Source organism: Ranitomeya variabilis, chromosome 8 (genome assembly GCF_051348905.1).
Source record: "Ranitomeya variabilis isolate aRanVar5 chromosome 8, aRanVar5.hap1, whole genome shotgun sequence".
Lineage (NCBI taxonomy): Eukaryota > Metazoa > Chordata > Amphibia > Anura > Dendrobatidae > Ranitomeya > Ranitomeya variabilis.
The window spans coordinates 202,211,441-202,499,798 of NC_135239.1; the positions used below are offsets into that span (position 1 = coordinate 202,211,441).

Consider the following 288,358-nt stretch of genomic DNA (forward strand, 5'->3'; position numbering starts at 1 on the left):
TGAAACTTCTTTGTGTAAGACATTTGTATTTAATAATGATGATATAGCACCGACAGATTCTGTAGCGCTGTACAGGGACGACCAACCTTCATGTTAGGGACAATTTGTAAAGAAGCCAATTAACCTATCAGTATATTTTTGGAGTGTGGGAGGAAACCGGAGAACCCAGAGGAAACCCATGCAGACACGGGGAGAACATACAAACTCCATCCAGACGCTCGTAGTCGGATTTGCTTCCACGACCCGAGTACTGCAGACACCAGTGCTAAGCACTGAGCCACCGTGCCGCCCGAGAGATGGTGAGAAGACATTACTATGGTGGAAGACTGATATGTGACTTTCCGCTGGTCTTCTGGATGCCTTCATCCATGTGCTGTTATCTTGGCCAGGCCGATGGTCGTACTGATGATGAAGCTGGGTGGTCAGTCTTCTAGATGTCTTCATCCACGTGCTGCCATCTTGGCTGGGCCGATGGTTGGACTGATGATGGAGCTGGGTGGTCGGTCTTCTAGATTACTTCATCCACGTGCTGCCATCTTAGCCGGGACGATGGTCGGACTGATGATGAAGCTGGGTGGTCGGTCTTCTGGATGTCTTCATCCACGTGCTGCCATCTTGGCTGGGCCGATGGTTGGACTGATGATGGAGCTGGGTGGTCGGTCTTCTAGATTACTTCATCCATGTGCTGCCATCTTGGCCGGGCCGATGGTGGGCCTGATGATGGAGCTGGGTGGTCGGTCTTCTGGATGTCTTCATCCACGTGCTGCCATCTTGGCTGGGCCGATGGTCGGACTGATGATGGAGCTGGGTGGTCGGTCTTCTGGATGACTTCATCCACGCACTGCCATCTTGGCCGGGCCGATGGTCAGACTGATAATGGAGCTGGGTGGTCACTGATGGATCTTCTCAGGTTGGGGAAACAAGAACCAACTTGCTCCTACAGTAGCCGCACCCAAACTTCTCGGTGTCGAGGGAATTCGACACTGTGGTGGGGGATAAAGCTTATATTAAACACTGATCCTACAGGTACAAACACATCCAACATCAATGACACAGGTCACAGCAGTGCATCAGCACTACTATGTATAACAGAAATCATGACCTCCTATGGATGCCAGCCACAGGCATAAGTTCACAGGAGGATTGTAATGACAGGCACGGGGGTCCTCAGTAGACCCCCAGTTGTCATGACAACCCATCGGTACCCTGCGATCCCACACTGCACTCTATCCACAGCTGTTAAAGACACATCATGGATGATTAACTCAGCCATCATGTTCGGGGAAAGATGTGGGCGTACGAGCTCGCATCAATGGCAGGGACACGACATATGACGTAAATGTATGTCATATGTCGTGAAGGGGTTAATTGAGCACGAGGTGGTAAAGAAGAGAGGGTCCAACAATCAACCAATCAAAAAAATAAATAAATTAAAAAGTGTAACATTATAGAAGGGAAACAAATCAGTAGAAGGAATTGCTACCAAAATATATGAAATTTAGCAAATTTTTATGAATGCCAAATATGTAAACCGATTACAGCAACTAATAAAGTATCCACATGCAATTATAACAATCAATACGTGTTTTTCTATAGGAGAAAAACAATGTTTGATTGCTGAGGGTCTTTAGGACTTCTGCCAATGATGACCTCCATTTTTCACACATGCTCAGCAGATGGATTTGCTGCGGATACCCAGGGAGGTGCGGACGGCTGCTTGTTATACAGTATCGGTAAGAAATCTATCAGTCGCAATGTAAATAAGCCAAATACGGCACATAATAGTCTCCCGGGACCTCACCCTATGGGAACCCCAACCATTGGGACTGCTCCATGTCCACTACCATCAGGTTCTCTTTCAAAACCCAGTAGGAGGTCAACTTCAAGGGGAGCCAGGAATGTCATTGATGTCAATGACATGGATCACTCCCCTACATGACCAGTCATTGGCCTAAGCACCATCCGGAAGTACTGCCATGGAGCACCGGCCGGAAGTACTGCCATGTAGCACCAGCCGGAAGTACTGCCATGGAGCACCAGCCGGAAGTACTGCCATGGAGCACCGTCCGGAAGTACTGCCATGAAGAACTGGCTGGAAGTACTGCCATGGAGCACCGGCCGGAAGTACTGCTATGGAGCACTGGCTGGAAGTACTGCCATGGAGCACCGTCCGGAAGTACTGCCATGAAGAACTGGCTGGAAGTACTGCCATGGAGCACCGGCCGGAAGTACTGCTATGGAGCACTGGCTGGAAGTACTGCCATGGAGCACCATCCGGAAGTACTGCCATGGAGCACTGGCTGGAAGTACTGCCATGGAGCACCGTCCGGAAGTACTGCCATGGAGCACCGGCCGGAAGTACTGCCATGGAGCACCGTCCGGAAGTACTGCCATGGAGCACTGGCCGGAAGTACTGCCATAAAGCACTGGCCGGAAGTACTGCCATAAAGCACTGGCCGGAAGTACTGCCATAAAGCACTGGCCGGAAGTACTGCCATAAAGCACTGGCCGGAAGTACTGCCATGGAGCACTGGCCGGAAGTACTGCCATGGAGCACTGGCCGGAAGTACTGCCATGGAGCACTGGCCGGAAGTACTGCCATAAAGCACTGGCCGGAAGTACTGCCATGGAGCACTGGCCGGAAGTACTGCCATAAAGCACTGGCCGGAAGTACTGCCATAAAGCACTGGCCGGAAGTACTGCCATGGAGCACTGGCCGGAAGTACTGCCATAAAGCACTGGCCGGAAGTACTGCCATAAAGCACTGGCCAGAAGTACTGCCATAAAGCACTGGCCGGAAGTACTGCCATGAAGCACCGGCCGGAAGTACTGCCATGAATCCCTGGCCGGAAGTAGCGGTCATGGGGCAATGAGGGGCTGCAGCAGATGTGGCGTAAGGTCAATCATTGGCCTTAGCACCACTGTTGTACACAGACAGAAGATGGCCCTGTGCAAGGACAATGTATGGGCCATTTGCAGCCAAAAAGCTCATCATAATGCACAATTCCATCTGCTTTGGAGGTAGAAATGCACCATCCGGAAGCACTGCCGAGGATCACTGGCCAGAAGTACCGGCAGTGGAGCTGCGGTGGAGGTGGTGTAAGGATCTGTGTGCATAATGTTTTGTGGGTTTTTTTTTTAAAGGGAATGTGTTACTTTTTGCATTAAATGTAAATTTTTATCGATGTTTTAATTCCCAAATCACAATCTTTAAAAAAAAAAATAGAATTCTTGCAATTTTCATACTGTCCTCTGGGGATTTTTTAGACTCTAACTTCTTGTGGTTGCAGGAAATTTGCACGTACATTAGTAGGAATGAACCTACTCCGATCCTATCTTTTGTATTGAAGCATCTAATGAACGTGTGAAAAAGTCATTATGAAGGGTCAGCTGTGACATCGACTGTCGTGATTGGTGGATTCTGTGTTATCATTTGTGTACAGAGGTGTTACCTGTCATTGTATTCCTGCCTCTGATGATAATGAGACTACTGAAAGCTGTTTTTAAAAGGACAGGAAATATGAATCTAAAATAGGCCCAGAGTGAAAATTGCAATATTTTGTTGCTTAATAAATAGTTCCTGGAGAGCCAGGTTGTAGAGATAATCCAATTTATTTATGTCTCAAGACTGATCAGTCCACAGACCGCTGCGTACTTCATTGCTTTGGATCCTATGAATCTATCTCCTTGTGATGACGGCTGTCCGGTTAGTTATCCAAGAGACCAAACGCAGCAAATCTGATATGGAAAGATCTCATTATGTCACTTCTGATCCTGTAATGGTAAGGGGAAACAGAAACAGACACGCGTCAAGCGGGAAAATTATGAACCTGTCACTTTAACGAGCTGAACCTCCAAGGTGGCAATTAAAGGAAGAGAGTCCGTCCTGCTGGAGTTGTCAGATAGTGTTTCTAATGAGCAGCATGTGTCCGCACAAATGGATGGACTGCAATCAATGGACAGTAATTGCACCGTCTTCCGTGCCGTCATTTGGACGCATTGATAAGACGACACGTACCGATAACATCTACTCGGGTTTTATTGTCAGCTTTGTGGTCATTGTTCCCCGTAATGTGAAGACTGTAAATGTGTCTTTATAATCAGACGCTTCATCAGACTCCCGACCGGCAAACAAAGGCCCGAACTGATACACGGCTTTTTAGTGCTGCCATTATTTCCTGTGGGAAATGCTGCCATTCTACGTCCTGTGGCCTTTTATCTATCTGCCAGGTTACAAGAGCCAAGATCGTCTCCGCAGATGTGGAGATCATCAAGCGTGGATAATGGGTCCGCTGTAGAGATGAGCAAATCTCCCAAAACTCATTTTGGGCATCGGCCTTTAGATTTGATTCAGGCTGAATTGAAAGTGACCTGGAAACATCACAAAGCATAATAAATGGAAGGAAGGGGTTAAAAGTAATAAAACATTATACTCACCTGTCTTAGTCCTGCTCCTAACTGTCCTGCCACCCAGGGGTGTTACGATTGTGGTCGCAGAGGGTGCGACCGGGACTGTGTGGGAAGATGACCAGCTGATGCCAATTTCACCTGGATGTGCATCCTCGGATACCAAAATGAGGGACATTTTATCAGGACAGGGGACATTATACCAGGATGGGGACATTATACGTTATGTAGAAGTGAGGAGTTGACGTTGGGTTTTCAGCTATTTTAGGACTTTGCTAAGTGCGGGTTCTCAAGTGGTCCCGCATGTGTTCGATGACATGCTTTCTTGGCTCAGCTAGGAGGTTAGGTGCTTAGACAAGGCCACCAACCTTCATCCTCAGCTCCACACCGGTCTGAGGCACAACTGCTGACTTTGGTTCCACCACCTCGCTCTGTCCCCAGCCTGCACCATGCTCTTATGTGGCTGTTACCAAGAGAACTTGCATTCTCTGTCCAGTTCCACCAGTCATCCAGTTGCATGACTTTTCCTTGCAGAAGCAAAATATTGGGAATATTGAATCCAACATACCCGATCCTTCTTACACAATGCTACCATCTTTAAACAGTTGGGTGACCCCATACTCATATGATTGTCTCCCAGTCTCAAAAACACTGAGGAGTTCAGGCCACTTACAACAAATGTGTATGTCATCCTTTACATCCAGTGTATTTTAGCCTTCTTCGATGAGAAGACCACCCTTCTTCTCTACAGCCATATTTAATCACTTATAGTTGGTCATTTCAAAAAGCTCTTACTGTATAACCAAAGATAACACCTCGTATTCCCAGGAAAATGATTGATTGTAAACTGAGCATAAATCAGAAGATTCGTGAAGGTGAGGATGAAAGAACGATGTCAGCGAAACATCTCCTCCAGAGAGTCCACAACATCTGTCACGTAGACTCCACAAGGAGCTGTCCAGATGCCTTATCTGTAAGAAGTATCTAACACAACGGGAAGGAATCGTGCTTTCTGCTTATCTGACTTGGACACGGCTAATGGCCAGAGAGATGGGAGGTGGAATTGTTGTCAGATCTGATTTCCATGGACCTTCAGGTGTCTGTAGGTCACAAGACAAATGGAGGATCCTATTATTGTAACCTCAGTATTTCCAGTAGAAGATTTTACAATAAGAGCGGACTCTTGTTTGCAAAATTTTTTAGACATTTTTGTAGTTGGTTAATATATTTTTAAAATAAAGTTAATTCCAAATGACCCCAATTTTCAGGGTTCACAACTATGATGGACCGTAGGCAGAGACGTTTCTTAAATGCTTTGTCTTCTGTTTGGGCCTCCAATCTTCTCCATGGCGCAGATGTGACATTCCTATAGCGGATATAACTGCGCTTTACCACGAATCACACCAGGGTCCTCTTCACCTCTAGGTGCCACCGAACACAGGGTCCTGAGGTGAATTAATGCTGCCATCTGGTGCAGGTCTACATTAATTTGTGGGGTCTTGTCTGGGATATGATTTTATTTTCGGGCCTGTTTTGAGTTTTGAATTAGTTTTGCGTTCTACATTTATTTTGGGGGGTCTAGTCTGGAGTTTTAATTCTTTCTGAGGTCTCGGTTCTAATTTTATTTTGCACTACAAATTCATTTGGCAGGTCTTTACCTATGTAATATAGATTGTATGCGTATATATAGCATAGTCTGTGTGTATATAGCATAGACTGTGTGTATATAGCATAGACTGTATGTATATAACATAGACTGTGTGTATATACTATATACTGTGTGTATATATCATAGACTATGTACTGTATATATAGCATAGTCTGTGTGTATATAGCATAGACTGTGTGTATATAGCATAGACTGTATGTATATACTATATACTGTGTGTGTATATAGCATAGACTGTGTGTATATACTATATACTGTGTGTATATAGCATAGACTGTGTGCATATAGCATAGACTGTGTGTATATAGCATGGACTGTGTGCATATAGCATAGACTGTGTATGTAGCATAGATTGTGTATATAGCATAGACTGTGTGCATATAGCATAGACTGTGTGTATATAGCATAGATTGTGTATATAGCATAGACTGTGTGCATATAGCATAGTCTGTGTGTATGTAGCATAGATTGTGTATATAGCATAGACTGTGTGTATATAGCATAGACTGTATGTATATACTATATACTGTGTGTATATAGCATAGACTGTGTGCATATAGCATAGACTGTGTATGTAGCATAGATTGTGTATATAGCATAGACTGTGTGCATATAGCATAGACTGTGTGTATATAGCATAGATTGTGTATATAGCATAGACTGTGTGCATATAGCATAGTCTGTGTGTATGTAGCATAGATTGTGTATATAGCATAGACTGTGTGTATATAGCATAGACTGTGTGTATATAGCATAGACTGTGTGTATATAGCATAGACTGTGTGTATATAGCATAGACTGTATGTATATAACATAAACTGTGTGTATATACTATAGACTGTGTGTATATACTATAGACTGTGTGTATATAGCATAGACTGTGTGCATATAGCATAGACTGTGTATATAGCATAGACTGTGTGCATATAGCATAGACTGTGTGTATATAGCATAGACTGTGTGTATATAGCATAGACTGTGTGTATGTAGCATAGATTGTGTATGTAGCATAGATTGTTTATATAGCATAGACTGTGCGTATATAGCATAGACTGTGTGTATATAGCATAGACTGTGTGTATATACTATAGACTGTGTGTATGTAGCATAGACTGTGTGTATATAGCATAGATTGTGTATATAGCATAGACTGTGTGCATATAGCATAGACTGTGTGTATGTAGCATAGACTGTATGTATATACTATATACTGTGTGTATATAGCATAGACTGTGTGTATATAGCATAGACTGTGTATATAGCATAGACTGTGTGCATATAGCATAGACTGTGTGTATATAGCATAGACTGTATGTATATACTATATACTGTGTGTTTATAGCATAGACTGTGTGTATATAGCATAGACTGTGTGTATGTAGCATAGATTGTGTATATAGCATAGACTGTGTGCATATAGCATAGACTGCGTGTATATAGCATAGACTGTGTGTATATAGCATAGACTGTGTGTATATAGCATAGACTGTATGTATATAACATATACTGTGTGTATATACTATATACTGTGTGTATATACTATAGACTGTGTGTATATAGCATAGACTGTGTGCATATAGCATAGACTGTGTGTATATAGCATAGACTGTGTGTATGTAGCATAGATTGTGTATGTAGCATAGATTGTTTATATAGCATAGACTGTGCGTATATAGCATAGACTGTGTGTATATAGCATAGACTGTGTGTATATACTATAGACTGTGTGTATGTAGCATAGACTGTGTGTATATAGCATAGATTGTGTATATAGCATAGACTGTGTGCATATAGCATAGACTGTGTGTATGTAGCATAGACTGTATGTATATAACATATACTGTGTGTATATACTATATACTGTGTGTATATACTATAGACTGTGTGTATATAGCATAGACTGTGTGCATATAGCATAGACTGTGTGTATATAGCATAGACTGTGTGTATATAGCATAGACTGTGTGTATATAGCATAGACTGTGTGTATATACTATAGACTGTTTTCATATAGCATAGACTGTGTATATAGCATAGACTGTGTGTATATAGCATAGACTGTGTATATAGCATAGACTGTGTGTATATAGCATAGACTGTGTGTATATACTATAGACTGTGTGCATATAGCATAGACTGTGTATATAGCATAGACTGTGTGTATATAGCATAGACTGTGTATATAGCATAGACTGTGTGTATATAGCATAGACTGTGTATGTAGCATAGACTGTGTGTATGTAGCATAGACTGTGTACATAGCATAGACTGTGTATGTAGCATAAACTCTGCATATAGCATAGACTGTGTATATAGCATATACTGTGTGTATATAGCATCGACTGTGTGTATGTAGCATAGACTGTGTATATAGCATAGACTGAGTGTATATAGCATAGACTGTGTGTATATAGCATAGACTGTGTGTATGTAGCATAGACTGTGTATGTAGCATAGACTGTATATATAGCATAGACTTTGTGTATATAGTATAGTTGATGGTGCGGTATCTTGGCATTTGGGCCCCATTTTTTGCCTTGGGACACACTTTCTCTAACCCCAACCATCTACCCATTTACGCCACCTATAGAGCTGCGCAGGGCCCCCAGCGGTCTATGTCAGCCCCCAGAATTGGACCATTTTGCGGTATAATGTCTAGGTGTACGCAGCGTACGTGATATAATTGGGTAAGATGCGCTGAACATTGTGCCGGGTCCAGGGGCCGATAGTTCCTGGTGCTCCGCTCATGGTTGAACACCTCCTCTGTGTTACAAAAATAATAGGAAAGGCCAATAAAGATAAATCCTATTTATTATGAGTGAGGAGCCCCCGAGTTTGGAGAAGGGGTGCGGATGCGACAACAAGGATCAATAAGCTGCTGGATAAACACCGCTCGGAGGTCGGAAGAATGAAAGGAAAATTCCTTTCCCCAACAGCGAAAGATGAAAAACCATTTCCAGTAAAACAAAACGCATCCTCCAGACTCATCCCAGTGCTTGCTGGGAAGCAGCAGGCGCGCCACCTGCTCCGCTTCCACCCTCAGCAAGTCCCGGCAGGGAGCAGACTATCAGACAGGCAGGGATTCCTGTCTATCCTGCACAAAAATGAATCCAAACCTGCAGTCAGCGCCGTCACAGGCGCTAGAAGGGATGAAGGTCACCGCCTCCTGCCAAGACCGGGATCTTCTCAACTTCAACATTTGCTCAGCTGTATTAATCGCTGCTAAAGAAAAAATATTGTTCCGTAAATGGGTTACACAATGTCGGACAGAAGACAATAGATCTAAAAAATGTGTACGGCATTTTGTTTTATTTAATCACCACATGCCCGAATTTGATCTAATATTGGGATCGCACTTGGTCATACAAGTCAATGAGTGTGTGGAAATCACCAGACTGCACTCGGATGACATCTGAATGGAGTCTGATTTCCACGGAATGACACAGTGATGAAGATGGAGAATTTTTTTTCTACATTTTCTCATCCAAGAGAATCGAATAATACTACGATCACGCTCTGATCTAGCATAATTGATCCGATTTTGTTGTCTGCCTCTGGGCTAGGCAGTATGGCCCACAACGATCTAACAGCAGTCACTAAAGTTGAGCAAAGCGACTTGCAGACCCTTGGTCCAGTGGTCACATCTCTATACAATGGCCGCCGGACGGGAGCCTAGCAAACCGCCTCCTATCTGCCAGTATCCACAGCACCTCTTCTGATTAGCCGGCCTGGTGGGACATCACGTGTGTATGTAAAAAAAAGAGGCGTCTGGTATTGCACCAGGTAGGAGATGGTTTGCAAGACATCAGTCTAGTGGCCACGGACTACAGATGTGGCCGCTGGATCACGGTCATACAAATTGGATCCAATGGCTAGACGATAACTTGTCCATGGATTATGTCGAAGATTGCAGATCAGCAATATTGGGATTAATTGGCAAATTACCAATGGTACAACACAGAGAATTAGCTGTAGGGTGGCAGAACTGTGCAACTACGAGATAGCCCTAGTGTGTGGGCAGCGACATAGCTATATGCGGTACAGAGCTAGCAAGTTCTGGTGCCTAAAGGGGTCCAAAGACCACTCTGCCACATTAGTAGGGGCTAGTACAATCATACTTGCCAAATTTACTGAAGACACCCAGGAGGATCCTAGAAACAGAGGAGACCTCCCCAAGAAGTTGGCAAATCTCCCAGCACCACCTAAATCCTCTAGAAAACACTCTAGAAAATATTTTCAACTGGGAATGTTTCTCGTGTGTAATTCCAGGATCATCCGCATTCAGATGAAGCCCAGGGGTGTGAAGCACAGCCAAGTCTTCAAAAAGAGGAAAACCGCACCATTAGAGCGCCAATTCAACTAAAAAATGGCAGTTGTGAGCATAATACATGGCATAGAGTAGGGTGTAGCTAGGGTTTGATTTTGGGTGGTGTTTACATCCTTCTTCGTAGATAGGGTGGGATTCACTGATTCTAAATTCCCGGACCAAAGCATTGCGTCTTGTTGGCACCCTCCTGGCACTGAGCACTCTGGATAGTCTATGCAGAAATGACCAAGTACAGGAATTCACATTAGATTTTTCCAGCGACTTCTACAATATCCATAAATTAGGTGGGACATAACGTGTTTCTTAAAGGGACCATATAATATACGGCAACCATTCCCTACGATTCCTGTAAGACGGAGCGTAAGGAGCACACAAGGGGGTGCGCTAATCACACTGCGCATCTGTTTGCTTTGTAAGGGCCTGGCTGGAGTCAGCAAGCAGCACAAGACATAATCCTGTTTGTGTTATTAGAGGCTCTCCTGGGTATTTCGGGGAGATTAGTGAACCTCTAATCTGGTTATTTTATCCACAACACTAGAGGATTAACAAGCAAAGATGGGCAGAGAACATGCGCGGCTTTTGCTGCAGGCAACGGCCGGCGTCATTTGTTATATTGATAGCCTCATTGCAATTATTTCATATCCAAATATGTTTATCGCGCATTCGATGCACTGGGGGGGACGGCCATTTTCTATTTATATGGCATATATTTGCATACATTTAGTAATGGATATCAGGCCATCGGCAGACTGTTTGCTGTTTAGTACCATGCTATTGCGCTTTTTCACTGGAGGGAATTTACATGGCGGGAAAATTGGAGGATGTATCTCATTTCCATGGTCAGTTACGGCTATTAATATAGCATTTCTGATCGCATTACTGAGATTGCCTGTCAGGGACTAGGCTCGTGCTGCCTGTACAAGCAGAGGAGAGTAGGTATATGTTCAGCACGGACCAGAATATGGGGGGCGCTGCAGTCCAGAATCAGGGTCACGGGACACGTCATGGTCCAAAAAATGGCCGGACCAGAGTGGGAAAGTGCAGGGTGGTATGGTGGGATATGAAGGGATTTTCAAGACTATAATGCATAGGATAAGCCATAAATATCAGATTGATGGGGTCTAAGTCTTACCGGATCAGCTAAGCTTGGAGTGCTAACTGGCACGACCCCTCCAACCCCGCCACTCACTTCCAAGTCCCTGGCTATTAATCATACGGAGCTCCAACCTGCCACTTGTGCCCTCTGCAAGTGACCCGGGTGTCAGGAATCTGGGCTTTACATAGCCTGGTCTATGCCTCTAGGACTGTAGCTGATGTATAGAGCTGAAGTGGAGTTATTGGTCAGTTGCATAAAGTGCTATGGTTCAACAAGAAGTTAACATTGTCCTGAGGTCTGTGAAGACAACACTAGTCTAAAACCCCCTGTGAAGTCACCTGAGATAGAAAATGTTAGCTTATCGGGTATCCTAGCTGTGACTATCTTTAAATAGAGCCCTAAAACTTTCCCGTTTTTGCTCACATTTTATTCCCCTGCGCCCCTGAGTACGCTGCTCTTTTCTTTTTTTAAATCCTCTATATGGTTTCTGTAAAATAGACCTTTTTATTTAGTGCTCACAGTCTTGACTAAGGAGGCGTGGCTCACATGATCCTCTAGGGCGTGTCCTTGGGAATCTGCATAATTTCCATGTTTAGCACTGCCCCCTAGGTAAAGAACAAAAAAATAGCACTGGATAACAAGGTCTATATCACTGGAACCATATGGCGGATTTCAAAAAATAAAAATACGGCAAACTCAGGAAAACAGCAAAAATAAAACATGAGAAAAATTCTGGAGATGTTTGATCTGGTGACAGGGAAACCAATCACACACTACTGCAGTGAGCTCCCCCGAGTGAAGTGGAATTTTAAGATTTTACTTAATGATGTTGTGAAGGTAAGGTGCGGAAGCGGTTCATCATTGGGTTTGCTCTCATCAAGGAGGGCCCTTCAGAAATATCTCAAATATCGGCAAATTCTGAGGCATGATGGGAGTAACTGTTTCTCTACATAAGACCATGCGATTTGGATTTCCTGCAAAAACGTTTCGGATTTTGGCAATTTAAGTATGAAATATTTGCTCTCCTGAGAAAATAATGAAATTATGCAAATTTACATTCTTTTACTTCTTAAATATAATTACGCGTTCATCCAGAAATCCTGGGGGGATCCGCGGCGTTGCCCCGTCTTATTGAGGATCTGTATTGTGCACCATATTTTGTTTTAATTTACTAAACATAAAGTAAGTTATCTCCGGTATCGGCCCCCCGCTGCTGTTTGTATTTCTGAGAGATGATCCAGGATTCAAGTTTAAAGGGACATACATTAATATTACAGCGTGCATCCCCCCACCAGCGTCGTGCTGCGCAAAATTAGCTGCAAAAATATGTTTGTAACGGACAATTATGCAGTAATAGGCTTTTAATTGTCTGGAAATAATATACATATTTCACGATAATTATTCACTTGTAATAGTCCTACATGTAGCCATTTACATCTATAGTTAAGAATATCTGGGCATCTATATTACATCTACACGTCTATCCATCTTTCTATCTATCATGACGTTTGTAGGGGGGAACCTCAGGCCCATGGGCCATTTACGGCCCACAATGCCCTTTCTACAGCCCCCGGGCGGATTCCCAGGGAGCCCAGCGCTTGGGCCAGCAGCTGAGTCTTGACGGCTGCAGTCCCTTTAGTTTCTTCTTGCTCTGTGAGCATGCACACACAGCATTCAGTACTGAACGCTAAGGCGCATACAATGAAGTTCGTCAGGACGTTCCTTGTAGGCGGCGTTAATGTGCGATTTGTACGGATGGTATATATCCAAAAGGCTCTTGGCAGAATTACAGGTTCCCCAACTCAGCTTATCCTGCTTTTATCATTGGTAATCCCTGGTAGACTTATGGGTTATGCTGACTTTACATGCCCATGTCAGGACGGACTAGGTAAACATGAGTCTAAAAGAACTGTTAAATTGGAAATATCACCAGGTCAAAAGTGGCTATTATTTTATTCCCATTGCTCCGCCGAATATTCTACGTTTTGTTGTTTTAAAATCCGCCATATGTCTCCATAAATATGGGCCTTTTTATGTAGTAGTAATTTTCATGGTCTTTACTAAGAGTGTGTGGTTCACAATTTAATAATACAGAGAGATGTCTAAAGACACGCCCTAGAGGATCTTGTGAGCACCGCCCTATTTGAAAATTACCATAAAAATTAGCTCTAAATAAAAAGGTCAATATCTCTGGAACCGTATGGTGGATTTAAAAAAAAAAAAAAAAAAACGAGAATACTCAAGAGAGCAGCAGGAATAAAATAAGTGCAAAACTGGCCAGTATTAACCTGGGGGTGTGGCTCACAGGATCCTCTGGGGCGTGTCTTTTTTACTGCATTACCCCCCCAGTGAGCAACGCCTCCTTAGTAAAGACCATTAAAAGTAGGATTAATTAAAAAGGCCCATATCTCTGGTCATTTATGACCTGAGGACAGGTCTCCTTGAAGTAGCTACGAAGTGATGTTTTCTGTCTGGAGGACTGAACACATCAATACATTATGTAGACAGTCCAGTGATTTCTATAGGCACCATGTAAAGCTTCATTTTACTGCGGTGTTGCTATAAGATGAACTCTCATTGCCAGTAGAGATGAGCGAACCCGAACTTAAAAGTTCGAGATTCATACCGGACAGCTAGTGTCCGAGGCCAAACGTTGAGCATGGATTTCTCCCAGAAGTCCATTGCAAAGTTCGATGTTCTTGGGGAAGACAGAGAGGGAGAAAGTTTCTTTTTCCATATCCAAAGTTTGAGTCTCCATTGTTTTCCAGGGTAAGTGAACTGAACTTTGGTCTAAAGTTTAGGTCAGGTACCAGAACCCAAACGTCCACAGATCTGCCCATCTTGAATTGCCAGATTTGTCTAGAATTTAGCCCAACATGGCATTTCAGAAGCAAACTCTGTCTATGAAGGCTTCCAATGGAGAAAAAAACTTGCAAAAACACCCGCTACAATGCACACTAATGGACCAATTAAAAATGACTGTACGTTAGAGACGTGGGCGACTAATTATGTAATAAATCCATAGGGTAAATTGATTTTTCCTTAGTTTTCTATTAGGATCAGCCTCCAGTATAATCATCTCGGTAGAAATTAATTATTTTGTGCTTATTCTTGGGCACCATGTACCATGCAAGATGAATTCAGCAGGAAGTAAATTAACTGTAAAATGAGTTTCTTCTCTTCGTTGCTCATTAAGATTAGGGAAAACTTCTTACAGTAATAGAGGAATTATATATCGAGAGGTGAGAGCGAAGGGTAGCACGGTCACACCCTCCAACGAGGCATAACATAGGGGAAAGCTAAATTAAGGTGACAAGCAAAGGTCAAAGTTGCCCATACTTTAACTTTTGGAGCTTACCAAGCCTTTTGGGTATGAATCCACTATGCTAGACTTGGTTCTAAGTCATTGAAAGGGATGCGCTACTTGGAAAACCCCTTCGATCCAGTAGGGATGAGTTTGAGGATTTGGAACTGGGGAACCCTTTTTTTTTACAACACCCAAAATCAAGAATACGGACATTGGATCTATTTTCCACTCATTAATTTATTTTTGGGCCCACTTTGACTGATGGTATTATTATTATTATTATTATAGCACCTGCTCATTCTGTATGCCCTCCAGTGCTAATGTAAACAAAACTTTGCTGCATGTAGTGACTCCTAGGACAAAAACTGCAAAAGCTGTTAATGGGGTTGTCTAACTTTCCAACAAATAAAAAAGTACTCTAATTATGTTTGATAAAAGTATTAAAACTTATTTTTTACCCTTAAAACTTTTTTCACCCTAGCCATTTCCAGATTTGGGGTCATTTCTGTACACTACAATACCCATGATGCAACTGTACAGAGCCAGTCAGCTTTGTACATTCCTCCTTTGAAGCAGTGTAATCCCTTTTTGGGATTCCTCTCTCTAGTCTTAATCCCTCCCATATAGGGAGTATATATAGTAGATCATAGTCGTGCTCAGAAACAGGTAGAAATGAGCTGGTCCCTATAAAGGGATGTTCTTCATGAAGTTGCATTCCATGGAGAGAGAAAGTAGGATGCAAAACGTTATCAACTCCTGTTCTATGTGACAGGCTACCTGCCCCCTGCAAAAACAATGCCACTTTTTGTTAATAGTAAGTGCCTTGAATCCTCTTCTGAGGATTGGGAAGTAAGAACCCCCTTTAAGGAATCAAGCAAGAAACCCCTTTAAGGAAAAATGTTGGTATCGCAAACAACTTTTTCCCACCCTTTTAAGAAAACTCTATAATCATAAAAAAAATGCAGCCAGTTTATCTCAAATTTGACTTATGTCTTCTGGCACCGTAAGGGGCACTAAAAGCAGTCCATAGAATCCCACATTTACAAAGAACATGAAGATCTGCTCTGCGGTCACCGAATACATTCCATGACTATAGCTAGACAAAAGCCCAGTTTACCTCCAGAAACACAGCAAAAAGAAAAAAATTCAACAATTGTAGACTTTAGTGGATACAAAACAATAATTTATTTTCTTACATTGCCTTGTTTGCAACCATCTGCGATTTTATGAAATTACATTTTTTTTTATTTCAGTACAAATCCTGAAAAAAAAAAAATTACACATTGCGACTCGTCCTTGTCAATGGTCAAGAAGGAGGCAAAATAACAAGAATATTTCTTATAAAATCTCATTCTTGATAAGAATCGACACATAACATTGTTGTGTCTACGGTAGACTGCTGGCTTACATTGTACGAGAGATATCTTTTCATGGTAGATAGATATGGATAAATAAAGGTCGGCTATATAAAACACAACAGCAAAGTAATATCACAAAATACAGTTTTATAAAATATCAGTTTTATATTGGCAGTTGCGTCTGTGTCTTCAGGCAAGAAAAAGCTTGTGTTTATTACAAGTTAAGGTTAAAATGTATTACATTTGTAATAAAGGATTATTTGGCAATCACGGGTTTAATAACAATGTCATGGACAATATGCACTTGGTATATAAAGAAATCCTGCTAAGCCAGACCTGGCTCCGGCTTCAATTCAACCATTGATTACCATTAAAGTAAAACAACACCTTTACTTTATATTAGTTATCTCTTTTCTCACCCATTTTTTATTTTTTGCTTACTCTGCATTGTGTTGATGTGTGGAAGCCATCAACAAGCATGCTATTTACTAAACATGGAACTATTAGTTGTTTCTTCTTCTCAATACTCTGAGTACACAAGGGTGAATGGTTACAAATGAGCTGCAGTTCATTTACATCTTATAACCTCTAAAGCAGCGATTCTCCAGGAAACCCCAACATGTCATGAATTGTGGACATCTTATAGAAAGAATCTGTGGCAATGTTTGGTGCTTTGCTAATAATCCATCACCTGTGCAATACTAAGAAAATCCTGAAAACATGGCCTGTTAGGGGGTACTGAGGAATGGAGCTGAGAATCACTGCTCAAGAGCAAGGGTGCACAACCTGTGACCCGATGGACCGATACAGCCCTCTATGTGATTGTTCGGTGGCTGCTCACATGTATTCTCCATGTCGGAGCAGAGCACAGTGATAAAGAAGAGACATGTAAGCATTTTGCACTGTGTGGCTGCCAGTAACTGAGAAACTATATGGCTGGTCCAGCTATGGTGGGGTTCTGTGCGACTGGAACAGTTCTGGTGGTGCACTGTGGCTGTCACAGCTATGGTGTGGCTGGCACAATAATGGTAGAACACTATGCTTTTTAAACTTCTGGTACTGTGTACATGGTAGTTTTGGTGTGACATTGTGTGGCTGGCACAGCTATGGCCGAGTACTCTGTGACATTTAGAGTGTGGCACTATAGCTGGCCCAGGTATGATGGGGTACATTGTGGATGGCGGAGATATGGTGGAGCACTGTGTGGATGGCAGAGTTATGGTGAAGCACTGTGTGGATGGCAGAGTTATGGTGGAGCACTGTGTGGATTGCAGAGTTATGGTGGAGCACTGTGTGGATGGCAGAGTTATGGTGGAGCACTGTGTGGATTGCAGAGTTATGGTGGAACACTGTGTGGATGGCAGAGTTATGGTGGAGCACTGTGTGGATGTCAGAGTTATGGTGGAGCACTGTGTGGATGGCAGAGTTATGGTGAAGAACTGTGTGGGTGGTAGAGTTATGGTGAAGCACTGTGTGGATGGCAGAGTTATGGTGAAGCACTGTGTGGATGTCAGAGTTATGGTGGAGCACTGTGTGGATGTCCAAGTTATGGTGGAGCACTGTGTGGATGTCAGAGTTATGGTGGAGCACTGTGTGGATGTCAGTTATGGTGGAGCACTGTGTGGATGTCAGAGTTATGGTGGAGCACTGTGTGGATGTCAGAGTTATGGTGGAGCACTGTGTGGATGGCAGAGTTATGGTGAAGCACTGTGTGGATGGCAGAGTTATGGTGGAGCACTGTGTGGATGGCAGAGTTATGGTGAAGCACTGTGTGGATGGCAGAGTTATGGTGGAGCACTGTGTGGGTGGTAGAGCACTGTGTGGATGTCAGAGTTATGGTGGAGCACTGTGTGGATGGCAGAGTTATGGTGGAGCACTATGTGGGTGGTAGAGTTATGGTGAAGCACTGTGTGGATTGTAGAGTTATGGTGGGGCACTGTGTGGATTGTTGAGTTATGGTGGAGCACTGTGTGGATGGCAGAGTTATGGTGGAGCACTGTGTGGATTGTAGAGTTATGGTGGGGCACTGTGAGTTTTGTAGACTTATGGTGGGGCACTGTGTGGATTGTAGAGTTATGGTGGGGCACTGTGTGGATTGTAGAGTTATGGTGGGGCACTGTGTGGATTGTAGAGTTATGGTGGGGCACTGTGAGGATTGTAGAGTTATGGTGGTGCACTGTGTGGATTGTAGAGTTATGGTGGAGCACTGTGTGGATTGTAGAGTTATGGTGGAGCACTGTGTGGATGGTATAGTTATGGTGGGGCACTGTGTGGATGGTATAGTTATGGTGGGGCACTGTCTGAGTGGTAGAGTTATGGTGAGGCACTGTGTGGATGGTATAGTTATGGTGGGGCACTGTGTAGGTGGTAGAGTTATGGTGGGGCACTGTGTGGGTGGTAGAGTTATGGTGGGGCACTGTGTGAGTGGTAGAGTTATGTTGAGGCACTGTGTGGATGGTATAGTTATGGTGGGGCACTGTCTGAGTGGTAGAGTTATGGTGAGGCACTGTGTGGATTGTAGAGTTATGGTGGAGCACTGTGTGGATTGTAGAGTTATGGTGGAGCACTGTGTGGATGGTATAGTTATGGTGGGGCACTGTGTGGATGGTATAGTTATGGTGGGGCACTGTCTGAGTGGTAGAGTTATGGTGAGGCACTGTGTGGATGGTATAGTTATGGTGGGGCACTGTGTAGGTGGTAGAGTTATGGTGGGGCACTGTGTGGGTGGTAGAGTTATGGTGGGGCACTGTGTGAGTGGTAGAGTTATGTTGAGGCACTGTGTGGATGGTATAGTTATGGTGGGGCACTGTGTGGGTGGTAGAGTTATGGTGGGGCACTGTGTGGATGGTATAGTTATGGTGGGGCACTGTGTGGATGGTATAGTTATGGTGGGGCACTGTGTGGATGGTATAGTTATGGTGGGGCACTGTGTGGATGGTATAGTTATGGTGGGGCACTGTGTGGATGGTATAGTTATGGTGGGGCACTGTGTGGGTGGTAAAGTTATGGTGGGGCACTCTGTGGATGGTAGAATTGAGGCTGTCCATTTAGTACTTTGTCGTCTGTTTCCATGTCTTACATAAGTTACAATGATAAGAGTTGCTCACAGGTCCGGTTTCCCCCTCACTTGGGAACTGTATAGGGGAGCAGAGGGCCTACCGATTATGCAAAAGTCTCAGCAGAACAGGAGTTCCTAATAATCAGACATTTATGGCAAATACAGGTGTCCTACCATAAAAATATCAGATGCAAACTGCAGTCAAATGTGACTTTTGGTTCCGGAAACAGAAAATGTTCTGCACCCATGATCTAGTGCCAATTTCACTTGTACCCAAGACAATCTGGATTATTAACGTCAATTTTTGAGAACGTAGTTAGTTTTTGATCACAATGCCTCTTCCTTTTTATAATGAAGACAACCTGATGGGAAAAAAACACCTGATATTGCCTGGATAATTTCAATTAACGGGTGTCTGGGTTATTAATCACAGCTGATACAATGCACCCTTGTGTACTCAAGGTACTAAGTAGAGACTAATCCCAAAATCAGATCCATTATCAGCTTCTGACCTGCTTGTTTCCATTTCCCTCTGTATGTTAAAAAAGTAAACATGCTGATAAAAATACATTATAAAGATGTCTGGTTTGACCTTGTTTATCAAAGGCAGAGCTACACTTTAATGATTGAGCGGTGTTTCGGTTATATACATAAGTAAAATTGTAAAATGTCATAGAAAAGATGAAAAAAAAAAAACTATTAACAGTGACTGTAATTATCTTATATTTACAAAACAAGAACATATCTGCCACATTGAACGAGGCGGGGAATTCTACCACAGTGGTAGTTTGTTATATACAAAACATTCATCTAGACAATTTATACAGTTGTGACTGACAGCAGGGAGTTGTAGACCCTCGTCCCATCGGGAGACCTCGCCCCGTGGGTTAACAGTTCTTGTATCGTCATCCAGTTGTCAAAAATCTTTTTGTTGCGCTTCTTCATCATCTTTTTGTGACTGAGGTCGATGATGCTGACCTCCTTGCTGTCGTCGGTGGTCTGTTTCTCCTTCAGACACTCCAGCCTACTTTGCATCATGAACTCTCTTCTTTTCCTCTGCTCCGAGGCTTTGCGGAGATGTTGCTTCCGTTCTTCCTTGCTCCAATAACGTCCCATTTTCATCTCGCTGATGGCGTCGTCGTCCGTCGTCATGCCGCTCCTCTCTTCCTTGATCTTTATGGCGCGTTCTCTCAACAACTTGTCCCGGACGGGCCGTTTCGTGATGTAACGCGTCCCGTCGCTCCGCACCTTCACTTTCCATTCCATCCTGGGTTCTGCCGTATTCTGCAGGTCTTTGCACATACTGACCAAACTCATCTGGCTCTGGGCGTACTCTACCGCCGATTTCTGTTGGATCAGCTGCATGTAACTTTGATAGTGCTGCGCGTGGGCAGGGATGTGGGCATGTTTATAGGGTGAGTGCCGGTACTGAGTAGCAAATGAGTTTGGCTTTTCCGAGAGGCTTTTGCCAACCTCGTTGACTTTTTTGTCTTTAACTTCTGTGGATTTGCTCGAGTCAGAGTCCTTGGCTGATTGGAGGTGTCTGGCCGGGCTGGACTCTCGACTCTCTCCGCTTGATCTCAAGTTCTTCTGGGTTGCACTGTAAACGGCACTACCTGCTGCCCCTTCGACACTCGGACAGTTGGCAGCGTCGGCCGTCCTACGCAATGAGTTGTCGGGGGAGATTTCTAAAGTTAGCGGGGTGCTCCGACAGCTTTCCCCGGTGTTGTAGGCACTTGAGCTGTCCTTATCTGACTTTTCGGGCAGTTCGGTGATATCGGAAAGTTCATGTCGGCGGACGTCAATACTAGTGTTGTAATTCCGGAAGCCGCTATTGTGTAACATCCAAGACTCTCGGTATTGCTCTTTTAGCTGTTGCATCTTGTGCGCCCGTACAATGTTCAGACACTCGAGCTCGATGCTGTGCAACTCTTCGTTCAGCATCTCCAGTTCCCGGTCTACACTTTCTTGGTCGCTCCGGTTGGTGTCCAAGGTGCTGGTTTGGTAATATCTACTTCGTTGGTTGGAGCTTTGCACCTGGCACTTGAGTTCGAGCAGCTCTCGGAATCTTTCGCACTCGTCCATGGGGATGCCCAAGAAGTCGGCGTCCGTGCAGTCTGCGGAGATGAAGGACTCGTTGCTGAACTGCATGTCTCCGCTGCCCAACGTGTCCTGACTGTACATGAGTTTTTTCTGGCTGCCAAGCGTATTGGAAGACGTGGTGTGATCATCCTGCTCTGAGCTCTCGTCGTTGCGAGTGCTTTCGTCCGTGCGCCCCACGCCACTGTCTTTCTCGATCTGGTTGGATAAAATTGTTGCTGTGTCTGTCGTTCCTCCATCTTCCTCAAGTTTTTTCTGAAAATGCAAAAAAAAAAAATAGTTTTGAAAAATTTGGCTAAATAATATTATATAATTATGCCCTCAGAGCACTTGTAAAAACAAACAGCATGCCAGAAAAAAGTAGACAATTCCCTGAAAAATCCATAATATTATTATTATGGTTCCTCTTAGGCACAGGTGTGATCCACGTAGATCCAAAAATATGGTAGAGGGTGGATGTACTCTGCTGGTCAAATCTTAGAAGACTGCAGGAAGTGTGAATATGGCTCAGGCTGTAGCCACAGTTTCAGCTTTTCAGGTTACAGCTTATGAGACAACCCGCAAAAAACAGCGCCTCTCTTATCCACAGGCCACATCTGGTATTGCATCTCAATGTCTTTTTCACACAGGCTTTTATTTTCAGTGCCTAACCTTGGAGTCACATAAAACTGCATAGGAGCTGTATGCGCAAAACGGATGGAGACTTTACAAATTCATAGTAAAATGCATGTATTTTAGGCTTCTAGACTTTTCAACTTGGCCTGATATGAACCTTAGTCATATTATGACATCAATTGATTTTAATTCTTTTAAAGGGGCTGTACAGAATTCTAAAAAGATAGCTGATTTCTTTAAAAAAAAACAAAACAAAACCAAAAAAAACAGCGGCGCCCCTACAGGTTGTGTGTGATATTGCATTTGAGCTCCATTGAAGTAAATAGACCTATGGTGTAATACCACATGCAACCTGCAGACAGGGGTAGCACTGTTTCAGAAAGAATACAATAATGTTTTATCAATCCTGTAATATCAAATGCGATCTGAAAACAGGCGTTACGCTTTTCTTTTTTCTTTTTTAAAGAAAGCAGCAATGTTTTATCAACCCCTTGATCTGCAGTGCTAGATCCGGCCTATAGATAAGAGTGGCGCTGATTCTAACAGAATCTCATACTAGCCCTTTAAATACTCCCTGATCTGCACCATTTTTCTGATTTCTAGTAGCAGTCTGTGTCTTTTCTAAAAAAAAAAAAAATATATATATATATATATATATATATATATATATATATATAAATATTCTCACTTTATTAAATGACTAGAACTTTTTGGAAATCAGATGAAAAAAAAAAAAAAAAAAAATACAATTTCTATTAGAAATATCAGAAATCTCTCCGGCTGTCGGATCTTTCTGAGCTGTCAGTCCGGTTATCTTAAGCGCATCCGGCAAAAATAATGCAATGTTTTCACATCAAAATTTATCATCTTCTCCCCCGTGGGCCTTTAATATAAAAATGGTGACAATTCCTCCCCTCCCCCGCCGCTCATAACCTCGTCTATTCATTACGGTGGCTGGTTAGTTTAATCCGTTTAATGGAAAGCCGGGGGATCGGAATATCAGATCGGACGCGAGATGCTGACGGACTACCTGCTGGAGCATGCTGGCTGTAAATTGCATTGCTTGGTGGTGTTGTTCCTCCAACATGTCCATGTGCAAATCATCCAGAAAATCATTTCTGTCATCGTCCATCCATCCTTCATCCAGCTGGGAAGCAGAAGAAGAGATGACACCAAAGAGTGTTAATAAAGGGAACGATACCGGAGGCAAAAAAAAAAAACCCCAAAAAAACTCAGCCCTTCCCTATTAGAATACCAATCCGGAATTTTTAAAACAGACTTCCAGACTGTACGGGATTACAGATTAAAGAACCTAATGGTTTTGTATTGTAAACATTCCAGACTATCAACATTTTTCCAGATTATCGGAATTTTGTGTCATCTAGCCTATTATCTGCATGTGCTTTGTTCTCCTACGCTGTCACCGTGCCTAATTTGTTTTCCTAAAAACCGACAGCACAGTGGGATCATGCATTTCAGAAAGGGCGTTTAGACATTTGCAACTACTTTTATTATTCCAATGCATCAAAAGTGTAAAAAAGAAAAAAAAAACAGCAACTTTGTTACTAATCTTCATTGAAAACAATGTGGGTTTTAATGTGTTTTTATGCTTTCTCTGTACCCTGACTACATTTGTTTGTAGTCTGTTACCATGGAGACGCATAGTGTAGTGTAGGAGCTGTGTACACAGAATGCAGAAAGATTTCTGATTAAAGAAACGTTACTTTGTTTCTTAGTTTAGATACAATGGAGCAATAATCCGTGTGATGTGGCTGCCTCTTTGCTTTTGATTTGTCCTCCTCACCACAGCTGGCACTTTATGGAGCGGGCTCAGCTCACAGCGGATGCGCCCAGGTGAGATATAGACCGAGTGGACCCCCTAGTCATGAGGATGGCAAGCCTTGTCCAGATTCGCCTGGTGCTGATGCTAGCCTAGGCAATCTAATAAACAAAATTGCAAAAGTATGCACGCCCTGAGCAGTGGGGTGCGTTTCCACTCTTCCGTTTACACTAACAGACAAAGACCTTGGAGGGAAGTGAATAATTGCCAGGACGAGAGAATCGGATCTTCACTTGTGAGACCTATCCATGGGGATGTCTATCTTTGGAAAATCCCTTTAATTTTTTTTATTTTTCGCAAGTGCTTCCTACCTGTAGTTCTGGCCTCGCCACCAATAGGAAAACATTTGTGTCTTCACTTGTGAGGAGGGCGACTGCTTCTTCGTGGTTGTGAACGTCGATCCCGTTAATCTAGAAAGCAAGACAGAAAAACTCAGAATCTAAAAAGGAGGAAAAATCGACCTGTCCATTCACTGACAGCAAGCAGTGATCGTGAAAATGGTGATAAATTAAAATGCTAAGGGAAAATATATTGGAAAGTTGCAAAATGGGAGAGACCGACCCACTAACCGATCCCATCGTGTGATCTGTGGTCTCACCTGTATGATCCGATCACCCTCTCTGATCCGTCCATCTTTAGCAGCAATGCTATTGGGGTCAATCTATAAGGAATAAACACATGGGGCAAAGGGTAAGATAACGTGACTCATGTTGGCGCCCCCATCCCCAGAACCCATCATCTGGGGCACACACCTCACCAGCCCCCCCATAGCTATGCCCCTGCCCAATTCCATCTTATATGATCGCTTCAGTAAAACATTCCGGAATCTGAGAAAGTTGGGTGACGACACACGTAGGAGGAGTAATGGCAGCCGTATTGGTTGCCACCCAGCTTTCCCAGGAACAGATCTAATTAAAGGGGTAACATTGGTCACCTATGCTCAGGAAGCGGTCAGCTGGAACCTCATTGATCTCGCAAATGAGGATTTGACAGTCCCGTCAGAGCATGCGGTATTGCGAATTCGCGGCCAACATTCCGGTTACGGTAGTGCGCATGCGTGACCATTCTACTCCATGCTACTTTTGCGCATTACTGTTCCCATAGAAGTGAATGTTCCATTCTCACAGGGGACCCCTGTCATATATTAATAATGTTGCTTATGTGACAACCCCTTAATTATGTTTTGATTTTGGGGGGGTCGCTTAAACAAATTACCGCCCCTCCTGTCCATGGATTAGGTTTGGAAACAAACCTCAGACCCATTGAAATGAATGAAGCCGCGCTGCAATACCAGTAACACCCCGTGTAATGGGGGGCCTTTTTATTAACCCCAGGATTGTCTCAGAAACAGCGCCACTTTTATCCATGGGCAATATCTGGTATTGCAGCTCAGCGCCATTGAAGTGAATGGACGTGACCTGCAATACCAGCAACTTCCTATAGACAAGAGTGGCGCTGTTTTTGAAAAAATCCTAGATAAAAAGCTTTAGTTACCCAGTATAGGATTTTGCCCAAGATGCTGGAATTAGGGTGCTCTTTGATCCCCTCTTTCATGTATGAATATGATACAAGCAGGTTTAAAGAATATTATTATGAGATTTTATGATAATGGTGCCAAGAAGACGAGCGTCGCCCCCGGCAGTGACGATAAGCGTCACCCGATACCACTCATTACTGTAATCCCCCGGTCTTACCTCGCTGACATAAATCCCCATGTCGTCCTCGTCATCCGTCCTGTAGCACACCGTCAGGCCCAGCTTATCCTGGCTGTTCAGTCTGTACAGGTCTATCTCCTAAGACAGGGACAAGTGCAGCAGAGATGAGTTTGCCAGAAGTAGAAGGGCTGTGTATTACAGGTGAAGCAGAGCTGAGTGTGTCACAGGCAGCAGGAATGGATTTTTCACATGATATAGGACTTATTTTATCAAATTCAGCAGAGATGAGTTTGTCAGACAATGCAAACCTGAGAGTTTCTTTTACATATAGAGAAGATGTGTTTTTGTATGTAGCAGAGCGGAGTTGATTTTTTTTCAGACGGTGCCGTGCGTCATCTGTCAGATAATGCCGAGCTAAATCTCCGGTAATGCAAAGCTGAGGTTTTTAGATTTAGGGTTGCTCAGTTTGCCTGAATGCGTATTTCACAAGAGACATAGCTGAATATGAGGTATATAGCAGAGCTGAGTTTCTATGGTAAAGAGATGAGTTTGCCAGATAATGAAGAGCAGTTTTGTGTTTATTTTTTGGTTGTAGGAGAGGTGAGCTTTTCATACAGTGAGTGTCACTTGGAACATCCGACGGTTCCCATATTTTATCTGTAGTTTTGCGTAGTCAACTGAACACATTATCTGACCTCGCGAGCAACAAACAATGCAGCTAGAGCTGGTACAAGCGGCAATCAGAATTATTCACTTATTGATGACAAGTGTCGTTAGTGCTTCCTGAAGCCTTTCTGGCTGTTATGACCTGCTGCACACGTGATAGACAGCCAGACATCAGCCTCTGATGATGATGACTCATTGATGCCTACAATGCAGTTTGGCGGTGGCTCACTCATGCTTAAAATGAAGTTTGGCGGTGACTCGTTAATGTCTACAGTGAAGCATGGTGGTGGCTCATTGATGACTACAGTTAATCATGGTGGTGGCTCAATGATGACTACAGTGAAACATGGTGGTGGTTCATTGGTGACTATAGTTAAGCATGGTGGTGGTTCATTGATGGCTACAGAAAAAATGGCAGCGGCTCATTGATGTCTACAGTAAAGCATGGCGGTGGCTCACTGATGTCTAAAGTGAAACATGGTGGTGGCTCATTGGTGACTACAGTTAAGCATGGTGGTGATTCATTGGCTAACAGTGGCAATGAAGCATGGCGATAGCTCATTGATGACTACAGTTAAGCATGGTGGTAGCTCGTTGATGGCTACAGTGAAACATGGTGGTGGCTCATTGGTGACTACAGTTAAGCATGGTGGTGATTCATTGGCTACAGAAAAACATGGCAGTGGCTCATTGATGTCTAGACTAAAGCATGGTGGTGGCTCAGTAATGACTACAGTGAAATATGGTGATGACTACAATGAAGCGTGGTAGTGGCTCAGTGATGTCTACAATAAAGCATGGCGGTGGCTCAATGATGACTACTGTGAAGTATGGCGGTGACATGGTGATGTCTATAATGATTTATAATTAAGCTTCCTGAAGCCTTTCTGGCTGTTATGACCTGCTGCACACGTGATAGACAGCCAGACATCAGCCTCTGATGATGATGACTCATTGATGCCTAAAATGAAGTTTGGCGGTGACTCGTTAATGTCTACAGTGAAGCATGGTGGTGGCTTAATGATGACTACAATGAAGCATGGTGGTGGCTCCTAGATGACTACAGTGAAGCATAGCATTGGCTCCTTGATGACTATGGTGAAACATGGTGGTAGCTCAGTGACAACTAAAGCAGAGCATGGTGATAACTCATTGATGACTACAGTGAAGCATAGTGGTGGCACATTGATGACTACAGTGAAGCATAGTGGTGGCACATTGATGACTACAGTGAAGCATGGCGGTGGCTCAGTGATGCCTACAGTAAAGCATGGAGGTGGCTAGGTGATGACTACAGTGAAGCATGGCAGTGATTTAGTGACTACAGTGAAGCATGATGGTGGTTCGATGATGTTGACAGTGAAGCATAGCAGGGGCTCAGTGAAGACTACAGAGAAGCATGGTGGAGGCTCGTGAGATGCTCTGGGATTGCTCAGCTTCCTTTGGCACTGAAAACCTGCAGCGTGTGGAAGACAAGATGGATTCAATCAAGTATTAGGAAAACCTAAGAGAAAACATCATGTCTGGTTTGTGGAAACTGAAGCTTTGACATAATTGGACCTTCCAACAACAGAAAGAGCCAGGAACATCTCACAGTGACAGTCCACCAAAGCTTGGTTTCAGGAGAAGTCCTGGAAGAGCAGCCATCGGTGACAACTAACTTGAACCTCATGGAAAAGCTTTGGTGAAACGTGAAGAAGGCTATAGTTGCAAACGTAAGAATATTAGTGACTTGAAAGTCATTGCCCCTGACGTTATGATTCCGCAGGATCGCCGCCAGAAGCCAGTGTCTGACTATGCATCATGTCTGTGGCAGGTCATAACAGCCAGAGGGGTTTTGCTAAATATTAAAGATGCTGTCATGAAGGGGAGCATAATTCTGAGCCCGCAAGAGTCAGTAAAAGTGACATTTTGTGCTTACAGGGAACTTGCCACTCCATTCATGCTGTAAAAACCACAGGCAGAAAGAATCAGAGCCTGGCGGGACAATTGCTTTGATGTTTCTGAGAAAGTATAGTTTAATAAGCTGGGAGATTGGCAGGTGATTGACTGGTGTATTCCATGTGTGTACTTAGCGAAAAACCTGACAATCACCTGAAGCAGTGAAAAAACGTCCATGATTAGTTTCATCTCTTCCAATAATTCTCTGCCGACTTTCCAAACTACATTTTCTCCGATGAGCCAGAGTGTTTCAGAGAAAAATAAGCCTGACTGCCATTGTTGGCCGAGGTACAGGCAGCATGGATCGTGTGACAGGTCCTTGATTCTGAGACACCACTTGTTACATTTGCTGTGTTGAGATATTTACATTGTTCTCGTTTATTATAAACAGCAGAAAGTTTGTAGATTTTGATACTAAACTAATGGGGGTGAATAATTCTGACAAATTCAGCTCTGCTACATATGTGCTCCATTCCCTTGGAGACGTTTCATTCTGCTGATGTCTATCCCAGATCACTTTTCATTTCCCTGGAATATGGCCGTTAGCTTGCTCAGCTCGCAGTGATTTTACATCAGGAGATCGATGTCCTGCGCTCTGGCTCTATTTGTCAATACTGAGCCGTTCTACAAAAACGAGAAAAAAACAAAGACGACGACGTTCTATTGATTTCCTCTGAAAGGAACATTTCCTACAATGTCCGGACTGTGAACGCAGAAAAGCTCGAAAGATGCAGAAATATCATTTGTTCTCTTCTACTGACATGAGGAAAACTAAATGTAATGAGGAGAACGGGGGAGAAAAAGGAATAACAGGAATCTGGGACAAGACTATCACACCTAATAGAGACATTCGTATAATATTTATGATTATATATATATATATATATATATATATATATATATATATATATATATATATATATATATATATATATATATATATGTACACTCACTGGCCACTTTATTAGGTACACCTGTCCAACTTCTTGTTAACACTTAATTTCTAATCAGCCAATCACATGGCGGCAACTCAGTGCATTTAGGCATGTAGACATGGTCAAGACAATCTCCTGCAGTTCAAACCGAGCATCAGTATGGGGAAGAAAGGTGATTTGAGTGCCTTTGAACGTGGCATGGTTGTTGGTGCCAGAAGGGCTGGTCTGAGTATTTCAGAAACTGCTGATCTACTGGGATTTTCACGCACAACCATCTCTAGGGTTTACAGAGAATGGTCCGAAAAAGAAAAAAAATCCAGTGAGCGGCAGATCTGTGGGCGGAAATGCCTTGTTGATGCCAGAGGTCAGAGGAGAATGGGCAGACTGGTTCGAGCTGATAGAAAGGCAACAGTGACTCAAATCGCCACCCGTTACAACCAAGGTAGGCCTAAGAGCATCTCTGAACGCACAGTGCGTCGAACTTTGAGGCAGATGGGCTACAGCAGCAGAAGACCACACCGGGTACCACTCCTTTCAGCTAAGAACAGGAAACTGAGGCTACAATTTGTACAAGCTCATCGAAATTGGACAGTAGAAGATTGGAAAAACGTTGCTTGGTCTGATGAGTCTCGATTTCTGCTGCGACATTCGGATGGTAGGGTCAGAATTTGGCGTAAACAACATGAAAGCATGGATCCATCCTGCCTTGTATGGAGCATCTTTGGGATGTGCAGCCGACAAATCTGCGGCAACTGTGTGATGCCATCATGTCAATATGGACCAAAATCTCTGAGGAATGCTTCCAGCACCTTGTTGAATCTATGCCACGAAGAATTGAGGCAGTTCTGAAGGCAAAAGGGGGTCCAACCCGTTACTAGCATGGTGTACCTAATAAAGTGGCCGGTGAGTGTATATATATATATATGATGAAGCCTAACAGCACTAGTTTCCCTAAAGTGAACGGTGTTTGACAAAGGATCAGCCACTTATGAGCTGAAGCGCTGTCATTTTACATGTGGGCAGATAAATCAACTATTTTTTCTTCTAGAATCTTTGGTGAGATGCCTACATTCCTATTATCTAATAATAAATCCATCCTATATCCATCCATCCACCCATCCTATATCCATCCATCTTTCCTATATCCATCCATCTAACCTATATCGATCCATCTAACCTATATCCATCCATCTTTCCTATATCCATCCATCTAACCTATATCCATCTATCCTATATCCATCCATCTAATCTATATCCATCCATCCTATATCCATCCATCTAACCTATATCCATCCATCTAACCTATATCCATCCATCCTATATCCATGCATCTTTCCTATATCCATCCATCTAACCTATATATCCATCCATCTAACCTATATCCTTCCATCCATCTAACCTATATCCATCCATCTAACCTATATCCATCCATCCTATATTAATCCATCCTATATTCATCCATCCTATATCCATCCATCCTATATCCATCCATGTAACCTATATCCATCCATCTATCCTATATTCTTCCATCCATCTAACCTATATCCATCCATCTAACCTATATCCTTCCATCTAACCTATATCCTTCCATCCATCTAACCTATAGCCATACATCCTATATTAATCCATCCTATATTCATCCATCCTATATCCATCCATCTTATATCCATCCTACATCCATCCATCCTATATTCATCCATCTTATATCCATCCATCCTATATCAATCTATCCATTCAATCTCTCTCTCTCACAGCCCAGTTCTCTGGATACAAACCTCCTTTTTAATCCTGTAATAAGAATTGCTCCCAAATGCAATAATGATAATAATGATATAACATGGCTTAAAGGGCAGTCCCATCAAATAATGTTACTCTATTTGAGCCTTTCACATTGATTGGCGTGGGCCATTATAGTGTAGAACAGACACAGTGCTGTATAAATGCTGTTACATTGAGGGTTCACAAACTTAAGCCGTCGGTACAAGAGATCGCTCAGCCCTTTGGACTGGTTGCGGCTGACCCTGACTTGCAGCGTGCAGTAAAGAGAGGCTCCTCTGTGGCTAACGGGCAATGCACTAACGAGCCTCCGTCAGCCAATTATGGAGGTGGCATTGACGCTGGGCCAGATGTCAGCCCTTCCTCCCACCCATGGACATACGGCACCAGGGTCATTTTAGCTCCCTAATGGGGAAAATATTTAAATGTGACATCTTTGCTAGCGGACACAGGAGCAGCCCCCCTGTTACTTTCTTACATTTTAAAAACGCAAACGGTCTTCTGCCTTTTCGCCCCCGTAATGTCGTCTCTTATTACAAATCAATACGAATTAGCGCCATAGTAAACACGTAATACGATGTGCAAGATGTCACTGAGAAGTAAAACAAACCCAAGTGAATAATTAATGAAAAAAAAATGCGGTTTGACAGCTGCGTTAACTGGCAATGTCTCCCGCCCGGCAGGGGGCGACGCACTTGTGGACTTCAATGACATTAAAGGTCCATTCCTAAAATGCGTTCATAAGATCATGAAAAGTTCTGCGATTTCTGAACATATTTTGTGACTGTAAGCCAGAACATTTCTATTCACTGACAGCAAGGAAGGGATATTTGAATAGCCTGATATATTGAGAAAAGGATTATGAAAACATGGCTGCTTTCTGCCGAAACAGCGCCACACCTGTCCACAAAAAAGTGTACACTTGTGGTCAATAGACTGCAGCTTTCTGCACTGGCTCTTAGGAGGGGTTCTGAGCACGGCCCCCTTAATGATATCCATATTCATTAATAGAGCATATGAACAGGGAATGTCTTCCTGAGACAAAGTAAGTTGTCTAAATAACACTTAATGTCTAAAAATGGAATGGGAAGCTCCGCCCCTGAGGAACTCAGTGTTTGAAGTTAACTTTTGTTTCCAGTTCTCAGTGTTCCTGACTACAGTGACATGAATATAACTCATTTAGCTAAACTTTTAGATAATCTGGCAGCTGAAACTCATGAAGTAGAGGAATTGCTCACTGATCCATGATTATCGCAGTCTCCAGCTATGCAAGATCATGGGGAAATGAAATTGTCAATTTGTGTTCAGAACTTGCATTTAATTATCTCACACATTAAAGACTTACGGTACCTCCAATTCCAACTCATCTCTGTCTATATCCTGAGGCAATCCTCCCATAAAGTCGTTGGGGTCAAAATATTCGTGAGGTGAAGAATGCCTAAAAACAGAAAGCGAGGATTTGAGAACCCGCCCTCTTCCCGGATAATGACCAATTATTTTGTTGTTCACATTTGCATAAAGTGAATTTGTCAAAAGTGCAAAACCTCCGGCCTGTATTATTCATAATTAAAAACGCCTAAATGGAGAGATTAAACGATAATAAGGACGATTCTTTGGTGCGGTTTGTGTTCAGGACAGAACTAGGGTCGGTCTTTTTTGAAATGCAAATATTCCATTAATACAACAGGAAGGCGGAAGAGGCAACGGAATAATCACAGAACTCGCCATTAATTCCTCACTTGTCACATGCGAGACTAAAGAATCCAGTAAATGACTTTGCATCAGAAAAAAAAACACAAATATTAGAGCATTTTTCCTTCTGTCTGTTTTTTTCTATCTTCCTTCCATCTGTATTTCTTCTCTCTTTTTCTCTCTCTCTTTCACCTTCCTTCCATCTTTCCTTCTCCTTCCTTCCATCTTTCTTTCTTTCTACTTCCTTCCATCTTTTTTTCACCTGTCTTCCATCTCTCCTTCTCCTTCCTTCCATCTTTCCTTCTCCTTCTTTCCATCTTTTTTTCTCCTTCCTTCCACCTTTCCTTCACCTTCCTTCCATCTTTCCTTCTCCTTCTTTCCATCTTTCCTTCTCCTTCCTTCCACCTTTCCTTCACCTTCCTTCCATCTTTCCTTCTTCTTCCTTCCACCTTTCCTTCTCCTTCTTTCCATCTTTCCTTCTCCTTCCTTCCATCTTTCCTTCTCCTTCCTTGCATCTTTTTTTTGCTTCCTTCAATCTTTCCTTCTCCTTCCTTCCATCTTTTTTTCTCCTTCCTTCTACCTTTCCTTCTCCTTCCTTCCTTCTACCTTTCCTTCTCATTCCTTCCATCTTTCCTTCTCCTTCCTTCCATCTTTCCTTCTCCTTCTTTCCATCCTTCCTTCTCCTTCCTTTTCCTTTCCTTCTCATTCCTTCCATCTTTCCTTCTCCTTCCTTCCACCTTTCCTTCTTCTTCCTTCCATCTTTTTTTCTCCTTCCTTCTACCTTTCCTTCTCATTCCTTCCATCTTTCCTTCTCCTTCCTTCCACCTTTCCTTCCATCTTTCTTTCTCCTTCCTTCCATCTTCCAGCACTCCATAGTCAGATGGTGACAAAACAGATTTACATCAGCCCATGCAATGTTTCGGCACAAATAGCAAAGCCTTTCTCAAGCAGAAAACGTAGCATGGGCTGAATAAAATCTGTTTTCTCACATCAGACTCTGGAGTGCTGCCCCTAATTTTTGGATTTGTATACATGATGTTTTGGGGCTTGCGCTCATTTTTGCATGAAAGGTGCTGCTTTTATTTCTCTATTCTCTATCTTTCTATATATCTTCCAGTGTGACATTAAAAGCAGTGTTTGACACTTGGTAAATCCTGAATTTGCTCCTCTAGAATTCCTACTCTCAGCTGGGCACATCATGGCAAGAAATTTAATGGTATTTTTGTGGTTCACACTTACTCTTCATTTATGAGATATGGATCCAGAGCAGATACTGATGGAGATGTAGAGTTCATTTTAGTCAGGGCCATAATGTGCTCGAAAGTTATGTCCGTCTGTGTCCCGGTGTCCATCATCTGCACATCGGATGGGGCGTTGTACATCTTTGTGCGAGGAGTTCTTCGTAAAACTTGCACCACGATGGGTTCCTTGGCAGTTTTAAAAGCTTCTACTGCTTGGTCATGTGTCGCTCTGGATAAGTCTTTTCCATTTACCTGCAAGAAAAATGTTTTTAAAAAATTACGTTGACTTTCCTTTGTTCTGCTTCCTATCTTAAATACATTATAGTACTTAAAGGGGAAATGTCACTTCCCATATATATGTACTTTTTGTATGTGGTGTAAACGCCGCTTTTCTTCTGAATCCGGCGATGTTTTTCTTTTCTTCCTGCTCCTCTCCGTTCCTGAGATATGGCCTTCTCTTCCCTGTATATACATATAACCTTTTTCGATAAATGGGTGTGGTCTTCAAGACTCTTGTAGGTGTTGACCACACCCGCTTAGAAAAAAACTAGATCTACATAGAAGGTAAACGGGGTCATAACTCCGGAACAGAGAGGCGCAGGAAGAAAAGAAAAACATCGCTGGATTCAGAAGAACAGCGGCATTTTCACCAGGTATGAAAAAATACATATATATGGTGAGTGACAGGTCCTGTTTAAAGGGGTTGTTCAGAATTAGAAGACTGGATGTTATTTTTATCACCACCAGGCACAGACAATAGTAAAACTGTTGCTTTTCATGAAAATTATACTCCCTTAACTATAGTCATTGCCCTTCCCCCACCTCTTTTGACAGATGATCTATATTTTTTCCAACAGCAGGGGGAGACAAAGCACAGGGGACAGCTGCTCCCATAGTAAGCAGAATCTGACATCTATGCCATGACAGTGACATTCGGAATAAAATAAAATAAGCATGTAGAAAAACATTTAAAAAATTTCTTTGTTATCACTTTTCTGAATATTTACTGTCTGGTTGACGTTAATGACCATAACAGATGGACTTGCCCTTGAAATGACGCAAACCCCACTGACAGTAATGATGTGATGTGGATGGGGGAGGGGAGTTGTGTATTTACTTGCGATGGATCTAGAAAGCCTCTAATGGACTCATTATATTTTACACGTTGAAGGAGGCTTCCAAGCACATTTTTTTATCCACGTATATTCACCCTGTGAATTAAATGAAGCTTTGTGTCTGCGTTATCTCTGCTCTACCAGCGTTCATAGCAGAACGCAGGCAGCAGAACACATGGATTGCCTCCAGCTACAGGTAATACACAGCTCTTATCATCAATATTCTTAGATACTTGTTCTAAACACCCCAGAGCTTGCCCAGTGGATTGTGATGCCACCTGCAGCACCATCCCCCCCTTCCCCCAAACACTGATGGAGATACTGTCATTGTACAACCTCAACGACATTAACCAGTTAAAGGAGGAATCCGTGCATTACCAAAATTGTCCTGTATTAGGAAAATAAGTGAGTTATTTTTCCGAAACAGCGCCCCCTTGCTCACAGGGAGTGTCTGGTATTGCAGCTTAGTCTTCATTTGACTTCTGTAATACCAGACACAGCATATGGGGAGCCATTTCCGGAAATATGCACCATTTCACCTGTACCCCAATTTGCAAACCCATTTTCATGTGTCCTACAAGGAATTGATTGAGGGCGATCCTCTGATTTTTGTCTTTTGCATTGATGATTTGTCCTACTTTACTTAAAAATGAATACAAACTGTGCAAAGCTTACGTTATCCCGTGAGGGCACTGTGGGAAAATGAAACAGTACCAGGTTTCTCCATAGATTATCATGGAGGAAAGATATATTTTGTGATCTGCGTAATTGTCAAGGGACTATAGGGTTTACCCCAAAATGGAAAACTCCACTGCCATTAAGCCCATTTATATCCTTCCTGTACTTACATCCAATGACCCGCAGGTACGACCACAAATTATAGTTCCTAAAATAGTCTGAAAAATGATGAGGCCATCATAACACATTCGAAAACCCAGATTGAGAAAAGGATTACACAACAAATCCTATGTCTACAATAAAAAAAAATCAGGTTAAAGGGAAGTTCTACCAAACATCATAAAATTGGCCATATATCAGTAAATCAGAAGTTAGCGTGGCCATCAAAGTCTGACAATGGGATGTCATCTACTTACGGAGATATTGGAACTTTTCTGTTTTGTTGTGGCAGCCATTTTGGAGGAAGTGACAACAGGAAGTGCACCTGTAGTTGTCGTTACTTTGACATTGCTTCTAAATCCCTCTGTTATGATTAATAGAACATACTGATAAGAAGTTAATTTGATGAAAACAACAAATATTGCCACACTTTGTTGTCCCTTTAAAAAATGGCCACCATTTGCTGCTCAAATTTCCTAGAGGCATCAATAGCAACTGTGTAGTAATAAGTGAGCTAAAGCTATTCAATTCTGCCACATATTTGCTACCACCTCCAGCCCTATCATCATATAAGGCAGTCATTTACTAGACATAATGGAGCCGCTAATGTGTGACAGAACATTATAAGGCCCTATAATTGATGGTGCCCCTTGTAGCACAAGGTGGCCACAAAAAAAAAAAAAAAAAAAACGTGCTTGGATTTTTTTTCTGCCACAATCCTTTAATCTTTCCTAGACCATCAGCATTGTTACCGGGGAGAAGGAAAAATTATAATTTTGTAATGTCTCCTCGCCATGCTGGAAGCTGAATGTCCACAAGCCCCTGATGTGATAACACACTCTGCTTGTGAATGTTAGCAAACTGCTCCTTGCGGAAACTACTTACAACTATTTAGACGCTACACAGCATAGCCACACTAGCCAAATCACTTATGATCAGTTAAGTACTGGAATAGGCCACTTGCCTATTTGTCAGGTTTGCTGTAGTAATCAGACTCAGATTTTGAACGTGGCATAGGATGTGCCTATAGAGGTGCCCATAAAGGTACCTACAGTTGATTTTAATTGGCATCAGATGTGCCTATGGATGTGCCCATAGAGGTGCCTAGAGGTGAGGCTTTGATTTGGCATAGAATGTGCCTATTAAGATGTCCATATAGATCAGTATAGGTGATGCTTTGATTTGGCATAGAATGTGCCTATTAAGGTGTCCATAGAGGTTCCAATAGGTGATTCATTGACTTGGCATAGGATGTGCCTATAAAAGTGCCCATAGAGATCCCTAGAGGTGATACTTTGAAGTGTTATAGGATGTGCCTATGAAGGTGCCATAAAGAACCCTATATTTTTTGCTTTAACTTGGCATGGTCCGTGCCCATAGAGGTCCCTAAAGGTGATCTTTGATATAGCATAAGACACACCTATGAATGTGTCCATAGAGGTCTCTATATGTGATGCTTTGATTTGGCATAGAATTTGCCTATGAAGGTGCCCATAGAAGTCACTATAGGTGATGCTTTGATTTGGCATAGAATGTGCCTATTAAGGTTTCCATAGCGGTCTCAATAGGTGATTCTTTGATTTGGCATAGGACGTGCCTATAAAAGTGCCCATAGAGGTCCCTATAGGTGATACTTTGAAGTGTCATAGGACGTGCCTCTGAAGGTGCCCATAAAGAACCCTATACGTTTTGCTTTGATTTGGCATGGTCCATGCCCACAGAGGTCCCTAAAAGAGATCTTTGATATAGCATAAGATGTGCCTATGAATGTGTCCATAGAGGTCTCTATATGTGATGCTTTGATTTGGCATAGAATGTGCCTATTAAGGTTTCCATAGAGGTCCCAATAGGTGATTCTTTGATTTGGCATAGGACGTGCCTATAAAAGTGCCCATAGAGGTCCCTATAGGTAATGATTTGAAGTGGCATACGACATGCCTACGAAGGTGCCCATAAAGAGCCCTATATTTTTATTTGACTTTGCATGATCCATGCCCATAGAGGTCCCAAAAGGTGATGAATGTATCCATAAAGGTCCCTATAAGTGATGACTGATTTGGCATAGTTCATGCCCATAGAGGTACCTAAAGGTAATGCTTTGATTTGGCATAAGACTTGCCTATGAATGTATCCATAAAGGGTCATATAGGTGACACTTTAATTAGGAATAGAATATATATTTGAAGGAAGCCATATAATTCCCTATAGGTGATGCTTTGATATGGCATGGGACATGCCTATGGAGATCCCCCATTGAGTTGCCTATAAATGATGCTTTGAGAATTAGTGCTGTAATGCAGTCAAATGACCACAAAATGAACTGAGGTTCTAGATAGATTATATAAAGAACAGTTCTTATGATTGACTGATGAGAAAAACATAAGCTGTAAAAAAGAAGATATCTACAGGCTCTATAGATGTAAATATGGTGCTGCCATCTTCATAGGGGGGTGTCCATTGCAGAGCACCAAGGAGTTAATGGCTAAAGCTTGTTATCTTATGAAGTTGAGAGCTTGAACCCCCCATGGCAGGACAGCACAGGTCATCCATAGAGAGAGCTTTTTTCAATGGCTCTGGACAAGAGATGAGGATCCTGAGCACAATACGCCCTCATATTAACCATCAATTTCCTAAAAGGTTAAATAAAAGGGGATTTCTTGAGTGGCCATCCTCTGTATAGCCTACATTAATAAGTAGCATCATCTGTTTTTATATTCAATCTGCAGCAGGGTTAAAATAACACATCAACGCACTCATAACAATGTCCAATAATGAGGCCACATCTGGGATCACATAGTGCTAAACATAAGTCAGATTCATAGGATGATAAATGACTCTGGAGCCCGAGCCATTGTAAAGACTAATGTATATGAACCAATGGTTATAACAATGGGAGCTAACATATAGCACTGAGGAACGATGGATGGGTGGTAGTGCTCAAATCATTCATGTGCTACCAACACCAATGAAAGTGTAGATGATGGGTGACTTCAAGAATGGTCCCCCTGCAGTATGTTCCCTATGTGCCGTCAACTAATCAAAAATAATAGGATCCACTTTGCCAAGAAAATTAGGTGGTATGGTATTTTATTTCCTGGGCCAATATATAATTTGTCAGCAATTAATGAGTTTTAGCAAGAAATTTTGAAATGGACATCTAGAAGAGCAAGGGAATAACCCTACGGAATAAGACTGCAGAAGACAACTACCCAAGAAATAAGATTCTGTTAGTATGGACAAGTAGTCCCCAAACATATCAGATTGTGTCATCTGGTAAAGTCACCCCCGTTCACAGCCTTAGATTAACTGACCCCCAAAATTCCTATTGATAAGTGATTATGTTTGTCTTAAAAATTAGTCAATGTTATGTAATACATGGGGGAGTCAAAAGTTGGGCACCACTCAAATGATTTTAGCAGCACCGGTACAGAGGTCTCCCGAAGAATTGGAAATGTAGAATATGAACCTGTCCAAACATCTGTTCAGGGAATAAGCCAACGGAGGGTTTCTTGGCTGCAATATTTTCCCCTCTCTCCATTGGAAACACTTGCGTGCGAGGCAGCGTATGAGAGTGCACAAGTATCGGGGGTTGGGATATAGAGCTAGACAAGCTTTTTAGTGGACAGATATCTACACCATTTAGTGGGGATACCAAAGCCCAAATTAACGCTACTCCTACAAAATCTTTAATACAGTTTCAAATTTTTGCTCAAAATTGGCCCTATCTTCCATATAGGTTAGCTCAGAATTTCGGTCTATATGGTTTATTGTTCGGAGCCCGGACACTAAAGGCTGTTTTTGTGTTGCCCACAACAAAGGGGTGACATAAGATTTTGGAACCAAGTCGACTCCTCGAAGTACAGCTGTCTGACCGGGTTATTTAGCAGCATGGCATGGTAAACATTTGTATGCATTAAAGCATTTGTTGGGTCCTCTTTATTCTACTATGTTGGGGAGGGAAAGCTTTTATTCAGTCTTCTGTAGCCACAGCAAATTCCGTGATACATTGAGGGTCTATTCACCAACCTGCATAGACCCTTGTTTTCCATCCAAACCTCTCTTTCTGGTCTAACAAACATCTTTATTGAAATTCTAAGAAGACTTCAAGTCACAAAAAGGATCCGAACCATAAAGAATTTGTGGATCCCCAGAAATGTTTTCCATTTTTCTTGTGAATTTCAGTAGAGCGGTTGAGGATACCAATTAATTCTACTTGATATCCCCGGTTAATCCATCCATTCTCTTCAACTATATTGTGCTATAATAGACTCCTTCCTTCGTAGGCTCTATTCACCGAGATGGATTACATAGCACCAACTCCAGAAGACAAATTACACGGGTTCACTTGGTTCCCCTATATTCTCTTTTCAAAGAAAATGAAAAATCAGCTTTGGAAGGACTCCGAGAAAGACTCTTGTCCGAATCTGAGAAGCCAAAGACCAATGTTGTCAGTCAAATGGTCCTAAAGCTTTCAATGTTGTGACATTGTCAAATGACTTACTCTTTAGATTTCCTAATTCACATTTACAAAGATTTCAAGGAACCCCAACAGGTCATGTTTTAGCCAAGGGCACCTCCTCCCTAGAGGCAGCCCACGCATATGGTGTAGGGTCCTTGAAGAGAGGGGCCTTGCTGGAGTTTGTCCGATCTTTAATACTGCTAGGTAGGACTCATCTCTCCAAGCAGTCCAAGAACTGAAGGTTCCTACAAGGATCATGGTGGGAAGCAAAGACTAAGACCTTATGTCCTTAGTGGTAAAACCTTGCACCATAATGGAGCTCTGAAACCGACTCTAGGGTTAAGTCTTGTCAATATAACTTGATTTTGTTGGTCTTCTAAACGTTTCCATCGACTGTAGACTCCTCTGGGGTGCGCATGATGCTTTGATGACCACATTGCAGTACATGCTAGCACCGTGGAGTTCCCAAAAAAAGGAAGGACCTTTACTACCCCTATTTGGCATTGGTTGCTCCTAATCTTAAGTATTGAGGAGATTTGTACAGTTTGGTAGGTTGACTACCAGAATCAGTTCTCACTTAAACTGCACATCTGCACTTCTCTGACCATTTTACCAGGACTTCATTTTGCTTGTGGTTCAATTAGGGCCACCACCTTTATAGAGAGAACGTCGGAGTCATCTCAGTTCATCATCTGGTCTCAGGAATCTGACCTCTAAAGTCAGAATTAGCATGTACGTTTTTGCGTCTTTTCCATAATTACGTCCTATAGACACTGTGGGGCGTTTACCCTCATGCAATTCCTAAGTGGCGATAAGGAATAAATGCTGGACGTGGTATCCTCGTAATTAATTAGGGCAGGGAAGACTTATGTGTTATGTGTTCTGCACATTTTATCCATCCACATGCTGCTCTTTGGCTTCTTTACGTGACATGGGCTGAGATACGTCCCTCCCCACCACCTGCTTCCGAGCTGTAAGCAGATGTATAGATGGTGGGGAGGTGAACATAAGTAGTTCGGGGAGTGGCATGACATCATTCGGAGGAAAGACGATGCCAGTTGCAAGGAAAGATTCTCTGTAGAAAAATGGTTGATGCTAGTAGGAGTGAATATAGTATATGCTGTATTGCAGAGGATGGATTTTATAACTAGAGATGGTCGTGAAGAGTTACCACCCGTCTGATGTATGAGCTGTTGGGATTTAGGGGCACACATGGGCAGATATGTGCCAGGATGGGAATGGCTATCCGTGCTGAAAACTGCACCCACTGTAGGAAAGGAGACATTAATGGGGCAATGTTGTTGTGACTATGAAGAACCGTCATGGTCGTCATTATGGGGTCACTGACTGATAATTAGGGTGAAAACATGTCTGCAGTCCTGGAGGCGCTACACCTTATAATTATGGGGGAACTATAGCTGTCATTACGGGGGCAGTGTCATTACAAGGGATTGTCATGTTGGACAATGTAGGGTTACTGTGCGTGTCAGTAATGGTGGACTTTCCATATAGGACAATGTTGCAGGAATTGAGGAGAAATATCGCTATCATAGAGATACATTATGGGGACACTATGTTTGCCCCTATGGCTGTAATGTTGGCGCGCTATAATTGTTATTATGGGCATACTTGGGTTGGACTGAAAAAGGCACTGTGGTTATAAGTAGCTAGCTGGTCATCGTCAATAGGGGGCACTGTTAGGAGGCAGTGTTAGTGTTGCCATAAGGCAATATTGTTGCTATGAGGCAGTATTCATGTTGCTATGAGGCAGTATTACTGTTGCTATGAGGCAATGTTAATATTATGAGGCAGCAACCATAATACTGCCTCATAGCAACAGTCATACTGCCTCATAGCAACAGTAACACTGCCTCATAGCAACAGTAGCACTGCCTTATAGCAACAGTAACACTGCCTTATAGCAACAGTAATACTATGAGCCAGTGTTACTGTTGCTATGAGGCAATATTACAGTCGCGATAAGGCATTACTACTGTTGCTATGAGACAGTATTACTGTTGCTATGAAGCATTACTACTGTAGCTAAGAGGACGTATTACTGTTGCCAGGAGACAATATTAAGGTTGTTATGAGGCAGTATTACTGTTGCTTAGAGGAAGTATTACTGTTGACAAGAGACCATATTACTGTTGCTATGAAGCATTACTACTGTTGTTATGAGGCAGTATTACTGTTGCTATGAGGCAGTATCGCAGTCACTATAATGCATTACTGCTGTTGCTAAGAGGCGGTATTACTGTTGCCAAGAGACCGTATTACTGTTGCTATGGAGCATTACTACTGCTGGTATGAGACCATATTACAGTCGCTATAAGACATTACTACTGTTGCTAAGCGGACGTATTATTGTTGCCAAGAGACAGTATTACTGTAGCTATGAGGCATTACTACTGTTGCTATGAGGCTGTTACAGGGCCCTGTCACTATAGTGATGAATTACATATAAAACACCAGACCCCATTTTGCAGTCTTTTCTCCCTGGCGGTGTCTTTGCCCCTCGGCCCGGTGGCTCCATCACACAGCCAGGCCGGAGTGACATTTTCATAAATCCGTGGCTGATTCTCCAGCCCATAACTTCCGCCGTCGTCCATTCGTCCTGTAATAATCCTCTCAGGAGCCGCCGCCGCCGTCGTTTTGTCTCAAGCTGACTGTTTGATTGTTCGCTTGCTCGTAAGTGAATATTCTGCTATTCGCAGGGATTTATGTGTAATAAAAGGCTCCTCACACCGAGGAGCTGCATTATTCATACGCAAGTCAAGAGGAACGTTTCAATTGCCGACCGCTGATGTATGTCTAATTAAGCAGAGGGACGTTGGGAGCCGCGCACACAGGCGCCGCCATCATTACAGGGCAGTTTGCTGCAGATCGGAGATCAGGCCGAGGATTTGTCCATGTGCCTTTATTTTTTTCTTCATACTGAACTCATCGGTGACAGAATTCCCGGCCTTGGATGCCATTTGCGCTGAGAATTGAAGCTTCTGCATTGGGGCCCCTGAGCTTCACGTTAGGCCATCGCGCTTCCCTACTGGCTCTGACATTGTTAGATACTCCCAGTTGACAAAAGAGGAACGGTAACGCCCACTTGTCATTTTTTTTCCATACATTTCCAGGAGAGATAACAGAAGGGTGGCCCAATACTAGGAAAAGAAGCCATTTTGGGGGAAACAGTCAGAGATACTACATCATTTAGAATAAGCAAAGGAACGATCCAATACCCAATGGCTAAAAATAAGGGTCAGGCAGACTAATCAGCCTGACCTCGACTCTGTGATCAACAAGGTGTACGTAGCTATAGGGCCCCTCCTCACGGGGCTCGTAGACGTCTTCTGGTTTAATAATAGGAACAATTGGTGAACCTCTGGTGTTCAGGAGCAAGAAATATGTTGATGAACTTGTTCCTGATACCCTCACACACCATGGGGGCTATAACATTACAGTAAGCCGATCTGCCCGTAAAACGTAACCCAAATCCCAAGGTAGAGGCGCAGCACATAACACCTGCGTGTGGGTGTTACAAATCCTCTGTCACGAGTGATCAATCATCCTGACAAAAACTCATTAAGATGAAGAATTGTTCATTATTACAATTTAAAAAAAAAAGTTTAGTATGTCATTGTGTTCACATTATTTGTCCACTAGGTGGCGGAATATCACAATCTTGCCAAATGTAGATAAATGGTCATTTTTATAAAAGCTGATATATTTCATCTTGCTTTTATAAGTGAATGTAAACTTTTTACCATCATGTCCTTTTTATCTCCAATGTTATGTGGTTCAGCATGTAGCAGGCAATCCCATGAATACACAGTATGAAAAGAGATCATTTTGGCTGCCTGCAGCCACCACTAGAGGGAGCTCAACAGCTTACTATTTTATATACAAAGGTTTTTATTGATATCGATCTATCTATTATCTATCTATTATCTATCTATTAGGACTGATGTTACTGCCAGGTAGACACAGCAAGCATCGAGAGATTTAAAGGGTTATTCCATTGTTTAGAAGTTATCACCTATCCTTCATAAATGAGTTATCATGTTGATCGGTGGGGGTCTAATTGATGGGACCGCCGCTGTACTCTGGACAGCCTCAGGATTGGTGCTCAACAATTTTGGGAAGTCCCAAAAAATTAATGGCAGTCACATCTCCATTCAGACAGACACATTCTCGGATTGGTGGGGGGTCCAAGTAATCAGACCCCCATCCATCAGAACATTCTCTTGTATCCTAAAAGATGGGAATAACCCTTTAACAAATCGGAAATATGAGAAGCAACTAAAATAAGGAAAAATGAGAAGAATTTGCAAAATTCCTGCTCAGTGGAGCGCTTCATTAAAAAAAAAAGAATAATATTGCATGAGTATGCCATCAGCTCTTAAGCTCCCTCTAGTGGCAGCTGCTGGAAGTGAGAATTTAATTCATAAAGAAATCTTTTGATACGCTGAAATCGTTTCCGATGGCTGAAACGAAGCAACAAAAATCTTTATGGTTAGCTGAAGAAGAACTTTCTTTAAGGTCTCATCTCGCCAGCACTCGGATCCAATGATCAAAATTTGACAGGTCCAAAATTTTTGGTTTTTATTGATGACCTTTTTTAATTCTGTATCAGTGCGTAGGATTTCAGTAAAAAAGAAAAAAAGCTCCATGTGCTGTAATAAAGGAATCAGCAAAAAATGTGTAATATATATATAATATAATGTATAATGAACTTTTTGCAGCATATGTAGGACAGTGACATCCGTATGAGAACGTATATGATAAATCCGCGGCTCTCTGTAGCCAGACGGGCTGCACATTGTGAATGATTTCTCCGTTTGGGCGTTGCGACCTGTAGCCGGTAATAACTAGGTGTCTTCATACACATTTCATTAAGTGATTACAGGTACAATAAGGCGATCTGCGCCACAAGACGCCGGAGGAGGGGGGGGACGGACGCGCGTTGTGAGATGCTGGCGCGGCTCCAAATCCCTTAATGAAGAGCGGCTCTTTGAGTTATTAGTGGATGAAGAGAAGACTCGAACGTCGGCTCCGGCTCTATTTGATCCGCTTTGTCTCGCTGATGCCGGGATTCAGGAGAACAGATGCCCTGGGATCGCCGGCTTGTCATTTATCACCGGATTTTCTCTACCTCCTGGGTCCACGTTGTAGGATTTCTCCACCGACTGCATTATATATGGTTTTTATATTAAAGGGGCGCTCCGATGTCACATCCCTGCATGGTTCCACCGGTCCGGAATAAATAGTAGATTACTGGTCTCCCTACACAGCACCGAAGCCCCCTAATTCTCAGGGGGGTCCCAGAAGTTGGACCTCCTCTAGATCTACCATTACAAGCTAATGGAATATTTTATGTCGGCTTTATTCAGAATTAGAAAATACATGGCTGCTTAATTTTAAAAACGGCGCCACTCCTGTCCGTGGGTTTTGTGCAGTATTGCAGCTTAGCCCTTTTCACTTAAAGAGGTATTCCCATCTCCAAGAACCTATCCCAACATGTAATAGGTGTAATAATATTAGCAAATGTAGTATAGTTCTTCTGATTCGCTATATCTCTTTCCTCTTATGTATTCACTAGATGGTGGCCCGATTCTAACGCATCGGGTATTCTAGAATATGCATTTCCACGTAGTATATTGCCCAGCCACGTAGTATATTGCCCAGCCACGTAGTATATTGCCCAGCCACGTAGTATACTGCCCAGTTACGTAGTATATAGCCCAGTTACGTAGTATACAGCACAGAGCCACGTAGTATATTGCCCAGCCACGTAGTATACTGCCCAGCCACGTAGTATACTGCCCAGTTACGTAGTATATAGCCCAGTTACGTAGTATACAGCACAGAGCCACGTAGTATATTGCCCAGCCACGTAGTATATTGCCCAGCCACGTATGTCACAGGTTAAAAAATAAACACATACTCACCTTCCGAGGGCCCCTTGTAGTTCTGTCGCCTGTGTGCGGTGCAGGCTGCAGCTTCCGGTCCCAGGGTGTGATGACGTCGCGGTCACATGACCGTCACGTCACGGCAGGTCCTTCTCGCATACCATCCTTAGCACCGGAACCTGCCACTTGCATGGAGCGGTCACCGGAGCATCGCGAGGAGCGGGAAAGGCGGCGGAAGGTGAGTATATAATGATTTTTTTTTATTTTTTTTTATTATTTTTAACATTAGATGTTTTTACTATTGAGGCTGCATAGGCAGCATCAATAGTAAAAACTTGGTCACACAGGGTTAATAGCGGCAGTAACGGAGTGAGTTACCCGTGGCATAACGCGGTCCGTTACCGCTGGCATTAACCCTGTGTGAGCCGTGAATGCGGGGAGTATGCAGGCACCGGGCACTGAGTGCAGGGGAGTAGGGAGGGACTAATCGGACTGTGCCCGTCGCTGATTGGTCGCGGCAGCCATGACAGGCAGCTGGCGAGACCAATCAGCGACTTGGATTCCATGACAGACAGAGGCCGTGACCAATGAACATCCGTGACAGACAGAAGGACAGACAGAAGGACAGAAAGACGGAAGTGACCCTTAGACAATTATATAGTAGATAGTTACGACCACTGATATAGTGACAGGTGGTCGTAACCATGGTTACCTAACTGTCACTATCTCAGTGGTGGTAACTATGGATACATAAGATCCTGCACATGGGGTAAGCAACATAGCAAATCAGAACAACTATACTACATTTCTAATTGGAGGGTATTTGCTAATATTATTATTACTATTACACCTACTGCATATTGGAATAGGATTTTTGAAATGGGAATACCCCTTTAAGTGGAGCCAAACTCTTGTCCCACAAACAATCTGATGTTTTTCTAATTATGGACATTCCCTTTAAGCTGGTCTCAATTTTAATGGACACTATAGTTATATATAAGTTGGACAAAGGGGAGGAGTTACATTGCATTATTTTGGGCCGTTTTTGCGAAGATCTGCCCTTTTTCTAGGAAAATCTGACACCGGACCCTGGATATGATAGACCAGAGCAGGCCATCCTAGAAACCAAGATTTGGGGGGCGGAGTTAATTCTAAAAGGGCATGTCCACTTTTGCACATTGAGACCCTATAATGGGAAAGATGAGGCATGATGATAATATTACCAGACATAAGAATCTAAATATTAAACAAAAAGTCAAATAATTAAAAGACGTCCTTACCACGCCCTACTGACATTGATATTGGCATTATTCCGGTCTCTTATTAATGTACCTGTGCTTGAATGATTAGCAAGGAACGAGACGTGCCCCATCATCCAGCCCCCCACATCTGCTCGGGCGCGAGAACACAATCAATAGTTTGTGCTATTAGTTAACCAAAGGGAAGTCTAACAGACAGCGATAACGGCTCAAAGACACCAGGATGCCGCCGGAAGATGCCGCAGCTTGGCATTAACTCTTTGCGGCACACGTTGGGTGTGTATACTTTTGCAAACATTTTTCTGTTGCTTCAATGGGTCAAAAACGCCTTTCCGTTTTAGGTATACAGCTCCGATGCAGAACTATGTGTCTCTTTAGTGACACTACATGCAGTGTGACTGATGTCTCACTCCAGGTTTTATATGTACTACCCAGCGCTCTTTCCCGTCGCCTGGTGGTCCCAGGTTTTAGCCCTCTTGGGCCCCCGAATAATAAAAAGCGGACTGACATTTTTTTCTTGGCACACATCTAAACTCATATATACACATTGCATACAGCCTGTATCTCTGCTAGAAATGATCATGGATTTCAACGAGCGGCCCTTTGGGTAATGTAGAATGCACAGCTGTTCCAGAAACGAGACACAATCTGGGCTCCTCTCCGCTTGTACTGCACAGGGATAGTAAATAAGCAAGATTTATCACAAATAGCACGGTAATAAAAAAAAAAAAGGCCCAAGTCCTATGAGCCTGTAACCAATCCTGCCACTGAGAAAACTTTTCATTATGGCAGTAAAGCAAAACTTACCTGACACACATTGCCCTCTAGTGGCCAAAGTAGGAACTGCACCTACAATCTTGGGCAAAGAGCTAAACTTTACTTTTGGGCAAAGTTCTGTTACTAATTATTTTCTTCATTCATAGTCTTAGTGAATAGGCTGGCAGCGTTGGCAGACATGGGCACAACCATATAATATGTGACGTATATAATATTATAGGACAAAGTGAGTGTAAATGCTGTAACCATAAGGTGATTATTATCGCAGACGAAGAATGGCATAAGGTCACGGCTGTCAATGTGCCAATCCAGGACTGTCTGTCTGGTTGTCAGAGCACACGCTGCCTAATAACCAATCTTGCAAATAAAGCAGAGATGGCGGACAAGTCCTCCTAATGGCAAAATTGCAAAACTTTAGACAACTTGGCTTGGGGTAAAATTTCATCCTGACCCAAAATTGTTCTATCTTTTCATTTTTTTACAGAAACAGCGCCTCCATTAATCACTGGCCAGGCCTGGTACTGCAGCATCGGAGTAAATGAGATTGGACTGCCACACCATACAAAGCCAATAGACAAGTCTGTAAGTGGGTCGTAATGTTGTAGCTGAAAACTAGCCCCCAAACTAACCCTCTCCCCATAGTCCTTAATGACATGGGGGGGGTTCCCTTTAATATCAAAGTCCAATATGGAGTTCTACATTCCAGATCATTCAGAGAAAATGTGCATGACGAAGGAAAGTAAATGCATGTTAAAGGTGGATTCCACCAAAGAGGGGGTCCCGACGTTAGGACCCTCACAAATAGCGAGTGAGGCATTGAACGCATCTGAGGACTGGGGTACACATTTCTCATTTCTTTATGGTCCCAATTTAAGGACCCTCAACTTTAAATGTCTCCTATATTAAGGTCTGGAAACAATTTGCTCTGGTCCCTTCTCTTATAGGGTTAGGGTTAGGGTTGGGGTTGGGGTTAGGGTTATTTAAATGAAAGGGTCATTTAATCATTTGCACCAATCTATGATGAAGCTTCAGTCCTTACCCCCAGGTAACAGATCGATGACAAACCCAACCGTGCTACATCCGTACAAGGGACCTTTTTTTGTACAAATCATTCTCCCTGCCTAGGACCCGGCAGCGCTTTGTACATTAAAGGACCGTGATTCCCCGCTGTCAGATAACAAGGTGACGGGGAAGCTCGCTCACGCCCTGCGCACTCGCAACCTTGTTCTTGCCAACTTCAGTCCTTCCGAAAACACAAAAGCCGCGCAGTCCTTTCATGAGAGATGAAATAGGAAAATGGGTTTATATTCCCCGGCACGTCTATCTAGAATTCCCCCGCTGCCTCGGAGGCATTAAACCGATCCTGTCTTCCAGAACAACCTTGATAATTGTGACCGGATACAAACTGGGGGGCCCTGAGGCATCTAGGGTGGGTGTCATGTTGGCATGTAAGAGAGCGCACGCTACCTGTGCCAATTTGGCAATAAACAGCAGCTTGGGGGGTGTAACGGAATCAATCCTTTTTTCCGGTGGCATGCAGATGTAACAGAGCTAAGTTCCACAGATATAGCAGATCCGAGTTGGTCGTTTTGGAAAATGAACCGGTTACGATGACAGATAAACCCACTTAGCTCTGCTTCATCTATACTCATCTACCTGTGCCAATTTGGCAATTAACAGCAGCTTGGGGGGTGTAATGGAATCAACCCTTTCTTTAGTGGCATGCAGATGTAGTGGAGCGAAGTTCCACAGATATAGCAGATCCGAGTTGGTCGTTTTGGAAAACTAACCGGTTATAATAGATAAACCCGCTCAGCTCTCCTACATCTATACTCATCTACCTGTGACAATTTGGCAATAAACAGCAGCTTGGGGGGCGTAACGGAATCAACCCTTTCTTTAGTGGCATGCAGATGTAGCGGAGCGAAGTTCCACAGATATAGCACATCCGAGTTGGTCGTTTTGGAAAATTAACTGGTTATGATGACAGATAAACCCGCTCAGCTCTGCTACATCTATACTCATCTTCTGGATTTTGTAATGATGCATATAAGTCAAATACAATTTTTTAGCTTCCCCCACCCCATGCTTTTAGAAAGAAGAATTACCTGGCAAACTTCATAGAGTAATTTGTATTCCTCGTCTGCTCTCCTGAGGCTGCATAAGCTGCATCCCATGGTTATAGGATGCGACACATATCCGTCTAGAGGAGAGCGTCCGGGGGATGCAGGCACATTGATGCTGCACACTTGGTGACAGGAGGCAGTGTGTGTGTGTGTGTGTGCCTGTCCTCTGCTGTGCCGCCTCGCACCACACAGCCCTCCCTCCAGTGCCTGCCTTGCTGTGCAGTGGTCCAGTGCACACACTAAATACCGCTCCTCATGCATATTAATCAGCTCTCATTGACTATTCAGATTCAGGCAGTGATATGGAGACCAGAACTGGGAACTGTGACAAGCGACTTCAAGAGCGACACGGAAAAAAGACAAAATCCTGAACGCTTCTGTCAAAATATATATATAGGATTTTTAGATACCGTATGTATTTTTTTATACAATCGTAGACGCAGAACACGATAAAATGCATCTGAATCTGTTTTATTGTTACCTAGCTTTACCCATGAAATCGTATCAGAGGCACTCGCCATCAAAAAAAATTCTACCTAAAATTTTAAAATTCTAAATGAGCGGTAAATGTTATTTAACTGTTTCAAGGTTCTATCCAATCCAGAAAATACTGTTAGGAAAGACTGTAACATTTGCTATTGGGTAGACTAGAAAACATGTGAAATATGTGCAGCCATATTTGTTATCATCCAACTTTCCAAAGTACAGATTTAAAAAATTTTTTCTTGGGAAGAAATGTCTATTAAAAGGAACTTGTCACCTGCCATAAATATGTAATTTCTGTAGCTGGTGTAAATGCCGCTGTTTTCCTGAATCCGGCGATGTTTTTCTTTTGTTTCTACGCCTCTCGGATCCTGAGATATGGCCTCCTCTTCCTCGCATCTAAGTCTAGTCTTGTTGTACAAGAGGGCGTCTCAACTCTTCTTGAAGACCACACCCACTTAGTAACAAGACTAGATTTATAGACAGAGAAAAAGGGGCTGTATCTCAGGATTCGAGAGGCGCAGGAACGAAAGAAAAACAGCACCGGATTCAGGGGAACAACGACATTTACACCAGGCCAAAAAATTACATATTTATGCCAAGTGACAAGTCCCCTTTAAAAGGTGGTCATATGTCAATAGCTGTCAGAATAATGCTCTTTCAGTTAAAAAAATACAAATTTAAGTCCTTTTAGAGTGGTTGTTCTACCTGGCACATGACACCCATTGAAATAAATCCGGCCAAGATGGCATGGAGTCCTCCAGTTACTCTTTCCAGTGGTTCTCCACTTTGAGTAGTGTCCATCTATACCTGGCTTTGGGGTGCAGCAACACTTTATATTAACCCAAATTTTAATTAACTGTCATTGATCTTATAGATACAACATCCTAAGATTTGGCCCTATTTATTCTCTAGATATAGACCTTACTGTAGCTATTGATGATCTACTTGAGACTCCTCAGAGATCTCCCAGTAGATCTTCAGCTCTTGCTCCTAGGATCTATGAAGTCTTTGTAATGAGATCATAATATGTCTGTCTCCAAAAGATGGACATCTTCTCTTGGAGGAGAATCTGGAGACCACCCCACATACACATTAGACCGTCGGCCGATCCCATCGATATCGGATGACTTTAGTCTACTGTGCATGGTGGCCCTAAGTCTTTGATAACTTTGGGAGGAACATCATCTTCTCACCCTGTAAATGATTACCAGTGAATGGATGGAACGGATTATGGATCTATGCAATGGAAATTTGTGGGCGGTATTATTTTAGAACTGTTTGGCAGTATTATAGGAACAGTCCTCATAGTGACCATGAATGGTCTTGGCTCTCAGGGTTATTTAAGGCCAGCCCAGTATACGAATAAACCTCATAACCTTCTTATTTACGAACTGTCTGACCATCTAGAAAACTTTCCGCTCCTCCGAGGCCACACGTTTTTTTTCTCTCCAGCGCCTCAAACTTCTACAGAAATTCATGAATTAAATATTGTATATTAAACTCATCCCAAGACGACAGCCGCCGGTCTGAGCTCGGGTATATAACACCCAGGGATGTGTAATTTTTTCCTTACTAATCGTCTACCTTAGACGAAAAGTTATACCAGAACCTGACAAGATGCCACCGGTAAAAAAGTGACATGTTGTCATCCGTCAGTGTGAAGAAGCAGAAATATATGCCGGAGACAGAGCGGCAGCTTAGGAAAAAAAAATATGACTGCTCATCCAAATGGTTGACTTCACATTAAAACTGTGAAAACTTTACAAACAAGACAGTTCAACTCCATTCACAGCCAAAGCTGCACCTTGAATTTGATAGCTGCCTTTTTTTTGTCAATGAACAGCGCCACACCTGTCCATAGGTTGTGTGTGGTACTGCAGCTCAGCCTCAGAGAGGACAACCTGTGGACAGGCGTGGAGCCATTTCTTGATGGAAAAAAAATGCACCTCGATCCCAGATTTAAACTTTTTTAGACCCCCAAATTGGGGTCTATTCTTCTATAGCTCCTACCTCAATATGCCCATCTGAAAAAACATCCATTACCGTGACCGGATTGCAATCTGGATAGTAATGTTGGTTAATTCTGGATCCGTCTGTTGTCTTCTTCTTCATCTTCGGGGTCATTCATTTTGATTTTCCATCTCACAAATGAAAATTAAATTTCCCTAGAAAAGCAGCTGAGCAGTGCTGGTTCAGGATCTTAATCCCGAGCGTTTGATGTTCGTGCACTTACACTTGTGCTCCCTGAGTAGTCATCAGGCCTTGGAGGGGGTCAACAGTGAGGATCAGGGGTCATTGTCATTGGCCACAACCAAAAAAACAGCTAATAGTCACCGGTTGATGGAGAGAAAAAAAATCCAACGCACTTAACCCCGTTTATCACATATGGTCCACCCCTTTACCTTTCCTCGAATTGGGATAATGACTCACCATACAGATTGAATGCGTTATAATGACAGTCAGCAATTCCCATCACAACCACTGGGTGGCCGCAGAGATACATATAGCAGAAACATCTCCCAACAGAGTATCTCAAAACCATGTTTTGCTTTGTTTTTTGGTCATCCTGGATATGTCATGCCAAGAGGAAAGATAAGGAAGGAAGGATCTGTATGTATGAACCAGGAACGACTATTTATCAAAATATTTAGCCCAGTAGTAAGGGCCGAGTTGGTCCTTCAAAATTCTCAAGGATCCTATAGCGGACTCCAGTTTTGACACACAAAAACACCCTCCTGCTAGACCAAGACATCAAAAGTAAAGCAGAGGACAAATTAATGATTAAATTTGGAAATATATTTGAAAATGACCCTTTTGGATGAAAAGTTATCCAACCCTGATGATTTCAGAAGGGACCATCTCCGACTATGGAGGTCTCTGGACTATCCTTGGTCAGAAGAAGTAAGGATAAAGAAGGATCGGACATGTTGAATTTTTAATGATCTAAAATGTTTTTCTCAAAGGCAGCAGCTTATCCCTCTTAATTTCTCCCGAAAACACATGCACACTCGGGCCGAGCTGAACGTGCGTGTGTATAGGACGTCTGGTGGAACAACTATTGCCTAAATGTTTGCTTCTTTGACTGACCGCTAATTCATGTGTAAGGAAAACTTTAGACATCCTCTTCTATCGAAGAACCAAGTTGAGCTGCTGTAGAATTTTCTGTCGATTTTCGCCAATTTAATGTCCTTTGCTTTATTATTTCTTCCCGCTCGTCCAACCTCATGGAAGAGAAGGATATGGATGAAATCCCCAAAAGACGAGGTGGCTGTAAATAAGGAGGGTCGAGTTAGCCCTGGTCTTCCAGTAGGTATATGATTCCTCCAAAGGTGACCACCCAAGGCTGTGATCAGCAGCAGAGGTCAATAGAGATGTCCATTTACTAGTAACGTGCCTTGATGGCAGATCGTAGCCACCCACCGAACAATGGTAGATGTGAGAGGGGTCTCACTTGTGCATGAGTGAACTTTTAACCTGCCTTTCAGGAATTCTAAATCCAACCTAATTTCATTGTATCCCCCTTACCCTGACCCCTTCCGATGCTCTCAATCTTCCTAATCCTTTACTAGCGAGTGCTATACAGTGTTAAATGAGTCATTTGCTCACAAAAATGGATGTTTGCTGGACAGTTAAACCCCCAGCTATTGTTCAGGCCTAATCCTACGCTAATGTGATTACCGACCGATCAGCAGCGGGGTTTGCAGGGTGACGACAAGACAGCAACATAGATGTCCCTCAATATATGGTCCTGCTAATAACGCTGGGGGGGCCGAAATGCAAGGGGGAAATCAATGGAAGATTCTTGGTAATGGAACAGAGAGCATAATAAGGAAAAAAAATGGGAAAAACAAGTGGAAATAGATAATGGTGTGAGGAATATATAAGGGTTAGTGATGAGCGAGTATACTCGTTGCTCGGGTTTTCCTGAGCACGCTCGGGTGGTCTCCGAGTATTTGTTAGTGCAGCGCCCCAGAGTCCTGGTCGTTGCAGTACTGTTGCTCCGCCACTATGGGGGGCTATGGTACGTCTGATGGCACTGAAGGAGTTCTTCTGACCAGGTATCACATACACCAATACATTTCACAGTCGGGCCTCCAGGGGGAGCTAAGGGTACTATTCATTAGGCCACTCCTCATAATCTGGTAAAACTGGGGGTTAGGCAGGAAGTTAGAGAGAAAGCTGACTGGGTTGGAACCAGGCAACACCTTGTGGCAGAGGGTGTTGTGGGGGAAGATTCGGTAGGGTCCCTGTCAGGGGTGGGATCCTGACAGAGGCCTGGCAACCAGAAAGAACGTTACGGGACCGTGCCTGCACGACATTGCGGCGGTGCCCAAGAAAGGATAAGAAGCGAGATTTATTGTGCTGAGTGAGATACGAGATCAAAGCAAAAAGGAGAAATTCCAGTAGGAGTCGTGCTGTAAGACCGAGGCAACATCCTACTGAGGCGCAATTTACCGGTGGCCGGAACGCCGAGGAAGTATAGAACTCCAAACCATACTTCAAACCAACGGCAGGACAGTCAGTTACAGGCGGGCTGTCTCACATACATCACCTACGAAGACATAGGGGGCACACTAGGAGAGGGGCGACTCTAGGGTCCCGGAAGAGCTCCGAGCCTACCCGTCATACGGGTGCGTCCTAACCAGACCATCAGGGAGGGACGGAGGAGAAGAACATCATCCGATCGAGTTGTGAGGGAACACGAGAAACAGACACAACAGTTGTGGGTACTATCCCGTAAGCCCAGCAGGGGAGGACCACAACACACAAGCGCTAGCAGGTAGACATTGATTTCCACCTGCAAAGGGAATTCTGGAGGTGCCATTGGACCGGCCGGACTTGCGCAGCCTGGTTAACCGTATTCCGGATTGAGGACTTTGAGATCTTCAGTAAAGAGGTAAAGAGACTGCACCCCTGTGTCCTTGTGATTGATTGCGTCCTGCACCACACACCGAACTGTCACCCTTTTATTGGGCGCCCCTCAGCAGCAGGGTCACGGATCGGGCCTAGCCACCGTGACAACCCCAGAGCAGAGACTCAGAGGCCCGGTACCGGGTACCCCTCGGCCCTGCGGCGGTGGGGGCGCTGCAAAACTTGGCGTCACGAACAGGATCTACTTAAGCCTGAAGAATCAGGTCATGTGTGCCTTGGAACTGTGATTTATTATACTTGGACTGTGACTTATTGCAAAGACTGTGTATTGCCACTTGCCGCCAGAAGTTCCTGCCAAAACCGCCGCCATTGCAGCGCTAAGGAGAGCGCAGGAGAAGAAGAAGGGCGTGGAAGTGGACGTGAACAAGCTGAAGAGCGCGAAAGACAATGGCCGCCCAGTCTAAATATTTCGGCCCCTTGTGGACGTGTCCGTCAGCAGCCGAGATCCGCCTCCTGATCCTCAATGGTGGGCAGAGACAAAGAAAGCGAAACCGCCCACGAAGGAGAGAGCGGGAAAAGGACCAGGAAGAAGAAGTCAGCGACATGGAGGACGCCATGGCCAGCCACCCGGAGCCGGAGCGTGGGGTCGGAGCCGAGGACTCCCCCAGCTATCCGGAGAGGCACTGCAGCCAGACCTCCACAGTTGACGCTGACCTCCTGCAGACCGGAGCGGACGAGCTGATCCACCAACTCCTGCAGACGCAGCTGAGCACTGAGGCCGGGTGGAAGAAGACCATCATCGGGAGCCTCACCAGACATCTGTCGGCAGCCTCATCTGGTCCGGAGCAGGAAAGAAGTTCCAGCGCTCCAAAGCCAGAAAGTAAGGCCCTGCCAGAAAGCGAGATGCTGCAAACGGAGATGACAACGCCGCAGCGCAAGGCCCTGCAACCAGCGTTCCAGATCCCAGCGGGGACGGAGCAGATTGGCACCGGAGGGACCGCATCTGAAGCAGGTATGAAGGACGACCCTGCCCTGATGACTGACACCACTCCCGTGACTGCTAGTGTCACAGCTGCTGACTCCGTTCCAGTGACTGATCTTGCAGCAGCCGCTACCTCTGCTGCAGCAAATGCCCCTACTCAAGCTGCGCAGACCTCCATCGCTGTGCATGACCTATCCGTACATGAAAGACGGATTAACGGCGTTTGTCCAGCACTGGGTGCAACCCTGGACTTCACCCTTCCCGGGCCAAGAGGGGTTAAGTGCCAGGTGCAGCCCTGGAAGCCGTCCAACTAAACCTCGGAAACCTGAAACTGTAAATAATTAACTGTTTGTTTTTCTACTGTTTTGCTGCTAAAACCCGTCTAGGGTTATTCTTAAAGGGATCCCTTTGTTGACCCGGGATCCCTATTGCCTTTTGTTTGTTTTCTACTTTTTGCTTCAGTTATCGAGAGACTGCCGAATCATGGACGGTGAATGATTCAAAAACTGATTTTGTAAATAGTTTGCACCTTCTTAAAGGTGCTCTCTACTGGTTTTATATGAAGAAAGGACACTTTGCGAAGATACTGTTTTTGAAAACATCACTGGAGTCCTTATTGCAAACAGACTTGCAGCTTGAGAAGTTGCACTACCTCATAAAGACTTGGTCCCCTCTTAAAGGGAATGTTCATTGATAGTATTTAGAGAATGATGATGCTCTAAAAGGAAAAGTAATAATGCTGATATGTGAAAGTTAAATGTAACTAACTAGTTGATTGTAAGAAATGTTTAATGATGTTGATAGAAGAACGAGGACAGGAAGTGAACCCGTACGGGGTTAGTTAGTGAGTCCTCCTAGGAGCCATACAGAGATGGCTCAGTGATCTTGAACTGAAAGAAAAATGATATGTTCTATACTGTGTATAGTAGTGGAAGGACAGTAGGCCCGGGCAGAAAGGGGCGGTCCTGTACAGAAAGGAGAGGCAGCAGGCCTGGAGCAGTTAGGACAGGCGGTCCTGCAGATGTAAAGAAGGAGAATGCAAAAACGTTAAGTAGCCTTATAATGTCTTATAAGAAGGTCTTTAGTGGATTCAGCGAGTACATCCTTAAAGGCAAAGTTAAATTATTGTTCGAAAATGTTGCACTTAGTAGAATACCCGGTTGGGTAAGAAAAGTTATTTATAGTATTTAACCATGTTTGTAACGTTCAAGTGTCCTCACCTCCCATAAAGGGAAGCTCTGTTAAAAAGTTTACTTGTACTTGCATTTTCAAAATTGTATGTCTTTTTGCTAACCTGTATTGTTGTTTTCTTCCCAGTCCAGGAGTACTGGATTTAACCGGGGGGGAGTGCAGCGCCCCAGAGTCCTGGTCATTGCAGTACTGTTGCTCCGCCACTATGGGGGGCTATGGTACGCCTGATGGCACTGAAGGAGTTCATCTGACCAGGTATCACATACACCAATACATTTCACAGTCTGGCCTCCAGGGGGAGCTAAGGGTACTATTCATTAGGCCACTCCTCACAATCTGGTAAAACTGGGGGTTAGGCAGGAAGTTAGAGAGAAAGCTGACTGGGTTGGAACCAGGCAACACCTTGTGGCAGAGGGTGTTGTGGGGGAAGATTCGGTAGGGTCCCTGTCAGGGGTTGGATCCTGACAGAGGCCTGGCAACTAGGAAGAACGTTACGGGACCGTGCCTGCACGACATTGCGGCGGTGCCCCAAGAAAGGATAAGAAGCGAGATTTATTGTGCTGAGTGAGAAACGAGATCAAAGCAAAAAGGAGAAATTCCAGTAGGAGTCGTGCTGTAAGACCGAGGCAACATCCTACTGAGGCGCAATTTACCGGTGGCCGGAACGCCGAAGAAGTATAGAACTCCAAGCCATACTTCAAACCAACGGCAGGACAGTCAGTTACAGGCGGGCTGTCTCACATACATCACCTACGAAGACATAGGGGGCACACTAGGAGAGGGGCGACTCTAGGGTCCCGGAAGAGCTCCGAGCCTACCCGTCATACGGGTGCGTCCTAACCAGACCATCAGGGAGGGACGGAGGAGAAGAACATCATCCGATCGAGTTGTGAGGGAACACGAGAAACAGACACAACAGTTGTGGGTACTATCCCGTAAGCCCAGCAGGGGAGGACCACAACACACAAGCGCTAGCAGGTAGACACTGATTTCCACCTGCAAAGGGAATTCTGGAGGTGCCATTGGACCGGCCGGACTTGCGCAGCCTGGTTAACCGTATTCCGGATTGAGAACTTTGAGATCTTCGGTAAAGAGACTGCACCCCTGTGTCCTTGTGATTGATTGCGTCCTGCACCACACACCGAACTGTCACCCTTTTATTGGGCGCCCCTCAGCAGCAGGGTCACGGATCGGGCCTAGCCACCGTGACAACCCCAGAGCAGAGACTCAGAGGCCCGGTACCGGGTACCCCTTGGCCCTGCGGCGGTGGGGGTGCTGCATTAGTGTTCGGAGATTTAGTTTTCATCGCAGCAGCTGATTGATTTACAGCTACTAGCCAGACTGAGTACATGTGGGGGTTGCCTGGTTGCTAGAGAATCCCCACATGTCATCAAGCTGGCTAGTAGCTGTAAATCATTCAGCCCGAGCAACGAGTACACTTGCTCATTACTAATAAGGGTATATAAGCTTTGTTTCAGAGCAGGTCATAGACATAGTGTGCCGACAGGATACAGTGAACTCACCTTGGAGAACAGACACAGTGTGCCAACAGGATACAGAGAATTCTCATTGGAAAACAGAGACACAGTATGCCAACAGGATACACTGATCTCTCCTTGGAGAACAGAGACACAGTATGCCGACAGAATACAGTGATCTCTCCTTGGAGAACAGAGACACAGTATGCCAACAGAATACAGTGATCTCTCCTTGGAAAACAGAGACACAGTGTGCCGACAGAATACAGTGATCTTTCCTCTGAGAACCGAGACATAGTGTGCCAACAGGATACAGCGATTTGTCCTTGGAAAACAGAGACACAGTGTGCCAACAGAATACAGTGATCTCTCCTTGGAGAACAGAGAAATAGGGTGCTGACAGGATACAGTGAACTCTTCTTGCATAAAAGAGACACAGTGTGCTGACAAGATACAGTTAAAGGGTTATTTCCATCTTCTGATTCACTATGTCACTTACCCCATGTGCAGTAGCTTAGGTATTCATGGTTACGACCACTCATATAGTGACAGCGGTTACTAGTCGTAACTATTGGTGACTAAGCTACTGCAATGCCCTGGACACGGGGTAAGTGTAATAGTGAATCAGAAGAACTGTCCTACATTTCTAATTGGAGATATTTGCTAATATTATTATTATTGCACCTACTACATATTGGGATAGGATCTTGGAGATGGGAATACGAACTCTCCTTGGAGAACAGGGCTTCTTAAATCAATACCTTAGTGATTTTTTTTTAGATGATACATGAGTTTTGAGCAAATTACAAGAGGAAGTTGCATCTGACAGGTTTACAGGTAAGACGTGGCTTTCGGAGGGTATTTTTTAATCAGTTTTTATTTAGCTTTGAAACTTTTTTATCACTCACTTTTCAAAATCTCGTCAGAAAAAATGAAAAATCACAACATTTTTAGGTAAAGGCACCATTACACTGTATTCTTTAAGTCCCCATAATAATAATTTTATTTCTATAGCGCCAACATATTCCGCAGTACAGTACAATTGAGTGTGCCACATCTCCCTCAGGCCTCGCGCTTGACATAACACACTAGGCCTCATTTTGCCCATAGCAACCAATCACAGCACGGCTTTCATTTTATAAATAGCCCTGGTAAAATGAAAGCTGAACTGTTATTGGTTGCTATGGGCAACAGACAATTATGATAAATTTCCCAGTAACAAGACTTTCAGCGTCCATTCCTTAGACCCTGATTCTACATTCCTGCTCTCCCTTACCCCGCTATGAGAGCCATTACGCCCAATCAGCCATGTTTGCATACACTAAATATAAATACAAATTAAAGGGTATCGCCTAACAGATCCTCTTAAAGGGAAAGTACAACTAGAAACAATAAGTCTGCAAGACTTTCTGAAAGCGCCTTCTGAGATTTCGATCTTTATTTTATTAGCCATAGATGCTGAAAGGGAAGGCCTTTATTAAAGGGACACGTCATGTTGCATGTCAGTGGGGGCGGTCGCTGCCGTTTCCGACCAGCCAAAGTTGGCTCTGGTCTATGCTGTGAACACATTGCTATCCAGCCTCATAATTCATTTAAAGACCAGAAGGTGCAAAATTTGGCGAAAATAAGGACCCAGTGACATGATGACGATAATTGACATAGTAATAGTGGCCATTGTTTACTGCTTGCACCGTACGTATTACCAGCCATCGAGTCATAGGGTGATTTTTCAGGGGCATATTATTATTATTAATATATGAGGTTCATATGAAAGTGCAGAAAGGAAATGAAATGCGCTGCCGAAATGGTGGTTCATAAATGACCTTCACTACATGCAATCATCCTATCCATGAATTATCAAAAGCTCCATCAGCGAGTGCCATGGATTCCCATCATTCACATGGCCCTGAGATACGCTACCTGTAGGGCTCGATTATGAATGGGTACGGCGTCAACTGATGGTTAAGTGTTGTATAGTAGTGTGGTATAATGGCATGGTGGGGAATGGGTTAAACTTGCATTATATGGTGGAAACCAGGGACAATGGGGACGGATGGTACATAGTGGTGGTGATGGGGTCGCATGTTATACCCCAGGGGCAACGCAGCTGGATGCTATATAACAGGGGGTGATCGGGTCGGATGTCATATACCGGGCAGATGATGGGGCCGGATGTCATATATCGGGCAGGTGATGGGGCCGGATGTCATATACCGGGCAGATGATGGGGCCGGATGTCATATATAAGGCAGGTGGTGAGGCCGGATGTCATATACTGGACAGATGATGGGGCCAGATGTCATATACCGGGCAGGTAATGGGGCCGGATGTCATATGCCGAGCAGGTGACGGGGCCGGATGTCATATACCGGGCAGGTGATGGGGCCGGATGTCATATGCCGGGCAGATGATGGGGCCGGATGTCATATATCGGGCAGGTGATGGGGCCAGATGTCATATATATATCGGTCAGGTGATGGGGTCGGATATCATATGCCGGGCAGGTGATGGGGCCGGATGTCATATAACCGGGCAGGACATAGGGCTGGATGTCATATGCCGGGCAGGTGATGGGGCCGGATGTCATATACCGGGCAGATGATGGGGCCGGATGTCATATACCAGGCAGATAATGGGGCCGGATGTAATATACCGGGCAGGTGATGGGGCCGGATGTCATATACCGGGCAGGTGATGGGGTCGGATGTCATATATCCGGCAGGTGATGGGGTCGGATGTCATTTGCCGGGCAGGTGATGGGGCTGGATGTCATATACTGGGCAGATGATGGGGCCAGATGTCATATGCCGGGCAGGTGTTGGGGTCGGATGTCATATACTGGGCAGGTGATCGGGTCGGATGTCATACCGGGCAGATGATGGGGCCGGATGTCATATATCGGGCAGGTGATGGGGCTGGATGTCATATACCGGGCAGATGATGGGGCCAGATGTCATATACCGGGCAGGTGATGGGGTCGGATGTCATATATCCGGCAGGTGATGGGGTCGGATGTCATTTGCCGGGCAGGTGATGGGGCTGGATGTCATATACTGGGCAGATGATGGGGCCAGATGTCATATGCCGGGCAGGTGTTGGGGTCGGATGTCATATACTGGGCAGGTGATCGGGTCGGATGTCATACCGGGCAGATGATGGGGCCGGATGTCATATATCGGGCAGGTGATGGGGCTGGATGTCATATACCGGGCAGATGATGGGGCCAGATGTCATATACCGGGCAGGTAATGGGGCCGGATGTCATATACTGGGCAGATGATGGGGCCAGATGTCATATACCGGGCAGGTAATGGGGCCGGATGTCATATACTGGGCAGATGATGGGGCCGGATGTCATATATCGGGCAGGTGATGGGGCCGGATGTCATATGCCGGGCAGATGATGGGGCCGGATGTCATATATCGGGCAGGTGATGGGGCCGGATGTCATATGCCGGGCAGGTGATGGGGCCGGATGTCATATGCCGGGCAGGTGATGGGGCCAGATGTCATATACCGGGCAGATGATGGGGCCGGATGTCATATACTTTGCAGGTGATCGGGTCGGATGTCATATACCGAGCAGATGATGGAGCCGGATGTCATATATCGGGCAGGTGATGGGGCCGGATGTCATATACCGGGCAGATGATGGGGCCAGATGTCATATACCGGGCAGGTAATGGGGCCGGATGTCATATGCCGAGCAGGTGACGGGGCCGGATGTCATATACCGGGCAGGTGATGGGGCCGGATGTCATATACCAGGCAGGTGATGGGGCCGGATGTCATATGCCGGGCAGATGATGGGGCCGGATGTCATATATCGGGCAGGACATAGGGCTGGATGTCATATGCCGGGCAGGTGATGGGGCCGGATGTCATATACTGGGCAGATGATGGGGCCGGATGTCATATACCAGGCAGATAATGGGGCCGGATGTAATATACCGGGCAGGTGATGGGGCCGGATGTCATATACCGGGCAGGTGATGGGGCCGGATGTCATATATCCGGCAGGTGATGGGGCTGGATGTCATACTGGGCAGATGATGGGGCCGGATGTCATATGCCGGGCAGGTGATGGGGTCGGATGTCATATACTGGGCAGGTGATCGGGTCGGATGTCATACCGGGCAGATGATGGGGCCGGATGTCATATATCAGGCAGGTGGTGGGGCCGGATGTCATATACTGGGCAGATGATGGGGCCAGATGTCATATACCGGGCAGGTAATGGGGCCGGATGTCATATGCCGAGCAGGTGACGGGGCCAGATGTCATATACCGGGCAGGTGATGGGGCCGGATGTCATATACCGGGCAGGTGATGGGGCCAGATGTCATATGCCAGGCAGGTGAAGGGGTCGGATGTCATATACCGGGTAGATGATGGGGCCGGATGTCATATACCGGGCAGATGATGGGGCCTGATGACATATATCGGGCAGGTGATGGGGCCGGATGTCATATACCGGGTAGATGATGGGGCCGGATGTCATATATCGGGCAGGTGATGGGGCCGGATGTCATATACCGGGCAGGTGATGGGGCCGGATGTCATATATCAGGCAGGTGATGGGGCCGGATGTCATATACCGGGCAGATGATGGGCCGGATGTCATATATCGGGCAGGTGATGGGGCCGGATGTCATATACTGTACCAGGCAGGTGATGGGGCCAGATGTCATATACTGGGCAGATAATGGGGCCGGATGTCATATACCGGGCAGATGATGGGGCCGGATGTCATATACCGGGCAGATGATGGGGCCGGATGTCATATACCGGGCAGATGATGGGGCCGGATGTCATATATCGGGCAAGTGATGGGGCCGGATGTCATATACCGGGCAGGTGATGGGGCCGGATGTCATATACCGGGCAGGTGATGGGGCCGGATGTCATATCGGGCAGGTTATGGGGCCGGATGTCATATACCAGGCAGGTGATGGGGCCGGATGTCATATACCGGGTAGGTGATGGGGCCGGATGTCATATACTAGGCAGGTGATGGGGCCGGATGTCATATATCAGGCAGGTGATGGGGCCGGATGTCATATACCGGGCAGGTGATGAGGCTGGATATCATATACAGGGGCAATGGAGCTTACATGTTCTTTTCCAGGTGGTGATGGGGCCAAATATTATACCCCAGGGGCAATGGAGCTGGATTTTATATACTGGGGCAGTTGATGGGGCCAGATGTTATACCCCAGTGGCAATAGAGCTGGATGTTATATACTGGGGGGGTTATGTGGCCGGAAGTTATATAGCAAGATAGCAAGGGATTATGGCCGGATGTTATACAATGGAACTGAATGAGAAACCTAAATTCAATGATTAAGAAGTGTGTCGTTGATACTTTTCTCCATACAGTGTATATGACCCCCTCACTTTTCAGCAACAAACCAAATAATAGATTTTACTGCATTACATAAGTAAATCATTGGCTCAACGTGTAATGGGAGCAGACATGTAATGGGAGCAGACAAAGACTTCCTATGAGCTTACAAATCTAGGACCATTCATACAGACTGGCCCCGGGCCATACACATTGTAAGATCAAGAGTCAATGCCATTAGCGAGCTGTAGACTAGGGCTGTGCTTATTTATGGAAAAGGCTGAACAGTGAAGGGCATAGAAATCCTTTAATAGTTTTAATCATTCAAGTATAAAAAATGCTAATTTTGTAGCTTCATTAATTAAGTAGCTCTGAGAAATTATTTCTACAAACCATTTAGCATAATTTGATTCATGATCAGATGTGGATAGTTTGGTTTCTCCATTCACAGGGAAGACACAGCACATTTCAATAGTGGTTACACTTAAACAATCCCAACATTACTATTATCCAGTATGACTCTGTATAAAAAGTTAAGTAACTTTGTAAATACTTTATTCTTTTATCACTTCTAATGGAGACTAAAGTATTTACAAAGATACTCAACTTTTTATGGTGGACCCTCTATCTGTCTATATATACACATATACATATACATGCACACACTACTTGACAGGGTTGTTCGATTAGTGGTACTCTATTTTTATGCCTCCCTGCCCTGGATGAATTAATTTGAATGGTCCACATGTAATACCCCATTTCTCCTGCAGTGGCCACTGTATGACAGATGTGTAGATTTTAATTACCAGATCCACCTCGATCACTGATCATTTTTTAATTAGGCATAATTATTCATCACCCAGCTTTCCCAGATTCATGAATACAAAATCTGACTAAGCACACAGTGATACCACTCCCATTTCTGTATGAAACGATGAGGATTGTCTCAATGGAGTAGCTAGGCTTTTATCTAACCCATTTTGTGCCCTAGCCCTGTATCTAAATACCCTGATCATGGCTGGGTGGCTTGTTGGTGCCTTCCATTAGCATTCAGGCCAGGACACTTACCCACTGAGTCCCTTTCTCCTAGTTGTGCCCCTAGTTTACCCATGCAGGAGGCTAGCATATCTGAAGTCTGCCAAAGTACTTGCAAGTTTTACTTAGCGTTCCCTAAATGAGATAAAACTAAACTAGGGTTGGTCTCATATTCTGGATCCTTATCTGTTACCTAGAACCAAGGCCAGAGACTTGGAGGATCTATCACTGACTGATGTGGACTAAATATTTTATAAAATATAACTTTTAATTAACTAATTAAAAATCCAATATCCAATACTTAGTCCACCCCAATCAGTGATATATTGTTTAATTAATAGGACTATTGGAGTCTTATAAGTCCTCCTTCAGTGATTCCATAGACTTGGAAGACCCAGAACGTACTGTGTGTACTACCTTATTTCACCTGCGGAGGCACTGTAGGGAAATGAAACACTTGATGCCAGGATCTCACAATGTTTACAGCTAATTGTTGGTAATCTCAGTTGACATTCTTGTAATCAACCTATTTTGCAGAACTCTTCTAACTAAAAGTGTCTATCAAAAGCGGTCCACCCCCATTAAATCCAATTTTTGTTACTACAAGTACTTGACTCATCTCATTTTTTTTTTTTAAAAAAGATCCCTCTTTACTTTTAGCTTGTGGTTACATTACGACAGTGGCAGAATCGTCTGCATATTAAATATACCCGTGTTATACGACTCATTTAAAAGAACCCCGATGTCACCCGCTCTGCAGCGGCGCGGTCCAGTCAATAATAACGAGAAACTTTTAATGGGCTGCTGAAATCCTGATCACACAGCCTTTGAAATGCAATTTTTTTTTTCCTGCTTGAATTCGCAGCATGCCAGAGATAACATCTAATTAATGCTTAATATATGCACCTTTTCGTTATAGGGGCAACTAACGACTAAAACCCAGTGTAATGATGTAATCTAGCTTGTCAAAAATAGAGAGAAGGGACTTGGAGACAGAAGGCAGGGCAGTGTCAGGGGACCCCGGGTGACATGTCATCCTCTAATTAACTAAGTGTTCCTTTAAACTGTCAAAGTCAGCCATTGCCCCTGCCCCATCGCCTATAAATATTCATCTATGGCTGCCGCAACAACTCCCCGCTCCCATCCCCGGCGCTGTAGCGGAACATGTCTGCCCGACCGCCGCTCATCCCAGTTTTCACAGTCAAAGGCTTAAATTCTGTATAAACTAGCGTTGATCCACTTGGAGGGGGGGGAATTGATTTCCAAATAATTATAGACAGTCTATATTGAAAAACTAATTACATCTCTGCTGTTAGCAAAGTCAAAACTTGTTAGTCTCCATCACAAGTCATTGAGAAATAAAAATAATCTTTTTCCTGAAATCTTCAAGGGAAAAAAGTTAACGAGGGTCTCCAAACATTGCGGAACAAAAAAAATATATACTTTATGGATTATACCCTCACCTACTGTATCCTCACCCATCCCTTGTAGATTGTGAGCCTTCGCGGGCAGGGTCCTCTCTCCTACTGTACCTATTATGACTTGTATTGTTCAAGATTATTGTACTTGTTTTTATTATGTATACCCCTCCTCACATGTAAAGCGCCATGGAATAAATGGCGCTATAACAATAAATAATAATAATAATAATAATAATGATTATCTTATCTATAGGCCCCAATGCTCAGCAGGACTTTATTTGAATGGTCTACGTGTAATACTACATTTCTCCAGCAGTGGCCACTGTGGGATAAACGTGGAGGTTTCAATCAGCAGATCCTCGTCGATCAGTGATCATTTTTTTTTTAAATATTGTGAGCTTTATTTAAAGGGGTATCTCGAAAATCAAAATTCGAAAGTTTTCTCTCATTCTGTCCCTTATATTTTGAATTAAAGAGGTATTTCAAAAATCTAAATTCGAAAGTTTTTTCTCATTCTGTCCCTTTTATTTTGAATTGATCGACAGTGCACATGTTTGACCCCCAGCTCCATTGAAATGGGGGACATTGGACCCCTGATCTGCCGATTAGTGGGTGTCCCAGCCATCTAACACTTATCCTGGATAGATTTGTTAATGAGGAGACTGGGAAAGCCGAGTGAAAATAGATTATAATGGCTGACTGTATTGGCGCTCACCCAGCTTTCCCAGTTTCCTCAATATAGATCTGATTACTGGTTGTACAGTCATTTTTTTTTTACTTTTGCCATCTTTGAAGCACAGTATAGTGTGTAATAACAGAGCAGAAAGGTCGCCAGTCCGATATTCTGTGTGATTTCACTCAGATAGGGGAATAAATGGCAGCACAGATCGGTGATGTATATGTCATCCCCGCCGCTGTCAGCACCACAACCTTCCTGTTTGATGGAAATCCGCCCCCCTTTACACAAGGACCTTCTTAAACTGGCGGAGCACAAATGTTGAATATGTTGACTTGAAACGTCTGCAGGGAGCATATGTTACGGATCAAAGGACTCGCTGATTAATCCAACAGAGACACACGTCTGTCACATCGGTCATGCCACACTACACCATCCACAATTACCGCCAAGAAAGACTGCACCATGGCAGCAGCCCCCCATAACCTCAACCAAGAGCGATTCTCCCATCCACCCAAGTCATCCATCAGCATAGCCCGTTTACAGATAGTGGTTGGGATTAGAGGAAAATTAGCAAAATTAAAGGATTAGGCAATACCCGACATATGGTTTTGATAAATTGGACGTGGAATGACTATTGATAAAACTACTGAACATTTTTCAACACCAAGACGTAGAGGTAAATAATAAAACTCTGACTTCCTGCAGCCACCACTAGAGGGCACTTAGGAGCTTAGTGCATACAGGTTTATATTGAGCCCAATAATAATAATACAGTGCACAGTGAGGTCCCCCTAGTGGTGACTACAGGAAGACTGTATTTAAATGGGTTGTCCACTTTTGAGGACATTTTTTTCCCACTTAAGTACATAAATTTGGGGCTCGCTGACCTCCTTCCCAAAAATTGACAAGTATGTCCCAGTGTGATCTTTCCACCTGGAGGCCAGGGGCTCTTCTGTCCTGCCGGCCGCCCATCACTTTCCTCGCTCTTTTCATATGTGATATTTCTAAGATGGTATCAACATCACCCTGGAGTCTCGACTAACAAGTCACAGCTATCAGTCACCTGTCAGACATCTGCACCGGCCTCAGCGCTGACAGTCGTACTGTGAGAAACACGGAGGGACTGTACACATCAACATGCTGACATCTCCCAAAATAAAAAAAGACATAAAAAACGAAAGGAGTTTGGGGGAAGAGACGCATCAAATTATCCAACTCCCCCGGGTCATTATGGCATCGGAGAACTTCTCACTGCTGCCAAATTGTTTTTGCAAGACTGATCTTACAGGAGGAGCAATCCTGGCAAGTCCCAGGTGGCATCAGGTCCATAAAGTCAGTTTGATTAACTGCAGATCATGAATAAAACTGGTGGAGGGGGATCCAAACCTCGAAGGGTTAAAGGTGGTATCACTCACAGTGCTACATGTACTTCTATAGCTCAGTACTACTTCCATTGCACAGTCCTGCTTGTGTTATCAGTACCACTTATAGTGCCCAGTACTACTCCTAGTGCTACTTCTGGTGCCCAGTACTACTCCTAGTGCCCAGTACTACTCCTAGTGCTACTCCTGATGCCCAGTACTACTCCTAGTGCTACTCCTGATGCCCAGTACTACTCCTAGTGCTACTTCTGGTGCAGTTAACTACTCCTAGTGCCCAGTACTACTCCTAGTGCTACTTCTGGTGCCCAGTGCTACTCCTACTGCTCAGTACTACTCCTAGTACTACTTCTGGTGCCCTTTACTACTCTTAGTGCCCAGTACTACTCCTAGTGCTACTTCTGGTGCCCAGCGCTACTCCAAGTGCCCAGTACTACTCCTAGTACTACTTCTGGTGCCCAGCGCTACTCCTAATGCCCAGTACTACTCCTAGTACTACTTCTGGTGCCCTTTACTACTCCTAGTGCCCAGTACTACTCCTAGTACTACTTCTGGTGCCCAGTGCTACTCCTAGTGCTCAGTACTACTCCTAGTGCCCAGTACTACTCCTAGTGCTACTTCTGGTGCCCAGCGCTACTCCTAATGCCCAGTACTACTCCTAGTACTACTTCTGGTGCCCTTTACTACTCCTAGTGCCCAGTACTACTCCTAGTACTACTTCTGGTGCCCAGTACTACTCCTAGTGCTACTTCTGGTGCCCAGCGCTACTCCAAGTGCCCAGTACTACTCCTAGTACTACTTCTGGTGCCCAGCGCTACTCCTAATGCCCAGTACTACTCCTAGTACTACTTCTGGTGCCCTTTACTACTCCTAGTGCCCAGTACTACTCCTAGTACTACTTCTGGTGCCCAGTGCTACTCCTAGTGCCCAGTACTACTCCTAGTGCCCAGTACTACTCCTAGTGCTACTTCTGGTGCCCAGTGCTACTCCTACTGCTCAGAACTACTCCTAGTGCCCAGTACTACTCCTAGTGCTACTTCTGGTGCCCAGCGCTACTCCTAATGCCCAGTACTACTCCTAGTACTACTTCTGGTGCCCTTTACTACTCCTAGTGCCCAGTACTACTCCTAGTACTACTTCTGGTGCCCAGTACTACTCCTAGTACTACTTCTGGTGCCCAGTACTACTCCTAGTGCTACTTCTGGTGCCCTTTACTACTCCTAGTGCCCAGTACTACTCCTAGTGCTCAGAACTACTCCTAGTGCCCAGTACTACTCCTAGTGCTCAGTACTACTCCTAGTGCTACTTCTGGTGCCCATTGCTACTCCTAGTGCCCAGTACTACTCCTAGTGCTACTTCTGGTGCCCAGTGCTACTCCTAATGCCCAGTTCTACTCCTAGTGCTACTTCTGGTGCCCAGTGCTACTCATAGTGCCAAGAACTACTCCTAGTGCTACTTCTGGTGCCCAGTGCTACTCATAGTGCCAAGAACTACTCCTAGTGCTCAGTACTACTCCTAGTGCTGCTTCTGGTGCCCTTTACTACTCCTAGTACTCAGAACTACTCCTAGTGCCCAGTACTACTCCTAGTGCTACTTATGGTGCCCAGTGCTACTCCTAGTGCTCAGAACTACTCCTAGTGCTACTTCTGGTGCCCAGTGCTACTCCTAGTGCCCAGTACTACTCCTAGTGCTACTTCTGGTGCCCAGTGCTACTCCTAGTGCTCATAACTACTCCTTGTGCTCAGAACTACTCCTAGTGCTACTTCTGGTGCCCTTTACTACTCCTAGTGGCCAGTACTACTCCTAATGCCCAGTACTACTCCTAGTGCTCAGAACTACTCCTAGTGCCCAGTACTACTCCTAGTGCTACTTCTGGTGCCCAGTGCTACTCCTAGTGCTCAGAACTACTCCTAGTGCTCAGTACTACTCCTAGTGCTACTTCTGGTGCCCAGTACTACTCCTAATGCTACGTCTGGTGCCCAGTACTACTTCTAGTGCCCAGTGCTACTCCTAATGCTACTTCTGGTGCCCAGTGCTACTCCTAGTGCCCAGTACTACTCCTAATGCCCAATACTACTCCTAGTGCTACGTCTGGTGCCCAGTACTACTCCTAGTGCTCAGTACTACTCCTAGTGCTACTTCTGGTGCCCAGTACTACTCCTAATGCTACGTCTGGTGCCCAGTACTACTTCTAGTGCCCAGTGCTACTCCTAATGCTACTTCTGGTGCCCAGTACTACTCCTAGTGCTACTCCTAGTGCCCAGTACTACTCCTAATGCTACGTCTGGTGCCCAGTACTACTTCTAGTGCCCAGTGCTACTCCTAATGCTACTTCTGGTGCCCAGTGCTACTTCTAGTGCCCAGTACTACTCCTAATGCTACGTCTGGTGCCCAGTACTACTTCTAGTGCCCAGTGCTACTCCTAATGCTATGTCTGGTGCCCAGTACTACTCCTAGTGCCCAGTACTACTCCTAGTGTTACTCCTAGTGCCAACCCGCAGCATTTACTGCCCGTGTGCACCTACCCTGAAGGGACCATTGAAACAAGAAGGGATTGTCCAAAACTGAGATATTTAAAGTGACACCCCGGATGTACCCTAAATACCCATGTACAGTGATACGCTGATACATATGCAGCGCCCCAGAGTCCTGGTCGTTGCAGTACTGATGCTCCGCCGCTAAGGGGGGCTATGGTACGTCTGATGGCACTGAAGGAGTTCTTCTGACCAGGTATCACAGTCACCAATACACTTCACAGTCTGGCCTCCAGGGGGAGCTAAGGGTGCTATGTATTAGGCCACTCCTCACAATCTGGTAAAACTGGGGGTTGGATAGGAAGTTAGACAGAAGCTGACTGGGAATCGAACAGGCAACACCCTGTGGCAGAGGGTGTTGCGGGGAGAGACTCAGGGGGGTCCCTGTCAGGGGTGGGATCCTGACAGAGGCCTAGCGAACAGAGAGAACGTTACGGGACCGCGCCTGCACGAGATAGCGGCGGTGCCCTAAGAAAGGACAAGAAGTGAGGTTCATTGTGCTGAGTGAGAAACGAGATCACAGCAAAAAGGAGATAACACCAGTAGGAGTCGTGCTGTAAGACGAGGCAATATCCTACTGAGGCGCGTAGCCGGTGGCCGGAACGCCGAGGAAGTACTAGGCTCCAAGCCTTACTTCAAACCTACGGAAGGACAGTCAGCTATAGGCGGGCTGTCTCACACAAATCACCTACGAAGACACAGGGGGCAACAATAGGAGAGGGGCGACGCTAGAGTCCCGGAAGAGCTCCGAGCCTACCCGTCATACGGGTGCGTCCTATCCATAGCATCTGGGGGGACGAAGCAGAACATCATAATCGAGTTGTGAGGGAACTTCAGAAACAGACACAACAGTTGTGGGGACTATCCCGTAAGCACAGCAGGGGAGGACCACAACACACAAGCGCTAGAAGGTAGGCACAGATTTCCACCTGCAAAGGGAACTCTGGAGGTGCCATCGGACCGGCCGGACTTGCGCAGCCCGGTTAACCGTATTCCGGATTGAGGATCCTGAGGCCTTCAGTAAAGAGACTGCAACCTGGTGTCCTCGTTATTTACTGCGACCGACCTGCACCGCACCACGACAACATCATCACCATTCCCTCCACCTTTATTGTGCGCCCCTCAGCAGGGTCAAGGACCGGATCTAGCCACCGTGACAACCCCAGGACAGAGACTCAGAGGCCCGGTACCGGGTACCCCTCGGCCCTGCGACAGTGGGGGCGCTACACATACTTATAACTCCACATTATATATAAAAAAGGGAATATTAACTACCCCAGCAATTCTATTGCAATACTAATCTCAACCTGAAAATAAAAGTGGCGCTGTTTCTGAGAATAATAAACAAAATAAAATACTTTTTTTTCTCAAATTCACCATATTTTGGATGGTTTCTTTCCTTTCGTTACAAATGAAGTATATGAATGTTTTTAATCTAGATCCTGTTCAAAACGGAAAATTTGCAAAAATAAAAAAAATCTAGGGGAAAAAAAAAAGATTGAATTCTCCAACAGGCAGCGATAATTAACTACTTCGCAGATATGCAAATCTAATTATCAGTAAAATGCGTTCCCGTTCAGGATGAGACCCCCTCCTCCTCGGCGTTAGCTCCGCGCCCCTCCGAGATTTACAGTAGGACAATAAGAGGACACTTATTACTGTGTCAAATAAAAATAAATTGTGTTATTACGGCAGACGGCTAGGGGCCGAGCTGGGAAGGCCTGCTGCTTATCATCCACCGACGCATTCATTCCCTTTAATCTTTCCCTTTTTGCTCCGCGGCTTTATTGCTTGTTATCGCCATCCAACACCAACATTAACACTTCAGCCCGAAAGACAATTCACGGCCAATGAAAAACACCACCAGGACGTCCCCGCAGGGAGCTGTGTACATAGCTGACAATGCCCAGCTCATACCTGTCACCGAAAAATGTCATAACCTTTTCTTATTAATTGCTTGCAAACTACTGTATATCTCTTCCTTAAAAGGATTGTCCACTAGTGATGAGAAAGCGTGGATGGATAAGGTGTTATCGGAGCATGCTCGGGTGCTAACCGAGCGTCTTCGGCGTGATCAAATAATAGGTTCGAGTCCCCGCGCCGTCATGCCTCGTGGCTGTTCGACAGCTGCAACACATGTAGGGATTGCCTAATAGGCAATATTATATTTTATGATGGCGGAGATACATTTTAATTACGTATTTGCATGCAAAAAAGTCCCAAAAAATTACAACTGTACCCAGGGGGGCCAGAGAACCCTTCTGCACAAAAATAGGTTGGTGTCTTCGGACATAAATTTCCTTCCACCCAATATTGACGGCTCACCAGGGGTCCGTACCAGTAACTGGAGACACAATAAGAGGCTCACACTGGTGACCGCTCCTTTCGAGTGGATTTTAATGACCGCTCCAGTCCTATAAGCAGCAGCCTGATGGCCAGTGAATGGGCTACTGCCGGTACTAATGAAGGAGCTGCTCCTCCATCAGGGAGAGACTTAACAGCTTTATGGCTTATAGTTAAATGCGTCGGCGTTCCCCCACCTGCTCCGCGCAGACTGTTTTGTTTGCACCAGCGGAATGATTCTTAATTACACTTAATTTGCACTTATATCCCTCATTTCCTGCTCGCCCCGCTCCGCTCCCGCACTCCGGTTGCAGCTCTATTAACAAAATGAACAGCTTCAGTGTTTTAAAACCCGACGCGTTTTTTGGCTATAAACACTGGGTTATTTAAGATTACACATGGGGTAAATGAAGTTTTCTACCTTTGGGAGTCGTCGCCAGTGCGGGACCAGTCAGAAAAGTCTCCATTATATTTGTAGCCACCTGGAGATTTTCAATGGGTTCATTTAGAGGAGTAATCCAGGTTTATATTTCAGGACAATGCATTCCTTATTTTCTTGTATGGTTATAACGTTTTTACAATTTATCTTCCCTATCAATTTTTCATGATTTTCCAAATCTGTTTGCTTGAATAGAAACCTTGAAAAGGTAATTCGGGGGGTTTTGATGGCACGTGTCCTCAGGTTTGCCAATCGTGCAGGTACATGGGGAGTAGATGTCACTGGCGATGCTCACCTCCTCATGTGGAAGTGAATAGTAGCCACCAGGGCTGTGGAGTCAGAGTCGTGGACTTGGAGTCGGAGCCCATTTTGGTGAAGTCGAAGTCATGGAAATTGAGCAGTCAGACTTGGAGGTTTGTCTTACCGACTTCACAACCCTGTCAGGGCTGTGGAGTTGGAGTCGTGGAGTAAGAGTAGGACCCCATTTTGGAGGACTCGGAGTCGGTGTCATGGAAATTGAGGAGTTGGAGGTTTGGCTTACCAACTTCACAGTCATGTCAGAGCTGTGGAGTCAGAGTCGTGGAGTCAGAGCCCATTTTGGGGGAGTCGGTGTCATGGAAATTGAGGAGTCGGAGGTTTGGCTTACCGACTTCACAGCCCTTTCAGGGCTGTGGAGTCGGAGTCGTGACGTCGGAGCCCATTTTGGGGGAGTCGGTGTCATGGAAATTGAGGAGTCGGAGGTTTGGCTTACCGACTTCACAGCCCTTTCAGGGCTGTGGAGTCAGAGTCGTGACGTCGGAGCCCATTTTGGGGGAGTCGGTGTCATGGAAATTGAGGAGTCGGAGGTTTGGCTTACCAACTTCACAGTCATGTCAGAGCTGTGGAGTCAGAGTCGTGGAGTCAGAGCCCATTTTGGGGGAGTCGGTGTCATGGAAATTGAGGAGTCGGAGGTTTGGCTTACCGACTTCACAGCCCTTTCAGGGCTGTGGAGTCGGAGTCGTGACGTCGGAGCCCATTTTGGGGGAGTCGGTGTCATGGAAATTGAGGAGTCGGAGGTTTGGCTTACCTGTCAGGGCTGTGGAGTCGGAGTCGTGGAGTCGGAGCCCACTTTGGTGGAGTCGGTGTCATGGAAATTGAGGAGTCGGAGGTTTGGCTTACCGACTTCACAGGCCTGTCATGGCTGTGGAGTCGGGGAGTCGGAGCACATTTTGGTGGAGTCAGAGTCGGAGTCATGAAAATTGAGAAGTCGGAGGTTTGGCTTACCGACTCCATAGACCTGGTAACCAGCGAACAACCCTTTCGGGGCTGTAAATTTGGCTACAACACAGGGCTAGTGGCATAGATCGCTGGTAAATTGCAGCATAAAGCAAGTGAACGGGGCCACATTACTACCCCGAGGATACTGCAGCCGTGACAAGCAAGTCGCAAAAAGTCTAACATTGTCAGATTTGTCGCGGTTGCAGCCGCCTCGTGGACCCCATTACACTATTGCGTTGCGATGTAGCAGCGACACATAGCAAATTTTGGCCATTCGACAGGTGTTGGAACCAAAGCTGCAGTGCAGCCCCAGCCTTAGGGATTATTCAGATGTCCGCTTTTCACGTATGAGCGCTATCACTGTTTTTTACGGATAGCTCCCGTAACCTGTTATAGTCTATGGGACCATGCCGTGATTGTTCACGGAACTAAGTGGTTTGGGTAAAGTCTAGGAGATATGTCCAATTATGATTGCAGCAGACTCCTCTGTCACTATAGAAATGCAATATCATAGAGACGTAATGACGAAAGTTTAGGAGAATAAGTTAGTGCCCAATTCCTGGCATTAAAGGGGCATTCCGGCTATTACAAGTTATTACCCATCCATTGGGTAAGTTATAACTACTATATTAATGGGGGTCCGACTGCTGAAACCCTCACCGATCTATTAGTTATAACCTAGAAATAGAGGAGTATATTGTGCCATCAGCCATGGTCGAGCTCGCGGTCGTAGTGGGATCCTCCATCCTCCTCTCTCTTTGAAAGTAAATATTGTAGTCTGCGGAGGATTGTGGATAATTATCCGGGAGCGGGGCTGTTTATGTCATTAAATATGAATACCGCCAGCTGAAAGAGGCTGGCAGCGAGTGCCGCTTGTGACTGACGGAGATGATGACACACAGCGTGAGGCTTAATGTCAGGCTGGGGCGGCAAAGCCTACATGGCACGCTGATCGGAGAGCGATAGGTGGCGGGGTCATATTTGCTTCTGGGTTCCTTTCACTCAACTTTTGGCAGCTGCGGAGTCTCAAGAAGTTGATGATTGAATTGTTTTCTTGCTTCTTCGAAATAAAGAAAAATCGTCACGCCTGAAGAAAGTGGCCAAACTTAAGAAATGTTTTACTATAACACTTTATAAGCTGAGGTGGAAGTGGAGGTGGTGTTAAAAGCGTGGCACCTCCTGCCCAAAGATTGCCACTAGTTCACAGAAAACTGAAGAAGCAAAGGGATCCAATAGAATTATAAGTACTGATATAGGTGGCAGAAAATACTGAGTACAACACTCACGTTGGGATATGCCTCAATTCACACTGCCCGCATTCTCCACCAAATGTAGTGCTGTGGTGTTCACACCGTGCAGTAATGAGGCAGTGACCCAGGAAAGTTCACAGCAAACGTATTTAATGTCCAAACAATTCACACAATGAACAGCACACGGTATCCTCCAGATCGCAGCAGGGGCATCACAACAGTCGGCTACCGAGGGCGACTGCACCACCGTATAAAGCTGAGGGGTGCCAGGCGTTTGCTGCTCTTGGCTTTGTGTTGCCTCACACAAGCTGGACACTGCAGAGCCACCTGCTCTGCTGCTTGCAAACAAACACTGACACATCCAACCATTTACTGCAGGGTCTTTAAATAGAATCTGTGACCACGGGCCACTTGTAAAACCCGGCCTGGAGGAAGCAAATTGCCCCACTACCATCCTGTAGTTCGCTCCAAAAATAAAAGCCCTTAATGGGTTTTATTAAACATTGCCTTGGTCAAATAACTTGACCAGGTCCACACTTACTTTTATTTTTATAGCTACAGCTATGCTTTTGGCTGTAATGCACTCCAGCGGGTTTAATACTCTTCTGTGCGCATCCTGGGAGATACATAGCGACCCTCGCATATAACACCTGTCACTGCTTCACAGAGGACTCAGCATGTCCATATATTATGTAGACAACCTATTCATTTCAATGGGCCAACAGTAGATGCCTTAATAACAATGTTCCAGTTAAAGCCATAACTGCTTGTCATTGATGCCCCAAACCAAATATCCGAACCCCAATTAGATGCCTCAGAAAATACATCCTATAGAGTCCTCCATATTAATATGCAGTCATAGAAAGCATCGTGTGTGCCACCTCTAGCACCAGCTAGGCTCACTACAATGGGCAAAGCACAGAAGCTCTGCAGGCACAAGTGTAGAATTCCCCTATGGCACCATCACGAAGCATTGCATGGTCCCCATTGACATCTATGTACTCCACGGACACGCTGGGTCCTCCAGAGAGGCTCTTTGAAGTCCTTCTTCACAACCCCTTTAACAAATACATTTCTTGAACATTAGGGAAAATGTTCTACTTATTTACCTTCTGAAAAATAATAATTCCCCAATCAGCTCTGTGACTGTTCACATGCCGCAGTAAAAAGCCAATAGCTCTGCTGAATGTTAACTCATTGTTTATAGGCCGGCACATGGCAGCGTCGCCCTATATCAGCTATTTCCCTGTCTAAACACAATTCCACTAGTAACAAGCTATTTTTAATGAGCCCCGCATACGCCCCGCTCCCCCGAGATCCATCTCCGATCTTATAAATAAGAGGAAATTTGTATCACCCATAAAATCGCCTCATTATTTTAATTTAATTTAAATTTCCCTTATATTTTGTAGGTGTAAGTCCATTATAATAACATATGTGAGAGCAGCATTACCGGGCAGTCACAAGGATGCAGGAGGGGAAGTGCACATCTTAGCCAAATGTTTCAGCCAGAGCACTACCATATATACTGTGTGCCCACTTACTTAGCACTGCTATATAGTGACAAAATAAGACTTTCACAAATAAAGCCTACACGATACCACCATATAGTGCCAAAATAGGACTTTCACAAAAAGCCTTCATAATATCGCCAAATGTGACATTGATAAAAAAGCTTACATAATACTGCTAAATAGTGCCAAATATGACTTTCCTATAAAGCCTACATAGTAGCAACATATGATACCAAATAATGACTTTGATAAAAAGTTTACATAATAGCACCATACAATGGTAAAATATGACTGCCATAGAGACCATATATTTCCAGAATAGCAATGCAGCGGTTTTCCCTGTAACTCGGGACCGGTGCAGCGGTTTTCCCTGTAACTCGGGGCTGATGCAGCGGTTTTCTCTGTAACTCGGGGCCGGTGCAGCGGTTTTCCCTGTAACTCGGGGCCGATGCAGCAGTTTTCTCTGTAACTTGGGGCCGATGCAGCAGTTTTCTCTGTAACTTGGGGCTGATGCAGCAGTTTTCCCTGTAACTCGGGGCCGATGCAGCGGTTTTCTCTGTAACGCGGGGCCAATGCAGCAGTTTTTTCCTGTAACTCGGGGCCGATGCAGCAGTTTTCTCTGTAACTTGGAGCTGACGCAGCAGTTTTCTCTGTAACTTGGGGCCGATGTAGCGGTTTTCCCTGTAACTTGGGACTGATGCAGCAGTTTTCTCTGTAACTCAGGGCTGATGCAGCGGTTTTCCCTGTAACTCGGGGCTGATGAAGCAGTTTTCCCTGTAACTCGGGGCCGATGCAGCAGTTTTCTCTGTAACTTGGGGCCGATGCAGCGGTTTTCCCTGTAACTCAGGGCTGATGCAGCGGTTTTCCCTGTAACTCGGGGCTGATGAAGCAGTTTTCCCTGTAACTCGGGGCCGATGCAGCAGTTTTCTCTGTAACTTGGGGCTGATGCAGCAGTTTTCTCTGTAACTTGGGACTGATGCAGCAGTTTTCTCTGTAACTCGGGGCTGATGAAGCGGTTTTCCCTGTAACTCGGGGCTGATGCAGCGGTTTTCTCTGTAACTTGGGGCCAGATGTAAACTCCCCGATCTGATCTTATAGCAGGAGATGAGTATATAGTGCTGTATTACTTGCTGGATCATTTCTGCTTTGTAACCATATAGAACACTGGTGGTCTTGATTGCAGCTTTGGATGTGAATGGAGAAGAAAACAAAGTAGCACAAGATTGGGCCACAAGTTAAAGCAATATGATTTTGCACATTTTACGGCATATTGATTTCACAGCATCGCCATTGAGTGCCTAGAGATCATACACACTGGAGTTGGGGGCATTCGGGGGGCAGACAGAGCGCAGCAGCCGCACTCTCTGTATAGAAACAAACCTCATCAAATCCCTTCTATCAACTCAGCCCATGATTGATTTTTCTTTTACATGTCAATTCAAAACAGCGTTTTAGCACGTAGAGCCGCGGCGCAGATAAGTACCGCAATAAAGCAAGCAATCACAGAACATTGTGCTGTGCAGAAATGTACAATTACCAGCCCGGCATTAAGGCAAGATCGCATAATGGGCTGATAAATGCACCAAGGGGGGAAGAAGTGAGCTCCTTTATTATCCCAGGGCTAAAATAGCTCTTCAGCGCTCAGGACCCAAGTTAACCCCTACATTGCCTTGGGGGGGTGCGCGACCCACAGCTCAAATCCTGAATTTCATGGTGGCTTAATACTAATTTCCTTCCATCCTGTTCTTATTACCTTAGAAAGTCCAGTAATCTCAGAAAGAGAACAGAAGAAGTTACATTGTATCGTGAGTTCTCCTGTTATTGTTCTATTTATGTAAACGATACATAGATGTCAGATTGCTTAAGGGTAAGTTCCGGACAGGCATTTCCTCTGCTGACCTCCCATAGTAATACTGATGTGAAAATGGTCCTGTTAGGCATCCCCATAACAATGACACATAAGATAAGAGTCACAGTGCCCCCATAACAAGCACAGCCAAAGTGCCTCATAATTATAGCCACAGTGCCCCCATAACAGGCACAGCCAAAGTGCCTCATAATTATAGCCACAGTGCCCCCATAACAGGCACAGCCAAAGTGCCTCATAATTATAGCCACAGTGCCCCCATAACAGGCACAGCCAAAGTGCCTCATAATTATAGCCACAGTGCCCCCATAACAAGCACATCCAAAGTGCCTCATAATTATAGCCACAGTGCCCCCATAACAAGCACATCCAAAGTGCCTCATAATTATAGCCACAGTGCCCCCATAACAGGCACAGCCAAAGTGCCTCATAATTATAGCCACAGTGCCCCCATAACAGGCACAGCCAAAGTGCCTCATAATTATAGCCACAGTGCCCCCATAACAGGCACAGCCAAAGTGCCTCATAATTATAGCCACAGTGCCCCCATAACAAGCACATCCAAAGTGCCTCATAATTATAGCCACAGTGCCCCCATAACAAGCACATCCAAAGTGCCTCATAATTATAGCCACAGTGCCCCCATAACAGGCACAGCCAAAGTGCCTCATAATTATAGCCACAATGCCCCCATAACAAGCACATCCAAAGTGCCTCATAATTATAGCCACAGTGCCCCCATAACAAGCACAGCCAAAGTGCCTCATAATTATAGCCACAGTGCCCCCATAACAGGCACAGCCAAAGTGCCTCATAATTATAGCCACAGTGCCCCCATAACAGGCACAGCCAAAGTGCCTCATAATTATAGCCACAGTGCCCCCATAACAGGCACAGACAAAGTGCCTCATAATTATAGCCACAGTGCCCCCATAACAGGCACAGCCAAAGTGCCTCATAATTATAGCCACAGTGCCCCCATAACAGGCACAGCCAAAGTGCCTCATAATTATAGCCACAGTGCCCCCATAACAGGCACAGCCAAAGTGCCTCATAATTATAGCCACAGTGCCCCCATAACAGGCACAGCCAAAGTGCCTCATAATTATAGCCACAGTGCCCCCATAACAGGCACAGCCAAAGTGCCTCATAATTATAGCCACAGTGCCCCTATAACAAGCACAGCCAAAGTGCCTCATAATTATAGCCACAGTGCCCCCATAACAGGCACAGCCAAAGTGCCTCATAATTATAGCCACAGTGCCCCCATAACAGGCACAGACAAAGTGCCTCATAATTATAGCCACAGTGCCCCCATAACAGGCACAGACAAAGTGCCTCATAATTATAGCCACAGTGCCCCCATAACAGGCACAGCCAAAGTGCCTCATAATTATAGCCACAGTGCCCCCATAACAGGCACAGCCAAAGTGCCTCATAGTTATAGCCACAGTGCCCCCATAACAGGCACAGCCAAAGTGCCTCATAGTTATAGCCACAGTGCCCCCATAACAGGCACAGCCAAAGTGCCTCATAATTATAGCCACAGTGCCCCCATAACAGGCACAGGTTATCTGGGAGAACAGTAAGTGGAAATGTCTCCAATCTGCACCAGGTCCTCGAGTGATTTGTAAGAAAACTTTCCTACATAGTAAATATCCCAGCGCTGCTGTAAACCGCCTTTCACTATATGTCAGTTTTTGCGGCATAATTTGTCCCCCCGTCCTCTCTATGCATTTTTTTTTTTACTTCTGCTCATCTCATTAAGCCGTAATCTTGTCTCTCAGGACGAGAGCGATAAATATTTTATATTTGCATGCTCCAGGATATAAATAAGCGGCAATAAAACGGCGGCTTATTAACATCTTACAGTAAAAGCCGTCCGCACGGGGAACGGTTCAGACGTGTCTATAAGTGTAATTGATGAGAGTGTTTATCGCACCGGATCTCCGTCCCCCCGGAACCTGAAATGGAATTGCGAGTTACGTCTTCTCCGTGGATATTCCCTCGCACGGCGTTACGCCAATAAATGGGAGTTGTGAGCAGATTCCTCTGTGGTTACCGCTATCCAAACATCTGTACTAGGAAGAGATGGAAGAAGAATGACAGCTCCCTACCATCAAGGAGAAAACCCGGAAAGACAGAGCAAGGCCGCTACAAATATGTTCAACAGTTGCCTAGGAACTACAAGTCTCAGAAGTAAACATAACAAAGAACATTGAGAAACGAAAGGGCAATGCCAGCTACATTGGAAACTTTCCATCTTAGTTCATACTACTCTATATAGGAGCAGTATTATAGTAGTTATATTCTTGTACATAGGGGGCAGTATTATAGTAGTTATATTCTTGTACATAGGAGCAGTATTATAGTAGTTATATTCTTGTACATAGGAGCAGTATTATAGTAGTTATATTCTTGTACATAGGAGCAGTATTATAGTAGTTATATTCTTGTACATAGGAGCAGTAGTATAGTAGTTTTATTCTTGTACATAGGAGCATTATAGTAGTTATATTCTGGTACATAGGAGCAGTATGATAGTAGTTATATTCTTGTACATAGGAGCAGTATTATAGTAGTTATATTCTTGTACGTAGGAGCAGCATTATAGTAGTTATATTTTTGTACATAGGGGCAGTATTATAGTAGTTATATTCTTGTACATAGGGGCAGTATTATAGTAGTTATATTCTTGTACATAGGGGCAGTATTATAGTAGTTATATTCTGGTACATAGGGGCAGTATTATAGTAGTTATATTCTGGTACATAGGAGCAGTATTATAGTAGTTATATTCTTGTACATAGGGGCAGTATTCTAGTAGTTATATTCTTGTACATAGGAACAGTATTATAGTAGTTATATTCTTGTACATAGGAGCAGTAGTATAGTAGTTTTATTCTTGTACATAGGAGCATTATAGTAGTTATATTCTGGTACATAGGAGCAGTATGATAGTAGTTATATTCTTGTACATAGGAGCAGTATTATAGTAGTTATATTCTTGTACGTAGGAGCAGCATTATAGTAGTTATATTATTGTACATAGGGGCAGTATTATAGTAGTTATATTCTTGTACATAGGGGCAGTATTATAGTAGTTATATTCTTGTACATAGGGGCAGTATTATAGTAGTTATATTCTTGTACATAGGAGCAGTATTATAGTAGTTATATTCTTGTATATAGGGGCAGTATTATAGTAGTTATATTCTTGTACATAGGGGCAGTATTATAGTAGTTATATTGTTGTACATAGGAGCAGTATTATAGTAGTTATATTCTTGTATATAGGGGCAGTATTATAGTAGTTATATTCTTGTACATAGGAGCAGTATTATAGTAGTTATATTCTTGTACATAGGAGCAGTATTATAGTAGTTATATTCTTGTATATAGGGGCAGTATTATAGTAGTTATATTCTTGTACATAGGGGCAGTATTATAGTAGTTATATTCTTGTACATAGGAGCCGTATTATAGTAGTTATATTCTTGTACATAGGAGCAGTATTATAGTAGTTATATTCTTGTACATAGGGGCAGTATTATAGTAGTTACATTCTTGTACATAGGAGCAGTATTATAGTAGTTATATTCTTCTACATAGGGGCAGTATTATAGTAGTTATATTCTTGTACATAGGAGCCGTATTATAGTAGTTATATTCTTGTACATAGGAGCAGTATTATAGTAGTTATATTCTTGTACATAGGGGCAGTTTTATAGTAGTTACATTCTTGTACATAGGAGCAGTATTATAGTAGTTATATTCTTGTACATAGGAGCAGTATTATAGTAGTTATATTCTTGTACATAGGGGCAGTATTATAGTAGTTACATTCTTGTACATAGGAGCAGTATTATAGTAGTTATATTCTTGTACATAGGGGCAGTATTATAGTAGTTATATTCTTGTACATAAGGGCAGTATTATAGTAGATATATTCCTGTACATAGGGGCAGTATTATAGTAGTTACATTCTTGTACATAGGAGCAGTATTATAGTAGTTACATTCTTGTACATAGGAGCAGTATTATATTAGTTATATTCTTGTACATAGGGGCAGTATTATAGTAGTTATATCCATGTATATAGGGGGCAGTATTACAGTACATTATTTTACTTATGTATTTGCTTACATTGTACTGAACACACATGGTTTCTTAGTGGCCAAATCAATCCTTTTTTCTCAATAGCCATGATGTTCTGCGGTACCCGTATCTTACCTGCTACAATTATTTTTCTGCTGCATCCGTTTCCATTTCTCAGTTATTACAGTGATGTGTGGTAATTACTATTGCTGAGTAAACCACTACTTTTTATCTTCTTTGTGGTCAGGCCCACAAATGTCCACTTCCTGTGCAGCAATTCTGCACATTGTTAATATCCCGCCCCTTTAAGGCACAAGCTTTGGGGTCCGAGAGGGAAAACTGATAACTGCAGCCACATGACAGATGGAGTGATAAAGCAAAATCATTTCTTCTTGCCCACAGGATAATCTTTTCAGGTTCAATAGGTAGCGGGCAATTACAATTAAGTTCTATGGTCGTTGACGAACGCCGATCATTTACAGGAATAAGAGCATAGGCCTCGCGACAAGATCTGCCACGTCGCCTGACAATTACCATTTATCAACCACCGTGCTATCCTTGGGCCATGTATTCATCAAATGAACATTGATTTAAGCCAAGGGTTGGGCAGAACTGGGACATATTACCTTTAAATTCGACCGGGAACAGAGAAATCAAATAAGGGAAAAAAAAAAATCACCCGTAGCGACATCAATTTTCACCGCGATACGCTAACATCATGTTTTTATATTTGCTTTTCTTCAAGGAACACAATAGGTGTCAGGTCAGGAGTAGTCTTGTACTAAAAACAAACAAAAAGTTAAATATATATATATATAAAGCTGAATGTGTGTATGTGTGTATGTGTGTATGTATGTATGTATGTATGTCCGGGATTGGCATCTGAACCGTCGCAGCTACAGCCACAAAATTTGGCACAGTCACACGTCTGGACCCCGAGAGCGTCATAGGCTATGTTGTGAGGTGAAATTTTAACCCCGCGCTTTCCAATTCACCAAACAATTTTGCCCCTATCTACATAATGGGGAAAAAATGAAAGGAAAAGTGTTGGAGGCAAATTAACAGCTGCCAGATGTGAACAAGGGGGACTTAAAGAATGACAGCGATGGCGCCAAAGAGTATATACTGTACAGTTGCTAAGGTGGGGCCCCGACATGGGATAATCACCACACCACCACGGGGATATGAACACACACACAAAATGCGCCACACACTACCACGTGCTCGAACACATATACCACCCTCAGCGCACATTTCACCACACATACACCAACCTCGCCACATAAAAGTCGAAACACAAAAGTCGCCGCTCAAAACTCGCCATGCGCAAAACTCTCCACATGCAAAACTCGCCACACGTGCAAAACTCGCCACATGGAAAACTCGCCACGCGCAAAACTCTCCACGCGCAAAACTCACCACACGTGCAAAACTCACCTCATGGAAAACTCGCCACACGCAAAACTTGCACACGCGGAAAAATTGCCACATGCACAAAAGTTGCAACACATGCAAAAGTTGCCTCACACAAAACTTGCACATACTCAAAAGGCACCACACATAAAACTCGCCACGCGCAAAACTTGCTGCACACAACTTGCTACACTAACCTGTCACATGCAACTCGACACACAAAAAGTTGCTACACGCATGTCGCCACACAAAACTCATCTCACAAAAGTCGCTACATGCATGTCGCCACACGCAACTCAACACACACAACTTGACACACGAAACTCGCCCTAAAACACACACAAGTCTGGTATTATCCTTCAAAAATAAAAATCTGATTAATAAGCTGACAAACTACAAGAGCAACAAATGTACCATATAGGAATCTGGCAGCTGTCAGTCACATGACCTGTCTATTATGTGTATGTGTGAGCTAATATATACTGCCAGGGGGTGGGCTTACTGTTGGCTGGGGATTTGCAGCGCCCCAGAGTCCTGGTCGTTGCAGTACTGTGGCTCCGCCACTAAGGGGAGCTATGGTACGTCTGATGGCACTGAAGGAGTTCATCTGAGCAGGTATCACAGACACCAATACATTTCACCGCCGGGCCTCCAGGGGGAGCTAAGGGTTCTATTCATTAGGCCACTCCTCACACACTGGTAAAACTGGGGGTCAGGCAGGAAGTTAGAGAGAAAGCTGACTGGATGGGAACCAGGCAACACCTTGTGGCAGAGGGTGTTGCAGGGGAAGATTCGGTAGGGTCCCTGTCAGGGGTGGGATCCTGACAGAGACTTGGCAACTTGAGCGAACGTAACGGGACCGTGCCTGCTCAGTATAGCGGCGGTGCCCAAGGAAGGATTAGAAGCGAGATATATTGTGCTGAGTGAGAAACGAGATCACGCAAGAGGAGAAATACCAGTAGGAGTCGTGCTGTAAGATCGAGGCAACATCCTACTGAGGCGCAAACTACCGGTGGCCGGAACGCCGAAGGAAGTAGAATAACATTCAGCTTCAGGCAATACTTCGAACCTACGGCAGGACAGTCAGTCATAGGCGGGCTGTCTCACCTAAATCACCTATGCAGTCTTGGGGGGCAACTTGTGGAGAGGGGCGACTCTAGGGTCCCGGAAGAGCTCCGAGCCTACCCGTCATACGGGTGCCGTCCTAACCGTAACATCAGGGAGGGACGGAGGATTAGCAGAACATCATCTAATCGAGTTGTGAGGGAACTTAAGAAACAGACACAACAGTTGTGGGGACTTTCCGTAAGCACAGCAGGGAAGGACCGCAACACATAGCGCTAGCAGGAAGGCACAGATTTCCACCTGCAAAGAGAACTCTGGAGGTGCCATTGGACCGGCCGGACTTGCGCAGCCTGGTTATCCGGGATCTGGACTGAGGACCCAGAGATCTTCAGTAAAGAGGTAAAGAGACTGCAACCTGGTGTCCTCGTTATTTACTGCACCGCACCACCACACTATCCACATCTATCATTGACTGTGCGCCCCTCGGCAGGGTCACGGACCGGGCCTAGCCACCGTGACAACCCCAGAGCAGAGACTCAGAGGCCCGGTACCGGGTACCCCTCGGCCCTGCGGCAGTGGGGGGGGGGGGGCGCTACAGATTTATCAGGCTGCCAATTTAGCTTACAAATACTGAGGTAAAAATACTGACCAAATAACGTGTGAACGAGGTCTAATACAGGAGGAGATGACATACAGATATATACTATATACCGGAGATGACACACAGGTATATACTATTTACAGGGGAGATGACACACAGGTATATACTATATACAGGAGGAGATGACACACAGATATATACTATATACAGGAGAGATGACACACCGGTATATACTATATAGAGGAGGAGATGACATACAGGTACATACTACATACAGCAGGAGATGACATACAGATATATACTATATACAGGAGGAGATGACACACAGGTATATACTATTTACAGGGGAGATGACACACAGGTATATACTATATGCAGGAGGAGATGACACACAGATATATACTATATACAGGAGAGATGACACACAGGTATATACTATATACAGGAGGAGATGACATACAGGTACATACTACATACAGCAGGAGATGACATACAGGTATATACTATATACAGAAGGAGATGACACACAGGTATATACTATATACAGGAGCAGATTACCTACAGGTATATAGTATATACAGGAGGAGATGACATACAGGTATATGCTATGTATAGGAGGAGATGACATACAGGTATATCTAATATATAAAGCTGAATGTGTGTGTGTGTGTATGTATGTATGTATGTATGTATGTCCGGGATTGGCATCTGAACCGTAGCAGCTACAGCCACAAAATTTTGCACAGTCACACGTCTGGACCCCGAGAGCGTCATAGGCTATGTTGTGAGGTGAAATTTTAACCCCGCGCTTTCCAATTCACCAAACAATTTTGCCCCTATCTACATAATGGGGAAAAAGTGAAAGGAAAAGTGTTGGAGGCGTCGCAGCTACAGGCACAAAATTTTGCACAGTCACACGTCTGGACCCTGAGAGCGTCAAAGCTATATTGTGAGGTGAAATTTTAACCCCGCGCTTTCCAAGTCACCAAACAATTTTGCCCCTATCTACATAATGGGGAAAAAATGAAAGGAAAAGTGTTGGAGGCAAATTAACAGCTGCCAGATGTGAACAAGGGGGACTTAAAGAATGACAGCGATGGCACCAAAGAGTATATACTGTACAGTTGCTAAGGTGGGGCCCCAACATGGGATAATCACACCACCACGGGGATATGAACACACACACAAAATGCGCCACACACTACCACGTGCTCGAACACATATACCACCCTCAGTGCACATTTCACCACACATACACCAACCTCGCCACATAAAAGTAGAAACACAAAAGTCGCCGCTCAAAACTCGCCACGCGCAAAACTCTCCACATGCAAAACTCGCCACACGTGCAAAACTCGCCACACGCAAAACTTGCACACGCAGAAAAATTGCCACACGCAGAAAAATTGCCACATGCACAAAAGTTGCAACACATGCAAAAGTTGCCTCACACAAAACTTGCACATACTCAAAAGGCACCACACATAAAACTCGCCACGCGCAAAACTCGCCATGCGCAAAACTTGCTGCACACAACTTGCTACACTAACCTGTCACATGCAACTCGACACACAAAAAGTTGCTACACGCATGTCGCCACACAAAACTCATCTCACAAAAGTCCCTACATGCATGTCGCCACACGCAACTCAACACACACAACTTGACACACGAAACTCGCCCTAAAACACACACAAGTCTGGTATCCTTCAAAAATAAAAATCTGATTAATAAGCAGACAAACTACAAGAGCAACAAATGTACCATATAGGAATCCGGCAGCTGTCAGTCACATGACCAGTCTGTTATGTGTATGTGTGAGCTAATATATACTGCCAGGGGGTGGGCTTACTGTTGGCTGGGGATTTATCAGGCTGCCATTTTAGCTTACAAATACTGAGGTAAAAATACTGACCAAATAACGTGTGAACGAGGGCTAATACAGGAGGAGATGGCATACAGCTATATACTATATACAGGAGATGACACACAGGTATATACTATTTACAGGGGAGATGACACACAGGTATATACTATATACAGGAGGAGATGACACACAGATATATACTATATACAGGAGAGATGACACACAGGTATATACTATATAGAGGAGGAGATGACATACAGGTACATACTACATACAGGAGGAGATGACATACAGGTATATACTATATACAGGAGGAGATGACACACAGGTATATACTATATACAGGAGCAGATTACCTACAGGTATATAGTATATACAGGAGGAGATGACACAGGTATATGCTATGTATAGGAGGAGATGACATACAGGTATATACTATATACAGGAGATGACACACAGATATATACTATATATAGGTGAGATGACACACAGGTATATACTATATACAGGAGATTACATACAGGTATATCTAATATATAAAGCTGAATGTGTGTATGTATGTATGTGTGTATGTCCGGGATTGGCATCTGTACCGTCGCAGCTACAGCCACAAAATTTTGCACAGTCACACGTCTGGACCCCGAGAGCGTCATAGGCTATGTTGTGAGGTGAAATTTTAACCCCGCGCGTTCCAATTCACCAAACAATTTTGCTCCTATCTACATAATGGGGAAAAAGTGAAGGGAAAAGTGTTGGAGGAAAATTGACAGCTGCCAGATGTGAACAATGAGGACTTAAAGAATGAGAGCGATGGCGACAAAGAGTATATACCGTACAGTTGCTAAGGTGGGGCCCCGACATGGGATACTCACCACACACGGGGATATGAACACAAACACAAAATGCGCCACACACTACCACGTGCTTGAACACATATACCACCCTCAGCACACATTTCACCACACACACACACCAACCTCGCCACATAAAAGTCGAAACACAAAAGTCACCACTCAAAACTCGCTACATGCAAAACTCGCCATATGCAAAACTAGGCTCACGCAAAACTCGCCACACGTGCAAAACTCACCTCATGGAAAACTCACCTCATGCAAAACTTGCACACACAGAAAAATTGCCACATGTACAAAAGTTGCACCACATGCAAAAGTTGCCTCACACAAAACTTGCACATACTCAAAATGCACCACACATAAAACTCGCCACGCGCAAAACTCGCCATGCACAAATCTTGCTGCACACAACTTGCTACACTAACCTGTCACATGCAACTCAACACACAAAATGTTGCTACACGCATGTCGCCACACAAAACTCATCTCACAAAAGTCGCTACATGCATGTCGCCACACGCAACTCAACACACACAACTTGACACATAAAACTCGCCCTAAAACACACACAAGTCTGGTATTGTCCTTCAAAAATAAAAATCTGATTAATAAGCAAACTACAAGAGCAACAAATGTACCATATAGGAAATACGGCAGCTGTCAGTCACATGACCTGTCTATTATGTGTATGTGTGAGCTAATATATACTGCCAGGGGGGAGGGCTTCCTGTTGGCTGGGGATTTATCAGGCTGCCAATAGCAACCAATCACAGCTCAGCTTCTATTTTGCTACAGTTAATTAACCTGAGCTCTGATTGGTTAATATAGGCAACAAAGACATTCTCAGTATAACAAAGCTAATATATGTTGTGAAATGCTTCTATTTGCTTAGTTTTTGCCTTTTAATAATTACATTTCTATCTATTTGTTTTGTGGTTTTTGTGTGCAGAATAAATTTTTGTTAACACATTCTATTTTGCTAACAGCAGTCATTAACCCGGGCGAAGCCGGGTAGTACAGCTAGTACTATATACAGGAGGAGATGACACACAGATATATACTATATATAGGTGAGATGACACACAGGTATATACTATATACAGGAGGAGATTACATACAGGTATATACTATATATAGGAGGAGATGACATACAGGTATATACTATATACAGGGGAGATGACACAGCAGGTATATACTATATACAGGGGAGATGACACAGGTATATACTATATACAGGAGATGACATACAGGTGTATACTATATATAAGGGAGATGACAAACATGTATATACTGAGGTGAAAATGAGAGGTGTGAGGTGAAAATGAAAAGGTGTGAGTGCAAAATGAGAGTAGTGAGGGAAAATAGTGGAGTGATCGGAAAATGACAGATGTGAGGTCGAAATGACAAGTGTTAGGGGGGAATGAGAGGAGTGAGGGGGGAAATAAGAGGAGTGAGGGGGAAAATGAGAGGTGTGAGGGAGAAAATGAGAGATGTGAGGGGGAAAATGAAAGATGTGATGGGGAAAATGAGAGGCGTGATGGGAAAATAAGAGAAGTGAGGTGCTATAACTAACCACAGATATTTACTATGCCCAGGCAACGCCGGGCTCTTCAGCTAGCTTAGATTTACAATCTACATGCTTTTCTCATGGTCAACTTTATGTGGCCTGTTCAAGAGTTGGAACAGCCAAAAATCTGTTTGTCTTTGCACCTGAAGGAAAAACTAAGAATGTCGTTTATCAAAAGGCTCTCAAATAAGTAGTAGAAGATTACTTCACATTACTTGGCCAATTTAGTTAAATCTGTGTGGAATATCTCTGGTGTTGAAATACAGTTAGGTCCATATATATTTGGACAGAGACAACATTTTTCTCATTTTGGTTATAGACATTACCACAATTTAATTTTAAACAAAACAATTCAGATGCAGTTGAAGTTCAGACTTTCAGCTTTCATTTGAGGGTATCCATATTAAAATTGGATGAAGAGTTTAGGAGTTTCAGCTCCTTAACATGTGCCACCCTGTTTTTTAAAGGGACCAAAAGTAATTGGACAATTGACTCCAAGGCTATTTCATGGACAGGTGTGGGCAATCCCTTCATTATGTCATTCTCAACTAAGCAGATAAAAGGCCTGGAGTTGATTTGAGGTGTGGTGCTTGCATTTGGAAGGTTTTCCTATGAAGTAAACATGCGGTCAAAAGTGCTCTCCATGAAGGTGAAACAAGCCATCCTTAAGCTATGAAAACAGAGAAAAAACCCATCCGAGAAATTGCTACAATATTAGGAGTGGCAAAATCTACAGTTTGGTACATCCTGAGAAAGAAAGAAAGCACTGGTGAACTCATCAATGCAAAAAGACCTGGGCGCCCACAGAAGACAACAGTGGGGGATGATCGCAGAATAATCTCCATGGTGAAGAGAAACCCCTTCACAACAGACAACCAAGTGAGCAACACTCTCCAGGAGGTCGGCGTATCAATATCCAAATCTACCATAAAGAGAAGACTACATGAAAGTAACTACAGAGGGTTCACTGCACGGTGCAAGCCACTCATAAGCATCAAGAATAAAAAGGCTGAAAACATCTAAAAAAGCCGGCACAGTTCTGGAAGAACATTCTGTGGACAGATGAAACCAAGATCAACCTCTACCAGAATGATGGAAAGAGAAAAGTATGGCGAAGGCGCGGTACAGCTCATGATCCAAAGCATACCACATCATCTGTAACCACGGCGGAGGCAGTGTGATGGCTTGGGCATGCATGGCTGCCAGTGGCACTGGGTCACTAGTGTTTATTGATGATGTGACACAGGAATGAATTCTGAGGTCTTCAGAGCCGCCATACTGTGTGCTCAGATCCAGCCTAATGCAGCCAAACTGATTGGTCGTCGTTTCATACTACAGATGGACAATGACCCAAAACATGAAGCCAAAGCAACCCAGGAGTCTATTAAAGCAAAGAAGTGGAATATTCTTGAATGGCCAAGTCAGTCACCTGATCTCAACCCAATTGAGCAGCATTTCACTTGTTAAAGACTAAACTTCAGACAGAAAGGCCACAAACAAACAGCAACTGAAAACCACCGCAGTGAAGGCCTGGCCGAGCATCAAAAAGGAGGAAACACAGCGTGTGGTGATGTCCATGAGTTCAAGACTTCAGGCAGTCATTGCCAACAAAGGGTTTTCAACCAAGTACTGAAAATGAACATTATATTTAAAATTATTGAATCTGTCCAATTACTTTTGGTCCCTTTAAAAACAGGGTGGCACATGTTAAGGAGCTGAAACTCCTAAACCCTTCATCCAATTTGAATGTGGATACCCACAAATGAAAGCTGAAAGTCTGAACTTCAACTGCATCTGAATTGTTTTGTTTAAAATTCATTGTGGTAATGTCTATAACCAAAATGAGAAAAATGTTGTCTCTGTCCAAATATATATGGACCAACTGTATATGTTGTAAAATGCTTCTATTAGCTTAGTTTTTGCCTTTTAATAATTACATTTCTATCTATTTGTTTTGTGGTTTTTTTGTGCAGAATAAATTTTTGTTAACACATTCTATTTTGCTAACAGCAGTTATTACCCCGGGCGAAGCCGGGTAGTACAGCTAGTATATATATATATATACACACATAATACTGTGGAAAAGCTTTAGGCAGGTGTGGAAACAATTTTGTAAAGTAAGAATGTTTTAAAAAATAGGAGTGTTAATAGTTTAATTTTTATCAATTAACAAATTGGAAAGTGAATGAACATCTGCGAAATCACAAAACTGTCTTCCACAACCTCACCTTTCTAGCAGAGTTTGTTTGTTTCTCACCCAGTTTGATTGAGAAGAATTGATAGGAGACCAAATATTGATCTGATTTAGATTCTTCTTTTACTCAGTTACTTATTTTTATCAATTAACAAAATGGAAAGTGAATGAACAAACTGCAAAATCACGAAACTGTCTTCCACAACCTCACCTTTCTAACTGATTTTGTTTGTTTCTCACCCAGTTTGATAGAGAATAATTGTTAAGAGAACAACTGTTGATCTCATTTAGATTCCCTTTTACTCAGTTACTTATTTTTTATCAATTAACAAAATGCAAAGCGATTGAACAAAAAACTCTGAGAAATCAAGAAACTGTCTTCCACAACCTCACCGTTGCAGCAGAATTTGTCTGTTCCTCACCCGGTTTTATGCCTCCTACATAGCTGTTTCTGTTTCAGTTCCTACATAGCTGTTTCTGTTTCAGTTAATGACCTTGTTTCAATCTACACATGAAAATAATGATTATTATCACCTGTTCGGTATCGATTACTCAGAAACCTGACTATAATCCTAACAAAAATCCTGAGAAGAATTGATGAAGACCAAATAGGAATCTGATTTACATTTCTCATTTACTCGGTCACTTATTATTTTTTTTAATCAATTAACAAAATGCAAAGCGAATGAACAAAAAACTGACAAATCAAGAAACCATCTTCCACATCCTCACCTTTCTGGCAGAGTTTGTTTGTTCCTCACCCAGCTTTATAGAGAAGAATTCACGGAGACCAAGTATTGATTTGATTTAGATTTCTCTTTTATTGATAAGCATAATCTATTAACTTTTCTATTTTTTTAAAAAAACCTTTTTTACTCTGCAGCATTTTTTCCACACTTGCCCAAAACTTTTGCATAGTTCTCCATTTGTGGCATGGAACAAAATCACATTATACAATATTACAACTGTCTATGTTATTCCGAAACAGTGGGAGCTGCTCCTCCTCCCTCTCCCCTACCCAGACACAGCATGCATTTAAAAAAAAAAAAAAATCTTAAAAGGGCAAGTTCAGTAAAATTTTGGAATCTTCTAGCCCTTATATATATATTCCACAAATGTTACCAATGCTCTGCTCCACCAGCAACAAATGCTGGGTAACAACCACTACTGCCCAAACTACAGTTTTAAATGGCACAAAATGACTGTTCAAACCAAGCACAGAAGCTCATCAGGTCATAGCCATAGAGTTCAGTGCACCGTCCAACTACTCGTCTTTCATGTATTTATTAAAAAACAAACAAAAAACTATTATAAAAATAGTCAAAAATAAAATAAATTTTTGATTTTTTTCCAACACTAAAAATATAAAATAAAAGTTCGGTATCGCAAAAATTGTACTGACCTGGACAATCATGTCACCAGGTCTTTTTTTTTTTACTGTAAATTGAATGATGTAAATACAAAACTTAAACAATAGTGGATTTTTTATTTATTCATTCTTAAATTATATTATTTATTATTATTATTTATTATTTACATAATTTGAATGATTATTTTCCCAATTTTTTTTTATTATTTATTTACACAATTTTTTATTATTTATTTACACATTTTTGTATTATTTATTTACACAATTTTTATTATTTATTTACACTTTTTTTTAATTATTTATTTACACTATTTTTTTCTATTTTTTTCCAGCACAATATATGGTAAAAATTAACAGTGCCATTCGAAACTACAAGTAGTCCAGCAAAAAAAATAAAAAATAAGTCCACATCATATGGCTAAGACAGAGGAAAAATTAAAAGCAAAATATATATATATATATATATATATATATATATATATATATATATATATATATATATATATATATATATACACAGTGCCTACAAGTAGTATTCAACCCCCTGCAGATTTAGCAGGTTTACACATTTGGAATTAACTTGGCATTGTGACATTTGGACTGTAGATCAGCCTGGAAGTGTGAAATGCACTGCAGCAAAAAAGAATGTTATTTCTTTGTTTATTTTTTTTTTAAATTGTGAAAAGTCTTTTCAGAGGGTCATTTATTATTCAACCCCTCAACCCACCAGAATTCTGTTTGGTTCCCCTAAAGTATTAAGAAGTAGTTCAGGCACAAAGAACAATGAGCTTCACATGTTTGGATTAATTATCTCTTTTTCCAGCCTTTTCTGACTATTTAAGACCCTCCCCAAACTTGTGAACAGCACTCAAACATGGTCAACATGGGAAAGACAAAGGAGCATTCCAAGGCCATCAGAGACAAGATCGTGGAGGGTCACAAGGCTGGCAAGGGGTACAAAACCCTTTCCAAGGAGTTGGGCCTACCTGTCTCCACTGATGGGAGCATCATCCGGAAGTGGAAGGCTTATGGAACTACTGTTAGCCTTCCACGGCCTGGACAGCCTTTGAAAGTTTCCTCCCGTGCCGAGGCCAGGCTTGGCTGAAGAGTCAAGGCTAACCCAAGGACAACAAGGAAGGAGCTCCGGGAAGATCTCATGGCAGTGGGGACATTGGTTTCAGTCAATACCATAAGTAACGTACTCCACCGCAATGGTCTCCGTTCCAGACGAGCCCGTAAGGTACCTTTACTTTCAAAGCGTCATGTCAAGGCTCGTCTACAGTTTGCTCATGATCACTTGGAGGTTCTCTGGTCTGATGAGACCAAGATTGAGATCTTTGGTGCCAACCACACACGTGACGTTTGGAGACTGGATGGCACTGCATACGACCCAAAGAATACCATCCCTACAGTCAAGCATGGTGGTGGCAGCATCGTGCTGTGGGGCTGTTTCTCAGCCAAGGGGCCTGGCCATCTGGTCCGCATCCATGGGAAGATGGATAGCACGGCCTACCTGGAGATTTTGGCCAAGAACCTCCGCTCCTCCATCAAGGATCTTAAGATGGGTCGTCATTTCATCTTCCAACAAGACAACGACCCAAAGCACACAGCCAAGAAAACCAAGGCCTGGTTCAAGAGGCAAAAAATCAAGGTGTTGCAGTGGCCTAGTCAGTCTCCTGACCTTAACACAATTGAAAACTTGTGGAAGGAGCTCAAGATTAAAGTCCACATGAGACACCCAAAGAACCTAGATAACTTGGAGAAGATCTGCATGGAGGAGTGGGCCAAGATAACTCCAGAGACCTGTGCCGGCCTGATCAGGTCTTAGAAAAGATGATTATTTGCTGAAATTGCAAACAAAGGTTATTCCACAAATTATTAAACCTAGGGGTTGAATAATAATTGACCCACACTTTTATGTTTAAAATTTATAAAAATTTAACTGAGCAACAAAACTTTTTGGTTTGTAAGATTTATGCATCTGTTAATAAATCCTGCTCTTGTTTGAAGTTTGAAGGCTCTAACTTATTTGCATCTTATTAAACCTGCTAAATCTGCAGGGGGTTGAATACTACTTGTAGGCACTGTATATATATATATATAGTTCTTGGAAGAATGGGAAAAAAACCCAAAAACAATTGTGCAATCTTGTGTCAGTATTCACTGAAGGTCTCTGAACCAGAAAGGTCAGTGTGAACAGCGCTTTAAGGATGAGCTGAAGGAATTAGTCGGATGACATCATCAGTGATGTCATACTGGTCATATAAGATCCCATTATGGGGCGGCAGAACAGAGCGGCACTGTACACACTGCGCACACTGTACAAGGCTGCACAGCAGCTGCCACTGTATACAATGCAGTACATGTCCATATAGAAGGGGTGACCTGAATAATGAGCCTGTTATGTGGCGGTATAAGAGAAAGCCTTCATCCAGCGACTTCATACCGACCCCCGATGAACTGTATCTCTGGTCAGAATCCAAGCACTCGGCACCAGTTCACCGTATTATGCCCCTTTCCTTAGTCCCAATGTCGCCTATATGTCCGCAGAGATAACCCTGCGCAGTTTCTCTTTCTCCTAATGCTGTCCCTTTAAGAGTGTCAGTCTTTACTGCAGTTTTGGCATTCTATTCATGAACCAGGGAGCCCAGGATGAGCATATTTTTTTTTAACCAGGAGGAATACATTAAGAGATAATATCTGATTAAAAAAAAAAAGATGACCAGAAATAACCCCAACAACAGCGCAGGGCCACCCACTTTTAAGTATCGTTTCCGTATGTCACCTGTTTGACCTAGGACGGGTCCGAATTTGCCAGGATTGTATCCCAAAAAGAGATCAGTTCCGACACATTTGGGTGTAGAATTATAGAACACTTTTTTATTTGTATTATTATCTGTAACCATGGATACCAATAGAACCGCTTCCGCTTAGCAGCTGTATACAGAAAACGGCGTGGAACCAAGAGTTGTGGTTGTAAAGGTGGAGACATCCTTCAAATGCATAACTGCAGCCGGTGACAATTGAGACGCATAGGTCTGCATAGGAGCTGTGTACAGAAATCAAGACATTTTGGAAAGTCGCTTCCTTTTTGTTTTTCATTCAGATTCATTATAGCAGGTGAAGAGGTTACAAGGGTGGACATAAGGTTTATGTAGGGTCGCAAGGAGGTCCCACATTGCACGGAGTTGGAATTTCTAACCATGGCAATGCTTAGGCCTGCATAGGAGCTGTATACACAAAACGGTGTGGGAGGTATCTCATCAAAACAATTTGCAAAGTTGCATTATTTTATTATATATATTTATATTTTAAATGCATTAAAAGATAAGAGGGTGTAAAGTGGAAATATAGGATCCCACATGGCACGGAGCTACACAGAGATACATAGGCCTTCACTGGAGCTGTATACACAAAACGGCGTGGGACTTATCTCATCCAAACTATTTGCAAAGCTGGTTTCTTTAGACATTTATTTGAAATGCACTGGAGCACGATAAGAGGTTGCAAAGGTGGAAATATAGGGTCCTCCTGTGGGTAACCAGAGACACATAGGCCTGCATAGGTGCTGTATACACAAAACGGCGTGGGACGTTTCTAATCAAAACCATTTGCAAAGTGACTCTATGTTATATATACACCGTATACATGTATATGAAATTTCCATAGAGCAAGATAACAGGGTGTAAAGTGGAAATATAGGGTCCCACATGGCATGGAGCTGCACAGACTCACATAGGCCTGCATAGGAGCTGTATACACAAAACGGAGTGGGACGTATCTAATCCAAACAATTTCCAAAGTTGGTTTATTTCATTTAGACATTTGAAATGCATTGGAGCACGATAAGAGGTTGCGAAGGTGGAAACATAGTGTCCTAGTGTGGGTATCCAGAGACACACATAGGTCTGCATAGGAGCTGTATACACAAAACGGCAGGAGAACATTTTGCAAAATCGCTTTATTTTCTCTATACAGTAAATGCACGATAAGAGGTTAGACCGGGAGGACATATGCTTCGATATAGGGTCGTGATGGGGTCCCGTAAAATCAAGGCCGTGCTGCGGTCTCACAAAAGCCATTTGTCACAGGACAAAAAGCCGCGGGCCGAGTGCAGACGTTCACTTGCCGGAGACTTACAGTCTATTGTAAATGGGCCTTTGGGATTCTGCCGCTGACCATGGGGCTTTCTGCTTAACATTGGCCCCGGCGATTAGTTTTAATTGACTGTCCACAATAGGAAATGACAGGCCGCCATCTCCTGGCTGAGGCTCGCCCACTAATGACCTTCTCCTTGCCCCAAACAACATATGGCCAAGACGATACAAAGCTCATTTAGGCGCCCGGAAAATCCAATAACTCCATTGCTCCTGCAGCGCGGCCCCATCTATCAGCCCGTGATTGCAGCGGTTGCACGGCGGAGGGCAGATTTCCATGGGTCAGACGCACGAGAGGGAGGAAAGCGTCTAATCGATCTTCCATTGATTCAATACACATTTGTAACACTTGTCATTACTAAAGCTTCAATCTTCATTATAGGGGGTTTAACGGCCGTATTAAGGGTCCGATCCCTTTCTATCCCTGGAATTTCTGTGAGGTTCTGTGGCAGCTGAGGTGTGTATTATGAGGTTCTGCAGCAGCTGAGGTGTGTATTATGAGGTTCTGCAGCAGCTGAGGTGTACTATGAGGTTCTGCAGCAGCTGAGGTTTGTATTATAAGGTTTTGCAGCAGCTGAGGTGTATTATGAGGTTCTGTAGCAGCTGAGGTGTATTATAAGGTTCTGTAGCAGCTGAGGTGTGTATTATGAGGTTCTGCAGCAGCTGAGGTGTACTATAAGCTTCTGTAGCAGCTGAGGTGTATTATGAGGTTCTGCAGCAGCTGAGGTGTATTATAAGGTTCTGTAGCAGCTGAGGTGTATTATGAGGTTCTGTAGCAGCTGAGGAGTATTATGAGGTTCTGTAGCAGCTGAAGTGTGTATTATGAGCTTCTGCAGCAGCTGAGGTGTATTATGAGGTTCTGTAGCAGCTGAGGTGTATTATGAGGTTCTGCAGCAGCTGAGGTTTGTATTATAAGGTTCTGCAGCAGCTGAGGTGTATTATGAGGTTCTGTAGCAGCTGAGGTGTACTATGAGGTTCTGCAGCAGCTGAGGTGTATTATGAGGTTCTGCAGCAGCTGAGGTGTATTATAAGGTTCTGTAGCAGCTGAGGTGTATTATGAGGTTCTGCAGCAGCTGAGGTGTATTATGAGGTTCTGCAGCAGCTGAGGTGTATTATAAGGTTCTGTAGCAGCTGAGGTGTATTATGAGGTTCTGCAGCAGCTGAGGTGTATTATGAGGTTCTGCAGCAGCTGAGGTTTGTATTATGAGGTTCTGCAGCAGCTGAGGTGTATTATAAGGTTCTGTAGCAGCTGAGGTGTATTATAAGGTTCTGTAGCAGCTGAGGTGTATTATGAGGTTCTGCAGCAGCTGAGGTGTAGTATAAGGTTCTGTAGCAGCTGAGGTGTATTATGAGGTTCTGCAGCAGCTGAGGTTTGTATTATGAGGTTCTGCAGCAGCTGAGGTGTATTATAAGGTTCTGTAGCAGCTGAGGTGTATTATGAGGTTCTGCAGCAGCTGAGGTGTATTATAAGGTTCTGTAGCAGCTGAGGTGTATTATAAGGTTCTGTAGCAGCTGAGGTGTATTATAAGGTTCTGTAGCAGCTGAGGTGTATTATAAGGTTCTGTAGCAGCTGAGGTGTATTATGAGGTTCTGTAGCAGCTGAGGTGTATTATAAGGTTCTGTAGCAGCTGAGGTTTGTATTATGAGGTTCTGCAGCAGCTGAGGTATATGATGAGGTTCTGCAGCAGCTGAGGTGTATGATGAGGTTCTGCAGCAGCTGAGGTGTATGATGAGGTTCTGCAGCAGCTGAGGTGTATGATGAGGTTCTGCAGCAGCTGAGGTGTATTACGATGTTCCGACATCACAATGTGAATGTACATGACTATTATTTGCAGCGTATTTTCCATGTTGGGGGGTCGCCGCTCCCTTTATTCTCTGCTTCGTCACCACAGTTTCCCGCTTACGACACGGAATCGCTTTAGGTTATAGATTTGACCAAACTTGACGTCTTCATCTAAACCTCCGCGAGCCGAGCATGGCCGACACAAACATTGGTTCTCGCCTCCATCAATAATATTGATAATAAATTCATTTCTTTAGCCGCCACGCTGCGCCAAAAAGTGCTTAACTGCCGAAAATCGTCCAACACAGAAACACAATTCCACCCCCCACGTATCCGTGTAATTACCCGGCGTCGTTCCATGTCGTCCATCAAACACCATTTTTTCCGTGCACGCCTCTGTGAGACGGGTAATGAGGACGGCCATGTCACCGTGGTATTGGGGGGCGGCAGCGTCTGCACTTACGCCGTAATTTCCGGCAAATCTACACTTCATTTATGGTAAGTGCATTGATCAGATGCTTATTATTGCTGCGCTCCGCTATCCAGGAGGCCATTATACGAGCCCCATATAGCGGGAGGTTGTACCGTCCTGTCCTTTTATTGAGGACAGGGGACATTGTGCCGATCTGACATAGACAGCTGCTGTCATTTAACCCCTTCATGTGATGTACGCCGGCGTGACACAATGTTACAATAACATCCTAGTCGCGGCATTGCTGTATTGCAAAATGTGTCCTATGGAAAAACAAAAAAATCCCTTAAAGTGGTTGTCCAGCCTTAGGGTACAAGTGTGTAGTCACCCTATGTAACTACCCGTGAATCCTCAGGATTCTCCAGTAGCGGGCGGTCATGTCCCCGTAACTATGCGATTTGCATACGTCGGGCCACATACCGACTAGACGTGCCCGAGCTCCCTCAATACACTTGCACTGAGCAAGGCTGCGGACGTCTAGTTGGCATGTGACCGCATGTATGCAAATCCCATATTTGTGAGCCCACAGCTCCCAGCTCTGGCACTGCAGAATCCTGACAGCGAGCAGTGCGAAGATTCCCAAATCTGCAGTAACATAGAGTGACTGCAGATTTGTATCCCAAGGCTGAACCACCCCTTTAATCTTGCCATTACTTTACCTGTAGTCTAAGGGTAGCATTTCTCATTGTGGAGAGTTATAAGCTCAAGCTGGTGTGGAGAAACTTATAGACCAGGCAGTGCTCCCTGGGAAAGAATGTATGTAAATGAGTAACGGCGCCACCTAGAGGTCATTAGTCTAGAAGTATTGTTTATCCTCATGAAGGCCAATTAGTTGGTGTAGGGAGTCTTAAAGACCAAGCAGTGCTCCCTGGGAAAAAAAAGGTATGCATACGAGCTCCCCACAAAGAATAACAGCTCCATCTAGAGGTCAAACACAGACTTGTCACCCAGCCAACCAGTAACCTGCTCTGCACTGATGAGAGGGAAGAAGCCTGAAACATTTGCCTACAGATGGATATCTTCCTTTTGGATAAGACTCTAGTTTGGATAATATCCTTAATATTGTGGCAAGATCCCCCTAAAGGACACACAGGAAGGTTAAAAAATGTATAATCAGTGGTGGTCGACCAATGGGATTCAAACCCGCCCTGAGAACCAGAATCTGAGTCACCCGAGTGCAATGTCTGCAGTAAGCTCATAATCTCCCCCTAGTGGTGACTGCAGGCGGCCAAAGTGTTAGCATTCACCTCTGTTTATGTGGCAGATTTGGAGATATATTTTATAAACACTATTAAGATATACTATATAATTAATCAACACATCAAGTCCAACCTAAAAATGACCTGGTGTTAAAAGGGTGATATTCTCCTTAAAGGAAAAGAAATACTAGTATCTATGACAAGGTCACATCCTTATTTAATGGAAGACATAAAAACCAAAGCAAAAAAAAAAATAGAGGAACTTCAAAACTGGGTTAATGGATTTCAAAGTGAAAACCCCATAGGCTCAGATATCGGGGCAAGCTGTCACCACGTACACTGGGTATAAGATCAAATAGTCAGGACAGCTTGTAGAACTGACGCTCCATCTGTTGCACAGACTTCTGGGATGCCCAGGGTCAAGGCTTGCAGATTTTAAGATGTTCTTCAGCAGCTGTTCCATTGGTGTGAATATATATGAACGGCAATGACTGTGGATTTCCCCCATAGCCCAGGTGGTCATCAAGGTAAAAGATCACATATATGAACAGATGTTTCTTACAATAATAGATGATAGGTTTTCTGCAAATGAAGATGCCTGAACCATCTTCTCTAGGTGTCAACCCTTGCAACATGACCAGGAATTTTAGCCGCACCACGCACCCATCGACAGTCATTTTTTTCTGAGATATTTACCCTTCAAAACTGTCATATCAGTAGCCAAACTCTATCCTGTATATATGAGGGGAAAGTACCATGATGGGTGTTTAGCTTGGCTAATTTCTCGATAGTGATGTGGCAAGGCTCATTAAAAGGTTGGACATTGTCTTCTACATGGCACTAGACAGATCTTTTTTCTTTCCTATGGGAGATATCTAATTTGTATGTTTTTCCTATTGAGCGGTGCCTAGGGAGAGCCGGTACCCCCATCGCCACCCCCTAAAGTTAAAACTCCAATGAGATGGAAAAGCATCCTGTGTCTGTCCACAGAACAAATTTCTACTTCCCTTGTCTGGAAATGCTGCTAAAAAACTGGTTTCCTTAAGACAATTGGAAAAAATCTGAGATGTGTCCCATCCAATGAGGGCCTTGTGGTCATTTTTGGCACATAAGCCAATGTTTTTTCTTTTTGGCATATACCAGAAGATTTTCTGAAAAGTTTGCACATTTTTGAAGATTTATGTATCTTCCTAACAGTACCAATTACATACCTGCCAACAGTCCCAGTTATCACAATTTTTTGCATTTAGGGTCCCCATAAACTAGCCTGAGGTCAGAGTTGTCCGTACTTGCTGATATTGTCCGGATTGACCAATGGTCTAATGTGTGCGAGGAGTGGACCTCCAGGGTCACTCAACAGGTGATATTGTTGGAAAGAAGGATGGTAATAAGCTGCTGCCAGGGGTATCTGGCACCAGCTCTCTCCTCGAGAAAACAGTAACACTCGGCCGGTATGAGGGCTGTCGAGAGATGGTACGGCCGACATCTATCTAAAGTATAAGGGTTTTTTTTACTTTGTCGCTGTCATGGAAATTGAACCCACAAAAGAATGAAGATTAGATCTTAATTTGCATTAAAATTTCCTTTCTAGGAACCTCAGGGGCGGTCCTGGGCAAAGCAAGGGTGGGGCTTAATTCTAATACTAATTTAAAAATTCTAGATTATGTCAACTTTACCACTCTCACCTAACTAAACCTGCAGAGGGAACTACCCGGCAGAGCTAAGGATCCATCTGTGTGGCTCATTACAAAGGCACGTCTAATTCTATATTGTGGGAGCCCAAGGAAAAAATTGTAAGATATTAACCAAAACAATAAAACCATATTTAGTGGTAATTTAATATTGCCATTGGATAATGTCTTAGGGCGCAGCGAATATAGGGTTAAACGTAACGGAAGATAAAAATATAAATTTCATCCAAAAATTGCGGTAAGGATGTGGAAGGAAATGAAAGGTGCTGAACTTGTAGAATAGAGATTATTAGATCCGACATAATGAAATCCAAATGCTTTTATAATTAAAAATAAATCAGGTATCATGAGGCCAATATAAGGAACGTTCCCCAGCATCTGCGGAAAATATCGCTGCCCCCCACAACCCTGCGACATGAAAGGACAGCGGCTGAGAGCGGATTATATGGAGGGGAATGGTTTTAGTTCTCAGCTGAGACATTGACAAATTGTCCTCTTTGTCTCTTAATGATATTGGTGCAAAGCGGAAAATTGCACTAACTTTTATCAGCCCATCTGCCCCCCACTCCCAAAATGACTTGTCTGTATTAATATGGCCGTGCGTGTCTTGAAGGCAGCTTCTATTTTTTTTTTTTTTGCTACATTACAGCCCCACTGAGCATTGCAGCTCCGGGAACACCAACATTCTCTACGCAAGCGGTTTTATCACGTCTGCTTTTAATAGGGCCCGTCAGCCTTGAGGTGGACACCACTAAATCTTCTTTATGTCACATGGTAATGGTGCCATTAGCGGGCAGGATGCTGCCTCTGGTGTTGGGTGAATAGAGTGTGCACTCTGCAGTGGGGCAACTCCAGCCCTGGGCAACGTGGCCCCGGCCTGTGGCCCCAACATGGAAAGGCTGCACAATAAAATGTGGTTTAGTAAAGTATAAGGTATAAGTATAAGGTATGCATCTATCTCATATCTATCCTATGTCTATGTATATACTGTATCTGTCTCTCCAACCATCCATCTTCACGCTCTCTATCCGTCTCTCTCCATCCATCGCCCTCTATTCATCATCTCTATCTTTCTCTATCTATCCCTCCATCACTCTCTCTCCTTCCATTGCCCTCTAGTCATCCATACCTCTCCATCCATCTCTATAGCTTTCTCCATCCATCTCTCTATATTTCTCCATCCATCTCTCTAGCTTTCTCCATCCATCTCTCATTCTCTCCATCCATCTCTCTATCTTTCTCCATCCATCTCTCATTCTCTCCATCCATCTCTCTACCTTTCTCCATCCATCTCTCTACCTTTCTCCATCCATCTCTCTAGCTTTCTCCATCCATCTCTCATTCTCTCCATCCATCTCTCTATCTTTCTCCATCCATCTCTCTAGCTTTCTCCATCCATCTCTCTATCTTTCTCCATCCATCTCTCATTCTCTCCATCCATCTCTCTATCTTTCTCCATCCATCTCTCATTCTCTCCATCCATCTCTCTAGCTTTCTCCATCCATCCATCTCTCTATCTTTCTCCATCCATCTCTCCACCTTTCTCCATCCATCTCTCATTCTCTCCATCCATCCATCTCTCTATCTTTCTCCATCCATCTCTCCACCTTTCTCCATCCATCTCTCATTCTCTCCATCCATCTCTCTAGCTTTCTCCATCCATCTCTCATTCTCTCCATCCATCTCTTTCTCCATCCACCTCTCATTCTCTCCATCCATCTCTCTATCTTTCTCCATCCATCTCTCTAGCTTTCTCCATCCATCTCTCCACCTTTCTCCATCCATCTCTCATTCTCTCCATCCATCTCTCTAGCTTTCTCCATCCATCTCTCATTCTCTCCATCCATCTCTCTTTCTCCATCCACCTCTCATTCTCTCCATCCATCTCTCTATCTTTCTCCATCCATCTCTCTAGCTTTCTCCATCCATCTCTCTATCTTTCTCCATTCATCTCTGACTCTCTCCATCCATCCATCTTTCCCTCTCCCCCCAGTCTCTCCTTCTCCATCCATGTTATGGAAATTGCCAAGATTAAAATACCCCTTTAAAGTTTATTCAGATTAATAGGATAACAAAGTGTAAATAAGGAACTGTAAAGACTGTTCATCCTGATCTTCCTGGTTCATAAACAGAATGTGGAGGTGACACAGAGCTATTCTGCATAACATTATAGAATACTATCCTAGGTACAATCCACAGTATGACAATCACATGGACGCACAGACCTTTCTTCTATAGGATATACCGGCTACCACACTATAAATATATAGAATATTATGCATCATTCCTGCTACTAGGTATCTCGTGGGTTTACTTTGCTCAGATAGGTGCACGGTAAAGAACAGATTTGTGCATAAACTGATCCGGACCTTTCAGAAAACATTGATCCAAAACAAGCAATAAAAATAAAACTGCGTTTCCAGAGTGTGTGACCCATCTGTGTATATCACCGCGGCCGCTGCTAACTCCTTTACAATAACACTTCATGCATTGCCCAGCGTACAGCAAGATCAATAGAAGCTCTAACGACTGGGACGTATATGTTCTCAGTCAATGTTATGTTAACGAGAAGTGTTACAAAAGTCACTTACAAGGAAGAGTGCACTCAGTTTTACATTGGGGTTACTGTGTCCTTTGTTTAGAAAAAACACTTTTTGGTGCAGATTTTGGTGGAGTGAGCCTTTTTTTGCAGATAGCTTACTAGAGTTCTCTTTTTTGCATTATGGTGACCGGAGTGCTCTGTATTACAATGCATAGTTTTCTTTGTAGGGCTACAATGTCCTGTTCTGCAATGTAGTCTCTAGACTGCATGTGTGCTGTATTTAGTTTACTAGAGTGCCCTCTAGAATACAGTGCACTCTATACAGAACACACTCTACTTTTTGTATAGATTGCTCTGTTTCTGTAAGGTTATCATAAGGAGACTCTGTTAATCTCTATACAAACACAGAGCACTCTAGTAACCTCCATACAAAACAGAGGGCTCTCGGCATATACAAAGGTTGCTGCAATGCACTTATTTGTTATGAGCATGCTCTGTGTCTTTTGTGGAGGTTACTAGAGTGCTCTGCCTGTTGTATGGAGGTTACTAGAGTGCTCTGTATCTTGTATGGAGGTTACTAGAGTGCTCTGTATCTTGTATGGAGGTTACTAGAGTGCTCCGCCTGTTGTATGGAGGTTACTAGAGTGCTCTGCATCTTGTATGGAGGTTACTAGAGTGCTCTGCATCTTGTATGGAGGTTACTAGAGTGCTCTGTATCTTGTATGGAGGTTACTAGAGTGCTCTGCATCTTGTATGGAGGTTACTAGAGTGTTCTGTATCTTGTATAGAGGTTATTAGAGTGCTCTGTATCTTGTATGGTGGTTACTAGAGTGCTATGTTTGTATAGAGGTTACAAGAGTACTTTGTGTTTTTTTATGTAGGTTACTGGATTGTTCTGTTTTGCTTTCTTTATATACAAAGGTTGCTGCAATGCACTTGTTACTAGAATGATCGGTGTCTTGTGTGAAGGTTATTAAAATGCTGTGTTTTGTATAGAGGTTATTAGAGTGCTGTGTTTTGTATGGAGGTTAAAAGACTGCTGTTTGTTTTGTATAGTGGTTACTAGAGTGCTCTGTATCTTGTATGGAGGTTACTAGAGTGCTGTTTGTTTTGTATGGAGGTTACTAGAGTGCTCTGTATCTTGTATGCAGGTTACTAGAGTGCTGTTTGTTTTGTATAGCGGTTACTAGAGTGCTCTGTATCTTGTATGGAGGTTACTAGAGTGCTCTGTATCTTGTATGGAGGTTACTAGAGTACTGTTTGTTTTGTATGGAGGTTACTAGAGTGCTCTGTATCTTGTATGTAGGTTACTAGAGTGCTCTGTATCTTGTATGGAGGTTACTAGAGTGCTCTGTATCTTGTATGGAGGTTACTAGAGTGCTGTTTGTTTTGTATGGAGGTTACTAGAGTGCTCTGTATCTTGTATGGAGGTTACTAGAGTGCTGTTTGTTTTGTATGGAGGTTACTAGAGTGCTCTGTATCTTGTATGTAGGTTACTAGAGTGCTTTGTGTTTTGCATGGAGGTTACTAGAGTGCTCTGTATCTTGCATGAAGGTTACTAGAGTGCTCTGTATCTTGTATGGAGGTTGCTAGAGTGCTGTTTGTTTTGTATGGAGGTTACTAGAGTGCTCTGTATCTTGTATGCAGGTTACTAGAGTGCTGTTTGTTTTGTATGGAGGTTACTAGAGTGCTCTGTATCTTGTATGTAGGTTACTAGAGTGCTTTGTCTTTTGCATGGAGGTTACTAGAGTGCTCTGTATCTTGTATGCAGGTTACTAGATTGCTCTGTATCTTGTATAGAGGTTATTAGAGTGCTCTGTCTCTTGTATTGAGGTTACTAGAGTGCTCTGCATCTTGTATGGAGGTTATTAGAGTGCTCCGTCTGTTGTATGGAGGTTATTAGAGTGCTCTGCCTCTTGTATGGAGGTTATTAGAGTGCTCTGCATCTTGTATGGAGGTTACTAGAGTGCTCTGCATCTTGTATAGAGGTTATTAGAGTGCTCTGTCTGTTGTATGGAGGTTACTAGAGTGCTCTGCATCTTGTATGGAGGTTATTAGAGTGCTCTGTCTCTTGTATGGAGGTTACTAGAGTGCTCTGCATCTTGTATGGAGGTTATTAGAGTGCTCTGCATCTTGTATGGAGGTTATTAGAGTGCTCTGTCTGTTGTATGGAGGTTATTAGAGTGCTCTGTCTGTTGTATGGAGGTTATTAGAGTGCTCTGTCTCTTGTATGGAGGTTACTAGAGTGCCCTGCATCTTGTATGGAGGTTATTAGAGTGCTCTGTCTGTTGTATGGAGGTTACTAGAGTGCTCTGCATCTTGTATGGAGGTTACTAGAGTGTTCTGTATCATGTACAGAGGTTATTAGAGTGCTCTGTATCTTGTATGGAGGTTATTAGAGTGCTCCGTCTGTTGTATGGAGGTTATTAGAGTGCTCTTTTGGTGTGAAGGTTATGAGAATGCCTACTGTTATGTTTTGATGTTAGTAGAGTGCCCTCTTTTTATGGATGGCCCTACTGTACCCCGTTGCCTACTGATAATAGATTGCCTCTGATTCTTGATACTAGACTACTGTATTTCTTTTTTAATGGCCACTAGAGTGCTCTCTATAATTCATCTACTAGATGCTCCTAAATGTACAAATATTTTGCCAATAATCAGAACAGAAATGCCCGAAGACCCACAGGAGAGGCCTCCGAGCGCCGGACTCTGGACCTCTCCCAGGACCGGTCACCTAAGCCTCAGTTACAGCCGCCGTATAATTTACCTTTGCCTCTTGACAAGTCATTTAGCCGTGATGTAGAGCGGCCATAAAAGCCTCATACATTGCGTATACATTAAGGGAAAGGTTTATTCTCTCTCCGCTGTTATGCTAGAACAAAAATAAAAGTTTTATGACTCTGTTTTTATTACCAGCAAATGTATTAAAAAGTTATCTGTGGAATTAAATGCTCTGACATTTTCCCGTTGCAGATAAATAGGAAAAAAAAATAACAGCTTGTTTTATGGAGAACATTTTGCATTTCAGGTACATAGGAGATTCAACTACGGCAAGTTAACCCAACAACATAGGTGAATAGATCCTAAAGATTTGGAAAATCTTAACATATAATCGAAACATATATTTTATTACAAGAGGTCCATGGCAAGAGGAGGCCTGGCGGTGTGCACAAAAGTAATTCCCTGAAGTCACCACTAGGAGGAGCTCATTGCACAGCAATATTTCCTGTCTACATGTAGCTGTATAATTCTGTCTGCAGTGAGCTCCCTCTAGTGGTGACAGCAGGAAGGTCCACGTCCCATTTATGAGTTGTATTTGTGGAAAAAGAAAGCTAGAAGTATGTAATAAAAAGTTTCAAAGCTACAGTGATATTACGTTTGGAAGGTTATTCCAGCATTGCCATAGTTGTATAGTAGATGCTGATCAGGACACACACAGAAGAGGTCTCTTTGCAAGAATATGGGCCCATTGCGATCCAATAGCTCATCGTAAGGGACAATTCCATCTGCTTTAAAGATGTAAGTGTGTCCCCTTACCCCGTGGGCCCCTGTGCATCCCCAAAGGTTACACTAATGGTATGTCCACGCATGATGCCGAACCCATAATCCAGACCCACATCCATCTCAAGTACGTGGCCCTGAGCTGCTGTTAATGGAGAGGTGCCAGAATCCCCATTGATTTCTATTGGAATTTCAACCATCTCTCCACTTACGGCGGTGCCCATTGTGGATCCATTCGTGAGCTAAAAGGGGAATCCACTGGATCACCTAGTGAGTATGTCAGAAAAATATCCCTTTACTTAAGAAATTGTACATTTATAGGAGCTCGGAGTTGAGGATACTGTCCATCATAAGTAGCGCAGGTGCTCATACAGCTCATTAGTCTGCTCAGTGGGCATCCAGCAGAAGCCCCTATTTAAGGAGACCCTCTTTAGAATAAATTACTTTATCGGTAGAGGGCACATTTAAGTTATAGGGAACATTCATCAATTTTACCCTTTCTAAAGGGGGCAGCCTGTTACATCAGAGGCTAAGGGCTGGATCGAGTCTAGCAACAGGTTCCAAAGATGGTCCGTCTATTGGTCAGCAGTGTCGAGGGGTTCCGACATGCTGTCAGCTCCCATTCACTTATTATTATTTATTCCATGTCGCTTTACATGTGAAAAGGGGTGTACATGATGAAAACAAATACAATAATCTTGAACAAAACGAGTCACCGACAGGTACAGGAGGAGATAGGACCCTGCTGGGCTCACAGTCTACTTCTACAGATGGCGAGCTGCAATACCCAGGAATGGCCACTAGGGAGCCATCCTTGATCAGTGATGGTTCTAGGTGTCAGACCCCACAATCTGATATTGATGTCAAATCCTAAGGATGGATCTATCTATTTTACTCTTATATAGCGCCATTTATTCTACAGCGCTGTATAAACATGATCATCACTGTCCCCATTGGGGTTCACAGTGTACATTCCCTATCAGTATGCCTTTAAAGGGTGAGAGGAAACCGGAGACCCCGGAGGAAACCCACACAAACATGGGGAGAACATATTAATCACCTGTGGATGTAATACTTGGTGGGCTTTGAACCCAGAAAACCAGTTTTGCAAAAAAGTGCTAACCACTGAGCCATGTGTGCTAACCACCGAGCCACCATGTGCCAACCACTGAGCCACCGCGTACCAACCACTGAGCCATGTGTGCCAACCACTGAGCCAACTTGTGCCAACCACTGAGCCACCATGTTATAACCATTAAACCACTGTGTACTAACCACTGAGCCACCATGTTATAACCATTGAGCCATTATGCTCCCCATTCATCAATATACAAGTGTTTCTCAGTAAATTAGAATATCATCAAAAAGTGAATTTATTTCAGTTCAATACAAAAAGTGAAACTCATATATTATATAGGGTCATTACACACAGAGTGATCTGTTTCATGTGTTTATTTCTGTTAATGTTGATGATTATGGCTTACAGCCAATGAAAACCCAAAAGTCATTATCTCAGTAAATTAGAATACTTTATAACACAGCTTGAAAAATGATTTTAACATCCGAAATGTATGTTCAGTAAATGCCCTCAATACTTGGCCATGGCTCCTTTTGCATCAATTACTGCATCAATGCGGCGTGGCATGGAGGCGATCAGCCTGTGGCACTGCTGAGGGGTTATGGAAGCCCAGGTTGCTTTGATAGCAGCCTTCAGCTCGTCTGCATTGTTGGGTCTGGTGTCCCTCATCTTCCTCTTGACAATACTCCGTGGATTCTCTATGGGGTTAAGGTCAGGCGAGTTTGCTGCCAATCAAGCCCAGTGATACTGTAGTTTTTACACCAGGTATTGGCACTTTTGTCAGTGTGGACAGGGGCCAAGTCCTGCTGGAGAATGACATTTCCATCTCCATAAAGCTTGTCGGCAGAGGGAAGCATGAAGTGCTGTAAAATGTCCTGGTAGACGGCTGCGCTGACTTTGGTCTTGATAAAACACAGTGGACCTACACCAGCAGATGACATGGCCCCCAAACCATCACTGATTGTGGAGACCTCACACCAGACCTCCAGCAGCTTGGATTGTGGCCTCCACTCTTCCTCCAGACTCTGGGACCTTGGACCACTAACAACAGTCCGGTTCTTTTCCTCCTTGGCCCAGGTAAGATGCTTCTGGCGTTGTCTATTGGTCATGAGTGGCTGACACAAGGAATGTGACACTTGTAGTCCATGTCCTGGAGACGTCTGTGTGTGGTGAAGCAATGACTCCAGCAGCAGTCCACTACTTGTCAATGTCCCATTGTGAATCTCTGCTTTCCAGGCTGCGGTTATCCCGGTTACTTGTGCACCTTTTTCTACCACACTTTTTCCTTCCACTTCCCATTAATCTGCTTGGATCCAGCACTGTGTGAACAGCCGGCTTCTTTAGCAATGACCTTTTGTGGCTTCCCCTCCTTGTGGAGTGTGTCAGTGACGCCTTCTGGACATCTGTCAGGTCAGCAGTCTTCCCCATGATTGTGGAGCTACTGAAACAGACTAAGGGACCTTTATAAACGCTTAGGAGCCTTTGCCGGTGTTTTTTTTCATTATTCTAATTTACTGAGATAATGACTTCTGGGTTTTCATTGGCTGTAAGTCATAATCATCAACATTAACAGTAATAATTAACAGAAATAAACACATGAAATAGATCACTCTGTAATGACCCTATATAATATATGAGCTTCACTTTTTGTATTGAAGAACTGAAATAAATTCACTTTTTGATGATATTCTAATTTTGTGAGAAGCTCCTGTGTGTAAAACCCTTTTAATTTTTTTTATTTAACTTTTTTTTTTCATTTTATTATAATTAGTTGCTAATTTATCTACTTTTTAGTTAAATGCTAAAGATAAATTAAGATTTTCTTGTAAGGAATTTCCAGGCAGAGTCTGCAGAAAAGAAAAAAAAATCTTCTGCTAAAAAGGAAATCAGCAAAAAAAAACAACTCTTCTAATTAGATGAATCGAATGATTGTGTACAGACGTGCAGCAGAGGGTGAAAATCGGATTATTCCTTCCCGTGGGGCGCACATTTCATGTCTAATGAGTTCACTGCACCAGGTAAATTGCTACCTGTGTTCCAGGCCCACGGACTAATGAGATTATCAGGCAGCGGGCGACAGACACCGCGCCGTCCGGGATGCGCTATCACGCCGCATTCTGCACACACCGCCCTCCGGAATAACCAATCATGTTGATATTATCTAGTAATTTCACGTTTTGGTTTTTTGCTCGGGGGGTTAGATAAATGCTGAGAAGTCGATAATTTGTAGTTTAATATCCTGATGAAATAAATGAGCTCCGTGCTGCCCCCTGCTGGCCCATTTTATATAGAACAAAGCGAAATCCTTCAATAGTGAAAAGTTCTGAAACTTTTTAATATACTTTAGATTTCATTTAATCTGATTGTTGTCATTGAACAATATAACAAAAGACGTTAAATTCTTCAGTCTTAGGGAGGCAATGAGGTTTATTCTGTAAGTCCACAATATTGTCTTTGTGTTTCAGTTCCTAATTTATTTAATATCTCTGCTTACTTTCAGTGAATGGGAACGTTCTCGTTTACACGCACAGGCTAAAAACCTATACAGACAATACTTTTTTCAGCAGATGGTTTGTTACAATTGGATCCAGTGTAGACAATCCCCTGTGAGCTGAAAAGATTGATACATTTCATCTGCATTGATACCTTGTAGCAAAATATCAGGATAGCCGAGAATGATTTGTGCTCCTGGATGATTCCCCCCCCCCAAAAAAAAAAAAAAAGCAAATTATAATAATAATAACAATCTTTATTTTTATATCCACTATTGTATGCTGATTTATGGGGGTCCGACTACTGGAACCCCCAGTAATCCTGAAAACCGGACCCTGGAGCCCCGAGAGCATGGATCCAGCACCCGTTCGGAATGTGGGTGGAGGTGGACATGCTGGACTTCCACCCCAGTCCACTGCCAGAAGTGGCCGAGCACTGCGCTCTGCTTTCTCCAGCAGTCTCAAGCAATGAATGAAGAGGAGGTCGAGTATGTCCACCTATGCTCCATTCGAGGTGGGCTCTGGGGGGGTTCTATTTCCCTTTTTTAGGATTGTGGTCCCCAGCGATCAGATAAGTTATCCCCTACCCAATCAATAAGGGATAACTCTTATAAATTGAACTCACAGAGGATTGTCTGGACTGGATACAATTGTAACAAACACGCATCAATGAAAAAGTATCGGTGTAAACAAGAAGATCCTTATTCACAGACAGGAAGCAGAGATCTCGGAAACATTGGTTTATATTTAGGCTGTGTCATTACTAATCAGATTAATGGTCGTCCACCTGGATGTAACGTCAGAGGTTGTGACGGTAATACCGGCATTTCCACCCTGGCGCAGAAGGCATCGGCAGACCCCCTGATCACAGGGGGGCACCAGTATTATAAATGGCACCTGGTAGCTGGGGACCTGTAACCAGTTCTGCATCGGGACCCAGGACCCCCAAATTATACCTCACGTCCCCGACTCTTGTAATGTCTGCCGAAAATATAAAAATAAATGAAGAATCACAAATGAACCAAACTACCAGAATAACTATAACAATATGTTATTATACTGTATAACGCTATAAATTATTAAATGTGATATAATATATATTGCATAATATATAATGAATTTTAATGGAATTTATACAGAAAGAGACAAGACCCCCCTATGGCGGTAAGTCTGCCCCAAACTACAGAAGCACACTGCTGCCATCTTGTGGCCAAAAGAGGTAGTGTCCTTCATTTGTAAATGTATTTATTTATTTTACTCACTGATATAGCGTCATTAATTCCTCAGCACTTTACAGACATCGTCACTGTCCCCATTGGGGCTCACAATCTGGATTCTCTATCAGTATGTCTGGAGAACCCGGAGGAAACCCACACAAACACGGGGAGAACATACAAACTCCATGCAGATGTTGTCCTTGGTGGGATAAGGCTGTGGCATTAATGTTCATCAATAATAAGAATTCATGTATTAGGGACACTCACATTTATCATTGTATTCTGGTTCAATGCCTCCTGGTGTAAAATATCCTGTCTCATTGTCCCCGGTGTATAGCTTCCGGCCCCCCAGTGTATAACCCCAGCCCCCCACCATGCCGTCTGTCTTTACTACAATGTGACTGAACGGCCTCTGGGGTACCAAGTCCGTCCATGACATTTCTTCCTCCATCACCTGTGAGTGATATTATTGAGAAGTGGAAGGAACTGCAGCAACTCCGTTATGAAGTGGAGACCCCGTAATATTACAGAGCGGGGGTCCTAGTGCTGAGGAGCAGAGGGTAGAAAAGTCACCACCACTCTGCTGACCCCATAGCTGCTTTGTCCAGACCTCCTCATCAACACAAACACGGCGCCCCCGCTGGGAGTTTCATGGCTGAGTGGCTGCATGCAGCCGTACATCACCAAGCGCAATGCTGCACGTCGGAAGTAGTGGTGTAAAGCCGCCACCATGGACTCTGGAGGAGATTATGAGCCCGGCCTCTCCCCCCCCAACAAATGATCTTCTGGATGAAGGAGCAAAAAATCCCAACAGACAAACTCCAAAATCTTGCAAAAATCCATTACAGAAGAGCGGGAGCCGTTATATCAGCAGAGGGGGCAACTGTATATTAATATCTATGGCTGTAGAATGAGCGGTCAGAAAAACTCCTTGGGAGGTGTAATATGGAGGGGGCACATACTTTCGTTCATATAATGCATCTATGTATCATATTTTTCAGACGTGTTCAAATCTCTAAAAATGTTCGATATCGCAGCACATTGGGTGCCCACTATACTCCGCGCTGTAAAGGATCCGTGAAAAATCAAACAGCCGTCACCATTTCCATAAATGACCACCAGATGGCAACATGATGATAATATTCCACATCCGCCATGACGTAAACTGGTTTTAATATCTTAAAACAAAAACACAGGACTTAGATTAGAGATGAATTGAACGTCTGCCATATCTAAATCAAGACCCCCGTCCCATCTGCCAAGAATCACAACACATGGGCGGCGCTATAGGTCAGATGATGTAACAACACCCGTCGCAGAGCGACCGCACCGGGGTGCACGGATCTACAGCGCCAGAAAAGAGACGGCAAAGACTGGAAACCCCTGCGCACAGAATGGGGTCTGTAACAAGAATGTTCTCATTCACTAAAAAGTTTTAAGAAAGTTACAAAACTTTTTTTCATGCATACCTTAAGCTTTATTTACATAGATGTGAAGCACCGGAGCGTGCAGGAGGGGTACAGACAACTTTACGTAACTTTTTGGAACTTATTAAAACTTTAGCTGCAAAGTATCCATGATCTCAGCCACTCTCCTGTACAGGCAGGAAGCACCTGGTCCGCTCGGATCCAGGAAAAAGGGTTCGGAGAATTTTGACAACACTTCATTCCTTATACCTAAAAGAGTTGAGAAAGTGACGCCTTCCCCAACATAGTGCAGCATCTCTCCGCTCGTTAATAAATCCGGGGAAACAGATGCAGCAGAGACCAGTCCTATATAACCGGTCCAAGTGTATCCCCCACTGCATATATTCCGTCACTGAGCAGTTATACATTTACATGCGGTCAGCCAAAAGTCACGGCCCGGCCCTTTAATAAGCCTTGCATCACGCCTAGGCATATTAGCTAAGCCAGACACACATGTACAGACGGATGCTTCCACTAGGTGTCACTAGCGAGTTTTCTTTAGCTTATTTGCATGCTTTTCCCACAAAGCATTGACATCGCTGGTCTCCTTTAAAAGTTTTTTTTCCCCTTATCTTTGTAAATGATATTATCGGATAGTTCTTGTAAAATCAAGCACATTTGCAATTTACTGCTTATTAAAATTTTCATCCGTTCTTGAGATATTAACACTTTATTTTTGTTCACATCTTGTTGTCTAGGAGACCGACCACCGCTGCTCTCTAACTTGTAAGCACTGCGCTGAAACTGGCCGGGATTAGTAAGTAACAGCGCGTTCCAGCAATGCTGACCAGTTTAATAACAGTGAGTACCAGCTCATTTAAAAAAGAAAAAACAAAAAGAGATAGTGTAAGCGCTGTAGATGTTCTGCTGTCTAACAGTGGTGGTCGGTCTCCAAGGCAACAAGCTGCAAACAAAAGAAAAGTGTTAATATCTCAAGAACGGATGAAAATTTTTACTAGTAGTAAATTGCAAAATTGCTTGTTTTTGCAAGCTCTATCCAACAATACCCATTTATGAATGTGGGATTAACCCTTTAAAGAAAAAACGATCCTCCCAAAAACTGTATTAAGAGTTTTTCCATCAGTCAGCCAAACCACTCTCTGCATTAATCGAGGGGCAAATACTCCAAAACATCTGTTTGTAAATGGGTTTCTGGCTTGGCTAAGGCGTCCGATAACAAAAGGATATGATTAGAAACCTTCTACAGTGAACAATTACATTTGCTGAGATCAAAATATAAGGCAGGTTTGATCGTGTAGGGGCCATTTTTATTAGTAATTGCTCAGTGTATATTTATTGCTGTCAGAGTTCCATTATTTTTACACATTGGGTTAGACTCCTTCCTTATAAAAAAAGTAGGAAAATGAAGACAAACTTAATTGTAACTTCTACTATGATTAATCTTAACATGTACTATGTGACAACCTAATGAAAGAACTTTTGATAACATTCTATTGAAAAAACACACACCCCCTGCTATGTAGTTTTACATGATTGTTTATTTGTGTTATATAACCCAATAAAAAAATGTTTGAAACAAAACAGAGTTCCATTATTTTGATACATAGATCCTTATTCTTGCAGTCACCACTAGGGGGAGCTCACTGAATACGGTTTTATTTCACTGTATGCAGTAATCTCCAAAGCTCCCTCTAGTGGTGGCTGCTGATAGCTAGAATTTCACGTTAGACTATATGTTGTTGATGCAGGGGATTTGTATCAGAAATATGAAAATTGAACTGCTATAAAGGTGTATTAAGACAATAGCACAGAATTTGGGATCTATTTACCTATTAGTATTTATGGCTCGTCCAAAGTCCCCTATAGGCCGTGGGTCCAGCTGTCAATCACGCGGAATATAACCTTTTGTTTTCAGAATTTAAAGCAGATATGTCAACATTTTTCCACCCTGGTGCCTGGATTTGCTTAGTGGCCGATGCAGCAGACGTGATTGCGATCTTAATGAGTGTGTTCTGCAGTCTCATCCTTATCAGCAGCCTTAATATGGGGCTCTTCTGCACACACAGATGTCGCCCCCCTACCCACCCGCTGTTTTTTTAAGGTAGCAATGTCACCCTGACCATTGTAAGTTCTCTTATGTCGGGCCTGTCCTCCGCCATAAAAAGCTGCAGTTAAAGGTAATGATAAACCAGACCTGAATCTACTCTGCTGGGTATGTTTATGGGTGAAGTTAATATACAACAGGGATTTCTCTGTTCAGGGAGGGGGGGGGGCTCCGGGGAGGTCACAAATGTTTTTTTTTAAGATATATTTACGAGACTAAGAATAAAGAAGTCTTAAAGGAGTCACAATATTTAAAAAAAATACACCATGGTCGGCGCTCGCTCTGTGTGCGGTCCAGGCATGTGATTGACAGGTGGAGGCTGCAGCTCTTCCGTAGTCCTGTGCTGGGAGATCATTTCACATATCTATGGAGTCTGTGCAGAATGTTCATTAATCTGCTTATTTTACATCTGTCTGATGGCCGTCTGTCATTATGCATTTCTCATATTCTGCCTTGTTCTACAGACACATTTCAGTTAAAGGGGTTGTTTTCAGTAAGGGCTTTAAAACCGGCCACCAGGTAGACCTGTGGTTTATACCTAATTGATAAAGTGGGACTCAACTGTGTATATGTCAAGCTATGGGGAAGGACTGGCACGTCTTAAAGAGACTAGCTAAGCCTCATGGGAAAAAATAGGTAAATGAGCTCTCCCCTGGAAGGAAAGAAAGCTATCTTGCTACTGACACCTAGTGGAGGTACTTACCCTGTATGTCAATGCCTGACCCTATACTGAGCCTTACAATATGACCATCTGTAGATGAGTGTCTGCTTTGGCAACGATTAGAGTTGAGTAATTCAGTTCACACTGTCCTGGTCGGCATCGAGTCCTGTCCTCTGTGGCAACTTGTCCTGGCATTCTGATGCATTTCAACCTTACTAGACCCTGCTTTGTCATTATGACCCAAGGCCTAGTAAGCTGCAGAGGCCCTCAGGGATGCCAGGTCAACTACAACGCCGGGGGGCGGAAGCTGGCAGGCCAACGACGATGCTGGGGGTGAAGCCAGCAGGCCAACGATGATGCCAGTGGTGGAAGCTGGCAGGCCAATGACAATGCCGGGGAGGGGAAGCCGGCAGGCCAACAACGACGCCGGGGGTGGAAGCTGGCAGGCCAACGATGATGCTAGGGAGAGGAAGCTGGCAGGCCAATGACGACGCCAGGGGGAAGCCGGTAGGCCAACGATGACTCTGGGGGTGGAAACTGGCAGGCCAACAACGATGCCAGGGAGGGAAAGCTGGCAGGCCAATGACGACGCCAGGGGGGAAGCCGGTAGGCCAATGACGACTCCAGGGGGCAGAAGCCGGGCAGGCCAATGACGACATGCCAACAACGCCATCAGGGCAGAAGCCGGGCAGGCCAACGACGACATACGGGGAGGCGGAAGCCGGCAGGCCAACAACGCCATCAGGGCAGAAGCCGGGCAGGCCAACGACGACATACGGGGTGGTGGAAGCCGGCAGGCCAACAACGACATAGGGTGGCGCAATCTGGTAGGCCAATGATGACATACGGGGAGGCGGAAGCCGGCAGGCCAACAACACCATCAGGGCAGAAGCCGGGCAGGCCAACGACGACATACGGGGTGGTGGAAGCCGGCAGGCCAACAACGACATACGGGGAGGCGGAAGCCGGCAGGCCAACAACCCCATTAAGGCAGAAGCCAACAGGCCAACGACGAAACAGAGGGCCAGAAGCTGGCAGGCCAACGCCGCCGCCGGGGGGCAGAAGCTGGCATGTTGGACTGAACTCAACGATCATCTGTTCTCATTATGTGCAGCTTTTTAGCCAGTCGGCTCAAAAGTTACACCTAATTAGAGGAACTCCTACAAACAAAATACCCACATCAAGCAGAAAGATTATTGGGTCCCGTCTTCTTCCAAAGCGAAATCAAATATTGCCTAGAAGACATGGACACCCATGTTTTTTTTCATAGGGCGAAACGGTGACTGTATGCCTCTTTTCTCATGACCCACAGGACTCTGACTTTGAACTAGACCTTTCTTTACAGAAAGTATCTGCCCCCCACCCTCCGGCTGCAATAACAAAATTTGTTCAATGTTTTTATTTGTAGCAAAGGGGTAAATTACCCGTGACAACTTGAAAGAGCCGCTCGCCGGTATATATTCAAATAACTAGAAAACACTTGTTTCCTGCCAGCAATTAATACTCCGACAAAATTACCACTTAATATTGTAATGAGGAGGCACAGGAGCTCGGCGGTCTGTGCCTGGAGAGAACCGCCATGGCATACGTGTGCTCCATAGAATCCCAACGGCCTAATGGAACTTTCCAATGAGAGGCAATCGGCACCTAACAAACCTGGGCAAATCCTGGGGCCCGCAGTACCTGGAGGGACCACCAAGGTTTCAACATCCGCCATACTTGCAGAACAAATAAATGCACTGCATGTATAGAGCACTGTTGTACAGCCGGCACCCGAGTCGGTGTCTCGTTCAATGCGCAACATGATTGCTGGGTTATCGATGGCATTTCCATGGCAGCTGGGGGTCCGACTGAAAGCCCCCGTGGGTGCAAAGTAATACAGTGTATTGCAGGTATAATTTCCATAGAGAAAACAATAAAATATGTAAATATCTATATCTATATATACACACACACACATACACATATTTATTTATTTATTCTTTAAGAAAAACAAAGAAAAAATGAAATCCCCTTTTTACAGAACGGGATTGTAAACTAAACAGTTCAAAATATAAAATAAAAACAAATTTGGTATCTAACTTTCCAAACTAATAAAATATTTATTCAATATGGTGAAATGAAAAAAAAGTATCAAAACGTCAGAATTGCTCTTTTTGTTCACTTTGTCTTCCCCTAAAAATGGAATAGAAAGGGATCAGAAAGTCAAATCAACACCACAATGATGATGATAAAACCTACAGGTAGTGCTGCAAAAAATAAAAAGGCCGTATACAACTATCGGGGGGTGAAGGGTCCTAATACTTTAGGACCCCTCTGCCATTTAGGAAGACATTAGTATCAAAAATGGCATCAAAATAATCTCCAATGACTCGAGAAAATCTACAGGTATCTCTTTTTTCACTATTTTTTATTTATTTTGAAATGTTTCTATGGCAAATACACCGTCTGGTATCAGGTATACATCCCCCGGGCTTGTAGGATGAAGCCGGCTTTAGGAAAATGTCTTTTCAGCATGGCCGTAATACCACTTCTTATTTCCCTGGGATTACGGATTGTGCAGCTCCGCGCACAGCGATGACTTAAAGGGAAAAGTATTACATCAGTTTCCAAAGGAAGAAAATCTGTTTCAGAACTGGGACAATAATCCTCGGTCTGATTAACAAATTAGCTGGATCTATACAGATCAAGTAATAGTCACGGGAAGCGGTGACCCTCACAGGGGGGGATTAAACCAACACGGAGCGCTAATTTCAGGGCAGTTACTTCACATGCAAAACACAGTCAGGTGTGCCCCCGCAGGTCACAGGCACCTCTTTATGCAAGGAAGAAAGGGCTCTAGGGGTTTAGGCTGAATCCTTTGATGTGCGGGGAGGTTATTCCTGAGCAAGAAGACGGGGAGGAGGTTACGGGGTTAAAATATGCCAAATGGGGGCCTTGAAAGTTGGAAAAATGTTTGCTGCAATTTTGCAAAAAAAAAAAAGGGGGGCAAAAACTTCAACTTTGCAAAAAAAAAGGGGGTAAAGATATAACTGTTTAAAAAGTTTGTAAAAAGTTTTTAAAAGTTTTTTTTTTTTCCCAAAAAATCATTTTTTTTTTATATAGGATTATAAGGGTCTAAATGTCATGTGTGACTTCCCATAGGTGTTGGTGAGATATCGGCTCATGTAAATTTACGTTTATAAATCTGTTTTACAATACTTCACTTTTTCTGGATGAAAAATGTAAAAAGAAAAATTCTAATTTTTTTTTTTAAAGTTTCAATCAAAAAAAAAAAATCATCTTAAATAAAAATCTAAATAACAAAAAAAAATAGCTGAAAAGATGAAAACGATGATCACCCATCATCAAAATGTCAACCCTGATAAAGAAAAACCTTTAACAGAAGGGGCTTTTGTAAAGCAAGCCGCACATAAAAGGTATCTAAGTACAGAAAAATCACGTCTGGAACATCTAAAAATAGAGAAGGAACTTGAAGCGTTTAAGAATGACGTGTTAAATTTTTTTTTTAGACTATTTCAGTTTATTTTAGCTTTTTAGGTGAAGTTTTGACTATATATGATAGTTTTAGTACAGAGGGTGGCGCTGTTGCATTGCTGTCAGTACAAAATATTTCCAACAGGAAGTGGTCTAAAGGGGTACTGCAAGTGACAACTATAATTTTTAAAGTAGAAATGCCCTGTACCCCTTCCAAAAACTTTTTTTTTAACTTATATCGACTTGGTTGTGCAAAATATTACATAATATTACAATTTTCATACAAGATGACTGTTTCCCTTTAAGGTGAAGTAGAGGTGAAGGAAGTAATAGAGGTAGGAGGTTAATAGGAGGAAAATGACTTCTGAGCATAAAAACTTGTCTGAATGTAAATCTAGTGTAGTAAATGCCATCATGTAGCTGTGGAGCGCTGTGCTAACACTTCTCCTTTCATGTGGCGCTCATCCCTCACACTCGGAGCTTAGCCCCCTGCTTTATTTCTCAGCTGACATCCCCCTATTCCTCGCTATATTTCTGCTCTTTTCACGTTTCTCACTATCTCTGATTTTATCTCCTCTTCACCCCTTCTGTCTCCATTTACCATCACCATAACCTTATTTTACATTCTCTATTCTCCTATCGTAAAAAAAGAATTTCAGCCATGTTGTGCGGTCAGCCTTCTACCAGGAAAGATGGTCATTTTTATGATTTACTCTTCACTTGTTCCCCGGCCTCTATACGATTCATAAAGATAAAAGGACCGTGACAACACTGTGATAAATTATCCTCCAAGGCTGGGGGAACACTTTCCGGGGGATGCACGCTCAACTTCCTGTCCAGGAGCCCATGGTATAATAGACCAATAAGCCAATAATATGCTGTAATGATTTGTGACTTTCCAGGTCCATAGGGGTTGCAGAGGCCATACACTCCGCTGCCTCGATGCAGAAGCCACACATTCGCCGCCTCGATACAGAGGCCACACACTCCGCTGCCTCGATGCAGAAGCCACACATTCGCCACCTTAATGCAGAGGCCACACACTCCGCCGCCTCGATGCAGAAGCCACACATTCCGCCGCCCCGATGCAGAGGCCACACACTCCGCCGCCTCAATGAAGAGGCCACACACTCCGTCACCTCGATACAGAGGCCAGATACTCCGCTGCCTCGATGCAGAGGCCACACACTCCGCCGCCTCGATGCAGAAGCCACACATTCCGCCACCCCGATGCAGAGGCCACACACTCCGCCGCCTCAATGAAGAGGCCACACACTCCGTCGCCTCGATACAGAGGCCAGATACTCCGCTGCCTCGATGCAGAGGCCACACACTCCGCTGCCTCGATGCAGAGGCCACACACTCCGCTGCCTCAATGCAGAAGCCACACATTCGCCGCCTCAATGCAGAGGCCACACACTCCGCCGCCTCGATGCAGAAGCCACACATTCCGCCACCCCGATGCAGAGGCCACACACACCGCCGCCTCGATGCAGAGGCCACACACTCTGCCGCCTCGATGCAGAGGCCACACACTCCGCCGCCTAAATGCAAAGGCCATACACACTCTGCCGCCTCAATGCAGAAGCCACACATTCCGCCGCCTCGATGCAGAGACCACACACACTCCGTCGCCTTGATGCAGAGGCCATACACTCCACCGCCTCGATGCAGAGGCCACACACTCCGCCGCCTCAATGCAGAGGCCACACACTCCGCCGCCTCGATGCACAAGCCATACACACTCTGCTGCCTCGATGTAGAAGCCACACACTCCGCCGCCTCAATGCAGAGGCCACACACTCCGCCGCCTCGATGCAGAAGCCATACACATTCCGCCGCCTCGATGCAGAGACCACACACACTCCGTCACCTTGATGCAGAGGCCACACACTCCGCCGCCTCGATGCAGAGGCCACACACTCCGCCGCCTCGATGCAGAGGCCACACACTCTGCCGCCTCAATGCAGAGGCCACACACTCCGCCGCCTCGATGCAGAAGCCATACACCCTCCGCCGCCTTGATGCAGAAGCCATGCACACTCCGCCACCTCGATGCAGAGGCCACACACTCCGCCGCCTCGATTCAGAGGCCATACACACTCCACCGCATTGATGCAGAGACAACACACTACAGCGCTGGTACTTGAGAGGGTCCAAAAGGTCTCTCTGACACAAAAATAGATGTCTGTGTTATAAATGGCACATAGTAGATGGGGGGTGGCTGTTAGAGATTTTACACTACCCCTCAAGTCACAGTAAAATAAAAAAATAACAAAATTACCTATTGATGGCAGGAGCTTTCTGGGCAGTATTACAAACTGTTCAAGTATAACATATTTTGAATGAATACAACACATTTCCGTAATTCAACCATGTGCATGGTCCTTTACTGTAGATTGTGTAATACTGCTTATCTTGTCTCCAGCAGTAATAAAAATTGTTCAACTGTCTGCCATAAACACATCCTGACTGCGTTTTCTATCTAGTCAATGTGGAAGGAAGTGTGTTTATTATAATAAATGATATAGATAGGTGTTGTGAATTTGGATTCTGGGCTCCCCCGGTGGCCGCTTGTGGAATTGGACTTGTCATCCTCTTTCCTGTTTCACCTGATTCCATCAGTAGTGGGTGTCGCTATTTAAGCTCATTTCTCTGGTGGTTTCTTGCCGGTCAACAATGTTATCTGATGCCTCTCAGTGCTTGTTCCTGCTTCTAGACAACTACTGATAAGTTGGACTTTTGTCCATGTTTTGTTTTGCCTATTTGTTCCAGTTCGCAGCTGAAGTTTTGTTACTGTGTCTGGAAAGCTCTCGTCGATCAGGGATTGCTACTCTGGCGTTATGAGTTAATGCCAGAGTTTAAGGTAATCTCTGGATGGTGTTTTGTTAGTATTTTTCTGCTGACCATGAAAGTATACTATCTGTCTTCTGCTATCTAGTAAGCGGACCTCAAATTTGCTAAGACTATTTTCCTGCTGCGTTTGTTGTTTCATCTGAACTCACCGTCATTATATGTGGGGGGCTACTGTCTTCTTTGAATATTTCTCTAGAGGTGAGCCAGGTCTTATATTTCCCTCTGCTAGCTATTTAGGTCTTAGGCCAGAGCTGGGCATCTAGCTATAAATAGGAAATGCTACCTGGCTATTTCTAGTTGCGCGGCAGGCTTAGTTCATGGTCAGTATAGTTCCATCTTCCGAGAGCTTGTCCCTCTATAGGCTTGCTATGATCTCTGCCTGCAGAGATCATGACAGTTTGACCGGCCCAGTTAAAGTGTTAAAGACCCAGGTTGAGAAAGGAGAGTTATAAGAAGTCTGCTGGAATTTTTTTTTTTTTTTTTTTCCTCCAGTCTGCCTTGCTGCAGTCTTTTTTCTCTCTCTCCTCCTAATCTCTGTATGCTCTGTGTGCACCTGACAATAATGGATCTCCAGAGTGTAACTGCGGGTTTGAATAATCTCATCACGAAAGTACAAAATTTACAAGATTTTGTAGTACATGCTCCGGTATCTGAGCCGAGAATTCCTTTGCCGGAGTTCTTCACAGGGAATAGAGCTAGCTTCCAGAATTTCCGAAATAATTGTAAGCTTTATTTGTCCCTGAAGTCTCGTTCAGCTGGAGACCCTGCTCAGCAGGTTAGGATTGTGATTTCCTTGCTCAGGGGTGACCCTCAAGATTGGGCCTTCTCATTGCCAGCAGGGGATCCTGCGTTACGCGATGTGGATGCGTTTTTTCTGGCCTTGGGCTTGCTTTATGAGGAACCTCATTTGGAACTTCAGGCAGAAAAAACTTTGATGGCACTATCTCAGGGGCAAGACGAAGCTGAAGTTTTCTGCCAAAAATTCCGAAAATGGTCTGTGCTTACTCAGTGGAATGAGTGCGCCTTGGCGGCAACTTTCAGAGAAGGTCTCTCTGATGCCGTTAAGGATGTTATGGTGGGGTTCCCTTTGCCTGCAGGTCTGAATGAGTCCATGACAATGGCTATTCAGATTGATAGGCGTCTGCGGGAGCGCAAACCGATGCACCATCTGGCGGTGTCTATGGAAAAGACGCCAGAAAGTATGCAGTGTGATAGAATTCTGTCCAGGAGTGAGCGACAGAATTTTAGACGGAAGAATGGATTGTGTTTCTATTGTGGGGATTCTACTCATGTTATATCGGCATGCTCTAGGCGTACAAAGAAGCTTGATAAGTCTGTTTCCATTGGCACCATTCAGTCTAAGTTTATTTTGTCTGTAACCCTGATTTGCTCTTTGTCATCCATTGCCACGGACGCCTATGTTGACTCTGGCGCCGCTCTGAGTCTTATGGATTGGTCCTTTGCCAATCGTTGTGGTTTTGATTTAGAGCCTTTGGAGACTCTTATTCCTCTGAAGGGGATTGACTCCACCCCATTGGCTAATAATAAACCACAATACTGGACACAAGTAACCATGCGTATCAATCCGGATCACCAGGAGATTATTCGTTTCCTGGTGCTGTATAATTTACATGACGATTTGGTACTGGGATTGCCATGGTTGCAGTCTCACAATCCAGTCTTGGACTGGAGAGCTATGTCTGTGTTGAGCTGGGGATGTAAGGGTATTCATGGGGACGTACCTTTGGTTTCTATTTCGTCGTCCATTCCCTCTGAAGTCCCTGAGTTCCTCTCTGATTTTCAAGACGTCTTTGACGAACCCAAGCTTGGGTCGTTACCTCCGCACCGTGAGTGCGATTGTGCCATAGATTTGATACCGGGTTGTAAATATCCAAAGGGTCGTTTGTTTAATTTGTCTGTGCCGGAACATGCTGCTATGCGGGAATATATAAAGGAGTCTTTGGAAAAGGGACATATTCGTTCATCTTCTTCTCCCTTGGGAGCTGGGTTTTTCTTTGTCTCAAAAAAAGACGGCTCTTTGAGACCATGTATTGATTATCGGCTTCTGAATAAGATCACTGTTAAGTATCAATACCCATTGCCATTGCTTACTGATTTGTTTGCTCGTATAGAGGGTGCTAAGTGGTTCTCTAAAATTGATCTTCGTGGGGCGTATAATTTGGTGCGGATCAGGCAGGGGGATGAGTGGAAGACCGCATTTAATACGCCCGAGGGCCACTTTGAGTATTTGGTCATGCCTTTTGGTCTTTCTAATGCCCCTTCAGTTTTCCAGTCTTTTATGCATGATATTTTCCGCGATTTTCTGGATAAATTTATGATAATATATCTGGATGATATTCTGATTTTTTCTGATGACTGGGACTCTCACGTCCAGCAGGTCAGGAGAGTTTTTCAGGTTCTGCGGTCTAATTCTTTATGTGTGAAGGGGTCTAAATGCGTTTTTGGGGTCCAGAAAATTTCCTTTTTGGGGTATATTTTTTCTCCCTCTTCCATTGAGATGGATCCCGTCAAGGTGCAAGCTATTTGTGACTGGACTCAGCCCTCCTCTCTTAAGGGTCTTCAGAGATTTTTGGGCTTTGCCAACTTTTACCGCCGATTTATTGCTGGTTTTTCGGATGTCGTTAAACCACTGACTGATTTGACCAGACAAGGCGCTGATGTTGCTAATTGGTCCCCTCATGCTGTAGAGGCCTTTCAGGAGCTTAAGCGCCGTTTTGCCTCTGCCCCTGTGTTGCGTCAGCCTGATGTGAATCTGCCTTTTCAGGTTGAGGTTGACGCTTCGGAGATCGGAGCTGGGGCAGTGTTGTCGCAGAAAGGTTCCGACTGCTCCGTCATTAGGCCTTGTGCCTTCTTTTCTCGCAAATTTTCGCCCGCAGAGCGGAATTATGATGTTGGGAATCGGGAGCTTTTGGCCATGAAGTGGGCGTTTGAGGAGTGGCGCCATTGGCTCGAGGGGGCTAGGCATCAGGTGGTGGTATTGACTGACCACAAAAATTTGATTTATCTTGAGACTGCCAGACGCCTGAATCCTAGACAGGCGCGCTGGTCTTTATTTTTTTCTCGCTTTAATTTTGTGGTGTCATACCTACCGGGTTCTAAGAATGTTAAGGCAGATGCCCTTTCTAGGAGTTTTGACCCGGACTCTCCTGGTAATTCTGAACCCACAGGTATCCTTAGGGAGGGAGTAATTTTGTCGGCCGTTTCTCCTGATCTGCGGCGGTCCTTGCAAGAGTTTCAGGCGGATAGACCGGATCGTTGTCCGCCTGATAGACTGTTTGTTCCGGATGATTGGACCAGCAGAGTCATCTCTGAGGTACATTCTTCTGCATTGGCAGGTCATCCCGGAATTTTTGGTACCAGGGATTTGGTGGCAAGATCCTTCTGGTGGCCTTCTCTGTCACGAGATGTGCGAGTCTTTGTGCAGTCATGTGACGTTTGTGCTCGGGCCAAGTCTTGTAGTTCTCGGGCTAGCGGACTGCTGTTGCCCTTGCCTATTCCTAAGAGGCCTTGGACACACATCTCGATGGATTTTATTTCAGATCTGCCTGTTTCCCAGAAGATGTCTGTCATCTGGGTGGTCTGTGACCGTTTCTCTAAAATGGTCCATTTGGTTCCTCTGCCCAAGTTGCCTTCTTCTTCTGAGTTGGTTCCTCTGTTTTTTCAGAATGTTGTCCGATTGCACGGTATTCCTGAGAATATTGTTTCTGACAGAGGTACCCAATTTGTGTCTAGATTTTGGCGGGCATTCTGTGCTAGGATGGGCATAGATTTGTCTTTTTCATCTGCTTTTCACCCTCAGACTAATGGCCAGACCGAGCGGACTAATCAGACCCTTGAGACATATCTGAGGTGTTTTGTCTCTGCTGACCAGGATGATTGGGTTGCTTTTTTGCCATTGGCAGAGTTCGCCCTCAATAATCGGGCCAGTTCTTCCACCTTGGTGTCCCCGTTTTTCTGTAATTCGGGGTTTCACCCTCGATTTTCCTCCGGTCAGGTGGAATCCTCGGATTGTCCTGGAGTGGATGCGGTGGTGGAGAGATTGCATCACATCTGGGGGCAGGTTATGGACAATTTGAAGTTGTCACAGGAGAAGACTCAGCGTTTTGCCAACCGTCATCGTCGTGTTGGTTCTCGGCTTTGTGTTGGAGATTTAGTGTGGTTGTCTTCTCGTTTTGTCCCTATGAGGGTCTCTTCTCCTAAGTTTAAACCTCGGTTCATCGGCCCTTATAGAATATTGGAGATTCTTAATCCTGTTTCTTTCCGTTTGGACCTCCCTGCGTCCTTTTCCATTCATAACGTTTTTCATCGGTCGTTATTGCGCAGGTATGAGGTACCTGTTGTACCTTCTCTTGAGCCTCCTGCTCCGGTGTTGGTTGAGGGTGAGTTGGAGTACGTTGTGGAGAAAATTTTGGACTCTCGTGTTTCCAGACGGAAACTCCAGTATCTGGTCAACTGGAAGGGTTACGGCCAGGAGGATAATTCTTGGGTCAATGCATCTGATGTTCATGCTTCTGATCTTGTTCGTGCCTTCCATAGGGCTCATCCTGGTCGCCCTGGTGGATCTGGTGAGGGTTCGGTGCCCCCTCCTTGAGGGGGGGGTACTGTTGTGAATTTGGATTCTGGGCTCCCCCGGTGGCCGCTTGTGGAATTGGACTTGTCATCCTCTTTCCTGTTTCACCTGATTCCATCAGTAGTGGGTGTCGCTATTTAAGCTCATTTCTCTGGTGGTTTCTTGCCGGTCAACAATGTTATCTGATGCCTCTCAGTGCTTGTTCCTGCTTCTAGACAACTACTGATAAGTTGGACTTTTGTCCATGTTTTGTTTTGCCTATTTGTTCCAGTTCGCAGCTGAAGTTTTGTTACTGTGTCTGGAAAGCTCTCGTCGATCAGGGATTGCTACTCTGGCGTTATGAGTTAATGCCAGAGTTTAAGGTAATCTCTGGATGGTGTTTTGTTAGTATTTTTCTGCTGACCATGAAAGTATACTATCTGTCTTCTGCTATCTAGTAAGCGGACCTCAAATTTGCTAAGACTATTTTCCTGCTGCGTTTGTTGTTTCATCTGAACTCACCGTCATTATATGTGGGGGGCTACTGTCTTCTTTGAATATTTCTCTAGAGGTGAGCCAGGTCTTATATTTCCCTCTGCTAGCTATTTAGGTCTTAGGCCAGAGCTGGGCATCTAGCTATAAATAGGAAATGCTACCTGGCTATTTCTAGTTGCGCGGCAGGCTTAGTTCATGGTCAGTATAGTTCCATCTTCCGAGAGCTTGTCCCTCTATAGGCTTGCTATGATCTCTGCCTGCAGAGATCATGACAGATAGGGTTAATGGGTAAAAAAAGGTCCTACAGTCTTACAAAGTGTTGAAAAAAACAACAATAAACGCTATATGATGAGTAACTATGTGTCTCATAACTAATATAAAGTATTTCCCTTTATAAATTTAGATAGTATTGTGAGGGTGGTAGGGTTATATTATGAATCTATACAAAGCATATACCTAATCCAGCCACTTGCAAGGGCCTTTTCTGTAGGTTGCATAATCCTGCTTATCTTATCTTCAGCAGTAATACAAACTGTTCAAGTGTCTGCCACAAAAGTATCCTTACTGCTTTTTCTATCTAGTCAATATAGCAGGAAATGTGTCCATTACTATAAACCCTATAGTAAGACTTTAATGTAGCAAGATTAGTGGGCATAAAAGGGGTCCCCATAGCTTTAAAGAGTGTTGAGGAAAAGTCAAACATCGCATGGCAATACAATTTGTGTGCTAGGATCTGTCTACAACATTTCTTTACTAATTCAGATAGAAGATTGTCGAAATCCAGATGTATTCATGATGATTGACTAGACAGAAATGCTCTATGGATGAGTTTATAGTAGACACCTGAACAGTTTATAATACTGCTGGAGACAAGATAAGCAGGATTACACAATTTAATATGAAAACACCTTTCTAGTCAATATCATGAATCCATACTATGCAGATATGTATTAAACATATGTGAATGTCTCTTTATGGTAATTTGTGTAATCTTGCTCATCTTGTCTCCAGCAGTATTAAAAACCGTACAGGCATTTCTATCTAGTCAATGTAGCAAGAAGTGTGTTCGTTACGATAAATGTTATGCAAAACTGTTTCACAGTTAGTGTAAAGCGTTTCCTTATAAACTTAAATAGAAGGATAGAGGGGTCATATTAGTAATCAGTACAACACAGATCCATAAAGTGCATGAGTCATTACTCCGAATTGTGTAATCCTGCCTCTCTTGTCTCCAGCAGTATTAAAATCGGTTCTGCTGTCTACAATAAAAACACATCCGTACAGCATTTCTATCCAGTCAATGTAGCAGGAATTCTGTTTGTTAGTATAAATGTTATCGATAGGGCCTAAAACCTTGCAAAGTGTTGAGAAGAAAAAAAAAGCTACGATGCCAAACTTTGTGTGTTACACAAGAAGTGTAAAGAGTCCTTATAAATTTAGATAGAAGGATAGAGGGGTCAAATTACAGACATGTGTTGTACTGCTTCATAAAGTGAATTGTGCAGTCCTGCCTATCTTGTCGCCAGCATTATACAGATCTGTAAAGTGAGTTGTGCAGTCCTGCCTATCTTGTCTCCAGCATTATACAGATCTGTAAAGTGAATTGTGCAGTCCTGCCTATCTTGTCTCCAGCATTACGCAGATCTTTAAAGTGAATTGTGCAGTCCTGCCTATCTTGTCTCCAGCATTACCCAGATCTGTAAAGTGAATCATGCAGTCCTGCCTATCTTGTCTCCAGCATTACCCAGATTTGTAAAGTGAATTGTGCAATACTGCCTGTCTAGTGTCCAGCATTATACAGATCTGTAAAGTGAATTGTGCAGTCCTGCCTATCTTGTCTCCAGCGTTACCCAGATCTGTAAAGTGAATTGTGCAGTCCTGCCTATCTTGTCTCCAGCATTATACAGATCTGTAAAGTGAATTGTGCAGTAATGCCTATCTTGTTTCCAGCATTATACAGATCTGTAAAGTGAATTGTGCAGTGCTGCCTATCTTGTCTCCAGCATTACCCAGATCTGTAAAGTGAATCATGCAGTCCTGCCTATCTTGTCTCCAGCATTACCCAGATCTGTAAAGTGAATCATGCAGTCCTGCCTATCTTGTCTTCAGCATTACCCAGATTTGTAAAGTGAATTGTACAATACTGCCTGTCTTGTCTCCGGGGTCTAAGGGGTAACGTTTCTCCTTATGGAGAGTGACATACCAGCTGGCTTGTCAAGGTAAGGAGGCTTATTCGCCATGCAGTGCTCCTCTGGGAATTTAAATATGCAAATTGCCTCTTCTGAGAAAAGAGGACTTAACTCTATAGCGCCACCTGTTGGACGTAGCGATCCTACAAGTCACAATCAACCCTTTAACAAGTCGTGCAATATGACTTAGGAATTGAGATACTGATTTGGCTTTTATCCTAAGTCATATTGCACGACTCGTTAAAGGGTTGATTGTGACTTGTAGGATCGCTACTTCCAACAGGTCGCGCTATAGAGTTAAGTCCTCTTTTTTCTCAGAAGAGGCAATTTGCATATGTCTTGTCTCCAGGCATTTTACAGATCTGTAAAGTGAATTGTGCAGTCCTGCCTATCTTGTCTCCAGCATTACCCAGATCTGTAAAGTGAGTTGTGCAGTCCTGCCTATCCTTTTTCCAGCATTACCCAGATCTGTAAAGTGAATCATGCAGTCCTGCCTATCTTGTCTCCAGCATTATACAGATCTGTAAAGTGAATTGTGCAGTCCTGCCTATCTTGTCTTCAGCATTACCCAGATTTGGAAAGTGAATTGTGCAATACTGCCTATCTTGTCTCCAGCATTGCATTACACAGATCTGGAAAGTGAATTGTGCAGTCCTGCCTATCTTGTCTCCAGCATTATACAGATCTGTAAAGTGAATTGTGTAGTCTTGCCTATCTTGTCTCCAGCATTACCCAGATTTGTAAAGTGAATTGTGCAGTCCTGCCTATCTTGTCTCCAGCATTGCATTACACAGATCTGGAAAGTGAATTGTGCAATACTGCCTATCTTGTCTCCAGCATTAAAATAGATTTTTCAACCTTTAATATTTTGTAGTAGTTTTGTATATACGTTATATACACAAAATACCAGACAAATGACACAGATACTTCTACTACCAGAAAAGGGCAGGTGTCAGGATGGATGGATGCATGGGGATTTGCTGCTCCATAATGGATGCCACAGCCTTCATGAGAAAGCTGTACACAAAACCTAATGGAATCCAGCAGATGCAGAAACTTTTGGTAAGAAGACCTTTGGGAGAATTGACTGAAGTTCTTGTCAAGCTACAAAGGGTTCCAGAACAGCTGTAATAACAGAGCTTCTCTGCTCCCCACGCATTTCGAAGTCTCATTCTAAAACTTTTCAAGTGTATAATGAACTCTGTAGGAGCTTATAGCAGAGTCGTGTTCTGGAGAGAAACCACTGACTCGTAATGAGGTTTACCTTGAGCACCTCTTATAGCTTCAAGCCCTCTCCACCAGTATGGAACTTACCAGAGACGTTTACCTTGTGTAAATGATCCTACAGGACACAAAGTGCTCGGCTTCATTAGAGCCGCAGGATTAGCCGTGCTCAATGGGATTTAGAAAACATTATGTCTGTATGCGACATTAATCCCAAAGGTTCAGAGAATTATCCATTGACTTTTTTTTGTTCCTATGCCATTGTCTACCTTTCTTATACCTCCGGGAACTTCTTGACTTTCTACTTGACCACCAACTTTTTAGGGTTTGTTGGTATTTGGGATCCCAGTGCAGCTTGTTCAATTCGGACATCCCAAACTATAAAAAAGATGCTTTTCAGAGATTATCTGATCTTCGCGAGTCTGATCCCGGCGATCAGGAAAGCTACAGACAGCTGGACATTTTTCCTGCAGTGGCCTCTACAGGACAAAAGTGGTAATACATAACTTTAAACAGAAACAAAGTAATTATGATCAGTTTTCTTGCCACAATCCTTGCAAGTGGATGAAGTGAAGGGGACTATGACATCCTTATGTCCTAACGGGGTATACAAGCTTATGTGAATGAAGTTTATCATTGTATAATCAACAATTATACAACATTCTTATATTCTTTGTAAATTAAAAGGTTATTCCCAAAATAATAAGTTATCCCTTATGCATAGGATAAAGGATACATTTCTGATCGCTGGGACTTTTAATGATCCCAAGATTGGGGCTCGAACTCCAATAAGGAGGCTCAGCGAGATACGCTGGAGAAAGCCAAGTGCTGCACCTTGCTTTCTCCATCTGCCCCGTTCTCGGGCTTCCAAAGCCCCGATCTTAGGATGCCTGAATGTTAAAGTGGTCAGCCCCCAACCCAGTAATCAGCAAGTTTTTCCCTATCAAGTGGAAAGAGGATATTGTGCTTTTTCTTGGAATAACCCTTTAATTCTTCATCCTTTCTAGACCGCTGCATCTTGTCACACATTGGAAACATCCTGCATCCTGTTACAATGTATCACTGAAGTTGCAAAACATATATTTCTCAAGACTTCAACTTATTTCCTTTGCAATCTACTTGTCCCTGTTATCAACCATTTCAGCCTGACGTTAAAGTTTTGCTTGACCTCGGTCCTCACGGTCCCCACTTTATCGCACATATCTCTGGTTCTCAGCCTCTCCGGATACATTTATATACATTTACGTTTATTATTTTACGGCTCTAATGTAAGATTTGTGTCCCTTTAAACTTGCCGGCCTCCCCCATTGGTAGCCAAATTCTTTCTGCTTGTTGCCATTTTGGCTACTTGAGAACTTAATGCATGACTGGAGCAAAGGTTAGAAGCCTCGGCGCACGTGAGCTGCCTCCACATAATCCCTACAGTGAAGGAGCCACTGTTTTTTTTTTGTTTTTTTTGCTGTGTACTTAAACTGCGGAGATTAAAATTACAAGTAATTCCTTTTGATGTTTAATGGAAAGTTTAACTCGTCTCAGCGCTGCAAAGAAACGAACGGATTCTGAAGTTGGTGGAAAAGTGAACAATATTCTGCATAGTTCCTGTATACTCCAGATGAATGCAATCTATTGTTCTCTGTTATCAACCATTTCAATGGCGTAAGGGCGAATATACACATTAGAGTGAGGTCAACCAAATCTCATAATTTCATTAGACCCAGCCAACCATGTAATGTGTAGCAGATGTTGTAAAAGGACGGATCGCACATGTTGATTTTTAACATGCCCCATCATGTACTACCAGTGTCATTGATCAACGGCTGATCTCCTTTTTAAGCACACGCATGCTCAGATGAACTGATCATGCATATGTATAAGGAGGTGGAAGAAATAGCTGTATGGCCAACTTGCTCAACACCAGCTACATGGGTTTTCTCTAACTTGGGTAGGTAACAAACCACCAGTAATGGACAGTCATAATAATCTTGATTAGACCGTCTTGAACTTCATTAGTCAGCTGTAATATGACAGCTCAGTGATCTGACAGTTTAAGCAGGAGAAAGAAGTGGCTCATAAGTGGAGAAAGAAGCAATATTCTCTGATAGGTAATTCAGATTGTGAACCTCTATCAGGATGTCTTTGGGTGTTTGTTAGTAAGCTGGAGAATCAGGAGGAAACCCAGGCAAATACAGTATGGATGTCAAATGTATGAATGCTGTCACGCTGCTGCTATGCAGGGAGATGCAAGCTCCACTAGATGACAATAGAGTGGCGGGAGGACTGCACACTGCCAGATCAGACCTGCAGCGCAGCAGCGAGGCTACCACCAGGTGGCAGCAGTACAGTCAAACAAGCCGAGTCGATAATAGTCTGTCGCGCAGTACCAAAGTAATAAACAAACACAGAGTCAGAGACAAGCCAAAAAGGTCAATACTGTCAGGAGCGGAAATACCAAAGACAAGAGGCAAAAGCAGGTCAGGGTCCAAGCCAAGTCAAGTATCAGAGAGTACACACACGAAGGGGAAACACAGTGTTGGGACGGGTAGAGGGCACAGTCAGCAAAGGCAGCACGACAAATCAGAGTTAAATCAGGGCTAGCTGTTCATGCCATAGGCAGAAACTATAACTGACACCGCCTGCAGGATGCAGCAGACCGGGAAAGGAGTAGACAGGACTCAAAACCCGGTCTGGATCATGACAAATGTAATGTCCAGAAAGAGTTAACAGGTTTTCCTTGACCTCAGATTTTTAATTCTTTTTTACCAACTTCGTTTTAATCCTATTAGTCAAACATCAAAGAGACGGGGATTGATTGGCCAAGTGAAATGAAGCAACAATGTAGGATTAATACGCAGAGGTTCAGTAGTAGACTTTCTGTCTCAATCAAGTTTTTCTCTCCCCTAAGTGTTCCTGGCAGTTGTGGTCATAAATGAGTGAAGCATTTCAGGGAGAAAATGGGACCTTTAATAGGTTTAATTAAATATATTTAGTATTGCCTGGGTTGTATATTAATGCAGGCAGGAGTAAAATTCCCACAGCATTGCCTTCATAAGCGTATGGAACCACGAAACAAGGAGAAATATATACAGTATATAATGTCTGGAATGGTCAATTATTTGTGTGCTTTTTAAAATGTATTAAAGGGGATGTTCCACAAAGACAACCCCTTTTTATATGAAGCACAGCTTATCTCATTCATATTTGTTTGGGGTTTGACTTCATTAGTCACCGACTACTAGCTGTGGAAGCAGCGTATAGGCACATGATTCCCTTCTAGGTGCTGCAGCAGCGAAAGTATGTGTAATGCATAGGAATATCAGGCGGGAACAGGAGCTACTCTGGTATATGTCGGGGGGCTCCAAGTGGGGGACACACACCTATTTGCCCTCAATGAGGCAAATGGAAGCAGGAATTAAACTGAAACCAACCATTTTAAAGGATTTCTCCAGGCTCCACATTCATTTCAGCAGTCACTTTATATGTACAACTAGATGATGGCCCGATTCTAACGCATCGGGTATTCTAGAATATGTATGTCCACGTAGTCGATTGCCCAGTCACGTAGTATATTGTCCAGCCACGTAGTATATTGCCCAGCCACGTAGTATATTGCCCAGTTATGTAGTGTACAGCATAGAGCCACATAGTATATTGCCCAGCCACGTAGTATATTGCCCAGCCACGTAGTATATTGCCCAGCCACGTAGTATATTGCCCAGCCACGTAGTATATTGCCCAGCCACGTAGTATATTGTCCAGCCACGTAGTATATTGCCCAGCCACGTAGTATATTGCCCAGCCATGTAGTATATTGCCCAGCCACGTAGTATATTGGCCAGTCACGTAGTATATTGCCCAGCCACGTATTACACAGGTTAAAAAAATAAAAAATAAGCATATACTCACCTTCCGCAGGTGCGTTGTAGCTCTGTCGCCTTTGTGGGGTGCAGGCGGCAGCTTCCGATCCCAGGGTGTGATGACGTCGCGGTCACGTGACCGTGTCGCGGTCACATGACCATGACGTCACGGCAGGTCCTTGTCACGTAGGACCTGTGATGACGTCGCGGTCACATGACCGTGTAGCGGTCACATGACCGTGACGTCACGGCAGGTCCTTTCCGCGCAGGCGCACAAGACTTGTAATGACATCACGGTCACATGACCGTGACGTCATGGCAGGTCCTTCTGCCAGACCATCCTTGCCGCCGGAACGTGCCGCTTGCATCGCGAGGAGAGGGAAAGGCGGCGTAGGTGAGTATATAATCATTTTTTATTTTTTTAATTATTTTTAACGTTAGATGTTTTTACTATTGACGCTGCATAGGTTGCGTCAATAGTAAAAAACTTGGTCTCACAGGGTTAATAGCAGCGGTAATGGAGTGTGTTACCCGCGGCATAACGCGGTCCGTTACCGCCGGCATTAACCCTGTGTGAGCGGTGACCGGAGGGGAGTATGCGGGCGCCGGGCAGTGAGTGCGGGGAGTAAGGAGCGGCCATTTTCTTCCGGACTGTGCGCGTCGCTGATTGGTCGTGGCAATGGTCGTGGGCGTTTTGCCACGACCAATCAGCGTCTTGGATTCCATGACAGACAGAGGCCGCGACCAATGAATATCCATGACAGATAGAAGGAGAGACAGACAGACAGAAAGACTGAATTGACCCTTAGACAATTATATAGTAGATTTGCACACTGTCAGCATTCCGCTCTCATGCGATTTGTACAATTTCGATCACAGATCGACTAGCTTCTCATCCCCTTTTTGCAACAGAACATAAAGCAGGAAAAAATTGCTAATTGGCTTGTGGCCGCAAGTATGCAAATCAAATACTTGCGTTCATATAGCAACCTCTCAAGCTGTCAAAAGTGCAGAATCCTTACAGTCTGCAAATCACAGTTACATAGACTGACTGCAAAAATGTATATGAAGCCCAGAGAATACTTTTAATTTATGCTCTTAAAGGGATTGTCATGGGGATTGCCCGTGTAGGTGTTATATTTGGGGTCCCCCTTAGAGCACAGAGTTGCTGCAAATATGTTTAAATGGTAGACCATTTATTTGAATTGAAAATAACCACTGCATATCTGAATGCTGCATGCCCTTGGGATCGCCATAAGTTAGTTGATCACTAGTGGGTTAGAGCTTCCAGTCTTGTAGTATACACTAAATCAAAGATCTTTATTACTGTACTTGATATAGCACTCTGAGTTTGCAAAATTACTGATTTTCAATTTTATTTTCAAAAATGGGCATGGCTTTTCTACAAAAAAGTGGAACCGCAATGGGCTCCAGTTTAACCCCAGCTTATGAAAATTCCTTTATGACCCAAAGTAAAGCTGTCTTTGCATCTAATGATGAAATCTTTTAACAATTAAACATTTGTTTAGAAACTATACATTAATGACATGTGGAAAAACTCAGCAGAATACAGGATGCTTTTTACAATATTCAGATATAAGCTGCCAATGGTGTTTAATTCAGTAATATTGCAGTATGATCTCAATTGGCTGATTACTGCCCTATATATCTGTCCTAAATAAATGCAACAGATTACAAAAGGAATGGTTGAATTAAAATTCAAAATTATTGAAATTTTATTCATTTAGTGTAGGGAAAGGTTTTAAAGATTTCATGAATATTAGACCTATTTACCATAATGGACATGTTATGATTGGTGACAGATCCTCTTTAATAAGGATTTCCTCATTTCTAATTGCACGGTTTTAGTTTGTACCCAGGAGCTAGTTCTTTATTATTCTGTTTCACTGCATTCCAACAGTGAATTCTGAATAGACCGGCTGTGGGAAATAAGTGCACAGAAAAACAGATAGACGCCTAATTATTATAGGGATTATTAATCCTTGCTCTTCCTAACAATGTTAGCTGCAGAAAGGTGCAGCAGAAAACAGAAGCAGAAGCCACCCACCGTGCTTTGTACATAATAATACCAGCATTCCAGGTCATAATGCCGAGGCTGCGGCAGCTGAAGGTGAGAACTTTCTACTTCACCCAGATGTTGCCACTCACTGCTAATTGTGCTTGGCGAGTCTGATGTGGTTTATCTGCAGATGAACACTTTGTGCGGGTCACTTTTTCTATTTACAAAAGACAGAAAACAGTTTTTCTTTGTGCAATAACAATGAGGAGTGAGGGTGCGTAGGTCTTATTCGCTCCATTTGCACTGTGACAAATGTCTCAGGTGGACTGGGAGACTAAATGAAATCCTGTCTTTACTCTTTTAACATAGGATAAAGAAATAGTCTGACATTTTTTTTTCAAACACATTTAGGCAGTGGAATCAAAGCCTGAAGTATTAAAGGGCTCTATGGACATCTTAAAGGGTGGCTCCTTCCTCAGAACCCCTCTCTATGAGCCATTACTTTGAATTCCCAACATGTAATACTACATTTGCCCTGCAGTGGCCGCTGTAGAGAAATCCAGTCCAGCTACACATAGCCTCCTTCCAGTGATTGTAGCTGATCTCTTTGATTTTCTAAAACTAGCTAGATTCATTAAAAAATGTGTGCTTTTATAATTAATTTTAGCTAATTATAGCAAATATTTAACAGAAAAAAAAATGCTAAAATCCACAAAAAAATGAAAAAAAAAATACTGATTAATTTTGATTTAAAATGTTCACTGCCATCCAATATAATATTCTGTTCTAATATCAAGTCAAAAATAATATTCTGTTTATAGGGTTGATGACCTGTTTTTAGAAAAGGCCACCAGTATCAGAATGGTGGGGGTCCAACGCCAGACAACCCACCGATCAGATGTCAATAGCTCCAGCAGGGGTTCGGATGTAAAAGTTTTACAGGAGCCTGGACAGCACAGCTCTATACACTGTAGCAGTCGCTTCTGGGTATGCAGTTTGTCTCCTATTAAAGAGAATGTGATCTGAGCTGCAGTACCTAAGAATGGCCACTACATGGTGTATGGAGCAATTTATATACAAAGCTGATAATTGGGAAGCGAGATGCCAACCCGACCCCCAACTGATCTGAGCCGTCCTATAACAGCTCTGGACAACCTGCACCATTGCCCCCTGCTGAGAGGAGCGAAGGATAGTTATAATATACAATATAATCTAAACTTGTGGTTCTCCAGATGTCGCAAAACGACAACATTTAACATTCCATGACAGCCGTCAAAGCATGCTGGGAGTTGTAGTTTTGCAACAGCTGGAGATAACTAATCCAAATACTCGTAAATCCAAAGCGTATACCGTATGTGATTTCGTACGAAAGTTTGGCACCATAAGATCAGCGCTCCGTCACCCTGAGATCTACAAGAACTTTTTTTTGTGGGCTTCCTACAATCAAAGTCTGCAGCAAAAACTATTTGCGGTGCTCACAGCTGCTCCATAGCAGAGACGGCTTATAATTGGGTGTAAATCAGAAACACAGACGGGCAGTTGTATCACACCTCAAGTCGAATTATCCTTGATGATCCATGAAAAATAATCTATAATTAAAACACTTGAGTACCACCCTATACCATCTCTGTTAGCCTCTAATTCTTTTGTATGCAATGTACAGTTCAGACAATGGAAAAATGACCAATATTGTGTAAATCTGGGAAAAAGAAACATATTCAATCTAAGTAAGCAGCAAAAGATTTAGTTTAAGAGAACCTGGCACTTTCATAAATATACTTTTTTAACCTGGTGTAAATGCCGCTTTTCTCCTGAATCCGGCGCTGTTTTCCTTTTGTTCCTGCACCTCTCCATTCCTGAGATATGGACCATTCTTCTCGGTACATAAATCTAGACTTGTTAGCCAAGTGGGCGTATTATTCAGCAAGACGTCCCCAGAGGAGACGTGAAGACCACGCCCACTTAGTAACAAGGCTGCATTCATGTACAGGGAATAGAGGCCATATCTCTGAAACCGGGAGGCGTAGAAACAAAAGAAAAACAGCGGCAAATTCAGAACAGCGGCGTTTACACCACCGCGGATTTATGACAAGTGACAGGTCCCCTTTAACGTTACAGAAGAACAACTAAGCTAATGTCTTAGGATGGTGAAGAATGTTCGCTCCCCAAAATTCACTTTATTTTTCTACAGAAGTACATAACATTGATGGGACCCTGGAGGGTTATGACTTGCATGATCCTAGTGCAAAGGAGAACAAGATGTTTCTGATACATAATACCTCATCTACTTCACTCTGGAAAACCCTGGCGACATTTCCAAGTGTCATACAAGACGGCAGGAGGAAGAGACCCTGTCTAAATTAGGGAACAAATTGCATACTCTTAGGAGTCAGCAATGCAATATCTTCAGCACAGGCTGGCTGGCTATCGGACCTGATCCTGAGAACTCTTACAAAGCAGCAGTGTGTCTGACATGTTTACTCGGCACTATGCTCAGCCACAGACTCTCTAAAAATAGAGGAAAGTTATTCAAAAGTCGAAATTCCAAATAATCTTTTCTCTAAATGATTCCCAACATATACTATCACTGCATTGAGGACACATGATCCAATGTTTAGTTATGTGTCAATTAGTGTTGGACTTACGTTTCTTAGGTTCTGCATTGAAGATAACGTTGAGGGACATCCTCTATCCAGAATGTTCCCATGTCACACCCCCTCCTCCATTTCTGTTACCATCTCTTTTTCTGCTCTTCTCCATTTACACCTTTGGCCTGGGACAGCTCATAGAGTCCCACGGATTTCTGTATCGTCTCTATGCTGATGACACACAGATCCACATCTCTGGACCAGATATCACCACCCTACTAACCAGAATCCCACAATGTCTGTCCACTATTTCATCCTTCTTCTCTGCTAGATTTCTAAAACTTAACATGTGTAAAATAGAAGTCATAATCTTTCCCCCCATCGCACTCGACTCCCCCAACAGATCTATCCATTAAAGTAAATGGCTGCCAACTCTCCCCAGTCTCACAAGCTCGCTGCCTCGGGGTAATCCTTGACTCTGATCTCTCCTTCAAACCACATATCCAAGCCCTTTCCACTTCCTGCCGACTACAACTCAAAAAACATCCCGGATCTGCACATTCCTTAATGAAGAATCTGCAAAAACCCTAGTCCATGCCCTCCCCATCTCCCGCCTTGACTACTGTAACCTTCTGCTCTGTGGCCTCCCCTCTAACACTCTCGCACCCCTGCAAACTATCCTAAACTCTGCTGCCCGACTAATCCACCTGTCCCCCCGCTATTCCCGGCCTCTCCCCTCTGTCAATCCCTTCACTGGCTCCCCATTACCCAGAGACTCCAGTTCAAAACCCTAACCATGACGTACAAAGCCATCCACAACCTGTCTCCTCCATACATCTGTGACCTCGTCTCCCGGGACTTACCTACACGTAACCTCCGATCCTCACAAGATCTCCTTCTCTACTCCCCTCTTATCTCCTCTTCCCACAACTGCATCCAAGACTTCTCCCGTGCTTACCCCATACTCTGGAACTCTCTGCCACAACACATCAGACTCTCACATACCATCGAAACCTTCAAAAGAACCTGAAGACCGACCTCTTCCGAAAAGCCTACAACCTCCAGCAACCCTCGTTTCACCATACCGTTGCACAACCAGCTCTACCCTCGCCTACTGTATCCTCACCCATCCCTTGTAGATGGTGAGCCCTCGCGGGCAGGGTCCTCTCTCCTCCTGTACCAGTCATGACTTGTATTGTTTAAGATTATTGTACTTGCTTTTTATTTTGTATACCCCTCCTCACATGTAAAGCACCATGGAATAAATGGCGCTATAATAATAATCTTCCAATAAATGTGCATGTAGACGGTGAAGCTCCTCTTGATGACAGAGCATCTAAGCAACACACTAAAAAACAACTTTCCAGTAAGTTTCAGCACTGCTTTCGAGATTTGTCAACGCATCTGGAAACTTAGAAAGTCGGCCTTTTTTCCAGAACATTTTGAGGGGGTTTGTAAACAAATTAATGTGTCAAAGGCTGCACCCATCGTAGGGTCCTCTGGTATCCTGTTAGTCCAACCATAAGAGTTTATATGGAGTTTTACTTTCAAAAGTTTATACAATTTAATGAACTTCCCCAAGGTGAGTAGGAACATTTTAGCTTCGTGGGGTTTACAAACATTGCAAAAAATTTGGATGACGTAAGAAATGCCATAAAATGTCGCAGGAACCAACATTTACTGCCCAAATCCGGTGCCTGGTGCTCCCCACCAGGCCTGTGCTTACCTCCTTGCAGTAGTTGCCCATAGACTAGGACTGGCACACCAGAGGACCGGGGAATCCTCCGGTGGGCCCTGCCTTCTCCTTCAGGAGAGTCAATAGTGCAAATCTTGCAGCTGCTATGAGGCTATTAAGTGAGGGAGGAAGGTGGGCCATCAGAATCAAATCCTCTAGGGAGACCAATGTTCTTCAGTCTGACACTGGTTGTCCATGTGACAACTGCAGCCAGTCACCATTCTTAGGGGGCGATGCTGAGGTATGAAATGATTGTCTACAGCAGTTACATCGGCAAACAGCATATCATATGATCACAATAGGGAGGTTCTGATGAGTATCCTGCGGATATATCTGGATCTTTGGCTTTCTTCATTTTTTTTCCGATCCCCGTTAATGTGACATAATAGGAAATGTATCATCTAAATGGTAATAGTTCCCCTTTCAATGATTTTTCCAGGACAAATCGTGCAGCCTGCATTCAACATTCGTCTTTTCAGCAAAGTGACTGATCTCCATATCCGTTGTGTTTATACAATGGTTCTGGCCTGTTATCGGCTGGAAGGACCTCCAGAGTAAGTCTCTGATGGGTATGAGGACAGAGAAGGAAAACATATGTGAAACTAGCGGAATGCTGCGTTCATTAATAACAGCTTCTAAAAATACCATTAGCCGGCCACAGAGCGAGAGGGGGACAGGGGGGAATAAAAAAGGAAAAAAAAAAAGATGGTTGATGTTTCAACGCGTTTCTTTTATGTCTGCAATGAAAACAGATTGTGTAAGCGAAGCGATAGGTCTAATCTGTTGTGACAGCTCCTCTCTTCAGCATTTGATATAAACAGTGGAAATGTATCTGTGCTATAAATAACTGTCACTTAAAAAAAAAAAAATGCCATTTTTTTTTTTTTCAAAACCCATCTACACCGCGTGCTAAGAAAGATATCAACACTTTGCACGCGTCAGAAGAAAAATATTCCTTTAATCATTGCCTTCCAATAATGGTAAGAAGCAAGAAAGACATCTGGAGAAATTCAACTGTCATTAGATTATTAACTTCCAAGAATTGCTTCTGTAGAAAAATAAAAAAAGAAAGAAAGGAAGAAGAAGAAGAAGACCATGAACGACGTTACCCAAGATCTATGACCCTACCATGAGACGAGATATCAAAAATGTCCCTTTTTTCCCCCAAGGTTACTTTTCGAAAAGGCAAAAATAAGGATGGCGATAGAATACTGAAGGTTTGGCTTTGCGAGGAGACAAAGTGATAAAACATTCGCAGGACAAGGCTGAGAGGGCCTTTTTTCGAGTCTCTGTTTAAAGTAACTGAGAAGGAGCCTTGCCAAGACAAACAAGGGTTCAGAACAGCGGGTGGATCTTATTACAAGTCTGGACGGACTGCTCAGTGGGACAGAAAAAAAGAACTGGACGGAAAGAGAGGGGAAAAACACACGGGTTTTAGGAAGTGAGGTATGTCTGAAAAGTGAAGGCATCTCCAGTGGCCAAAGAGGTCCTCTCGTAGGGGAGAAAAATACTTGGCCAATATACTTCATGGAACAACCAGATGGTGGGACATGTTGTTTTTGACTACTTCGTCTTCCTTGGGAAGCTAGCTCATATTTATGACAAGTTTATTATTTAAACTTTTCATATTTACACGTAGAAAGTAATTTTCGCATAAGGGATTCTTGAAAAATTCAGATACGCCATGTTCAGAAGGGCCACAAGGTTGGTGTAAAAGTATGTTAGACAATGATATGACAATAGTAGAGTTGATCAAACTTTATGGCCGACTATCTAACGAGCATGGGAATCTCCTACCTGGGGAAGATATTGTGGGCATGATTTGTGACCTGTCAAGAGGTCATTGTGCATGAAGAGGGAGGAGGTGAGCTGCGACATCACCTGTTGTAAAGGGTGGATCCTGTGTCATCAATGTATACGTGATACCTGCCGTTGTAATCCTGTCTGTGATGATAATGAGATGACTGCTGAAAAGTGATTTTTACAGAACAGAAAGTGTCAGTCTTTTATGTATTTTTCTATGAATACATTCCTTTTAAAGAGAACCTGTCACAAGGTCAAAAGTGGCCAGCCTTTCCTCTTATTTTATTCCCGATGCCCTCTTGAGTGTTACATTTTTCAATGCATAAAAAATATCCCCATACTTTTTTTTAGAAATATGGGATTTGTTATGTAGTGCCCTCAGTATAGGAATTATGGTCTTTACCGAGGGGGTGGTGCTTACAAGGTAATAATGAAGAGCAGCTCAAAGACACGCCCCTGAGGATCCTGTGAGACACTCCCACTTTGTAAAGACTGTAAAATTTAGCCCGAAATAAAGGTGCATATCTCTTGAAACAAGGCTTTTAAACAGTGATCTCCTCTTTTCCTGGGGCCCCTTCTTATCTAATGTGCACAGATGATGAGACAATTGTGGTCCTCTTTTAACCTGTATACAAACATTCGTAAAATGAATAGACTTCATTCTCGGAAATTGATATATGGGGGGAAAATGTGAAGCTAAGTTGTCTTTAAACCCATCCATCTGTTCAAGAATCGTCTGTCTGGAAAAACCTGTGATGTTTCTATTTAACGTATTAGTCTATAAAGGTAAAATATAAAGTTAAAATGCCTTTAATGCATATAAAAATAAAATTTATGTACAATCTATATTCCTAGTGAGCCAAGGAAATGGCTAGCGAGTCCTCTCCCGGAGAATGATGGAGGTCTCGTTTTTTGCTGAGATGTTGAGAATTATCTATTCATCTTCTCTTTGTCAACTTTCCAAAGCATTAAAAATAAATTCAAGTGTTTTATGTGCGCAGTATTTTATGAAACATGGGGGTGGTTTGGGAGCCGCTAGTTTAGGAGACAGTGGTCAAATAAATCATGCTGCCGTCCATTAAAAGGTTGAGATCGCTATTTTTTTGTGTGGCGTATGTTTTTCTTCTACGGCCTTCCGGTTTTCCCTTAGGATTCTAGGGTCTTTGGTCTACTGATAAGCAATTTTTTTTAATGCACTCCCAAAATTAGCTAAATAAATATATTTACATACTTAAAGGGGACCTAGCCCTTTGTTAACCCAACCTTGGTATGCTGCCATGAGTCAGTCTTTGAAATCCCTGGTAAACAGCTGTATTTGCTGGGGTAAGTGGCCAAAAATTTCCCTGCAGTAGCCACCAAATGGAAATGGTTCACGTGAATGACCAGTCATGGACAGGATTGACCCATCAGGGTGATAGCTTCTCTTTATTGGTGGTTCCATGTTCTGGCTAGTAGCGGCTTCTGAAATGGGGAGCCTCTTCTGTGCCCTCAGAATATATGGCAGGACCTGTCCTACTAACCACTTGAAACTTTTTTTTTTTCATTTTCATATGGTGAGTATCAGAAATGGTCTAGTGAGATATTAGGATGACCTTTCAATGGCCGTTCAGACAACAACTTCACAATGAGGACGAGTGGTTGAATCTCCTTTACTTTCTTTAATCCACCCATTAAAAACATGCCACAATTGGCACTTCGTATGTTAGATCATGTGCTCAACATATTATATTTACACTTTGCTGGGGAGATTGGGGTCCTAAAAGAGATGACTTAAAAGCTCTCAATCCTGGCTGAAATCTGTGCCCAATTTTTGTGCCCAAAACTGGAAACATACAAAGAGATACAAATGTAGAAAGATGTCCAAGCTGTTGGGTTAGACCCAACAGGAAACCATGTCGTAATGGTGGGAACAGTCTTTTAAAGGTTTTATGGCAAGGTGTGACTATAGAACTTAAGTAGTCTTTCAACTTGACTGAACTCAAGACCGTGGCTAACCTTCAAGACCGTAGCTAACCTTCTAAACCGTGCCTAACCTTCTAGACTGTGGCTAACCTTCTAGACAGTGGCTAATCTTCAAGACCGTGGCTAACCTTCTAAACCATGGCTAACCTTCTAAACCATGGCTAACCTTCTAGACTGTGGCTAACCTTCTAGACAGTGGCTAACCTTCTAGATTGTGGCTAATCATCTAGACTACGGCTAACCTTCTAGACCGCGGCTAACCTTCTATAATGTGGATAACCTTCTAGACTGTGGCTAGCCCACTAAACCAAAGTTTGCCAACTCCAGTCCTCAAGAGCCACAAAACAGATCATGTTTTTAGGATATCCTTAGTAGGAGCAATACTAATGAAATCCTGAAACCATAACCTGCTAGTAGCTCTTGAGGACTGGAGTTGGTCAACACTGTTCTAGACCATGGTTAATCTTCTAGATTGTGGCTAAAGTTCTAGATCATAATTAAAGCCCTAGACATGCTGCAAAATGGCCATCACCTATCTTTGAAATCACAGGAACCCATCTACCTCACGAAAAATCACCTCCTAATAACCTCCTGATGAACCAAAAAAAAAAAGATGGAGAAACGCGTCAAGGTTGTGGTGAACTGATAGTTATGTGGGGGTTTTCTGACAAGCTGAGATTTATTATATTTGCTGTGGAATGAGATGGTATATTTTTTCAGTATAGAATTAGGTTCTTTCTGTATTATTGCCACTTGATATAATGGACACTGACACTCGATATTTCTGTATCTAGCAAGATTTATTAGGGATCCTTTTTTTCCGTATGTCAGGTAACTACTTGTCGCAGCATTGTCTATGTTATTTCCCCTTTACTGCCACTATTTTTGAGCCTGTGGCACATTACCAGCTATGTGGAGTATGCCACCATAAGTGACGGACTGAGGCTTTATTGCATTTGCCATGGCAAGGGGCTGCATTTATCCTTTTTTCAAACATTGATTAATTTTAACACAGTTGACTGCATATGCCATTACTTGGCTGCTACCTCTACATGTCCCTAATAGAGATTGGTTTTCTGTTTGTTTTAGACTTCCTTCTTGTGAGAGGTTCCTAGTACCTAGAGCAAAGTAGGGCAAGGGGGAGCCAAAAACTGGCGGCGTGCATTACTAGGGTGCCAACCTTCGCGACAAGGTAGGGGCATGTTAGGGAATAGATGCAACGGAAAGGATTTAGGCCATTTCTCAGATTCCCTCCCCCCAATGTAGTGGTGTAAAATCATGATTATGTATATTGTGAAAATTTGTTGTTCTAAATTGTTTTGTTGTTTGTACCCGGGAACATTACTAGTTTCCTTTTGAAGACAGGCATTAATAAAATTTTGACTATTTACCGTAACTGGATGAGATGAGCCTATTGTTAGACACTTTCAATACTTTCCTTCTTATCCACATCTTGTTAGTTTAAAGTTTAGTCTTCTAGATTGTGGCTACTCTATAGGCCATGGATACTGTATATTATTAGTCCTTCCAAACCATCTAACAGAAGGAATCAATTTTACTCTGATTTTATTTTTTTATAGGTTTCCTGAGACATAAAAAAAAAAACTGCTGAATGTTTAGAATCAGAGGGATCGGCCATGTGAACGTTAACAGATGTTTTTTTTTGTTTTGTCACATTTGCATTATCTGTTCTTCAAAGATGATCTGGCCGAACATTCTCCTCCTTCTCGATATGTACAGAATGAAAGATCCAACATCTGCGAGTAATTTACCTTCCACATATCAGCGATCATCACGGATTATATGCAATATACACACATTCTGAAGAATTGCTAAGCAGCTCGACGTTAACATGAGACGGAAAAATTCATTTCTATCACGTCTAGATATACGCAGAGTAAAGTTTCTTCATTCTGGCATTCGAGACTCCAGAATTCCTAAAAATCTATCTGAAGATCGGCTTGGACCTTTATTCCCAACTATCCTGCAATATCCAGAAGGCTCCCTAAAAAAAGGGAGAGTTTGTAAACCTTGACAAAATGTCAAGGAAACCTGCTCTTCGAGGAGGTCATCAGGAGCCCCAGTGCCAAATAATTTATTCGGAGGGTGAGAAATGGGTCATACACTATTCTGCGTGGAGTATGGGCAAGGGGTTCTTCACTAAAAGTCCTATTTAATAACTAACCCCTCTCCCCATTTTCTGTGATTATTGATCCTTGTTGGCAACAAAATGGTTCAATTCGGGTAAGTTTTGTTCAAGCTGAAAATCCTAATGATAAAAAAAAGGTGTTGACTGTTAAGTCTCTACCTCCTGCCGGCGGCTTACAAATATTTCATAAGAAAAATGGAATACGCAGAGGCCATAATCCAAATAATTACTTTAAAATGAGTAATCACTCCCAACTGTATATTCCTGAGCCACCTTTAACAGATCTTCAGGGTCCATTAAAGATGAAAAACACGGCACTTTAGCCGGTCACGGTCAGCCATTCGATGGTGCCCTTAAGACTCCACACCAAAAGACGCCAATAACAACATCCTAACCAAGCCACTGTGGAAGGCACTGAAGTAAGAAAAAAAAGACAGAAAAGACGAACATAGAGACCTATCACGCGGAACGTCGGCTCCAAGAGTGCACCGCAGGAGACTCCGAATGTAAAAGGACAATATTGTCTTAAGTGCTTTACAACTGGGAAGGCACAAATAACAAAAAAAAAACACACACTGAGCTTATGTTCAAAAGTGCAAATTTGCTAATTCTAGGTTTCGAGAAAATGCAATAAGTTATCCGGTTCTGAAGATTTACAGGATACGTAAGAATAATTGGCACTAAGAGTAGATGAAATTAACAACATGATTTAATGTACAATCCAACAATAAAGGTCCTCAAACATTTCAGTCTACACACCCGAACCCGTCGATAAATGTGGCCGACAGTCTAATGTATGTCGGGGCTGAAGTAAAGGCCGCTCTGGTGGCAACTTATCTATTCTAAGAAGGAAAGGATAAGGTCTTTAAATTCCAACTTCCCAACATCATCTATTGGAGAAGAGTTGTGAGGCCACCATACACATTAGATAGTTGGCCGGTCCCAACAAAATTGGAGTATATGACTGACGTTTTTTATTCTCGACCATGTTTGCTACGATGTGCAGACAAGAAGAAATAATACCACCTTCGGGACTGCACACAGCTCACGTCTATTGTTGACCGATCCCCAAATACGGTTGGATTGGCCTACCAATATTTAATATCCAAATTTGTGTCTTGATCTACAAGCAAATTCACATTCTCTTCGGAAATTTGTTAAAAAGTTGGGACGATCCTGAATCTTTACGAACAATTGCAAACATCTAAAGATCAGGGGTTCATGAATATATGAAGGAAACCTGATAGCTGATACTCCAAGTCTTCGAGAAGCAAGTATCAGACATTGTCCGGACAGCATGAAAATACACTAATGGAATACTCTCCAACTTTGGACTTTGGGTCTACATCAGTTGCACAACTACAACTTCCAGCATGACCTCACAGTTTTGGACCGTCGGGGCATGGTAGACATCGTAGTTGTGCAACAGAAAGCAATAGGTTGATGACCAAGACCTTAATGGAAAAATGCATGTTCCCTTTAATAGGATATTAGAAATCCTGGGAAACGCAGCTCCTCTCCTCTGTATACGCACTGAGGGGTTTACATTCCGATCTTTCCCCTGTGAGGTCTGATTGAAAAATAATGTTCCGCTTCTATGTCCAATGTCAAAGGGCTTCACTCTCGGCAATAAAATGATCAGAGCTCACTCTGTAATCTCACTCTTAATATTGTCCGTAAATTGCCACACGCTATAAATTTCCGTGACACCCTGCCCTGAACATATCCATTTACCACTCTTACACTCTGTATTTACAGCTGAAACACTAAATGTTGCTTTCCCGACTTGAACTAAAACAGTTTATTTTCTATGTTCCCATGACATCAGGAAATAAGTTGTTCTCTCCCGGCCTGAAGACTCTGTAAAAAAAAAAATCTAAAATCATAGTAAACAGGGAGGATGGGGAAGGAGGGATATGCAGCTGCAGTTTATCCCTCTGTGCCTGTGAGGCTGCATGCTGTCAAATGGGAGAAGGAGCTGAGATGGGGAGACATCTGATTGGATTAGAGAGCTCTGACCAAAGTACTCAAAGCCCGCCTGTGATGGTGGGATATGTCATGTGGGTATCATTTTGTGTATATTTATATTTTACTGATTATCATGGTGTTCTCTTGTAGTATGAGTTATTTGCCAATTGATTAATTGCTGTTATTTGCCATCTGATATCAGCCCCCACATTCCTGTACTGTTATCTCTCCACAGGGTCAGTGAATAAACCTGTTTGCTAATATGCTAATGACATATTGAACTAGCTTGTTGAAACAATGACCCCCTGTAGTGCCTTAATCCACCAGGCACCTTTGTCAGGTGTGGGAGGCCTGAAAACCGCCCCAACCTGTCTGACTACTACTGGACATACGGAGAGGACAGGAGCTGGGGGAAAATCAGATCCTGTGTGGACCCATGATGTGAAGACAGCACGTCAGAGAGAGAAAGAAGGGAATATGGACTGTTATCCTCTGTGCTGGATTGTTGGACTTTTATTCTGTAACTTAACTGCATTCGTGTTCTGGAATATTTTATCCTTTGTGCGGTGGATCGTGTATATGGACCTTTCGTACTTTTGCCTAAATAAAGGTCTTGGGGTTGTTCACTCTTCGCTGGCTCTGTTGATTGTGTGATACCGGAGAAGGACCTTGTGACACCGCCCATTATAGGGGGATATGTGCAACAGAAGGTTGAAAAAGAACAAAATAAAAAAAAATTAGGAAACGTAACCATTACATGGTGTTCGATCCACGGTCAGCAAGAAATCTAGAGAGAAATCTAAGAAAAAAGCGATCTTGAAAAATAAAGTATGATTTGGATGAAGTGTCCGCTGGGGCCTCCTTAGATCTTCCTGCCCACTTTTCTCTATTGACAGTGCTCTGTAGTAGTGGTCTGTCGACTCACTCGGCTGTTTAAAGAAGTAGTCACAGGAATGTTTTCCACTTAAATTTTCAACTGGTTTATGAAAACAGGCTTCATAAACCAGTGTAAACAAAATAGATAAACCTATTCAGTCATCTTGACATAAACAAAAAGAATAGCATTCACTATAGTCCTTATAACTGTGGGGATCTGCCCGCACAGGAAACAGGCTTCAGCTCTGTTTACCAGGAGCCCAGCTCTGGAGGTCAGCGCCCCTCTAGAGTACACAGAACACTTAATGAGCCCAAAGACTCCACATTTAGCTTCTGGACCGCACCCTGGGGTGGAGATAAGGTAAACAGCCTCCGACCCACCCTTCACTGTTCACATGACTGATTAACCACTCTCAACACTTAGTATGCTGGAGCATTTTTCCAGGTTCATATCACTGAGGATACCATCCTTAGTGACACATATCTCCCCTCCAGTATTTTTACCAGTGGACTTATCAATCTCTTTATAAAAGTGGAACCAGAACGTTTGAACTTTGAGTGACCTGTCCAGTGGATACCTCGGCCCAGACTCCTCTCCCCTGGGGCCAAACTCATCTGCCCAGGCTCCAAACTACTCTTCATGGGTCCACATTCCTCTCCATGTGTCTTGAGTCTTCTCAGACCTGAACTCCTTTCCCTAGGCCTGGATTCCTCTCCAAAATCTTCTCCTCTCAATGATTCCAGACTCCACCTCTTGTATCCTGATCTTTTTTTAAGCTGTTTTCTTAAAATACTGCGGCTTCCAGAACAAAACAAATGAGGAACCCTATTTTGTTCTGTACCTGGCTCAGACAGCATGATACTGCTGGAAGGTTCCCTTTAAAAAGAATCTGTCGCCAGGTCAAACGGGTCCAGTTTTTGCTCTTATTTTATTCCCACTTGATCCCCTAATTATTACGTATTTTGTTGTTTTTTTCATAAGGTTTCAGAGATAAAGGCCTTTTTATTTAGTGCTAGTCTTTAATAAGTGGGTGTGGTTCACTGCAAAGCAGACTAAAGACACGCCCCAGAGGATCTTGTGAGCCACGCCCCTTGGAAAAGATCATAAAAATAAACATTAAATAAAAAGGCCCATATCTTTAGAACAGTATGACGGATTTTAAAATAGCAAAAAATCGGAATACTCAAGGGTGTAGCGGGAATAAAAAATCTGAAACTCTTGACTTTCAACCAGGTGACAAGTCTTCTTTAAAGGGGTCTCCTAAGAGAAAATTTATTGATGATCTATACTTAGGATACGTAATTAATATTCAATTTAAGAAGGTTCGATCTGACAAATTAAAGGGGCTGTGTAGGTCCAGCGAGTGCCAACGTCCTACTAAACTCCTTTAACTATGCGCAGAAAACATCACAAGAGTCCTTATAGACCCAGCCAACTCTTTTTACTAATTACATCACATTGCATTTCCATATAACTGGAGGAAGTAAATGAGGATGAGAAGGATAAATAGAGAATCGTTATAATATCCGGCCACGCATCCGCTTCAGTTAATGGGATGCTTCTGGTTATTTATTAAAAGGGTATCCGCCTGGGGGCACAACAATGTGGATACCCCTATGAATGTGAGCGACGGTTTGTGGCCAGTGAAGCACTGAAGTGGTAATCGTCAGGTGTTCCCAACAAGAGCTGAAATCGCTGTTCGCCCTTAGGCTGTGTAAGGATGATGAATGGATGCCAAGATAAAGAAGAACAATTCCTTATGATATTAGGATAGTCCTTCTACATTAACAACTTGGGTGACAGCAGTACAAAACTTACTAACACCAATCACATGCGAGTTCTTGGGTGACCGCCCACCCATGCGGTGCCCCTAATGATCACCAAAATAAAGGGGCCGCAAGACTTTCTGGAGTCCAAATTTTTAAAATTCTGCTCAACATAGGATAACCATCCACAAATTACACTTTATCCTAAAAACAGACCATTATTAGAAATATCTGGAAACCCCCTTTAATGTCGGTATTGTGACATCAGATTCTAGCGAACTCATTGGCTGATGCATCATTGACGTATTATGACACCTCACTTTATGGCAATACCAAAACGATTGCTCACAAGAGGTCAGTTTTACTATTACTAAATGTATGAGAATAATATAGTTATTGCATTACTCCAGATGACCAGATGCATTTGGCTCAAATTCCACTTTTGCGGCTCATTTGACAAGAAGGCGTGACTAGAAAAAAGAGGTGTGCCTTAGAGAGAAAGGGGTGGAGCTTAAAATTGTGATAAGTGACAAATTTAATCAAAATTTAGGTGCAAAAATGTAGCGCAAATTAAGCCAACCAAGAAGTGGCGTCAAGTGAGATAAAATCATCACATGTGAGCCAATAGAATACATTTTTCATTTTTTTACACTGTCTGAATAATGGACAGAATTATTGAAAAAGTTATAAAATAAGTCAAAGTAAAAACTAATAAAGTTAATATATATATATATATATATATATATATATATATATATATATATATATATAGATATAGATAGATTTTATTTAACAAAATGTATATAGGCCAACATAAACTTACTTTTTTTTACTTAAAGAGGGACGATCACCATTTTTTACTGTATGAAATACTCATAGTGGAGTGTATATCTCCTCCAAACAATTCCAGAATTACCTGCTTTCTTGTAAAAAATATATCTATACCGAAGAAGGGACCCAAAAATCTTTTCTGTTGTCACGTTATCACACTGGGAAGAGTCTCAGGCAGAGAGGAGTCTGTCCTGCTGGTCATGTGCATTCTTTAAGCCAATCACATGATAGAATGTTGCCTCTTTGTAATTTGATTGGCTCAGAGGCAGCACATGATTAGTAGGGCGTGGCTTAGCTCTGCTAGGGACTCCTGTATCAGTATTTTCATTGGTAGCAGTCAAGATTAAAGTGATTCAAGTAAGATAACTCCTATCATTTCTTAAAGGGCCTGTACACTTTACTATGTGCATTTATTTCTAATGATAGGAGGTCCCCTTTAATAACCAGAAAAAAAACATATACCTATAAACTTTATAGTATTTTCTTTTTTAACCAAAGTGCTCCCGTTTCAGAATGATTAATTAAACATGAAATGTAATAATCAATAGTAATTAGGAGTGTAATGAATGGGGGAATGGAGCGAGTGTGTAAATCCCAGCTGGTCGTGTAGTCTGGAAATTTAAAGTAAGACCTGACAGTTCGTCTGTATTAAAGGGGCCAAGCGGGAATTCGCAGCGGCCCAGGAGATCGGTAATTACCTTGAATGTGACACTCAGAGTTACGTCATCCATCACGGGCCAAGAAATATCTTTTACATGTTTATTCTGGTGTAATGCTGTATGTCCAGGCAGACCCCCGCCTGACAATGCGTCTTTTCATGAGAGTGAAGTAGGTCTCACTAGTCGGGGGATATGCGAGGGCTGTACAATAGCACGGCCCCCCAAACACTGTAAATCAGGGTCACTGAGCCCTTCTCACCACCTTGGTCTAATGGAAACTCATGGGAACTTAAATATCCTGTTTCTCTAAAGTCATTTCACAGTTGCCACACCGGACTGGTAATGGATGACATCAACTATTTGCTTTTTTTTTTTTTCCTATTACTGCACCGGTTAAAAGGGACGGTAGGCTAAAAACAAAATTGCATATGAGAGAAACCTATAAGAGAAGAAAATAGCAAAAAAAAGGTACAACTAGGTAAACGCCCAGGAATACCGCAAATACTGAAAAACACAACAACAGAGCAATATGTTAAAAGTAATAATTTTATTAAAATGTTTAGAATTGAGAGTCCTCAGTGGTTGATACCTTTTAATGGCTAACTGAAAAGATGGTAACAAATTGTGCAAGCTTTCGAGACTACACAGGTCTCTTCATCGGGCAAAGACTGAAAGAAAATCTGAAGAATCACATATTTATGCACAACATAGCATAGAAAAAAAAAAAAAAAAAGGAAAAACCATGGATAAGCCAGGTGACATGAAGCAGAATTACCATGAGGGATAAACAGTTATGTCCATAAATATTGGGCCAGTTCTTAGATAAGGATTGTTTTATTGTTCTCTGATTGGGGTCTGGTTCTGTTGTGATGACCCCACATGGTCTGAGGGGCAAGTTCCTTAGTTGATGTAAAAAGACATAAATCCATGCGACACATTCATTCCTGCACTAAGTGTGTCAAAGGTCGTCATAAGTTTAATTTTATTAAAAAATCAACCATATAAAAACAAACAAGTAAACACAAAGGACACAAAATATGTAAAAGGAAAATGAGAGGGGGGATGGGTATGTCCCAGAGAAATTAAGGATAATTATGTATTTTAATGCCCAGTATGGTGATATTAGATTAATATATAATATGGTCAAAAAAGTAAAAACGATGAAGACAAAATCAAAGAGCGGTGACAAGAATCCTACTGTATCACATTAGGATTATATGGATTAGTAGCAATTGTTTTTTTTTTAAAATGGACACCACACGAATCATGGGATGATAGACTCAAATACATCATCATTGGTCACTGTAATCAATACAAAACCCCACTACTGGGGGTCATTAGGGGATGGTCAGGTTATGGGTACTGTGGCTGCCCCTTTGGGGTTTTGGTGGATAGCACATTGTTATGGGGGCATCTGAGGCTGGCACATTGGGATAGGTACTACTTTCACTACTGGGGGTCATTAGGGGATGGCATCATGTTATGAGTCCTGTGGCGGCCCTTTTGGGGTTTTAGTGGATAGCATACTGTTATGGGGGCATCTGAGGTTGCCACATAGGTATGGGGGTTTAGGTTTCCATTCCGCTTTAGGCTTTATAGGTAGTCATTATGAAAAAGTTTGTAATTTTTAGTAATGTGGGCTCACTTTTGGGAGTTTGGATGACACATTGGTATTGTGGGTTTTTTTTTAACTGGCACATCAAACTGGGATTTTGGTAGGCATCATAATGTTATAGGTATCTGTGGCTGGCATTCATGGGGCTTTATGGCTGGTACGCTTACACTTATTGGGACAGCATTTACAATTGGGGCTTTTGTGGTTGTCACAATGTTATGGAGGCAGCTTTCAATGCGTGTGGTATTAATGTTATGGATTCTTCTATGGCTCCCACTAAGGTTTTCGTGGGTAACGTGAGTTGGGGGTGACTATTGTTACTTTTGCTTATGTGTAATATTGATTGTAAATTGTACTTTGTTCTGAAAATTGTGAATTGGGTGTAATATTAGCACTCCTTCAGAGGGGCCTACCGGAGGATTCTCCTTCTCCCCCGGGGGGCCAGTCCGAGCCTCTGCACACACACACTTTAGTTGAGGACGGCAGTGACTGATACATTATTATGAAGTTTTACCAAACGAGTATTCTCTGGAAGAAACATTTTTCTGAAGCCATATGAAGATGATGACATTACCGGGGGCTTCACCAAGTGGCTCCTACATAAATCTATACCTTACTACAGAAGTAGCAGTGCTGGATGTGTGTTTCAGCACATCGCTTGGTCTTATAGGGGCGGCAGATTAATCTTCTGCAGCAAGCTGTTAGAAGGCGCAGGTGAAGCCAGGCAAATGTCACATTCAGCTTTGCTACAACTCCAATGAAAAAAAAAAATGAAATTTCAGAATTAAAAAAAAGCCAATGTTGTCATCTGTCCAGGCAATTCTTTAATTCCTCTGACAGACGTCATTATTCATTCTCTCCTGGGCTTAGAAATAACAAGTTATCAATGAGATCCATTTGTACATTCATTTCTCAATTTGCACTGAACAAACACAGCCGCACGCTTCCCTGGACGCCACTTTTCTTATCCAAATACTCGGACAATGGGGTTTATTTACCCACCACTACTGTTCAGCTGCAGGGGAAAGGGGCTCTAAATCGCGACCAGTACCCAGGCCGACATCCGCAGCCCATAACACCGGGCGTACTATGCCGCGTGATCCCGGTATGGCGGCACATCCTCCAGAACATCACTAGCCTGTATATTTTACATTAGATGGCTGCTGACATATCGGGTTTCTGCTGAGTTACACAATAAACCGCTTGTCTGTGCTGTGCCGAGCGAAAATGGCGCCGGGGAGCCAAAGCAGGGCCCGACTTCAGAGGCTTAAAGTGCTCCATTATGGGATAGTTCACAAAGTAACATCTGAGGGCGACGACACGGACAATTACACTTGTGCCTGCTCCATCTCCGTGCGATATGATCAGCAATCTAGCAAAACGCGGCTACTTTCGAGAGGCGAATATTATGTGCACCCCTTGGCGAAGGCGCTTGAATCACTAGTAGGGTAGTGTAGACCCCCCAAATCAATACAGGACCAGACCAGAGTCCTAAATAATTACAGACACCAAAACCAACCCCCTCAAACTTATACAGACCCCCTAAGCAAATACAGACCACAGATCAGGCTGCTAAACAAATACAGACCCAGACCAATGCAGACTCCAGGGTAGACCCCCTAAAAACAGACCTCAAACCAGACCCTCAAATACTCACCTCAAGAACAAGCTCCACAAACAGTCCACAAACCACTGATATGGACGTCAAGCCAGGCCCCCAAACCAAAGAACAGACCCAGACTAGATCATAAAAATACAGACCCAGACCTCCTTAATACAGACCCCAGAACCCCTAAAAAATACAGACCCCCAGATCAGACCCCTAAAAATATAGTTTGGACTAGGCCCCTTAAAAAATATAAACATTGCAGGCCAAACCCAATTAACAAACAGACATGGAAAAGACCCTAAAATACAGATCCCAGACCTCCTTAATACAGAACGCAGACCTCCTTAATACAGACCCCTCACCTCCTTAATACAGACCCCTCACCTCCTTAATATAGACCCCAGAACCCCTAAAAAATACAGATTCCGGATCAGACCCCCTAAAAATATAGTTTGGACCAGACAGCTTAAAAAAATATTTGCAGGTCAAGTCCAATTAACAAACAGACATGGAAAAGACCCTAAAATACAGTTCCCAGGCCTCCTTAATACAAAACACAGACCTCCTTAATATAGACCCCAGATCTCCTTGATACAGACTCCAGAACTCCTTAATACAGACCCCAGACCTCCTTAATACAGACCCCAGAACTTAATACAGACCCCAGACCTCCTTAATACAGACCACATACCTCCTTGATACAGAACACAGACCTCCTTGATACAGAGCTCCTTGAAACAGACCACATACCTCCTTAATATAGACCCCAGACCTCCTTAACACAGATGCCAGACCTCCTTAATACAGGCCTCCTTAATAAAGACCGCAGACCTCCTTCATACAGACCCCAGACCTCCTTGATACAGACCCGAGACCTCCTTGATACAGACCCCAGACCTCCTTGATACAGACCTCCTTGAAACAAACCACATACCTCCTTAATATAGACCTCAGACCTCCTTAACACAGACTCCAGGCCTCCTTAATATAGACCTTCTTAATACAGACCCCAGAACTTAATACAGACCCCAGACCTCCTTAATACAGACCACAGACCTCCTTAATACAGACCACAGACCTCCTTAATACAGACCCCAGATCAGACCACTAAAAATGTAGACTTTGGACCAGACACCCTAAATGAATTCAAATCCCACTCCAGTCCCTGAAATACAGACCCTTGTGAAGAAATATAGACCCCAAATCAGACCGTTAAATACATAAGCCAAACCAGACCCCCTAATTAAAATTAGGACCCCAGATAAGAACTTCTATGCATATACAGACACCAGATTAAACCCCCAAACACAGACCCAGGCTTCCTAAATATAGACCCCGAACACTTTAATAAAGAGCTACTGAATAAATATGGACCCCCAGATCAGACACCCTAAAATATCAGAGCCCTAAACAAATACAGACCCCAGTCCCGAGATACAAACCCAGACTAAACCTCAAAAACAAAAACAGTTTCCAGGTCCCAAAACAAATGAAGACCAAGACCCGGCCCCTAAGTAAATACACACCACAAATGAGACCCCGTAAACTAATAGCTTTTGTTCCCCACATGGGTCAGGTCCCACATATATCACACATTTATGGCATATATTGGGGGTGCCTACATTTTTTGCAGCATCTAAGAAAATGAGGCTGAGCCGCAATACCAAGCACAGCCTGTGAAAAGAGTGGCGCTGTTTCACCCTTAAGTTACTGTTCTCTCCGGCTCAACGTCTACAGAACTTTCAAAGACGTTGTGGATGAGTTCAGCTATTGGGAACCAGTGAGAATAAAGAATAATGTAGATACAGAGAGGCAGCGCCTCTTATCTCAGGAGGCCGAGTAGGTGGCACTTGGTCTTTACACTGGATACTCCAGGGGAGGCCGGTGTTATCTCCGGCCATCAGTCTGCATCCCTCTTCTGTGCTGTGTCCCTGATTATTTGTACAAGTGTTCACATAATCCGTGTATCGAGACCTAAGCAATATCCAGGTCTTGTTTATTTTTCCACAACAGAATGTTGGCAAGCGCTTGTCGGAATTGGCAGAAGCCGCATCTACGGACAGAATCCATCCAGCGCTATCAGTATTATAAGGGTCGAGACGCCCACAAGGTCCTCTCTGGAGGGAACACAGTGGATCCTTTATAATCACTGAATAATGTGTAAAAAATAACAAAATCCAGTATCAATATCCCTACAGCGCCTCCAGAGGAGCAGAACGGCATTACACAATGGTCAATAGTGAGTCAAAATGCACCCAAATACTCTTTGCAGATATTTCCCCTTCAATTAATAGATAAGGGTTTCATGTGTGCTATTCCTAAAGAGTAATGTATGTACACAGTGACTGCACCAGCAGAATTGTGAGTGCAGCTCTGGAGAATAATACAGGATGTAACTCAGGATCAGTAATGTAATGTATGTACACAGTGACTGCACCAGCAGAATAGTGAGTGCAGCTCTGGGGTATAATACAGGATGTAACTCAGGATCAGTAATGTAATATATGTACACAGTGACTGCACCAGCAGAATAGTGAGTGCAGCTCTGGAGTATAATACAGGATGTAACTCAGGATCAGTAATGTAATGTATGTACACAGTGACTGCACCAGCAGAATAGTGAGTGCAGCTCTGGAGTATAATACAGGATGTAACTCAGGATCAGTAATGTAATGTATGTACACAGAGACTGCACCAGCAGAATAGTGAGTGCAGCTCTGGGGTATAACACAGAATGTAACTCAGGATCAGTAATGTAATGTATGTACACAGTGACTGCACCAGCAGAATAGTGAGTGCAGCTCTGGGGTATAATACAGGATGTAACTCAGGATCAGTAATGTAATGTATGTACACAGTGACTGCACCAGCAGAATAGTGAGTGCAGCTCTGGGGTATAATACAGGATGTAACTCAGGATCAATAATGTAATGTATGTACACAGTGACTGCACCAGCAGAATAGTGAGTGCAGCTCTGGAGTATAATACAGGAGGTAACTCAGGATCAGTAATGTAATGTATGTACACAGTGACTGCACCAGCAGAATAGTGAGTGCAGCTCTGGGGTATAATACAGGATGTAACTCAGGATCAATAATGTAATGTATGTACACAGTGACTGCACCAGCAGAATAGTGAGTGCAGCTCTGGAGAATAATACAGGATGTAACTCAGGATCAGTAATGTAATGTATGTACACAGTGACTGCACCAGCAGAATAGTGAGTGCAGCTCTGGGGTATAATACAGGATATAACTCAGGGTCAATAATGTAATGTATGTACACAGTGACTGCACCAGCAGAATTGTGAGTGCAGCTCTGGAGAATAATACAGGATGTAACTCAGGATCAGTAATGTAATGTATGTACACAGTGACTGCACCAGCAGAATAGTGAGTGCAGCTCTGGGGTATAATACAGGATGTAACTCAGGATCAGTAATGTAATATATGTACACAGTGACTGCACCAGCAGAATAGTGAGTGCAGCTCTGGAGTATAATACAGGATGTAACTCAGGATCAGTAATGTAATGTATGTACACAGTGACTGCACCAGCAGAATAGTGAGTGCAGCTCTGGGGTATAATACAGGATGTAACTCAGGATCAGTAATGTAATATATGTACACAGTGACTGCACCAGCAGAATAGTGAGTGCAGCTCTGGAGTATAATACAGGATGTAACTCAGGATCAGTAATGTAATGTATGTACACAGTGACTGCACCAGCAGAATAGTGAGTGCAGCTCTGGGGTATAATACAGGATGTAACTCAGGATCAGTAATGTAATATATGTACACAGTGACTGCACCAGCAGAATAGTGAGTGCAGCTCTGGAGTATAATACAGGATGTAACTCAGGATCAGTAATGTAATGTATGTACACAGTGACTGCACCAGCAGAATAGTGAGTGCAGCTCTGGGGTATAATACAGGATGTAACTCAGGATCAGTAATGTAATATATGTACACAGTGACTGCACCAGCAGAATAGTGAGTGCAGCTCTGGAGTATAATACAGGATGTAACTCAGGATCAATAATGTAATGTATGTACACAGAGACTGCACCAGCAGAATAGTGAGTGCAGCTCTGGGGTATAACACAGAATGTAACTCAGGATCAGTAATGTAATGTATGTACACAGTGACTGCACCAGCAGAATAGTGAGTGCAGCTCTGGGGTATAATACAGGATGTAACTCAGGATCAGTAATGTAATGTATGTACACAGTGACTGCACCAGCAGAATAGTGAGTGCAGCTCTGGGGTATAATACAGGATGTAACTCAGGATCAATAATGTAATGTATGTACACAGTGACTGCACCAGCAGAATAGTGAGTGCAGCTCTGGAGAATAATACAGGATGTAACTCAGGATCAGTAATGTAATGTATGTACACAGTGACTGCACCAGCAGAATAGTGAGTGCAGCTCTGGGGTATAATACAGGATATAACTCAGGGTCAATAATGTAATGTATGTACACAGTGACTGCACCAGCAGAATAGTGAGTGCAGCTCTGGGGTATAATACAGGATATAACTCAGGATCAATAATGTAATGTATGTACACAGTGACTGCACCAGCAGAATAGTGAGTGCAGCTCTGGGGTATAATACAGGATGTAACTCAGGATCAATAATGTAATGTATGTACACAGTGACTGCACCAGCAGAATAGTGAGTGCAGCTCTGGAGAATAATACAGGATGTAACTCAGGATCAGTAATGTAATGTATGTACACAGTGACTGCACCAGCAGAATAGTGAGTGCAGCTCTGGGGTATAATACAGGATATAACTCAGGGTCAATAATGTAATGTATGTACACAGTGACTGCACCAGCAGAATAGTGAGTGCAGCTCTGGGGTATAATACAGGATATAACTCAGGATCAATAATGTAATGTATGTACACAGTGACTGCACCAGCAGAATAGTGAGTGCAGCTCTGGGGTATAATACTGGATGTAACTCAGGATGAGTATCAGATATAAGTTCAGTTAAATAAATCTTAAAAATGACGTATACAAAAATATCTATTCAGCGATGTACACAAAAAATATTTTTCTGGAATCATTGTCTCATTACAACTTGCAGTCTATGTCCCTTTAACAACCAATCAAAAGTAGTATATTATCAGAACTAGAGACAGGTTTGGGGCAAATGATGCCACTTTGATAACCCAAATGTTCCTCCCAATCTGACGGCTGTGCTCATTATTGGACTGTAATAAGGGTCACAAGTTCTCAATATCAAACAAAATTTTACAAGTATATTTTACAAAAAGAAGAAAAAAAAAGAAAAGATCGTCAGATGTCCAAACCTTTAAATATCAAAAGTTCTATGATTCAAAGTTACTTTAAACTGCATCAATATAATAAAATTTTGCCTTTTGATGTTGGGTTTGAAATAAAAGATATATATATTTTTTTTACTATAAAGCTAAATCCTGGCTTTGATCTACAGCTTGAGAACAGCCTGTAAAAAAAAACCTACTCGGGTTTCAGGAAGCTTCAAGATTTTTCCTTTTCCAAGTCAAAGACTATGTTAAGGGATATTTTATTATAGAGTTCTTTATTTTTCTTTTATTAGTTGATGTTTATAAGACAGAGATTTAGTTAAAACAAATATATCAGATTTTGAAATCTAAAATTGCAAGAAAAGTCACATCTTAAAGGGATATTCAAGCAGTGTTTTATCGGCAGGAGATTATCACTACAGGACTAGGTTCCTGGTGCCTGCTAGTCCAACCCTGCCCCCAGCACTATATAATGTACACAGAAAGCTGTTTTGTAGGTGGGGTCTGCAATAGCTCATATAAGGGGTCCAAGAGAAGGGCTCCACTTTTATGATGTCTATTTGCCCTAAAGGGGCATATGGAAGGTAGATGTCCAGATGGGACAATCCCTTTAATAGTCACTAATGGTTGCTCATAGGTCCAACAACTTCCACAAGATCGGTCCATAATCATTTATAAAATGCAACTTTTTGGCCATCAGAGAACTTAGCTCATCAATTGTAGTTTCTAGAGGAAGTTTGTTGCTTGTGATCAATTTCCCTGCAGTGCCCCCGCAGGTGAAAAAAGGAATTACACAGTTCTGAAATCAAAAGGCTGTCATAAAAAAAAAATATATATATATATAGTGAAGATGAGGGTGGCTTACATTGGGGGTTCCATCAGCTGGAACTATGGAACTTCTGATTTTGTCAGAACCTTGACCTCATGGAGAATCATTGGAAGGCTGACCATGACAATGCAGCACCGTGTTTAGTATTTTTGGGGGGGCGGACAGTACTTTGGCTGACAGTCCTTTCCATCCCAAGTCTAAGCATATGTGATTGGAATTTGTGCATAGGGTTGCACAGTTCTCCTGATGATCTCTTTCATGGCGACATCACTTTTATCCGATTACTGACAAATGTTGCTGGCTACAAATAAGAGGTCAGTTCCACAGGGAAAGGTCAATGTGTCGGTTACAAGTATATTATTTCGTTACATTGGACATGCTATTGTCTTGTGTTACGTCTTTGTTCTTTCACAAACTGTCGGACATTGCCAGCACTTGATGGATTAACAAGATTTGTGTTGCAGCTGTTATGTAGAGGGGACAAGACTGGAGAAGATCGGTCTATAGATTGGAACATATATATATATATAAAAAAGAAATGTGTGTTCCACAGGGACCTGTTGGACTACGACGCTCATTAACGCCATTTTAATTGTATGGAACCTAAGGGTCATCAGATCCCAAAAATCCGTCCCCACTGCACCCTCTGAACCAATCAGAAGTGAGGAATGTTTCTAAAAGGAATACACGCGACTTAGCCATCACTTCCCCTCCTACAGCAGATCCTCCCAGGGCTCAGGAGACAGGAGCAGAGATGATTCCTCTGACTATTCTCCACCCTCCGAGCCCTCAAATACTTTTCTCAGGGTGATTTTATTTAAGCACAGTATGGTGCTATTATTTGAGCAATATATTGCTGTATTACTTGGCCACTGTATGGTTGTTATTTTGAGCACTGTATGTGTATATTATTTTAGCAGTTTTAGGAGGCGGTATTTTTGGTGATATTTGTATAGTGGTTTTTGAGCACTGTATGGCGGTATTATTTGAGAATTATTTATGGCATTATTTAGACGTTGTATGGTTGTACTATTTAAACACTGTATTTTCTGGTCACTATATTCTTGTTAATTTGAATACTGTATTATGGTATTTCAGCACCGTGCAGTGGTGCTATTTTGTCACTATATGATGGTATTTGAGCACTGTGCGGTCGTATTATTTTTTTCACTATATGATGGTATTTGTGCACTGTGTGGAGGTATTATTTAAGCACTGTATGGAGGTATTTTCTGGTCACTATATGATGGTATTTGAGCACTGTGCAGTGGTGTTATTTTGTCACTATATGATGGTATTTGAGCACTGTGCAGTCGTATTATTTTCTTCACTATATGATGGTATTTGCGCACTGTGTGGAGGTATTATTTAAGCACTGTATGGAGGCATTTTCTGGTCACTATATGATGGTATTTGAGCACTGTGTGGAGGTATTATTTAAGCACTGTATGGAGGTATTTTCTGGTCACTATATGATGGTATTTGAGCACTGTGCTGTGGTATTAATTTGTCACTATATGATGGTATTTGAGCACTGTGCGGTCGTATTATTTTTTTCACTATATGATGGTATTTGTGCACTGTGTGGAGGTATTATTTAAGCACTGTATGGAGGTATTTTCTGGTCACTATATGATGGTATTTGAGCACTGTGCCGTGGTATTAATTTGTCACTATATGATGGTATTTGAGCACTGTGCGGTCGTATTATTTTCTTCACTATATGATGGTATTTGTGCACTGTGTGGAGGTATTATTTAAGCACTGTATGGAGGTATTTTCTGGTCACTATATGATGGTATTTGAGCACTGTGCCGTGGTATTATTTTGTCACTATATGATGGTATTTGAGCACTGTGCGGTCATATTATTTTCTTCACTATATGATGGTATTTGTGCACTGTGTGGGGGTATTATTTAAGCACTGTATAGTTTCCGTATTTCAGCACTATATGATTATTTTATTCAAGAACCATGTGACTTATTCCAGCACACTGTGGGAACATTATTTGAGCCTGCTATGGTGGTAATATTTGTAAACTACAAATTTTATGATAATTTTTAAAAGGCATGATTGTTTCTTATTTGAGGAACATTTAGAGAATACATTCTTTAAATTTCTTTTGGATTCTGCATGAAAATCTCACAGAATTTGATCTTTCCATAACACAATTTGTCAAAATAATTTTTAGAACACACTTTGGAAGATAGTCCTAACTCTCAGACACAAATTGGTGAAGGGGGGAGGGATGTAACACCGTGAAGGTTTATGGAAATATGGGTGTAACTGAGTGGATAATTTGGGCACATTGAGTGGGAAATTTAATAAATTTTCCACTTTCAGACCCGCTGTGACCAGCTGAAAACTCTGGAACAACCCAGTAGTAAGTGTTTAGTTTTCCTACAGCGCCTCCATAGGAGAAACAAAGAATTACACAGCTCCCACAGAAATCAATGGTTAGTAGAAAATAATTGACATATTAAATGGCCAAATTATATGTTTTTTTCTCATGTTCCAAAATGCAACAGTCTTCTGATCTTTCATAAATACGAGAGCCAGGGACCAGACCTTGAGTTTCTGACATGCTCCAGGAAATGAAGTACTCAGTGCATCACTTGATCTGACAGCATGTGGTGTAGGTTTGGAATTCCTTGGCACAAAACTCAAGCTCCATTTTGGATGATTGGAATCCAGGAACGGTCATAATTACTAACAGGTGATATTAGGCATGACATTGCGTAAGAAGGAGGAGGACAATCAGCTGCGAAACGGGAAGATCCAGATGACATGGAACAGGCCAAAGAAAATCGGCTTTTTTTAGGTGCATTATTTTAAGTCCTATTATTTCTGTACTAGCAAAAACACATTAAAAAAAGTGGAGAAAAAGCAGAAAAAAACACGCAGCAAAATTGCAACAATCAGAGCCCTAATCTAAAGGTCATGGCCCTAAGGGGAGAGGTCTGCGTCTGTATCCAGGGAGCTCCCCCTAGTGGTGGCCACAGAAAGCTGAAACATTATCCTTTCTTATGATGGCAATTCAAGAATAGAGAGAGAAATGTTGCGATTTTTTTTTAGGTGCCTTAGTCCTCCCCTAATTTTTTAGGCCTTAAGCCATGTTTAAGATGGAGGATGCCTGAGTGGACAGTTAAAATACATATCTTCATTCTTTCTTTTTCACCTTTTCTAGTTTCTCTCTTTTTTGCCAAAAACTAAACTAGACCCAATGTTACCATTTCTCCCTCTGCACCCCCTATACCCATGCCCCAGGTGTGGAAGTAATATCTGTACAATGGACAGAAAAGCGCAGGTTATTGCAGGTTGAACTTTGTTTTCTTAAAAAAAAAAATAATGATAATAAAAAAATATTCTGATGCCAGTCCTCACACATGTGTTCTGCCATGGAATTTATGTACATGTGCGTCTGGATCCAGATCTCCCATTATGCAAAGCATGCATATGTTGAGGAAAAGCAGGGTAATGCTGCGCCTGGCTGCCATCTGTCTTCACATAAGCCTAACCATAAACACATTTTTACTGAATTGCATAAGTACATTTTGGGTGGGTTTCGTTAAAAAAAAAAAAAAAGGAAAGTTTGTCCTACTGTCCCAGCGTGAAACTTGCATATTCTGTCTGCTTTTTCAGCACTTTTCCATTTGGCTGAAGAGGACATTTTATCTCACCGTGTCCTAGAGAATGTGGCATTATTTCCAGGTAGTCTTAAAGCTTCCCATACATTTAAAGGGGTTGTCCTCCGCTGCACGAACTCGTCTTAACAGCTAAACTGTGCCTCATTCAGTAAGAAAAACCTCATTCTTATCTCGCAGAATGGCGCCGTCTGCAATCAATTGTCACGTGACGGCTGCAGCCAATCAATGCACACGGAATCCTGAAAGGGCTGCAGCCAAGTAGCAGCATGGATCACATGACATAATGTAACATGACCGCCGGGAGAGACACTCCGCGAGACAGGCATGAAGATGATTTTGTGCAGTAGTGGACAACCCCTTTAAGATATCTGATCGCCGACAGCCAATTCTCTCACCCTGTCTTCCAATACATATGCATGCTCAGCCGAATCGAGCATGCATATATATTGGGTGAAAGTTTTCTCATGTGATAGAACCAGGTTAACGTGCCCCATCCTTCTTTTTTTCTATATCTGCTGTTGGAGGAGAGTCGGCCCCAGAGGCAATAGATGGTCGATTGGTCATGCCAAAATTGACTAATGCGTATTGTCACCTTAAGACCTATGGGACAGCACGGACTGAATGGGAGGGCAGCCCAACTTTTCAGAAAGTAAAATGACTCCGTCCAAGTCACAGGTGCAAGCGGAAAGGGGGGCGATAGGCAAATTTTAGGCTTGGCCAGAGTGACCACCATTGAGAAGAGGAATGGTTCATTTATTGATACATACATACATACATAAATTTCCAAGAGGAGCAAGAGAGGAATGCGATTTATTTTAAAAAAATAACAATAAATAATAATAATCACAACAATATCATTTTACAGGCTAGAAACCCATACAGACCTAATGAGAATTTGCTACAATTCATTCCAGCCTGGACAACCCCCTTTATGAGCTGTAGATACCAGATAGTTTGCTGCAATGTGTCAGTTTAGCTAATAGATATAAGGCTGGAGTCACACTCAGCGTAAGACAATACGGTCCGTTTTTTACGGCCGTAATACGGAGAAATTTTCCCAAAATAGTGGTCCGTATGTCATCCGTAGGCAGGGTGTGTCAGCGTATTTTGCGCATGGCATCCTCCGTATGTAATCCGCATGGCATCCGTACTGCGATATTTTCTCGCAGGCTTGCAAAACCGACATCTAATGGATTTATGTGCTCAAATGTTCGGTAAAATATATATATATATATATATATATATATATATATATATATATATATATATATATGTCATTGAGACACATATATATATATTATGTATTTATATTTAATTCAGCGCGATATCTGTGAAAAGCCGGTAATTCAATTGCCGGCTTTTCATTTCTCCTTCACAAACCCGACAGGATATGACACATGATTACATACAGTAAACCATCTCATATCCCCCTTTTTTTTGCATATTCCACACTACTAATGTTAGTAGTGTGTATGTGCAAAATTTGGGCGCTGTAGCTGCTATAATAAAGGGTTAAATTGCGGAAAAAATTGGCGTGGGCTCCCGCGCAATTTTCTCCGCCAGAGTGGTAAAGCCAGTGACTGACGGCAGATATTAATAGCCAGGAGAGGGTCCATGGTTATTGGCCCCCCCGTGGCTAAAAACATCTGCCCCCAGCCACCCCAGAAAAGGCACATCTGGAAGATGCGCCTATTCTGGCACTTGGCCACTCTCTTCCCACTCCCGTGTAGCGGTGGGATATGGGGTAATGAAGGGTTAATGCCACCTTGCTATTGTAAGGTGACATTAAGCCAGATTAATAATGGAGAGGTGTCAATTATGACACCTATCCATTATTAATCCAATTGTTTGAAAGGGTTAAAACACACACACACACACACACACATGATTAAAAAGTATTTTAATGAAATAAACACACCGGTTGTTTTAATATTTTATTGCTCTCTCAATCCATTTGAAGACCCTCGCTTGGCAAAATAATAAACCCACAAAACACATACCTTCTGATGAACTGTCAGGTCCCACGAGGTAATCCATCTGAAGGGGTTAAAATATTTTACAGGCAGGAGCCCTGCTAATGCAGCTGTGCTCGTGCCTGTAAGGAAATGTAGGTCAATGATCTATAGTTACCTTCAGTCGCGGTGATGCGCCCCCTGGTGGATGTCCTCATATGACCTGGAGCGTGGGAAAAAGTTCCCAGGCTGCAGTTCATGAGGACATCCAGCAGGGGCGCATCACCGCGACTCAATGTAAGTACAGATCACCCTGATTTCCTTTCAGTACCCGGGGTTTTTACAACCACGAGCGAGTGCTTTAGCGCAGCTCCTGGCTGTAAAATGATTTAACCCCTTCAGATGGATTACCTCGTGGGACCTGACAGTACATCAGAAGGTATGTATATTGTTGGTTTATTATTTTGCCAAGCGAGGGTGTTCCGGATGGATTGAGAGAGCAATAAAATACTAAAACAACCTGTTTGTTTATTTCATTAAAATACTTTTTAATAATGTGTGTGTTTTTTTAACCCTTTCAGACAATTGGATTAATAATGGATAGGTGTCATAATTGACGCCTCTCCATTATTAATCTGGCTTAATGTCACCTTACAATAGCAAGGTGGCATTAACCCTTCATTACCCCATATCCCACCGCTACAGGGAGTGGGAAGAGAGTGGCCAAGTGCCAGAATAGGCGCATCTTCCAGATGTGCCTTTTCTGGGGTGGCTGGGGGCAGATGTTTGTAGCCAGGGAGGGGGCCAATAACCATGGACCCTCTCTAGGCTATTAATATCTGCCGTCAGTCACTGGCTTTACCACTCTGGTGGAGAAAATTGCGCGGGAGCCCACGCCAATTTTTTCTGCCATTTAACCCTTTATTTTAGCAGCTACAGCGCCCAAATTTTGCACATACACACTACTAACATTAGTAGTGTGGAATATGCAAAAAAAATGGGGATATGAGATGGTTTACTGTATGTAAACCATGTCTCATATCCTGTCGGGTTTGGGAAGGAGAAATGAAAAGCCGGCAATTGAATTACCGGCTTGTCACTAACACCGCTGCGTATTTCTCTCAAGTCACACTGCTGGTCCGTGTGGAATCCGTATTTTTCTCGCCACCATAGACTTTCATTGGCGTATTATTTGCGCAATACGGTGACAAACGCAGCATGCTGCAATTTACTACGGCCGTAGAAAGCCTTATAATACTGAACCGTAATATACGGCTGATAGGACCAGACCCATTGAGAATAATTGTGCCGTTTGTTTGGCGAGTTTTACGGACGTATTTTCTGCGCTCTTACGTCCGTAAAACTCGCTAGTGTGACTCCAGCCTCAGGGTATGTGCACATGTTGGGTATTTGGTGCAGACATTTCTGCATCTCTTGGCTTTAAAAAGCAATGTAAAATAGGTGAGTCTTCTGCTTGTGATTTAGTTGCAGATTTTACCCCCACTCATTAGTGTGGGGGAAATCTGAAAGAATTGACATTTAAATCTGCAAGGAGAAAAATAAGACTCCAGGAATCGCATTCGCTTTTGGGATAAATCTGCACTGAAAAAAAAAAAAGCAGCAAAAAAAAAAAAAGCAACAAATTTGCAGCGTGTCACAGACGTGTTTGTCAGCTGTGCTTTGTAGTAAATCTGCACCGGTGTTCGCACCTAAACAAGCATGTTTATATTCATTGACAGCAAGCAGACATCTTGGAAATGCTTAGGAATTGAAAGCAAAGTAAAAGACATGTAATAAGTAAAAAAAAATATCGACAGACTAAACCGGGAGATTAGCAGCCGTAAGTTTGTAAACAAGTCACCTCGGTAATAAGACATCTGACATTCTTCCCCGGAGGGCTGCGCACATGCCCGGGTCGACCCTATAAGTGACTGGTATTATATGTAATCCTCCACTTGTCATGTATAGAAGTTTGACATTGACCGGTCAATAATCCCCAATCATCTTGTCAGTGAACGGCGCGGATGTGAAGCGCCACTGCGGCTGTAGCCGAGGAACGTCAGTAACAGGACTTTATAGGGCGATAATATGGATTCCGCACCTTACACGGGATTTCACAGCTCCAGGAACAGGAAGTTCCAATCCATATTCTGGATTAAAATTCCTACCTGGGATTACGGGCGGACGCGATCAAAGGCGATTTAATGCGTTATGTTAATCTGTGCATTTTATACAATGAGGCTATTTATACAAACAATATAAAGCTAAGTCCTATTAATTCATGATTGCGAGGTCCCATTGAGCTTTTCGGGACAGGATTATTTATTCCCTTTCATTTCAGTGGGGTCACAAACTATATCGCCTGCCCCCTTAGGAAATGTCACCAAGTTTTCCTTGGGTCCTAAAATCCAGTTTCGGGATAAATTATTGTATAAGTGAGCAGATTTTGGCATTTTTTTGAAGGCAGGGAAACAGTGGTAATAATATATGTAAAAAAAAACAAAACAGTAATGGTGGCTTTATTGGCTGTCAGCCATATATTGAACACGGGGCCCCATTTTACAGGACCAAAATCAGAGCTTTGACCGCTCATTTGTGTTAATAAAATGGTTGAACATGCTTGTTTGGCTTTTTCAGATCCCCCATAGAAGCAATTACAGGGAGACCTGCAACTCTTCACTCTGGCGGGCACGAGACAGGGACCCAAATTCGTTGTGGGTCTCACCAATGTAATATTTATGGCATATCCTATGGATTTGCCATAAATGTCCAAGATTAGAATCCCACTTTCGATAGAAAGTCCTCACTGCGGGTGTTTCATTTCCCAACAGCACCCCCACAGGGGAAATGAAGTATTACACCGCTCATATTGAAATCAATGAGCTGTCCGTGTAAAGCATAGATGTGTTGGGGTCTCCCAGACTCTTTATAAGCTCTGGCTATTAGATGAAGAAGGTAAAATGATCTAAAGATTCATTCATATGAGCCAATAATTGGCAATTAGAGATTTCCGACCCCTGTAAACATGCCGGCTCGTTTGTGCTATGATCGGGTGATATTTTAGGGCTCTAAAAACGCCAGCTTATAAATACGTAGGATATAATACTAAGGCTATGAGCCACAATGGTATAAGGTGATAATATTATTATTATTATTATTATTATTATATTACAGCCCAGCAGCTTTCATAGCAGATTACCATAGCAACAGAGGCCTAGTGACAAAAATAAAGCCTGTTATGGACGTCTCTATTTTATGTAAATGAGTACACACACTGGAAAGACAAATCTTCTATGAGAACATATAATTTATAAGGATTCTTTATAATGACATCCCATATTTCATACATGAGATGACAGAAATCGCTCATAGAGACCAGCTGCTGCCTGTGTCATAAGAAGGACTGAGAAAAGCTTCCATCAAACTGGTCTCCTGCTATTTATATCATCCGCACAAACATGGCAGTCACTTAGCAGGTGTTATCTGCAAACATGAAGCCGCAGACGACATAACTGGCTCCCTGGCTAACCTGTGTCTTCATCACAGTCATCTGGTCCCCTGATAATAGCATCATATGCCCGCCATAGAAAAAAAAATCAGAGAAAAGAGAGTCTGTTACTGAGATTAAGCCCTCAGTAGTGGTGCCATGTAATATAGTGCAAAATCCAGTCATAAAGATCTCCATATCTGTTGTAGACACATGAAAGAAGAGCAGATTGATCAAGACAGAGTAATGAAGGACAGGGCAGGTCCTTCAGAGACAGACAAGTTATGTGGAAAATGAAGGACACGGCAGATCCTCCACAGCTAGAAAGTTGCTGGAGTAATGAAGGACAGGGCAGATCTTCCAGAGCTATAAAGTTGCTGGAGTAATGAAGGACAGTGCAGGTTCTCTAGAGCGAGATAAGTAGTGCGAGTTATGAAAGACATGGCAGATCCTCCAGAGCAAGACAAGTACAGTGTGAGTTGTCAAGGACATGGCAGGTCCTCCAGAGCGACAAGTAGTGTAAGTTGTGAAGGACATGGCAGATCCTCCAGAGCGAGACAAATTGTGTGAATTATGAAGAACAAGCCATATCCTTCAGAGTGAGACAAATTGAAGCTATGAAGGACAAGGCTCTTGTCCAGTGCGAGAAAGTTGTCTGAATAACGAAGGCCACATCAGGTCCATCAGAAAGAGACAAGTTATGTGGAAAATGAAGGACAGGGTAGGCCCTATAGAGCGTGAAAGTTGCCTCAGTAATGAAGGACAGTGCAGGTCCTCCAGAGCAAGACAAGTAGTGTGAGTTATGAAAGACATGGCAGGTCCTCCAGAGCAAGACAAGGTGTGTGAGTTATGAAAGACATGGCAGGTCCTCCAGAGCGAGACAAGATGTGTGAGTTATGAAGGACAATGCATGGTCTCCAGAGTGAGACATACTGAAGTTATGAAGGACAGGCAAGATGTCCAGAGCGAGAAAGTTGTCTGAATAATGAAGGACATGACAGGTCCTCCAGAGCGAGAAAGTTGTCTGAGTAATAAAGGACAAGGCATGTCCTCCTGATCAAGACAATTTGTCTTGGCTATGAAGGACAGGCCAAGTTGTCCAGCGCAAAGCAAGTTTTCTAGGAAATAAAAGACAAGGCAGGTTGTCCTAAGTGACAGAGTTTGTCTGAGTAATTTAGGACAACGCAGGTCCACCAGAGCAAGAACTATTGATGTGAGTGGAAATTGTATTGCTTCATTCCCCCTATGGTGTCACTGCAGGGAAGCAAAACACTTACTACCAGATTTTCCTACTGATTACAAATGATCATTGGGGGTCCCCGCACAGGGACACCGTAATTACCTAAGGAGGGAATCTCAATTGAGACAACCCCTTTAAGCATTCTCTTAACATAAAACATTATATATAGAATTACTCAAAAAAAGACAAATAGCCGCATGACTGAGATCACTGATATAACTGAAACACGAAGAACGCCTTCTCGGTGTTGGTCTCAGGAGGCAGATCCAAACTTGATATCTTCACGGAGACAAATAACTCAATCTTGGATTGTCGTTGTCGTGTCTCTACAGATATCTTCATGGAGGTAATCGAGACAAAATACTATAAATTACTACAAAGGACTGACTTCGCACAATGGCCTGGAGGAGGCATTTTAAGAAAACCAACCCCCCTAAATATCTTAATAGTACAGTGAAAAAAATCCATCAGTCGTCAAACATCGATAAGTTGGAAAACTTTGCCCGAGGTGGTGGAGGATCAAGGAGGACTTGTATAGCATGAGCCTTTGGTATACCGTTCTTTATGTCATAGGTGTCCTCATGATCATTACATTATAACCTGGGATTATGCTGTCAGGGGCTTCGTCTGTAAAGGATGAGATATGATGTTAGTAATGGCCTTGTCTATACGGAACGAGGTAAGGGAAAGTCTCTGTCACTCCCTAAGGAAAGGATGGGATAAGCCACTCCTCATTTCCAGAGAATGCCGCTAAGGAATGCCAGTGACATGCCTGGCCTCCAGATTTTGTTATTGCAAATGTAAAGTTAAAAATGGACCTGTCATGACGGAGTTAAGTTTACTGGGAAAGAGATTTTTTGCATTCTGTTAAAATATGATTTTTTTTTAAGTTATACATTGTTCTAATATTTATTTGACCTTTTATTACTTTTTGTGTGTGTTTTTTATGTAACTATTTTATTACCCCAACCCTAAACCTAAATGTAGCTCCAACCCTATCCCTAACCTCAGTTAGGGTTGGAAAAAGAGTAAAAATCCATAACATTTATTACAAGTCCCTTTCTTTTATTTGGGATGAGAAGTAAAGAAAAAGTAATCAAAGGGAGCACAGTGCAGTACACATGATTCAATACTGTCTTGCTCATCCTTTGTCATTGCCTATGCAGAGCACAGCAAATGAGATGGCTTTGCAGCGCTCTGCATATGCACCAAAAGAGAAAAATAAACCACTTTATTACGTGGAGAGCTTTGCTATTTCGGTCATTCACTATGCAGAGGGCAGCAGCCGATGACAGATTTATCTTGACTGCTACGCTCTGCATAGAAATTGTAGTCAACTGCTATGACTACAAAGTAGCCGCTTTCTGCTCTTATTTATGTTTTTAACAATCCTTTTTTGTTACAGAGATTCTCAAAATAAGTTGATTAATGGGTGGCGAGAGCTTAAATTATCAGTTTTAATCTACAGGAGAATCTATCAGTAAGTGTTCATTTTCCCTATAGCGCCACCACTGGAGAAAATCGTGTATTACTTGGTGCTATATTAAATCTATAGGTTGTCTCTGTAATGCATGGATATGCCGAGTCCTCCAGAGAGAGACGCTCTTCGTAGCGCACACTGATGTTGTCTTTGGCCAGCATTATCCAGAATGTTCTTTCATGCTACATTTTATGCTTTTGGATATTATATTAATGTGGCATTTTGTAATATTATCCTCTGAAATTTGCAGGTGGAGCAGACTTTTTGCTAAATTCCTGGAATTGAAATGACATCCTCCCCTCGCTCCGGGGTAGGATTCTATCATTTTGCATTTGCTAATATTTCTTTTTGGCCGAGTCCTGAGAGACAGACATAGAAATGATTCAGAGATCCGCACCGCCACCGCGACACAGAACAGTTGTCATTCTTTGTTTCAGTCGTTCGATATCTGACACTCGGCACAGATGTTAGAAATAATGTCTCGTTTTGGTTACCTTTTCTAAAAAAAATAAATAAATAAAATGAATATCTGGCAGAACACACAGTTAATCGGCCAGAGAAAGAAAAAACTCACTGCCAGATTCCAACTATGGTAAAGTCATATTCATTCTTCCAGATTTGACTTTTTAGAAAAACACAGATACTGTAACCTTCATCAGCCAGAAATAACAGGCGCAAGCTTAAGGCAATTACACGAAGAAAAGCCCAATGAACACGAAACGGAACGTCGGCGCTTCCTGCGCAACAGCTTTCCCGAGGGTCCAGACACCATGATCAGCTATGATCAGGGCAAGCTCTGATTATTAATTAGGACCAATGGCGCCCCCTTCAGTAGTGACCAGGTATGCACCCTATCTGACCGAGGACGCAGCCATCGTACTGAATCATTTATTTCTTTTCTGTTCCCCAACTAGAGCAAACAAATAATACTTTTGTCTGTGTTTGGAAATGTCGGCCAAAATAAACACCCTGCCGACCTCGAGAAGCTGTAGATTGTATCTTGTTCAAGGCTTCATCCTAATAAGAACCGTCTTGAGCAAACAGGATGTGAGCACCATCTTATAAATCCAAAAATTACATTTACTGTTTTCAGCAACGTAAAAGTGTAGCCTAATCCTGACACTTATCGTAATCCTCGTCATAATCCTAATCATAGCCATAATGCCAAACCTAACCATAATGCTAACCTTAATCCTTATCCTAAAACTAATCCCAACCATAATCCTAATTGTAAACCTAATCCTAAACCTAACTATAATCCTAATCATTATCCTAAGCCTAACTATAATCCTAATCATTATCCTAAGCCTAACTATAATCCTAATCATTATCCTAAGCCTAACTATAATCCTAATCATTATCCTAAACCTAACCATAATCCTAATCATTATCCTAAACCTAAAACTAACTATAATCCTAATCATTATCCTAAACCTAACCATAATCCTAATCATTATCCTAAACCTAAACCTAACTATAATCCTAATCATTATCCTAAGCCTAACTATAATCCTAATCATTATCCTAAACCTAACAATAATCCTAATCCTAACCATAATCCTAATTGTAAACCTAATCCTAAACCTAATCATTATCCTAAGCCTAACTATAATCCTAATCATTATCCTAAACCTAACCATAATCCTAATTGTAAACCTAATCCTAAAGCTAACCATAATCCTAATCATTATCCTAAGCCTAACTATAATGCTAATAATTATCCTAAACCTAACTATAATCCTAATCATTATCCTAAACCTAACCATAATCTTAATCATTATCCTAAGCCTAACTATAATCCTAATCATTATCCTAAACCTAACCATAATCCTAATCATTATCCTAAGCCTAACTATAATCCTATTCATTATCCTAAACCTAACCATAATCCTAATCCTAACCATAATCCTAATTGTAAACCTAATCCTAAACCTAATCATTATCCTAAGCCTAACTATAATCCTAATCATTATCCTAAAGCTAACCATAATCCTAATTGTAAACCTAATCCTAAAGCTAACCATAATCCTAATCATTATCCTAAGCCTAACCATAATCCTAATCATTATCCTAAACCTAACCATAATCTTAATCATTATCCTAAGCCTAACTATAATCCTAATCATTATCCTAAACCTAACCATAATCCTAATCATTATCCTAAGCCTAACTATAATCCTATTCATTATCCTAAACCTAACCATAATCCTAATCCTAACCATAATCCTAATTGTAAACCTAATCCTAAACCTAATCATTATCCTAAGCCTAACTATAATCCTAATCATTATCCTAAAGCTAACCATAATCCTAATTGTAAACCTAATCCTAAAGCTAACCATAATCCTAATCATTATCCTAAGCCTAACCATAATCCTAATCATTATCCTAAGCCTAACCATAATCCTAATCATTATCCTAAACCTAGCCATAATCCTAATCATTATCCTAAACCTAACCATAATCCTAATCATTATCCCAAGAATCCTAAATTTAACTATTACAATAATCTAATCCTATTCCAAAACTTTGCCTAATCGTAAATCCAATCCTAGTTTTAACAGTAATTTTAAATCCAGTTCCAGTCCTAAATCTACAACTCATTCTAAACATTACTATAATCCCAATTATGAACCTAAGAGAAAATAGCCAAGGCTTGTAGTATAACCTGCCGTGTCCCAATCCTCAGAATAGAATATGAAAATAGCTATGGAGGATATTCCATGAATTAAAACATAACCTTTAATGTATATGAATAAAATACTTGGACCCTAAAAAAAAAACACATATAGACAGTGTAACAAGGTGCTAAAGTGAACCAGTGCAAGAAAAGTTAAAAAAAAAAAATTGGAACAGTCTTACCAATTTAGACGGACACTGGAGAAGGTCTCACCAGTTCTGTGGGGTGGGTGGTTCCAAGACGTGTACACACTACCAGGGAAAGATGGGCAAAGGGTAGGGATAAATATTGCCACCACTGTCCTCCCTGTAACCCCTTCAAGAGCTCCTGTCCTAACAAGGACAGGCCCCAAGTGAGCCCTGCTATGGCCTCCCACCAACCACAGTGTACCCTAAATGTCTCTTTATCCCTACGCGTTTCAACTCCGATAGCGGAGAATCCTCAGGGGAGTTATATGAAAAGAATACCAGTGGATCTCCTAAAGATTCGGAACAACCAGTCCATCAAAGTCCATACCCAGGGGGGTTAAATGGAAAAAACTGCCGATGGGTCTTCCGTAATTCAGGCCAGACAATCCATCAGAGTCCCTACTGGTCCAAAAATGTCTTCAAATAAGACGGATCTCACAGTGGCTGAGATTCCGCCATGCAGCAGCAAAAACTACGGATGTGTCCGCCGTTTGTGATCCTCACTGAACCATGAACCATGAACCTAACCCTAAACCTAACCATAATACTCACTGTAAACTTAATCCTTGTCCTAAATCTAAGGGTACCGTCTCACAGTGGCACTTTGGTCGCTACGACGGCACGATCCGTGACGTTCCAGCGTCGCTTGATTATCGCTCCAGCGTCGTAGACTGCGGTCACACGTTGCAATACACGGCGCTGGAGCAATAATTTCATGACGTATTTGCGATGTAGAAGCCATTGGTTACTGTGCGCACATCGTATACAACCTGTGTTACACGCTGCGATCATGCCGCCACAGCGGGACACTTGACGACGAAAGAATGTTTCAAACGATCTGCTACGACGTACGATTCTCAGCGGGGTCCCTGATCGCAGTAGCGTGTCAGACACAGCGAGATCGTAACTATATCGCTGGAACGTCACGGATCGTGCCGTCGTAGCGACCAAAGTGCCACTGTGTGACAGTACCCTTACTTTATCCTAGTCCTAAACATAACCATAATCCTAACCCCAATCCTAACAGCAACCATAATGCTAAACCTAACCTTAATCCTTATCTTAAAACTGACCTAATCCTAAATGTATCCATTACCCTATTCTATTCCTATTCCAAAACCTTACCTAATCCAAACCTAGGCCTAATAGTAATCTTAATCCTAAATTCAGTCCCAATCCTAAGTCTAATACCTATCCTAAACATTACTGTAATCGGAATTATCATCCTAAACCTAACACAATGCTAACTGTAAACCTAATCCTTATCCTAAACCTAGTCTTAAACATAACCCTAATCCTAATTTGAACCATACTGCTAATCCTAACTCAAATCTGTATTGTAAAACTAATCCTAACCGTTAACCAAAAGGAGTCAAGGTTTCTTGGGAGGAAGATAATAGAGTCCAAGGGAAGTATCTAGGCAGCATCACGTAGCTCCATTATCTCCACCAGCTTGACGTTGTGGTTTACAGAGTTTGGGGAGCACAAAAGTAGGTGAATGTTTTAACCCGGACTAATGGGATCTTAGTTGTATCATTCGCCTTGTAGGATTTTTGGGTTCTAGGTCTAAACAGTAATGTTCTTATTCACTTACAGCAAGCACATATTGTAATAATGGTGGTTAACCGAAACTAAAAAGTATTTTATAAAGTTTGTAGAACTTTTCTTGATATATGTAACTCACTTTATTAATTGTCTGTCTGTGTCACGATTGGGAAAAATCCCACCGTATTATGACAGCATACTGAGCGGCAATCCGGAATCTGGCAGGATTTACATAGGATTTACATAGGACTTCACATAGGAAGACGGAGCTCTCAGGGCTACGGATACAGCAAAGATCTCAATTTCCTACCACATGACAGGACTGTCCATCTGTTTCTAGGGATCACAGCAATGTTATGAGATGAGATGTTAAGCATCCGCAGTTCTTAAAGGAACAGTCCATGCAAAGTTGGGGGAGGGGCATGACACAGGAAGTCAACTTTTAAGCTTTAAGAGAATGTATTTGGAGCCCAAACTAATTTTTGCCATTGGGTTTCATTAAAAACGATGCACCGTTCAACTTTTACAGGCTCTTAGCTTCCCCAACATGTTTAACTTTGATATGGTGCTTAGTCATAAGTCAGCTGAGAGATCAGAAAAAGATAAAATAGGAAAAAAAAAAAGTTACAAACTCTCACGAGTTCACTGACCGATTCTCAGTTAACTCATTCTGCAGCCAGCAACAGACACAGTAACGCAGAGGTTATAAAAAGGCAAACTGTGCACATTTTTTAATGAGACTCAATTGTAAAAAATATATTTAGCCCCAAAATTTTATTTAAGTGAAAAAAAAAAAGGACGTGTCTCATTTTTTTTTTATTTTTTTTTTTTTTTACATTTTTTTATGGTTATGTCTGAAATCCCAATATTAACTGAGTGGTGAAAAAAAATCCTGTATTTTCAGGACTGTACCTTGTCTTATAAATTTCTACATTCTACTGTTCCCCCGGGGTCTTCTACTTTTATAAATCTGCAGCATAGTCCAAAATGAAGCTGCTAAAGCAGCCAGCGGATCACATCTGGTCTTAATGAAATAGCAAATCTTGCATAATCTCGGCGCTGCACTTCCAGCTTCTTCCCCCGTACCCCACAGGCCCTGAATGCGCCGTTTCAATCTTAACAATTCTCTTTGTTAAAGATACAGTTTACAAAGTTGTCTAATTCATGTGAATTTGGTTTTGACCCGGATCGATGAAACCATTTTGAAACTGGTCATATCACAGAGGCACGAGGTCCTCCAGAGTCAGAGCCTCACACCAGGAGATGTACATTAGCATGGGGTGGTGTAGTAGTATCTATTCATACATTTTCTTAAAGGGGTAGTCCAGGCTTGTGATTCAAGCCTATGTCACTGCAGACTTGTGAATCAGGATTCGCCAGAGCCATGTTGACTACAAGTATGCAATTTGCAAACTTCTGGCCACATTACGACTAGACGTGTCCGACCTCAATTCATTTGCATGCGCACAACTAGTCGGCGTGTGACCGCATAGTCCTCAAAGTAATAGGGTAACCCAAAAGTCCATTTACATTGGCCAATCTGTGCCCACTAACGAGCGCCCATTGACGTTACACAAGTCGATCGGCAATAGTTTAACCCCTTGGAAATGCAGCCATTTTTCTTTTTTTTTCTTTTCCTCCCTTTCTTCCAAAAGCCATAACACTTTTCTTTCCCCCCCATCTGCATACCTGTAAAAGGGCTTGTTCTTGGGGGGATGAGTTGGAGTTTTGAATAACTCCATTTATTTGGCCATATAATGTACTGAAAAAATGGGGAAAATAAAAATCCAAGAGCAATGAAAGTGGTAAAAAAATGCCACTCCATCAATGTTTTTTTTTTGTTTTGTTTTTAGAACTTTGCTGTAAAAATGACTCGGTCATACATTATGGTTATAGTGATCCCAAATTTATAGTTTCTACTTAAAAAAAAAAAAGAGAATAATTAAAAAAAAAATAGTTTTAGTCGCCATATCCTGAGAGTGATAACCTTATTTTTCGGTCAGTAGATTTATTTCAGGGCTTGTTTTTTTGTGGCACAAGCTGTAGTTTTTATTGGTATCATATTGGGGTCCATATGACTTTTTTATCTCTTTTTATTCCATTTTTTGTTAGGCAAAGTGACCACAATAATTTCCGTTTACCGAATGGGATAAAATTTTACTTTAATTTTTATGTATTTTAATTTATTAATTTGTAAAATTTCGGGTGCAGTTTTGACAAAAGTATATTTAAGTTGTTTACTTTTTAGATTTTGCCATTTGGTAAATTTACTGCGGTGTTCCCATACAGGATCGTGTTGTCAGCAGCGCGTCTCCCCGTTTTCAGGTGACTGATGGTCGTGACGTCATCTCATTGGGGGCCAAGTACCCCGAAGTGGGCTTAGTCTTAGGAATGAGACCCCATCCTTTTATGTATGCCCCTTACATTTCTACTTTTTAGGTTCTCAGGCCCCCCCTATGAATGAAGTATCCTCCTAACGCATTTCACTTCCTGAAATCTCGCTCATGGGCATCCTCTTTCTGTACATCAAATGAATCCATACATCCAAATGTCAAAAAAAGCAAGGAGACGTAAGGAATAGTTTAACCCCTGGGTCACGTCCAGGCATTTTGAGAATCTAGAGAGCGTATACCTTCTGATTGGCCGCCCTTCCGATGATGTCACTCAATTCCAACAGTTTAACGAGGGCATCTGTGCCTCGTTAATCAGTAATTGCCGTCCACTCAATACATAGTAAATTGGCTCCCAGACTATTCCAACCTGGACGCTATCTATGTTTTTGTTTCTCCGGCATCTGGCAGTATTTTAGCAGGTTTTTTTTTTTTGGCATACTATTTTTAGTTTATTTGTGACAACACTTAAAGGGAAAGTCCATGCTGATGTATACGGTTAATCGTACGTTAAAGAGAATTTTTGTCCAAAATTTTGAAAAACGCCCAGTAACTATAAGTCCGTCAATTATTGTTTTCTTGGCTTTTTTTTTAATGAAAATCAATATGACCACCATTACTGCTCTCACTGCGCTGGTGACCTTTAAAAGGGGTTGTCCACTACTAGGAAAACCCCGTCTTGACCAAAATCTTTGGCGCCGATAAAATAATAACACTTATACTCACCTCCCGTGCTGGCTCCATTCCCGCTGTGTCAGCACTCACGTTCCTGGGGCTCGCACGCGGTTATTGTGACACGTGACACCGGCGTCCAATCAGCGCTGGCGTCACTGTCTCCGCCTCCTGTCCAGTTGAGCAGGAAGAGGAAGCAGGGATCAGCGGCAGCCCGGACTTCCTCTTCCTGATCGATTTGTCCGAAGTCCGGGCTGCAGCTGATCCCTGCTTCCTCTTCCTGCTCAACTGGACAGGAGGCGGAGACAGTGACGTCAGCGCTGATTGGGCACCGATGTCACATGTCACAACAACAGAACGGGAACATCGGGGAGCGTTGAAACCACGGGAACGGTACCGCAGTAGAGTATAAGCTTTCTTATTTTATGGGGGCCAAGCGAGGGGTATGAGAAGTTTTTGCACATTCAACTTTGATGTGGTCTGTGGTCATAAATCGATGGTCAAGAGTTCAGCCAGATAAAGGCGATACAAACTCTCCTCTCAGAATGTCCGGATGAGCTCTCTAACCGATACGCAGTTTCTTCATTCTGCAGCCAGCAACAGACAGTGTAACACAGAAGCTGTAGAAGGCAAACGGTGCACAATTTTTTAATAAAACCCAATTACAAAAATGGTTCTTAACCCCAAATAAATGCATTTAAGTAAAAGGGATTTCCATCTATGGGGAACTTTTTTAACAATATAATGTGACTGCCTGGCCCTGAATATTGTGCCCATCTTGGGACTAAACAACATGGCCGCCTGATATAGGTTACCTGGTACGGACCTAAATGATAAAGGAATTTCCTAACGGACCGCTAAGCATTGGTCAAAAGTGTTTAATGGGAGTCATGGGGGCTGCTCCAATAAGGGGTTAACCCACTGCTTCATACACAAAAACATACCAAAGTCATGACCGAAAGACGTGAATGTTATTGAAAAAGTGTGTGTGTGGGTATATGTATGTGACTGCTGCCGTAATCTCTTCTTAAAGATTTATGGTGTGATACATCTGACATCTGTTCCAGATTAGTCCGTTCAGTTAGCTGCTTATGTGAAAAAAATATTTATTTAAAAAGTAAAAAAAAAAAACGAAAAAAAAAAAACCTGTGTTCCTTTCAAGATTACCATGTACACGACAGGAGAATTAGCTGCAGCTTAGACAGAGGGTAGAACGACAATTACACCCCCCTAAAAGATCAGTAATGTCTGGAGAGCCTACAAAGGTCCTTACATGGCACTGCCATGAGCACAGACCATACAGATGGGCACACACTGCGCCTCGGGGACTTGGGCGGGGATTTGGGCACCATAAGTTTAGGATGAAAATAGTATAATTTTGGAGAAAAATAAATAGGTACTGCATGGGGCAAAAATGGACCAAAGGTACCAGAGTAGATCTATATCAGATGGATGTATGATATGACCGTGGGCATGATCGTCTCACAAATAGGTTGGCATTGCCAACATTTACTAAGATACGACTTGCCTACTTTGGACACATCATATGAAGAGAGCGATCCCTGAAGAATAGAAGGAACAAGGTGAAGAGGAAGACCGGCAACCCGATGGCTTGATACAATGAAGAAAGCTATGGAGAAGACCCTGGTGGATCTATCTAGGGTTGCACAAGATCGATCTTCCTACAGGGAGTTCATCCATCAAGTCGCCATGGCTCGAGAATTGAGCCGAAGGCTGTTGGAAAAAAAACCTAACATACACAAAGGTTGTCCACTTTCTGATCAAGTCAATAAACCTCCATAAATTGGTGAGCAGCATGGAGCGTAGATCCAAGACACTACCGAGCTGGTGAAAGGAACAAGGAACTTACAGTTATACCAGGACCAAGGACCGTACATATTTCTAGGTCGAAACATGTAGGTTTTGTTTCTCAGAATGTCCCATTTTTGTTTTTCATGGATCAATAAAGATCTTTTTTTTTTTACTTGGAAATTTGGAAGCTGAGTGCTGGATAAATTCTCACCTACCAACAGGAAGAAGATCCAACTGCTGGGCAAAACAGGCAGAGACGGACATACCATTGGTGCAACCTGTGCAGCGCACACGCCTGACCTCCGCTCCATTCATTAGAAAGGAATTAATGTAGCGGCGGTCGGGCCTGTGCACTGATGCTCCAGTCTAACAATTTAGTAGTCTTCATCTCGTGGATGGATGATGACTTATCTCCACCGGACAACCACTTTAAAAAGTAAAACTTACAAATCCACAAATCAACTTTTTGAAACAAAAAAAAAAAAGAAAACCCAAAAAGCTAAAACTGCGCCTCTAACTGCACTAAACGTTTTTGGCGTCCTTAATGTCTTATGTGTCTTAATGTGCAGATTATCTGGAGCATCAGAGAAATGCTTCTCAATAATAAGACAGATCTGCTCGACGTGATTAATTACATGTGTGTAATGAAACGGAAAGTGATCTGAAAACTCTTTAAGGCATGACCAGAAATTTTACCTCTTCCTTATTTAATGGGGCAGAAAGTGCTCTTACATGTCTTAAAGTACAATTTGGCTTGGAAGAATGAGTTTAACCCTTTTCAGGATTATTTATTTGTTCCAATGCTCCAACTACTGCTGAACTGTTTATTGCCTTGGAGCCCAATCAACTCCATTTAGGACTTGAATTTTCACTCCATTTTGGAGATCAAATTGTAGAATGAGTGAACAATCTCCATTTACTTTACAGAATTTTTGAAAGTTGAATGAGAATTTTTTTTGCTCAATGGTCTAGTGTTTTCGCGCACATCGTTCAATGCTCGACCCATTCACATTACACAATTATTGTGAACGATGACAGTTAGAATCTGATGGATTATTGGCCGCTGTAAATTCAGCTTTAAAAAGTAAAATACCCCCAAAGGTGTACATAACGTGAAAGGAAATTATCATTCAAAGGCTATCATCTGTGTATAGGATTTGAGATAACCACTCTCTCAACCACTATGTCAAGCCGGTAACTCGCACGCTTTTAAGTGCAGTCCTACTCACTGCGTTATCTGCTCTGCTCCACCCAGTATCAGGCCATCAAGCTGAACTGCCTCTTGCAGAACTCCCAGGTCTGCTGCATTCCCCTGATGCTGGAGAGTCTCCCCTTGGCTATAGGAGGCACGGCCAGACTCTGCAGGGATTTAATGTACTATGTAATGCAGAGTTTTGCTTCCTTGGCCTATCCCCTGCCATCAGGGAATATATATTTGGTAGCTTCTCCCTCCAGACCTTGCCTGAACTTAGGTTCCTAGTTGCAGAGCATTTCTAGTTTCCTGTCAAGATGCATTATAGAACTTGTGGCTCCAGGACTGCCAGAAATTGCCGAGTAGATGAGGATCTGGGACTGTCAGGGATGGCCGAGTATATCAGGATCTGGGACTGCAAGAGATAGCTGAGTACATTAAATGCTTTGACTGCCAGAGATAGTCAAATTCAATGGGATCTTGGATTGCCACAGATAACAGAGTACGTCGAGATCCAGGACTGCCAGTGATTGCAGTGTACAATGGGATCTGGGACTGCTAGAGACTGGCGAGTACAATGAGTTCTGGGACTGCTGGAGATAGTAGAATACATCGCTCGACTTTCAATGTCAGTCCCCTAGCTAATAAATAAAGAGGCAGAACACATATGCGGCACGGCTCTATTCCAACAGGACATTTCAAGACCCATTCTCAGGATCAGCGTGGTTCCCTGCGGTTGGACTTCCACTGAACAGCAAGTGAACGATAATTTCCAACGTTCAGAATGACCCTTTATATATTGGAGGAAGTGAATGGCATGAATTGATCACAAATGGAAAATAAGTTGGGCATCTCCTTTCAAGACAGATTTCAAGTAGGCACAAGAACTAGGAAGCAGAACACATTAAGAAGAGTAGGCGAGGGAGATATATGGTGTTAAAAAATTTGTTAGGCCGCCTCGTTTAGTACCTTGTAATGAAGAGACATGCAGGGCTCCAGCTTTGGAGTGCAGTGGTAAGGGATGAACCCGGACCTGAAACCCAAGAGGGTCAAAAAGCCTTTCTGCCACATTAAAAAGACATAAGTAGTGTAAATAGCACACGGTAGGTGGGGGACTTGTCATAGATTTTGCATTTGTGCTCAGGAGCTTGTGGGGAGCAACGTTCAAAGACTTCTTTGGAAATGAAAACACATAAGTGGATTAGTTCAAAGTTGAGACCAAATATGGCTGCACTTCCTGTAGTCACTTTAACAAAAAATGGCTGCCAAAAAGCCCCACACAGAGAATTACCCTGGTGCCAGGATGGGGCACTCAGACAGCGAGTGGGACAGAGAATGGCATCTTTGCTCCCAGCTACAAGTCTTGGCCCTCATTCTTTCTTTCTGCTCCATTTCATAAGGCGAAACCTTGCACTCGTCTTTTATAAAACTTGTAATACTTGTAGCCTCTTCCAGTCTACGGAAACTTTTACAGATGTATTTACGGATACTGAAAGTCTGGCTCAGTTCTTGCATTTCTCTAAATTTAATGGCCCCCTGATGGTTAAAAAAAAAGAAATCCTTATTTTTACAAAACTAAAACATCTTTTCCATTAGCGCACTCCAAAAAGTAATGCTGTGTAACATACATTAAATGACTTGCCCCTGCCCTGCGGATATTAAACTATAATCTGGCTTTATATTGTGAAAACAGAAAAAAAAAGCAGCACTTTGTGGGCTTGGAGGAAATTGTCATTATGGCGAGCGGTTTCTCGGACTCGTCTGCTGGCAGTACAGGCACAGAGCATTTATCTGCCGTCGGAGCGTGCAGCCGCAGAGGCCTGATTACACTGAATTTGCTTGGCAATTATGTAGCGTTTTCTGTAGAAAACAAATACATAACAGCGATAAATGCCTGTACCCACCAAAACAGATCTACTGCAGCAAGATTGGGGGAATATCTTCCCAATGGGCAACAAAAAACAGTGTCTTCTATACCCCAGTGGATCATGGAGATGTTGGGTTTATCTGAAGTGTGCACAGTATGCCCTGTGACTTTTTAGTGCCCTCACACCTCTGATCTGCCAGGTTTAATTTTTTTTTTTGCAAAAGTGTAGGTATTTCCACCTACTATGGAAAAAAGGTCCATCCATACTATAATATTACATATCAGACATGCAAATAATGACATTGATGGACGTAATCTGGGGGCCTGGACTATCAACGACCTACAGAAATGGACCTGGTTAATATTCATGGCTATGAATCAAAGGGAGTCCATAATTGGCCAATAGAAGTGACAGAAATATGCAGCATGCCAAAGGAGTCCAACTATTTATCAAATCTTAGGACCTTCTGTCCACCAATGTAGTTTTTCGAAAAGCCCCCCATACATGTAAGACCAACGTTGGCTGAACTCACCGATATCGGCAGGATCGGCCGACAGTATAATGTGTTTGTTGGCCTTCCGACTGTACTCAACATATATCAAGAAAGAAAAGGATATGGCAGGTCCAATATCCAACTCTTCTATTTTCTGGGAGATAAGACGCTTCCGAAGGATCTCATAGAGAAGACAAAAGTGCTCGGCCTAACCAATAACTTGTCAGACATGTCCCCAATAGTTTAGCCGAGCTCCTCGGAGCCAAGGGGATAGATAGATTCTTCTACCTCTGATTGAGAAGAATCTAGAATTCAGGAAGATTTCAGCTCCAAACTATGATACAAACTATAACTTCTGATCTGTCCAAGGGAAGTGTTGGATTACAACTTTTTGTGCTCATTAAAGATGAAGAAAAACAAGTTTTTGTAACGTATACTGTAAAATCAGATACAGCCTGAGTTATTCGGGAGTCAGTCAATAAGAAAGGAAAGTGAAACGAGATGCCCTCGGTGTGATAATCACAATAAATGGTTTTCACAGATGATTAAAAGCCTTTTTATCACGTCCTCCTGCTATTTCCACCCTCAGATTTTTTTTTGCCCGGATGCATCATTTCTTTTTTTTTTTTTCCCAGGGTCGAAACTTTTCTTTTTCAAACAGTCACAAATTGATCTCGGACTTTGAATCACATGAAAAACCTAAACCTGACACAATTAAAGAGACACTTGGGAGAGTCGTCTCCGAGCTTCTACTTTCATCAAAACTCCCACCAAATGGACACAGTCAACATGCTGTGAGCTTTAATAAAAATATAAAAAAGCAAAGAAGACCCCAGCTGGCCTGCACCGAGCAAACATCCAGCAGCCGACTCTCCAAATGATGCGGCATGAAATATGATTACAGTTGATGAATTGAATTTTGACAAACGTCTTTAAAAAGAGGCGTTGTGTGCAGGACCTCATACCGATCAGCATTCACACCCGCCACTGTCACACCATTCTGTCCACATCATTGTCAACCCCATCATTACAGAGAATGGGAACGTGAACTTACAGCATCAGACAGCGTTAGAAGATTCGGAAACGGCAAAAACATTTACCCTAAAACCTATTTCTCTGTTGTCAAACATTTTTTAAAACGTTGTGAGTGATGTCCAATCTGACGACCCTACAATTTCAGAAAAGGATCATCCTGAAATTATGAAACTAATTCCTCTTTGTCCTATCCATTAGGAACATATCCAATTATCACTTTCAATCTTCTAGGACTGGTCAAGAGCAGGAATGTCCAACGTCTATAATAACGATTATCTATGATCCTCCATGGATGGAAAAAGTCAACTGAGTGATGAACATAATCAACGACAAAGTTTTCTTCCACATACACTGAACTCAGCTTCATTCAACCCAACTCCAGGAAAAGCCTATGGATTACAGATGGTCTTATCAAAGTGATTGCCTAAAGATACTGTTTATATCAAGAGATAAAAAATGGTTGAGTTTTGGAAAGATGAAGCCTAAACTTCCATTTTCATATACAAGTCCTTTCCGAATGCAATTGATAGCCAAGGATCCAATTCCCAGCTCAAAATTTCTTCCATTACCTCTGCAGGCTTGTAGATAGCGGTCTCTTATGAGACTACCAAACAGCTTTATCTTAGACACCTTATGAGAAGACCCAAGAAGACTGAAAACTCTCAAAGAATCATTGAAGAAGACAATTGATTCATAAGATTTAGTTTCAACAATTTTTATTTCAGAAAATATCATTAAACATGAATACGTAGATCATAAAGTTCAAGGGATTCATAAGATTTAAAGAGAAAAGACAATGATCAAAACGAAGATGGATGGGTACAAAAATCATCAAAGTGCTAATGAGAAAACTGAAACAGAAGAAAGGAAGAAATATTAATAAGACAACTATTTCAAATTTGTATCAAACTTTGGGCACCTTATACGTAGATCCAAGAAGACTCAAGACTCACAAAGAATTATTGAAGAATATAATTAATCTTAGTACTTGTCTTTTCTTTTTAAATCTTATGAGCCAAGATGGATGGATAGAAAAATCATCAATATGCCAATGAGAAGACTAAAACAAAAGACAGAAAAAAAAATAATCAAATAAAAAAAAAAAAACTGGACAATTTGGTTTAGAACATTTCCAAACACAAAAAGTCACCGGAGAAGACAATTAGCTCGAAAGAGTTGACGAGAACAGAGAATGACCAAAAACACGATGGCTGGATACAGAAATGATCCAGGTGCCAATGAGAAGACAAAAAACAGAAGATATGGAAAACAATCAATCATAGATTTGAATCCAAATCGTCAGCATTACTCTGAGACTATAATTTGAGAACCCAAGGATGAATAAAGTGAAACCTCTTCTAGACATCTTTGAGATCAGAACTCATTAAAAGATGGACTTTAGAGGAATGGTCAAAGAAAGTTGTGATCATCCGGAAAAGGTGGCTCTTTGGAGAGGGTTTATTTTTTGCTGTAAGGACTCAACAGATAAAGAAGATGAAACACACAAGAATGTGGCACCCTACTTCAGTGTGAACTGAACCATTCAGATTGCTGTTGCATCACCATAAACTCATGGATGTTTTGGAATTCTTAGAACATGCAGTTGCATAAAACAGTAGTTTCTATGTCTGACACATTCCCGTAAACAGCAGTTGCTCAGAGTAAAGGTCATTTGCTAATGAATTTATCAATCTTTGAAGTAACTTGCTTTGTATTTACCAGAACTGAAGGTGATTGATGGAAAATAATGGGGGCAAAGAAATTCTATAAAAAGCTAATGTTATCACCCTCACTGATCTGAGCTGCTCAAGGCATTACTAATCATGAATGCAATGCAACTTTGACAAGTCCTTGATCAGGGGATGAATCTATGGAGGTGGAAACTCTACAAGCCTTGTGTAAAGAAACTTGTGTTAATCACATGCTGACATCTTGGTCGGTAGCATACTGTCATGAGGTTGGGGAAAAAAAAAAAGTCTTCCTCGGTGGGATTGCTGATAGGTATTCCAGTCTGACAAGTACGCTGCTCGATGTGCTTCACTGCACCGTTTCCCTAAGAAATGAGACATCTGGATTCCTCAAGTGTTTTCAACTGGGCAGATTTGGCATCGTGCACTTTTCACGAGATTGAAATGTGTACAACAGCTGCCTTATTCCTACATAAATCTTACTCTCACAAATGTATATGTCTGAGATGAAAAATTGCTTTCATCATGACCAATAAAAAAAACAATAAGAGCATATCACTAAATGTTTGGACTTCATTATGAAACAATGATGGGACCATTTGGCTTCGAAACATCACTAGATGTCCTCTACATAAAAACGGGCTAGGGTCAGACTGGGCCCCCATTGAATCCTCCACTATAATGGGGTACAAAGGTTTAGAGCAGACGACAGCCCCATTTGAAGCCTACAGAAAATGGCCTAATGTTCTTTCACCTGTGTGGGCCTACTCAACCTCTATGGCCCAAAGTGGCTCAAGTTACCGCCACCCACCACTAAAAAGACTTACATAATGAAGTCAAAACGTCTTAAAATCAAAATGGCCTTCAAGGAAACCATCCATAGGTTTGTCTTCTTGGGAGCCTACAGAAAAGGGGATGACACTGGGAAAAAATGGTGAACAAATTCAGGCTCGTTTTTTTGGGGGGAAGGGGGAGTGCAGTAAAAATTTAGGTAATAAAGTTGGTGCATCGAATTTTGACGTTCTGAAAGTTTTTGGATTTTCGTGAAATAAGTCCAATGAAGCCATCTTGACGGTCCCCCAATAAACTTAGCACTGTTCACATCGAGCCCGGTAACACAAGGCAGCATTGAAAAGGTGCTTCCTGGAACGAAACATTCATAGCCAGAACATCTGCAAGTAAACATCAGTATAATTCATTTACTGTGAAGCTGTGAACATACAAATACCACATGTTTGTCTTGAGACTCAAAAAGCTAAATCATCCAGGCCCAGATTTGACCAATTTTTTATTTTTTTTTTGCGATTGACATGAAAACATTTATTACAGCTCCAAATTTAAAGCAAGACAGTAATACTCTTCAAAAGCTAAATGTAAAAGCACAGGAAGGGGCACTTCTGATCCCCATGATATAAAATGGGAGCAGAGAGATCTGCAGACTGGTAGATGTGGAAGGCAATGCTTTCAGAATTTGGATTCCAAGCTGACTTTCTCAGATTTCTTTAAGTCTGACTTTTTCTTTTGAGATCATGCAAAAAGTTTTGTTCAAAATGGCTGCCTTTGAGTTGGCAGAGGTGAAACTCCTTGGTGAACTCCTTGGTCTACTACAATAGTTTTGAAATTACAAATCCCAGCATGCCCTTATAGATTACTAAGTGGTTCAGGACTTTTGATTTGTGGAGACCATCCGATTACAAGACCTAATACCCTGAGACTGGAGGTGCCCCATTCCATTGAAGAACACATTCCCATCCAGATTCTCATTGCACATTAAGACAAGACCAATTTGGATTAGGCCCCCTCTTTCCAGGGCATGGACTGGCTCTCGAGTACGTACCTCCTTGATGTTGACATTCACACTTTGGCCGAGCACTCGAAATTTGTCTTGTGCCTTTTAGCCTTCATTACATGTTAGGTTGACGTTATCTGCTTGGAATCAGATCGGTTACAGATACCCCTCTATGGATCCCTAAGCAGCAATGCCACCCTCTCTTTCCAGGGGCATGGGCTGCATCTCTATGCCAACATCAAAAGGCATACATACCACCTTGGAAGAGAATGCTTCTGCCATAGTAAGGGACATCGTCCCAAATTCATCTTTGAAGTAGGTCAGCTAGGGCAATTCGCTCAATGGATCCCATAGCTGCAATACCACCCCTCTCTCCAAGGGCATGGGCTGCCTATCGAGTATGTACATCCTTGATGTTAGCATGCACACTTTGGAAGGGAACCCTAATATTGTACTGTGCCTATGAGTCTCCAATCCATGGAAAGGGTCAAGTCATCCCTAATTTTGCTTAGAAGAGGGTCATGGTAAATTCCTCAATGGATCCCATATTAGCAATACCACCCTTATCTCCAGTGGCTTGGGCTACCAACATTTTTAATGTGGAAGGGAACCCTAATATTGTCCTGTACTTATGAACATTCATTTTATTATAAGGGTCATGTCATCCCGAATTCTGCTTGGAAGATTGTGGGTTGGGGCTAGCCTCTCTAAGGATCCCATAGCGGTGCCCTACCCTTCCGTTACGCCAATGCTCCCCTACTATAACCCCCAACATTTAAATATTTGTAGTTAAAGAGGAAATGGATTAAAAACTTAGCAACCACATGGCAACTTTAGCCACATAAGCAGGAAGATCTAGATCTATTGGGTAAGAAGGTATGACAGTCATCTGACTACATTTAGAGCCCCTTATACAGAATATTAACTCCATGGAGGAACTTATTACAGCCCCCATCTATTACGTGAACCAGCGATCTCCATGGAGAGGACATAACAAAGCACAAACAGCGATACGGTAAGAAGTGACGCTCTAAAGCCGGCCTGAAATCACAAACAGAAGTTCTCCAATTTGAAACACGGAGCCGCTCATCAAACCCAGATTGCAAAGATGTGACGTCCACCACATCAAAGCCAAGTCGTATTGTAACAATTGTCTTCAGGAAGTGCAATGATTGTCATTGTGCCATTCCATGTTCCCACAGTAGCTAATGAAAGCCTGCAAGCTCTTGCTTCTCTTAGACGGAGCCCGTCATTTACTGCACAGCGTCTCCTCCAACGTCAGATCCCTGCATACAGATTCACTAAGGAGTTCAATGTATCATCAGTATGCAGTCAGCTCCTAAGCGCCCACTAGTGGCGACTGCATAAATGAACAAATCCACGGTCAACTGAATGTTCCTCTCCATATGTTGACACTGATTGTACATGGCCACTAGGAATTATACCATCAAATTGTAAATGTATTCATACACTTCCAGCAAGAATAGTAGAATAATTACAAAATATAACAAAGAGCAAAGTCATCAGTGGTGGCCAAGTCAGCCATAAAGTAACTGGTTGGACAAAAGTGATAAATGGGAATTCAGCCGGACCAGTGCTCATTTTAACCCTTTGTAAACCAAGCTGCTTGTCCTTAACATAACACAGTCACCCTCTAAATTTGGCTAATCTGGATTATCTTCCTACTCATGGGCACTTGTATATACATGGAGCAGATTAATCCCTGGCAGATCCATTTTCCTCCAGCTCTTGTCTGGCCGGCCCAGTGATCTGTGTTATATTAATATTACATTGCAATGGAATCATGAAATAGCTATGAAGTCTTGGCTACGCTTAAATGCTGGACCTCGGCTAATATTCCATACTCCTACCTCCCCTAAATCCCGAGCGCCATTTTATCAACATAACATGAGCAGATACATATTGTTCTCCTGCCAACGAGAGAAATCTTCAACAGCTGTTTCTTAATTTCTTGAAATCACATTGAAAAGGGGTCAGGACGCTGCGAGTTTCATGTCTCAGTAACGCAAGTTTTAGGAGGGATAGATATGTATCGTAAGGGGAGGATAGGTTTCCATTTTATTGTTGCATTTATTTTCAGAAACCTATATGGAAAAAGGTTTAGTCCGTGCCGAGATCTTATTACGCCACGAATGTGCATTTACCAATATTAGACAAATTGCTTTTGGGCAGTCTACAGTTACCCCTGTACATACTGCCCCATTGTATCTCTGTTATCCAAAAGGAAAACCAACACTGTTGGAAATTTTCGGACATTTTAGTCTCATTCCTGCTCCGGCATGGGACCAGTCACTGTCCCACTCGACACAGCTGCTGATTTATGGTCAGGGTTTGTGGAAACCCCATTCACTTTTCGGGCCCAAATTTGCCAGGACTGACCAAAATCTCTTTTCCACTCAACCTAAATAAGACAACACTATTAGGCCATTGTTGCCTGTCTTTCTGTGGCCTGACTCTTGCCAATAGTCATGTTTTTTGCTTGACTGTCCCATGAAACAGACCACAAAATGGCTAGGTTGTTGCAAATTTTCCTTTAAAAACATACATGTCAACTTTCCGGGTAACATCCGGGAGGCTCCTGGAAAAAGGTAAGACCTCTCGGGACTCCTAGAAGGGTTGGCAAATATCCAATGTCCCACTGAAAATGTTTAGAAATCAGTAGTTTCCAAAAGGTTTCTTGTGCCCTAGTTTCTCACATAGGCATGTACCAAGGCTTGTGAAAGTAGAGAATGGGAAGAGAGCGGCGTGGGGCAGGCATGGTTTATATACAGACATGGTCGATCCAAACATTTTTCAGAACCACTCTCGAGCTCACTTTTTCTTCCGGCTATCAACTACCAAAAAGTTGGCAAGAGGGCTAATTTGTTTTTTTTGGGGAAAATTAAAACTTATGGAGGGGTAGCTGGCTGGGCATGATTTCATTCTTAGCTATTTTTGGATCTTCATAGAATCTTCATAGAAGTTAACGGAGAGGAATGAAACAAGGACCTCGGCATGGGGTGCAGTGCATTGCTTGGCATTGTTGCTCCTACAGACTAGTCATTGTGGTGACGTAAATGATGAGGAGGATGTGGCAGTCATAAGCGGAGAAGCAACATCTTCCCTATGGGATTCTCAGGGGTCCACGAGGGTGGAGATCCAATCCAATCAAACATCAATATAAGGCCAGAAATGCTAATGGGGCATTTCAGAATTTTCTGACGGATTGGGGTCCCACTTACGACCCCTACTTTGGAGATAGATTCAGGTCTTACCTATAGGATTTGTACCAATCAGACATTAACGTGATAAATTAGTAAAGAGTGGGAGGCCACAGGGGCAGTTTCCGGGAAGCAAAATTTCAAAAGAAAGTTGAAAGAAAAGTAGTAGTGGCATCACGAGAGCTGAAGATCCTTAGCAGTTCACTTGCCCTGGATTTTTGTCCGTGTGTCATCACGACGCAAATACCGTTGGATTATGTGGTATGGCAGAGAGCAATAGGCCCCACCACTCTCCAACATGTAGACCTCAGGTTGAAGGCCTTCAAGACATCCGCATTGTACTGTCTGTGCTGACCAACTTTGGGTCCAGAAGAGAAAAAGACTGGGATTGGGCGACTATAAAGTTTAGGTTTTTGCAGGGGTGTAGGGGTGGCATCCTTATTTTTGGAGGGGGCACTCATGGAGTATAATTTCTCTTTAAGTGGGCATTCATATTTTCTAAAGGAGGCACTCAGGGCATTATTTGTTTTAAGGGGGGAGTTCAAGGTTTGTTACTACTAGGCTATGGGGAGCAATACTTGCCTTGCCCCAGGCGCTGGGAACCCACACCTACTTATGGGTATGTCATGAATGTGTAAGAAGGGAATACTTTAATATCTCAGAAAGCTCATCAAAACCATTTTGAAAATTTGGAGAATTCTTCATGAAAGTTCCTACTTTACCGAAACAGGATATTTTTTTTTTATCCTTGCTTCACCCCTTTCCTCCCATCTGTAGCTTAAAGCCGAAAAAAAAAAAAAAGATGCTCCAGGCACATAGTTTGTTTTAAAAGCAACATCTTTAGGGGGAGAACAAAAAAAAAAACTCTGGAAAATTGGCTCATCAAACCCAAAAACTGTCATAGCGCGGCCTCAAGAACGGCTGCGAGCCAAGCACAGATTAGGGACGTGCACTGTAACAAATTGATGTACCTGGAGCAGCTAGAAGATCACAGGAACGCGTCGGCGCTGAACGATTCTAAAACTTCATGTTTTATCTTATTAAATCTCAGATTTCATTCAGAGGCGGCGAAAAGAAGCTCTTGAGCAATTATTGCAATCTATCACCGGGTCTTATGAAAGCTTGTCGCCTGATAAAAAAAATAAAAAATCTGCTCCTTCTTTAGGAAAGATTAAAGGGAATCTATCATTAACAAACACTCTAATCCCATTTAACTTTAAACGCCGCCATAATTAGTCGTCTATTCTCCTGTTCCATAGCGGCTTCGCTATATCAGTTAACGACGACCCCTTGAAGACTACCGCGAAAAATGAAATCATGTCATACCACTCATATGTGCAGGGAGAAGTCATCTTTAAAGTTCAGCTTTGAACACCGTTTCACCGGTTATATATAGATATGGTGCATTACTTATCTTACTATACTCCAGAGCTGCATTCATAATTCTGCTGGATTCTATTGAAAACTATCAGTGAGCAAAAAGATCCCCTGTGGCGGCGTACAGTTCAGCAAGACCAGGGCGGTGTTCACTTTGACACCGGCAATCCTCTGCCTCGACCATTTACTTGGCCACCGAGACGTCAAGGTATCAGAAAACGACGCTCGTCATGACATCATGTGAAACTAATAACTAGACGCAACGTCGTAGGGTCTAATAAGCAGCACAGGCGCCCAAGATGACGATCCAGAAGATTGCCGGCATAGACGTGAACACAGTCCTTGTCCGGCTGCCATTGAGGACCGGACTTGGGTCAGTTCGATTTTTTTCGCTTTAATCAAGAGGTTTGCCAACAAATCTATCCCTAAAAGTTTCAGAACACTTTAGATTAAAATCGGACCAGCTAATTTTGGCAAATTAGTCAACCACCTGGTGTGTCGGGGGTCCTTCCGAATCGTCAGAGGATGTCAGGGAGAAAATGATCCAATACTATGCTCCATTTTTTTTTTGTTTAACCATGGGAGATAGGTCGCCATCAGAGTTAATTGGCTCCTCTGCTCTCTCCGTTAAGTACACATGCATGCTCGACTGAGCTGAGCGTGCATGTGCAATTTTTGGACTGATATAGCTCTGAGCTGGACGAGCACTTTGCTAATTGTTGTGCTCATATACCGTAGTGGGAACAGTTGCTATACTGCAAGCAAATAGGAAAAGATGGGAGAGTTCAGCTCTGAAGCCTGAAGAATTGTGAATGCAGCTCCAGACTAAAATACACATTGTAACTTTCAGATTTATACAGTAGGGTAATATAGATGTCAACAAGCTCATATTATGGATCCACACAACTCAAAGGTTTACAGATACAGCAGTGTGCACGGGCAAGACATAGCCTCGTGGTGGTCAAAGGTGGACATAACCTCATCATAGTTCTCACAAGTCACATTGCAACATAAATAGCCACAAAAATACAAAAAAAATGAAGCCCCGACATGAGGGCCTAGGACTAAATATAGAAGACAAGTTTCAGGGCATGACGGTCACCTGTTCTCCCATTGCACCGACACATGATGGACTTCACTTCCAGGACATCTTTGCAGAAAAAAAAATCCTATATCCTTCCCTTTACCATAGAGGTCGGGGACCTCTCATCAGTTTTGACATGAAAGTTAACCAGACAGCTCAGACATACCTCGATAATCCGGTCATGGATCTGAAGTCCACCTTCTTTGGCAGCCGGGCCACTGTCAACTATTTTTGAAACAAAAATTCCTTCGCTGGATGGTCCGTCCTGGTTGTCCTGCAAAAATAAAGGATGTTATCTATGGGGAACCAGAATATTTAACGTTAGATGCACTCATAATTTTTTGCATGCACTCCCACCCAAGGCACAGTATATAGTATATAGGACCCATAGGATAGTGACAGTAGGTGCGGAATTTATGATTACAGGGGTCTTGTCATTACTAATATGGATATTGCAAACATTTTTGAACAAATGGACTCCTGTCTTGACCTATCGAGAGATCTGGAGTGCCATACCGCTAATGGCCAAGACTCGAAGCCAGAGAGATCCTGCATGAGTTTTGTTCTGTTCACATACCTATGTACTATGTACTAAGCTCGGTTCTGTTCCCATAGCTATATAGTAAGCATATTGATGTAGTAAGCTTAGTTTTGTTCCCATATCTTTGAAGCTTGGTTTTGTTCCTGTATCTATGTAGTAAGCTTGGTTCTGTTCCTGTATCTTTTGAAGGAAGCTTGGTTCTGTTCCTTTATCTATGTAGTAACCTCTGTTCTGTTCCCATATATATGTAGTAAACTCAGTTCTGTTCCCGTATTGATGTAGTAAACTCGATTATGCTCCAGTATCTATGTAGTTGTTCTGTTCCTGAACCCATGTACCAGTCACCGTTTTTTTTGAAACCTGCGATCTCTGCTGCTTCACTGCAGCAGCCAGAGGTAAGCCGACTAAAGATAGGTCTCCACAAAATGTGGGCCAGTGCTTTCTGATTACCCCCAGACTAAAAAATGGATAGCCTACCCCTGCCGGCAACCCATGCTGCTTGGTGGTGCCAGAATTTATTGGGTGCTTGTTAACCAAAGATTGTACAATGAAGTGTTGTGTAGCTGTGTGCCAGTCAGAGGGGTCCCAAAAGATTTCTATGTTATATTTGAGGAGACAGTACTATAAATTAGACGTGAGAATTGGGGGTCTTGTAACATGTTCAGGTTATGTCTCTGGCCACTGACGACATGCCACCAGCACGGCCATAGTGCAGCCATTGGCACAGGTAAGGGCCTTCAGAGTCGTTTTTGTATGAGATAATAAGCGTGTTGTGTAATATTTCCATGGCGGACACGTGTTATTGGAACAATTGTATAATACGATGCCCGGGGGCATGGAGTAATCATCTACATGATGAAAGCTGAAGATAATAATCAGTGGAAATAGCTCATCATGGCGTGACTTAGAGCTTCATATTATGTATAAATCAGTGCATGTGCCCATTAACATAACAATTAATGAGCTAATGGCATAACAGAGTTGATAATAAAGCTCAGAATAAGCGATGACATCACTCACGAGGAAATTATAAATGATGACATCACTCGATGCTAATTCTAAATAATGTCATCGCCAAGCATCAGTGACAACTATGTAATGGATGACTTCATCAAGCAGCGTTACATAAACCGGGAGGGTATTATCGGGTTATCGCTTAGGTGCTAGAAATACATACTCAAAATGAGCCACAGAATTGGGGTACGTCCTGTGCCCAGATCCTAAATGCCATTCCAGCCTGTAGTATATTTAATATTTGCCCCGTTTGCCCACTATCATCTGTACCATTAGGGGTTGAGATGCCTCCATCGCCTCCCATTGGGTCACTGCAAGGACAATATCCTCCTACTCACTCTGTGCTGCTGTGCATGCCCGATGGCTATTCTCCAGATTAGCTTCTTTATATAATTTATGTGGCTTTATTTTTTACTTCTTGACCGTCTGATTCACTGGGTGGTTCTTACTAGTAGAGGAGAGCAAGTAACGGAAGAACAAACGCTGGGAGTAGCTTTGTTGGGCACCGGTGATGCTTACTACGGTTTGGTGTTTTCTGTAAGATAACTGGACAGTCCCTTTAACTTTAGCATCCTGACGATGCGGCCTGACATCTATAAATAATCTGTCACTTGATATCTGACATGTCAGCCGAAATTTATAAAGGTGGAAAGTGAGAGGGAGCATCTTACACCCAACAGCAAACCTCAAAACAGGAGTGGCCTTCAAGAGATCTTGTCCTGCAAACATTGACTAATGTGGAGCAAACGACCTGTGAAAGGCAAATCTTGAGCAAGATCAAAGCTGTGAAATGGCAGCGCCTATGTGTTGTTTCCAGTGTTATACACTACAGGACACTATGGGATATCTTCTCAAAAGGTGGTTCATAGGGGTAGGAGGCAACGTTCCACTAGAAACCAGGGACAGACTAAAGGTACCTTCACACGAAACGACTTTACAACGAGAACGACAACGATCCGTGACGTTGCAGCGTCCTGGATAGCGATATCGTTGTGTTTGACACCCAGCAGCGATCTGGATCCTGCTGTGATATCGCTGGTCGTTGATTAAAGTTCAGAACTTTCTTTGGTCGTCAGATCGGCGTGTATCGTCGTGTTTGACAGCAAAAGCAACGATGCCAGCAATGTTAAACATGGAGCTAACGACCTGTGAGAACGATAAGTGCGTCACCGCTACATCACAGGATCGCTCCTGCGTCGTTCTGGAGCTGCTGTGTTTGACATCTCTCCAGCGATGTAAATAGCGACGCTGCAGCGATCAGATCGTTGTCGTTCTCGTTGTAAAGTCATTTCGTGTGAAGGTACCTTTAGAACAAGAAGCCATTGGGCATCTGAGATAAGATCAGATGCTTTATAAGGGAATAGGATCATGCATATTATTAGACAGTAAGGATACAGACCCCTAATGGGGGATCAAACCTCTGGACACCAAAGACAAAGTTGAAGAAGCCAATGGACACCATAGGTACTAAAGCCCCCAAAGCTGAGGGACCAAGAAGTGGGTCACTACATGCTGAAGTACAGAGGCAGGGGGTTATAATACCACTAGACGCTAGAACCTGGACACCATGGATAAGGAGGAGTGATAAAATCCTCCAATGGCTGGGGCATCAAGCTTCTCGAAAGGAGGCAGAAAGCTCTAAACCACCAGAGAACTGGTCATCAACTGTAAGACACGAGGGGCAGAGGGTAAGAAACAACTAGGAAACCAAATAGTATGCAAGGGAAAGGAGACAAATAGACACCATAGATTAGACCACCAAATACCAGACACAAACCTAAGGGCAGGGGGCAACAGGTAACTAGATCCCCGGAAATCACAAACAGCAGAGACATTGACTACCTAAATATGTCATTTTTTTTACCTGGTGTAAATGCCGCTATTCTCCCGATTCCGGAGATGTCTTTCTTTTCTTCCTTCTTCTCACCATTCCCGAAAAATAGGACCTCCTTTTCCCTATATACAATTTTTTTTTTTAGACAACTGGGTGCGGTTCTTAAGAAGATGCCCACAGCCTACTTGGCTAAGAAGAGTAGATTTACATGTAGGGAGGAATGGGTCATAACTCCGGAACGGAGAGGCGCAGGAGCAAAATAAAAACATCGCTGGATTCAGGAGAACAGCGGCATTTACACCGGGTAAAGAAAAAAACAAATCATATTTATAGCAAATGACAGGTCTTCTTTATTAAAGAATAACTTGGCACCTTCACAACCGATTAGAGGACCTGGCATCAGAGCTTCTCTTATAAAACGCTGCGGGTTAATATTTGCATGTTTACATTTTTTATGTCTAGTGCCCGTTAAGAACCTGGCAGCGATGAAGGAGTTTTATGAACAGCAAATTCATACATAAATTTTTGGCACGCAAGACATAAAAAGCTCCCACACAGCAGCACCTTTATTCAGGCAGCTCAACAGAAGTCCTGTGTAAGACATCGCCGCGGCCCTGCCCCACTTCCTATACGAGGGGGCACATAGAAAACATAGCGCGAAAAGAGCACTAAGGTCGCCCTGGGTGGTTGGGCAACAATTCTTATCTGCGTTCGGTTTTATACAACATACACAGATACATTGAGATTGGTCATTAGGAGAAGCCCCGCTGCTTTATTTGTCCGCTCCTCTCTAATTACGTTTGCAGCCTGGCTCACCAAGTGCCGCCATGTAGTGAGATAGCGAGCGCCACTTCCCAGGGAATCAATAGACCAAATTTGTCAGAAATGATTGATGTACATTTGGCCTAGTTGGATCATTGGGGCGATCATTAAAAATAATCTGACAAATTCAAGAGAATGTTCCTGCTATGCGGGTGATCATATAAAGCCAAGGTAGATTCTTCTTCATTGATGTCGAAAGGGAAAAATATGTCCCCGAAAATGGAGAAAATGTGTTTTTTAGTCACAAATATTGGGCATCACATGAGAGCTTAGATCAGTTAGCTACTGAGAACAGCGGGAGAAGAATACAATAAAATTAGAGAGATGGAAATTAGACAAATGACAGAGATACAGGGGCATCATGAAGGTGCGACCCTGACCGGGGGGCCATACCAGTGGGGGGTCCGCTAATGCCTGCACCTATTTCAGCTGGATTTGTCCTCAGACAGACATTCAGCTGAAATGTATTGTGGACGGAGCCCAGGCCGGGGGACGTTTTACCTGGAAGGGGCCCAGTGCGGGGGATGTTCTACCTGGATGGAGCCCAGGGTGGGGGACGTTCTACCTGGAAGGAGTCCAGGGCAGGGGACGTTCTACCTGAAAGGAGCCCAGGGCGGGGGACGTTCTACCTGGACGGAGCCCAGGGTGGGGGATGTTGTACCTGGACGGAGCCCAGGGTGGGGGATGTTGTACCTGGACAGAGCCCAGGTCAGGGGATGTTCTACCTGGACGTCCCAGGGCAGGGGACGTTCTACCTGGACGGAGCCCAGGGCGGGGGACATTCTACCTGGACAGAGCCCAGGTCAGGGGATGTTCTACCTGGACGGCCCAGGGTGGGGGGACGTTCTACCTGGACAGAGCCCAGGGCGGGGGACGTTCTACCTGGACAGAGCCCAGGTCAGGGGATGTTCTACCTGGACGGCCCAGGGCAGGGGACGTTCTACCTGGACGGAGCCCAGGGTGGGGGACGTTCTACCTGGATGCAGCCCAGGACAGGGGACGTTCTACCTGGATGCAGCCCAGGACAGGGGATGTTCTACTTGGACAGAGCCCAGGGTGGGGGACGTTCTACCTGGACGGAGCCCAGGGTGGGGGACGTTCTACCTGGACAAGGCCCAGGATGGCGGACATTATTGAATGAGCCGGCCAACATGTTTATCTTCACAGGATTTGGAGTGCTACAAGAGCCCAAACATCTGATGAACTTACAGGTGCGGGCACAGGTCCAAATTTTGCACCGGGGCCCATCAGACCCTAGATTTGCCACTGGAGCGTGTGTGAGAGATAGAGAGGAGAAAAACGACAGATAGATTAAAGACATGATCGAATTAGCAAGGTTGCCAATTGTCCAGAAATTCCAGGACAGTCCGAAAAAATAAAGAAATAAATGAAAGCGTGCTTGATTTTGATGCAGCTGATGTCGTCATATCACAGTTATGGTCTGTAGACATGAATCACCAATAATCATAATGATTTATGGTTTAAAATGTGTCTGTAAAAAAATATTGCCTGTCTGTGATTTTTGGATAAAATGTCCAGAAAAAAGTAAAAAAATCAATTTGGATGATGGATAAATAGGTAATAGATAATATATAGATAAGAGATATGTAAGAGATAGATAATAAATAGATAGATAATAGACAATAGATAGACAATAGATGATAGATAGAAGATAGATAATAGATAGAAGATAGATACATGATAGATAGATAATATATAATAGATAGATAATAGATAGATAGATAATAGATAGATAGATAATAGATAATAGATAGATTATAGATAGATAATAGATATATAATAGAAAGATAATAGACAGATAATAGATTATAGATAATAGATGATAGATAGATAATAGATAATATATAATAGATAGATAATATATAATAGATAGATAGATGATAGATAATGATCTTCTTGACCAGGCTATGATGAGACAATGAGACCTCAGTGAGCGGTATAAAGCGGTGAGTGTGGCACTTTTGGAGCCGGTGGTCTCGCCGCTCCCCTCCGTCCCTCCGCTCCCCTCCGTCCCTCCTGAGGCATGAATAGTAGACAGTCTCCCACAGAGACCAATGTGCCCTGTGTTCCTTTCGCTTCAGACATTCACCCCCAATGCTCGACAGGAAAAGGAAAACACATTTTAACAATTAACATACCACACACGAGCGGCCACCAATAATATTAAATCCCAGGGATCCAGATTCTCGGTGGAGAACGAGAGTGAGCGCAGTCGTCTCTTCTCCCTACAATGCACAGGTAAGAAAAGTCATGGTGACTACATGTGGTACAGCGCGCCCGGCCTCCACTAAAGACACACAACTTTACCAAAAGCAAATAATAAAACCCAGACATGTTGTGCGGTTTATCGGCCACCGCTAAATTCCTACCAATCGGCCTAGTCACAGGGGAGGACGGCCATTTTGAATCATGGATCATCAAGGACACACAAGTCATAAACCTTCCATATTTATATGAATCAGAATGAACAAGAATTCCTATATGTTGCTGTCAGTGAATGGAAACAAGGCCGGAGTAAGGATTGGCGGCGCGGTTTTTCACCTCTCTGGGTAGCTAAAGAGAGTTGGGGTGAGCTTTATTTTTTGAGCTAATATTGATACATAATCCTTGATACACATGCTTTATCACTATCTTATTAACTAGATATTTATTATTTATGAATAGATTACATTTTCTTTGTCTGGTTAGGTATTGATTATAATATTTTATTATTTTTGTATATTCTATATACTCTTTATTGGTGTATCTAATGTGGTGCATGTATTTATCACACTAACACATGTCTTTTAGATTGTATTACTGTGTAATATTACACGGCTACATAACTTAAGTTGTTTATATCTCTTATCATCTTAAATCAATTTGTATATGTTCATCCTGCACTTCCTGATGCACCTTGTCTATATCTTGTTTATGTTTCATTTTTTTATGCCCCATGTGTATAATCCATATAGTAATACAGGTTACCATTAGCCCATCCGATTAGATTACTGCCCCCTTACAATTACCAGCTTTTTATGTTGTTATTTGAATCCTGCTGCCCACATCGGTACGCCATGGTTGTGCGCAAGCGCCTTCAGCGGCCCGTCGTCCTCGCTCCTCGCATCTCTGTGGCCTTGGCAACGCCGGGTGCTCAGCCACGTGATGCGGGGGCGGGAACTTCCGGATCTGTCTGTCTGCGTCTGCGCCTCACACTGCCCTGGCGTCTGATGTCGGATGCATACACATTATATAAACTCCTTGATTATAGAATATGCCACCCCCTGACGAAGGATTCTCAATCTGAAACGCGCGTCGGGGTGTGGGCATTGTTTGGACCAGGTGGCACCCGAAAGGTACAGGATCTCCTATTTAATCCCTTCCTTTTTGCACATTGCACTTTGAACATTGTTGCCTCACAGGTTTTTTGCTGTTGTCCATAGCTCTGGTGGTTGGTCTCGCTATACTAGTTGAGTGGTTTCCACTCTCTTTTTTTGTTGCACTGGGGTTGGATAAATGGTTTTCTTTTTGCTCAATTAGAAACTTATTCGTTATTGATTATTTTGGAAATGTATTGATCCCCTAAGGTGTTAACAATCTTGCTTACGTTATTAAATAGCCCTGATGAAGCTGAGTACTAACTATGCAATTCCATGTCAGAATGACTGCATAATCCCCATATTAAGATGACCATTTTAGGAGTCCAGCGCTAGACGGACTCATAAATGGTTAATCAGAATATCAAGCGGGAAAACGTTAGAATAGGACGATACGGCCCTTCTGATATGGATTTGCAAAGCAAGTACAGCTGCCTCATCCGGTCCAAAACATCTTACTAATAATGTATGCAGATTGTATTGTGAGATCTGGTGCCGGATCCACTTTAGGAAGAGGGTAGACAGGCGATGTGTGCCATTGTGGGTTTTTTAGAGGGGCATATGCCAGGGTCTTCTATCGGTGGTGTATATATAATATATGAACACACACTGACGATGGAAGACCCTGGCCTCTAATAGGCATATAAGCCCGAAAATGATGTACGGCCCGTTTTACGAGGGATTCGGACGCAAACCCCGACGGGACCACTGAGCGTGGGCAAAAACGTAATGTGAAAGAGGATTGTCTACACGGATTACAATTGTAACAAACCCTCAGCTGTAAGAAATCTTAAGAAAGTTTCTCATTCGCTGACAGCAAACAGATATCTTGACATTTTGACAATCTGGATTAAAAAGTTGATGATATTTAAACTTTACAGTTATTGTTTATTTGCAGAAATATCCATCGTTTGCATTTTGTACCATTAATACACTTGTCACAGAGAGGTAAATGGCGCCTCACGCCTCAGCGCCTCCTTCTACAGGACCGTCTTGGGTTTTGCATCATTTATATAAGTTTTTTGAGACATTCAAAATTGATTCATTTTTTAAGCAGTACCTCTTTTTTTCCCTTTTTTTTTTAAGATTTAAGATTTTTATTACAGCCCACTTATTGAACAATGCTTGGGTTTGGGGCAGATTCACGATCTACTAAAAAAAAAAAAATCACTTTTTTTTCCCCGGGTGTATTTCAAAACTTCAGGAAAAACCATTGCTCAAAAAGAAACTCCTCATGGGAACAACAACGTAGCTTTTCCAAAGAAATAGATAGGAAGAGTTGTCCAAGTGTTTTTGAAGCAGTTTTCGATGAAAATTTTGGAAAAAAAATCCTCAAAAAGCATCATGTGACCTGAACATAGCCTCAGCAGTAGAGATGAGCGGATCTCTATGTGCAACCCCGGTCCAAGCTGAAATGGACACATGACGTGATCATTTTATACAGTGCACAGGGCTCTATCTTTTCACCTGTGAATTCTCTTTACATCCTGAGGGAATTTGGGCATTGGATCCTCAAGACTTTGAACATCGTTTTGGTAAGGAAGGGGGGCCTCAAACTGTCCCTGAAACTGGGACCCTAACTATCCCAGTCCTGGGGGTACTCTTGAAGGTAGAGAGGCCTGAGTCTCTGACCTTACTATGCTCCTGTTAAACCCTGATCTGTCCCCTCTCTCTAACCCTATGAGGCATTGGACAGAAATGTAATGCAAGCAAGACACAAAGACAAGACAGGAATAACAGAAAACCTCCATCATACAAAAACACAAATCAACAATAGGGTGGAGGATAGGGACAGGGAGGAATAAACTAAATGGGAACAGGGACCAGGAGACAAACACAAGAACTACAGCAAACTACAGAACACTACTTTCTACTGCAACTCTTCACCAAACACTCAGCTTTAGCACACAGCACAGGAAGACAACTCTTTCACCGGCACGGACAAGAAGGTCTGACCAGTTTTTATAGGAAGAGGTAATGACCAGATCAGAAGCAGCTGAAACAGAGCTGCATGTTTCTGACCAGCATAGAAAGGGTCGTTAACCTCTTCAGCACCAGAGAAAACTAAATCAATTTAATATGGGACACAAATCACACCATTTCTAAAGAAGAAATGCGACTCATTACCCGATGTGACCGTCTAACTCCAACTCTTCCAGGGGTATGTGACATAGTCGTGACACGGCCACATCGGTCAACGGGAGTGGCTACCCACTTCACACACCCCATACTTCTCAGCCTAACAACTCTCCAATCCATGCAGTGCACATTTTGACACCTCTATAAACTCCCACGTCCTTTACTGTAAACTCAAGATTGTTGGTCCAGATCCATTACCCATCATTGAGGAGAAAAGAGGCCTTCAAGAATAGCTGCGGATGGTGCCAAGGCTCCTTGTGTGTAGTAACAGATCCAACGAGTCCAAGAGCAGAAGCAAAAGTAATGAAAATATTCACTGTCCTGTAGAATTTCTTGCATGTTTGATGATAATTTAATGTTTTTGTTTTTTCTTTCATAGACATAAAAAAAACACAACAAAATAACGGACACACAGATTCCACTTCCAGACCGTTATGTGCCTCCAACCCTGCAGGATATAGGCTTACATGGGCCTCTGGGATACACAGGCACCATAGGAACCTTTCACCTTCCAAGATCTATAACTTCTAATTTTTTAGGTAAATAAAGTCGTATCAGGACTAGTGATGAGCGAACGTGCTGAGAAAAGGTGTTATCTGAGCATGCTCGGGTGCTAACAGAGTGTCTTCGGCGTGCTCAAAAAATGTGTTTGAGTCCTCGCGGCTGAATGTCTTGCGGCTATTCGACAACCACAACACATTCAGGGATTGTAGTTTTGTTGTGGTCGGGCTGCATAGATCAGAAATGTCATATATATTATATACATAAAAAAAACACCTGCCACTGAATAACATGAGTCCTAGTGCTGTCCCTGTAATCTGTTTTTTTCACGACAGCACATGGACCGAAAAAAACCCAGTCATCTGAATGTAGACTAAGGGAATGAACAAGCCTTGCAATTTTTTTTTATTATTATTATTATTATTATTATTATTATTTTGTCAGTAAATGAGAAAGTCACTGATGAAGCCCTAATGACACGAACACTGCATTGACTGAAATCTGATCAAAAACATTTTTTTCTTTGCATACGAGAAAAAAATAAAATAAAAACACACCTGAATGACAGTGTCTAAGATCAGATGAGCACAAAACGTATCATGTTGTGTGCGGCTCGGTGTTGTGTGCGGCTCCGTGTTGTGGGCGGCTCCGTGTTGTACACGGCTCCGTGTTGTGTGCGGCTCCGTGTTGTCGGTGGCTCCGTGTTGTGCGCGGCTCCGTGTTGTCGGTGGCTCCGTGTTCTGCGTGGCTCCGTGTTGTGTGCGGCTCCGTGTTGTGTGCGGCTCCGTGTTGTGTGCGGCTCCGTGTTGTGTGCGGCTCCGTGTTGTCGGTGGCTCCGTGTTGTACGCGGCTCCGTGTTGTGTGCGGCTCCGTGTTGTGTGCGGCTCCGTGTTGTGTGCGGCTCTGTGTTGTGTGCGGCTCCGTGTTGTGTGCGGCTCCGTGTTGTGTGCGGCTCCGTGTTGTCGGTGGCTCCGTGTTGTACGCGGCTCCGTGTTGTGTGCGGCTCCATGTTCTGCGTGGCTCCGTGTTGTGTGCGGCTCCGTGTTGTCGGTGGCTCCGTGTTGTCGGTGGCTCCGAGTTCTGCGTGGCTCCGTATTGGGTGCGGCTCCGTGTTGGGTGCGGCTCTGTGTTGTGTGCGGCTCCGTGTTGTCGGTGGCTCCGTGTTGTACGCGGCTCCGTGTTGTGTGCGGCTCCGTGTTGTGTGCGGCTCCGTGTTGTGTGCGGCTCCGTGTTGTGTGCGGCTCCGTGTTGTGTGCGGCTCCGTGTTGTGTGCGGCTCCGTGTTGTACGCTGCTCCGTGTTGTGTGCGGCTCCGTGTTGGGTGCGGCTCCGTGTTGTGTGTGGCTCTGTGTTGTGTGCGGCTCCGTGTTGTACGCTGCTCCGTGTTGTGTGCGGCTCCGTGTTGTTGGTGGCTCCGTGTTGTGTGCGGCTCCGTGTTGTCGGTGGCTCCGTGTTGTCGGTGGCTCCGTGTTGTCGGTGGCTCCGTGTTGTGTGCGGCTCCGCGAGCTCATCTGCTCAGCGGACGGCTGTAGGCTCTGCTGGCTATTTACATGCACAATTTTGGCCCAAAATCCAGACCAGACTAAAATAGTCTTTTTTTTTGCTTGAATACCTTTTTGCTTTGCGACAAAACTTTCTAACGATTTACGTCTTTTCTAAAGTCGCTGTTTAGTTTTCTGATTTTTATGTCAATGTCGCTTATCCAGATGTTTAGACTGATTCATCCAGTGTGATTTTTTTTTTTTAAACCACAAAATCTGGTGCACATGTACTCCAGACCTTCTTCTGGAGCGATTCTATATACTCCAGTTATTTTGGTGGAATTCTTACACATTTTTTTCTAAATGTGTGACTTTTTTACTCTAAAAAGACGCAAAACGAATCAAAAGAACGAACAAGTTTTTATTTTGCACAAAATTCATGCAATGCAAGTCCAGCTTTGAAAACTTGGTGCAAAAAGAGGAAAACCAGAATGTGACCCTTAAGCGAAAACCGAGCCGAAGCTCCAGACCAAGAAGAACTGTGATTTTATTTACAGTAATACTATGTAAATATCAACAAATGTAACAATACACGAGATAGAATGTAACATTTATTGATTTCTGCCAAATACTGAATTGTTTTTGGATCTCTAGAAGTGTTCCAAGGGTTAAGTACAGAAATATCCATTGGGGCTCATGTGCTATAAAAGCAGGGGATGGGTAAACATAGTCTGTGTCCACAGCAGGGTAATGTGCTCACAGCTGTCAGCCAAAAACCTATCTGTCAGACAACACTAAATACGGCTTCTTCACAAACAGCCTGGAACAAGCAGCTTGACGTTTGTCACTTGTAACAACACACAATGAGGGTATGTTAATATTATCGTGTAAACGTTCAGCCGTGGGATACAGCTGTCATAAAACATGGCATGATTATAGGGATAAAAAAAAATTACAACATTGGCGCCCCCACGAGCCCAGGACGCCCCCATGAGCCCAGGACGACCACACGAGCCCAGGATGCCCCCACGAGCCCAGGACGCCAACCAGAGCCCAGGATGCCCACACGAGCAGAGGATGCCTCCACGAGCCCAGGGCACCCCCACGAGCCCAGGATGCCCACCTGAGTCCAGGACACACCCACGAGCCCAGGACGCCCCCATGAGCCCAGGATGCCCACATGGGCAGAGGACGCCTCCTCGAGCCCAGGGCACCCCCACAAGCCCAGGATGCCCACCTGAGTCCAGGACACACCCACGAGCCCAGGACGCCCCCACGAGCCCAGGATGCCCACATGGGCAGAGGACGCCTCCATGAGCCCAGGGCACCCCCACGAGCCCAGGATGCCCACCTGAGTCCAGGACACACCCACAAGCCCAGGAAGCCCCCACGAGCCCAGGATGCCCACACGGGCAGAGGACGCCTCCTCGAGCCCAGGGCACCCCCACGAGCCCAGGATGCCTATCTGAGTCCAGCAAACACCCACGAGCCCAGGACGCCCACACGGGCAGAGGACACCTCCATGAGCCCAGGGCACCCCCAGGATGCCCACCTGAGTCCAGGACACACCCACGAGCCCAGGATGCTCCCACGAGCCCAGGATGCCCCCACAACTCCAGGGCACCCCCACGAGCCCAGGATGCCTATCTGAGTCCAGCAAACACCCACGAGCCCAGGACGCCCACACGGGCAGAGGACACCTCCATGAGCCCAGGGCACCCCCAGGATGCCCACCTGAGTCCAGGACACACCCACGAGTCCAGGATGCCCCCATGAGCCCAGGATGCCCCTGAGCCCAGGACGCCCCCACGAGCCCAGGATGCCCTCATGAGCCCAGGACGCCCCCACGAGCCCAGGATGCCCCCACGAGCCCAGGACAGCCCCATGAGCCTAGGATGCCCCCATGAGTCCGGGACCCCCCCACGAGCCCAGGACGCTCCCAAGAGCCCAGGACGCCCCCATTAGCCAAGGACGCCCCCACGAGCCCAGGACGCCCCCACGAGCCAAGGACGCCCCCACGAGCCAAGGACGCCCCCACGAGCCAAAGGACGCCCCCACGAGCCAAAGGACGCCCCCACGAGCCCAGGACGCCCCACGAGCCAAGGACGCCCCCACGAGCCAAGGACGCCCCCACGAGCCCAGGATGCCCCCAGGAGCCAAAGGATGCCCCCACGAGCCAAGGACACCCCCACGAGCCAAGGACACCCCCACGAGCCAAGGACACCCCTACGAGCCAAGGACGCCCCCACGAGCCCAGGATGCTCCCACGAGCCCAGGACACCCCAACGAGCCAAGGACGCCCCCATGAGCCCAGGATGCTCCCACGAGCCCAGGACGCTCCCACGAGCCCAGGACGCCCCCACGAGCCTAGGACGCTCCCACGAGCCCAGGACGCCCCCACGAGCCCAGGATGCTCCCACGAGCCCAGGACGCTCCCACGAGCCCAGGACGCCCCCACGAGCCTAGGATGCTCCCACGAGCCCAGGACGCCCCCACGAGCCCAGGATGCTCCCACAAGCCTAGGATGCCCCCACGAGCCCAGGATGCCCCCACGAGCCTAGGATGCTCCCACGAGCCCAGGACGCCCCCACGAGCCTAGGACGCTCCCACGAGCCCAGGACGCTCCCACGAGCCCAGGACGCCCCCACGAGCCCAGGACGCCCCCACGAGCCCAGGATGCCCACATGGGCAGAGGATGCCCACCCGAGACGTTCGCCCGTTGACTGTGCATTTTGTGAGCCAAGGTTTTTTCTTGTTCTGGAAACCTCGCAGCTGTTTTGAAGCATCCATGTTTAGCCCAGATAATGCTCCGTCTTGGCACGTATCTTTGTGGTAATCGTCTGATCAGCAGCACACTCTAGTAAATTATCTCCTTTAGTGGATGCGAGTCACAGAAATTATCCACGTGGCTGTCGTTGGCATCGCTTCCATGCCAGTCATGGGACATCATCCAGCGAGTCTGTAGCCAGTGTGTCACAGTTGTAATAATGGGGTAAGCAGCTCCAAAAATAAAAAAAACGGAACGGTAACAACCACTTCACACTGCTGAAAATGCGATACAAAACCACAGCAAAAAAAACAACCTAACACAATGCAACAATGCACAGCAAGGTAAAACGGCCACGCTGTGCACATGGTCAGTGCTTTGTTACTTTAGGGTTCGGAAAACACGAAGGGTTAAAAGAAGTAAAATGTTCATTCTTGCGGTTGCTTCGTTTTGAAGCCTCACGATTGTTATAGTTGAAGGTATAAGGAAAAGAACCTCAGCTCTGCTCCATTATCAGTGACTGCAGCTCAGCTCCATGGTCTGATGGGGTCTGCGGTAGTCTTAAAATCCACCTCCTGCCTCATGAGGGGCTCAGGCTGCCGATTTGTCCTTGCCCCATACTTTACACTGCATCTCTGATCACATAGATTTTCATGACTATGACCTAAAGACGCTTTTCATACATTATGTGTCACATTGGGACCAGTTCTATTTTAGTGAACCCAATGCAGGAGATTAATGGCGGCAGCGGCAAGAAAAGATCCCCTTTTTTCTCCATTTTTTTTTTTTTTGGGGGGGGGGGGATGTGTACAGAACCTGCATGATTTCATTCTGCAGAAACCATCATGGTGACAGATTAGATTTTCCCTGACAGCCGGGGGTTTGAGAGGGAAAAATTGTAATGTACGTGGTCCCCGAGTACCTGGAAAAACACAGCGCGGGAGTCGATTTCACGGAGGAAGCATGTCCGTCCCGCAAACAACTTCTGTGGTTGCGCATTATAAATAGAAATGTTCTATATAATTACAGGCTGCAGGTCGCATGGATTTTCATACTAGAATTTCACAAGCGGCAATAAAGGCGGCGGTCCGGGTTCGAAAACTCATTTCTATAGACCCTACTTAGGAATCCTGAGCAGAGGCGACGTCTTACATTCATCTAATAAAACAAAACCAGAATCTCTCACTTCGGAGGACCCAACAAATCTGCTCCAATGAGTAAGGTGCAATTCCTCATTTCCCCAGTGGAGGCGCTGCAGGGAATCTGAACACTTGCTTTTTCTACAAACGATAGGTGATCGCAGGGATTTCCAGCAGTAAAGAGCAGTTTATTGTTTGGGATCCTTCCGAAAAAGGTATTAATTGAAGATCGTAACCTCTTTAGTGCAGAATATCTTAAAGGAAAAGTCGGGGATCCTCAAGTTTCAAAGTACTAAATTAGTTATAATTACTGTATGGATAGAGACTAAAGGGCGGGGGAGGGTTAGGTTAGCGTAGGTCACGGCAGAGATGTAACCTAATGCTCCTGGGCTCCAAAGCCAAATAAGGGACCCCCATGTGCCATTACTGGTGTGAACACATTGGGCCGCCATAAGCACCTGGGTAAGGGGGTGACTGCAACCTCATATTCTTCCCTAAGAACATAGGAAGTCCCTTTGGTCTAAAGCTGCAGTTTCCAAAAAAAACTTCAGAACTTTTTGGTGCACCCATTGAAGTTTTCTAACTTTTTTAAAACTTTTTCCCTGTATGGATGTGATGTCCTGGTGCACCTTGGCTGATCCATGAAAATATGGGCACGGATTAATAACCTCTGCCCTATTACTAAGGCAATGGTTTTCATACAACCTACATTAAGGGTGGTTTCACACTTGCGTTTTTGTCTGCAGCGTTTTTTGCACAAAAAAACCTATGCGTTTTTTTCCCTATCTTTAACATTAAAAACGCATGCGTTTTTTTATACGCGTTTGGTTGCGTTTTGAAACGCATGCGTTTTTTTGCTGCATGCGTTCTTTTGCAGAAATGCAACATGTAGTATTTTTGAGAGGCTTTTTTTGACACATAAAAACGCATGCGTTTTCATGCGGTTTTTTTTGTGTCAAAAAATACATTGGAGTCAATGGAAACACATGCGTTTTTTTGTGCATGCGTTTCAATTTAGATAAGGTGGTCTAGACACTGATAAGCCACCCCCTAGCAGCAGGGAGATAAAAGGGAGGTTGGGGGAAGTTTCTGGTCACTTCTCATCAGACTCCCAAGAAGACAAGACACTGCCAGGACGCATTTAGGTGGACAAGACCCAGAGCAATGTGAGTATATCCTAGGCAATGCCTTTATTTTCAATTTTTTGGATCTACATGTCCTAATTTCTTCCATTTCTTTCTTTCTACATGCCTCAGAATGTCTTCTTCGGAGTCTTCATCTGGTGAGGAGTTTGAGCCACGTCAGTCGGAAGTGGAGCATGTGAGTGAGGTTAGTTTTTGGCCCGTCAGCTTGGTAAGTATTCACTGTCACATTGACACATGTGACAATTTGATTTTTTTTTTTTTTTTTTAGAGCACTTCTACTGAGGGACAGAGAGGGACGGAGCAGCGGAGTCAAGGTCCGGTGGGAAGACGGCAGCGGGTATGTAGACAAGGCTGACTGTCCTCATTGTAATATTATTGAATCTTCCTTTCTTTACCCTTATATTTCTTTTAATTTTTCTTATAGAATCCTTTTCTGAGTTGACTTTCATATTCATGCCATTTCTCATCATCTGTTAATTTTTTTTCCTAATGTGATTGAGCAAACTTAAATGATTTTCTTTTAATTTTAGGTTTCACAACGGGACGATGACAGGATAGATAACAACCTCCTGATAACCCTTGTCCAGGAGCGAGTTCCGTTGTGGGACGGCCGGGATCCACAGCACGCAGTGAACAGAACGCTCCGTCGGTTGTGGAGTGAGGTGGCCCAAGCGTTGTGGGATGGCTGGGACAATGCCCCGCCACGGGTCCGTAATGCATTTGGTAAGTGTTGCACTGCAGTGTGAAACAGCAGAGACCTTTGCCGTGCTCTCTTGACTGTGTGTGATGAAAGAAACTCTCCGGAGTTTCTTTCATCACACACAGTTGTCTTTGCACGGCCAAAAGTCCATTTTCTGACCATTATATTTTATTTTTATTACACAGTGGATAAAATAAGAACACGTTGGCGTTCCATGAAGGACCACTTCAACAAGGACCTGCGCGCAGAGAATCGTACTGCAAGTGGTTCCGGAGCAAGGCACCGGCTGTACAAGTACCATCGTGTGCTGTCCTTTTTAAGACCGGTCCTTCTCATGAGAACGTAAGTATTTCTCACATGCTTCTGGTTGTATTGCATTGACATAATATGTAATTTCAAATTCCACAGGATGTACCGTCTTGTTATACTTTGGTATTAATTTTCTGTTTTCTTTTTTCACAGCACACACAGCACGACTGTCGCACCAGGTTCTGGAGTGGTCCTTCAGCCGGCAGCCACGGACCCGTCCCAGCCATCCAGCAGCGCAGCAGCAGGTGGGCCTTCCACACTCACTGGAGACCAGGGAGCTGGCCCGTCAGGTATTCCCCTTTCGCAGTCCTCTTTCACTGCACCCTTTTTTGCGGGCTCATCCCGGCAGCGACAGAGGGCTTCGGACAGGTCACTCATGCCTGAGTTTTTGCACTTGAGCTCGGTTTTACACGAAGCAATCAAGGCTTTAGGTGACAGAATGGATGTGTCTCATAACCTCTTAAATTGCAGGATCCAGGATGTCACCAAAAGCCTTGATCAAGTTAAAGCCGACCTCCAGAGGCCAGCTCATCATTTTTTAACCAAATAGAGCAGGGCATGTCGGAACACCTTAGCCCTGATCTCCAGCTGAGTGTGATGCAGGCCTGCAATGCTGCTTTTGTGCAGGCTATGCAGCAGAGTCGCAATTTACAGCAGACAGTGGTGGCATATCCAACTGTGCCGTCACTGTCACGATTAACCTCCATTCCTACCTCTGCTGCATACCACTGCATGGCCACCTCTATTCCATCCACAGGTGTACTCCACTACAGCGCCAACACGATGACGAGTGCTGTTGGACATCCCACCGCCACCACCGTGACAACCGCTGCTCCGGCTTGGACCTCCTCTGCTGACACCACGATGCCGCAGGACCCTGGCGTGGCTTTTCGGGCCGTCCCCCTCCCGATGCAGCAGGACCCAGGCATGGCGTATCGGACCGGCCCCCCCCCCCCCCCGATGCAGCAGGACCCAGCCATGGCGTATCGGACCGGCCCCCCCCCCCTGATGCAGCAGGACCGAGGCATTGCTTTCCGGGCAGGACCCACCCCGATGCAGCAGGACCCAGGCATGGCGTATCGGACCGGCCCCCCCCGATGCAGCAGGACCCAGCCATGGTGTATCGGACCGGCCCCCCCCCCTGATGCAGCAGGACCGAGGCATTGCTTTCCGGGCAGGACCCACCCCGATGCAGCAGGACCCTGGCAGGGATTTATGTTCCCCTCCACCAGCAATGCAGCAGGACCCCGGGAGGGCATTATGTTCCCCCCCTCCAGCAATGCAGCAGGACCCTGGGAGGGGTTTATGTTTCCCCCCCCAACGATGCACCAGGACCCTGGCAGGGCTTTATGTTTCCCCCCAACTACCATGCAGTTGGACTCTGGCGTTGCCGAGCGATCCACAATCGAAATGGACTGTGAGATAGTAGAGTCGGACCCTGACGTGTCTCCCGCCACCACGCAACAACATATGAGCCCACCAAGACATCCCCCTACCAGGAAAACCCAAAAGAAAACTCCGAAAACCCATAACAAACAAAAAACTCTTAGTATTCCTCCCCCATCACCTACCGATGTGTCTGTATTGTCAGTTTTGTCTCACCCTTCCAGTGCGTCTCAAGCCTCTCATGTGTTAAGCCCCATCCCCGAACTTCCAGACCCTTCCAGTTTTCTTGCCCCTTCTCCTGCCACCTCTGCCTCCTCCACGGTGAGCCAGGCTTCAGTTCTTAACACCCCCCGTTTACGTCACTCTACCCCAAGCCGTCGCGGTACAACCCGTCACGGTACAAAAAAATAAATGTTTAAATCTGTTTGTTAACTAAATAAAAAAAATGTTAATTTGCCACAATTATGTTTGGTTTATTGTGTCTATCACCACTGTCAATACACACCAATAAACTTCGCCACACACTTATTCTTTGGGCCAAAACATATCTCCAGTAGTTTAAAATACAAGACTACATCTATATGTGTTTCTTTAGTAAACAGATATGAGTTGGCCCAAAAATTCTAACAGTTATTTCCATACTCTTTTTTTTGTACCTAGTGTGACAGTACAAAGAGAAAATGGTGGAAATCAAGTTCAGTACTCTACTGAACAGGTCAGGTGTCCAAAAACTCATAAGTTAAGACACCTGACCTATTGAGTTGATAACTGCTTTGTATATTCACCATATTCTCTTCTTTAGACCTAACAAATGATGTGACAATGGTTGTCACACGCTACATATCTATGCTCACCTGGCCAGGTGTAAGAAATTGTGAATTCATGAGCATGTATATGCTTATCATGAATTCATTATTTCTGACACTTGACTTGATGGGTATAGATAGCGTGACAGTGATTGTCTCAGTCTTGACGCAATGACGTCAACAAGATTACCAATAAATCAACATGGTTTCCATTATTAGAAGTATGCGGCCAGTGTTTTATATCATTATTTGTAAATCAAAATAGGGAGTGCAACAATATAAGAGGTCAATTATGATATTAAAATAATAACTATTACCTCCTCATCTATCACCCACTCCTGGTTTTGGATTACAAAATATGATATACATACATATCTACTGCCCGTCTTTGGTCAACCTTTGTTTAGAGAGGAAAAAGATAGGAGACACGGTCAACCCAACCAACACTCAAGTTTATTAATTTGAAATATTTTTATAAGTATATAATAATTGGTAAAGATAAACATACAACAGGACATTTACACAGCATTGTCCTGCCATGACACCCGTCCAATATCGGAAACAAAATAGGCCGCAAATTGGTCCCGCATAAGACCAACGGCTGCAGATGACCGCATCGGGTGATGATGGAAATCAGGCAGTGGGTTCATCCAGTTCAATGTGGGGTTGCTCCTTAGCAATTAGGTAATTGTGGAGAACCACACAGGCTTTGACCACCTCGTCCACTGTTTCCACTTTTAGATTTATGGCTGTTGCAAGAATGCGCCATTTAGCGACCAGAATGCCAAAGGTACACTCTACTGTTCTTCGGGCCCTGGTCAGTCGGTAGTTGAATATTCTTCTAGTGTGGTCCAAGTCCCTACTAGAATAGGGCTCCAGTAGGTTTTCACACATCTGGAAGGCCTCATCCCCAACCATAACAAATGGCAGCGGTGGGCCTTGAGTGTTGGGGAGAGGCTGTGGAGGGGGAAAATTAAAATTGTTGCCATACACACGGCGGCCCATATCCGAGCTCTTGAAAGTCTGGGAATCGTTGCCACGGCCAAAAGCTCCAATGTCCACGGCGATGAAGCGACAGTCCGCATCAGCTATTGCCATGAGCACTACAGAAAAGTATTTTTTGTAGTTAAAAAAACTCCGATCCGGTTCTGGCAGGTTTGATAATGCGGATGTGCTTTCCATCCACCGCTCCTAAACAGTTGGGGAAATCACACACATTCAAAAATTTATCGGAAATTTCACGCCACATGTCCGTGGTGGGTAGTGGTATAAAATCCTCACGGAGTGCATTCCATAACGCACGACAGGTGTCCACAACTATTCCGGAGAGGGTGGATATTCCAAGGCGGTACTGGAAGTGGAGGGAAGATAAACTCTCTCCTGTGGCAAGAAATCTAGAAGAAAAAGAAACAAAAAAAAAACATTAAAATCTACTCTTTTTATGGTGTGGTTAAAAATAACAAAAAGAAAAAAACAAATAAAATACATGTCATAAACAAAATTTGGACTGTCAGTGGTTTAGATTTTGAACGTACCTTAATGTCACCAGCAGACGTTCCTCGGGTGGAATCGCTCTACGGAGCTGGGTGTCCTGTCGCCGTATGGCTCCTTGGATACGAGACAGCAAATCCCGGAACGATTCTTGCGACATTCTCGTGTAATCCTGGAATTTCTCAGGGTTGGCATTCAGCTCCGCATAGAGCGTGTAATAGGCTCCACGGCTCTCACGCACTTCAATAATGGGGTGCCTCCAAAAACGCCTACGTTTTCTCCTTCTCCATCTTTGGCGGTTTCGTTCTTGCTCCCAAGCAAAAGCACATGCCAGAAAAATCTTGAAGCTGAAATCCAGGTTGAAATAAAAGCTCTCCATGCGAAGATCCATCATGAAACAGGAAACAGTAGCAAGCTGTTAAAATTTCTGTACCCCTAGGGTCAATATATAGAGAGCCCATCATATACGCCCTCTCTATTCCCATTGGTGGTGTCAGGTTATCTTTTTTTGGCTCCTTGTTTTTTTTGGTGAAAAGTTAAAAAAAACGCAAACGCATGCAAAAACGCATGTAAACGCGTGTAAACGCTGCGTTTTTTTGGATGCATGCGTTTAACGCATGCGTCAAAAAAACACAGCGTTTACACGCGTTTACATGCGTTTTTTCACAATGCGTTTTTTTTTAAAAAACGCATGCGTTTATAAACGCAAGTGTGAAACCAGCCTAACACCTGGACATGATCACATCCAGTTTCCAAGGTTGATAATAGAAATCTATCCTTAAAGATGGCGTGCCACTTGGATATTGCGTGCGGGATCTGATTTTTTTTTTTCTCGCACTCATAGACTTTGAGTGTGTGAGTTTCATCCGAGACCCAGATGAAAGTGCGACTGTTTCTCATGGACCGAGAAAAAAAGCAAAGAAAAAAAAACCCAACAACATGGGTCAGTGTGCTGGAGAATAAAAAAATCGGATAGCACATGTCCGATTTATACGCTCGTCCGCGCGAGACCTAAGGGTGACTGGGTAGAGTGATGAGACGGTCTCCAAAACAGGTTGTCCATGTGTCCTAAGTTTGTCCACATGCAGAAGATCCGAGATGGCTGAACCTGCTGATACAGATGCGATTTGCGTGCAATCTATTGCGCATGGAGACCCCCAATGAGAGGAGTATGCGGAAAGAGGGTACAACGCTTGATTAGAGTGGCTCTTGTGCCCTAAATCTGCCCATGTACAGTAGAAAAAAAAAAAGACGATGCTAAACCCACTGATTTGGGCGACAACCTTATGTTTTGGAGACCTCCAAACTGTTCCTCAATGAAAGCTGTCAGGCTGAAATATGGCTGTATACATAAGGTCTAAAGCAGAGACATAGGGGGGAAGACATGGGCACGTGCCCGGGTACCAGGAGGCACCAGTGAGCCAAGGGTGTGAAAACACAGCACAAATTGTACCTATGCCCCGGATAAAAGAAAGCTCAGCGACGGCTCCAGATAAGGGGCTTATTTAGTGACTTCTCTAATGGGGGAAAAAAAAACAATTTGGATCAGATTTTAATCAGCGTTTGGTCCGTTTTTACCATCATACTTTATTTCGTTTTTGCGCACAAGCAAACTTTCATAAACTTCTCCTATCGAACAAACGTGAAAATCAGACGGCACCCGAGCGCTGCCCAATTTTTCTCAGGCCTACGGAATTGCATTGGCGCGTTTGATTCATGACTCAGATCAAAACTGCTCATGTCTCTGTGTTTTTTGGTGTAAATCAGTTGGTCCGCAAAAAAAACACGGATAAGGGAACAGCAGCGGAGAACTCGTATCTATTATAGTCCATCTGTGAAAAACATGGATGAAAAGTGTATGTGAAAAACTGAAGTCGGAATGAGGCCAAAGGAGAACAGTCCTGATATTAACACTATATTAGATAAAATATAATATAAAATATATATATATATAAAAATATATATATATAAAATAAATATATATATATATATATATATATATATATATATATATATATAAATAAAATATAATAAAAAGTGGTTTTTTTCATTATTTTATGGAGCGAGCGCACCGCTCCCCTGCTTCCTGTTTGCTGGAGTGGCGGTGCACTCCTGATGAACCACCGACCCGAACTGAGAACAGAGAAGGGTTTTTTTTGTATTAAGAGATTAATTACAAAGTTATTAGAAGCACTTTGCAATTTTACCCATTTGTGATGCTGAGAAAGCCACATGGTCGAGTCCATTACAGAAGGTCTATGGTCCCAGTGGACCAGACCAGACCAGTCAGACCAGTGGACCTCCTGGCAGGTTTGCTGCACATGAGAGGGGCACGGTTCGGGATTTACGTTCCTGGTCCCACAACATAGCTCACAAAACTTAAGAATAGCCACATCCTCAGGATGTAAATCCTGTTAACAACTATGGTGGAGCAGAGACACCCTGGCTCCCTGCTCCACCATTTACTCAGGAAGGCCGCAGGGGAAGACAGGAGGAGCCATGAGCGAGGTGAGACTATGTGGTTATAGTTGGACAATATTATTTTACAGCACTGATGGCAATTTTGGTCTTGGTACGATCGAGATCAGTATGGTGGAATATTCCGTATTGTTAGTCTTGAAGTACCGTAAATTATTTTTTTACTCCAGTTTTAGGCAGCGTCATATTTGCAATATCGATGGAAATGGGACCCACCATCTGGGGAAGTGTGTGTGTGTGGGGGGCAGCATGGGCCTATGTGCTATCAAATGCCAGGGCTGAATTTCAGTCCCAGTCCTGTATCCATCCATCCATCTACATATCTATCTGTCCATCTATTCATCCGTCCATGTATCGTATCCATAAACCAAGTCTGCACTTCTCATAAGCAGCGCTCTAATTTATTGGATCCATGCGATCAGAGACATTTTTTCAGATCTGCTTGTCAGAAACCTAATACGTTCTCCTGATATCTATGTGGAATAATAGTCCGACAACAATTGGTGCTACTCAATAATTGTGTGTGTATAAAAAAGGTAAAAAAAATCAATAATACTCTGACACATGGGGTCGAAAAATTATACAACTGGATTGTCAAAATAATGAAATCCTGAGAGTTCAGCTCATAGATCAATGGCTCTAATGGTTCTCCACCCATATGAGGTCCTATAACCCTAACACATCCTGACCCCTTTTATATGCTGCATTTAATACGTTGATATGTCAGGGGTCATAACAGGCTAACACTGAGAACCAAGCACAATGACATATTAATACTTGGGCTTCTAGAATAATAACATATCAATACTGAAGAGACCCTACAACAATCTCAATAAGCATCCAAAAAAAAGAATATGTCAATAATAAGTGGACATCTTAAGCAATGACTTATGATATTGAGGAGCTAAGAACAATGACATATTAATAAATGGGCTTCTAGAACAATCATATACTGAAATGGAGGATGCCAGGACGATGGATTTCTGGAATGATTACATACTAACATTGGGGTTCCTAGAACAATGGCATCTAGAAAGAGCAGAAGCCTCGTGACTATTGGACGCCATGTTGTTTCTGTACGGTGAAAGTAGGGGACCTAACACGGTGACGTTAATACTTGTGTTATAGTACAAGAACATACAGATGCTATGGACTCTAGAAAAATCCCATTCGAATACTGAGGATGCTAGAACCATGGCATTAATATATACATTAATATATAGTGAATCCCGAGGATCCTAGAGCAAAGAAATCTGCAAGAAGTAAAAGACATCCTGACTCTTGACCTCCTACAGAAGAGTAAGGGACCTAGAACAATGTTATAGAAATACTTGGGATTCTAGAAAAAAAATATAACAATACAAAGCACCCTAGAACAATCTCATGCAAATGATGAGGATTCTAGAACAATCACATAGGATAATGGAGGATGATGTGTACTGATACATTTAAAGGTGGTTCCCAAAATATGAAGTTATTCTTTATCCAGGGGATTGATTGGCTACAATTTGCAGATAGCTGGGGTCTGACCTCTGGGACCACCGCTGATCCCAAGAACAAGGCTCTGGAGCAGAGGGGCCTAAGCTCAACCATTACTCCATTTATTGTCTATGGGACAGACGGAAATAGTTTTGGATATGGGATACGGGATAACGTCATATTTTGGGGATAACCCTTGAAGAATAAAGGCAAATAAAGAAATACACATTGATTCTCAGCTTCTTTCATTGATAATAGTTCTGTAGCTGAGAGCCAAAGTCTCATCCATGAGCACAATGGATCCTGTCCAGCAATCATGTCTATTTATCAACAATGGACGCTGCTACAATGTTTCATTCCGCTACATAAACAATCACATGCTAAACATGGTCCATGCACATCACCAAAGGAATCTTCTTCTTCCTTAACACTTTCCTTCCCTGATGACAAGAACAACCAGCAGGGACTGGAGAGAAAAGTTTTCCTAACAACTGGAAGAAGTGTCAGAGTTGTCGCTGCAGGCGTCAGTCCTCTCTGCCCACAAGAACCTCTGCTTTCCCTACTGAACTATTCTTTGTCAGGCACATACCACCCCACCAGAAAACCACATTACTTCTCATCTTCCTTATTTGGAAGTCTTCAAACTTTAGAGAATGCGGACTATAAAAATCATGGAAATTCTGTAGAATGCCAACTTACATTTTTTGGAATTGTTGTAAAAGGAAAAAAAAATCATCAATGCATCAGCTTAAAAAAGGGATTTCACCCTAACAGCAAGTCCTTCAGATTTTCCGATTTGCCGCTACCACCTGAATTTTAGTTACCACCCAGCTTTTCCAGGCTACTGAATTCCAAATGTCTACTTGTTTAGTACATATAAGTATTTGACTAAAGTTAGATGCAAATGGCCGGATTATTCTGATCAGAGTGGCATCAGTTTTTCTCCAGACGTGAAGAACAAAGACTCTCCACTATCTCCATTCTATTAGTCCATGAAAAGTGAAAATTGGACTGCACTCGGATGTCATCTGAGTGCGTTCCAATTTTTTTCAGAGACTCAGACTTGACATTTTTTTTATGGGAATGGTCTGCCATTCGTCCGCCTAGCAACCATATATCATTTGTTTTATTTTCACAAATATTAATTGATATATTATTGTTATTCATTGTTAGTATATAGGTATTTCTACGTTCAATTTGATTTTACATCTCCATTTTATCAGTCCATGAAAAGTGAAAATTGGACTGCACTCGGATGTCATCTGAGTGCGCTCCAATTTTTTTCACAGTCTCAGACTTGACATTTTTTTGTGCGAATGGTCTGCCATTCGTCCGCCTAGCAACCATATATCATTTATTTTATTTTCACAAATATTAATTGATATATTATTGTTATTAATTTTTGGTATATAGGTATTTCTACGTTCAGTTTGTTTTTACATCTCCTTTCTACCAGTCCATGAAAAGTGAAAATTGGACTACACTCTGATGTCATCCGAGTGCGCTCTAATTTTTTTTCACTGACCCCGACTTCACATCTTTTGATCTGACATTTGGATAAAAATCGGACATGTCTGTGTTTGTTTTTTCTTGCATCGCTAGGTCCAAGAAAAAAAAAAATCAGACGTGCACAGCCTCATAAAACATCATGAGAATGATTGTGATCTGTGAAAACCATGGATAACACTCGTCCAAGATCGTCCCTTATAGTAAGTTTTAGCTACTAAGGGACCAACGAAGCCATGGGGTCATTATGGGGTTTTTTTTTTGCCAAAAAATGCATTTCGACTGCAACTTTACCAGCGACTGAACTACCCAGATGATTTTGGCAGCACAATAGCAATATCGAAAGCACTTGTAATCCTGGTCTAATTCTGTCCGCCAAAAACTTTCATGGAAGTGTGACCCGCCGTTGGTTCCGCCCGGCTCATAGATAGAGGCGCCAAGCTGAGAAACCTCCTCTATAACCGCTATGTGTCTTAATAGGGCACATGGAAAGATTAGCCTTCATGAGACCAAAGAAAAAAAACACTAAAAAATAAATCAAAGTGTAAAAATTAAAATAAATAAATAAATAAATAAATGACCCTGTGAATAGACCCTCAGCGTTTATTCACACAGCGCAGTCACGTCACCAATTTTTCCCAAAAACGTAAGACTTTGCTGTGATTTTGGGACCTTGATCATGGCCAGTTAGGTGTGGTGGACGCTCAGTGGAGAGCTTGATAGCGCACCATCAACTAAGCGTCCACCATACCGGTCTTAGCAGTCGATGATGAAGATCCGGAAAAGATGAGACATTGGCCATCTTGTAAAGGGACGTACCCCTGAATACTCAAGAAATAATACTTTTCTGCTTGGTAAATTGGGAGGTGACTGGTTTGGTTGGACCTATGTTGGTCTTGCGGTTCCCAAAACAAGGCGATTATGGGGGGTCAGGACCCACCAGAGATCTGCGGTTATCAGAGGAGACCAGGCCCTGGAGTCTGAGGGGTCCCCCTAGACCCCCCATTTAATGAGGTGTCATAGGTTTGGGAACCCATTCCATATTTTGCATTGGGGTCCAGAAGTGTCCAAGGCCGCGATCTCCGCGGGGGCCCAATGTCGTCCATGGTCCTCCGGCAGCCGAGGTGTTAATTTTTGCTGTATTTCGCCTTGTTATTATAAGCCTGGCCTTTGACATTACTTTATAAAGCAGACATTGTTTCCAGGGAGCAGCTAAAGAAACGGGTTGTAAATATTTGTCCCTAACACAAGACCCCACTGCTGGGCTGAGCCCACAGCTGACAGACATGTCTGGGGGCAACAGGGAAAAGCTCTGCGAAAATCACTCCGACCACTTCACCAAATTTATGGGCAGGAAGAAAAGGAGGCATTATACCATATAACACCCATCTATGGGGCCGGACAAGAAAGCCATCACACAGACAGAAAGAAACAGCTCAAATTACTGGGAAAAATGATTTTTTTCCAGTCCTGGGAAAGCTGGGTGATATGCAAAATGGCCCAATAAAGGGGGTCACCCAGCTTTCCTTTATCCCTGATCAACAAATTTGCTAGGGTAATCAGTCACATGTACTAGGCTGATTACCATTCAGGAGTCTGGGAAAGCTGGGTGATCATTGCAGCTATTGTGGGTGACATTCACTGCATTCAAGACAAATGTGTTCTTCAGGAGTCTGGGAAAGCTGGGTGATCATTGCAGCTAATGTGGGTGACATATTCATTGCATTAAAGACAGATGTGCTCTTTGGGAGTCTGGGAAAGCTGGGTGATCATTGCAGCTAATATGGATGACATTAATTGCATTCAAGACAGATGTGCTCTTCAGGATCCTGGCAAAGCTGGGTAATTATTTTAGCTACTGTGGGTGACATTCATTGCATTCAAGACAGATGTGCTCTTCGGGAGTCTGGGAAAGCTGGGTGATCATTGCAGCTAATATGGATGAAATTCTTTGCATTCAAGACAGATGTGCTCTTCAGGAGTCTGGGAAAGCTGGGTGATCATTGCAGCTGTGCCCTTAAAAGTGTTATCCAGTGATGCATAATAATTGCATTCAAGGCAGTGTGCTCTTCAGGAGTATGGAAAAGATGGGTGACATCTCTTTAGAGAGCTATATTAATTGTCCTTGAATCCAGAAAAGCAAATTTAAATCTTTACTGCACCCCCTTTGCATATACAAAAACATATTTACTATTCAGGACACTGAGAAAGCTGGGTGACCACCTAAATGGAAACAGAATTGCACAGCACCCAGACCCTTTTGGTTACTGAAAATAAAATCTGCAGAACTATTGAGTAATGTACCCCTTACATGCAGATTTACTACTTATGAGGCTTGGAAAGCTGGGTGACAGCTCTTCAGAAATAGCTTTATAGATTGTCACTCAGCTTTCCTCGATTCCTAAAAAGCAAATCTGCCAAACTATTGAGTAATGCACACTCTTACATGTAATAGGCAAATTTACTACTCAGGAGGCTTGGAAAGTTGTGACATCTCTTCAGAAAATAGTAATATTGATTGCCACTCAGCTTTCCTTGATTCCTGAATGCAAATCTGCTTAGCTATTCATTTACACACACCTTCACATGTACCAGAGATGAAAAAGTGTGGAAAAAGCTGGGTGACTACCCTTTGAGTGTGTCATAATGGCCACTACATTGGTTGCTACACCGCTTTCCTTGATTCCTGAAAAGCAAATTTGCTTAGCTATTCATTGATACATCCCATGTACATCTAGGAGACAGAAAATTGTTGGGTGACAACTTTTGAGAGCTATAGCAGCAGTCCTATTAATTGTCACCCAGCTTTCCATGGTTCCTAAAAAGCAAATCTGCTTAGCTATTCATTTCTACACCCTTCACACGCACCAGAGAGATTAAAGAGTGCGGAAAAAAGCTGAGTGACAACCCTTTGAGCATGCCATAATGGCTACTATGTTCGTTGCTACCCAGCTTTCCTTGATTCCTGAATGGCAAATCTGCCGAGCTATTCATTGATACATCCCTTATACTGTACATATATGAGTCAGAAAAGTCTGAAAAAGCTGGGTGACAACTCTTGAGAGCTATAGCAGCATTCATAGTATCACCCAGCTTTCCTTGATTCCAGAATGGCAAATCTGCCTATCTATACAGTGGTACATTACATGTACCAGCATCAATATTCTGGGGTCAGGGAAAGCCGAATCAATCTGACTCTATCAAAAGTCACCCAGCTTTCCTTGAATCCGGAACAGTAAATCTGCAAAACACAGGTGGCAACAGAAGGTTTTTTTTAGTGTCGCCGCCACTTTATTATAGGCACGATTAGTGGCGCCATGCCACTATTATCTGTATTGAGACCCTCCTTGTGATTGGCTATTGCCCAGTTGAGAGTTTGCATCTGACACTCGGGAAAGTAGAGTCATTGCTTTTTATAGCCTGGACAAGCCCAATATTAAGAAAGTATTTGATTTTTCACGTAACCCATAATTTTGGTGAATGATTTGTCGCCCCGTCTGCCCTAAGGGTTTTCTGGTATAGACTTAACCATTTCTTTTCTGAAAAGAAATCGCAAGCCATTCATTTTTTTTATTCTGTTTGATCCTGGAAAAGCTGGGTGACACCAATACTGTCACCATTATAGCTCCCTGTCATCCAGCTTTCCCATTATCCTGACTGGTGGTTATCCATCTGCACTAAAGTGGTTATTCAGAAGCCGATGCATTCACTGATGGCCAGAAGAACTGGTTAAAAGTATGTGCCCCCTTTAGGTTTCTATCATTACCGGAGTCAACATGATGGAACTACAAGCCCCAACATGCTGCACTAGGTGGCCTTGCATGCTTGAGCCATGAACTTGCAGTTCCCCTGATTGCTTAGAGCTATTGTATATGTTATCAGCCAAATCAGGATTCTTCCCTAGCTCAGTGATCTGCAGCCGTGGCGATCAGGGTTTTCTGGGATCTGTAGTGCCACAGTAGCCAGAGAGCCACTGATACCTTAAATCAATGCCAGAGACAAACCATTCATCTACTACGTGACAACTTCCAAGTTCTGGCAAACTTTTCATACTATGTGATGACCATAGATGCAATATCTGATCATTTGCTGGGGGCACTGTTTCTCAGACCAGTCACGTATGGAGTCGCATTGGCAATAATCCATGGGAAAAACATGCAAATTAGCTTGATTTCTTACCTATGTGAATTCGTAAGGATTTTGCAAAACTTTTTTAATTGCTACAGTTTCTATAAACTTTTTCAGTATGGTAGAATATCGTAGTGTGCAGGTTGCCTTGGCGCCCCTCTGCCCTGTAAGAAGATGCCAGTGCTGACCCTGACCTGTCATAATTGTGACAATGATCCATGAGAAAAACATGCAAATTAGCTCGATTTCTTTCCTCTGTTAATTTGTAAGGATTTTGCTAAACTTTTTTAATTGCTAGTTTCTATAAACTTTTTCAGTATGGCGGAATATTGCAGGGTGCAGGTCGCCTTGGCGCCCCTCTGCCCTGTAAGAAGATGCCAGTGCTGACCTTGACCTATCATAATTATGACAATGATCCATGAGAAAAACATGAAAATTAGCTCAATTTCTTTCCTCTGTTAATTTGTAAGGATTTTGCTAAACTTTTATTGCTACAATTGATATCTTTTTCAGTATTGTGGAATATCGCGGCGTGCAGGTTGCCTTGGCGCCCATCTGCCCTGTAAGAAGATGCCAGTGCTGACCTTGACCTATCATAATTATGACAATGATCCATGAGAAAAACATGAAAATTAGCTCAATTTCTTTCCTCTGTTAATTTGTAAGGATTTTGCTAAACTTTTATTGCTACAACTGATATAATCTTTTTCAGTATGGCGGAATATTGCGGAGTGCAGGTTGCCTTGGCGCCCCTCTGCCCTGTAAGAAGATGCCAGTGCTGACCCTGACCTGTCATAATTGGGGGATTAACAATGGGATTTTTGTTCCTTGTCAGTAACAAAAGTAGGGATCAGCACAACTTCTTAAAGGGATACTTGTTGATGATCGGTGACTTTAAATCAAAGTGTCAACCAGTATATGTGACGCTACATCTCCGAGCATGCGTGTGGCGTCGCCGTCTTACCTTGCAAGGTGATGCCACTGCCTTGGTGAGGGAGTCCAGCCTGGCGCTGTACTCGGTGAACTTCTTCTGGTACCTGAGCGCTGTCATCTGCAGCTCGTTTTGCACGGCGGAGAGCTGGGACAGCAGAGATTTCTCCCTCTTGCCCGATCTCAGCGCCCTTTTCTTGAGTTCGGTCTCCAGACCGGATATTTTAGTTTGAAGAAGACCATTCTGCCCCTTCACCGCCTTCAGACAGCAGTGATCCCCGGATTTTTGCTCCCTATAGGTCAACATGAGCCCGCATCCCTTCTGGCAGATGCCAACCGCCCGGTGCTCGCAGCATTCCCTCATGTGGGCGTCCATGTCCTTCAGGTTGAGCACCTCATTGCACCCCTTATTCCGGCACTTGGCTGGCGAATAGTCGCACATCTCCGCGTGTTCCCCCAAATTTTGGAGCTTGACCACCTTGTCGCATCCCCTGGACTGGTTGTCACATTTGATATCCAACTTGAGGATGAGGTTTTTCAGGGGCAGCACGTGGTTGAGCTCCTTGGCGGAGATTCGTTGGCATTTCACCGGGCAGCTGCCTTGCTGTACCACCCATGGTAGGACGCAGCCTGCGCAGAACACATGTCCACAGGGGGTGGTCAGGGGGTCCTCCAGCACCCGGTTGCATAGGTTGCATTTGAAATCTGGGTCTACTTCCCCACTAAAGCGATCTAATTCAAAGCCCATAGTGCTGCCCCTTGTAGTAGCTCCTTGCTGGGCATTGGGAGATCCCAGACTGGCTGGCTGCAGGCTGTGCACTGACTCAACTCACAGCAGAGCCTGTGGGGGCGGGGGCGGCCTCCACCATATGTACTGGAGGCTGGGATTTATTTTCCAAGTGAAGGAGGGGCTGCAGAGACCAGGGAGGCACATGTGTCAAGGAAAGTTCTGCAATCTTGGGACAAAACTGCAACAGCAGAGAGATACATTGTAACATTCCTAACAGAATGTTCATCATCCAGTCCATACATTCAGCTGCTGCTGCAGCACCTCTTGCCTGCCTACCTGCCTGGCTAATTAACCCTTCTCATTTTTGTATCCTACTCAAACCGAAAAGCGTCGCTTTTAAATATGCAAAGAAGGGATCTGTTTTTACTTGGCGACATGATGTAATGATTTGTATCCGATCCTGGAGACGTATGCAGGAATAATAAGTTTCTGCTGAGTGAATTTATTGCCTTAGGGGGGCGCTCTGGAGTTTCTTAACCCTTTATGTCAGCGAGTCCAATGAATAAAGAATTTTGTGCCGAATGATCACCTGCATTATTTGTACTGCGCTCCAGAGTATGTTAGCATTATATAAGTAATATAGGGATAGAGACGAGAGACGTCATGGTCTAGTGATACAGGATAGAGCAGAGCGCTGCCTCCAGAGATCAAATTTGGCCATATACTTTAAATCGCTATCAACCGACCCCCTTACACATGCACGCTCAGCTCCTGTGAGGGTACATGCGTTATTGATCGAGAGAGGAAAGTAAGCTGCTGCCATTCTTCTCTGAGAGAAGGGTCTTTTTTTCCATGAAAACAAAATGATTGGGCATGTTGATATCCATCAGCATGATCTCTCTCTCTCTACCACACATATGCATGCGCACTCAGCTCCTGTGAGGGTACATGTGTTCTTGATCAGCAGAGGAAAGTAAGCTGCTGCCATTCTTCTCTGGGAGAAGGGTTTTTTTTCCATGAAAACATAATGATTGGGCATGTTGACACCCCTCAGCATGATCTCTCTCCCTACCACAGCCATATGCATGCACACTCAGCTCCTGTGAGGGTACATGTGTTCTTAATCAAGAGAGAGGAAAGTAAGCTGCTGCCATTCTACTCTGGGAGAAGGGTCTTTTTTTTTCCATAAAAACAAAATGATTGGGCATGTTGATATCCATCAGCATGATCTCTCTCTCCCTACCACACCCAAATGCATGCACGCTCAGCTCCTGCGAGGGTACATATGTTCTTGATCAGCAGAGGAAAGTAAGCTGCTGTCTTACTCCTCTGGGATAAGGGGCTTTTTTTCCCTTGAAAACAGAATGATTGGGCATGTTGATATATACATCAGCCTAATCCATCTTTCCCGTAACATCTGCCATGGAGGAAAAGTCAGGACAACTCCTATACACACTAGACAGTTGGGTTATCCCACCGCGTTCAGGACACATAATGTGTATGGCCTCCTGTACTAGAATATTGTAAATATTTTAGATGTATACGTATCACAAATTATATTTTGATGATTTTCTTAAAGGGGATGTTAACTTTTATTAAAGATGGGTCCTCCAGTAATAACCTGATCATCGGTAATCTGTGCTAGAATTTAGCAAGTGTTTAATTAACCTGCAGTGCCCCCGCAGGAGAAATGGAGCATGGCACTATTCCTATCCAAATCAATGATCTGTCCGTGTTGGTTGTTCTAGATTCTCCAGAGCAAGAATTTTTTTAGACACTTTTCCAAGAAATGAGGATCCATAATGAATCATTTTTTTTTCTTTTTACAGGACACCCTATTTTAGCTTGGGTCCTCGCAGTCAAGAATGCAAAATGAATTGATGGGGTCTTTAGAGACGGATCTGTGACGTCTCAGAGGATCTAGTTGAGTCCATCACTCCACCGAGTTCCTCTATGACCCAAACCCCTTTAATACTACTCTGAGATTTCACCTAAGAAGCTCCGTTGGGTTACAATGTCATGTTTGATTTCTCACACATATCTCTGAGCTGCGCTAATGGGGATTTGGGAAAATAAAACCCAGGAAATTTCCTGAAGGTCTGAAATCAGTGAAAGACTCAACTGTCTTTGTCTTCTCAAATATCTCTACGACATGTGAGAAGATCACCGTTGTTGACGTTATCCCTTTAATTTGCATTTTTCACTGGTCTCGTGCCCGTTACCTGCGGCACTGGAGTAAGACGCATCACCCGGCTCCCAGGAGTTTATTATTAAACCAGGAGGTAAACAGTGTATCCTGCCCGATGGGAGAATTGCATTTCACGAAGGAAGCACAAAGTGCACTTAAAGAGGCAGTGTCTGTTTATGATTTTGGAAATGTTTAATATGTGAACGTCGGTGAACTATAACATGCAACAAGGGCAAAGCTCAGACCGATGCCCAAAAAAATCCTTTTCAACACTTTTTGCTTGTGTGTGTCCCCCTTGATACTGTTGCTTTGGGCTACGGGAGAGGTCTAGGTAGAATCAGTCTCCTTCCCCCTCTGGCAGCTGACAATGGTCTAGGTAGAATCAGTCTCCTTCCCCCTCTGGCAGCTGACAATATAATCCTTTTTTTCTAATTCCTCTACAGATGAGTCATCTCAGCTATACTTCCATACTGCTGCTCCTTCACTGACAAGCAGGCAGAAAACTATTCATTTTGGCTTTCCAGCTTTCAGCCTGCTCGTCAGGTAAGGAGCAATTCCTATTGGCTTCTCTCTGCTCCGTACCCGACAAGCAGGTAGAAAGATCTTTCCATCAGCCAACAGATGATTACTATGAAGAGACCTGATTGTAGTGAGAGTGACTGAGCATGTGTGACCACCAGCACTCAGCTCATTAGGTGGACTTACTCATTGCAATACATGATGAACACCAGGTGGCGCCAAACCATGTAAAAAATTCTTCATAATTCTTCAATAGTAATAATAATAAATCTACCTCTATAGACGCCTTAGGTACGAATTTATCAGTGCAAGCAGCTATATACACTGAATTTTAGATCTGCTATACAGTATACTGCCTCTACATGTTGCACAGACTTGTTTTCATTCCTTTTCGCAGACTTTTGCATTGGATTAAGAATTGTTTTAGTAAATTAAGCAACCGGAATGTATCGTTTTTCGCTTCTATATTGTAAATGTAATAGTTATATTATAAACCTGGCCCAGGAACCTAGAACACTTTTATTATTACACCAATGACAATGGCTCCGTCTGGCTTGGTTTGTATAGTCAACGAAAGGTTAACCTCCTAATTACACACTTGGCAGCTTAGAATGTGAAGTGGGCACGGCATAAAATATCAGTTTTGTTTGACTTAACACGAAACATGAGGTGGCTTATCCGTAATTGCGAAAAATCAAAAGTGACTTAATGCAAAACCTCAAGTCATGTCCAATATGGCTGGAGAATACGCAACGTTTAAGACAAAACATTGTGGTAACACTAAGGTCCTTAACTTATTCCCACAGAGGAGGGGATTGCACCCATATTTAAAGGCAAAATATACTTTCAGGTGTCAAACTAAGCATAAGTCAACACTATTTCTGGCCATCATGATAATTATATGCTGCATTTCCACCAGTTTTCCCCTCCGCGGTCTTTATTTCTTAATGTGCAATTGTCTCTGAGCTAGTGGGTGGAGATGAGCTGCTATGATGTCTCCCATACACAGCACAGCACACAGAGAAGGATTCCTGTTCTTCATTCTTTTTTTTAGCACACAGAAAAAAATAGCAGCAACATAGACATAATTATATAGCAGCACTGAGCAGTGTAGCTGGGAATCCAGAGCTAGGGAAAAGGTAAAGACTAGAAAGCTCCGCACCATCTTTCTGTGTCTCTCTCTGCTTGTTTTCTCACTCTGCTCATTATGCTTCCTCCCCACTTCCCTCTCCATAGAGTATAATAGGAGGTATAACCTGACGCCTCACTGTGCTGGCAGCAGGTCTTGACCTGACTAAGAAGGATCTAAGCAGTTTTGGGTTTTTCTCCATGGATGGTGAGTTTAGGAGAAAGAGGAAAGGGAAAAAGTGGCTCCTAAGTGGAGAAAGGATCATATTTCTCTGATAAGAAACAGTATATTACAAAGCTTACTATTGTTTTATGCACAGTTTGTTGAACGTACAGTTCCCAATGACATGTGGACGTCTCTGTAACCCAAATGAAATAACCAATAAATCCTATAAAGATCTAAGTTTGGTTCAGTAAGTCCAGGAGGGCTACAGGCATCTTGTGGTCCCTAAGGAAAAAACTGAAAATGTAGCTGTAAAGAGGTACTGTATATCACCAAAGTCTGCAGTCACCCTATATGACTGCAGAGTTGTGAATCCTCGCACCGTGCAAAGCGCACTGTAAGGATTCTCCAGTGTCATGGTCATGTGACCACACGAAGGTGATATGCATAGTCCCAGCCACATTCCAACTAGACTTGTATTGAGTGAGGCTGTCTATGTCTAGTTGGAATGTGACCGGAAGTATCCATGTCTCATACATACGGTCACATGAAGGCTCAGACTCGCCGCCGACACCGGAGAATCATCACAGCGTGCGCTGGGCATGGTGTAAGTATTCACAAGTCTGCAGTCACATAGAATGACTGCAAACTTCCGACATAAGCCTGGACAACCTAAGCCTGAAGAATAACACACTGTTTTACAAATCCCCGGCTGTGCTCCTCTTCCAAACTTGCCAAACGTCCTGATTTTTGGGGGGATTATCCAGCAATCCAAACTGTCAACGGGGCAGCACTTAACCTAATCACTCCCAAAAGTGTCCTTTCTATGGTAGTCCTGGATAGTTTGAGGTCATTTCTAAGCAGTTCTGGGGGTGAGGGCTTAAATGTCTTCAGCTTTGCCTTGGAATCCAAGTCAAGAAGAAATCGGTGGATTTTGAAAATTGTGTAAGTGAAAATTTGGAGGTAATTGGATCTCCATCATTCTGGTCCTAATGCCCCGAGACTCCAAAGGTCAATATTGTAATTGTTCTTGCACCGCCCAAAAAAACAAGTCATTTACCAATGAGAGGACTTCAGTAATAGGTCTTTGACTTAACATTGTCCCCAACCTTTAAGGTGAAAATCTAAAGCTGAATCATTCATGGTAGCTGCTATTTTTGCACAATATCCCAAATGTTTCTAGGCCAAGCGGAAGTTTGAATTGTCGCCTTGACCAGGAAGACTCCCTCTGTAACAGTAAAGGGTTAACTGCGCTAATTACAAGGCGTTAGGACACAACTGCACTAAACACAACCTTTCTTCTTCCTAGACGCGGAAAAACCCGGCAATAACCGGAGAATTCATGACAATTTATTAGAAATACTTTCTCTGTCATCATTTTTTTTACCCATAAAAAATAATTAGATGGTTCAATCAGGGAAGACAATGGCGTGTGGTTTCTTCATCCTTCGTTTATACGGTTTCGTCTGCGCCGAATTTTCCGTCTCACTTAATAATTTTCTTTTAATTTAATTAGAGCAATTAGACTTTCGCAGAAGAAAGAACATTAACTCCATCAGTACCGGATATCCAAGACATCAAATTCCTGACTGTGACACCACTGGTCGCTTTCACCTTTGCGCCCCCCGCAATTCATTTTCTTTTATGTCCGAACATACAGTCTACGTAGCCAAACTAACTAGTCTAATGTGACCAACCATGTTCTTTCTACCACACTACCTAATTAGTACAACAATGCCTTCCCTAAAAAAACAAAACTATTCTCTAGAACCACAAAAACTTATAGTCCAATTATGCCTCCAACTCCTCAACCTAAATCATTTAATCATGCCATCTAAAAATCCAACTAAATCCCTCCATATGCCCTCCATGACCACACAACTTCAGTCCCCAAACTATGCTTCCTCTAACTATATAACATAAAGAGCCAAATGTTGCCATCCATAACCACTTAATTTTAATTATCCAACCATTACCCCCAACATAAATAACCCAAGCACCCAGACAAAATAACCCAACCATTGCTCGTGTCTCAAACCTTTCAAACTAATATCCCCATGCCATACATGACTTCATTAACCAAAACTATACCTCCATAACTTTATACCCTAACTGGTTAACTCTGCCCTCTATTCCCAACCTTTACTCCCCAACCACTGAAAGTTAACAAGACACAATTGCCCCTAGCCATCAAAACGAAATAATCAAACTATTCTCCAAAACACTCAACCTAACTAACCTAATCATGCCCTCAAGCATTCATCCTAAATTATCCAACCATGTGCAATCTAAACTAAATAGCCCAACCTGTTGTGAATTTGGATTCTGGGCTCCCCCGGTGGCTACTGGTGGAATTGAACTTGTGACATCATCTTCCCTGTTCACCTGTTCTGATTAGATCTGGGTGTCGCTATATAACCTGGCTTCTCTGTTAGATGCTTGCCGGTCAACAATGTTATCAGAAGCCTCTCTGTGCTTGTTCCTGCTCCCAGACATCTACTAGATAAGTTGGACATTCGTCCATGTTTTGTTTTTGTATTTTGGTTCCAGTTCACAGCTGCAGTTTCGTTACTGTGTCTGGAAAGCTCTTGTTGATCAGGAATTGCCACTCTGGTATTATGAGTTAATGCCAGAGTCCTAAAGTAATTTCTGGATGTGTTTTGTTAGGGTTTTCTACTGACCATGAAAGTATGCTTTCTGTCTTCTGCTATCTAGAAAGCGGACCTCAAATTTGCTAAAACTATTTTCCTGCTGCGTTTGTTGTTTCATCTCATATCACCGCCAATATATGTGGGGGGCTTCTGTCTCCTTTTGGGCATTTCTCTAGAGGTGAGTCAGGTCTTATATTTCCCTCTGCTAGCATTATTTAGTTCTCCGGCCGGCGCTGGGCATATAGGGATAAAAAGTAGGACATGCTACCTGGCTACTTCTAGATGATGCGGTAGGTTTAGTTCATGGTCAGTATAGTTACATCTTCCAAGAGCTTGTTCCTATAGAGGCTTATGCTAGTTCTCTGGCCATGGAGATCATGACAGTTTGACCGGCCCACTAAAGGGTTAAAATCCTTGGCTGAGAAAGGAGAGAAATAAGAAGTCTGCTGAGAGTTTTTTTTTTTTTTTTTTTTTCTCTGTGCTCTTAATTGGATCACTTGCCAGTCTGTCTATGCTGCAGTCTTTCTTTTTTTTCTCTCTCCTTATAATCTTTGAATGGCTTTGTGTTCACCTGTTAATAATGGATCTTCAGAGTGTAACTGCAGGTTTGAATAATCTCACCACGAAAGTACAAAATTTGCAAGATTTTATTATTCATGCTCCGGTATCTGAGCCGAGAATTCCTTTGCCGGAATTCTTCTCAGGGAATAGATCTAGCTTTCAGAATTTTAGAAATAATTGTAAGCTATTTTTGTCCCTGAAATCTCGTTCTGCTGGAGACCCTGCACAGCAGGTTGGGATTGTGATTTCCTTGCTCCGCGGCGACCCTCAAGACTGGGCTTTTGCATTGGCACCAGGGGATCCTGCGTTGCGCAATGTGGATGCGTTTTTTTTGGCCTTGGGCTTGCTGTATGAGGAACCTCATTTGGAACTTCAGGCAGAAAAAACTTTGATGTCCCTATCGCAGGGGCAAGATGAAGCTGAAATTTACTGCCAAAGATTCCGTAAATGGTCTGTGCTTACTCAGTGGAATGAGTGTGCCTTGGCGGCTACTTTCAGAGAGGGTCTCTCTGATGCCATTAAGGATGTTATGGTGGGGTTCCCTGTGCCTGCGGGTCTGAATGAGTCCATGACAATGGCCATTCAGATCGATAGGCGTCTGCGGGAGCGCAAACCTGTGCACTATCTGGCTGTGTCCACTGAGAAGACGCCAGAAAGCATGCAGTGTGATAGAATTCTGTCCAGAAGCGAGCGGCAGAATTTTAGACGGAAAAATGGGTTGTGTTTCTATTGTGGGGATTCTACTCATGTTATATCAGCATGCTCTAAGCGTACTAAAAAGCTTGATAAATCCGTTTCCATTAGCACTTTACAGTCTAAATTTATTTTGTCTGTGACCCTGATTTGCTCTTTGTCATCTATTACTACTGACGCCTATATCGACTCTGGCGCCGCTTTGAGTCTTATGGATTGGTCCTTTGCCAATCGTTGTGGGTATGATTTAGAGCCTTTGGAAACTCTTATTCCTCTGAAGGGGATTGACTCCACCCCATTGGCTAATAATAAACCACAATACTGGACACAAGTGACTATGTGTATTAATCCGGATCACCAGGAGACTATTCGTTTTCTAGTGCTGTATAATCTACATGAGGATTTGGTGCTGGGATTGCCATGGCTGCAGTCTCACAACCCAGTCCTTGACTGGAGAGCTATGTCTGTGTTGAGCTGGGGATGTAAGGGGACTCATGGGGACGTACCTTTGGTGTCCATTTCATCATCTATTCCCTCTGAAATCCCTGAGTTCCTGTCTGATTATCGTGACGTCTTTGAAGAACCCAAGCTGGGTTCACTACCTCCGCACCGTGAGTGCGATTGTGCTATAGATTTAATTCCGGGTAGTAAATACCCAAAGGGTCGTTTATTTAATCTGTCTGTGCCTGAACATACTGCTATGCGAGAATATATAAAGGAGTCCTTGGAAAAGGGACATATTCGTCCATCGTCATCTCCCTTAGGAGCCGGTTTTTTCTTTGTGTCAAAAAAAGACGGCTCTTTGAGACCATGTATTGATTATCGGCTTTTGAATAAAATCACGGTTAAATATCAATACCCATTGCCGTTGCTGACTGATTTGTTTGCTCGCATAAAGGGGGCCAAGTGGTTCTCTAAGATTGATCTCCGTGGGGCGTATAATTTGGTGCGGATCAGGCAGGGGGATGAGTGGAAAACCGCATTTAATACGCCCGAGGGCCACTTTGAGTATTTGGTGATGCCTTTTGGTCTTTCTAATGCCCCTTCAGTCTTCCAGTCCTTTATGCATGATATTTTCCGCGATTTTTTGGATAAATTTATGATAGTGTATCTGGATGATATTCTGATTTTTTCGGATGACTGGGACTCTCATGTCCGGCAAGTTAAGAGGGTTTTTCAGGTTTTGCGGTCTAATTCTCTGTGTGTCAAGGGTTCTAAGTGCGTTTTTGGGGTTCAGAGAATTTCCTTTTTGGGATATATTTTTTCTCCCTCTTCCATTGAGATGGATCCTGTTAAGGTTCAAGCTATTTGTGATTGGACGCAGCCCTCTTCTCTTAAAAGTCTTCAGAAATTTTTGGGCTTTGCCAACTTTTATCGTCGATTTATTTCTGGTTTTTCGGATGTCGTTAAGCCATTGACCGATTTGACTAGACAGGGTGCTGATGTTGCTAATTGGTCCCCTGATGCTGTGGAGGCCTTTCAGGAGCTTAAGCGCCGTTTTTCTTCTGCCCCGGTGTTGCGTCAGCCTGATGTGACTCTTCCTTTTCAGGTTGAGGTCGACGCTTCTGAGATCGGAGCTGGGGCAGTGTTGTCGCAGAAAAGTTCTGACTGCGCCGTGATGAGGCCTTGTGCCTTCTTTTCCCGTAAATTTTCGCCCGCTGAGCGGAATTATGATGTTGGGAATCGGGAGCTTTTGGCCATGAAGTGGGCGTTTGAGGAGTGGCGCCATTGGCTCGAGGGGGCCAGACATCAGGTGGTGGTATTGACTGACCACAAAAATTTGATTTATCTTGAGACCGCCAGGCGCCTGAATCCTAGACAGGCGCGCTGGTCATTATTTTTTTCTCGGTTTAATTTTGTGGTATCGTACCTACCAGGTTCTAAGAATGTTAAGGCGGATGCCCTTTCTAGGAGTTTTGAGCCTGATTCACCTGGCAACTCTGACCCCACAGGTATTCTTAAGGAGGGAGTTATCTTGTCAGCCGTTTCTCCAGACCTGCGGCGGGCCTTGCAGGAGTTTCAGGCGGATAGACCGGATCGTTGTCCGCCTGATAGGCTGTTTGTTCCTGATGATTGGACCAGTAAAGTCATCTCTGAGGTGCATTCTTCTGCGTTGGCAGGTCATCCTGGAATTTTTGGTACCAGGGATTTGGTGGCAAGATCCTTCTGGTGGCCTTCCCTGTCACGAGATGTGCGAGGCTTTGTGCAGTCTTGTGACGTTTGTGCTCGGGCCAAGCCTTGTTGTTCTCGGGCTAGTGGATTATTGTTGCCCTTGCCTATTCCTAAGAGGCCTTGGACACACATCTCGATGGATTTTATTTCAGATCTGCCTGTTTCTCAGAAGATGTCTGTCATCTGGGTGGTGTGTGACCGTTTTTCTAAGATGGTTCATTTGGTTCCCCTGCCCAAATTGCCTTCTTCTTCCGAGTTGGTGCCCCTGTTTTTTCAAAATGTTGTTCGTTTGCATGGTATTCCTGAGAATATCGTTTCTGACAGAGGAACCCAATTTGTGTCTAGATTTTGGCGGGCATTTTGTGCTAGGATGGGCATAGATTTGTCTTTTTCGTCTGCTTTTCACCCTCAGACTAATGGCCAGACCGAGCGGACTAATCAGACCCTGGAGACATATCTGAGGTGTTTTGTGTCTGCTGACCAGGATGATTGGGTTGCTTTTTTGCCATTGGCGGAGTTCGCCCTCAATAATCGGGCCAGCTCTGCCACCTTGGTTTCCCCGTTTTTCTGTAATTCGGGGTTCCATCCTCGATTTTCCTCCGGTCAGATGGAATCCTCGGATTGTCCTGGAGTGGATGCGGTGGTGGAGAGATTGCATCATATCTGGGGGCAGGTGATGGACAATTTAAAGTTGTCCCAGGAGAAGACTCAGCTTTTTGCCAACCGTCACCGTCGTGTTGGTCCTCGGCTTTGTGTTGGAGATTTGGTGTGGTTGTCTTCTCGTTTTGTCCCTATGAGGGTCTCATCTCCTAAGTTTAAGCCTCGGTTCATCGGTCCGTATAAAATATTGGAGATTCTTAACCCTGTTTCCTTCCGTTTGGACCTCCCTGCATCCTTTTCTATTCATAACGTTTTTCATCGGTCGTTATTGCGCAGGTATGAGGCACCGGTTGTGCCTTCCGTTGAGCCTCCTGCTCCGGTGTTGGTTGAGGGTGAGTTGGAGTACGTTGTGGAAAAAATCCTAGACTCCCGTGTTTCCAGACGGAGACTCCAGTATCTGGTCAAGTGGAAGGGATACGGCCAGGAGGATAATTCTTGGGTCACTGCATCTGATGTTCATGCCTCTGATCTGGTTCGTGCCTTTCATAGGGCCCATCCTGATCGCCCTGGTGGTTCTGGTGAGGGTTCGGTGCCCCCTCCTTGAGGGGGGGGTACTGTTGTGAATTTGGATTCTGGGCTCCCCCGGTGGCTACTGGTGGAATTGAACTTGTGACATCATCTTCCCTGTTCACCTGTTCTGATTAGATCTGGGTGTCGCTATATAACCTGGCTTCTCTGTTAGATGCTTGCCGGTCAACAATGTTATCAGAAGCCTCTCTGTGCTTGTTCCTGCTCCCAGACATCTACTAGATAAGTTGGACATTCGTCCATGTTTTGTTTTTGTATTTTGGTTCCAGTTCACAGCTGCAGTTTCGTTACTGTGTCTGGAAAGCTCTTGTTGATCAGGAATTGCCACTCTGGTATTATGAGTTAATGCCAGAGTCCTAAAGTAATTTCTGGATGTGTTTTGTTAGGGTTTTCTACTGACCATGAAAGTATGCTTTCTGTCTTCTGCTATCTAGAAAGCGGACCTCAAATTTGCTAAAACTATTTTCCTGCTGCGTTTGTTGTTTCATCTCATATCACCGCCAATATATGTGGGGGGCTTCTGTCTCCTTTTGGGCATTTCTCTAGAGGTGAGTCAGGTCTTATATTTCCCTCTGCTAGCATTATTTAGTTCTCCGGCCGGCGCTGGGCATATAGGGATAAAAAGTAGGACATGCTACCTGGCTACTTCTAGATGATGCGATAGGTTTAGTTCATGGTCAGTACAGTTACATCTTCCAAGAGCTTGTTCCTATAGAGGCTTATGCTAGTTCTCTGGCCATGGAGATCATGACACCAACCATGGCCAAACCAACCAACCAAAATAGCTAAACCATGCCCAAACCGACCAGCCAATATAGAGCAACCGTGTCCAAACTGAGCAAAGATCCAAAACAGCCCAGCCATGCCCAAACTAAGCAACCACAATAGCCCAACTATGCTCAAACCAGCGAATATAGGACAATCATGCCCAAACCCACCAAACATCCAAAATTGCATAGTTGTTCCCAAACCAAGCAACCAATATATCCCACCTATGCCCAAACCAACCAACCTAAATAGCTCAGCTGTTGTGAAATTGGATTTTGGGCTCACCCGGTGGCCACTGGTGGAATTGAACTGGTGTGCATCATCCTCTCTGTTCACCTGTTTCCATCAGGATGTGGGAGTCGCTATTTAGCCTTGCTCCTCTGTCACTTCCATGCCGGTCAACATTGTAATCAGAAGCCTTTCTGTGCATGTTCCTGCTGCTAGACAACTCCCAGCTAAGTTGGACTTTTGTCCTTGTTTGTTTTTGCATTTCGTTCCAGTTCACAGCTGTAGTTTCGTTTCTGTGTCTGGAAAGCTCTTGTGATCTGAAATTGCCACTCTGATGTTATGAGTTAATACTAGAGTCTTAAAGTAATTTCAGGATGGTGTTTTGATAGGGTTTTCAGCTGACCATGAAAGTGCCCTTTCTGTCTTCCTGCTATCTAGTAAGCGGACCTCAATTTTGCTAAACCTATTTTCATACTACGTTTGTCATTTCATCTAAAATCACCGCCAATATTTGTGGGGGCCTCTGTCTGCCTTTCGGGGAAATTTCTCTAGAGGTGAGCCAGGACTATATTTTCCTCTGCCAGGATTAGTTAGTCCTCCGGCCGGCGCTGGGCGTCTAGGGATAAAACGCAGGCTACGCTACCCGGCTACTGTTAGTTGTGCGGCAGGTTTAGTTCATGGTCAGTTTAGTTTCCATCCTTCCAAGAGCTAGTTCTTATGTTTGCTGGGCTATGTTCTCTTGCCATTGAGAACCATAACAGTTTGACCGGCCAAAAAGGGTTAAATTAATTGACAGAGAAAGGAGAGAAAAGAGAAGTCTGCTGAAGATTTTTTTTTTTTTTTTTTTTCCTTCAGTTCTGAGTGTGCTTGTAATTGAATCTCTTGCAAGTCTGCCTATATTGCAGCCTTTCTCTCTCTCTCTCCTTCTAATCCTGGAATGGCTCTGTGTTCACCTGTTTAAAATGGATATTCAGAGTTAAGCTGCAGGTTTGAATAATCTCACCACGAAAGTTCAAAATTTACAAGATTTTGTTGTTCATGTTCCTATATCTGAACCTAGAATTCCTTTGCCTGAATTTTTCTCGGGGAATAGATCTTGCTTTCAAAATTTCAAAAATAATTGCAAGTTGTTTTTGTCCCTGAAATCTCGCTCTGCTGGAGATCCTGCTCAGCAGGTCAGGATTGTGATTTCCTTGCTCCGGGGCGACCCTCAGGATTGGGCTTTTGCATTGGCTCCAGGGGATCCTGCGTTGCTCAATGTGGATGCGTTTTTTCTGGCCTTGGGGTTGCTTTATGAGGAACCTCAGTTAGAACTTCAGGCGGAAAAGGCCTTGATGTCCCTATCTCAGGGGCAAGACGAAGCTGAAATATACTGCCAGAAATTCCGTAAATGGGCTGTGCTTACTCAGTGGAATGAGTGCGCCCTGGCGGCGAATTTCAGAGAGGGTCTCTCTGATGCCATTAAGGATGTTATGGTGGGGTTCCCTGTGCCTGCGGGTCTGAATGAGTCCATGACAATGGCTATCCAGATCGATAGGCGTCTGCGGGAGCGCAAACCTGTGCACCATTTGGCGGTGTCTACTGAGAAGACGCCAGAGAATATGCAATGTGATAGAATTCTGTCCAGAAGTGAACGGCAGAATTTTAGACGAAAAAATGGGTTGTGCTTCTATTGCGGTGATTCAACTCATGTTATATCAGCATGCTCTAAGCGTACTAAGAAGCTTGATAAGTCTGTTTCAATTGGCACTTTACAGTCTAAGTTTATTCTATCTGTGACCCTGATTTGTTCTTTATCATCTATTACCGCGGATGCCTATGTCGACTCTGGCGCCGCTTTGAGTCTTATGGATTGGTCCTTTGCCAAACGCTGTGGGTATGATTTGGAGCCTCTTGAAACTCCTATACCCCTGAAGGGGATTGACTCCACCCCATTGGCTAGCAATAAACCACAATACTGGACACAAGTAACTATGCGGATTAATCCGGATCACCAGGAGATTATTCGCTTTCTTGTGCTGTATAACCTACATGATGTGTTGGTGCTTGGATTGCCATGGCTGCAATCTCATAACCCAGTCCTTGACTGGAAAGCTATGTCTGTGTTAAGCTGGGGATGTAAGGGGACACATGGGGACGTACCTGTGGTTTCCATTTCATCATCTATTCCCTCTGAGATTCCTGAATTCTTGACTGAATATCGTGACGTTTTTGAAGAACCTAAGCTTGGTTCATTACCTCCGCACCGGGAGTGTGATTGTGCCATAGATTTGATTCCGGGTAGTAAATACCCTAAGGGTCGTTTATTTAATCTGTCTGTGCCTGAACATGCTGCTATGCGAGAATATATAAAGGAGTCCTTGGAAAAGGGACATATTCGTCCTTCGTCATCTCCCTTAGGAGCCGGTTTTTTCTTTGTGGCTAAGAAAGATGGCTCTTTGAGGCCGTGCATTGATTATCGGCTTTTGAATAAAATCACGGTTAAATATCAATATCCGTTGCCACTGCTTACTGATTTGTTTGCTCGCATAAAGGGGGCCAAGTGGTTCTCTAAGATAGATCTCCGTGGGGCGTATAATTTGGTGCGAATTAAGCAGGGGGATGAGTGGAAAACCGCATTTAATACGCCCGAGGGCCACTTTGAGTATTTGGTGATGCCTTTTGGTCTTTCAAATGCCCCTTCAGTCTTTCAGTCCTTTATGCATGACATTTTCCGTGATTATTTGGATAAATTTATGATTGTGTATCTGGATGATATTTTGATTTTTTCGGATGACTGGGACTCTCATGTCCAGCAGGTCAGGAGGGTTTTTCAGGTTTTGCGGTCTAATTCCTTGTGTGTGAAGGGTTCTAAGTGCGTTTTTGGGGTTCAAAAGATTTCCTTTTTGGGATATATTTTTTCCCCCTCTTCCATCGAGATGGATCCTGTCAAGGTTCAGGCTATTTGTGATTGGACGCAACCCTCTTCTCTTAAGAGTCTTCAGAAATTTTTGGGCTTTGCTAACTTTTATCGTCGATTTATTGCTGGTTTTTCTGATGTTGTTAAACCATTGACTGATTTGACTAAGAAGGGTGCTGATGTTGCTGATTGGTCCCCTGCTGCTGTGGAGGCCTTTCGGGAGCTTAAGCGCCGCTTTTCTTCCGCCCCTGTGCTGCGTCAGCCTGATGTTGCTCTTCCTTTTCAGGTTGAGGTCGACGCTTCTGAAATCGGAGCTGGGGCGGTTTTGTCACAGAGAAGTTCCGATTGCTCCGTGATGAGACCTTGTGCTTTTTTCTCGCGTAAATTTTCGCCCGCCGAGCGGAATTATGATGTTGGGAATCGGGAGCTTTTGGCCATGAAGTGGGCTTTTGAGGAGTGGCGTCATTGGCTTGAGGGGGCTAGACATCAGGTGGTGGTATTGACTGACCACAAAAATCTAATTTATCTTGAGTCCGCCAGACGCCTGAATCCTAGACAGGCGCGCTGGTCGTTGTTTTTCTCTCGGTTTAATTTTGTGGTGTCCTACCTGCCGGGTTCTAAGAATGTTAAGGCGGATGCCCTTTCTAGGAGTTTTGAGCCTGACTCCCCTGGTAATTCTGAACCTACAGGTATCCTTAAGGATGGAGTGATATTGTCTGCCGTTTCTCCAGACCTGCGGCGGGCCTTGCAGGAGTTTCAGGCGGATAGACCTGATCGTTGCCCACCTGGTAGACTGTTTGTTCCTGATGATTGAACCAGTAAAGTCATTTCTGAGGTTCATTCTTCTGCGTTGGCAGGTCATCCTGGAATCTTTGGTACCAGGGATTTGGTGGCAAGGTCCTTCTGGTGGCCTTCCCTGTCTCGAGATGTGCGAGGCTTCGTGCAGTCTTGTGACGTTTGTGCTCGGGCCAAGCCTTGTTGTTCTCGGGCTAGTGGATTGTTGTTGCCCTTGCCTATCCCGAAGAGGCCCTGGACGCACATCTCGATGGATTTTATTTCGGATCTTCCTGTTTCTCAGAAGATGTCTGTCATCTGGGTGGTGTGTGATCGTTTCTCTAAGATGGTCCATTTGGTTCCCCTGCCTAAGTTGCCTTCTTCTTCCGAGTTGGTTCCTCTGTTTTTTCAAAATGTGGTCCGTTTGCATGGTATTCCGGAGAATATCGTTTCTGACAGAGGTACCCAATTCGTGTCTAGATTTTGGCGAGCATTCTGTGCTAGGATGGGCATAGATTTGTCTTTCTCGTCTGCTTTCCATCCTCAGACTAATGGCCAGACCGAGCGGACGAATCAGACCTTGGAGACATATTTGAGGTGTTTTGTGTCTGCAGATCAGGATGATTGGGTTGCTTTTTTGCCTTTAGCGGAGTTTGCCCTCAATAATCGGGCCAGCTCTGCCACCTTGGTGTCTCCCTTTTTCTGTAATTCGGGGTTTCATCCTCGATTTTCTTCTGGTCAGGTGGAATCTTCGGATTGTCCTGGAGTGGATGCTGTGGTGGAGAGGTTGCATCAGATTTGGGGGCAGGTAGTGGACAATTTGAAGTTGTCCCAGGAGAAGACTCAGCTTTTTGCCAACCGCCGGCGTCGGGTTGGTCCTCGGCTTTGTGTTGGGGACTTGGTGTGGTTGTCTTCTCGTTTTGTGCCTATGAGGGTTTCTTCTCCCAAGTTTAAGCCTCGGTTCATCGGCCCGTACAAGATATTGGAGATTCTTAACCCTGTGTCCTTCCGTTTGGACCTCCCTGCATCTTTTTCTATTCATAATGTTTTTCATCGGTCATTATTGCGCAGGTATGAGGTACCGGTTGTGCCTTCCGTTGAGCCTCCTGCTCCGGTGTTGGTTGAGGGCGAGTTGGAGTACGTTGTGGAAAAAATCTTGGACTCCCGTGTTTCCAGACGGAAACTCCAGTATCTGGTCAAATGGAAGGGATACGGTCAGGAGGATAATTCTTGGGTGACTGCCTCTGATGTTCATGCCTCCGATTTGGTCCGTGCCTTTCATAGGGCTCATCCTGATCGCCCTGGTGGTTCTGGTGAGGGTTCGGTGCCCCCTCCTTGAGGGGGGGGGTACTGTTGTGAAATTGGATTTTGGGCTCCCCCGGTGGCCACTGGTGGAATTGAACTGGTGTGCATCATCCTCTCTGTTCACCTGTTTCCATCAGGATGTGGGAGTCGCTATTTAGCCTTGCTCCTCTGTCACTTCCATGCCGGTCAACATTGTAATCAGAAGCCTTTCTGTGCATGTTCCTGCTGCTAGACAACTCCCAGCTAAGTTGGACTTTTGTCCTTGTTTGTTTTTGCATTTCGTTCCAGTTCACAGCTGTAGTTTCGTTTCTGTGTCTGGAAAGCTCTTGTGATCTGAAATTGCCACTCTGATGTTATGAGTTAATACTAGAGTCTTAAAGTAATTTCTGGATGGTGTTTTGATAGGGTTTTCAGCTGACCATGAAAGTGCCCTTTCTGTCTTCCTGCTATCTAGTAAGCGGACCTCAATTTTGCTAAACCTATTTTCATACTACGTTTGTCATTTCATCTAAAATCACCGCCAATATTTGTGGGGGCCTCTGTCTGCCTTTCGGGGAAATTTCTCTAGAGGTGAGCCAGGACTATATTTTCCTCTGCCAGGATTAGTTAGTCCTCCGGCCGGCGCTGGGCGTCTAGGGATAAAACGCAGGCTACGCTACCCGGCTACTGTTAGTTGTGCGGCAGGTTTAGTTCATGGTCAGTTTAGTTTCCATCCTTCCAAGAGCTAGTTCTTATGTTTGCTGGGCTATGTTCTCTTGCCATTGAGAACCATAACACTCAGCCATGCCCAAACCCACTAACCAAAATAGCTCAACCATGCCCAAAACAACCAACCAAAATAGCCCAACCATGCTTAGCTTAAACTAACCAATATAGCGCAGCCATGCCCAAACCAACCAACCAAAATAGTCAAAGTATGCCCAAACCAAAAAACTTGTTCCAGCACCACGTAATTAAAATCCAGGCTTGAAAACTTTATTTTGCCGAGGTAAAAGCAGTGGAAACACACTCTTCAAATACACTCCAGGACACAAACAGCGACGCGTTTCGATCTACTGATTTTTATCAAAGCTTTTTCACGCCCCCTGAGGAAGCGGCAACGTTCAAACGCGAAACGCGCGTTGGGGTATGTGACTGGGTGCCGGACGAGACTTCTACACTATCCCACATGGGTAAATAACACCTTTTACTTACTCTGTGTGCATTTGCAGCTTTAGGTCTGTTTCTTAGCACTGTTGCACTTTATAGAATCAATTTACCTTTGCTGGGCTGCCGGTTTTCGGCAGTCAGCTGCTAGCACACTTCATTGTGATAATATACGATCTTCACATATGTATATCATAGGAGCTTTCATGTCTCGTACCGATATTCCCAGCTCACCACTGCATCCACGGATTTAGTCACTATGTCACTTTATCATAAGTGGTAATATTTTATTATGTTATTTGATTGTACCTTAATAAAAATTGATATTATTTGATTTAAATACGGCTGGCAACCCTTTTTGACTCATGGTTCTCCTATTAATGTTATATTCATGGTTGAGTCGCTAGTTTTTTGGTTTGGTAATATACGGCTGATGTTCTTGTGCATGACTCCAATACAAGTTGTGTCCTGCGGTAGAGCAGGGAGCCATAGGTCCCTCGCCCACCACTATCTGTCCTGTAGGCTCAAAGCTTCTGTAGACCTACAGCCTACAAGATGTCTGCATCCCATTTTTTTGTGGTGGGTGGCCCAAAGGTGGCATTATTAGTTTTGGTGGGGGCACTCAAGGGGACATAAATACTTCCTAAAGGGGCAAATTTTTATTTGGGTGGGGAATTATATGTTTTAAGGGGGCACTCAGAGGACATTATTGCTGGGTTAGGGGGTGCGATACTTACCTTCTTCTGGGCACTGGCCACCCACTGTTGTAAATTACTCTTTTAAATGAAAACTATGGTGTTTCCATCTTCAGATCCACCTTCTGCAAGCCCTGGGCTCTCAAGTAAAATTCTTGATAATTACTTTCAAGTATTTCATTTTTGCAATGTTCTCCTCTTTGTATGACCGCGGCTCCCGTAAACCTTGGCAGTGATATAATGAGTGCGTCCCGTCTTTAGTCCACAGTTGCCTTTCATTTCTTGCCTATCTTCTGCTTGGCTTGCAGTTAACAATGCCAGGTCAGGTAATAATGGGTTTCTTCTGTTGGTGCCGACAGCAGGACGGCTTGTACTTCTTATCTGCGATTTCAATCAGACTTGGACCCTTTAAAAAAAAAAATTAAAATTGCCAACCACATCAAGGGGGCAACCCAGTAGGGGATCCATAGACGCTGTCTCCTTGTGCTCTTGTTCATTCATCCAAGGGGTAAGCTCTGGGGCTGTCTCCAGCCGTGGACAAAACGACGATCCTATAGAACAGCATTAATCATGAGATCAGAGGTGGTCTGAATACTGGCAGCTGTCACATCTGACATATGCTGAGGACTGTCTGACTACTGTGACTCCACAAATTGGGGAGATTGGAAATCATCAGCCAAATTCTAGCAATTCTATTTTCTCGGGACCTGCTCAATCTATTTTCTTCACTGTTAGGTCCAGGTCTGCATCATAAGGTTAGGGTGTAGTTTTTTAAATGAACTTGAGGATGATTCAAGAGTTTTCTGGATGGTTCTGGGAGGCTTTTGTTGTGCCCGGAAGATTTGCCAAATTTTCTGGGATTCCGAAAAAGGTCTCACCTTTTTCCGAGAGCCTCCGAGACGTTCCATGAGAGTTGTCAAGCATGGTTTATCTAATGAGGGGTCCACATTGTTCTATGAGGCTCAAAAGCACAAAATATTCAAAGGGGCATTAAGTTTTACAAATCTGAGAACTAGTTAACTACCTACAGCTTAAAGCAGAAAGTAGATTAAGAAGTTGCAGAACTTTTCATTATACATTGAGCTTTAGGTACTTAAAGGGTAACTGTACCTTCAAATAACTTTTTAGGTGTGTGTATAGATGAGGAGTAACACAATATCTTGCCATTATATGACTTGTGCATTTCTTACCAGTTTTTCCTTTACAGGCTCTATCTCAAGTTTGCAATTGACTCTGAGCTAGTGAGGGAAGACTCTCTCCTGACATCACCCCAGCATTAACACAAAACACCAGTGATTGTCTGTCTGCTGTATCTAACATTATGTCCTGTATCAGACAATCTTTACTAAACTGAACTCCTTGTGTTACCTCCCTCTAGTAAACTATCTAAACCCAATTATTTCCATTTCCAAGTGTGGTTCTACCATAAATCCTAGGTAGCCCGCTCTCTGTCTCAAGTTTGACTCAAATCTTTCTTTTATTCGATCACTCGCTCGAGTCAACTGCACATCAAAACATCTCAAGTATCTTCCTTGTCATTGGTTTAAAACTACAAAAACTCTTACTGTTACTGTGATTCATTCTCGCCTGGACTACAGCAATTCTCTACTAATCGGTCGCCCTCTTACTAAACTTTCTCCTTTTCAATCTATCCTGAATGAAGCAGTCAGGATCATATTTTTGTCCAGCCGCTACACTAATGCCTCCACCCTGTGCCAGCCATTACACTGGTTACCCATCTGCTACAGAAAATAGTATAAACTTATCACTCTCACCCACAAAATTCAACACAGTTCAGCACTGCCCTACATCTCCTCGCTCATCCCTGTTTACCATCCTAATGACCTCTATAATCCGAACCTCAGGTTCCCATCTCCAAAACTTTTCTTGTGCTGCGCCAGGTCTCTGGAATGAACTACCCCAGGCAATACAGTTAATCTCCAGCAGCCACTGTTTTATCGGTGCACTAAAATCACATCTTCCAGTTAAGCCTATCACATCACCTCACTAATCTAACTGCTTTACTTTATTACTCTTTTTTATAAGAATGATGGCTGGACCTTAGGCAACAAGACATTTTCGCTATTGCGATCAGAGCTCTCGCTCCTCTTCGTATTTTTTTAATTATGTGTTACTCTGTTATGTCTTATATTGTTTGCACATGTTCCCTCTGATTTGTAAATTTCTGGGGCACATGTTGGTTAAATATAAATAACATTATTATTATTATTATCATTATTATTATTATTATTAAAATTTCAGAACATCAAAGAAAAAACATCAACAGAGCGGCTTCCACAAGAACAACATTTTTTTGGCTGCACCATGTAAAATGTCGCTTCTTCTAGCCAGTGGCGTGCTTGGCGTGTTGGCTATTTGGGTGTGTCGGGATGGAGGATTCACCACAAGGCAAGTTCTTAAGATTCGTCCCACATGTCGGCTTCACCAGAGGGTTTATTTTAATTCTCCATTGGAAAGAATTAGTAAAAGTGATGACCTTAATTATTTGCACGCGTATGTGTAATTTGTTCTCTCGTTGTCAGCAGTATGGCTCAGACTAACGTATAATTAGTCCATATGTATCAGAGATACTAAGTAACCAATATTCTTAAAGGAGTTCAGCAAGATTAGAAAAATATGTTTCCTTTCTCCTTAAACAAAAAAAAAAGAGCCACATCTGCCCACAGGTTGTATTGCAGATAGACTCTCTTTCATGAAGCTAAGATGTACGGTAGCATATTTTTATTTATTACTGCCCCTATGTACAAGAATATAACTACTATAATACTGCTCCCTATGTACAAGAATATAACTACTATAATACTGCCCCTATGTACAAGAATATAACTACTATAATACTGCCCCCTATGTACAAGAATATAACTACTATAATACTGCTCCTATGTACAAGAATATAACTACTATAATACTGCTCCTATGTACAAGAATATAACTACTATAATACTGCTCCTATGTACAAGAATATAACTACTATAATACTGCTCCTATGTACAAGAATATAACTACTATAATACTGCCCCTATGTACAAGAATATAACTACTATAATACTGCCCCTATGTATAAGAATATAACTACTATAATACTGCCCCTATGTACAAGAATATAACTACTATAATACTGCCCCCTATGTACAAGAATATAACTACTATAATACTACCCCTATGTACAAGAATATAACTACTATAATACTGCTCCTATGTACAAGAATATAACTACTATAATACTGCTCCTATGTACAAGAATATAACTACTATAATACTGCTCCTATGTACAAGAATATAACTACTATAATACTGCTCCTATGTACAAGAATATAACTACTATAATACTGCTCCTATGTACAAGAATATAACTACTATAATACTGCTCCTATGTACAAGAATATAACTACTATAATACTGCACCTATGTACAAGAATATAACTACTATAATACTGCTCCTATGTACAAGAATATAACTACTATAATACTGCTCCTATGTACAAGAATATAACTACTATAATACTGCCCCCTATGTACAAGAATATAACTACTCTATAATACTGCCCCCTATGTACAAGAATATAACTACCATAATACTGCTCCTATGTACAAGAATATAACTACTATAATACTTCCCCTATGTACAAGAATATAACTACTATAATACTGCTCCTATGTACAACAATATAACTACTATAATACTGCCCCTATGTACAAGAATATAACTACTATAATACTGCCCCTATGTACAAGAATATAACTACTATAATACTGCTCCTATGTACAAGAATATAACTACTATAATACTGCCCCTATGTATAAGAATATAACTACTATAACTACTATAATGCTGCCCCTATGTACAAGAATATAACTACTATAATACTGCCCTATGTACAAGAATATAGCTACTATAATACTGCCCTTATGTACAAGAATATAACTACTATAATACTGCTCCTATGTACAAGAATATAACTACTATAATACTGCTCCTATGTACAAGAATATAAATACTATAATACTGCTCCTATGTACAAGAATATAACTACTATAATACTGCTCCTATGTACAAGAATATAACTACTATAATACTGCTCCTATATACAAGAATATAACTACTATAATACTGCTCCTATGTACAGCAATATAACTACTATAATACTGTCCCTATGTACAAGAATATAACTACTATAATACTGCCCCTATGTACAAGAATATACCTACTATAATACTGCTCCTATGTACAAGAATATAACTACTATAATACTGCTCCTATGTACAAGAATATAACTACTATAATGCTGCCCCTATGTACAAGAATATAACTACTATAATGCTGCCCCTATGTACAAGAATATAACTACTATAATACTGCCCTATGTACAAGAATATAGCTACTATAATACTTCCCTTATGTACAAGAATATAACTACTATAATACTGCTCCTATGTATAAGAATATAACTACTATAATACTGCCCCTATGTACAAGGATATAACTACTATAATACTGCCCACTATGTACAAGAATATAACTACTATAATACTGCCCCTATATACAAGAATATAACTACTATAATACTGCCCCCATGTACAAGGATATAACTGCTATAATACTGCCCATTATGTACACGAATATAACTACTATAATACTGCCCCTATGTACAAGAATATAACTACTATAATACTGCCCACTATGTACAAGAATATAACTACTATAATACTGCCCCCTATGTACAAGAATATAACTACTATAATACTGCTCCTATGTACAAGAATATATCTACTATAATACTGCTCCTATGTACAAGAATATAACTACTATAATACTGCCCCCTATGTACAAGAATATAACTACTATAATACTGCCCCTATGTACAAGAATATAACTACTATAATCTGCTCCTTGTAGATGATGACCTGAATGAGTAGCCGCTTTTTTATCTGCCTGGATTTGCTCTTGAACTTGATACTCTCTGAGGTTTTTGTCTGATTGTCCTTTGAGCTTTCCTGACAGATTGCTTTTACATTCCTATTTGTTTGGGGCAGGCGGCGTGCCAGTTCTCCATTGTTGGCGGACACTGGAGGGGCCGTGTATTGGCCGGCGGATCGTTCATTGCTTTTCATTAGTGGGCTCAGTAAGTCTGCCAGCTTCATTTACACTTTATAAGGCAAAAATAGCCTCCTGTCTTTGATGTGAGTAACATATCCCTGCTATTATGTCGGAGGCTGTGTGAAGATCTTCTTGGATTCGTCTGTAGAAAAAGACACAACATCTCTATTTATTAACCATGTATTATATATACAGACAATAAACCAAATGACGGCTCATCTTCAAGAAAACATCTCACTCATCTTTATGCCTTGTAATGTCAATTATGGGGGTTTATTCCGTTTTCCCAGATGTTAAACCGCCACTTTACCGTGGTGTATATACGTAGTGCCGCACTGTAGTATACAAACTACAAGAGTCTATTAGGAGTGAATGATTGTACAGCACTCCTAATGGCTGTACGTGGTACTGCAGCTCCCACTTCTTGTTCTCCATGAACTGTTGAACTTTTCACACCATAAGTAAACGTATTATATATTGTGTTTTATTTGCTTTTATATAATGTAATTATTCTTTCTGGATTTGTAATTTCCACAGTCGTTAATCACCTACTTATGTTTATCTGATTAACTGATTAATGGGGCTGCAAGTTACTGTATACAATGGACAATGAAAAAAAAGTAGGGCATCCATGTTTCTTACATTAACCAGTGCTGTTATTTCTACTTATGTTCCATGAAGATCCCAAAAACAGTAAGTAGCAGAGTCAGACTTATACCGATGTATCTGGAGCTTTGGCTGCAATATGTGCCTATAATTATAAGGAAAGGTCCCATATAAAGGTGAAGAAACCCAAAGTAAAAGAAAATCAGGACCTAATTAATGCACAAATTCCCTCCTGATCAGAGAGTTCTGGTCTAATTCTTATCCTTTCACCAACCTGACAAAAGAGGGAAGGCCCACTAGACCCTCGGCCTGCTTCTTCTATCTTCCCTGGTTGTTATGTGTGGGCTTGTAGGGTCCGCAGCATTACCCACTGCCCATTTTATTTCTTCATAAAGTCAATAATTCTTCAGCTTCAGATCACAAAGGAACACAGAAGTTGTTTTTACTCTATGAAAGGGATCTATCACTTGCCATAAATATATATATATTTACCTGGTGTAAACGCCGCCGTTCTCCTGAATCCGGCGCTGCTTTTCTTTTCTTCCTGCTCCTCTCCATTCCTAAGATATGGCCTCCTCTTCCCTGAATATAAATCCAGGGTTTTTTTTCAAGCCAACTGGGTGTGGTTTCAAAGAAGATGCCCACAGTGAAGAGCTGATCACTCCTCCCACTTGGCTAAAAATGATTAGACTTACATGCAGGGAAAAGGGGCCATATCTCAGGAACGGTGAGGAGCAGGAAGACAAGCGTAACATCGCCGGATTCAGGAGAACAGCGGCATACATATTTATGGCGAGGGACAGGTCTCCTTTACGTAGGATTGTTTGGTCTCTGTTGTTGGCACTTGTGGGGGACATTGTGCTTGGCACTTAAGAGCGGAGGATGCCTGGGGCTCAGACTTTAGTGGGTCTGTGTTGATGGCATTTGTGGGGTCATTGTGATTTGCTCCTGATAAGAACATTGTCTGATAACTCTTGAGGGTCTTACTGGCCCCGTTTGGCATGGAATTCACTGGGTTCCTGTTGATGGGGGGCATCTTGTCTGGCAACTAGCTGGGAGTTATGAGGTCAGTGAATAAAAACTATTATTGGATTGGGGGTCTTATAGGGGTACTGCGACTGGAACCTATAGGGTCACTGTTGATGAAATTCGCGTGGGTTCTCCAAGGTTGTAGATTTGAGGGGGCACCGTGGCTAAGACTTATGAGGACGGTGGCGAAAAGGGGTCTTGGTACCCTTTACGACAACACCGTGGCAGAAGTTAGTGAATCCTACCCTAAGAAGGAGACCTTACTTTGTCTTGGGCCCTATTCTTATACTTACACCCTTGATTTTGCTCCCAGAGCAAAGGTGCGCACCGAATTATGCGCCCCCATGCCATGTGTCATACCATGCAGTGCTGAGATGTAACCATTAACCTGAAGTGGTCGTTGTCGGCCTCCCCGGCGGGTTAATAAATGATCCGTTAGTGTCCTTGTTTAGAACAAATAAGGCAATAAGTTACCTAAGAAAACGCTCAATAATTTAAAGAAACCACCGCAATGGCCACGAGTCGTCCATTTCAAGGTCACTCTTCCAGTTAACTGGCCATTGGCTATTATGGCTGCCAAATTTCTATTTTTTTTTTTTTCAGAAGCCATTTTCACTAGTGTGCCTGAGTGCTAAAGGCAGGGAGGATCAGAGGTTTCCCATATCTAGGGTGGGTCACCAATACAAGATCGGTCGGGGTCCGACACCCTGCACCACCACCGGTGGCCACCAGATGTGATCAGTAGATCTTCCTGAAGAATAACACTATTTCTGGTCATTATAAGACATCTAACCTACAGTAATCACTTTTTCCCTTCTGCAGGCTCTCTCTGTAGTTGTCTCTGAGCTACTGGGTGGAGATTTGCTGCAATGATGACTCCCGTACTCATCACACTCAGACATGAGCGGCTCCTGCTCTCCTGTCTGCATGTAGCAGCACACAGCGGCAGCGGGGAGGATATCCTGCAGCAGAATTGAGCAATGTAGCTATTAATCCAATTACGGGGTGAGATAAACACTTACTAGAGAGCAGCAGAATGGGTCAATGCTCCTCTTTTCCTTCCTTTAACCATAGACATAAATAGGCAGCTGGGATCTGATCTCTCAGTCACACAGCGGCAGCACGGAGAACATCCTGCAGCAGAATTGAGCAATGTAGCTATTAATCCACTTACGGGGTGAGATAAATACTTACTAGAGAGCAGCAGAATGGGTCAATGCGCCTCTTTTGCCTCCCTTAACCATAGACATAAATAGGCAGCTGTGATCTGATCTCTCAGTCACACAGCGGCAGCACGGAGAACATCCTGCAGCAGAATTGAGCAATGTATCTATTAATCAAATTATGGGGTGAGATAAATACTTACTAGAGAGCAGCAGAATGGGTCAATGCTCCTCTTTTCCCTCCCTTAACCATATACATAAATAGGCAGCTGTGATCTGATCTCTCAGTCACACAGCGGCAGCACGGAGGACATCCTGCAGCAGAATTGAGCAATGTAGCTATGAATCCAATTACGGGGTGAGATAAACACTTACTAGAGAGCAGCAGAATGGGTCAATGCTCCTCTTTTCCCTCCCTTAACCATAGACATAAATAGGCAGCTGTGATCTGATCTCTCAGTGAGCCGGTCAGTTTTGTATCGGTTAAGAAGGAATATTGCGAGTTTTTAGAGGAAATTATGAATTCAGGAAGCAAGGGGAGGAGAAGTGGCTCATAAGTGGGGAAAGAAGCAGATTTCTCTGATAAGATGTTTTACACACATGCTAGAAATATGTTGACCACTTTAGGGGGCTGCCCCAGCATAGTCTCCCACCCGATCTGACATGAGACATGGAAATACACTAGTGGATTCTGCCCGGAGCCCAGTAAGTATCGTATATGAGTTTTATCCTATTTAATGGGACCCGTTTCCAATACTTGGAGCCTGAGCAAATGCACCATCCCGTGTGCAGAAGCAGAAAGTTCATACAAAGTGAGGTCAAAGCCCCTTAAAGGGTTTCTCCACAATTTCTTGTGAATGTGCTAATTATCAGTTTTGATCCTGAGCGATCAGTTGTGATCTGTCAGTGAATAATTCCAAATTCTACCCCTCCAGGAGCAACGAGGCACACGTGAGGAATCTGTAGGGTGCCCGATTAACCCAAACCCTGACGCGGCTGATATGTGACACTGTCTGATGACGGTGGGATGTGATGTATCTGGGCTCCTGGGGATGAGCAGCACAGAGCGGAGCCGGGAGTTCACCCGCTCATATACACAGTGTTATAGGGCCGCGCAGCTCTCCTTATAAGGCCTCCTCGCAGCGCAGGGTACGCCGGGTGCCAACTGTCTGTTTTATGTTTTGTACTGTTCCCCTCCATCATCGCGCGGGCCGGGACATCAGACCGCGTCCTGCATAATGTTTACGGAAAATCCAATTCTCCCATTCTTCAAAGTAATGCATATATTATTGGGATCAGAGGTCGGCATCGGGAGATGTTCAGCAGGAACAGGTGCTCGCTTCGGGAAGTGACTGAATTTAAAAAGGAAATATATCCCCCCGGGGGCCACACTGGGGGCCGGGCTCATTCTTCTGGTGTCACCGAGGTTCAAACCAAAATTGCCCGTCATGTGAGCAATCCCGAAAGGATTAAAGGATCACATGAATGTGACCTCAGCATAGACGATCGGTCACGTCTCATCCCTGGACGATCGCTGCTTACTGACTGTATACGGCAGAATGGGGTCACTGGGCGAAAGTATTGTGTCATTACCAAGAAACTACAACTATTTCACTAAAGCATTATTATCAGTGATCTGAGCAAGGATCCTGTGTTATCTACTGTATATAGAGGTGTTATCAGTCATTGTACAGAAGGAGGAGGAGGTGAGCTGTGACATCACCTACTGTGAATGACGGATCCTGTGTTATCTACTGTATATAGAGGTGTTATCAGTCATTGTACAGGAGGAGGAGGTGAGCTGTGACATCACCTACTGTGAATGGTGGATCCTGTGTTATCTACTGTATATAGAGGTGTTATCAGTCATTGTAGAGGAGGAGGTGAGCTGTGACATCACCTATTGTGAATGATGGATCCTGTGTTATCTACTGTATATAGAGGTGTTATCAGTCATTGTACAGGAGGAGGTGAGCTGTGACATCACCTATTGTGAATGATGGATCCTGTGTTATCTCCTGTATATAGAGGTGTTATCAGTCATTGTACAGGAGGAGGAGGTGAGCTGTGATATCACCTATTGTGAATGGTGGATCCTGTGTTATCTACTGTATATAGAGGTGTTATCAGTCATTGTACAGGGGAAGGAGGTGAGCTGTGACATCACCTATTGTGAATGATGGATCCTGTGTTATCTCCTGTATATAGAGGTGTTATCAGTCATTGTACAGGAGGAGGAGGTGAGCTGTGATATCACCTATTGTGAATGGTGGATCCTGTGTTATCAGCTGTATATAGAGGTGTTATCAGTCATTGTACAGGAGGAGGGGGAGGTGAGCCGTGACATCACCTATTGTGAATAGTGGATCCTGGGTTATATACTGTATATAGAGGTGTTATGAGTTATTGTACAGGAGGAGGTGAGCCGTGACATCACCTATTGTGAATAGTGGATCCTGTGTTATCTACTGTATATAGAGGTGTTATCAGTCATTGTACAGGAGGAGGAGGTGAGCTGTGACATCTCCTATTGTGAATGGTGGATCCTGTGTTATCTACTGTATATAGAGGGGTTATCAGTCATTGTACAGGAGGAGGAGGTGAGCTGTGACATCACCTATTGTGAATGGTGGATCCTGTGTTATCTACTGTATATAGAGGTGTTACCAGTCATTGTACAGGAGGAGGAGGTGAGCTGTGACATCACCTATTGTGAATGGTGGATCCTGTGTTATCTACTGTATATAGAGGTGTTCTCAGTCATTGTACAGGAGGAGGAGGTGAGCTGTGACATCACCTATTGTGAATGGTGGATCCTGTGTTATCTACTGTATATAGAGATGTTATCAGTCATTGTAGAGGAGGAGGTGAGCTGTGACATCACCTATTGTGAATGGAGGATCCTGTGTTATCTACTGTATATAGAGGTGTTATCAGTCATTGTACAGGAGGAGGAGGAGGAGGTGAGCTGTGACTTCACCTATTGTGAATGATGGATCCTGTGTTATCTACTGTATATAGAGGTGTTATCAGTCATTGTACAGGAGGAGGAGGAGGAGGTGAGCTGTGACTTCACCTATTGCGAATGGTGGATCCTGTGTTATCTACTGTATATAGAGGTGTTATTGGTCAGAACAGGAAGCATTAGTCTATTATACAGCTCAGAATGATAACTGCAATATTTTAAGATTTTTTTTAATAATTTTATTAAATCACCAAAAATGTAAAATAAATATTTTGATGCCTCATTCCCTTTAACACTGTAGAGGTGCCACAGAGACGTTCACATGAAGGTCCCATATTGTTTCCTCATGGACTTGGGAATATAACTTTAAAGCAATCAGTGCTTGACCTTTTTTTTAGATTGAAAGCTCCAAAACCCCTGCATGGAATGAGTTAAATGATAAACGTCTTGCAGTCTGACCACCACTAGGGGGAGCTAAGGAGTTTATTGCATACAAGTTAACATTAGCTCCCTCTAGTGGTGACCGCAGACTTCTAGAATGTAACCATTACACCCTTTGTATATGTCTGGCAGGAGATTTGGAGCTTTGGGTACAAATGATAAAATAAATGAATATTTCATTCTCAAATTTCGAGTAAACTTAGGGGAGCAAATACATTATGCAAAACGACCAACTATCGCAAAGCCGTACATGGCTGATAGCACCCCGTATCTCAGCTTCAGAGCCCATGGAAGTAGTTGGATACGAAGTCTAACTGCATCTGTTATCCACTGTTTATATAATATTAAGAAATATTTTTCGTTTTAGGGTCTGAAAAGCGGAGAAGAGTGAGGCACAGCGGAGCATGGCTGGAGGAGGGTGGGCCGCGGCTGAACGCGAGATGAATCAGAGATGCGGAGCGCAGATTAGCCTCCCAGTAATGGAAGCTTTGTCTGCGATTCTGGTGAAAAATGGCATTTTTGCATGAAGCGCCGGACCCACAGGAAGCGTCTGCGTGTCCTGTTTGGTTTGAGTTCTGTGATTTGTTAGATTTGGATTTCAGAGTAATAACTGTGTAAAGAGTCATTCTCCAGCTGCGGAGACCTGCACGGCCGCGCAGGACCGGTCCAGAGAGGAAAGGCGGCTTTGTGGCTCCGTCCTAGCAGTCTATTAGCTTTTATGAGAAAAGACTAAACTTCGGACTTTGGTTACTGTGCGTTTTACAGCACTTCGAAAATACTTACGAGCAAAGCTCCCTGGGAAAAAAATATGCAAATGAACTGTCCTCCAAAAAAAAAACAGAGAAAGCTGTCTCTACTCACCAGACATATTAGTCCTGCTCGTATTCTGCTCAGTATGGCCACCAAAATCACCACTGCCCCCAATCACTGTCTGCATTGGCCAAGGGTCTGTCCAGAGAGCAGACACCGGCGGGGAACCTGGGAAGAGGCGGAACTGGAGCGGGGCAGAATTTGTGAGTGAGCGTTACTTGTTTGATTTTTTTATATCACTCTTAGGCCGGCGTCACACTAGCGAGTTTTACGGACGTATGAGAGGTGCAGAAAATACGGATTGCATACGGTACAATGATTCTCTATGGCCCAGCTCCTATCTGCCATATTTTACTGATCCGTATTATACGGTCTTGTACGGCCGTAGAAAATCGCAGCATGCTGCGTTTGTCATTGTATTGCGCAAAAAAAATCGCCAATGAAAGTCTATGGGGGCGAGAAAAATACGGATTACACACGGACCAGCAGTGTGACTTGCGAGAAATACGCAGCGGTGTTCTATAGAAAAGCCGGTAATTCAATTGCCGGCTTTTTCTTTCTCCTTCACAAACCCGACAGGATATGAGACATGATTTACATACAGTAAACCATCTCATATCCCTTTTTTTTTGCATATTCCACACTATTAATGTTAGTAGTGTGTATGTGCAAAATTTGGGCGCTGTAGCTTGTAAAATAAAGGGTTAAATTGCAGAAAAAATTGGCGTGGGCTCCCGCGCAATTTTCTCCGGCAGAGTGGTAAAGCCAGTGACTGAGGGCAGATATTAATAGCCAGGAGAGGGTCCATGGTTATTGGCCCCCCCTGGCTACAAACATCTGCCCCCAGCCACCCCAGAAAAGGCACATCTGGAAGATGCGCCTATTCTGGCACTTGGGATATGGTGGGATATGGGGTAATGAAGGGTTAATGTCACCTTGCTATTGTAAGGTGACATTAAGCCAGATTAATAATGGAGAGGCGTCAATGATGACACCTATCCATTATTAATCCAATAGTACGAAATGGTTAATAAAACACACACACATTATTACAAAGTATTTTAATGAAATAGAGCTCCTGGCTGTAAAATTATTTAACCCCTTCAGATGGATTTACTTCGTGGGACTTGACCTGAACGACGGAAGGTATGGGATATTGTTGTTTTTTTATTTTTCCTTTTTTACAGAACGAGGGTCTTCAGGTGGATTAAGAGTCTAATAAAATATTACAACACCCTGTGTCTTTATTTAATTAAAATACTTTTAATGTGTTTTTTATTAACCATTTCGTACTATTGGATTAATAATGGATAGGTGACATAATTGACGCCTCTCCATTATTAACCTGGTTTAATGTCACCTTACAATAGCAAGGTGACATTAACCCTTCATTACCCCATATCCCACCGCTACACGGGAATGGGAAGAGAGTGGCCAAGTGCCAGAATAGGCGCATCTTCCAGATGTGCCTCTTCTGGGGTGGCTGGGGGCAGATGTTTGTAGCCAGGGGGGGCCAATAACCATGGACCTTCTCTAGGCTATTAATATCTGCCCTCAGTCACTGGCTTTACCACTCTGGCGGAGAAAATTGCGCGGGAGCCCACGCCAATTTTTTCCGCGATTTAACCCTTTAATTTAATAGCTAGATCGCCCAAATTTTGCACATACCCACTACAAGCATTAGTAGTGTGGAATATGCAAAAAAAAAAAAGGGATATGAGATGGTTTACTGTATGTAAACCATGTCTCATATCCTGTCGGGTTTGTGAAGGAGAAATGAAAAGCCGGCAATTGAATTACCAGCTTTTCTGCTACATCACGCTGAAGTAAATATAAATATATATATATATATGTGTCTCACTGACATATATATATATATATATATATATATATATATATATATATATATATATATACACACACATTCTATGTGTAGACATTTATTCTACCTATTCTATTCTGTCAGTGTAATTTTACTGTACACCGCACTGAGTTACCGGCTTTTCTAGAGAACACCGCTGCGTATTTCTCGCAAGTCACACTGCGGGTCCGTGTGTAATCCGTATTTTTCTCGCCCCCATAGACTTTCATTGGCGATTTTTTAGCGCACTACGGTGACAAACGCAGCATGCTGCGATTTTCAACGGCCGTACAAGACCGTATAATACGGATCCGTAAAATACGGCAGATAGGAGCTGGGCCATAGAGAATCATTGTACCGTATGCAATCCGTATTTTCTGAACCTCTCATACGTCCGTAAAAATCGCTAGTGTGAAGCCGGCATTAGACTGCCATCACACTAGCAGTATTTGGTCCGTATTTTACATCAGTATTTGTAAGCCAAAACTAGGAGTGGAACAATCAGAGGAAAAGTATAATAGAAACATATGCCCCACTTCTGTATTTATCACCCACTCCTGGTTTTGGCTTACAAATACTGATGTAAAATACTGACCAAATACTGCTAGTGTGACGGCAGCCTCAGTGTTTTTTTTTTGAAGTGGCCGGACAACCCCTTTTAGGCAAATTAGCACAATCCCTGCCTCATGAAAATTAGCAAAGAAAAGTCTACCGATACCTGTTAAAGACAGGGAAAAAAGATACAGTAAATTTTCTGGTTTCTCAGCCTAATCCCAATCGATGCTTTTTGTGCGTCTTCAGCGTGATGCCCCCACAGTGCTCCTCACTTAGTATGATACCCTAACAGTGTTCCTCATATATTTTCATACCCCCACAGCACCCATCACTTAGTATGATGCCCCCATAATGCTCCTACACAGTATGATTCCTCACAGTGCCCCTCATATATTTTCATGCCCCCACAGCACCCCTTAGTATGATGCCTCCATAATGCCCCTACACAGTATGATTGCCCCACAGTGCCCCTCATACATTATCATGCTCCCAAAGTGCCCCTCACTCATTTATACACCCCCACAGTGCCCATGCACAGTATGATACCCCCACAGTGCTCCTCATACATTATCATGCTTTCACAGTTCCCCTCATTTAGTATGATGCCCCAACAGTGCCCCTGAACAGTATGATGCAACCACATTGCCCCTCATACATTATCATGCCCCCACAGTGCCCATGCACAGTATGATACCCCCACAGTGCCCCTCACTCACTTTTATGCCCCCAAAGTGCCCATGAACAGTATGATGCTCACATAATGACACCCCACCTAGAATGATCTAAAAAAACAAAATTCTCTCCTAGCCCCATTCCCATGACGAGCAGAGCAAACCTGCGCACTCCATGCTGTGTGAGGACCTGCGCAGCAGGCGTCCTCTAGTGATGTCATCGCACCTCCTGGGTTGAGCCTCAGACAGTGGAGACGGTGGAGCAGGGAGCTGATAGCTTCCTGCTCCACCATTGGATTGACCTGTTGTAGCTACATGCTAAGGACACAGACACAGTTGAAATTGTAAGATAACCCATAACCATATGTGGGAATGTCCTGCTGGACCCGGGCTGGCGGATACACGATATTCACACACTGCGCACATCATATTAACATGGAAATAGGAGGCAGAGAGCAGCGCTGATTACTAATACTTAGCACACAGTAATATGGTTGCTATGGATGCATTGTCCTGGTGACCCCATACTAAAGCCATGGTTGTTAGGCCAAGTATCCATAGCAACCACACTTCCACAGATGACCCAGCTGTAGTGACAGCCATGGTCGGGCAGCTGATAAGCTATGACAGAAGTAGTGACAGCAAAGTGACCTCAGTCCACCATAAATTAACCCCCTCCAGCCTAAAGCCTCCAGCCTGGACATAACACGGCCTGTGAAACATTGAAGCTGACCATACACATTAGAAGGCCCTTGGCCGGCAGCCATCTTGCTCGACTCTCCCATATGCAGGAGCGGACGCTTCGCCAAGCACTCCAGTGTTCCCTATGAGAAAGTTGCCACATCGTCAGACCGCTAATCTCCGGGAACACGATGCAATCGTCAGTCCGAAATCTGACATCCCTGATCACCATCTCTCCCGACAATCTCGGCTGGTGCCCCCAAACATATCAGACGGTTGGCCGAACCCATTGATATCGGCGGGTTTAGCAGACCTAAGTCTCCTGCGTGCGGGGACCCTAAGACCAAGTTTAAGATCTATATGGCATAATTATTTAGGTGTTGCATGACGGTATTATTTAATCACTTTTTACCATTTTTACTTTGGCACTGTTTGTCCATATAATTTAAACACTATATGACCTTTTTATTTGGACACTGGCGGTATTATTTAAGTCCCTATTATTTGGGCACAGTTTGCAGGTATTATTTAACCACTGTATATCCCTATTAATTGGGCATTGTTTGGCGGTATGACATTCAAGGCCTTTATGTTTCCATTATTTGGTCACTGTTTATAGATGTTATTTTTGCACTGTATGGCACTTATCATGTTGGCACTGCTTGACAGTATTATTTCAATTCTATGTGTCATGGTTATTAGGGCACTTTTTGGCTGTATCATTTAAGCCCTTTATATCCCTATTATTTTGGCTCTATTTGACGGTGTAATTTAAGCACTGTATATCCATATTATTTGGACACTGGTGGTGTAATCTAAGCCCTTTTTGTCTTTATTATATGGGCACTTTTTTGGATATACTGTATAATTTAAGCTCTTTAGGTCTCTATTATTTGGGTACTATTCGGCGGTATATTTTAAGCCCTCTATGTCTCTATTATTTGGGCAGTGTTTGGCGGTATTACTTAGCAAAGGTATTTTGCTGTAAAGTTTCCATACAGGTTTTCCTCCATCCTAAAAGGGAGAAACTTTGCAGATGGGTATCCTCAGACCTTCAGATGTGCAGATGCCGGGCATCCTCAGACTCCACCGCCATCTCCGTGTTAGCAGACCCCCTAATCATCTCTATACTGGCAGCACCATCCGTACTGGTCGGGCAGCGCAGTGCTTGTAATGGGGCAGAGATGCATTTCAGAATTCCAGCTCAGTGACAGCTGCTCTCATTATTTTGGTTTCCATTTGTGCAGACGGCGGATTGTGTCTGGGAAGCCACAAATTCCTTCCTTATCTAGAAGCTTTGCCTTTTGTTCCAGGAGCTTTCCAAATCTTAAAGATTGAATATTCATCTTAAAATCTGTGTTTCAGAATTGTTGCTGAATTAACAATTCCATTATTTCTTAGAACGAGAATTACTCCATTTTCCCTGGGAAATTGAGCCCCCTGGTTAAAAATATGTCTGTTTGTGTCCGGGAGCAGCGCCACCCCTGCCTACAGGTTTTATGTGGAATTACAGTTCATCCGCTTTTAATTGACTGTGACTGAACTGCAATACTATATGCAACCACCGGAAAGGTGTGGCACTGTTCTTGGAATAAAACATCCATATATTTCCAAACATGTTTTTTTTTATTCTGTATTACCCTTTTAATTTTGGGCTAAATGAATGCATTAGGCTACTTTCACACTAGCGTCGTACTCGGCCCGTCGCAGTGCGTCGGGCTGACGTACCGACGCTAGCAGTGAAAGTGCCGCACAACGGGGGCAGCGGATGCATTTTTCCAGCGCATCTGCCCCATTGTGAGGTGCAGGGAGGTGGGGGCGGAGTTCCAGCCGCGCATGCGCGGTCGGAAATGGCGGTCTGTCGGCAGAAAAAAACGTTACATGTAACGTTTTTTGCAGCCGACGGTCCGCCACAACACGGCGCAACCGTCGCACGATGGTTGCGACGTGTGGCAATGCGTCGCACTGCGTCACTAATGCAAATCAATGGTGAAAAAACGCATCCTGCAAGCACTTTTGCAGGATGCGTTTTTTCAACCAAACGACGCATAGCGACGTGCAGTGCACGACACTAGTGTGAAAGTAGCCTTACAGGGGCACTTACTGACTAATGGGCTGGATGTCGCATTTGGTAATACCCAAATAGTCAGTTTAATACTACAATTTTCTACATTATATCCTGAGAAAAACAGCAACATGCTAAATACAAATGTAGATGTGGCTAGTAACAATAGATATTGGACTTTTGGGGCTTTTTGGCACAGAGATGTGGTTAGTAGCAATAGATATCGGACTTTTGGCTTTTCTTGCACACAAACGTGGCTGGTAACAATAGATATCAGACTTTTTTTGCACAGAGACGTGGCTGGTAACAATAGATATCTTACTTTTGGCTTTTTTGCACAGAGATGTGGCTGGTAACAATAGATATGGGACTTTTGGGGCTTTTTTGCACAGAGATGTGGCTGGTAACAATAGATATCTTACTTTTGGCTTTTTTGCACACAAACGTGGCTAGTAACAATAGATATGGGACTTTTGGGGCTTTTTTTGCACTGAGACGTGGCTAGTAAGAATAGATATTGGACTTTTTGGCTTTTTTGCCCAGAGATGTGGCTGGTAACAATAGATATCTTACTTTTGGCTTTTTTGCACACAAACGTGGCTAGTAACAATAGATATGGGACTTTTGGGGCTTTTTTTGCACTGAGACGTGGCTAGTAAGAATAGATATTGGACTTTTTGGCTTTTTTGCACAGAGATGTGGCTGGTAACAATAGATATGGGACTTTTTTGCACAGATACGTGGCTAGTAACAAATAAAAGCATTGGGCTTTTGGGGCATTTGTCGCACAGAGATGTGGCTAATAACCTCGGACATTGGGCTATTGGATTACCAGTTGGCACACACTCACTTGACCCTGTAATCTCTTCTCCGTTGAGGGTTTTGCTCATTCCAGGCATATTTGTTTTCTTAGATAGTGACACGGTGACACAGGGGCCGCCATGTCCAAAGTGTGGAAGTCTACAGGGCTGGCACTGGGGCTGGTAATTGCTGGTGATTTGTCATTGCTTAGCTATTTAGGACTGTGACATGTCAGCAACAGGGGGAGAAGATAAGTCCAGATTAGAGAGGGACCTGAGCAAATGGTCCTCAGGGCTGGTGACATTATTGTAAGGGCAAGCCACTTGGTGGTGGAGAGTGGGGGTCCGGCTGGTGGGGGCCACAGAGGTCAAAGTAGTGTTTCTTAGCTGAGACTTGTTTGTTCTGGGCAGATATATGGGTTTACATGGGTGCCCTGCTGTGTTTGTGAATACGCTATAGCCGTGCCACCTCCTGAAATACCGGGCCTGAAACACTCTCAGTAGGCCCCATTCACACTAACAATCACATGTCGTAAATTAGGGCTCCCGGGGTTATTAGGATTCACTTTCGGTGTACTATAAAATGGCTACTTAATTTAAAAAAATCGTATTAGTTAGTTCTGTCCGTCCATCAATAATGCATTATAATATTGTCCCTACCCTGCGGATAGGTGATGACTGGTTTTCACCCCTATAAAGTAACCTCCTCCTCCACTTCTCTGGGCAGTAATGGCCGGAGCAGGGGTTCAGCTCTACACCAGCATCACAACTTATGCAAAAAAAGGAGCAGGTTTCAACATAATTTAGTTGTTGCTTTTGGATGTTTCCATTCTATGGGCGGCCCGACATTGCACATGAATCCAGGGGTGTAGCTGTAGGGGGGACTGCAGTAGGAGAGGTCGCCAGAGGGGGGCCCGCCAATGCCAGCGCAAACTTCACCTGGATGTGTGTCCTCAGATGCACATTCAGCTGCTGTGTATTGCGGTGCAGGGACCATCGGGTCCGTGCACGGCAATACATGCTGCCGGCCAATCAGGGACCGGCAACTGATGTCAGCGTGCACGTGACTGAAGGTGCTTGGCAGTGACGTCATGCGCTCCCAGCTGCCGGCTTCAGAAGAAGATGCCGCACAACGTAAGGGACATATGTACCAGGATGGGGGATGTACTGTATATACCATGATGAGACCCAGAATAAGGGACATATATACCAGGATGGGGAACATATATACCAGGATAGGGTCCAGGATGGGGGATATATACCAGGATGGGGCCCAGGATGAGGGACATATATCAGGACGAGGCCCATGATAAGGGACATATGTACCAGGATGGGGGACATATATACCAGGATGAGGCCCAGGATAAGGGACATATACCAGGATGGGCTCCAGGATGGGGGATATATACACCATGATGGGGGATGTATATACCAGAATGGGGCCCAGGTTAAGGGACATATATACCAGGATGGGGCCCTTGATAAGGGACATATATACCAGGATGGGGTCCATGATGGGGGATATATATACCAGGATGGGGCACAGGATTAGGGATATATATACCAGGATGGGGGATATATACCAGGATGGGGACCAGGTTAAGAGACGTATACCAGGATGGAGGATATATATACCAAGATGGGGGGTCCAAACCTTGCACCAGGGCCCATCGGACTCTAGTTACACCACTGGGTGCAGAGGGGTTGGTGCCTAAGAGAGGAGATGCCCTTTTGCCATATAAGTAGACAATTTGCCTATAGAGAGGTGTAAGTTAGAGAAATGTAGGGAATTGCTGAAATCTCAGTATGAATAGACCCTTAAAGGGATCTCTGGATCCCGCTCACTTTTGATGACGTTGCGATGGCAATCGCGTGCACTATGCCTGCTGAATGTGCATGGAGCGTCGAAGCAGAAGCGAGCAGAGCCGGAGGACCCTTGTATTGATTTGCAATGATATAATCCTGTGTCCACACTCACAGCCCGGGTTAAACAATCCCCAGGTCGTCCATTAGCGGATGTGATAAAGGATCCTGGATCCCATCCCTGTTTCATGTAAACGTATTGTTGTCAGACACTTTCCAAGTAAATATTTTCTCCGCAGTGAGCCACGCAGTCAAAGAGAAGGGAGGGAAGGATAGAAATCCGTCCAATTCTTTCCAACCGGGAAATCTCCGGAGATCGTCTTGTCTTCGTTAATTCTTGGCACAGCAGAGCTGAATTGGCGCAGTCTCCTCGTCCTGCGCTCACAGCCGGAGCCGATGTGGGACGGTTGCACAGTCCCCGTCCTGTTATGACTTTTTTGTAAAGAAAAGGGGAAAGTCGCTCATTATCACCCGAGGGGTCAGTGTAGACGTAGAGGAATAATCGGTTTGGCTGATATTCCATGAAGGAAGCACGTCAGGCTTTTATTGTACATGTGTGCACAAGGCGTAGATCCCGAAGCCAAAATTATCGTAAGAAAGCTTCATCACTTCATACTAAAAAGTTAAACAACTTTCTAACAAACTTTTGATTTTAATTCCTGATGACTTTCAGATATTCTGCTTGCTGTCACTGAATGAAGATATTCTTTATTTAGATACCTTGTTCTCGTCACATATCTGGGGACCGTGTTACAATGTATCGAGCTATCAGAATCGAAATATTTATACATTGTCATAAACATATCTGCAGCGTGAGCTGGACAAGGTAAAGGCAAAGTCTTCAGCCCCTTTAAGTAAACAACATTCCATCTTTTGGCAGCAAGCGGAGAACGTGGAATAATGAGGAACTGATACATAAAATATGTTCTAAAATCGCATAACAATTCACCATGTATTTATGAACTTTAAAGGGCGTGTAGACTTTTTCAACCATTGGTAATGCTGCCCTGCATCCAAAACTGAAAAACGTTTGCAGATCTACGTATCTCCATGGTAACAGACTACAAACATTGTCTGTGTAGTCAGATCCGGTATTCATGTGTTATTCTCTATCATGTGCATTTTATGCTAGAGGTCCCGGAGAATCAAATTACTAAAGGCTGACCACATAATATAAGGACAGGTGAAGTCCACCGGAGGGGGTCAAAGTAGTAGACTTTTGCAAGAATTTTCATTGCTCCACTGCATTCAAAAATTGAAAAAAAAAAAAGTGTCTCCATGGTTACAGACTACAAACAATGCAAGTGTAGTCATATCTTGCAGTCATGTTTTACCCTTCTTACACGTTCCTCTTTTTCCAGCTTGGAGGATCAAGTGACTAAAGGCCCATCATGTTAGACATAGACAAGTTAAAGGGGTTGTCCAGTGATAACTTGTTGATCGGTTGTGATCTGATCGCTCAGACCGAGGATCTCCCCCCCTTAAGAATTGAGCAGCAGTGCGCAAGTGCAACCTGAGCTACATTTATTCTTCACTGGATGGTGGAGAGCTGAGCTTGACTTTTTCCACCAGCCCTATAGAAAATGAATGCTCTGGCGGTCGGGCGTCTATTCTCATGGGTAATTTTATACCAAGGGTTAAGGTTCCCTGATTTGCCAATCAGTGCAGGTCTCAGGGGTCGGACCCTCACCGATCAGCAAGTTACCACCTATTCTGCAGATAGTTGATAACTTAGTTTTACTCAGCGATTCCTTTAAGGCTATGTTCACACGTGTTCAAAACACCCATTTTACAGTATTTTTACAACATTTTTGTCTTGTTTTTTTTGCAGCATTCTTTGGGTGCAGATTATATGTGTCCTTCATAAAGTGTTACATGTTTAATAAAGTTAGTAAAATTCCGCAAAAACACTTCAAAAACACCATGAAAAATGGTACAAAAACTCTGAATAAAAACATTTATTGCATTTTTTTGCATTGTTTTTTCACTTTCACATATTGCTTTCTATTAGTGAAAAAAATGCTAAAAATATTCTGCCGAGAAGCAATGTGTGAACATAGCCTAAGTCTATCGGAGCCGTCATGCTCTACTTTGCCTGTCCTCGTGAGACAACCCTTTTACATGTGTCTGAGTTGCACAAATAATCCCTATTTGGAGAGTAAGTGGCCAGTTATGTGGATTGGGTCAATGCTTTATTACAGCTGGACATATATTACATACAGTATGATATCTATTATTATATCCTGTTTTACGCCCTGATCTGAAAAACAGACCCCGATGAGAGCGGCCCCTTCATCTGCCTCATCTCTCCGCTCACCACATATAATAGTAATGACTAGAAGATGAGTAATCATCCGTTTGCCTCCCACTTGTCTAGGTCCCGTGATGCAGTGTACAATCCTTCTGATTTTGCTACATCTGGAAATGTGGATCCATGTGATAACAGGTTTTAAAGAAGACTTGTCACTCGTCATAAATAGGTTATTTTCTTATCTGGTGTAAACGCCGCTGTTCTCCTGAATCCGGCGATGTTTTTCTTTTGTTCCTGCTCCTCTCCGTTCCTGAGATCTGGCCCCTTCTTCCCGGTATATAAAAATAGTCTTGTTAGCCAACTGGGCGTGTTCCTTTAGAAGACGCCCACAAAGAACAGTTGAGGACCACACCCACTTGACTAAAAATCCTAGATTCATATACAGGAAAGAAGGAGCCATATCTCAGGAACGGAGAGGCGCAGGAACACAAAAAAAACATCGCCGGATTCAGGAGAACAGCGGCATTTACACCAAGTAAAAAAAAACAAAACAACTTATTTATGGCAAGTGACATCCTGTTTAAAGTAACAACAATAATTCTTTGAATGAGACGTATCTGCAGAAAATTAATATGTCTCAGGTGCCCAACTTTAAAGGGGTCTGACCTAGGGCTCCGAATTGTTACCCTTGTTGGACCCCCTAGATTCAGTCATGTATCAGAGCTGTACAAGTAGGTGAAATTAGACAAATTGAGGTAAAATTAGTAAGCTTCGCCTACGTAAAAGGAGACTAGCCTGGAGAGGAATGTCATGTGACCCTTATTGATGATGCTGAATGGCTGAGAAGGCTCGTAGATGGGAGGCGTTAATATGATAAGGTATTTTCCAGTCTCTGATTGGCAATTTTGAAAATTTGTGGCCAAACTTCCATAACAGCTATTCATTAATGTTTAGCAGATATACTATTTCTTTATAATAATGAAAGTGCAATAAAATAATCAAATCTCCCAATTTTTCATTCATTGGAGGTGCACCCTTTAAAGTGGAGGTCTCTGTCTACAGTGGTGGGACAGTGTCACAATGTGTAGGGATCAGTCCACATTGATAAAGGGAATGTTAAGATCAACTCAATTAGTAATTTATAAACTGGACATGCATGCATGTAAGGCCGGTTTCACACGTCAGTGGCTCCGGTACGTGTGGTGACAGTTTTCTCCCGTACCGGAGACGCTGACTCACGTAGACACAATAAAATCAATGTGTCTCTGCAGATGTCAGTGATTTTTCGCGGACCGAGTGTCCGTGTGCAAAACACGGAGACATGTCAGTGTTCGTGGGAGCGCACGGATCACACGGACCCATTAAAGTCAATGGGTGCGTGTCAACACGTACCGCACACGGATGCCGTCCCATAGGGGTGGAGCCGCATATTCATCACTGTAATGAGCTGTACCACGTGACTGCTCACATAGGACAAGCTGCCGGTGCTGAGAGGAAGCATCGTGGGAGCTGGGTGAGTATTTTAATGCAAGCGGGCGGGCGCACAGGGGGTGGGAGGCGGGCGGTGACCAGGAACTTTATTTTAAACACAAAAAAAATTAAAAAAAACTTGATTTTTCATTCCTTCTCTCCAGCGAACGCTACTGGGGAGAAGGAATGAATGCCGGTTTCAGCACCACACGCAGGGGGGACAGCGCTTAACTCTAGCGCTGCCTCCTGCATGGTCCGTGTGGTCCTCAGTCGGCACACAGGCGGCACACGGCTGCCACACGTGTGCCACACTGATGTGCCACGTGAGCACACGGACACGGATAACTCCGGTGCCGATTTTTCCGGTACCAGAATTATCTGGACGTGTGAGACTGGCCTAAGGGGTCCTAGGCAGTGTGTGGCAGACCCTTTACCCATAATGGAAACACTGCTTCTCGATAGTGATGGAGGTTTCCCCCCACACGGACGGTGAATACAATCCAGACGGATACTAGCAACAGTTCAAGTGTATTTTATTTAACAATCAGCGGTAACAGGTTTAAATAAAGTTGGAGAGTTGATTTACAACCATGAGCTAACACTGGCACCACTTTTCTTGTACTTTCGACAGGTTGCTTGCAAATTCTTCAGCAGCACTTCCTTCACACAAACACGATCTTTTCTTGACTGTGCAGCACAACACTCATCCACACTGCTGGTTACTGCTCCTTTTCATGGTCACTTTTCTTGACAGCTGTTCAATGCAGTAGCTCTTGTCTGGCAAATTCCACACTTGTGTCCCACTCACTCAGTTACCATATTATAACCCTTTGCAAACAGGCTCTTGTATCTTGTGATCTCCCATGTGGTAATCCTCTTTGTACTCAGGCTTCAGACACTTTTTGTGAAGTGAACCTCACAGTCAGGAATGAGCCTTTCTGCTCCTCTCTTCTGTACCAAAACTTCGCTCTTATGGTGATCAACTTTGCCTTGTCGGCGGATTCAGTCTTCACTCACAGGAAAAGCCTTTTTGCTCCATTCAGTTGTGGCAATCATTGCTGACAGCTCTTACATCGAGGGCTGATCTCTTCCTCCTAGGGCAGATGGCAACCACCACACTCCAAGATGAATGAAGCTTCTTGCATGCTCCTCTGTTGCCATAACTTGTTCCCTTCTGAGCTCAAACAACACACTCTGTAGACATGAAGGGGTCATTGACATGCACACTGTTAGGCTCACTCGGTAAGGTGGCTCCTCAATGTCCAAGGTCCGGGTGGACACACAGGTCATGGGTGTCAGTGCAGTAGGAAGAAGAGGCACGTGTGAAACAGGTAGCGGTGGTACAGGAGGCTGCAGACAGGAGTGCCGAAATAGGTCTTCAAGATGACAGACAGGTAGCAGAGGTACTGGAAACCATAAACAGGTAGTAGAGGCATTGGAAGCCGCAGGCAGATCGGAAACGTCTGGGAGACCGCAGACAGGAAGCAGAGGTCCTGGAAGACAGTGAACAGGTAGCAGAGGTACTGGAAGCTGCAGGCAGACCAAAGATGTCCGGGAGTGTTATGACCCCAATGGCAGAGGGTCTCAGAAATAGTTTCTAAGTCTGCAAACACAGAAACCAGCTCATAGGGCAGTGGTGACTAATCTGACCATATATCTAATCCTAGCACCACAAATACCAGCAGCCGGGGAACGTGCCTACGTTGATTCTAGACGTCTCGCGCCAGCCGGAGAACTAACTAACCCTAGAAGGGAAAAGAAAGACCTTTCTTGCCTCCAGAGAAAAGACCCCAAAAGTTGGATACAAGCCCCCAACAAATAATAACGGTGAGGTAAGAGGAAAAGACAAACGTAAGGATGAGCTAGGTATTTAGCAAAGAGAGGCCCACTAGCTAATAGCAGAATATAGTAAGATAACTTATATGGTCAGCAAAAACCCTATCAAAAATATCCACGCTGGATATTCAAGAACCCCCGAACCGTCTAACGGCCCGGGGGGAGAACACCAGCCCCCTAGAGCTTTCAGCAAGGTCAGGAATCACATTTAGTACAAGCTGGACAAAAATGAGAGCAAGCAAATAACCCAAAAAACAAAGAAGCAGGACTTAGCTTAATTTTGCACGAACCAGGACCAGCAGATAGGAGCAAACAAAAAGGATCTGATTACAACGATGCCAGGCACTGGACTAAGGATCCAGGAGGTTTATATAGCAACACCCCTGGACTAACGACCCAGGTGGGTGCAAACTGAGGAAAGAAAATCCCAGAGTCATATCACTAATAACCACCAGAGGGAGCCAAGAAGTCTAATTCACAACACGGGAGACTGCAGACAGTTAGCAAAGAACCTTGAATACTGGGAACAGGAAACAGAGGTACTGGAAACCACAACCAGGTAGCAGACAGAACTCCGGAGCAACTAGAAAATCTTACTAGAAAGTCTTAATACAAAGACAACGGTGTCTGTCTTCGTAAGTCTTATATAGGCCTAGGCAAATGATCACATGTGATGAGGCCAGGCCATCTGTAAAGCCCGACATGGAGCACAACAGAGTTTAAACCTGGATCCAGGACAGATACATAACACTAACGCTGCCTCTGCATTCCCAATAAGGGAGTCTTATACAGCTGCTCAGTGTGCTAACTCTTTATGCTCTGCATTCCCAATAAGGTAGTCTCATACAGCTGCTCAGTGTGCTAACTCTTTATGCTCTGCATTCCCAATAAGGTAGTCTCATACAGCTGCTCAGTGTGCTAACTCTTTATGCTCTGCATTCCCAATAAGGCTACGTTCACATTAGCGTTGCGTCAGGCGCAGCCGCGGCGACGCATGCGTCATGCGCCCCTATATTTAACATGGGGGGAGCATGGACATGCGTTGCACTTGCAATTTGTGACGCATGCGTCACTGTGGTGCATGCGTCAGGGCGCAGAGGACGCTGCATGATGCAGTTTTTTCTGCGCCAAAAACCATGCAAAAGTGGACGCATACGTCACAAAATGCTGCGTTGTGCATGCGTTTACATTTGCGTTGTGCGTTGCTTCGCCAACGCTGCACCGCACAACGCAAATGTGAACGTAGCCTAAGGTAGTCTCATACAGCAAATGTGAACTCAGTGATCTGCTGTCTGGGCATGGTAGACCTGGGGCACTTTTCTAAAAAAAATGGATCTATGCACATAGCACCAATCCCTCGCACAGCACATATGGTACTCCATTGGGTCTGTCGCACAGTAGATGACATAGTATAACACATATATAGTAATATATCAGAATGTCAACATGGCATCAGGGGAACCCTGAACAGTTCAGCGAGTCAAAAGGGAGATTCATAAATTCATAAAGAAACAGTCTGTTATTTGTAAGAGGCCGAAAACCCATTTTCAACCCTCTTACATGTGCACAACCTAGGATTAGTGGGGGTTTCAGCAGTCAGAGCCCCTGACAACATAAATTTACTGCTTATCCTGAAAATAGGTGATAAATGTTGATAATGAAGTCCCATAAAGAAGAAAAAAATAGCAGCAACACTTCAGATGTTTGTGATAAATATCCGTAGTCCTTTATTTCTCAACGAGTTACATGGACAAGGTGATGCGGGCAGGACATGTGTGTTGTTCACGCTTCCACGGGTTCATCTGGACCCGTGGAAGCGTGAACAACGCGAAACGGCCGTCGTCCTGTCTCTCTTGCCTGCATAACCTGCACTTGTCCTGCCCGCATCACCTTGTCCACGTAACTCGTTGAGAAATAAAGGACTAAGGATATTTATCACAAACATCTGAAGTGTTGCTGCTATTTTTTTCATCTTTATGGGACTTTTTTACATGTGTTTTCTTCAGCAAGCACCTTCAACAGTGTGATCCTATCACTGCAACGTGTCCGTGATTCAGAGTCCACCTTGCAATACCTGTGAGTAAAGTGCGCTTCTCAGTGCCATTCGTATTTTCTTGTTTTTTTGAAATGTTGATAATGAGACAACGTTTCGATTTCATCTTCATTGAGTCTGCTACCTAGATACATGAATGCTGAGCGATCACATCTTACTGGAGATCAATCTCCCATACACGAATAAAACTAAACAATTCCAAAAACACAAATGACAAATAGAAGTAATGAAAACTACAAAGTTTTGAGACTCTTACAAGAAACAATGTCCCCCCCACCCCCTCCTGTTGCGTCTGCTGCCCCCTCCTCCTCCTCCTCTTGCTCACTGGACAAATCTATCCAGTTTCTTTGTTACTCCAAAAAGCTGATTCATCAAGAATTTCACAATTTCTCTCAGCAGGAAAGTCGAGTCCACAGAAGAAATAAAGAACTGGAGAGAGGTCCTCAGAAGGAGAGTTTATGGCATTTTTCTCAGAGCTTTCAAAAGATCCATTCTTTGTCAGTCACACTTTTGAGAGACATATAGGAGACATAAGGAGGGAGGGAAGGAAGGAAAGGGTAGACAGGAAGGAAGGAAGGATACAAGAAGGAAGGAGGGACAGGAATAAAGGAAAGACAGACAAGAAGGAAGGAAAAGGTAGACAGGAAGGAAGGAGCGACCGGAAGGAAATGGTAGACAGGAAGGAAGGGGAAACAGGAAGGAAGGAAAGACAGGATGGAAAGAAGAAGAAACAGGAAGGAAGGACAGACAAGAAGAAAGGAAAAGGGAGACAGGGAGGAAGGAGAGACAGGAAGGAAGGAGAGACAGGAAGGAAAAAGAAACAGGAAGGAAGAAAATGGCAGACAAGAAGGGAGGATGAAGACAGGAAGGAAAGAAGGGCAGACAGAAAGGAAGGGAGGATAGACAGGAAGGAAGAAAATGGCAGACAAGAAGGGAGGACACAGACAGGAAGGAAGGAGAGACAGGAAGGAAAGAAGGGCAGATAGGAAGGAAGGGTAGACAGGAAGGAAGGAGAGACAGGAAGGAAGGAAAGGGCAGAAAGGAAGTAAGGAATAAAAAAAAGAATGGATGGAAAGACAGAGAAAGAAAGAGAAAGGGAAGGAGAGAGAAAGTTAAAGAAGGAAAAGGAAAGGAGAGAGAGAAAGAAGGTAAGGGAAATGGAAGGAAGGTGAGAGAGAGAAGGAAATGGAAGGAGGAGAGAGAAAGAAAGGGAAATGGAAGGAGGAGAGAGAAAGAAAGGGAAATTGAAGGATGGAGAGAGAGGGAAAGAAAGAATGGAAGGGAAAGGGAACAAGACAGAGAAAGACAGAAATTAACGTACTACTTATTAGAAGTGTCCCCTTAGAGACCTTGGCTTTCCTGATCCCTTCTACAGCTCTATTTTTAATATATCTATTGATAGATGTGTTTTTTTCTGCACTTTTTTGCGTATGGGGAGATGCAGTGTTTAATAACAGCGAAATGAATCAGATTTCTAACATTTCATTCACACGGTGAATTACGGTATTTTTAATTGCATTTTTTACCTGATTTAAAAAAAAGCAGCAAGTCAGTTCTTTTAGTATTTTTACTGCACTTTTTCCCCATTGAGATGAAAATAGTTTGGCACTAAAAGTGCTTCATAAATGCACATAATCTCCACTGCAGTTTTCTACACAAAAGCCTCCTGTACATGAGAACATACCCTTACAGTCCTTCTGATCCTGCTTTGCAGTGTGTCAGTCCTCACTGTCATTCTTGCATTCTACTGAGCTCAGGAGATGAACAGTCACATACACTGTCCAGGTAGAAATACGCTGTAATAGTGTATTTTATATATAGGATGTAGCCCCAGAATCGGATTACACCGTGTCCCTGTGCAATTACCCATCATGTGAGGTGTATCCTATAACAATACCTAAAACATCCCACTGACTCCCATTGTCCACAAAATATTGTAAATTATGGCCCAATGAAAGGCCCGAGGGGCTTCCCTAGAACATTGGGCGGATTAAATGTTATTTCCCTGAAGCAACGTGAAGGTTAATTGCCCTCATTCATTAGGAGACTTTTATCTCCATAGGAGTCTATGGAGCTCGCAAATGACCGAGTGCGCTACTGAAAATTGTTAATCATACGACCAATTATTAACAGATCAGAGGTAACGTGACTCTAATCCTCTCCCCCCAAAATCTTTTTGAAGTGATAGATGAATTCAGCTCTTCTAACATCCTCAATTAGCTGTGAAAGACTTTCAAAGGAAACTCATCCAGGGAGACAATATGACAAGAGCGTCACCAGGAACGGTAAAGGTTCACTCACAAATTATCGCCTTCTTCTAGGGTCTGATTTACAGAGAAAGCAATGAAGTGATGTAACACAAAGTGAGTGCGTCGCTACATATTATCACATCTGATCGCACGACACATCTCACCCAACATTGGAAAATCGTTATAGCAGTTATATTCTTGTACATAGGGGCAGTATTATAGTAGTTATATTCTTGTACATAGGGGCAGTATTATAGTAGTTATATTCTTGTATATAAGAGCAGTATTATAGTAGTTATATTCTTGTATATAGGAGCAGTATTATAGTAGTTATATTCTTGTATATAGGAGCAGTATTATAGTAGTTATATTCTTGTATATAGGAGCAGTATTATAGTAGTTATATTCTTGTACATAGGGACAGTATTATAGTAGTTATATTCTTGTACATAGGGGGCAGTATTATAGTAGTTATATTCTTGTATATAGGAGCAGTATTATAGTAGTTATATTCTTGTACATAGGAGCAGTATTATAGTAGTTATATTCTTGTACATAGGGACAGTATTATAGTAGTTATATTCTTGTACATAGGGGCAGTATTATAGTAGTTATATTCTTGTATATAGGGGGCAGTATTATAGTAGTTATATTCTTGTACATAGGGGTCAGTATTATAGTAGTTATATTCTTGTATATAGGAGCAGTATTATAGTAGTTATATTCTTGTATATAGGAGCAGTATTATAGTAGTTATATTCTTGTACATAGGGACAGTATTATAGTAGTTATATTCTTGTACATAGGGGCAGTATTATAGTAGTTATATTCTTGTACATAGGGGCAGTATTATAGTAGTTATATTCTTGTACATAGGGGGCAGTATTATAGTAGTTATATTCTTGTACATAGGGGCAGTATTATATTGTCGGGGTCGTAATACGACAATTAATCCTCATTCACCAGTCATTCCAAATTGTAATGTGAGCGCAGAGCTTCTGGTACCGAAAAAGAAATGATTCAGACACGTAGCTGATTCAATCTTTGCTGATGCTCTGGCGTTCAGCTCATTGAGTAGCCGAGCAACAACTGTGCTTTATTTTTCAATACATAGTACTAAAAAGGGAATGCAATGGGTGGGGTTTAAGCAGCATACATCTAGTGCTCAGTCTCTCTCTCTGATTCGTCGAACGTCTCCTGGTGAATTCCTCCTCTTCTGCTCATTCTTTTAGTTTCGATTCCAAAGAAATGATTCATCCCTCCAGACACAAACCAGAAACGAAACTGAACCCTGGCGGCCATTTTAAATACAATTACATTTGCATTAACTAACAGATAGGAAAAACTTATTGTTTCACAGTATAAAAGTATAGCAGTACAAAAAGAGTATAAAGTTATATAAAAGTATAAAAAGTATATAAGAAAATACATTTTCACCTTGACAATCCCCCCTAAACACTAAGTTTTTCCCTTAAAGAAGGATCCTTCGAGACTGTCCATGTGATGGGGAAAGGGGAGGTGGATTTCTTCATCCAGACACCTCAGAAACTCTCCCCTAGCGAGAGGCCTCCAGGCAGCTGAACCCTTCACTAACCTCACATGGAGTTCTCCCACTGTCCCTAAACTAAATCTTAGTATCATCTGAGAATGGGGGGTTCTGTCTACTCTCTTGAGGGGAATGTACTTAGGGATCTCCCTTGGATCAGTACCATCGTACTCTGGTGGGTCTACTTCTTGATTGAGGAAGGTGCCAGTCGAGATTGCTTTCACTATCTACCTAGGCCTGCCCAGGTGTACTTATACATCTATCATATTGTCATTATTTGTTTGTAAAATGAGAAAGGTTGGTTCTCAGGGTCAGCCAATTGTTTTTGCATAGCTAGCTATTCAGAGGGCCTCCAGGGATAATACTCCCGTATCTGTCTTACCCTACCTGATGTGGTTGGTTCTCTGGTGGTGGGGGGCGACATGACATGCTGGTCTACAGCTCCTTCCCAAAAGGATTACTGTCAGCCTACTCCCAAAAGTTAATGTCCCCACTATCCACCAACCACAATCCTGTGTCAGCTTCTTATATCACTACATGTGATCTTGTCTGGACAGGATTCAGTGTAATTCTCTTAGGTCGGGTTGCAGCACGGGTCATACAAGTGTTAGGGCCCAAATCCTCAACTATACCCTGGAAGGCATCACAGCTATAATTGACAAATCTTTGTTTACTGTAATATATGTATATATTTGATCCATTCAACATTTTTATTAATCTGCACCTGTGGGATTATAGAAGCAAAGCCAGCATAGATCTGGTTCTGGGCTTTAAACTGGTCCGGTACCCCCCTTGGCACTCCAATGGCATCAATATATATACTAGTGGATCTTCTTCATAACTCATGTGGAGCTGATCAAGACTTCTCCTCTTTCTGGTAGGTTCATCAGGTATCTTTGGTGTACATATATTGTGTATGTTTAATTAGCAAATCAGTATCTAGAGAACTGTTCTCTTCGCAGAAACTTGTCTCGAAGATCCCTACTGGTGTACCTGTGGTGTCGTGGAAATTATAGCAGGTGTAATTGTCAGCTAATACGGTTACTTCTCCTGGGACCTTTAGTTTAGGTTTCTTATGAATCAGTGGGACGTAATCTGGGCAATCAGTAGGCTTCAAACCTTTCAACAGATTCATAACACAGGCAGTGATGTTGTCATCAGGGAAAAGCAATGCATGTGTGTAGAGGTGCGTATTCGCAGCAGCACAAGCAATACATCCTACAGAGATGTTCTGGACTTTTACATTGTATCTTACCCATTCTAACCATAGGTTTTTCCTTGGGGCTGTTTGTGTTTCTATGGAGAAAACCTCTTGCCAACCGAGACCTGGAATGGGGATCACTTCATTAACTATATTTTGCAAACGCTCACCTGGGCCTAAATTCCCATGGTATCCACTACTAAATACATAATTATAATTTCTTCCCAATACAAATGTCTGCAGATCAGCAGACTAGGGGTTTTCAAGATTCAGGAGGAGGGGGTAACAATTTTTACCCCATTTACAGCCCCTAAGTGGTTGCAGAAGGGCTGTTAGATGCATTCTCTCACGAAGACTCCTACCCGTCCTATCCTTAGGGAACATGGCTTCGCTAGGTTTATATCCCCAATGATCTCCCGTATTCCAAGCAGCATCTGACCAATAATAACGGTTATTGTTGTCATTTCTGGTAACGCACATATAAAACTGGATGATCTCCTCTACCACCCGTTCAGTCTCGGGACACTTGACTACATCACAGAAATCAAATCGCCAGATATTTACCAGGGCTGTCAGGTTTACCCAGAGAATAGTGGGACCAGAATTCTTATTTATACAATAGGGGCCGAAGAGGTAGGGGCGAGGATGGCCCCTGGTCCCAGGATCAAAAACAACAGCAACATTTCCCTTCAGTCACTACTGTGACTAAACACTGGTTCGGTCTCTTTTACAGTGTGAGGCGTGGATCCAGGTGCTCTTTCCTTCAAGTTTTACTGCAGTGGGGGTAACCAAGATCACCGTGTGAAGTCCTTCAAATCTTGTCTGGAGACAATCTCTGCACACAAACTTTTTCACATACACCAGGTCTCCTGGCACAAAGGGATGGTGTCCAGGAACCTTGTCTGGGTCTGGAAGAGAACTGAAGACGGTTAAATGCACTTTGACAAAGTGTCCATGTAAGGCCTGCACATAGCTAGTCAAGTCCTGGTACTTGAGCTGCAACTGTTGTGGAAAGAAACATTCAAAATTGGGGCTCCTGCCAAACAGAACCTCATACGGTGACAGCCCTGTCTTCCTGTTTGGGGTATGTCTTACTGGAAACAAAGCTAGAGGGAGGCATTCTGTCCATGGTTTACCAGTCTCTGCCATTGCCTTCTGGATTTTAAGCTTAAAAGTTCCATTTAGTCTCTCCACTTTTCCACTACTCTGTGCATGGAGTATGCAATGCTTGACTTACCCCCAGTGCTGCCATTACCTCTGACATGATCTCTCCAGTAAAATGGGAACCCTGATCGCTTTCAATGACTTCAGGAACTCCATACCTGCATATGATCTCAGCCATCAGTGTCTTCGCCGTTGTCTTAGCCGTAGCTTTGGCAACTGGGTAGGCTTCTGGCCAACCTGAAAATAAATCAATGCAGACCAACACATACTCATACGTCCCTACCCTGGGTAACTGAATATAATCAATCTGCAGTCTCTGGAATGGGTTAAAGGGCCGGGGAGTGTGTTTGGATGGGGTTTTCACTGTCCTACCCTGATTATGTGTGGCACATATCATGCAGCTCTGTACCTGCCTTTCTGCGCAGGTGGAAAACCCGGGGGCAATCCATTGTTTCTGTAGGGTGTCACACATGGCCGTCTTCGAGTGGTGCACATTCCCGTGCAGAACCTGTGCCATCATTGGGTACAGTACCTGTGGTAGGCAGACCTTTTCACCCCTCCCCCATAGTCCGGTAACGGTATCAGAGCAAGCCCCTATCTTTTGCCACCTATCTTTCTCCTCCTTACTTGCCTGTTCTTGTAACCGGGCTAAGATGTCTTTCAACACAAGTGGAGATGGTGGGGTGTCCAGGTGATGTACTTGAGAGGCTACAGGAGTGCTTGCTGCTTTCTTCGCAGCCTGGTCTGCCAGTGCGTTACCCTTTGTCCGTCCACCAGTGCCTTTGTATGTGCCTTTACCTTTATGATGCCTGATTGGGTGGGAAACTGTAGTGCATTCATAAGTTGCTGGACTGCCTCAGCATGTTTAAAGGGGTGGCCATTTGCTGTCAGGAAAGCCCTGGCTCTCCAGATAGGCCCATAACCGTGTGCAATGCCAAAAGCATACCTGGAATCAGTGTAGATATTTACAGTCTTACCTTCTGCTAGTTTGCTCTGCTTCTTGTGCAGACATATGAGCTGGCATTGACTCTGCCTTGATTATCTCATGTTCTGAGACCACAGCATATCTGGTACAGTAGCGTCCTTGGTCATCTTGGTGACGGGATCCATATACAAAAAGCTCAAAATCAGCATTAGAATGGGCACACTAGAGACCAGCCGTTTCCTGAGACATCAATTCTAGACAATCATGGGGTTTGGAAACCTAATCTTGTTCCTCTGGATCCATTTTAGAAAGAAAAAGAGTGTCCTTTTTTCATGTCACCTATATGTCACCTACTCCTCCCCCCTTTTGGATCCAGGGGAACTAGGAGAAGAGTAGCGGGGTTCAGGACAGTGCACCTTTTCAATATCACATTAGTAGGCATGAGAAT

General features: G+C 43.3%; 2 protein-coding genes across 5 annotated transcripts; one reads left to right on the forward strand and one right to left on the reverse strand.

Moving 5' to 3' along the window:
- Nucleotides 1-15,967: 15,967 nt before the first annotated feature.
- On the reverse strand, nt 15,968-233,621 carry PDZRN3 (PDZ domain containing ring finger 3). Of its 4 annotated transcripts, none has more exons than XM_077276246.1 (10): nt 232,813-233,596; nt 207,177-207,263; nt 200,973-201,080; nt 33,685-33,935; nt 32,101-32,188; nt 25,472-25,570; nt 24,376-24,438; nt 24,089-24,187; nt 22,968-23,084; nt 15,968-21,577 (listed from the first exon to the last, which is right to left on the reverse strand). In XM_077276246.1, exons 1-10 carry the CDS (start codon nt 233,524-233,526, stop codon nt 20,042-20,044), a joined length of 3,162 nt encoding a protein of 1,053 aa, XP_077132361.1. In that variant the 5' UTR covers nt 233,527-233,596; the 3' UTR covers nt 15,968-20,041. The 4 variants fall into 4 exon arrangements, with proteins under 4 accessions (XP_077132361.1, XP_077132360.1, XP_077132362.1 ...); XM_077276245.1 differs by having other exon boundaries at nt 33,682-33,935; nt 232,813-233,595; XM_077276247.1 differs by lacking the exon at nt 207,177-207,263 and having other exon boundaries at nt 33,682-33,935; nt 232,813-233,621.
- LOC143788171 (uncharacterized) lies at nt 217,371-220,625 on the forward strand. Its single transcript, XM_077277599.1, has 4 exons — nt 217,371-217,749; nt 217,834-217,902; nt 218,096-218,288; nt 220,621-220,625. The coding sequence occupies exons 1-4, from the start codon at nt 217,678-217,680 to the stop codon at nt 220,623-220,625; spliced, it is 339 nt and encodes a 112-aa protein (XP_077133714.1). The 5' UTR covers nt 217,371-217,677.
- Nucleotides 233,622-288,358: the final 54,737 nt, after the last annotated feature.

Bases quoted from the DNA above. Each gene is read 5' to 3' on its own strand.
- LOC143788171 (XM_077277599.1), top strand. From the start codon at position 217,678: ATGTCTTCTTCGGAGTCTTCATCTGGTGAGGAGTTTGAGCCACGTCAG. The intron at 217,750-217,833 runs GTTAGTTTTTGG...TTTTTTTTTTAG, and splicing joins AAGTGGAGCATGTGAGTGAG to AGCACTTCTACTGAGGGACA. The intron at 217,903-218,095 runs GTATGTAGACAA...TTTTAATTTTAG, and splicing joins CGGTGGGAAGACGGCAGCGG to GTTTCACAACGGGACGATGA.
- PDZRN3 (XM_077276245.1), bottom strand. From the start codon at position 233,526: ATGGGCTTTGAATTAGATCGCTTTAGTGGGGAAGTAGACCCAGATTTC. The intron at 207,264-232,812 runs GTAAGACGGCGA...TGTGCATTGTAG, and splicing joins CAGTGGCATCACCTTGCAAG to GGAGAAGAGACGACTGCGCT. The intron at 23,085-24,088 runs GTAGGAAGCACT...TCTGCTTCCCAG, and splicing joins TGGCGAGGCCAGAACTACAG to CTGGATGAAGGATGGATGGA.